Raw genomic sequence first — 221,199 nt, 5'->3', positions numbered from 1 at the left:
TTTCTAATCTGTTTCTATTTTTTAATCACTTAATTTTGGTGATTATTGCTTTATAATATAGAAACTTAATTCCTCCAACATTCTTAGGCTTTTTTTTTTCACGTTTCCCATAATATTCTACATTTTTCCCTCCAAATGTGTTATTTTGTCTAGCTCTATCAATTGTTTAAATAACAATATCAGTTTGGTTAGTATAATACTAAAATCTCTTAATTTTATTGTATCATCATTTTTATTAAATTAGTGCATTAGCTCATGGCTCGGTCATAAGTACCAAACACTCAATTATTGTATTGTTCATCATTTCATTCAGAAACATCTTTATCTAAACAAATGTTGAATCAGGTTTGGTAGACTGCCCTTTCATACATTTTATAGTTATTTTAAATGGGACTTTCTTTACTATTATTCCCTCCTGGATTTTGATATTGCTTATATGTAATAAAAACATTTTGTGTGTTTGTTTTATAGCCTGCTACCTTACTGAAATTACTGAAAGGAACTCAATTCCTTTGATGATTCTCTAGGATTTTCCAAATAAAACTTTCATGTCCTTGGAAAATGGAGAGTTTTTTCCTTCTGTCTAGATTTATGCTTTTATTCCTTTTGTCATTGCTATTTGTTAGCATCTCTAGAATAGGACATAGATGAAAATCTTTGCTTTTCCCCCCAGAGTTATTGAGAAAGATTTTAGTATTTTCCCAGTGCATATACTTTTTGTATCACATGAAAAATATCCTTATATGTCTGTATTTTGTGAAGGGTGTTTATTTTTAACACAAATGAGTTTTGTACTTTGTCAAAAACTTCTAATTAAAGCATACTTTTAAAACTTTTTGTCTTTGTGTTTTATTTCATAATATGAAAATATTTTGCATGACAGCATACATATAACCTATATCAAATTGTTTGCCTCTTTAACAAGGAGAGAAAATTGGGAGATAATTTGGAATTCAAGAGTAAAAAAAATATTCAAAATTATTTTGCATATCTTGGGAGGGGGAATAAATTTAAAATCATCTGTATTTGTTGATAAATCATGTGGCAGGGCTTGAATTCAAATCCAGTCTCAGACATTTACTAGCTGTGTGATTCTGGGCAAATTATTTAGCCTCTGCTCACTTAGTTCCTTCAGCTATAATTAAGGATCTATTATTATCCTAATAATAGATCATAAAGATAATAGAACCTACCTCTTGGGATTGTTGTGAGAATCAAATGAGTTAACAGTTGTAAAGCACTTAGCACTGGCACATGGTAAATGTTATACGTTTTATTATTAGCCATTTTTACAAAGTCACTAAACAAAGGTACAGCAGCAAAGAAAGTAACAGAGGAAAAAAAAGTAGAAAACAAAAGATCCAGTGTGGGAACTTGGATATTCAGTCTGACTAGATCATACCTTTCCCAATAATAAGAGTCTTCTTGCTGGGCTTTAGACAACAGATATTCAAGGTAATTCCCCTTCAGTGACTGAACTAATAATCTAAAAGATTCACCGAGTCTTTATAGTTCATATTCCAAACTAGTGTATTCACCCCATTTCACATGGAACTATCCATCTAAATGTGAGTAGAATTAAAAGTATGAGAGGAGGATACAAGTGGGGGCCATGATCTGTCAGGGATGTTCATTCCTTCTCCCTAATTACAATTTCTATCAGAGATGTGGATCATCTTCACCAGAGGGAGAAGGAATGTAAAAAAGGGAGTCACGATTAGAGTACCAAGTCAGTCCAGCTTAGCTGCATTTTTCCACTAGGAGCATAATGTGCTTAGATGAATTGAGGAGGAAGAACAGAGTCTTCTGGTGATAATAAACTGCTCACTATTGGGGAGCCTTTGGAAAGACCCATCACTTGTGGAGAGCAACCAAATTTGGGGGATTTTCAGGGGATTCAGGGGAATTTCCTGGGTTTTGTTCCAGATCTCTTGGGGCCGTTACTGAAATAGGATTTGTGTGTGTGTGTGTTCCAGCAAACCAACATTTGGAAGTGTGAGCAGAAAATCCCTGTGCATGTCCTGAGTTTTGACCCCAATGGATATTCACTACTTTACTGTAGATACACTTAACACGTTTCTGTGGAGACAGAAGAAAGGAGGAGAATAGGGGAGGGACAACCTGGTATAGGTGAAAGAATGTGTATTGTTTAAAATTTGAGATAAACTGAGGCACAAAGTTCTGAGCAAATTCAAGTTATTGATAAAGCACAAATTTATCAATAAATAGGTTCTTAGCTTTCCCAGCAAAGCTAAGACCCAATTATAGGGTTAACAACATTTTTAAAGCATTTTAGGGAAGCACGGAACAAAGAACCAAGTTGGGTAGGTGAAAAAAGACAATACAATTGGTTATAGGGTAGAGAAGACAGTATCACGGGGGTAGGGACAACATGATTACATAAAGGAGAGCGGGCTATCACCTTTGTGGGGGCTAGTAACCACCCCTCTGTCACTAAGGAACGCTTGATTGATTTATAAGATCCATGTGCATTTTGTACACCTTGAGAGTGGACCTGAATTCACAAGCTCCTCTGTGCCTAGAAAGATCAGTGAGAGAGATAAGACTCTCCTAAATTATACAAAGATAGGCAAAGATGGACCATATATCTTGTGGAAATACATCAGGTCAGTTTGTAGGCTTTACAGATAACAAACAGATGTTCTGGAATTTCCACTGGATCTACAAGCAAAGTAGATAACAACTCTCTTCCCTTTAATTATAATGACTTATGAACTGTCTGATTTTTAAACTGGCTCAAAGGAAAAAGTGGCTAAGGGTAAGTAAAAAAAAATATGTTTAAAAAAAAGGTAGTTAAAAAGTGCTAAAAATAGAAAGGTAACAGGTAAATACAGAATGGATTTCAAGATGAAATCAGGGAATCAAGGGTCAATTACAAGTTGACTTTCTTTGAATTTCTCATGTGGTCCTAAAGTGTTTCTGGGAATAGCCTAGGCTGAATTTCTGTAGATGACAATTGCCTGAGTCTCTACTCTCCCCACTTTATGTATGACTAGGAGCCTCAGACATAAAATCTTTGGTAAAAATCTTGCTACCACAGGGTTCACTTCTTCCTCAATCTACCGCCTGCGTCAGCCTCTTAATATTAATCAGCTCCTTACCTTTATTTTAAGCAAGATCTTCGTATAAACTTCATCTCTACATAACGTAAAATTGGCATTCCCTTCAACAGAAAGAGTCTGGAGATACAATTTAACTACCTCAGATGGTTTTCAAGAATTATTCACTACTTTGCATTTGTGTCTTTTTTTCAGTTGTGTGATTTTATCTAAAGTAAAATTTACACGTGTCTTGAAATCTTGAAAATATAAAGCCTGTGCAGTTGTCCCATTGATGAAATTTTTGGAACGATCTTGTCAAATTTTCTGCTGTTTTCAAGCAGTGATCCCCAGGTTGATCAAGGAACTTATTTTACATGACACTGAGCGTACATAGATAGAAGAAGGTTGGTGAAAATGTGACACTTTGGAGTAAACTCATCCCTTATCATCCAGAACAAAATGCCATTTCAAGTTTAAGAGAGCTCAGACTCTCTTCTCAAAGTATTATTGTCTATAATAATGTAATCTCCAGCTAATTAAACATAATTAGTATAGGAACACAATTACTTGGTCTGAGAAGAATAAGGTCTCTTGTTTGTTCTATGAGGAGAAAGGGACAGAACTATTGGCAAACTGTGGGAACACTGATCTTATTAGAAAAGAAAATGCATAAAACACAAGAAAATACAAAAAAGAGTTCACACTTCAAGCTTATCAATAACATCAGCAGGTTCTCAAACACTTAAAAGGATGTGTCACTGCTACTGATTTCCAGTTTTTTGGTGGGAGTGGAGGGGAACGTTGGAGACTACAAATACATACTCAAAAAGTGTTCAGAAGTAACAACTGCTGTTTAATTATTACAGTGATTCTCCCAGAGGTCTCATAGAATGTTTTCTTGCATAAAAGGAGAGCCAGACATCTTAAGAGGAAATCAGGACACATAAGTGGTGCTGAAAGTATTTTGTTCCACCCTTTCAACGTTTGATAGGCTCTGCCAATTTCACTATTCTCGGTGAGCAAAATGCTACCTTTGCGGCATCCTTAACTTTAAAGGCATCTAGGTTAATACTATTCATAGTCAGAGGAGTTCTGAAACAAAGCAAAGGAAAAAAATCACAGAAAATAAGTATCACATTTTAGAAAGAAAATTCTAGAAATTTTTCGGTATAACAACAAACTAAATTACCTAAAATAGTTAAAATTTAGTTCTATTTTATTATTGAGGATTAACACCAGTGCCTACATAACTTGACTCATTAATGAGCAGAACTCTACAAAGGCCATATGTACTAAAAAGTAGTTTACTTATGCCCAAAACACCTAGCAAATAGAGTTGTTGCTATATCTATCCTGAGCCCCTTTCCTGAACTATCGCCAGCTCCCTTTTATCTTCTGAGGGGGAAAATATTATTTTGAAGAATAATTATAACCTATGATTTCAATGAGAGAAGGAGTTCTTGGTAAAGAAATCCTTTTGAGCAATACAATTTGCTCCTTATAGAGAGTCACACTGTTGCCTGAGGGTACTGAGATTTGAAAGGATCTGTCCAAGGTAATGAAGCCAGTCATAATGAATTTTAAGCTATATTAGACTGATTCCAAAGCTGAACCCCTTCTTCACTACTCTAACTCTGCTCTGTCTCACAGGTTTTCATCCAAAAATTATGATCTTGGGGCAGCTAGGTGGTGCAGTGGATAGAGCACAAGCCCTGAAGTCAAAATGACCTGAATTCAAATTTGGCCTCAGACACTTAACACTTCCTAGCTGTGTGATCCTGGGCAAGTCACTTAACCCCAATTGCCTCAGCAGGAAAAAAAAAAGTGATCTACTACTTACTTCTCAGCATCACTGCATCACAGTACCTTCCCTTAGTGTTTTATATTGATTTCAGAGGAAAAGACCATAGTCTGGAACCCAATAGCCCTCCTACTCTGCCAGTCCACCCTTATGACTCAGCCAACAACACAGGGTGAATCTGAGTCACTCAATTCTTTCCTCCCCATCTTTCCTCTAAAGAAAGAATGCCTTTCATTTAATTCACCAGTGACCAGAATGATTATATAGAAGAGAAACTTTTTGGCAAGTTTATATCTTTCTTTTCCAGAACTCTCATTTTCGGATATTAATCATCTGAGCCCTATTAACTATTGTGCAAAGACCTAGTGTGGTTGGGCTTCTTTTATAGATGAGAGAGAAAAATTTTTTTAATTTGAAATCTTACAAAAATCAATGTTGAAAAATATCTTGCAATTTGAAAAAAAATTATTAAGAAAAAAAGAGAAAATCTAAAATGTGGTAACTTGCCTAAGAAGTCAGTCAGAAAATGAACCCCAAAGTTTGAACCAGAACCAAGTTTTCTGACTCCCAGCCAATGTGAAACAAGATTTCTTTGTAAGTGTTTCATTTCTAGAACTTTTCTCCTTATTAACACCTCTCTTCCCAACTCATTTCTCCTGTTTCTCTCAGTATGTGCGTACCTTGAATTGGGGGTAGATAATACTACAATCCTAGGTGATGGAACATATTTTAGGGCGGCGCGTTGTACTGGTTGTTGAACTGGACGCATCGGGAGGTAATCATCATGCACAGTTTTGGCTTTAGCTAGAATCATTGTCCGAGGACTGGGATGGGCCACCATGGCAGCAGTAGAAACCTTTGAAGGAAAACAAAAAGCAAAAATCCACAAAACGTGTTGTTTTTTATTTTGGAATGCGTCTGCCATTTTACATTTCTCCTTGTTGCCTTTATGATAAACTATCAGTGTCAAAATGAGAGAAGCCATGGTACAAGAGATCACACTTTTGTTTTTCTGAGTCTAAGGCGGATCTCTAAGACATTTAACTCCATATAGTTTACAATCTGCCTCCATGGAGAGAACTCTCACATTAATGAAATTATATGTCATTGACATAGCAAAATTGATAGATATTTAGCCAATATCACTACATCTTTCAAATCTTTTATTTTAAAAATTAATGAATAAATTTCACATTAGAATACATTCCTTGAGTCCTGAAAATTTAAATATGTGTTTATGTATGTATACGTGCATCCATATATATTTCATTATGACATATTTAACTTGTCTTTTATGATGAGGATTTTGCTAAAATAATATTTTCATCTATATTGCCTTCTATACCTATTTAGGAATACAAGAAGATGGAATATACCTTAGAGTTCATTTCATCTGACTCCTTCATTTTACAGATGAGGAAGGAAAAAGCCAGTAGCTAATATACAGGGAATGGTTAATCTTATTATATTTTATAGATCAAGAGATTAAAGAACCAAGAAGTGTAATTTATCCAATCAGAGTTAGGACTCCCGATTTTAATCATTATGCTCTTTTTACTAGTCCTGATGGAATCTCACATTAAGCCTCTGAGAGGTCAAATTAAAGTTATTCTTCAGAACCCTTTAACACGCTTTAATATATATTAATACAGTATATTATATATGTATATAATATATGTAATATATATTAATGTATGTATATTTATTGCTTATATATTATATAAAATATTAATATATTAATTATATTCTATATAATATACACTATATTAATTACATTAATATAATAATATAATGTATAAATATATAAATAATATATATAATAAGTAGTACTTAATGAGTGCCTAACTGTATAAATTTCACATAAGGCATAAACATTTCTAGATTATATGTCCAGGTATCCCTTCTCTCCAGAGGATACTTTTCTAAGATGTTCTAGAGAGTCCAATCTGGAACCCGTAGCTCATAAATCATAAACCTTAAGTAAGATATAAAAGGGATTTAAGAAATGATCCAGTTCAAATCCCTCATCATACCTGAAAAACCTGAGACAGAGAAAGAGCAAGTGATTTTCCTGAGGTCAGACAGGAAGAGACAGAGCCTCAGATATTCTTTTACCCAAATCCACAGCTCTTTTTTCTTCCATGATACCCCCAAGAAATCACACAGACTCTTCTTAAAAATTTCCAGTGGAGGGGTTAGAGAAGAAAGCTCATTCTATTTTTGGAAAGCTCTCATTGTTATGAAGTTTTCTTTTCTTTTATCAAGTCTAAATCTCTCTCTGTAACTTTCACCCACTCCTCTGAGACCAAGCAGAAAAAAATCTAAAGTCTCTTTCATGTCAGTTCTACAAATATCTGAAGAAAACTATCGCAGCCCTTTCTCAGTTTTCCCTTCTCCAAGCTGAACATTCCCGAGTCCTTTAGCTAACCTTCCCCACTATGGTCTAGTCTCCAGTCCTTTCACATCAACCTACTTACCTTCTAGAGGATATGTTCCAACTTAATCAAATCTGTCCTTAGAAGCCTGAATACAGATTTCTATATGGCTTCTGTCCAGAGCTGCTTCTGGCAGAGTTAGATCCTTGCTCTGGATGAAGCTGTTCTATTGGCCATATTTTACTTCTAAATCATATTGATTTTTCCTAAATCTTATTTTTCATAGAAACTTCCCTCTCACTATGTTTCCCTCTCCACCCCATGCTTTCAAAGTTTTGCTTTTTTTTTTCCAATTTTCAATTAATCTCATTAAATTTTAGCTTTTTTCTACCTGGCCGATTGTTCTAACATTAAGGAATCAATTAAAAGTCTCATCTTTTTTAAGACAGCAGGGGGAAAAAAATAGTATCTTACTGGGCGAATTGGCGAATTATTTCTTCCTCTTTCAAAATATAATGTGTCTGTTTTGACCTTTGGTTCTGAGAGAGAAATCACTCTTGATGAGGGAAATGCATGTAGAGCAGCAGGTGTAATCTTTGTTTCAACCTGTATAAGGAAAACAAAACAGTATACATTGACTATCTATGAAAGACATCAATCAGATCAATACTACATTTTTTGGCCTGATCAATAAACCGCATTTCTTAGCTGCATAAGCAAAAAGGAAAATTGTATATACTAAGAGGATAATTGTGTGTGCCAATTTCAGCTAGCTTTTTTAGAAACCTCACTGTAAAAATAAAAATCAGAAGGAAAGTAGATAATGTGAAATGTTATTTGGATAACTTTCAAAGGAAAAAAAGAAAAAGAATATTTTGCCTGAACAAAATCAATGTAGCTAGAATGAGAAATTACAAATGGAAAAAAAAAGTCTTTGTCTTAAATACCTCTCACAAAAGTCTGATATCTAAGATATGTTGAGACTGACACAATTTTTAAGACTAAAAGCTATTTCCCAATGGATAATGAATCAAAGGAATGAGAAATTTAAAACAACCAGAAATCATATAAAAGATTGTTGCAAATCACTAAAAATGTAAGAAATAAAAGTAAAAACAATTCAGAAATTTAACCTCATACTTTTCAATGTTTCAAAGATGATAAAAGATGGAAAAAGTCCATGTTGGAGAGATTGTGAGAGACAGACATATACTGTGTTGGTTTGTGAATCTGTCTAACCATTTTGAAAAATAGTAAGGAGGGTAAGTTTGAAAAATTACAAAATTGTTCACACTCTGATTCTGAGCTCAATATCCTCCAGAAAATCAAATATGATCAATCAATGAGCATCTATTGAGCACTTATTATGTGCCAACCACTATGTGTCTCTGGATTTACAAAGATAAAAATCAACATCTGCCCTCAGGGAGCTTATATTCTATAAGAGAAAACTGTGTGTGTGTGTGTGTGTGTGTGTGTGTGTGTGTGTGTGTAGATACAAAATATATAAAAAGTAAATTTTAAATACATAGTTTGAAGACATTAAAAGCTGAGAAAATCAGGACTGGCTCTCTATGGGAAAGGATGCTGGTTGAAATTTGAAGTTAGGGATTCTGTCTAAAGAGGTTGAATAGGAAGAGGACATACATTCTAGGAAAATAGCGACAGGCTCCATTGCCAAGACACAAAGGGAGAAAACTGGATGTCTTGTCTCAGGAATATCAGGGAAACTAGTGGGTCTGAAATTAATGGCATGCTAAAGATAGTAATGTACCTGGAAAAATAGGCTGGAATAAGATTATTGGGGGCTTATATGACAAACAGAGGAGTTTGCATTTGATACTAGAAGGAATAGAAAGTGATAGGAGCTTCTTAAACAAGAAAGTAACATGATCAAACCTATGATTTAGGAAGATTACTTTATCAGCTGTATGAAATATGGAATTGAAGAGGGAGATATAGAGCAGGACCAATTTGGCAATAGCTGTGTGAGTATTGAGAAAGCATTGATGTGAGAAATATTGTACCTGTAAAAATGACAAAAATGATTAAGTCTGGATAGGTGGGGAAAGGTCTCAAATTTTTCAAAATGTTCATAGTAGGGGCAACTAGGAGGAGCAGTGGATAGAGCACTGGCCCTGAAATCAGGAGGACCTGAGTTCAAATGTGATCTCAGATACTTAACACTTCCTAGCTGTGTGACCCTGGGCAAGTCACTTAATCCCAATTGCCTCAGGGGGAAAAAAAGCTGCTACAAAATGTTCACAACAAAAATCTTCATAGTAGACAGAAAATAGAAACAAAACAGTTATCCATTGATTAGGGAGAGACAAAAGAAATTATAATTATGGAATATACCATAATGGAATATTAGTGAACCACAAGAATGCTAAATATAATTGGGGTCAATCAGGAGAATGAATACCTAATCATTTTCATGAATTCACCAATCAATCTGATGAGATTCTAGGGTATAAAGCCCTACACTTAAGTACTAGGAAAATAAAAAGGAATAGAAAAAAGTTTATATTCTCTAGAATTACACAATTTAAAGATGATCACTTTTTTTAATTCAACAATATGTATAGAGTAGGTGCATATGTATATATATATACATATATATATATATATATAGATGTGTATATATAATATACAAGTGCTGTGAAGCATACCCCAATGGATTTAAAATCTCATTAATCTGGATGTGTGCTCTACGATGTATATCACAACTCATTCTCTGTGCAACTCTTATTGATGTCTTCCCATAAGCAGAGATCTACCGACCAAAAGAATCACCCAATATGTTTGAGACCTGCTTCTTTCTCTTGAGATCATGAGGATGCTAATAGAGCACCAATGCTATCCACCATTGTCATTATTTTCGTCATTTAGCCAATCAATCTATCTTCTTTTCCCATTATGCATTTCCATGATGACTTTCTATTTATTCTTCAATAACTGCTCTTTGTAGCCTATTTACACTCATCATGATCTCCATTTTCCTATGAGTCACATAGATCTTTAACTCCTCAGACACTACTGTGCTCTATTTCTTTTAATTATATAACGTTATATTGGTAATAATATTAAAAAAGATAAACCTTTGTTTCTAAAAGAATCCTCTGGTTATTAACACTTACTGCAACTTTCAAAGGCAATGCAGGCCATTTTCTTCCCTCCTCTTGTTTAATTCTAGACCCATGCACCAAGTTCTCCCTACAATTCATGTCAGCCATGGGCAAGAGATACTTCAAGCATTTGTTCTTTCCTGTGCAGATGCTCAGACCAATCTCTTCTGAGTAGTTACAGATCTCTTCCTTTCAGAGCTTGGAGTAACCAAAACAATATTATCCACTAGCAGGAATATGTGGAATGACTTCTTCAATTTCAGCTCCGTGCTAGATCTCTATCCATCCATCACAGTGTTAACCAGCTTTGATGATCTCCCCGTTTTATACTTCATCTAATACAGGGGTCCTCAAACTACTGCCCGCAGGCCAGATGCGGCAGCTGAGGACGATTATACCCCTCACCCAGGGCTATGAAGTTTCTTTATTTAAAGGCCCACAAAACAAAGCTTTTGTTTTTACTATAGTCTGACCCTCCAATAGTCTGAGGGACAGTGAACTGGCCCCCTATTTAAAAAGTTTGAGGATCCCTGAGATCAAAAGATATTTGAATTAAGTTAATATCTTTCAAAGACTCAAATGGTTTTGATGTGTAAATGGAAAACATCTTATTGGAAGAAAGCATTTAAAGCAGCATTTCTTTCTACTAAATAAAATACTTTTTAATAATCAACAAACAATAGTCATGGTCAGATTTTATCTACACTACATCTTTCAGCCAACTATGAAAAGGTAAATATATGGATTTTAGAATATGAATTGCAAAAGGTTGCTTGTTATCCACTAATGCCCTCACTTAGGATACCTTCAATGTATAGATGAGTCTTATAAAGATTTTACATAAATAGGAAGGTAGGCATATTAAGTTGATATTTATTGATGTTCTATTGCTTACCTTTCTTCAGCATTAATAAGATCCAATTCTCCTTCCTCCCTTACTTTTAGTATCTTCTATAAGTCAGAGACATATATGGAGGCGGATTTGGTGTATTGGTACATTTGATTCATGCTTTATGCATGCCTGTGGTATAACTATATTCATGATGTTGATGTTAAAGAGTTCAAATGTAGTGGCTTGATTTTCTTTGATGTTGAAGACAATTTGTTATTTAAAAAAACATTGCAGATTTTTTCTATTTTTCTTCTGTTTGTTGTCCTTCCATTTTAATCCTTAAACGCTCTTGAGATGACTATTTAGTTGATCGCCTGCCAAATTTCTTTAAACTGATTTTATTTTCTACTACTTGATGCTTTATGGAGCCATACTGCTCAAAATTACCCACCAACCTCCTTTTCAAGATTTTATAAACAAGTTTACATTCAGAACTGGTGCAGCTTTGGAACACAATATCTCTCTGCCTGGCAAAATCCTATTCTGATGCCTCTTCGGGGTAGAAAGGTGACCTTGGGTCCTCCAAGGCATGCCAGCTGAATGTAAGCCCTGTTAACTTCAGCTATGCTGGAAAGGCCTTGAGTAAGACCTAGGCAAAAGACCAAATCTGCTTTCCAAGAACCAGTCTAGCTAAGTGCAGTGAAGTTTATCATCAACAGGCTGGCCACTTGATCATTAATCCCGAGGCTATAGCAATCTACGAAGTAAATAAAAATATAAAACGGCTCCTAGTCCTATATGATCCCCTTCCATTTCTGTAGTGATAGTGGCAAATTGATAGAAATACTCTAAATATGAGAGTTTATCTATTTACCATTAGACATGCTGCTGTAGCAATTAATTCTTATTAATCTTGACATTCTCACTATAAACAGGCAGGAGTTGCAGCCGGAAGAATTGATTTTATCACACAAGAACCATTATTTCCTTGGACATTTGGCCACTTCATATTGAAATGCTCATAATAGATATTTGTGGAAAGATCACTATGAAAACAATTGCAACTTATACATCAAAATCAGTTTCAGAGGATCAAGACTTGGAAAAATTCTATTAAAAATTCTAAAACCCCACAAATTAAATCAAATGCACTTTGACCCTCAGTGACTAGTAACAACAGTGGGACTAGGTGAGAAATAAATCAGAAAACATTAGTCAAGAAGAAAGGATGAAAGAAATGAAGCAATATGCATAAATCTTATCCTTATCTACCATGATGATTACTTCCTCTGAAGAAAGAATTGATAGATGCTAGTCATACGCACAACAAAATCTCACAAAATAAAATTGATTTTAAAAGATATTACTGATGTGGAAGTCACCCATAAGTCAGTTTTCTTTATATAATCAGATCATCAACTTATTAGAAAAAAGATCAGAATTAGTAAAAAAAAAAAAAAAAAAAAAAAAAAAAAACTAGAAGAAAAATTAGATAAAATATATAACTCAAGTCAATTTAAAACTTTAAATAAGCATAAATGATAATAAAAATAGGCAATAAACAATAAAAATAACACTGAAATCAATTGTTAAAATTTTATACAGAAGTTTAACCAATGTAAATCAATTGGCATAAGACCCAAAAGTATCTTAGCTAATAAACATTATGAAACATATAAAGATGAAGTCAATATAGTATTTGCTCTCAAGAAGCTTAAACTCTAATAAACTAACAGATAATTACAATACACAGAGAATATTTTTAAAGTGCTCTAAGAGAGGCACCAGAAAAATAAAACAGAATTTTTTCTGAGGGGAAAGGGGAAGCAGAGAAGCCGTTGAATCTTGAAAGATGGAGGGTAACGGGATCAGAGAAGATAAATAACTTCCCCAGAATTACATAGCCAATAGCCAAGTTTCTTGGTTTCAAATTTCATATTCTTGTATCATGAAAAAAAAAGAGGCCGGGACAAGATTCTGAAGAACCTCACATGCCAGGCTAAGAAGCTCTGGGCTGCATTTGGTAAATAATTTGACATCATGAATGAATTTTGAGCAGGGGAATGATATAATCAGAGCTTTGTTTTAAGTACGTAGAATGGATTAAAGGTGGCTGCAAACAGAGACAAAGATATTCATTAGGAAGATATTAAATTGTCCATGTAAAAGGTAGTAAAATATTAAATTCGGGTAGAGGATTTGAGAATTAAAAAGTGGAGACTGCAAAGGATACTCTGTGAAGTGAGGACTGAATGTATTTGGGGGCTGAAAAAAAGAAAAAAGTCAAAGATGATTGAGGTTTGAAGTCTTCATAGATAAAATAATTGTGTCATTAACAGAAATTAGTGAATTAAGTGGGAGAAGCTGAAGGTGAATCATTACTTCATGGACATGTTGAATTTGAGGTGCCCATAAAACCAATCAAAAATGGCTAGTAGGCAGTTCGATGTGTAAGAATCGAGCTCTGGAAAAAGGCTAGGATTGGGAATATTTGTGTGAGAATCACCTGTATGGTATTGATCACTGAAATGTAGCAGTGGATATGATCAATGAAAATAATAATGTAGGAAGAGGCAAGAAGAAGACGGGATAAATGAAAAGGAATTTTAAGTGCTTATTATGTCCAAAGCACTGTGCTAAGTGGAGTAGTCCCTGCTCTCAAGGAGCTCACATTTTAATAGGGAGAGACAATAAAGCTAAGAAGTAGGAGGCAGATAGGGACTTATGCATTCTAAAGCACATATTATTATATAGGATACATAGATATTATAGGAGGGAGAAAAGAAGCAGAATTATGCTTGTTGATCTTGAAGTTCCTCATGAAGTAGAGAGACTTCAGAAAATCAGAATAATACAGTACCTTGGAAGCATTAATCAGCAGTGTCAAATATTGCAGAAAAATCCACAAGAATAAGAACTGAAAAAAAGATTTTGGATTTCTTGATTTGAAAGTCATGTTGAAGGAGGCAACTTGGTGTAGTGGGTGAAGAATTAGTCTTTAAGTCAGGAAGACCAGAATTTGAGCTGTCTGTAAGGCATATTGGTTCATGTATGGTCAAATACATAACTAAGTGACTCACTGTGTTAATAACCCAGAGCTACCACCAAGAGATTCCTAAAGAAATCACCGAACTAGTCCCCCCAAAATTCATTCTTTTTCCCCCTGAGGCAATTGGAGTTAAGTGACTTGCCTCAGGGTCACACAGCTGGAAAGTGGTAAATGTCTGAGGTCATATTTGAACTCAGGTTCTCCTGACTTCAGGACTGATGCTCTATCCACTGCACCGCCTAGCAGCCTCTCAGAATTCCTTCTTGACCCTCAAGATCATGATTGTGTAATCAAGGTGGAAATCAGATTGCAAAAAAATGAGTGAATAGCAAAGGAGTGTCTATATTGAATGTCAACTACTTATTTTAGAGTTTGGAGAGCAAAAAAACCAAGGGGATGGGACAATCTTAGGAGAGTAGAGTGCTGAGGGGGACTTTTTTAAGTTAGGAGAAATCAGGAGAGATTTGTAGTTAGAGGGGAAGAAGCTAGAAGAGAGGAAGAAATTGAAAATAGACCACTGGTGAAACAAGATGGCAGGGCATTTCAGTTACTTCACTTCGACAAGTACTCAGTAACTGACAACTATGTGCTGGACCTGGAAGCAAAGAAACAAACTTGGAAGGTTTTACTTGGAAAAAAAGATAGGACACTTTTTCCCCTGAGAAAAAAAGGAAGGTTAGGGAGGACAGACCAAACTATAGAAAAATTTGGAGGTGAAGAAGAGGGATTTTAAGGGAGCTTGTGTCCATGTAATTTTCTTAGGAGGTAGGAGGGATGCTAACCTGAAAGGGGGAGGAGAGAAAAAGTTAGATTTAATAATGAAGGAAAGTATAAGTAATAGAAAGAAAAGAAAGAATCTAAATAGACAAGGAAGGGAATAGCGTTGTAAGACGATAGGAGGTCACTTTACAGGTTAAATTCCCACAAGGTCAGATACATTTTCTTTGACATGGGCCCTTTTACCTGTTTGGGAGCAACAAAGTCTGGATGTGTAGATTTAGCCACAGAGAGTTGAACTACCCGGACAGAAGCCTCAGGGATGAGTGAAGGATCTTTCACATGCCATTCAGGGGAGCTATATGGCCTGCAGGCAAACAGGGACTTGAAACATTGCAGTTGATGGGCATGTGACCCATAATTACAATTCAATTGTACTCATAATTCCTATGCTAGGAATTTATTTTCAGGGACACACTTTTGCCTGGGGATGAATTACCTCTTAAAAACTGTCTTATGTAATTCCTATAATATTGACCACTAAGTAGTTTGCAGAAATAGAAATCTGTCATATAGAAATGACCAAGGCCTAGTAGGCCACTGATGTTCCCTCCTTCCACTTTCTGCCCCTCATAAAAATGAAAACAATAATAAACATGAAAAAGGAGTTTATTTCTCAGGCAAATGACTAAATGCATTATGAGGTCATATAGTAATGTTAAATAACTAGTATTACATACTATAAAAACTGAGTTAAAAGATATTATGCCCACATTTTTTTATTACAAATCTAATGACTGGAATGATAGAAAATAAAGGGGGCTAGGATAGAAGAATTCACAAGTTTTTTGTAAAAAGCTAAATGAAAATATTGGGGAAAAAAGAAAAAGATCATGTTAACTTTTATAGGTGAGACTGGAAAAGTTATCACAGAAATCATTGAAGATAATCAAAGACCTTGACTACTGTGGTCCAAGTGTGTTAAAATAATCTTTTCTTTGAACTTGAATGTATCATTTACATCATTTGATTTATGGTCTTTTTCGAATGGTTGCCATGGTTCCCCAAACAGCCTTTGGATGTGATAATGCTACCTTAGTCAGGATTCCTACATTTTAAAATAATCTCCATAGATCAAACAACTAGCTGACATTGCTGAAAATATTTGATGCATTGTTCTGAACAGTTATGTGTATGTGTATGTGCACATGTGTGACAGATCAAGAAAATGGTCATGGGCCCATAGACTAGCTGGCCTGGCACCAAAACTGGCCATAAAATTTTGAGATCCTTGAAATGCTGCAACATTTCCTTAGTATTTATTGAGTTTAGTCTCTTAAGAGCAAAATATAAGTTTCTTATGCAATGGATCAGGCCTCTCAGTAGAAAGATCAACCCAAGAATAATAATTATGAACTAGATTTATAAATGTCTACTTTTAAATATATACAGTAATATCTCATTTCTCAGAATCTGTCCCTTATCCAGATTTTTCCATTAACTGGAGGTAACAGAGAACCTAGACATCAATAGGAAAAAGTTTCTAAGCAACAAAAATAGATGTCATAACGTTCATAAGATACAAGTACTTTATTAGGAAGAGAGAATCCCTCAGCTCCTCAATAGAAACCTACTGACTGTTCTTATGAACAATAGTAGGGGCTTAATAAATATTTATTGACTCATTGACTCTGTTCTAACAAGCCTGATAATCTGGTTATTCCTCCTCATTAGCACACAGATAATTAATTAGAAGGGAGGTAAGGCTACTTCATGCAGGTATACTGATAGCAGCAAGGGATAATACAGTCAAACATTTGAAGAAAAGAAAAGACAAAAAGTTTTAAAAAGCAAATAGGAGAACTCAAAAGTATAGTACTCTGGATTCATTCAGCCAGCGGAAAATATCTCTGTCCACACCTCAGGACATTACTATATTATAGCATAGTAAAGATAATAATGGATATTCACAATGATAGTCTCAGGTCTTTACCAAAAAAAAAAAGTGCAATATATTCAGCAACCTTTGTTCAAGAAAGCAGGGGAATGTATAGGGTATCAAAATTATTCTATTTTTACAATAGGAAGCTGAGCTTTAAAGTGATCTCTTATAGTAGTAGCTGGCTCTTATACTATTCCCTTTACTGACTTTTTTATTTAAATTCTTTCCTTTCTTTTTCTTATATTTTCCTCCACTGTTAAATTTGACTTTTTCTCTCCTCCTCCTTCACCCCTTAAGCTTGCTCCCATATATGACACACAGTCATCAGTTATTAAGTGAATTGAAATGAATTAATTGAAATCTCCTTCCATCTTGTTTTCTAGTGGTCTGCTTTCAATTTCCTCTCCATTAGGCTTCTTCCTCTCCAACTACAAATCTCTTCTGATTTCTCCTATCCTATATTTATCCTGTAATAAGATGAGATCTAAAAACAGATTAAGATTAAAATTTTAAGCAAGATTTGACACTTTGCAGGGATAAACCTCGATTGTCTAGAAAATTCAGTTATCTTAAATTTCTTCTCCAGTGATGCTGGGTAATGAAGTGTCATTCTATCTATAAACATAAACATTTAACAGACCAATATAGAAATGTATAAGTACTAGATCCACATGTAAATATTTATCAAAAAAAATCATAGAATTTCACATATGGAAGGGACTTTGGATATCAACCTCCCACTCCAAATAAAGAAATCTCTTCCATAATTTCCCTGACAATTTGGTCAATCCAACCCTAACTTGAATATCAACAGTTCAAAGAAGTATTCAACTGTTGGACAGCTATTTTTAGGAAGGAAAAGGGGGGGAGGAAAGAAGGAAGGAAGGAAGGAAGGAAGGAAGGAAGGAAGGAAGGAAGGAAGGAAGGAAGGAAGGAAGGAAGAAAGGAAGGAAGGAAGGAAGGAAGAAAGAAAGAAAGAAAGAAAGAAAGAAAGAAAGAAAGAAAGAAAGAAAGAAAGAAAGAAAGAAAGAAAGAAAGAAAGAAAGAAAGAAAGAAAGAAAGAAAGAAAGAAAGAAGAAAGGAAGGAAGGGAGGAAAAGAGAAGAATGAAGAGAAGGAAAGAAGGGAGGGAAGGAAAGAGGGGAGGGAAAGGAAGGAAGGGAAGTAATGGAGGAAAGGGAAGAAGGGGAAAAAGAAAAGAAAAGAAAAAGAAGGAAAAAAATTAACTTTTCTAATATTGAGCCAAAATCTGCTTGCATGTAATTTTCATTCATTATTCTTAATTCTTCCTTTGAACAGCCTAGATGAAATATAATCCCTCTTTCATGACAATGTTTTCTTTAAATATTTGCTTACCATGATCATGTCTTGTTCCCCCTTAAGCCTTCTCTCTTTCAGGCCAACCCTCTTTTGTTTCCTCAATCAATCTTTATGTAATCTGGTTTTTAGATCTCTCATCCTGGTCATCCTTTTCTAAATATTCTATAGTTTATCACTACTCCTGCAAGGGTAACTCCCAGGAACTGTCTACAACACTTAAGAAATTGTCTGATCAGTGGAGAATTTAGTGAGATGACCTCTGCCCTTGCTCTGTATGCAATAATACTAAGTACAAATCCAGTCTGTAATTAATCTAGTTTCCTCAGCAGCTGTGTTTTACTGATGGGTTTATTTTAAGCTTGGGGCCATGATTATTTGAATGCCTTTTTCATGTGAATTGCTCTTAACCAAAGAACTATAAAACTGTAGCTGTTGATTTAATCTCATTTTAGCTCATAGTTAAAGCTTACTTGAGACCTTTCTGAATCTTGATTCTGTCATCCCCCATATTAGCTATTCCTCCCAGCTCTAGATCATTTGAAATTCTATCCTATTTATCCAATGTATTTATTGGATCAAATGCAGACCCCTGTAGCATGACAACTGAGACCTCCCCTTCAGGATGGCATTGATTGGGTTTGGTAATTCAACTAACCTCCAATATACCTAACTGTACATCGACCCAGGTCACATTTCTTCTATTACAATTTTTTTTCATTGATCTTTCTACTATGAAGAGTGGCCAGATTCATTTCACAAGACTGTTTTGGGGAAATAAAATGAACAAGGAGAACTATTTACATGATGATCAAAATAATAATGCAAAGGAAAATACCAATCAAAGGACTTGAAAAATCTATATGTGGGGACCTAAGGGGACACGATAAGATTAAAAATAAAGTATACACCTTTTGGCAGACAGGTATGGAATAAGGGATCTATTTTAAGGCATAGTCATTGTATTGATTTGATTTGCCTAACTATACTTAATTGTTATAGGGGAGAGTTCTGTGAGGGGCAGATGAGCATAATTAGGAAGTAATTAGGAAGTGATAGTGATGTTAAAAAATGAAAAATTCAATAATCCAAGAATGAATGGGATAATCTCACTCAAGTGGGGGGAAAAAACTACTATGGGGAAAGAAAATAGCCAATGTGGAAGGCTTATCTCAGAGGGTTTATATCTCTCCGCTATTGACCTTGATCAAATGAAATAATATATGTAGAGCAATGTGTAGATCTTAAAACTCTATGTAAACATCCATTTTTGTTGCTGTTACTCCACAACTATTTAGGCCAAACATTAACTTGACGGGAAAATCTGGACATTAGACAGAATTGAGGAAAACCTGGATATTAAACTGAATTGGGCTTAGAAACAGGAACAAGTTTAGATTCAAGAATAGAATCGGTGTTGATTCTATTTTTTTTATCTCAAAAAAAAAAAATTGTTCATTCATTCGCATTTTTCCATGGGATCAGCCAGTAATGTCTCAGTCTAGAAAAGTTCTTTCCAGGATCTAATGAATTTTGGTTTTACTACAGTTCTAAAGATAAACAAAGGAACATAAAAGTGTTGGGATGGATGAATTTTTAATGATTGTAGTAATGCTTTTATTTCCTTTTGTGATCCCTCAAAGATAATGAAAATGGTGTGCACGCATGCGCGCACACACACACACACACACACACACACAGAAATTAAAACAAAGATATTTAGGCAAAACTCAATTATGTTTTTGGGATATTTCCATAGGGCTCTCTACCTTTTTCGTACGAATTCTTCCTGCAAATGCTTTGGTTCTGCCAGATTTTCAATGCGGGGAGTTGGAAAATGAAAAAATGTCTTTGTAGGAAGCTTCCAGATTACAGATCCTCGACCCCAACTATTATGATATTCAGGCCTAAAGGTTTTAAGAGAGCACAAAGAATAAGGAATAAGTTAAGCATTTTTTATTAGTTTAAATGTTCCAATTCACAGTTTTTTTTTTACTGTTTTACTTGGGCCTGTGGAATCAGGAGTACCGTTTACCCAGCATTTTTTAAAAAATGTTTTCACTTTGGTAGAGATTTGTGATTTCATAAGGATAAAGAAGTCTAGCTGTAGAGATTCCTTCCACTGATTTGTATTGACGGTTCTGTAAACTGCAAGTCTTACAGAATTGCCTTGGGGTACACAGAGAGTCTCAGTCATATATTCAGTATCAGAGAGACAGTGTTTGTGAGAAGCTGAACTTCAACTCAGGTCTTCTTGACCCCAAGTCCCCCTCTATGTGATACACTATATTGCCTCTTTTTTGATCAGTAAATGCTAACAATTTATTTTTTATGGTGCTATTCCAACATAAATATAAATAGGTCTCTTTAAGAGATTATTATGAGTCATAGAGCTATATTCTCACCACTGGATTATACACCGGGGCAATTCTGTTATAAAATGCAAGGATAAAGATCTCTGAATCTCAGCAGCTTCAGTATCCCATCTCAAATTTCAGCTTCATATAAATAGATTGGAGAAAAATATTTTCATGAAGATTGGAAAGAAATTTTCATAAAAACATCAAATGGGTTGAACTTTAAAGTGTGAAGAGAGGTGCGACTATTAAAATTAATTAAACAGGTAAATTAAAACCTCTCACTTTTCCACCTTCATTTTGAATATTCTAAACTATGATACAGGAAATGCTTCAAATGGAGAAATTTATATAAAACTAAAGGAATAATAGCTCTGGGGGGAAAAAATCTGAAGACTTTAGGCTGAAATGCTTCCTGAAGAGGAAGGCAAACTTCCTAGCTCCCACAAACCTACAAGAGCAAATACTTTAAGTTTGTTCCATGTAGAATGATGGTCAAGAAACCAAAAAAAAAAAAAAATCCCAAACTTTTTTTTTAGTTTTCAGACTATTATTTTCTTTCCTTTTAATTAATTTTAATATCTTGTTTATAAATCACCTTCATTTCATAATGTATTCCTCTTCTCATTCCCCTTTACATTAGTGTAATCATTGTGCATATTATTTTCCTGATTCTGTTGACTTTACTCTGCATCAGTTCAAAGAAGTCTTCCCAGGCATCTTTGAATTCTTCATATTCCTTGCTTCTTATGACACAGTAATATTCCATTGCACTCACAGAATCAGAATCACAGAATTTTAGAGTTGGAAAGGTCCTTAAGGGTGTCTAATCCAATCCATGCATAAAACCATGACTGTATAAAGATACATGATCTGTTATTTTCTAATGTTTTCGTGTGTGATATGACCTTTAAATTTATTCATCCATTTTGAGGCTTACTGTGGTACAAGATGTTGTTCTACATCTAATTTCTTTCAAATTGTTTTCCAGTTTACCCAGCAGTTCTTTTCAAATATGGAGCAAATATCTTCTCCATGTAACTTACATTCTAAGGTTTACCAGATAATAATCCTTCCCTTTACATTTTTCAAAAAAAAAAAGTTCATATCAAATATTTTTAGCTCATACAATTAATTTTAAAATTATGTGATAAATATTAATCATAGGATAGCATGATGCAAAATACAGATGCTTATTTTATAACTTTTACATTTACAAAATTAACCATATTAGCAAATTATTCATTATCTAAAGATTTCTTTAACATAAAATATTTCAAAATGTGGTTTCACTAAAGATACTATTACTCATAATTCCATTTCAACTGTTAATTCATTGACATTTTATAACAGCTATTGTAGAAAACCTTCTTCCACACATATAACATGTTATAAATAATAATGAAATTTGTATTTTGGGAGGTATAAACCAGAGAACCTTTAATCTGTCCATAATTGAAGCATAATCAGATTTAAAGATTTGTTTTGATGTACTTTCACAAACGAAATCTATTATTCTACTTTTTGATAGAGTAAGAAAACAAATGTATTATATATGACAACAACAAATAAGTTTATTGTCCGTTCATATTTAAAAATGTGTAGGTTTAAAAATAAAAACAAAAAATGCTTCTGTAAACTGGTTAAGTAATAAACATTTTGTATATCATAAGTGTTGGAAGATATATTTAAAATTGGAAAATATCAATGCTTATCCCTAATTCTAAAACTAAAATTTATCCCTAATTCTAAATTTTTCATCTATATAACTATTTCTGGATTGGAGTGAAAATTTAAGAACCTTGCCTTGATTTTTATTAAGTACTCAATCTTTTTTCAAGACTATCCAACAAATACTTAAATTTTAAGAGGAAATTTTTTGTTCTAATAAGGATTTGCTTATCTCTATTACTATCATTAATGAAAACAGCCATTTTTTTCTTTTTTTTTTTTTTTAGCTCTCACACTACTCTTCACTGTTTGAGCTGTGAATTTTCGAGAAGAAAAAATTAGCATGTTTCAGAGTAATATATACATGCTCCATTTATATATCAGAGACACACAGAGACACAGAGAGAGAGACACACACGCAAAGATACAGAGAGAGATAGAGACAGAGACAGAGAAAGAGCACACTACAATATAGTTTCTGTCACTAATGATGTTTTTCCCAATACGTCACAGTCTCTCTCTCTCCATACCTATTCAATTACAGAAATTGCCTTATTACATTTACTTCCAATTCCATCTTTGTCCTCTTCCGTCTTTCCCACTCAAAAGTGGGTGAGACAGATCAGTTAATAATAGTGAAATTTTCAGTATGAACATTTACATCTAGGAAATTGGCAAATGCTACAAATCAGGGTTTTGATTTAGTGTTTTGTTGATTGTCTTAGCTTAAGAAAATGATGGAGAAAATGATAATAATGTAGATTAAATTTAAAAGTGTGCCCTTCGACCTGTATGTGCACGAATGTTTGTGGCAGCCCTTTTTGTAGTGGCTAAAAACTGGAAACTGAATGGATGTCCATCAGTTGGAGAATGGCTGAATAAATTGTGGTATATGAAAATTATGGAATATTACTGTTCTGTAAGAAATGACCAACAGGATAATTTCAGAAAGGCCTGGAGAGACTTACACGAACTGATGCTGAGTGAAATGAGCAGGACCAGGAGATCATTATATACTTCAACAACAATACTAGATGATGACCAGTTCTGATGGATCAGGCCATCCTCAGCAACGAGATCAACCAAATCATTTCTAATGGAGCAGTAATGAACTGAACTAGCTATGCCCAGAAAAAGAACTCTGGGAGATGACTAAAAACCATTACATTGAATTCCCAATCCCTATATTTATGCACACCTGCATTTTTGATTTCCTTCACAAGCTAATTGTACAATATTTCAGAGTCTGGTTCTTTTTGTACAGCAAAATAACGTTTTGGTCAGGTATACTTATTGTGTATCTAATTTATATTTTAATATATTTAACATCTACTGGTCATCCTGCCATCTAGGGGAGGGGGGGTAGGGTAAGAGGTGAAAAATTGGAACAAGAGTTTTGGCAATTGTTAATGCTGTAAAGTTACCCATGTATATATCCTGTAAATAAAAGGCTATTAAATAAAAAAAATAAAATAAAAGTGTGCCCTTCAAAATGTGTGTATATGTGTGTGTACAGGTATACATACACATACATGAAAGCAAGATGTTAAACATTCATCAGCTCACTGTTGTATATGCGCTCCCTTTGCATCTCCAAAAGGATTCCTTCAAAATGTTTCTCCAAATGTATATATTTTTCACCATAATCTACATTATTATCATTTTCTCCATGACTTGCTTCTCCCACCCAACAATCCTGTGTACTGCTGCCTTTGCTAGGGAGGAGCTACCTACATCTATGGGCAATAGTGAGGAAACGAGGCTGGCCAACTTCATACCTCTACTACTCAAGGGGTATGACTCAAGCACTGAAGCATTTTCTTCTTGTAGAAATGCATTGAATACCGGATTCAAAGAGTTTTGAAGCAAACCAGCACTGAGGGACCCCTCTATTTACTGACCCAGGTGTTTAGTCAGAATTCCCTGCTCCATCCTTACACTGTCATATTCACACAGACTGTGGCAGGTGAACTGTTACATCTTGCTCCCCACCTTAACCCAGTTATTCAAAAATGTCATTTGCAGCCACTCCTAGCATTCTGGACTAAGCCAACTCAACCCTACCTTTTGACAGTCCAGCTACTTCTTGATCTTCCTAGATCAATGTAGACTTTGGAACCCAGTCTCTATTATTAAGCTTCCCTTCATTCTAGAATTTTTTGTGTCATAATCTTTCCTTCTTCCGATGCTTAAAGAAACCTAACTCCCTCCAAAAGCTATGGAATCCCTGGTCATCTTCTTCAGTTCAAGTGCCCTTCTCTTATGCTCCTGACACAGTGGACAGAGGATCCCTCCTTTCCAGACCAATGATAATGATGATAATAATAAATAACATTTATATAGTACTTACTATGTGCCGGGCATTATGCTAGGCCCTTTAAATTTATTATTTCATTTGATCCTCACAACTACTCTGAGAAATAGATAATTATTCTCATTTTACAGATGAGGACAGTGAGATGAACAAATTTAGTAACTTGCCCAGGATCACACATGGAATGTTTATGGGAAATAATGAAACAAGATAGTCTAAACAGAACACAAATGGTTGCCTGCACATACTATGATTATGTAAAAATGTGTAAGTAAGCATTAGCAAAAATAATAATAAAGATTTGAAGTAATAAAAACAACAAATATATATGCATCCTTTTCCCTTTTATTTTTGTTCATTAAGTTCTTTAAAAAGTTAAGTTCCTAATCTTTGAAAAAAAATGCACAAAATGTCTGAGAGTTGACAACCTTGTTGTGAAATACTTTAATGGAATACTCTGACAGAGGGAAAGGAATATTCATAGCCCTGAAGTAAGAATTAGCAAAATGTGCTCAGTAACTAGATCAACTTGGTTGAGGTAGAAGGTTTATATGGCAAAGCCCAGTTTATTCATTAAGGAATAAGATTTGAGGTAATCGAGTGAGGGGCTGAGTGTGAAAGCTGGGCTAATTTAGGGAAGATGTTCAGTAGAGGATTTTGGGCAGCCTCACATCATTGGACTGGAACTAAGGTTCAAGTCCTAATTATTGCCTGGACAATAGCCTCCTATAATTAGCCCCTCAATCTCTAATATATCACCCATCTACCTGCCAAACTGATTTCCCTAAAGTACAGATTTGGTCATGTCATTCTCTTTTTTAGAAATTTATTTAGTGTTTTATTTTCCCCCAATTACGTGTAAAAACAATTTTTAACATTCATTTTTAAAATTTTAAGAGTTCCAAATTCTCTCCCTTCTTCCCTCCCTCCCCACATTGAAAAGGCAAGCAATTTGATATAGGTTATACATGTGTGGTCATGCAAAACATATTTCCATATTAGTCATGTTATAAAAAACCAAGACCATAGACCAAGGAAAACACCCAAACTTGAAAAAATAAAGTTTAAAAAAAGTATCCTTCATCTGTTTTCAGATGCCCATCATTTCTTTCTTTGGGGATAGATAACCTTCTTCATCATAAGTCCTTCAGAGCTGTCCTGGATCATTGTCTTGTAGAGAATAACTAAGTCGTTGGCAGCTGATCATCTTACAATATTAAAGATACTCTGTATTTGTACATAGTACATTTCACTTTGTATCAGGAGTCTTTACAGGTTTTTCTGGAACATCCCGTTCATCATTTCTTATAATACAATAGTATTCCATCACAATCACAAACAACACAATTTGTTCAGCCATTCCCCAGTTGAGAGGTATCCCCTAAATTTTCAATTCTTTGCCACTGGAAAAGAGCTGCTATAAATACTTTTCTACATGTAGGTCCTTTTTGCTTTTGTTCTTTATCTCTTTTTTGGAAACAGACTCAAGTTAAGAGTATTGCTAGATCAAAAAGTATGCATGGTTTTATAGCCCTTGGGACATAGCTCCAGATTGCTCTATGGAATGGTGGAACTGATTCACAAATCCACCCCAATGCATTAATATCTCACTTTCCCCGCATTCCCTCCAACATCTGACCATGTCATTCTCTTTCTCAATAAATCCCAGTGCTTACCTATTGCCTTGAAGACAAAATACGAAATCCTCTTTGAAGCATTTAAAGTCCTATATAATCAGGTCCCGACCTTTCTTATTATACATTACCAGTCTCATGACAAACCATTTTGTCGATTCCTTCTACAATCTAACCAAACTTTTCTTCTTACTCCTGGCACATGACACACCTCATGTGTGGCTCAGTGCCTAGAATGCACTCCCTCTTCACCCCCACCTCTCAGAATCCCTTGTTTCCTTCAGTTGTGACTCAAGCATTCCTTTTCTATGGAGCCTTTTGTTGTTTAGTCATTTTCCAGTCATGTCTGATTTTTCCTGATCCCATTTAGGGTTTTCTTGGCAAAGATACTGGAGTGGTTTTACCTTTCCTTCTCCAGCTCATTTTGCAGATGAGGAAACTGAGGTAAACAGGGTAAAGTGACTTGCCCAGAGTTACAAAGTTATTAAGCATCTGAGATTGGATTTGAATTAAGAAGATATCTTCCTGACTCTAGTGCAGCAATCTATCCACTATGTACCCAGGTATCCTTTCATTTCACATTATAACAATTTCATTTTATTATAGATATTTGTATATAGATTTAGCATATACCAATCAAATTACTGAGAGTATATTTTATGAATCCAGACAAAATAAGAACAAAATTTATCTGAAATAATAAGAGATCAAGGATCTCAAGGGCTATAATGAAAGCACGTGGGTATGAAGGGAATCTAGCATTACCAGATCTATCTCAAGCTTTACTTTAAGGCCAAAAAAGTACAAACACAATTTGATATTGGTTTAAAGGGAGAAAAGTTGCTCAGTCTTAAGATCAAGAAACAAAGTTATTATTATAGTGATCAATTAACTCAAGAACACCAATTTATATGGTGATAACTCCCTAATTGATGAAAAAAAATACCAGAAATATTAGAAATTAGCTTTAGCCCAATACTTTGTCATATAACAAAATAACAAAACTCCAAATGAATACATGATCTATTTAAAGATTCATATGATAAAAAAGTTAGAGAACAAAGAGAAGATACTATTCACAATTATAGTAGAAGAATTTTTATTTATGCCAAGGATAAAGATGATTATGATAGCTAAAATGGAGAATTTCAAATATACATATATATAATTGAAAAATTTGTTGCAAGCAAATGCATTTATAATTAGAAGGAAATAAATATTATCGATAAAAGTCTAATAGTTAGATGTAAATAGGATTAATGCAAACATATAAAAATAAGAGTTTTTCTTCCAAGAAATAAAATATCAAAGGATATGAATGGGCAATCTTCAAATGAAGCTACCCAGAACTAGAGGAAAAAACTCTCCAAATTACTGATAAGAAAATCTACTTATAGCTAACAGATTACAAAGATGACAGACAGAAAAAATAGTGATTTGTAGAAGTATTATGGGAAGAAAAACATACTAATGCAGTGTTGATAAAGTTGTAAATTGGTAGAAACTATTGTGGAAAAAATTTAGAATTTTAACCAACTATTCACTAAACTCTACACATCCTTTGATTTCAATATAACTTTTTAATTTGTGCCCAAAAAAAGCCTGAGGAAAGAGCTGGAAAGGACTCATTTAGATAAGAAATTCTTTTAAAAGCATTTTCAGCTTTAACAAAGAACTGGAAATAAAACACGTGTTCATCAATTACCATTCACAGGGGTGGCAAGTCAGCCTAGCTGAAGCAGCAAGGCACCCTGAAGGAGAGACAGGAAGCAGAATGAGCCTGGGAAGTCAAAGCATCACCCCTCACTACCATGGCTGCCATCTCCCCTAAAAGCACAATGGAGACAGCTCAGTGCCTCAGAGGCCAAAGCCTTAGGAACAGCAAAATTTCTATCCCAGGGGCCAGAGGGAGCATCCTAGCAAACAAGACTGAGAAAGATACACCAGGACAACTCCTTCGGGTATTAGTCACATTTACTGAAGATCCAGAAAAGGAAAGTTCATATCAGCACAGTTTTGTCCAAGTTTTGCCTTGTCAAATTGTTCAACATCAGAAACTTGTAATTTTTTAATGATGTTGAAACATTATGACCAAAGGGTCATAATAAATGTAATATAAATATAATTTTTTATTCCATCAATTGGAGGAAAGGGAGATAGATTAATAGGCACAATAGAAATCTTAATAAAATATTTCAAAAACACAAGAAAAAAAGCACAAGTAGAACAATTTTCTTACTGCCTTCTTAAACTTAATACACTTCTTTTTTAAAAAAATCACAATTTGTTCATGAGGGAATTTTGCACTTTTTATACAATCATTTCCCTGTTCATCTTAGTATGTTCTTGTGGATTACTGTTAAATACACACACAAAAAAATTGTATATGTTCCATTCTTAATTATGTCTCTCAAAACATGACAATTACCCAAGTAAAAACTGAGAAAGCTAAATCATGTTTTATCCCCTTTTTTCCTTACCAAATATTAAAAACGTTTCCTGTACTATATAGACAGCAATATTTGGGGCCTAGTTGTAAAAAGATCTGATTATTTATGGTTAACTGGAGACAAACCACCACCCTCCTTAGGCTATTAAAACTAATCACCATATATGAAAATTATGGAATATTACTGTTCTGTAAGAAATGACCAACAGGATGATTTCAGAAAGGCCTGGAGAGACTTACACGAACTGATGCTGAGTGAAATGAGCAGGACCAGGAGATCATTATATACTTCAACAACAATACTAGATGATGACCAGTTCTGATGGATCAGGCCATCCTCAGCAACAAGATCAACCAAATCATTTCTAATGGAGCAGTAATGAACTGAGCTAGCTATAACCAGGGGAAGAACTCTGGGAGATGACTGGAAACCATTGCATTGAATTCCCAATCCCTGTATTTATGCACACCTGCATTTTTGATTTCCTTCACAAGCTAATTGTACAATAATTCAGAGTCTGATTCTTTTTGTACAGCAAAATAATGTTTTGGTCATGTATGCTTATTGTGTATCTAAGTTATATTTTAATATATTTGACATCTACTGGTCATCCTGCCATTTGGGGGAGGGGGTGGGGGGGTAAGAGGTGAAGGATTGGAACAAGAGGTTTGGCAGTTGTTAATGCTGTAAAGTTACCCATGTATATATCCTGTAAACAAAAGGCTATTAAATAAAAAAACAAAACAAAACAAACAAAAAAAAAAAACTAATCACCATTATCTACAGGTGGGTTCAGAAAAAGATTGCTCTGTTCATGAACCCTGTGGTCTCTAATGAAATATATTAACAGTACATAAACCAAACCTGTTAGGTACATGTAGTTTGGGAATTCTCTTAGGTTCTGCAAGTTGTTCGAGTCTTTTAGTTAGCTTCGCATTCAAAGTACCCAGAGTTAAAGGTTTGATAGTATCTTGGTTTCCCCAAATCAATTTTCTGTGAAAAGGAGAAAAACAAAAGGATATAATTTAATTAATTTAATACAAACATATAAATTATAAGGGAAGGGCCTTAGAAATTATATCTGGATATCTCCATGGATGTTGATTTCCCCCCTTTCTTTAAAAAGTTTACAAATAAGCATTTTACAAGTAAGTTGTTGAGAAAGATAACACTAAAAAGGTGAATTAAGATTGGATTTGAACTAGATTCTTAAAATAGGACATGCCAAAAATAATTACTTAGAATAACTATGTTTTTGTTATCATATACTTTTTTTAGAAAGGATAATTCAAAGTAAAAAAAAAAAAGGATAATTCACAACTCAGGCTCAAACCACAAATAGAGACAGAATATTTATGTCTTTTACATGTAACTGGTGAAAATAAAAATTAAGAAAAAATAAAATTTTTAAAAAGAATATTTATGTGAACAACTACTATTGGTTTTTTTTAATAATTTGATTTTATTAAATGTGAAAAATTCTGAAACAGATGTTGAACAAAGCTGGATTAGATGATCTCTAAGGTTACTTCCAACTTGAGGTAAGCGTTACATCATAAGATGTAACAATGATTGAAACTAGAGATGATCAGAGAGAGGACTCTGAGTACAAATTGAGGTATAATTTTCTCACTTAATTTTTCCTTCTTTTAAAAAAAATAGAGTTAATATGGAAATATGTTCTGCATGATTCCCATGTATAATCTGTGTGTGTGTGTGTCTCTCTCTGTCTCTGTCTGTCTAGCTCTCTCTGTCTGTCTCTGTCTGTCTCTCTCTCTCTCTTTTGAGGCAATTGGGGTTAAGTAACTTGTTACTTGGCCATTGAACTCAGGTTCTCCTGACTCCAGGGCAGGTACTCTATCCACTGTGCCATCTAACTGCCTCTCACATGTATAATCGATAGATTCCTTGCCGCCTTGGAGAGTGGAAGAGGCAGTGGAAGGGAGAAAGAAAATTTGCATCTCAAAATTTAAAAAAGAAAAGAATATTAAAAATAAATGTTCATTTTAGAAATTAAGACAAAAAATTTGAGACAAATATAAAATAGTAAAAAAAAATTTTTTAAACAGTCTCTGTCTTTAAGATCTATATAATCTAACTTAGAATTCATACTATACACTCATGAAGAAATAATAAAAACACAGTCAAATGATAACAAATGAAGATGATACTAAGTGGATAAAGAAGAAAGGATTTTTTTTTTGGCTTAAATCAAGGAAAACTTCTTGGGACGAGTAAGTTTCAAGCCAGTTTTTAAAGAAGGAATTGACCAGAAAGGGAAGGAAGCATTCCATTTGGGATAACCTTGTATCAGACAAAGGCATGGGGGGAGTAATAAGTAGCCTTTTATTCTTTTCTTTGGGATAGAAAGTCATATAGAAATGTAATGAAATGTCATATGGGATCATTGATTTAGATGGGATCTCTTTAGTTATCTAGAGAAGGAAGCAGAAATTCAGAGAGAAATTAACTAACTTGCTTAAAATCTTACAGGTAGTAACAGGCAGACTATAAACCTGAGTCCTCTGATCTGAAGCCCGACCTCCTGCCATTGTACCATCCTGTCTCTGGGTAGGGTAAGCTGGGAAGATCCTGAAGGGCTGTCAGAAGCTTGTGAATTTGATAACATAGCAATGCTTCCATTATGTTGCATTATCAGGACTAGGGAGTGACTTGGGGGAAAAAAAAGATGGTTAAAGAGTTATAAGACTGTGTATATCCTTTGACCAAAGAAATACCACTTTTAAGTCTGTTTCCCAAAGTGATCAAGAAAAAAAAAAGAATATATATTCTAAAATATTTATATCAGCTCTCTTTGCAGAAGCAAAGAACTGGATTGAGAGGATACCCATCCACTGGGGTATGGCTAAACAAGTTGTCGTTTATGATTGTGATGAAATACTACTGTGGTGTAAGAAATGATGAGCAGATTGATTTTAGAAAGGCATGGTAAGACTTGCATGAAATAATAGAGAGTGAAATGAGAACCAAGAAAATATTAGATAGAGGAATACTATTTGAAAAATAAGTGTGAATAAGCTATTCTGAGTATTACAAATATTCAAATCAACTCAAAGGGCCTATGAAAGAAGAGTCTATCTAAAAAAAAAAAAAAAAAGTCTATCTACCTCTAGAGAAAAAACTGATAAATAGAAGTATAGTATGGTTTTGAGGGAGACGGTTTGAAACTTAAAATGTAATAAAAAAATAAATTCAATTTTTAAAAAGATGATTGATGAAGGTAATAACACCAATTAAAAACAGAGTAGACTGAGGAAATGAGAAGGTAGAGAGACCAATTATGGGACTACTATGGTAGTTCTAATATAAAGTAAGAAGTGTTTGGACTATGGTAATGGAGAAGACCAGATCCAAGAGATATGGATAAGGGATTTTCACGACTGGTCATAGATTGAATTTGAGATCTCAGAAATAATGATCCAGAACTTACAAATCAAGAGATCTGAGCACAAGGTAATGCTATTGTATGAATATTGTATTAAATCATACAATCAATCTTGATTGATATCTGAACATAAAAGAGCTAGACAAAACTTTAGAGATCAATCAAAAGTTGGGGTGGTTAAGTAGCTAAAGATCACAATTTTAAATAGTTTTTCAGGAATTACTGATAGTTTAAATGGAGCAAGTGAAGATATTGACCTGGTGATAAAGTATAAGAAAGCAGGCCTTGGAAGTTTGAAATTACAATTTATAATAATCAATCTTTATTTATTGAATATCCACTAAGACCAAGACATCATCCTAAGTGATGTAAGAGATACAAAGATTAAATGAGGTAAATATATTTAAAGCAATTTGCATCTATAAAAGCATTATTTAAGTGCTATACGATGATGATAATTCAAGAAAGTGTTTTATCCGGTTCTTATACTGAACTTGCTTAGAATCAAATTAAGACAAGAACGTATAAACGAAAACATAATTGAATATTTTGTTTGATGTTTAAGCATGTTGATAGGAGTTCAGGGGAAAGAGAAATCTCCTTTATTTCAGTAGTCGTCTTCAAAAAGGTGATAGAATTTGAGCTGGATCCTGAAGGAATGGACAGGATTTAAATTGCTGGGAAAGGGACAGTGTTTTTGAATGGGCATTATTCTAGGTAAATCAATGTGTTCCTGGTCTTTCAAAGGACATAATTTTCATTCCTCTTCTTTTCTCACAGTTTCTTCTCTATCTCTTTAGATCAAGTCTTCTTAAACTTTTTCCACTCATGACCCCTTTTTGCCTGAGAAATTTTTATACAACCCCAGGTATTTTAGTATATAAAATAGGTATACAAATCAAACATTTACTAATAATAAAGATATTTATTTTAAAATAATTCTTTTGTATACATATAATTTGATCATTTATTAAAGATGAAAGCAAAATTGCATACTAATGAGATGGATGTGCTTGTTTATTTTTACATAAACAATTAAATCTTGGTAGAATATTTGATACCACTCTTCTGGTTTTCCTTATACCTCTCTTTCTCATTCTCTCTTGCTGGCATCTCATAAAGATCACATCATCTAGCCATAGAGTTCCAACATGGGCCCTTTTCTCTTCTCCCTCTATACTACTTCCCTTAGTGATCTCATCAGATTCCATGGATTTAAATCATTGCCTTTATGCTGATGTTTCACCGATCAGTCTATCTTGCCCTAACCTCTCTAATCTTATCTAATAAGATCTCTAATCTTATATTTCTGACTGCATTTCAACAATCACAAACTGGATATCCAACAGACATCTTAAACTAAATATGGCCAAAACAGAATTCATTGTCATCCCCCACTAAATCTCCCTGCCCCTGCACAACTCTCCTACCTTCCCCGTTACCATAGAAGACAACAGTATCCTCCCAGTTCCTCAAGTCATCCTCAATTCCTCATCATCTCTCACTCCCCATATCCAAGCTGTTGCCAAAACCTGGCAATTTTACCTCTGCAACTTTTCTCCTATATACCCTCTCTCCTGTGACACTGCCCATCTTCAACCCACATCTGAATGACAGCAAAAACTGTTGGGTTGACCTACCTCAAATCTCTCCTACTTCAAACCATCCTCCATTCAGCCACCACAGTGATTTTCCTAAAGTGAAGGTGACTTCTCAATAAACTCCAGTGGCTCTTTATTACCTCCAGGATCAAATACAAAATGTCCTGTTTGGAATCCAAAGTCCTTCATAACCTAGCTCCTTCCTCCTCCTAGTCTTCTTCATCCTTCCTCCCCCCTCCTCGATTCAGTGACACTGCCTATGGCTATCCTGACAAGACATTTCATCCCTCAGCTCTGGGCATTTTCTCTGTCTCTCATGCCTGAAACACTCTTTCCTCTGAGCAACTCACTGACCTCCACTTTCTCTACTAAAATCTGTTCTTTTACTGTAAGCATTCCTCACCCCTCTTAATTAAATGCCTTCTCTTGTTCATTCTTTCCTATTTATCCGTATATAGGTTGCTTTGTATACATGTTGCATGTTGTCTCCCCAGTAAGAATGTAAGCTCCATGAGAGGAGGGACCATTTCTTGGCTCTTTTTGCATCATCACTGCTTAGGACAGTGCCTGGCACATTGTAGGCACTTAATGTTTATGAATTCGTTAAAACTAGTCCTGTCTCCCAAGGCAGCAGGCTGAGGTATTTGAGGCCCAAATCACCTAGCAGGAGGCTAGGAATTGAAAGGTTACCATGGAAGCCAGAAATAAGGCGTTTTCATCTGTCTGCTGGTCAGAAGTCAAAGCAAAGTATGGTGGGATGACTCCTGCTTTCATTGTAATTTTGTAGAGAGAGGTGGAGGGAAGACCTTGAAGCACTTCTTTGAAAAGATCTTTGGATGCATCTATTCAGTATCAGAAAATGGAAGTGTGGGGGAGATTTGAGAATTCAAATCTTATCAGGAATATTAGATAAACACATTGAAGTTTCTAAGATTGACTTTTGTTTACCTTCATTTTCATAGTCCCAGATATTCTGTTTAACCTATATGAATAATGCTTTAGGTCATGTTGAGAAAGGGAAAAGAGATTAAGATCTTGTGGGAATGGGAGCTAGAGTAAGTCAATAAAATATGAATAATTTGTAGGAATTAACTTTAAACTTGATAAAGACCCAGAGTAGGGGAAAAGAGAGGGAAAAGTCTGAGGAAATACAGAAACAGAAAGGTACATTATTTCCAGCCATCTACAATTACATAAGCTGGTAGCTCAGAGTTTGGTATACTATCCAGTAGCTTGCCCAGAAACAGAGCACTAGGTCCCATTGGCTCATGAGCAACTGAAGCAACTTGAGCTTGGAAGCTTGGAACACCAGCAATTTGTTGCTCTTGCAGAATTCACCCTCTGAGGAGTTACTTGGCCAGCCCTCCTTATACTGCCAATGTAAGGAGGCTGCCCCTGCAAATGGGCATATGCCCCTTACCATAGTACTTTGGCTCATTCTCATGAGTAAACTTCACATGGTATGATCCATCATTTGATAAATCCAAAAATAAAAGCTTCTGAAATAAGGACTCGCTATCTGATGAAAACTACCGTTAAACTGGAAAGCAATTTGGCAGAAATTAGGCACAGACCAACATCTCACACTGTATACCAAGATAAGGTCAAAATCAGAACATGATCTAAACGTAAAAGATGATTTCATAAGCAAATTAGGGGAGCATGAAAAAATGTATGTCAGATCTATATATATAATCATAATATAATCAATATTATATATGATTATATGACAAGAATATAACCAAAATTATATGAATTTAAAAGCTTTTGCACAAACAAAAGCTAATGTAGCCAAAATTAGAAGGAAAATGGAAAACTAGGAAAATAATTTGCCACAAGTTTCTCTGATATTTAATTTCTCAAATATATAGGGAAATGAGCCAAATTTACAAAAATAATAGTCATTTCCCAGCTGATAAATGGTTAAAGAATATGAAGAGACAATTGGCTCAGAAGAAGTTAAAGCTATCAATATGAATAAATGTTTTTTTTATTATAATAACTTTTTATTGACAGAACCCATGCCAGGGTAATTTTTTTACAACCTTAGCCCTTGCACTCACTTCTGTTCCGATTTTTCCCTCCCACCCTCCACCCCCTCCCCTAGATGGCAAGCAGTCCTATATATGTTGAATATGTCCTAGTATATCCTAAATACAATGTATGCGTGCAGATCCAAACAGTTCTCTTGTTGCACAGGGAGAATTGGATTCAGAAAGTAAAAATAATCCGGGAAGAAAAACACAAATGCAAATCGTTCATACTCATTTCCCAGTGTTCCTTCTCTGGGTGTAGCTGCTTCTGTCCAACATCAATCAATTGGAACTGAATTAGATCTTCTCTTTGTTGAAGATATCCATTTTCATCAGAACTGATCATCATAAAATATCGTTGTTGAAGTGTATAATGATCTCTTAGTTCTGCTCATTTCACTTAGCATCAGTTTATGTCAGCCTCTCCAAGCCTCTCCATATTCATTCTGCTGGTCATTTCTTACAGAACAATAATATTCCATAACAATGAATAAATGTTCTAAATCACTTCTGATTGGAGAGATGAAAACTGAAATAATTCTGAGATATCATCATATTCCTATCACATTGTCTAACATGACCAAAAAATGAAAAATAACAAACGTTGGAAGAGAAGTGGAAAAAATGGTTCATCAATGCATTGTTGGTAGAGTTGTGAACTGATCCAACCATTCTGGAGAACAACTCGGAACTATGTCCAAAGAGCTGTACAATTGTATATATCCTTTCTTCTATAATGACAGTCCCAAGTCTATATCTCTTTTTTTTTTTATTATTTAATAGCCTTTTATTTACAGGATATATGCATGGGTAACTTTACAGCATTAACAATTGCCAAACCTCTTGTTCCAATTTTTCACCTCTTACCCCCCCACCCTCTCCCCTAGATGGCAGGATGACCAGTAGATGTTAAATATATTAAAATATAAATTAGATACACAATAATTATACATGACCAAAACGCTATTTTGCTGTACAAAAAGAATCAGACTCTGAAATATTGTACAATTAGCTTGTGAAGGAAATCAAAAATGCAGGTGTGCATAAATATAGGGACTGGGAATTCAATGTAATGGTTTTTAGTCATCTCCCAGAGTTCTTTTTCTGGGCATAGCTGGTTCAGTTCATTACTGCTCCATTAGAAATGATTTGGTTGATCTCGTTGCTGAGGACGGCCAGGTCCATCAGAACTGGTCATCATATAGTATTGTTGTTGAAGTATATAATGATCTCCTGGTCCTGCTCATTTCACTCAGCATCAGTTCGTGTAAGTCTCTCCAGGCCTTTCTGAAATTATCCTGTTGGTCATTTCTTACAGAACAGTAATATTCCATAATATTCTTATACCACAATTTATTCAGCCATTCTCCAACTGATGGACATCCATTCAGTTTCCAGTTTTTAGTCACTACAAAAAGGGCTGCCACAAACATTCGTGCACATACAGGTCCCTTTCCCTTCTTTATAATCTCTTTGGGATATAATCCCAGTAGTAACACTGCTGGATCAAAGGGTATGCACAGTTTGATAACTTTTTGAGCATAGTTCCAAACTACTCTCCAAAATGGTTGGATTCGTTCACAACTCCACCAACAATGCATCAATGTCCCAGTTTTCCCGCATCCCCTCCAACAATCATCATTATTTTTTCCTGTCATCTTAGCCAATCTGACAGGTGTGTAGTGGTATCTTAGAGTTGTCTTAATTTGCATTTCTCTGATTAATAATGCCAAGTCTATATCTCAAAGAGATCAAAGAAAAGGGGAAAGGACCTTTTGTACAAAAGTATTTGTAGCAGCTCTTTTAGGGATAGCAACAAATTGCAAATTGAGGGGATGCCCATTAATTGAGTAATGACTGAACAAGTTATGGGATGTGACTATAATGGAATACTATTGTGCTATCGGAATGACGAGCAATTTGATCTCCGAAAAAACTTGGAAGACTTATATGAACTCCTGCAAAATGAACTGAGTAGAATTAGGAGAACATTGTATACAGTTAACAGTAAGATTCTTAGCATGATGATACAGTATCAGTAATATTCTTAGGATGATCAACTATGAAAGACTATTCTGATTGAGACAACAAATCTAGACAATTCCAAGTGAATCATGATGAAAAATGCTATCTCCAGAAAAAAAAAAAAAACTGATGAACGCTGAAAGCAGATTGAAGCATACCTTCCTAAGTTTTCTTTACTTTTATTGTTTTATGTTTTCTTTTGCAACAGTGCTAATATAGAAATAAGATGTGCATGTCTTCACATATATAATTGAGAGGAAGGAGAAAGGAAGAGAAGTTGGAATTCAACAGAAATTTTTTCAATGATGTTAAATTTTTTTATATGTAATTGGGAATTATTTAATGAAATAGATAAAAATAATTTTAAAAAATTAAAGTTGGAATCTAAGAAACAAATGAACAGACTAGAAAATAGGGCATGAAATATATCCTTACATACACCACACACACACACACACACACACACACTCACCTCATAACAGAGAGCCAGGAATCTTCTAGGACAGAATATCAAATATATTATCCTATCTGGTTATTATTTCATATGTTACTGCTTTTATGGTTTTTTGTTTTTGTCAGATTGGATGGGTGAAAAATTAAATGCTATAAAGACAAAAGGCATCAATAAACTATATTTTTTAAACCCCCTCTTCCTTTCTTTCCAAATCTTCAGACTCCTTGCTTTGTCTGGTTCAAGTGGGCCATCCTAGAAAACCAGCTTACATCTCTATCTATTAGCCTCAGTGGGCTTTTTGTAAAAAAAAAAAAAAAAAAAAAAAAAAAAAAAAAAAAAAAAAAAAGCCAAATAATTTTGCTCTAAAAAAGAAAGTCATCCACTCTCTTTTATTCAGACAATTATCTGAAGGAATTAAAATCAACTTTAAGATGCTATCAACAGGGAAATTCTTCTTTCTAAACCACTGCCAGATTTCCTAAGCAAAATTACCACATATAATAACGCTCTTATGTGATGGGTCCCAATCACAACATCCCTTGACTTTTTGATCCTGGCAAAGCTATGGGTGGAGACGGGCAGTGGAGAAGTGGAACCTGTGGTCATGGGGTGATTCCACATAGGATAGCATCACTGGAGTACTAACCAAGTACACATCTCACCAAAAAAGAAAAACTGTCCTAGCTAGAGTCTTAAGTGTCAGAAAAAGTAATAAAATAACGAAATTTTCATGAATTGAAAAAATTAACTTAACTTTTCCTCCTTATATGCCTCATATATCATGAGTCTGTCACTCACTTGCTGTATCAATATTATTACATATTCCCCTTTCACCATGTGTTGGTCTTTGTTTATTAGCAGGAAATGATTCTATCTGCCAGCTTCAAACAATAATTATAAGAATTAATAAGGGACAGCTGGGTGGCACAGTGGATAGAGCACCAACCCTAAAGTCAGGAGGATTGAGTTCAAATCTGGCCTCAGACACTTACCACTTCCTGGCTGTGTGACCCTGGGCAAGTCACAACCCCAATTGCTTCAGCCAAAAAAAAAATAATAATAATGAGATCCATCTGGATATAACATGTACTACATGTACACATATTTATGTAGTAAGAATGTTCTAGGATAGAATATGTTCTCTCTTCCAGAGCTAAGTATATAATATATTTGTACATTCCCTCATATATTTGTTTACTTTCTTAATAACCTCTCTCCCATATATATAACAAAGAAAATATTTTAAATATGAGAATAAAAGTAATACTTTTACCTTTCCTACAGAAAGTTATCTAGAGAGTAGGCAACTCATTTTCAAATGTAAATTTTAAAATCTAGCTTCCCTTCTGTAGTAGAAAAATTGGAAATAAAGTAGAGAATTGAGAAATTGAGAATTTGAGAAATTGAGAATGTTGAGAATTCTTTGAGAAATATTTAAGCTGTAGTACACAAATTTAAATGATTATTACTGTGCTGCAAGAAACAATGAATATGATAGATACTGAGAAGAATGGGAAAGCAAACTGGAGCAAAGTAAAGTAAATAAAATCAGGAAAACAATGTACACAACAATTATGACAATGTACATGTAATGTACAACAAGAAAACAAACACACCCAGGCACTATGCAATGTTAAAGACTGAACTTGGCTTCAGTGATGAGATATTCCATCCCTTCTTTGAAAAAGTGGAAAACAGTGGATATGGACTACTAACATATAATGTTGAACTTTGTTGAGGTTTTAACTTATTTTGCTAAATTGTTTTTCTCTCTTTTTTATTCTTTGTTATAAAATATGGCTCTCTGGAAGCAGGAGAAAAAAGAAGTATATTGGAGAATGTAGGTCTTACAAAGATAAAGAATATCTTTTTAAAAAATACAGTCTACTGGTGACTTATAAAGGGAGAAAGGCACAGCTATTGAGTTAAGATTGCAGGGGCTAAGTAGGCACAGAAATATGGCTGTGTTGAAGAAATACATTCTTTTGATAGCACAGAGGCAAGAGGCAGAGGCAAAAACCAAAATCGAAGTTATGAAATCCAAGAGGAATGTGGTAAAAGCCCCAGAGGATGAATGTATGGGTTGAATATAGATGAGTTTCATGGACTGAAGATATCAATTTAAGTTCAGAGAAGTCAGGTGATCAAAGAGGAAGACAGATAGTGCATTAGTGATAGGGAAGTTAAAAGGCCAGTAAGAAAGGATTTGTCTTTTATAAGCAATAGAAACAAATTTCATGAACAAGATTATATAACCTTACCTATCTGGTGACCGCCATACTTTTTTAGGTCTTGCAAGATCTCTTGGTTGACATCTGGAAAATTAAAAGAAAAAAATCTGATTAATTATATATATACCAATAAATTTATTTTATTTTTTCAATTCACAAAAAACTCTATCTCTCTTCTAAATCCCCCCAAAGAAAAAAAGAAAAACAAAACCTTTGTAGCAAATATACACAGAAAACATGTACTATATATATGTATATATCTATATCAGTCTCTATGTGTGTACTTTTATGTGTGTGTATGTACAAAATGCACATATATATATGTATGTATATATGGATGTATATAATTCTGCACCTTTGAGTCCTCTCTTGTTGGGAAATGGATAGCAGTTTTATCTTTGATCCTCTGGAATTATGTTTGGGCATTACATTGAACAGAGTCTTAAAGTCCTTTATTGTTTGTCTTTACAAAGTTATTATTGTAATAAATTTTTCTCCTGGCTCAGCTCACTTTACCCTATATCAGTTCATACAAGTCAGAGTAGATTTCTTTCATTGTTTCTTATAGTATAAGAGTATTCCATTTCATTCATATACCATCATTTGCTCAAATATTTCCTAATTGAGGGAAGATGCTTCCTCAGTTTCCAAGTGCTTTGCCACCACAAAAGAAGTATAAATAATACTACAAATAAATTGGTTTATGGAGATTACTTATAAAGGCTTAGTTGTATTAGATAAATTGTAGTCCCCTAGTTCTGAAAGCAAAAGATTTCAACAAATCCTTACCCAACATCTCACTAGTATGGGTCTGAGATCTCTACTAGTAGAGCTACGAATTGATTTAAAAAAGCAGGGATATTATCTACAGAAGGCCCCAGTTAAAATGCATTTTTTTGTCTGTTGATATAAACCTTTCAGGCTTTCTCATTAGTGTAATAAGGTAGATTTAGTCAAATCAAAGAGAGTACATTTTAAATATCAAAGGAATAGTTGTAGGACATTTAAATTTCACCAGATTGGGATCAGGGAAACATGAATGACTCTGGGAAAAAGTCTGAAGTGTGGCAAAATTATAATTTTAGAGGTGGAAGGATTCTTAGAGGTCATTTAATTCAATCCCTTCATTTTTCAAATGAGGAACCTAGCTTCACAGAGATCAAAGGACTTGCCATATGTCACAGAGGTACCCTCCACCCTGAAAAGCAGAGCCCTACTTTTAGCAAAGAATTAAAAGTCAAGAAATGGGCTAGAGAAATGAGCAAACAACAGAAAAGGATTCTGACCATAGGAAATGACTATGGTCATAGAAAAGAACAAAACACACAGATAAAAGAAGATAACAAAGTGAAAGTTCCCACATCCAGAGCCTTTAGGAAAAATATGAATTGGCCTCAAGCTATGGAAGAGCTCAAAAAGGATTTTGAAGCTCAAGTAAGAGAGCTAGAGGAAAAATTAGAAAGAGAAATGAAAGCGACAAAAGAAAATGATGAAAAATGAGTCAACAGGTTGGTAAAAGAGACACAAAAAAGTGAAGAATTTGAAGCAAATTTCTCTATTATTAGAGAATAATAGGCCTTGCTTTTCAAACATATAGAGAACTGAGCCAAATTTATAAAAAATGTCATTTACCCAATTGATAAATGACCCAAAAAAATGAACATTTTTTCAGATGCAGTAATCAAAGTTATCAATAGCCATCTGAAAAAGAAATGCTCTAGCTCACTTTTGATTGGAAAAATGCAAATTAAAACAATTCTGAGGTATTCATATCTATTAAATTGGTTAATAGGACAGAAGGAAAAAATGACAAATGGTGAAAGGGTTGTGGGCAAAATGAGACATTAATGCACTGTTGGTGAAGCTGTGAACTGATTTAACCATTCTTTACAATTTGGAACTATGCTCAAAAGGCTATATAGCACCATGTATTATTCCCTTTGATCTAGCAGGGCCACTAGGTCCAAAAAGAAATTTTTTTTAAAAGGCAAAAGACCTATATGTATGGAAATATTTATAGTAGTTCTTTTCTGGTAATAGGAATTTGAAAACTGAGGCGGGGAATGCCTATCAATTGGGGAATGGCTAAATAAATTTTGCTATGTGATTGTTATGTAACACCATTCTGCAAGAAATAATGAACAGGATGCTCTCAGAAAAAAACCTGGAAAGACTTCCATGAGCTGATGCAAAGTGAAATGTACTGTGTACAAAGTAACGGCAGGCAATATTGTGAAATGATTTAGTTATGAATGACTTAGCTATTCTCAGCAATACAATGATCTAAGACAATGCTAAAGGACTTATGATGAAAAAATGCTATCCATCCCTAGAGAAAGAACGCATGGTGTCTGAATATAGATTAAGGCATACTTTTAAAAAACATTATTTTTCTTAAGGTTTTTTGATCTATGTTTTCTTTTACAATGTGATTATTTTGGAAATGTTTTGCATGACTACACATGCATAGCCTATATCAAATTGCAGTGTGGAAGAAGGGGAAGGGAAGAAGGAAGAGAATTTGGAACTCAGTTTTTAAAACAAATGTTAAAAACAATTTTTAACATAATTGGGGGAAAATAAATACTAAATAAATTCCCCAAAAACCTATTTAAGTTTTTTTCAATTTCATAAGCATTTCTTTCTGTCCTTCTAACAAGCTGTATAATAGAAAAAGAAAAAAATTCTCATAACTAATACACACAGTCCAGTAAAACAAATTCCTGGATAAGCTTTGTAAAAAAAAAAAAAAACAAAACAAAACCAAAGCCATACTAATCTTCAATGAGATTCATTTATTATTGTGTTTATTACCATCTGGTCAAAGTTTCCCCCCCAAGATAATTTTTCTTAAAAGTATTGGAATGTTTTTGGATTTTGAAGTAAAAAAAAGTATCATTAAAAAAGTATATGACATAAAATTTTTCTGTCTTACACAGTCTCGTAATTTATCACAATAAGATGTTTAAACTAAGTTATTTTAATTTGAAGTCATCTCATTAATGTCTGTTTAGCTTCTTTGAGGAGGCTTAATTACTGCCTTTCCTCTCTGCTCACTACTGATCATGCATTATGTCAGCCTAGCAACATCTTCAGGCTGGGTATAATAAAGATAATCGTCTGGAACATTTGCTTGCTTGCTTTCAGCTAATAATTGCATTACCTCACAAGGCTTTTTTTTTTTTTTTATTTATCCATCATCCCTTGGGGGGGGGGGGGAAACAGCCTACTAAAGGGTTGTTCTTCTTGTGCACAGATTATGAAATTACAAATACATAACCCTGAGCTTTTAAAGAAGTTTAGCCCTTTATTATTTATCTAAGCTGAGAAAATTTCTGAAATCCTAAGCCTTGCCACAGACTGATGATTGTATGTTATACAGCAGAAGCACTTGGGGCTATTTCCAGGTTCAAAGGTGGGGCTATCTAAATAATTCTCTCATTCAGTCAGAATGTTCTTCCTCATTTAATAGTCTTTCAGTTCTTATACTTTTTACCCCCAACTATTTTGGTACACTGAACATGTATAGGCCAAAGCAAGGCTCTTGGGAGGTAGAAAATGGAAAGAGTGAGCTGTTCCTTGCAAAAGCAAATCTAGACCAAATCACAGTATCTTCAAGTTGGAAGAGACTCTATAAATCCCCTCATCCCACTAAAAAATAAACAGAAATCTCCTCCACAAAATGCCTGCAACAAATGACCATCCATCCTCCCCTTGAAAACCTTCAGTGATGTAGCCCATTCTATTTTAAGACAATTTTAATTATTAAGAAATAATCAGTTTAGAAGATCATAAAGTAGAGAAAAATGCCTGAGTTTGGAAAGTTTTTAAAAATTGTTTTAAAAAAAGTTTCTAAGTTTCTGCCCACCATGCGCCAGGTATGTGGTGCAGTGAATAGAGTGTCAACTCCAGAGTCTTGAGATCTGAGTTCAACTCCAGACTCAGACATTGACTTGCCCTGTTTTCCTCAGTTTCCTCATCTGTAAAATGAGCTGGAGATGGAAATGGCAAACTGCTCTAGTATCATGGGTTGATACTAAAAAAAAAAATAAAAATTAAAAAAAACCAAATGGGAGCAGCTAGATGAGATGGTATATAAAGTACCAACCCTGGAGTAAGGGGTTCCTGAGTGCAAATCCAACTTCAGACACAACACTTTCTAGTTATGTGATCCTGAGCAAGGCACTTAACCTCAATTGCAACCAAAAAAAAAAAAGAAAACCCAAAATGGCATCTATAATCTATTCCCCTAAATAAATCTACCTTTTGCAAAAAAACAAAAATAAAAAACAAATGGAGTCACAAAGACTGAAACGACTCCACAATAACCATCACCACCATGAAGTAACCAGGTAGTTCTCATCTCCCATTAGTTATTACTTGATTTTACTGAGCACCCAGAATAAGCCAGTTTGACAGTAGGTAATCAGTTATTTGGAAGATAAATTTACTATAACAAGAGAAAAAATGTCAGAAAGAAAGAAAAAAAGAGAAAGAAGGCAAAAAAGTGTTGACTTCTGACGCTAACCCTTAGTCACCAACCCATAATTTCTGGAATGGAAAAGGAGGAAAAATTTGGTGTCCGAGTGAAGTGCTCCCCTGTCTGCCCAAAGATGTCTGGCTCCTGGTCTTGTTCAGTACCAGTCTTGTTCAAACTATTGCTAGCCCTTCAATTATATCCTTAATTGAATAACACTGTTAAATCCAGAACATGCAGAATGTTTCTAGAGCCTTAGCTAGAAAGGGGCCACAAACACAGTCGGTGCACACGGGAGGAGTGGAATCAGCCATCCAGAGCTTCTGTTCGGAGTCTGAATTACCCCAAAAATTGGGCTTCCAGGTACACAACTGAGCAGATATGTGCACATACAAAGTCCATGTAAGCCGATACATCAAGAGATACTGGTAGGAGAGTCCTTCTATTCCCCTAACTTCTTTCTCCTATTTTGTCCTTCCTTTTCCTTCCCATACTTTCTTTACCTTTTTGCACCCTGTCCCCTTCTTCTTAAGGGATAGGTTTTTCTGTGGGCAAAGGAAAGAATAACAGAATCTTAGAATTGTCACAGACCTTGGAGGGTCATAGGATTTAAAGGTCAAAAGCACATTTCAACGTATTTTAAATTATGTAGATTAGTTAGATCACAAAATTGAGAGCCGTCAAGGTTAAATAACTTAGCCAGTTAATAAATTTTCTGTCCAGCCCATAATCTAATGCTTTAGTTCTTTTCATGACATCCCTCTGACTAGATGGTCATAGCTAAAAACTGTCACCATTTGATTAGGTTCCACTGAGAAAGTAGGATCTCGTTTTCCCAGACATAAGTTGGTCATAGAGTGTGGCAGGCTGTTGAGGGACTGCATAAATCCAAACTATTAAGACAACAGAGGTTGGCAAACTATGGCAGCCTATGGGCCAAATACGACTCATCACCTTTATATTAAAATATCTTTATTTAAAAATGTAAAAACTATCCTTAGCTAGAGCAAAGCTTCTTATACTGTGGATTATAGCCCCATGTGGGATCATGTCACTGAATGTGGGGGGTCATGAAATTCTGATTTATTATAGTAAATGTTTGATTTGTCTACCTGGGGTCAAGTAAAAATTTCTTGGGTGCAGAGGGATTGTGAGTAGAAAAAGTTTAAGAAGCTGGGAACTAGAAGGTCATATAAAAACAGGCAGTAGGCCAAATTTGACCCAAGATCTTAGTGTGCCAACCTCAGTTTTAAACGCATTATCTTAAGGAATTTTATTCTTTCCCTCCAGGATGTCCCACCAAGGACCCGGCTACAACAGGAACTCATCTTTATGGGACCATATACAAGTAACTACCCATCTGAGACACTTAAAAAATATCCCAATCTGGAACTTCTCATTTATTTGGCTGGTTCTTTAGAAGTAAGTCCTCAGGGACTGCCCCCCACCCCCACCCCAAGCTTATGGTTCTCTGCTGCCAGAGAGCCTCATATTAGCTCCATCAGGCCCTGCCCTTACATTGCTCCAACAATTCATCAGGTGATGTTTTAACTCTTCTTGTTCCCACTAAAGTTCCTTGGGGCTAAAACTGGCATACCTTGCATTGCCTCACAATCTGGGGAATAGTTTTAGGGTGAGCCCCAAGGATACCTTCCCATAGATAGGAATTCTTAAATCTCTTCCTCATGAACATTCCCATTCTTCTACCTTACGGCTCTGATTTTTCTCAGTCAGAGACCTTATTTCCACCCCAAGCCTGGGGGTTCTCAGCTGTAGCCTGAGATCCCCAACCCCTTTAGGAGTGCTCCCTTTGCTTGTCCATTCACCAGCCCCAAAAATAAACTCAGCCTTCATTGAAGAGACCTTAAAAGACCAGAACTCTATTTGTTGAATACTTTGGGCCAATTTACTTTGAGTCTTATTGTGCTGAGATCCCATTTTCTGAAGAGTGGTTAATAACCGCAAAGAACATATGTCCTTCACAAGCTCTGCTGTAGAAGGACCCTGTTTTTTGTTCCTTTCTGTACACAGCCAGAGCTCCCCACCCCCGACATTTGCAGTGTCCCAACTCTAATACAATATGAGCAATAAGGCCCAATTCCTAACCATCAGGCTTACCAACACTGTTAATCCAGGCTGAATGCTGGGACAAGATGAGACACCGTAAGTCATTGAATAGCCTGTTTACACCTATGGTTTTTGTAGAAAGGCTAGCAGCAATGACACATTAAACTTCAGCTTTGGTAGATATGGACTCCCTTATCTCCTTATGGAAATGAGCAGGGTATATATAGTCTTGGGATGCCCACCCAATCTGAGAGTACAAAGGTACAGATGAGTGGCATTTTTTATGCCCTTCTGACTCTTTGCAGGGGTCCTCAAACTATGGCCACGGGCCAGATGTGGCAGCTGAGGATGTTTACCCCCTCACCCAGGGTTATGAAGTTTCTTTATTTAAAGGCCCATAAAACAAAGTTTTTGTTTTTACTATAGCCTGACCCTCCAACAGTCTGAGGGACAGTGAACTGGCCCCCTATTTAAAAAGTCTGAGGACCCTTGCTTTAAAGTGATCCCTATAAGAATAGAAGGAAAGGGGGCAGATTTGAGGGAACCTGGTAGATATTAGATCTACCAATCTACCAAGACAAGAGCCAATCACCAAATCATTGAGTTCTAATTGTCAGGAATTCTCTTATATTGGGCCCAAATCTACCCATTTTACAAATTCCAGTCAATTATTCCTAGCTGTATTCCTCTAGTATCCTCTGGTCACAAAGACAAGGTCTAATCTCTCTTCCACATCTTCCAGCCTCTCAATTATTTGAAGACAATTGTCATATAATTTCCAATTCTCTTCTCTAGGCTAAACAACCCTAATTCCTTTGGCAATTGAATTGATAAATGATTTCTATGGTTCCTTCCAGTTCTAGGATTCAATGTATAAATGAGTTTTTAATGTAACATGATTCTGAGTCTCTAACCATCTTAACCACTTCCTTCTGGACATTTTCTGGCTGATTAATTTTATAATCTGGGCATGAAGGCAAACATAACAGAAGTTGTTTGATTGCTATATAGTACAATAAAATTATCATGCTCCTTATTCTAGAATATGCTTCTATTAATATAATTTACTATTGCATCTTTTAAAAACTAGAATGTTTTATTAAAAACAACATTAAACTCAATGCAAACATGTAAGCTTGGTAACTATTTAGAAAATATTGAATTTTGGACAGTCACAAGACAATGTTGATATATATTATACTTGAAGTCATCCAGATAGCATGGTGGATAGAATATTGTTATTGTATCCATTATAGATTCAGTCCACTATTCGAGACTGTTATATTTTTATACTTTCATTACAAGAATTAGTTATAACTTTGAGTTTTATATCATCCGATCTATGTCCTTCTCCGATTCACCAACATAAACATTGATCAGGACAAGGTTTGAATAGAGTCCTGTGGTATGTCACTAAAGACCTCTCTTTGAGTTCTGACATCAATTCATTAATCAGGCTTCTTTGGATTTATCTATTCTACCAATTATGAAGGCAACTAATCATGCTGTTATTCACATTTGTCCCTCTTGTCCACAAGAATATCAAGGGGACTTTTGTCAAACGCCTTTCTGAATCAAGTCAGGTGCTCTCATGGATGCTTTGCTTTAACTAAAAGTAAAACTTCTCACAGATGTCTAGGTAGTAACAGTCCCTCCTGCCCTCCTTACCTCTACAGTCTCTTACCCTTTATTCCCTTTCCCAGCCCACCCCCACATCCTATATAATCCAGCTACTTATTGTCCCTTGCATAAGATGCACTATCTCCGAACTTGGTGCCTTTGTTCAGGCTGCACTTATTGCCTGGAATGCTTCCCCTACTTACATGAATGAGCCCCTTAGTCCCCCTGGCTACCTTCAAGACTCACCTCCGGTATCATCTCCTTCAGGAGATCCACGTCCTCCCACTGCTAGTATATTCCTCCCAGAGATAATGTTCCAACCACTATGTATGCAACTTGTAGGTACTGAGTTATTTACAAAGTGTCCCCCTCATCAGATTGTGGGCTCTTTGGGGGCAAGAGCTGTCCTTTATATCCCTACACTGAGTACAGTGCCTGGCACAGAGTAAGTACTTAATTAATAAATGCTTACTGTCTGATGACTCAGAACCAGTCTATGATCTGTCTCAGAAACTCATCATTCATTCTCTTCATCTTTCTGACAATTTCTAAAATAAAACTCCTGATATCCACTAACCAATTGTTCCAAATGCCCTAGATTGAACTAAATTCTCTTTTTTCCCTGACTTATCCTGGTAGGCTAGAGATACCCAAAACATTGAATTAATAAGCTCAGTTGTTATATTTGTGACCTTACCTTGGCTCTAATTTTGTAATGGAACATGAAACTGCAAAAGAAAAAGGCAAAGGAAAACTTTAGTTTATAAACCATGGTACTGTAAAAAATATTGGTACTGTACACTTTTCACATTTTTAACATTTAAAATGCTTTTAACATTTTTTATTTTCTTTTTAAATGATGGAATAAAACGTTTATATAACACAGTAAAATCAAATATGATTGCATATTAAATTATAAATATACTATATTCAATTTGCTACTTCTTTCAAATATACAACAAAGTTATCATGCAAGTTTTTTTTTTCTTCTTCCCCCTACCATGGCCATCATTAGACAAGAAAAGGTGTGCATGTATAATTATATACATGTATATATATATGCATATAGTTATTCTATAGATACTTCCATTTATCAGTTCTTTCTCTGGGTGCAGATAGCATCTGTTTTGATATATCCTTTTTTTTTTTTTTCAGGCCAAAACAATAGTTTTATTTCAGCATTCAGCAATCTCAGCCATCAAAAAATAAAACTCTAACACCAAAGGATGGAAGGAAGACTTCTCTACAGCATGATTTAGGTGGGCTGCATCGGGAAAAACCCCCCCCAGGGCGCCACAGGCAGGAAGGATGGTGGTTATTCATTCATCCAATAAATTAGGAAGCGCAGAATTCAGGGGGCCAACTGCTCATTTCTGGGCTGGCATAAGGTCATCAATGGACTGGCCCTGCTCCAAACACTTCTCCATCTCATTGAGCAACTTCACGCCATCTACCACCATCTGCACCAGCTCTACTTCTGAGAAGCCCAGTCGGTCAGCATTGGAGATGTCAAAGACACTGCCCACATCTGCTGTGTCCACTCCACCTGTGCCTCTTTTCTGCAGCCTCAGCTTCTTCAGCACCTCGCCAAACTTCTCATACTTGCCCAGGTGGGGAAGTTTGATGTGGACACCTGCACGCAGGCCTGTGCCCAGGTTGGAGGGGCAGGTCAGGATGTAGCCCAAGTGGGGGTTCCACATGAACTCATAGTTCTTGGTCTTAAAAAGGCTTTCAATCTGGGTAAGCCCTGTGCAGAATCGTGTGAACACCTCCTTCATGTTACCTCCCTTCTGCATGGAGATAACCCTCAGGTGATCTTCCTCACTGATCCACACCAGGAAGGTCTTGTTGTCATTGTGCCAAATGCCCCTGCCATCAGGCCAGTCTTGGGCCATGCCAGAGGCCAAGAGGAGGGGGGAGACAGGCTTGTCGAAGAGGAAGTGGTCATCAATCAGCTGCTGCTGTTCCTGCTCAGTCATGTTCTTCAGAGCATAGTACTTCCCATTCAAGTCACCTTCCAGGCTGGCCAGAGCTTCCACGGACAGTTTTTCTATGGCACGGCACTCGCCCCGGCTACAGTGTGGAGGCAGGCAGAACCCCCGATGCTATGACCAGTTCGGACACGAGAACTCAGCACACAGTTAGGATCCAGGTCATCACCACCCTGCGGATTGTCAGGGTTAAGGTCAGTCTTATGCTCATCTGAAGGCTTGTAGCCACCATGGCGATCTTCGATGATGGGGTCAAACAGTTCCTTGAACACCTCGTAGTTCTCTTCATCTCCAGCCACACAGCCCACAGTCATGATGAATGGGTGCCCTGGGTTGTCCACGCCGGTCTGGATGACATCATCCAGGATGAAGCCGCTGGACGTAGCCTTATCCCGGAGCTTTTCATAGAGCTCTGGTGTCAGCACCTTAGCCATGTGGTTGTTGTGGGAGGAGAGGTCGGGGTATTCCTCCTCGGCGGGGTAGCGGGACTTCAGCATGTTGTGGCTATTGGAGAATGGCATGATGGCAGGAGGCGAGACTGTCCGCAAGGGTCGCAGGAGGGAGGCAGGGAAGATGCTGCTGCTGCTGCACTAAGATCCCGGGGCACCTTATTCGGAGCTCAGTCACCGAGTCCTGTTTTGATATATCCTTTATAGTTAATATGGGTATTTATAATAGTCAAAATACCTTATTCGCTCAAAGTCGTTCTTAAAACAATATTGCTGTTCTCTTATGTTCTCTTAGTTCTGTTTATCTTGCTCTTCATTATTTCATGCAAATCTTTCCATGTTTTTCTGAGATCATGGAACTGATCTTTTCTTATTAGACAATAGAATTCCATCACAATATATATCACATACATCACATTCCATACACCATAACTTGTTGAGGGATGGGCATCCCTACAATTTCCGGATTTTTGCCACTGCAAAAAGAGCTGCTATAAATATTTTAGAACATATAGGTTCTTTTCCTTTTCGCCTAATTATCTTCGGAAATAGACCAAATAGTACTATTTCTGGGTCAAAGGGTAAAAATAGCTTCATAACTCTTTGGGCATAATTCCAGATTGCTCTCCAAAATGGTTGAATTAATAAACAATTCCACCAACAATGAATTATATTTTAATAATTGTACAACACCATTCATTTGTAACTATTTGAGAACTATGATTTAAAACTTGGATGGTAGCCTTGAATAATATTTTTATTGCACTGTACACAAGTACATTAACAGGAATAGTAGTTATCTATCTGGAACAAAATTCTAATTTAACCATGTAAGTTCTATTCTTATAACATGTCCTCAAAAGTCATCAAAGAAAATGTAATTTTTACATTTCCCTACATTTCTCCTTAATAGACCCCTGATGTTTTTTCCTCCTAGTCATATCTACCTGAAACCAAGATTACTCAGGACAATGCTCCTAGCCCATAGTTTGCACAGTAATTTTAAAAAGCAAAATGAGGAGGGGGGGAGGGGGGAGAAGGGGAGAGCAGTCTTCTTTAAACTATAGTAAACAAAAGCTGAATTGATCAGATGTAAAAAGTAGATGCCATACTCGAATGAAAAGAGAGACATGGTTCTTGTCTTTCATTATCTGCTTTTACTACTACATAACAATTGTTATACTGTTGCTATTTTTAAAAACTGGCAAAAAATAAAAATCTAAACCAGAGGTAAGGATTAGGAAGCCAGACAAATGCTAAAAAATAGACAGTGGTGTTTTCTGGATAAAGGTTAGGTCATATTTGTCTCTTAAGTTATTATGAAAACACAAATATGATATCATTGAATATCTATAAATAGATTTGGTTTTGCTCCTAAAGCTCTAATAAGAATTAACAGAACTCCTGTCTCCAAATGCAATCCTTTGATAATGTGGCAGGTTAAGGCACCTAAATGACACAGAGAAAAAAGTGCTGAGCTAAGAGCCTTGAAACACTTCCAATCTGGCTTCGGACACTTAGTAGCTGTTTTACTATGAGCAAGATACTTCCCCTCTGTTTTTCTCAGTTTTCTCAGCTGTAAAATGGAGATAGCAGTAACAATCACAGTTTTGTGGGGTGATCAAATGAGAATTTTTTCTTTCTTTTAGATTTCCCTTTTTTTATTAAAGCTTTTTTATTTTCAAAATATATGCATGGATAATTCTTGAACATTAACCCTTGCGAAACTTTGTGTTCCAATTTCCACTTCCTTTCCCTTCTCCCTTCCCTAGATGGCAAGTAGTCCGATATATGTTAGACATGGTAGAAATATATGTTAAATCCAATATATGCATACATATTTATACAATTATCTAGCTGCACAAAAAAAAAAATCAAATCAAACCAGAAAAAAAATGAGAAAGAAAAGAGAATGCAAGCAAAAAACAACAAAAAGAGTGAAAATGCTATATTGTGATCCACACTCAGTTCCCATAGTCCTCTCTCTGGGTGTAGATGGCTCTCTTCATCACAAGATTACTGGAACTGGTCTGAATCATCATTGTTGAAGAGAGCCATGTCCATCGGAATTAATCATTGTATAATCTTGTTGTTGCCATGTACAATGATCTCTTGGTTCTGTTCGCCAAATGTGGATTTTCAAAGTACCTAGTACATAACAGGTTTTATAAAAATGATTATTTTCTCCCTTGTCTTCCCTCCTTTTAGAATTGAAATCCCTTGTATTCTGATGGAAGTGGATTTCTTCAACAAAGACAAGATCTAACTTAGTTTCAATTGATCAAGGAGGGACAGAAGCAGCTACACCCAAAGAAAGAACACTAGGAAATGAATGTAAACTGCTTGCATTTTTGTTCTTCTTCCCAGGTTATTTATACCTTCTAAATCCAATTCTCCTTGAGCAACAAGAAAACTGTTCGGTTCTGCACACATATATTATATCCAAGATCTACTGCAATCTATTTAACATGTATAGGACTGCTTGCCATCTTTGGGGAGAGGGCGGAGGGAGGGAGGGGAAAAATCGGAACAGAAGTGAGTGCAAGAGATAATGTTGTAAAAAATTACCCTGGCATAGGTTCTGTCAATAAAATGTTATTTTTAAAAAATAAATAAATAAAATAAAATAAAATAACTTCCCACAATAGATTATTTCTGAAGCTAATAAAAAAAATAGAATTGAAATTCTTAAATTCTATTAAATCAATATATGCACCTGGAATATTTCAGAAACCTAATTCAAACCCTATATATTCAGATCATTGCCATAATAAGTTATTGTTAATTCTACCATATTATTATTTGTAGAGACAGATTCTCTAAGACATTATTTTTTGTGGGAGAGCTCAAGCAACACTGAAAGTTTCATAATGATGTTTACTTCCTTAGACTAAACTGTTACTTCTTCAAGATGGTCATTTTAATTGATGTTAATAGATTCCATGCTTCAGGTAGAGACTGAATAAGACTAATGTCACTATCAATACTAAGAAAACATGTCTTAGAAACCTAGAATGCTATAAAACTCAGAGGGAAATATAAATAGGCTACTTACTAATCAAGCTAAGAAAAAGGCAGGTAAATCTTATAGGTAGAAAAACATTTTCTTAATTTTCTGTTGTTTTTTAATGTCACTATATTTCTGGTTAGTTATACCCAAATTCCATAACATAGAAAAGTTCAAAATAATAGGGATAAAAGATCTCATTCCTGTCTGTTTTAAGTCATGTATTGAGATGTGAAAATTAAAGCTCCTTTCTCCTTATCTTATTAATATAGTTATAAAGCTTGTTTTCCATCTTTAAGTGAAAAATTATCATAGATCAGAAAATATCTAATAAAAGTGGAAAAAATGAACACCACTAAACTTTTCACCCATTGTCTTTTTATAAATAATTTTCTTAGCTATATAGTTTTTCCTGTTTTAGAGAATAGGCCTTTTAGATACTCTACAAGGGTTCAAAGTTGAAAAAAATCCATTATGATTCATGAACTAGGATTTTGATTATACTTCTATTCCGAAGGATAATCGGAAATTTTATATGAAAGCATGTGCATTGACTGAGGTTTAAAGCACATGAAAGTCTTTGCTAATCTTTGTTACTACTAAGGAAAACAAAAGTCTTTAAAAATATATTTGCTGAAATTCATATATACTTTTATTTTTTCATGAGGACTGATGGCACTAAATCAAGATAGAATATTGATTTTAAAGGTTGACAGCAGACAGATGAACAGAATTATAAATTCCCAAATTTATTTAATGATCTTATATTTAATGTCTTTCTTACATTAGCATATTAACATGTACATTTCATGAGACAAATTTGTTTACAAATTAAGAAAGTTTCAAAAATTACCATTCATTTAACCCAATGCAACAAATATTTTTAAAGGACTTCTATGTGATAAGATTGTATGTTACCCTCTAAGAATACAAAAATAAATGTGCAATAGCTCTGGCTATTAAGAAGCTTGAAATTTGATGGAGGAAAATGATAGTCAAAGGATATGAACAGGCCGTTTTCAAAGAAAGAAATCTAAACTATCAACAGCCATATTAAAAAATAATCCAAATGTCTAATAATTAGAGAAATGGGGAGAAAGGCATGCCTATACACTATTGGTGGAGCTAAGAACTGGTACAGTTACTCTAGAAAGCAATTTGAAATTAGATCCCAAAAGTCACCAAGCTCTCTATACTTTTTAACTCAAGTGATACCTCTACTAGGCCTATATCCCAAAGAGATCAAACAAAAATGAAAGGCACAACTTGGTACCATTGTGAGGTACATAGCTATCTAAATTCCCCATACTTTATATTTGCAACGCCCCAACTCAATTATAATGCAGGCAGTGAAGCACAAAAATATCTCTAGCAGTTATTTTTATAATGAGAAAAAACAGGAAGTTAAGGGGCTGTCCATGGAATAACTGATGAAATTACATTATATAAATACAACAGAATATCGTTGTACTGTAGGAAATAATGAAAGCATGCTTTCCACGAAACCTGGGAAGATTTATATGAACTAATGCAGAGTGAAATGACTAGAACCAGGACAATTTTTACAGTAACAACACTGGAGAAACCAGTTTGAAATATATAAGAACTTTGGTCTATACAATACCAAGCACAATTTCAGAGAGGTGGTATGGAGAGAGAGGTAATGAGCACAAGATGCAGAATGAGACATATAATTTTGGACATGGAGAAAGAAGAAATTTGTTTTGGATGACTTCCTTATTGGGAAGGATCAAATTTAGGAAAGAACCACATCTATAAAATCAGATTATGCTAGGTGACTTCTGAAGTCCTTTCCAACTCTCATTCTATAACAGAATCAAAGAAATTATATTTTGGAGGATATAGAAATCATCCAGGTTAAGCTCATCATTTTATAGATATGTAAAATGAGACCTAGAGGAGTTAAGTGATTTACCTAAAATCATACAGATAGTGAGCAACAAAACCAACATTAAGACTCATATCCTCTAACTCCAGATACATTGTTCTAGAATAAATCATATAATTATCTTGCTGCACAAAAAAAAATCAAATCAAACCAGAAAAAATGAGACAGAAAATAGAATGTTATTAGGATATATATTCAGCAAATATTTAGAAAAAAATGAACTGGAAGTCTGAGAGAGAGGTTGGAAATAGAAATAAAGATTAGTGATCTTCTATACAGAGGTGATAAAAGGTGATGATGTAAGTCATGAGAGGTCGATAAAGCCACCAAAGGAAAAATTTAAAGAAGATAAAAGGGCCTAGTAGAGGACCTTGAGTAATATTGACATTTGAACTACAGTTCAAAATTATCATGTTATGGTAACCAAGGAAAGAAAAGATATCACAAAGAAAGGAATGGTTCACACAAGAATACAAAGAAATTCAAGGAGGATGGGGGGACAACCAGATTTGGAGATAAAGAGGTAATTAATGACGTTAGAGAGTTTTTCTGTAAAGCAATGGGAATATAAGCAAGATTGCCTAAGGTTGAGGAGGAAGTAGGGAGCAAGAAAGAAGTGGCAAGTGCAGAATATTCTTCTAGGTATTCAACAGTGAAATGGGGAGATAAATGGGATGGCAAAGCCACCACTAGAGTTGTTTTTGGTTGTTGTTTTGTTTTCTTTTTAGTATGTTCCTAGTCTGAGAGGAAGGATTCAACAGGAAGGAAAAGACTGAGAGAAGTGATGAAATAATGAAATACAGCTACAGAGGTTTGAGAGTACAAGTTAGCTTCATTGAGAAGGACCATCTCTTCTTCTGAGACTGAAAGAAAGAAAAGCAGATTAGAGGAGTGGAATTGAGATTTTTTGGTCTTTTTGGTCAAATAGGAGGCAAGGTGATTTGTTGAGGGAAATGGGGCATATGGGTTTGAAGTTGGGAGTTAAACAATGCTTAGGATTGTGCGAAAATGAGGAGATAAAAGATGAACAAAAAGAGTTCCATACTTCAAACAGAATCAAAGATTAGAAAGCATATGTTTGCAGCTGATAAAGTGAGAACAATTTTGTGGTCTCCTCCAGGTATCATCCACAGTCATGGAGGAAGTTAGAAGTTAGGCAAGACAGAACTAGCAGAATGGAAAAGGTGGAAAGTCAAAGAAACAAATTATAGGGTGAAGAAAGGAAGGGAACTCTATTTAGACTTAGCTTGGGATAAGGTAAAGGCAAGGCAGAAAGGAAAGTGAAACCAAAAAGTGTTGACAGATTGAAAAAAGGAGAAAAATCAAGAACCTCAATGTGCTCAAATCAGTAGCCATTGTGTAAAATATTTTCTCAAACTGGAACTCCAACAAAGTGACCTTAGGCTGTTCCAGGTGAACATTAAAATTTCCAGTCAACTCTGGTTTCTAGAAAATTTTAAATATACCCTGAAATATTTTTTACATTGAGTAATAGCACAAACTTCAATTAAAAAGTGGCTATCTTAACAGTAAAACACTAAAATAATTTCTTTAATATTTGTGTACATGTACAATGGCTAATCAAGCTTGATTCCTATACTATAAATAGGCTGGTAAGTGGGTTCCCACTCTGCCATTTGGTTGAAAAGGTTGCCATCTACTGGAAAAACATAGACTGAACACTCATTCCCCACTAAGATTTCACAGTACATGAATAGTACTAATTTTAACACTACTTATATCATAGGATACTTTCCTCTTTTAAAAAGTAGCTCAAGAGAAACGTGAAATGAACAAATTTAGAGAATTCACCCCAAATGTTCACATGGACTATTTGTGCCCAACCTGAAGGTAGAGCATTCCAAGCTCATATTGCTCTAATTAGCCATAGCCAGACACACTGTAACTTGACTTTCACTCAGTGATGTCATTATGGTCCCTTTTGGGAAGGAAGGACAACAATCACTAATACTATAGAGCCAGTAAAGGGAAATTTTGATAGGAATTTTTTTTAAAAGCCCCATAACTAATTGATCACAAATCAAGTCATTCTAAATTTTAAAGTCTAAATATGTAACTATGATATAAATTAGACCTATCACATTATTCATGGAGTTATGACAGGAACTACTACTTAATCCAACCTTGTTATTTCAACACTTAGCATTTTAATTTTTTTTGAAAAAAAGATTTTTAGTAAAGAAAAAAGTTTATTTTTATTTTATTTTACTCTCCAACTGTCATTTTAATCCCCTTTTCATTTTGCCACATTAAAATAATAATTTAAAAGATATTATACCTGACATAAGAATTATTCTTAAAGAGTTTGGGGAAAGGGGGAAATGAGGGTACCAGTAGACAAGAACAGTACAAGACAAAATTTATCAATGTATATATCCTCTTTCAGTGAGCCTATAGTACACTAGACAACTGTTAAAAACTATGAAATTAAAGAAAAGGTAGCTCTACTAAATGGTATTTTAAATGCTTGTAGGGGTCATATGCATACTGCTATTAAAATTAAAGACTGAACTTTCAGTTCAGAATCCAGAATCCAGAAAACTGGATTCAATTTAATATGATTTGACAAAAACATTTATCAAATGTCTACCATGCGTCAAGGTGCAAAAAAGATGCTGTCCTTTGGAATTTTCACCTTCAACAATGTCCTTGATATTAATTATAATCTGATTTTACAGAAATAACAACCAAAAATTGTGATTAAAGTATAATGCTAGCTGTCCAGATAGATAAAAAGATTAAGTAAAGCATTATCCTTGCTCTAAAGGAACTGCAGTTAGATACTTTAACCAATTTCACATTAGGTTCTTTATAATATTTTACCAATCTTTCCTAAAAGAATGGTGATAGGGACTGTCTCCATCAAGTTTCAAAGATTTTCACTTCATGGATGTAGAACTGAGTGTGGGATGTAGATTGCAATCTTTCAGTTCTTCTAGGATTGCTGGGGTTGTAAAATTCATTTCCGTGCAGCTAAACTAGAGGTAATGCTCTCTGAATTTAGCTGGGCTAGCTCTAAGACAACAAACATTAACCTATATTTGAGGCCTTCTCAATTTGGTAGGACCTTATAAGAGCATGCCTTTCATTTAAAATAATTCTCAAGGATCTAGAATCATCCCTATGCCATGATTGGCAAGGAAGGCTTTAATAGAGGTACAAAAATAAAAATACAGAGTTTGAATGATATGGAATTCCACTTCCCTCATTTTCTTCTTCCTAATAACTCATATACTAATCATCCATACTACTTACTTCTGTTTTCATATGCATATAAATATATAGATATTTGTTTTGTATGTATATGTCTTTTCTTTCCATGCACATAATATATAGATATTTGTTTTGTATGTATATGTCTTTTCTTTCCATGCACATAATATATAGGTATTTGTTTTGTATGTATATGCCTTTTCTTTCCATGCATATAATATATAGGTATTTGTTTTGCATGTATATGTCTTTTCTCTCCATGCATATAATATATATGTATTTGTTTTGTATGTATATGTCTTTTCTTTCGATGCATTAAATATATAGGTATTTGTTTTGTATGTATATGTCTTTTCTTTCCATGCACATAATATATAGGTATTTGTTTTGTAGGTATATGTCATTTCTTTCCATGCATATAATATATAGGTATATGTTTTGTATGTGTATGTCTTTTCTTTCCATGCATATAATATATAGGTATTTGTTTTGTATGTGTATGTCTTTTCTTTCCATGCATATAATATATAGATATATGTTTTGTATGTGTATGTCTTTTCTTTCCATGCATATAACATATAGGTATTTGTTTTGCATGTATATGTCTTTTCTCTCCATACATATAATATATACGTATTTGTTTTGTATGTATATGTCTTTTCTTTCGATGCATTAAATATATAGGTATTTGTTTTGTATGTATATGTCTTTTCTTTCCATGCACATAATATATAGGTATTTGTTTTGTATGTATATGTCTTTTCTTTCCATGCACATAATATATAGGTATTTGTTTTGTATGTATATGTCTTTTCTTTCCATGCATATAATATATAGATATTTGTTTTGTATGTATAAGTCTTTTCTTTCCATGCATATAATATATAGGTATTTGTTTTGTATATATATGTCTTTTCTTTCCATGCACATAATATATAGGTATTTGTTTTGTATGTGTATGTCTTTTCTTTCCATGCATATAATATATAGATATTTGTTTTGTATGTGTATGTCTTTTCTTTCCATGCACATAATATATAGATATTTGTTTTGTATGTATGTCTTTTCTTTCCATGCATATAATATATAGATATATGTTTTGTATGTGTATGTCTTTTCTTTCCATGCATATAATATATAGATATATGTTTTGTATGTATATGTCTTTTCTTTCCATGCATATAATATACAGATATTTGTTTTGTATGTATATGTCTTTTTCTTTCCATGCATATAATATAAAGGTAGTTGTTTTGTATGTCTGTCTTTTCTTTCCATGCATATAATATATAGATATATGTTTTGTATGTATATGTCTTTTCTTTCCATGCATATAATATACAGATATTTGTTTTGTATGTATATGTCTTTTTCTTTCCATGCATATAATATATAGGTAGTTGTTTTGTATGTGTCTGTCTTTTCTTTCCATGCATATAATATATAGATATATGTTTTGTATGTGTATGTCTTTTCTTTCCATGCATATAATATATAGATATATGTTTTGTATGTGTATGTCTTTTCTTTCCATGCATATAATATATAGGTATTTGTTTTGTATGTATATGTCTTTTCTTTCCATGCACATAAAATATAGATTTTTTTGGTATGTGTATGTCTTTTTCTTTCCATGCATATAATATATAGGTATTTGTTTTGTATGTATATGTCTTTTCTCCATACATATAAAATATATACGGTTTTGTTTTGTATTATATTCTTTTCTTTAAAATTAAATATAAGGATTTGTTTTGTTGTTATGTTTTTCTTTCATAATTTATTTGTTTTGTGGTATATGTTTTTCTTTCCATGATATAATATATAGAATATTTTTTATATGTGTATGTCTTTTTTTCCATATAATATATAGGTATTTGTTTTGTTGTGTATGTCTTTTTTTCCATGCAATAATATATAGGTATTTGTTTTCTATGTTATTCTTTTTCCATGCACATAAATATAGATTTTGTTTTGTATGTATGTCTTTCTTTCCATGCATATAATATATAGATATTGTTTTGTATTTATATGTCTTTTTTCCATGCTCTTATATGATATTTGTTTTTATTATATTTTTTTTTCCATGCACATAAATATAGATTTTGTTTTGTATTTATGTCTTTCTTTCCATGCACATAATATTAAGATATTTGTTTTGTATGTATATGCCTTTTCTTTCCATCATATAATATATAGAATATGTTTTGTTTTTGCTTTTCTTTCCATGCATATAAATATAGATATATGTTTGGTATGTTTGTTTTTTCTTTCCATGATTATCAATTTGTTTTGTATGTATGTCTTTTTCTTTCCATGCATATAATAAAGGTGTTGTTTTGTATGTCTTCTTTTCTTTCCTGCATATAATATTAGATATATGTTTTGTATGTGTATTCTTTTCTTTCCATATATAATATACAGATTTTGTTTTTATTATTCTTTTCTTTCCATGCAATAAATTAGGTATTTGTTTTGTATGTATTTTTCTTTCCCATAATAATAAATTTTTTTATTAACCTTTCCATGCATATAATATATAGATATATGTTTTGTATGTGTATGTCTTTTCTTTCCATCTTTATATAGATATTTTTTGTATGTTTATTCTTATCTTTCCATGCAAAATATATAGATAATGTTTTGTATGTTATGTCTTTCTTTCCATGCATATAATACAGATATTTGTTTTGTATGTATTTTTTTCTTTCCATTAAATATTGGTATTGTTTTGTATTGTCTGTCTTTTTCTTTCCATCATATAATATATAGATTATGTTTTTATGTATGTCTTTTTTCTTTCCATCATATAAATTAAGAATATGTTTTTGTATGTATATGTCTTTTCTTTCCATGCATATAATATATAGGTATTTGTTTTGTATGTATATGTCTTTTCTTTCCATGCACATAATATATAGGTATTTGTTTTGTATGTATATGTCTTTTCTTTCCATGCATATAATATATAGGTATTTGTTTTGTATGTATATGTCTTTTCTTTCCATGCATATAATATATAGATATTTGTTTTGTATGTATATGTCTTTTCTTTCCATGCATATAATATATAGGTATTTGTTTTGTATGTATATGTCTTTTCTTTCCATGCACATAATATATAGGTATTTGTTTTGTATGTATGTCTTTTCTTTCCATGCATATAATATATAGATATTTGTTTTGTATGTATATGTCTTTTCTTTCCATGCACATAATATATAGATATTTGTTTTGTATGTATGTCTTTTCTTTCCATGCATATAATATATAGATATATGTTTTGTATGTGTATGTCTTTTCTTTCCATGCATATAATATATAGATATATGTTTTGTATGTATATGTCTTTTCTTTCCATGCATATAATATACAGATATTTGTTTTGTATGTATATGTCTTTTTCTTTCCATGCATATAATATAAAGGTAGTTGTTTTGTATGTCTGTCTTTTCTTTCCATGCATATAATATATAGATATATGTTTTGTATGTATATGTCTTTTCTTTCCATGCATATAATATACAGATATTTGTTTTGTATGTATATGTCTTTTTCTTTCCATGCATATAATATATAGGTAGTTGTTTTGTATGTGTCTGTCTTTTCTTTCCATGCATATAATATATAGATATATGTTTTGTATGTGTATGTCTTTTCTTTCCATGCATATAATATATAGATATATGTTTTGTATGTGTATGTCTTTTCTTTCCATGCATATAATATATAGGTATTTGTTTTGTATGTATATGTCTTTTCTTTCGCCCCCCAGATTGTAAGATCCTGAAAGGGAAAAATCTAATTTTAAAGGACTTGGAAAAGAGGTTTGCAATTTACAACCTCTCTGGCCCTGAGCAAGTAATTTACTCCCAGCATTTGAGTTTCCTCTCCTATTAAATGAGGGACTTGAGCTAGACGAGGTCTAAATCTTTGATGCCATTTCTTTGTATCACAGCCCCAACCGTTACACAGAAGATGCTCTCCTTCCCGTCCCTACTTTTGTAGTTAGGGTTGGCGCTATTCACCCAATCAGCAGGACATGTATCAAGGAGATGTTATTCTATAATTGTAGTAGAAGATGCAGGACTGTGTGTGTGCGTGCGCGATCACATTCTCTTCTCTGAACGTCCTCCGCTTTTAGCGCCCCCTCCTCTCCGTCCCCTCAGCTAAAAGCAGAGACGTGGCGCCTTCTCCCCTTCGCAGAAGGGAGCAAAGGGTACCTGCGAACTCTGTGCTGTGGGCTGGTTTTATTGCACTTGTTCTTGTTAAAGTTTGCCAAGGGATTAAAAGCAAAAAGCGTGTTAAAGATCCAGACTAAGAACGAGCGCCAGGCGGCGACGGAACCAGCGGAGTCAGATTATATCGGGACGGAAATCGCGGCCCCCGGCAACGCCTGCGCCCGACTTCCGGTTCTGCTCAGACTGTCCGCGGCCCGCTCTGAGTGTTGTGTTTGTTCCGGGGGCCAAGACCAGCCACAAAGCTGGATCTAGGTAAGGAGGCGGTTCAGAAGGAATTGCCCTGTGACAGGATCCCCTCAGAGACGCGGGGCGCCATGGGTACAAGGCGGAAGTGTTCTCTGTGCGGGACTTTCCGCGGGGAGGGGTTGGGAGGGGGTGGGAGCAGCCCCCGCCCCGCCCCGCCCCATTTCCCGGCGTGATTCTCCGGCGCTCCCCGCCGGGCTCTAAAACCCGGAAGGTCACTTAGCTCAGCGCCGTCACTTGGAGGGCAGAGCGGTGCTCCGAGCCAGGGTTAGGGCCTTGCCCAGAGTTCCACCTCGGAACTAGCAAGGCGGCCTGGGACCCCGCGTCCCGAGGCCGCAGCCCTCGCTTCTCCCCCCCTCCCCCCACGCCGCGTCTGGGAGCACGTCCTCCCCCCCCCACGTCGTCCCGGCTGCAGGGCCCGCCCCCCTGGGCGGCGCCACGTACCGCTGTCCGGAAGTCTGGCCTTATAAGACGTACTAGACAGCACCGTCTGGTAAACGACTTCCATGCATGCCCAGAAGGTCCGGCCGTTGCGAGCGCTGGGTCGGGCCGCTGAGGGCAGCCGCCGCTCTTTCTGCCAGGGCCGCCGCAGTCTTGGGCGCGCTTGATGGTGACCTGTGGCTGGTGCTGTTTCCGAGCCCTGGCCTGCGCTCTCCTTGGTGCTGCTGTTGTCCGGTTGCCAAGGGGACCCTCGCGTGTGCGCGTGCGCCCAGGCCCCCTCCCCCACCCCCGGGACTCCGTTCCACTGCTGGGCCTCCGTTCCTTTGCGGGAGCCTGAGTCCCCCGCGCTGGGGGTGGGTGGGAAGGGGGGGGTGCACGGTACTCCTGGGCGCATCGTTATTACGGGGCTGCGTTCTCCCCGTCGCTGTTGTTAATACCGCCCCCAAACCACAGGATATCGGATGAGAGGATGAGCTTACACGTTACCTCTACCTGCCAGGGGCCGCTATTATCCCCATTTTACAGACGAGGACACTGAGGCAGACCCTGATTTGTCCGGGGTCTCAGCCTCCTAAGGGGCTGAGGAAGAATTTAAATTCAGATCTATCCGATTCCGAGTTGTGTGCCCCATTCACGCTAGCTGCCAGTGTCTCCCGTATCTACATTCGCATAGAGCTGGGAAAACCCTCGGGACCAAAGTTTCTGAAACCGTGGGTTGGGATCCCATATCCGAATGTGAGATCAACAAAAATTTAGCTGCAGTAAAAAAAAATATGGGACATTCCTCCAAGATTTAATTCTGTGTGTAAAAATAAAACGGGCACGTGCAACTTTGCTTCTGGATTTAGTAAGTGGTAAAATTATGTGTATGTTAAGGAGAAAAATGTATATTAAAATATATAATATATATAATTAGTATATTAAAAATGTATATTAAGGAGAAAAATTATTTTAAAATAAATTTTCTCATGATTTATATTATATCTTTTTATATACCTATATACCCTGCGTCACACAAAAAGATCTCAGGTAAAAAGGTGGCAAAAGTGGAAAGTTTAGAAGCCCTGAACTCATTTCTTTTTAGTTTCCAGTTAAGGAAAACCAATGGTTTGTCTAAGGTCATGTAAATAACATGCATCAGAGGCAGGCTTTGAATCTAAATTCTGGGATTATTGGCTCTTTTCAGTATGTTATATTACCATGGTTGGTTCATAACATTGAATTACAGCTACAAAGTATTTGGGCACTCAATTAGGGGAAGTGTCACATATCAACCAATCGACAAACACTAATTAATTTCTGGCACCGTGTTAAGCCCAGGGGATGATACAGAGACAAAAACATGCAACAATTACTGTTGATGGAGCTCACTTTTGTGTGTGTCGGTGTTAGGGACAGGACAGGGAATAGTTTGTACATAGAGAAGTATTGGAATATACACTTTCAATTGTTTAGCAAACTCCCAAGCCAGGAAACCCCCTTTGCCAGTGTGATTTTATCTTCTCTTTAATTTCAAGTCTTAACACTGTTGGCTAAATTCCAATAGATTTGTGATAGAAATAGCCATCTGCATCTAGAGAGAGAATTATGGAGACTGAAGGTGGATCAAAGCCTAGTTATTTTCACCTTTTTGTTTGCTTGTTTTTTGCTCCTTTTTTTCTCCTTTTGATCTGATTATTCATGAGCATAGCATGACGGATATGGAAATGTTTAGAAAAATTGCACATGTTTAACCTATATCGGATTGCTTGCTGTCTTGGGGAAGGAGGATGGGGGAAGGAATAAGAACAATTTGAACCACAAGGCTTTGCAAAGGTGAATGTTGAAAAATATCTTTGCATGTATTTGAAAAAATAAATACTATTTAAAAAATTGTTGCCTAAAGTAAGGTGACATGATTTGCCCAGTGTCATGCAGTCAATATCAAAGAAAAACCTGAAGTTTTCCTTACTTTCAAAGCTGATTTTCTATCCACTATACCATTTTGCCCCCATATCCATATAGTTGTGTGTGTGTGTGTGTGTGTGTGTGTATATATATATATATATATATATATATATATATGAAATAATTAGGGAAGTGTAGTAAAAAGAGCATTGGTGTTGGAAAATATTTGAGTTTGAATTCTTCCTGTGACACAACAACTGACAACAGATCATTGGACTTAGAATTGGAAGGAATCTTAGAAATTCAAACCCTTTTGTTTTCACAAAATGAGGTACCTGAATCCCAGATAGTTTTAAGCGATTTGCCCAGGATCACACAGATATTAAGTATCATATCCAGGCTTCAAACTGAGGTCTTCTATTTCCAAATCCACTGCCCTTCCTATGGCAAGAGGATATCTAACTAAGTACAAAAAAGAATTCCCTCTAACCTAACTGCCTAATGGAGCCATCTGTTTGAAGTGAAACACTTCTGTGAGGAAATAAGAGCCTCAAGGTACCAAAACTTATGAAAAAGCTGGACGAAAATAAAGTGCTTGTTCCAGATATTCAACAATCTTCTGAATTTGTCTTATTTCCAGCCTTCTTTAGGCATTGAGTAAAACATCAGAGTACCCCCTATAACCTATCACTAGTCATCATCTGCAAGGGTCTCTGAACTATGAGATCCCAAGCCTTGGGGTTTTAGAAAAACCCTATAAAGATTGCACCAAATGGAACCTGTATCCATGGAATCATAAGATCATAGATTTAGAAGATCAATAGATCCAACCCTCTCATTTTATAAGTGAGAAAAGTGAAACTGAAATTATGTGACTTTCCCAAGGTCACCCTGAGTTAAGAATTTGAACCCAGTTCCTCTGATTCCAAATCCAGGGCTTTTTCCACTTTGCTCATAGCAACGTAAGAGGGCTCTGCTTTAGAAAACTAAGATTGGAAGCCCAGAGCTAGGGGACTTGTTCTATATACAGGATTCATTTTTTGTATACATCATCAGACAGCTGGCTGGTGCAGAATGTGAGCTCTACCTTGCCCCATTTTCCTATGACCACTCACATCTCACCACATCCCAAACCTGGATTATTCCTACTATTCATCACCTGTTGACATGTAGCTAGATCAGAGCTAGAGAAAATCAAGAAACAAGCTAACTGGGTCCACAACAAAGTTGTGTTGTGTAATTTCAACTGGGTACTCACTGCAGCAAGGCAAATTCTTCCACCTCACTCCAATCAGGTCTTTAGTGGTTATTCCAAACTTTTTCATTGTCCTCATGCCTCTCACCTTACCTGTTCCCCTTACTCTCTCAGATGAAAAACCCTTATTTCATGGTTTAATGAGTTTACTATACTCAAAAAGTTGTCAAACTGTGCATACCCTTTGACCCAGCAGTGTTTATATCCCAAAGAGATCTTAAAGGAGGGAAAGGGACCTGTTTGTGCAAAAATATTTGTGGCAGCCCTTTTTGTAGTGGCCAGAAACTGGAAACTGAGCTGATGCCCATCAAGTGGAGAATGGCTGAATAAGTTGTGGTATATGAATATTATGGAATATTATTGTTCTATAAGAAATGACCAACAGGATGATTTCAGAGAGGCCTGGAGAGACTTACGCGAACTGATGCTGAGATGAGCAGAACCAGGAGATCATTATACACTTCAACAACAACACTATATGAGAATCAATTCTGATGGCCGTGGCTCTCTTCAACAATGAGAGGATCCAAATCAGTTGCAATTATCAGTGATGAACAGAACCAGTGAAAGAACACTAGGAAACGAGTGTGGACCACAACATAGTATTTGCACTCTTTTTGTTTGCTTGCATTTTTGTTTTTCTCCCCTCTTTCCACCTTTTTTATTACTTTCAAGGACACCACAACCTTTCAAAACAACCTGAGGTGCTATCCTCCACCCTTCACTTGCATGTATTCCCTATATTCAGTCTGTTGCAGAGTTTTGTTGATTCTACCCCAAATATCTCTTCTATACTCTTCCCTTCTATCAACTCACATGGCTTCCCCCCAGTACAGATCTTCAAAACTCTCAACTAAACTCCTGCAATAATAGCCTGCTTCAACCCTCCCCCAACCCAGTCCCCTGAGTGGAGACTCAGGTGCCAAAGGGATTTTGCTAAAGAGCAGGTCTGACCTTGGTACTTCTGTCCCCTTCCATTTAACTCAAACTCCAGTGGCTCCTTCTTATCTCAGATCAAATAGAATATGTTTTAATTTCTTTTGTTTGGCTTTTAAGTCTTCATAACTTGGCTCCTTCCGACTTTTCCAGCTTTTTTGTACTTTGCTCTGTCCCCTCCATCTCCCAGAGTCACGCAGCTAGTGTGTATCTAAAACTGGATCTGAACTCAGGTCCTCCTGAGTCTGGGACCAGTGTTCTATCCCACTGTGCTAGCTGCCTGAGCACTAGCTATTCTTTGAAAATGACACTCCCTTTCCCCGCCCCTCATCTTTGTATTAAGTTATCTCCCATATCTGGAATGCCATTCTTTACCTCTATCTCAGCTTCTTTCACTTCTCAGCTAAATCCCACCTTCTGCAGGCCTTTCCTGGTTCCTAGGCCCTCCCCTGCCCTATTTATTCTTCTTACCTCATCCTCAGCTCCCACATTCCCTCAGAAATGACTTCCTACCTACTCTGTATATATATCTTGTATAGATCAAGCTAATTATTACCTAATGGTTTCTCTTTAAGAATGTAAGCTTCTTGAGGGTGGGTCAATACTTTTATTTTTCATTTATTATATTCATTTATTTATTATTATTCATTTCTTGTAGCTCCAGAACTTAATCTAGTACTGTTTCTTTATAAATACCTGTTGACTATGACCACAAAGTATTTAAAGCGCTCCAAGCATCAATTTTTTATCTGTCAAATAGGAAAACTATCCATAGTATCTACCAACCCCAAAGGTAATTGTGAGGAGCAAGTGTGAGTTTTGCAAACCTGTGCAAAGCTACTATTAGAATCAACCTTTTTTTATTCAACAGAGAAAGAAAATGAAACTTAGAAGTTGAAGTTAGTGGATTCAAATCCAGAATATCTGACTCCAAATGAAGTGCTTGAGGCTTCCAAAAACTGCCTGATTTCAGCTAGTTTTCTGCTAAAAAACGAAGAGTAGAGCAAAGTCCATCCTGTGTTTATTATAGTACAGTTGTGGTGAGGGTGATGAAGAAAGGGTTGTTCAAAGTTTGGGTTTTGGGATAGGGTTAAGTAAAATAAAAAGAAAAAAACTGAGAAGTGTTTGTCTCTCAAACAATGGGGTGATCAAGAAGACTCTTAATACACCCTTTTGCCATGATTTTTAGATTCTGAATCTATGCTAAGTTATAATTCTACACCACACTATTCTACGGTGATACACAAGTTTTGCAGATGAAATAAAAGTTTTAAAATGTATATAAGCATATGAGTTTACATATAATATATATAATAAATCTGGAGAGAGTGAAATGAAGGAAATAAGTAAATAGGGAAAGAGAGTGAGGGGGAAGGGAGAAACAGGGTGGGGAGAGGAAATAGAGCAAAGAGGAAGCGAGGAAAAGAGGGTAAGCAGGCAGCTTGACGTAGAGAGCCAACTTGTGTTAAGCAAAGATAAGTTCAAGTTCTATCTTTAGCACATACACCTTGCACCAACTTGGTTAAGTTATTCTTAGTGACACCTTCCTAAAAGGGACTTTAAAAGGTCTAGAAGCCTTAGTACATTTTTAAGCTGGATATCCTGTAAAATGAGCTAAGGGAGGCCATCAGCAGGCCAAATAGAAAAAGCTTTTTAAAAGGCTCTTATTTACTCTTCAAAGCTACTCTTGAGAAGCAAGAGTCCTTAATAGTTTCAACATCAAGAAAATGCTGCCTAGTTCTGAGCTCCATTATTTTAGGCAGGGTTTGCTGTCCTGGGGTTCCATAGATCTCAGAATACCGGGTAACTTTCACAGCAAGCACAAGTTTATTTATCTTCACTCTGGTGGGTTGGAATACCGAGTGTAAAACAGGTCTCAAATCAGCAGTAGGGAAAAAGTTTTCCCATGCCCAAAAACCCACTGGTGTACACACACACACACACACACACACACACACACCAGTTCAGCCACATTCTTCCAGTAACCAAGCCTCCTTGGTTTTGCCCTTCCTTCTTTATTTGTTAAGACAACAAGCCAAGAAAGTCATGTCTATCCATTTTAGAAGTGGGGTTCCTCACTACATAGCATTTCCAATCCCTCTATTTTTGTCTGCCTAGATTTTTGATTTCCTTCACAGGTTAAGTGTGCATTATTTCAAAGTCCGCTTCTTCTTGTGCAGCAAAATCACTATGTATATGTATGTATGTGTGTATATAATGTATATATATTAACATACTTTAACATATTTAACATGTATCAGTTTGCCATCTGAGGGGGAGTGAAGGGAAAGGGGAAAAATTGGAACAAAAGGTTTTGCAATTCTCAATGCTGAAAAATTACCCATGCATATATCTTATAAATAAAAAGCTATAATAAAAAAATTTAATTTAATTTTAAAAAAAGAAGTGGGGTTCCTTACAGCTTACTGTCTTAAGGAAGAAGATGCATCCAGTTTGCTCTTTTTCTAGTCATCCTGAAAAAGCATTCATGGATATATTCAAGGAAGGATTTGACCAAAAGCCCAGTTTAGCAAAAACTTTTTAAAAAGAAAGAAAAAAAAAGAAAAAGTTTCCCACACACAAATATTTGAAGCTAAAACAAGGGGGGCACAAAAGCAAATGAAGGCTATGTTGGATATGGTCACTGTGCTGGTTGGTTTTCTTAACTGTTTCTTTGTTATTAAGGAAGATTTACTGGAGATGGAGGTGGTTCATAGGGAATGACATCAATAAGATATGAAATCATAAAAAAAAAAACAGAAGAGAAAATGCAGGAGAAGGATATAATTTGAGTTGAGAGGATTTAGCTAGTTTCATTATCTTTGGGTTTCATGTTTTACCGCAGATCTCAAATTACAGAAGGAAAAATTCTGCGTCAGTATCTCCATGTTAGAGTTATAACCCACTTTTCAAATCTGTAAAACAAAAAAAAGAATGGTAGTCAGACAAGCAACTAAAGTTAAAGGTTTAATTTTATATGATTGTTTGTGAAGGCAAATACAATGATCAATATCTTAATGTGTTTTTATTTATAATGTTTTCTAAACAAAGCCAAAAATAAATGTTATATAAAAGAGAAAATGTAAAATTTGAAAACAAAATTCCGAGATAAGTCCCATAATTTTTATTGTTCAGCTTCATCTTAAAAAGTATTTCTTTTGAATTTTAAGCTGTAACCTAGAATTCTATGTTTAATATTAATCTACATTTAATATTTGAACATATACAAGTTGGGAATCTGTTTTGCCATCTATGTATATTTATAACAAGGGTTCTGTTTTTCTTTTTCTTTTAAACTGGGAGAGAGGGAGCAGAGAAAGAAAAAAATTACTTGTTAGTTGAAAAAATAAAAATTCCAATTGATTTCTTTTTATTTCAGTTTGATTGGCACTGTCTTCTCTTAATGAATTATTCTGATTTTCAAAATTATGATATATTTTTTAAAGCTTTCACTAAAATCTTATTAGGTAGACTTTGGGTTCTTGAAGGTTCTCTAAGAGAAGACAAAGTTGAAGCTGGGAAAGCTACAAGTTCAATGACAAATTCTACCACCCCACCCGACGCAAAAGGAACGCATCACCAGATCGGTCACTGGGTGACTTATTTGTTGACCATGGCAACAATTGAAAACCATCTTCTAAGTTGGACAGTGAATGCAATCTTGTTTTGGAGAAGAGAGTATCTATAGCCATTTTTTCCTGTACAGTTTAATATTGCTGAACAAAAACCCCAGGCTTCTAAAAACACAGCTCAAAAATATAAATATATATTAAAAGTATTAATATCTAATTAAAATCGATGCTTTAAATAAATTAACATCTTAGTCATCTAAGTTTCATGTGCTGTGAAGAAAATAGAATAAGGTTTGTCTTCTATTTAAAAGTAAAAACCTTTTTGGCTTCAAGCTTGCAACACAACATTCTCTGGTTATAAAGGCCAACTGACACTGAGATACTGGTCACTGGGCATCCGAAACCAGCTGGGCAATAAGTTCTCGTGCATCCTGCATACTGGAAGGGATTTCTGAGCCGTTCTTGGTTACGTGGGTTCCAAATAAGAACAACTTTCTGTCATCTCCAATCTCAGATAATCCCAAAGCTTCATGAATATCTGTGATACAATATGCATCTTCAAGATCCTTGGCCCAGAAAACAAAAGGGAGAAAAAGCCGATTATTTTGCATCTTGGTATGACAAAAAAGAATATTTTTGCAAGGACAGATTATGTTTAAGTTCCCTTTCTTTCAGCTGTAAAATTCTATGATTTTAGGGACTGTATACAAAAACATATATCTATCTATATACACATATACAAATACAATACACATACATATATACACATATACTCAGTTATTCTTTTTTTTTTTTTTTGATCAATTCTTTTAAAACTTTAACATTTTCATGGGTAAAAATAACAGTTAAAATTGTAAATCAGTTTTTTGCTGTTTTAAGGAGGGGCTTTATTATAAATTTCAGGAATCAAGAGAATGCATGGGAATTATCCATTAACAAGTCAAGCACTTACATTTTCACAATCTATCAACTGCCTTCTAGTGATGGGCATTCAAAACCTGTCAGTAAGCCCAAAATCAGTCTTTAAGACATTTGTTAGAAAATTAATGAATTTCTTGTGATCCAATAAGTTGCCACTAGCACTTGACAAAAGTTTGAGACATATGTTACCTAGAGACCGTACTAACTACCTACTAGTAACTACCTACACATCAAGGTTCTCTGGATTCTGTTTTAGTAGAGTATCAGAAAATTCCACATCTGTACGATAGTATCTTAGTTCCTGTTGAAATATGCTTACCTTAGCATAAGATCTAATGTTTTAATTCCAGCTTTAGTAGAAAATAGGAATAAGAAAGGAGAATATCTAGCTTTAATAGAAAGTAGGAATAAGAAAGGGGAATATTCCTGCAGCTGAAAGATAGAATCCAAGGGGGGTTATAGACATGCTTCTGTAAAGATCCTAGTAATAGTTCCCTCCTAAGAGTTCGGGTCAGAAAAGTTTCTATACAAGAACACTCGACTTTCTTTCATCAAATAAGATGATTTGACAATCCAATGTTTTTGTTTTAGCTGTCAAAAATCTTAAAGTCAAAATCTGCTCAAGTTTAATAACTAATATCCCAGGTGCCTGATACATCCTGGCTCTCTGCTTTTTTTTATCAGAGTTTTGTTCTGTTTTGCTTTTTATCTTTATTGTCCTGGTTAAATACATATTTGTAACAATCTTTAATCTTTCTGGGGTGGAAAAAAAAAAGGAAAATGGGACCAAAAGTGGCAGAACTCGTCAAGCTATATCTGTGTATCTGTACCTGTAATACAATATGTATCTTCAAAATCCTTGACCCAGAAACCTGAATTTATTTAGTCCTATAACTTAAACCCAGTTAATTTCTGAAATTAGGTTAAAGAAACTAGTAGACATATAGGTTATATTTCTTAAAAATAACTCTGCTCAGTAGTCTTCAGAGAAAGAAAGCAGGTACCTTTGAAATTTAAAAAAAAAAATTCTGTTTAAATTAGGTAGATTACTTTAAGTTTATACAACTTTTCCTGAGTAAAAGTCAGAGCCTGAAGAATGAGAATAGTGAAATTATATTTTTTAACTCAGAAAGGATATATTATACGATAATCAACAGCAATGATAAAATTTAAAAGCAGAGCTTTATATTTCTAATTTCATTATATATACTATAATTATATTCATTATAAAATCTACAAATAAAGAAAGGTTGGACAAACTTATTATTTATAATGCCTGAAGTGCCTCCTAACTCTACCTCTATGATCCTATGAACTGCTAAAGTTAGGTGTGTATGTGTGCATACAAATATATATATATATATATATATATATATATATATATACACACTCATATATGTATATATATACATTTACACATATCTCCCAAATATATATACATATATACACACATACCCCACACACATATAAACACATATACATACCTACTCACATATATATGCATACATATACATATGTACACTACATATATGCACACATATGTGTACGTATATATGTCCTCCTCATATTCCAAAGATAGAAAGGGAAAAAAAAACATTTATTCCTTCCTTCCTTCCTGTACTAGGCACTGTGCTAAATCACCCTGGGGGATAAGTGTCATTATTATCCCCATTTTAAAGCTGAGGAAACTGAGTCAGATAATGGTTAATTGACTTGCTAAGGATTATACAGCCAGTATCTGATACAAATGAGCTTGGGGTCTTCCCAACCCCAAATTCAGTGCTTTCTTTACTGCATCACCTAGCTTTCTCAAAAAAGAGAAGGATATATCAAACTGGAATTTCCAAGTCATTCATGAATTATAATAAAGTTAAAAATTTATAACTGCCTGAAAAGTATTCCTATGAGATTAAAAAGAGGAAACAAATAATATATAGCATTATCCTGATGACTGAACAATATATGGTGTGAAAATTTTTAATTTCTTGATTCAAGATGAATGCTACAGTTATTAACTGAACTGTAGGTTTACATATCAAAAGAGTATCTTTTCTAATTCAGTTCCAATTGATCAATGATGGACAGAATCAGCTACACCCAGAAAAGGAACACTGGAAAATGAGTGTAAACTGTTTGCATTTTTGTTTTTCTTCCCGGGTTACTTTTACCTTCTGAATCCAATTCTTCCTGTGCAACAACAGAACTGTTCGGTTCTGCACACATATAGTGTATCTAGATACACTATATGTGTGCAGAACCGAACAGTTAAATAAAACATATTTAACATGTATAAAATTGCCTGTCATCTAGGGGAGGGGGTAGAAGGAGGGAAGGGAAAAGTCGGAACAGAAGTGAGTGCAAGGGATAATGTTGTAAAAAAAAAAAATTACCCATGCATATGTTCTGTAATAAGAAAAAGAAAAAAAAAGAGTATCTTCTGTTGTCTCAGTTTACATTGACTATTAGCCAGACCTTAAATCTAAAACTAGACCTTAATCCACCAATACTGGATATTAAAAATTGAACATTCAAGGTAATGGATATATTTCAGATAGTGAATTTAAACTTAGTGAAACTTAAAAATAAAGGTTTTCAACCTCAGTAAAGTAAAAAGCACCCTGAAGATTTTTGCAAAACTTTGTTCTTATTACTTTGTTCTTATTACTTTGAAAACTAGGGGTATGTGCTAGATCCACATCATTAAGATTATAAGGGTTAACAAGCAAGAGGCTATGATCAACATGGGGAGCTACAAGGCAGTCATGGAAGTGGGATTTGGAAGTGAAAGACCTTGGTTGGAGTTCCAGGTCTGGAACTTACTATTTGACTTTGGGCAATCTGCCTTTTGCGGGTGACAATGTTCTCCTTTATAAAATGGAACTAATTTATTATTCAGCATAACTCACTTCACAGAGGAAGATTTATTGGAAGCATCAAAAGAAATGAAATACATAAAGTGCTCTATAAATTGTAAAGAACTATCTAAGTGTCACCTATTGACATGTTCCTTAGTGGAAAAACGACCTTATTTTTTATTTTTTTAAATGATTGGAATCAATGAGATATGTGTTATTTTCCATGAAGAAAAGGCTCATCCTACAGAGGACTTTTTTTCTCATTTATTAGAGTAGACATTTCTCTACTCATTTCTTTTCAGCTTTTGTAGGCTGCTCTGTATACAGCAAAAATTGTAGGTTTCCAAATTAACAAAACCAAATATTGCATTACAAACCTGGGCTTTCAGAGATGGGCAAAACCATGGATAAAGATGCAAAAGCTAAAAATAAACTTTTTTTTTTCCTGAGGGAATTGGGGTTAAGTGATTTGCCTGGGGTCATAGCTAGGAAGTGTTAAGTGTCTGAGGTCAAATTTGAATTCAGGTCCTCCTGACTTCAGGGCTGGTGCTCTATCCACTGTGCCCTCCTCAAATATTTTTCAATGAGTTTTGCCGAGTTTTTCTTTTCTTGTTTAATCTAACATGAGGTTAAATGGAAGTAGTCAGATCAAAGTTGTAAATGCTGAATCCCAGAAAGCTCTACCTTGTGGGCTCTGTTTCTGCTCTTTTTAATCTCCTCTATCTCTTCCATTTCCTTCCTTTACAGAAATTAATAGGTAGACTCTATTTCCAACAAAAAGAACAAAGTAAAAGGGATATAGTCCTATTATTATTATAGAATTTAAGAAACACCGTAGTCCAATGTAATACCTATACAGAAGAAGACTAAAAGTTTTAGAGTTTGCCTAAAATCAGAGATATTAAGGAGAGAACTTGGAATTCAATTTTGGATTCTTCTCTATCTCCTTCGAATCGGATTTTTCTCTGCACCATATTTTAGAGGAAACTGTCTACTCAAGCCAGCAGAATAAATTTTTTCCTCCCTGAAAAGGTCCTCTCCTGAGACCTCTCATTCCACTTTCAGGTAGCTCTAATTATGAAGAAGGTTTGTTTTGTTTTGTTTTGTTTTGTTTTGTTTAACATAAAACCTAAATCTGTCTCATTTTAACTTCTACCCATTGTACCTAATTCTATTCACTGGACCCAACTAGAAAAGAAAAAAAAAAAAAAAAAGCCTAAGCTTGCTTTCATTTCTAGTCCTGAATGTAGAACATAAAACTATCTTTGTAAAAACTAAGAAAAACCTATTTTTCTATGTTAAAAAGAAAACCCAGATAGAACTTGGCTCTTTTCAACAATGAGATGATTCAAGGCAATTTCTATAGACTCATGATGGAGTCTGGATTCACATCCAGAGAACTATGGAGAGTGAATGTGGATAAAAGCACAAGATTTTCACCTTTTGTTGTTGTTGTTGTTGTTTGCTTGGTTTTTTTTTCTTTCTCATGTATTTTTCCCTCTTTTGCTCTGATTTTTCTTGCACAACATGATGAATATGGAAATACTATTGGAAGAATTACAGATGCTTAACCTATATTGAATTCCTGTCTAGGGAAGAGGTAGGAAAATTTGGAACACAAAATTTTGCAAAGGTAAATGTTGAAAACTATCTACAGTTATTAAGAAAAATAAAAAGCTATTATTAACAAAAAAATGCTGACAAAAAGAACCCTCATCTAGTGGGTAGTGTATCCATGAGGTCTTACCTGTTTGTTTGCAAAAATCACTAGAGGAAGGGCTGGATCTTTTTGGATCAATCGATGAAGATGCTCTTTGGCATCAGGCAATCGTCTGTGATCTGCCGAGTCTACGACGAAAATCAACACCAATACTTTGGAGAGGTACATCTTCCAATAAGAACGGAAAGGCTCACTGCCACCTACTGTAAGAAAACAGTAGAAGGAAGTCCAATCAAAAAATCAGAAATACATGGTCCCAGAAGGTTCTTAAAAGGCTGAATCACAGTCGGAGAGGGCCTATAGTCACCTCTGGTTACAGACTTTATGGAGGGCTATGGTGAAACTAGTAATGGGCTGAAGGCAAGTAGTTCATGAGTCAGCAAACAATGGCCCAAGGGCCAAATCCAATTTTGTACATCTGCAATCTAAGAATTTTTTTTCTATTTTAAAATACAATAAAATTTTAAATGAGGGAGGCAAGGAGAAGCCATTCTTAGCTCCCCAGGGTAATACAGAAATAGACCCTCATTTGGACCCTAGGCTGCAGTTTGCTCACCTTCAGTACAGGAAAAAAAACTGAGCAGGGTTAGGGGATAATCCAGCTGGAGTCTTGATTCTGTCACTTACCAGCTATGTTAGCCTGAAATCAATTAATCTCTCTGAAGTCTAGTTTCCTTAACTGTAAAAGGTGATTCGAATGACTGTGAATTGTTCACAAAAACAAAAAAATGTGAATCAAATTTTTAAAATTCAATGAATTTGATGAATACTGTACTAGGTGGTAGAAGAGACATAAAGATTGTTATATAAAATGAGGGAGCTGTAAGATGATGATCAGATGCATCCATGTATGCACCTATAACTGTAAGATACAGTATTGCAGGATAAGTGCTTTGCAGAGGTACAAAGCAAAGTGTTCCATGCTATGGAGAAGAAAGATCTATCATCAGGGAAATCAAAGGAACTTCCTGGAAGAGGTGACATTTAAGTGGTACTTTAAAGGGTGGGGAGGAATTTTACACAAAAAGGAGGAAAAAGAGAGAGGGAAAGGGGGGGAAGGAGGGAAGGAGGGAGGGGGAAAGAGAGAGAGAGAGAAAGGGAGGGGGGAACATTGGAAGGAAGGAGGGAGGGAGAGAGAAACAGACAGAGACAGACAGAAAGACAGATAGAGAGATAGGGAGAGACAGAGAGAGAGAAGAAACAGAGAGAGATAGAGAGAGGAACACAGGGCATACTGTAGGGGAAAAGAAGATACTTATTGACATCTATATAAGAAATAAGGTAAAAGGAAAAGTCAATGTCAAAGTTTCAAGCACAGGAGGCTGTTATAGATAGAAATAATGAACTCTAAAATATAAACAGAGTTAGAAGGAAAAAAGGAAAAGAACTGTCTTTGGATCTCTGTCAATATGGCATCTAGGTGGAGATTCCTGGTTTGCACTAGAGATAAATGCCTGAAGCGGAGAAACGAGAACAGAAAATACAGCTTGGTAGATCTCTTTGGAGAAGTGATAGAATACTTTTACTATCTGATCCCCATAAGAGCTGTTGCAAATGATCAAATGAAATAATAAGTTGTTGTTTGTTGTTTGTTTGCCCTTGTTTATCCTTGAAGAGGATGAAAAATATCATGGTCTTGATGTTCCAGTAAATTGGATTTAAGTGAGATAGAATTATACAAAGTTGTCAACCTCCTTCTCTCTTCGAGAGTCACCGAAGTCCAACGGCAGGACCAAAGTCAAGATGAGGGCTAGGGCTTGGACTGCCACGGATCACCTTGAGATCCTGAGGCCTGACCAATGTCCCAGCACCCCCCCCTGCTTCAGCCACTTTCCTGGGCACTGGAACAATTTGTCCAAACTGTACCTGAAGCATGACCCATCTTTGTGGCATCTTTATTTTGTAAGCCATAGAGCGCAGTATGAAGATGAAACGTGATTACTGTCATGTTTTCTAGTTTATGTTTGCTTCTAAGGAGTTTCAGAGAGTTTCACCTCTGAGGAAAGGAGAGATCTGGCAGCCTTCCAACCACCATCACCGTCCCCCCTTTCCCCAGTATAGCTCTTTTTTTTTTTTCCTGGCCCATCAAAAGCTTAGTCGATAAAAGTGCTAAATATCCTGAGACAAAACATTTCATTTGCCAAATCTAATTACATTTTCATTCTTTTTCCTTTTGATGCCCCCATCTCATATTTTTGCCTTTCTTTGCTGAGTTGAGAATTTCTGATTCTTAAGGTTTTCAAATTATTTAAAACATTTGCTAGTAAAATAGAAAGTAGAGAAGCAGTATGGTGTAGTGGATGGGTTGCTAGACCTGAAGGCTCAGGATTCAAATTCTGCCTTGGATATTTAGTAGCTCTTTGATCTTGGGCAGATCATTGTCAAACAATGGGCAACCTTTTAGAACCTAAGTTTCACACTATTTAAATGGGGATGTTAATGCTGTAAATACTTCACAGGATTTTTGTGTGACTCACATGAAATAATATATAAAGCACTTTATAGACTTTACAATGCTATATAAATGTCAGTCTTAGTGTAGTTAGGCTAGAGGGCAGGCTGGACCTGAAACTAAAATGACCTGATATCAAATGCTGGCTGAGACACTTGCTAGTTGTGTGATCCTGGGTAAGTCATTTCCTCAATTACAAAATGGAGCTTATAAAGCACCTAACAGAAAGGGTTGTTGTGAGGATCAAATGAGATGATATTTATAAAGCACTTAGTATAATGTCTGGCATATAATAGGTGCTTAATAAATGCTCATTCTGTTCCCTTATTATCTGAAAATATAAATATAGCTAAAATTTACATCCCATTTTAAGGCTTACTCAACAAAGATTTACATGCATCAGCTCATTTGGTCCTAATAACAATCCCATAAGATAGGTCCTATCATATTCTCCATTTTACAAAAGAAAACTATAGGAGATAGTCTTAATCTTGGGTGTTCTTCAGGATCCAGAACAGAGTCTTGAGCCCTCTTCTCTGTTCTCATGAACTCAGTCATCACAGCCATGCAGATGACCCCCAGATCTATCCACATATCCAGTCTTCACCTATTTTTCAGCTCCAATCCCAGCAGAGTGAGGTGATGCATCTTTGTGACAAACCAGTTTTCTGCAAGATGTATTCTTTTGGGTTTCCCATAGTCAACTCAGATCCAACCTATGTAAACCACATTAAACCACTCTTCTTTCAGACTTCTCCATCCTTCCTCTATCAACCAGATTTGGAACCTCAGAATCATCTTTAACTCTTCGTTTGCCTCCATTCCCCATATTCAAATTAATTGCCAAATCCTATGAACTCTCCCTTCACAATATCTTTTGAATTCAACCCCATCACTCTGTTCACAAAGCAACAACCACAGCTCTGAATCTCTTATATCGACTATTGTAAAAGTTGATTTGTCAGTCTCCTGCTGTGTTCTCAGGACAACATCTCCAACAATGAGATTCGACATGTGGAAATTGGGAATTTAATAAGGAAGAGGTATTTATTCATAGGGGTGAATGATAACCTGTAGGACATCAATAAGGGACACAGAGAGGGTTGTCAGGAGTGAGGGGGCAGAAGCTTACACTGGTAAACTATTGAAGTTTTCTTTTGCAAGTCTGTCTGTATGTAATTTTAAGAATGTTCAAGGGTACAGCATGGAATATTTAAATGCTAATTATTTTCTTGGTGGTCATGCATTAAATAACCCAACACAAAGTGCTCATTTGGAACTCTGCCCAAAGAGCTATCAAACTGTACATACCCTTTGATCCAGCAGTGCTACTACTGGGTCTGTATCCCAAAGAGATCATAGGAGGGAAAGGGACCCATACATGTGCAAAAATGTTTCTGGCAGCCCTTTTTGTAATGGCAAGGAATTGGAAAGTGAGTGGATGCCCATCAGTTGCAGAATGGCTGAATAAGTTTATGGTACATGAATGTTATGGAATATTATTGTTCTATAAGAAACAACCAGCAGGATGATTTCAGAGAGGCCTGGAGAGATTTACATAAACTGATGCTGAGTGAAATGAGCTTCGAACCAAGAGAACATTATACATAGCAACAAGATTATACAATGATCAGTTCTGATGGACATAACTCTCTTCAATAATGAGATGATTCAAGCCAGTTCCAATGATATTGTGATGGAGAGAACCATCTGCACCCAAACAGGACTATGGCGGACTGAGTGTAGCATTTTCACCTTTCTTCTTCTTCTTGTTGTTTGCTTGTTTTTTTTTTTTTTTTCTTTCTCATTTTTTCCTTTTTGTTCTGATTTTTCTTTTGGAGCATGATAAATGTGGAAATATGTTTAGAAGAACTGCACATGTTTAACCTATATTGGATTATTTGCTATCTTGGGGAAGGGGTGCAGGGAAGGGAGAGAGAAAAATTTGGAACACAAGGTTTTGCGAGGGTGAATGTTGAAAATATCTTTGCATGTATTTTGAAAATAAAAATCTATTATTTAAAAATAACCTAAAGCTCCCATGTTGATGAATCACAAAGACATGTACTCATTAAAATGCTAAAGAAGTATTGATGACATGAACATATAACTTCAATATAAACAGATAAAGCCATTTGTTCAACCAGTGCAGTAGAAGCATCTGACTTACTCTCCAGGAACTCCATCTGCATATCTCCATTGTTGATGCACACTGCATTGAAGCCCTGGGTGGGAGCAATGCTATGCTGGACTTTATTTGTTGCTAAGGTATGGAGGACACTGGTCTTTCCTGCTCCATCCAGGCCCAGCACTAGGACTTGTTTATTTTGTGCTTTTTCCTGTGAAACAGAAAATGAATCTTAGGGTCACATCCGTGTTCATCTAGGAAGCAAACAACTTACTATTTAATCAATGAGACTGAATCCACAATCGACAATCCCTGCCTTCAAGAAGTTTACATTCTAAATGGAGGAACAATAAGTATACACATAAATAAATTATAAAATATGTTCATAGTAAATAGATGGTAATTTTTGGAAGTTCCTCATTTTGGAGGTGATATAGGAGCTAAGCTTTGGAGGAAGCCAAGAATTCTAAGGTGGATGTGAAAAAAGAAATACTTCCAGGAACAAGAGAAAACCAATGCAAAAGCAGAGATGGGAAATGGAATATTATGTATGTGAAACAGCAAATCAGCTCATTTCAACTAGAACGTAGAGTTCAAGAAGGGGAACAATGTCTAATAAGCTGGAGAAGTCAGACTGGGAAGGGTTTAAAGGCCTGAAAAATGTTTCAATTTTATTCTAGAAGTAAAGCACTTCTTTTGAAACTTGTCAAATGTTAATTTGACCCTATCTAATTATAAAGGAGCTTCTGTAATTTCCTGTTTCCCATAGTACTGGCAGTAAAACTGCACTAGTAAAACTAAGACCTAAAGAAAATAGAGCAGAAGAGGGAAAGGAACAAGACATATGTAGGCTTGAAATTGGATTCAATCCTTCCTCCCAAAGCCTCAGAGTATCTAACCTATAGAAATCAGTCTGATCTATTTATGTAATGCCATCCCTATTAAATTACTTAACAAATTATCTTACTGAATTAGAAATAATAATAATAATAAAGTTCCTTTACAAAAATCAGGAACTTCAAAGAAACCAGGGGGAAAAAGATGTAAAAGAAGCATATTCAGTAGTATCAGACTTTAAACAATATTACAAGGCAAGGGCATTCTTGGAAGTATTAGAATGGATAATTTTGATTATTTAAAAATACAATTTTCTTGTATAAATAAAATCTATGCAGCCAAAAATAGAAGGAATGCTGAAAAATGAGGAAAGACTTTCATATACAATCTCTCAGATAGAATGTAATTGGAGTGAAATATTGCCTTAGTCTAGAAAATGATGAGCTAATTGATTTAGAAAAATATAGAAAGACTGACTTATGAAGATGGTATCCATCTTCAAATAAACAGATGACAAAGGAAATAAGCATAGAACAGTCTTACATAAATGTACATGAATTTATGTGTATACACATGAGTATATGTGTATGTTTATGGATCTCAATATGTTTATATGCAATGCTTATATTTTATGACACTGTATGTAGGTATGTTATATATATGTGTGTACATACACACATATATATATATGTGTGTGTGTATATATGTGTGTGTGTGTGTGTATGTATATATATATATATATTTGACTAATTTGTAGACTTCTTTGGGGAGGGAGGGAGAAAAATAAAGTACACAGTTGAGAACAAAAGAAAACTTAGAAGGAAGCAAAGAAGAACTGGACAACTTTGAAAACAATCTGTAATATTTATTATTCAGGTTTTCTTGAAATAGAAATTTATATCTTTATATTGAATCCTCTTCTTTTATGTTCTGTCATATACATGGCCTTTTTTTCTTTTCTTATTTTGTACTTACATTTAAAATAAACTTTAAAACTTTTTTAAAAGAATTCAGCCTGTGGGTCTGTGTATGGGTCTGTGTGGTACTCTACTAAACCTGATGGAAAGAGCTTTATCCATCCTAAAGTCAACTGGGGCAGTCACCTAGGTTGATGAACCAGGAATCTTCCAAACCTATGAGAAAATTAAGAGACTTGAGATCTTGTCTCCATCACTGGAGAGAAGGGAATCATTCAGAAAATGAACAGACAACAAAAGGAATGCAGGAGCTTTGAATAAATAAATGCAGGAGCCAAAAATAGTAACAGCAATGGAGTGAGAACAGACTTCAGTAAGAGACTTTTTTAAAAATTCGAACAAGGAGACAGGACTGAAAGCAGACGTCTGGTGGAGATACTTAATGAAGGGGCAGGCTTATGGACAGAACCTAGAGACACATGTACAAGTGATCAATGTTTTTTGTGGGACTACATTACAAAATGGGACAAGAAAGGGGAGAGCAGAAGAGGGAAAGGAACGTGTGCAGTAACTGGGTCAGATTGAAGGCTAGCAATCAGGGGAAGGTGATGGTTTCTGGTAGAAAACATCACACAGGTGAGTGAGTGAGGAGGAAGGAAAAAAAGACCAAAAAGTGGAAGGAGGACAGGAAAGAAGTCTTGTTTTGGGAGGGGGAATCTACTGGTGAGCATTACGGTTAAAGAAAGATGTTTTGTGAAAGGAGATGAAAATTTGGGGCTGGGTGTGGTCTGGGTGAGCTAAGGCTTGAAAAGATTACTTGTCCTGTCTTGGGAGGAGAGTTCAAAGGGCAATTGGCACCTAGGGAGGTGAAAAGGGATCAACCCAAAGAGGAGATCTTGAATCAAATGGAGAAAAAAGAAGGCCAAAGAAAGGGTATATAGTTCAGTGATAGGCAGCATAATCAGAAAATGAGATGGGGGTGGGGAAAGACTTACCATGGAACAGTGTTCTCTCTGATACTTGCAAGAATTGGCATTGTTTAGAAATGAGACACAATGGACAAGAAAAATCCAAAGGGCAAATTCTATAGGTCAGAGGCAGAAATTGCCAAGAGGGGAAAGTTTTGAATATATGAGGAATATAGAGAATAAAGATTTGATAATTATAAAGCTCATGATTCAGAGAGTGAAGCCTTAGAATAGACAGAAAGAAAGTATAGATAATGAAGAAAGAGAAATCCTCTCTGGAAAGTGGTACAAAAATTATGAAAATGTAAAAAACAATGAACAAGGCTAAGAATCTTTTCCCCTCCCTGTGTGAAGAAAAGCAAAAAGGGACACCTACTTGACACAAAATGAAAGAAGGGAAAGGGAAAAAAATTAAAAAATAAAAAAAAACATAAAAAAAAGAAAGCATGGAAAGGGGATAAGAAGTGTGTAGCCAGAAAAATCCAAGGGGAAAAAAAGGATATAATCAATAAGCAAAATCCCAAAAGAAAGGGGTAACAAATGAAGGGAGGAATGAGAAGAGAGAAGAAGAAAGTCAGTAGGAGCAAGGCCACCTGTGTAAAAAGATTAAGCTACAGGAAAGGAAGGAGACTTGAATTGATTCAATTACAAAGTGCAGAGAAATATTCAGTAATGGCTAGGCCATATCAATACAATAAAAATTACAATAATTCCAAAATTAATTTCTTTTTAATGTTGTATCAATCAAATTATCAAGGAGATACTTTATAAAACTTGATAAAATAAAAATTCAACTGGAAAAACAAAATATCTAGAATAACAAGGGAAATGATGAAAAGAAGTAGAGATAAAGGAAGAACAGCTCTTCCAGATTGCAAACTATATTATAAAGCATCAATCATCAAAACTGTCTGGTATATAAAAAGAAAGAAAGAAAGATAAATTAATGTTACAGAAAAGATAAGGTAAAATTAGACTCAATGGCACTCTATTACCCTAGTGTTTGATAAAGCGGAAAACAAAATTGTCTGGGGGTGAGATGGGATGGGGAATCCTCCTTATTTTATAAAAACTGGTGGGAAAACTGGAATGTAGTATGGCAGAAATAGGGCTTATACTTGCATTTATACCACAATGCATTTTAAATAGACATATGACCTTAATATTAAAGATCATAGCATTTAAAAAAAAATCAAAAGAGAAGCAGATCATATACCTCTCCCAACTATGGGAAAGAGATGTATTCTTAACCACAGAAAAGAGAGAAGCAATTACAAATTTTGCAGAGACAAAATTAATGCACCTACGATAAGAAGGGAAGTGGTTAAATGGAGGAAAAATACTCTTTGTATCAATATTTTCTGAAAAGGGTTTGATATACAAGATTTAGACACAACAAATGAATGAATAAATGAGACTAATACAGAAATGAATACATATTTCCCAAAAGAAGAACTGCATCCTTTTTGAACTGGCAAGCAACTGGAAATTGAATGGATGCCCATCAGTTGGGGAATGGCTGAATAAGTTATGGCACATGAATGTAATGGAATATTATTGGTCTATAAGAAATAATGATCAGGCTGGTTTTAGAAAAGCCTGTAAAGACAGATGCTAAATGAAGTAAGCAGAATCAAGAGAGCATTATACAGATTAACAATAAGATTATGTGATGATGAACATTGATGAACTTGACTCTTTTCAGTACTGAGATGAGTCAAGGCAGTTTCAATAGACTTGTGATAAAAAGTGCCATCCACATCCAGAGAGAAAACTATGGAGACTGAATGTAGATCAAAGCATACTGTTTTCACCTTTTGGTTGCTGTGTGTTTTCTTGGGGTTTTTTCCTCATATTTTTCCCTTTTGATCTGTTTTTTCTTGTGCAGCATGATGAATATGGAAATACATGTAGAAGAATTGCATATATTTAATCTCTATCAGATTGCCTACTGTCTTGGGAGAGGAGCAGAGAGAAAGGGAAAGAACACAAGATTTTGCAAAGTTGAATGTTGAAAACTATCTTTGCATGCCTTTGAAAAAATAAAATATTATTAAAACAACAAAAAAAAAGAACTGGAATAGTATTCACAACCACATGAAAGAATGCCACAAGCAACTCTTTTTGTGGTGGCAAAGAATTGGAAATTGAGTATTTGCCCATCACTTGGGGAATGGCTGAATAAATTATAGCATATGAAAACAATGAAATATCATTGTTCTATCAAAAATGATGAACAAGATGATTTTAGAAAGGTCTGGAAAGATTTACATGAACTGATGCTGAATGAAACAAGAACCAGGAATACACTGTACACAGTAACAGCAAGATTGTGCAATGATCAACTATGAAAGATTTGGTTCTTCTTAGTGGTTCAGTAATCAAGGCAATCCCAAAAAACTTTGGATGGAAAACACATCTGCATGGAGAGAGAGAATTATGGAGACTGAATATAAATCAACACGTTTATATGTCAACTTTTTTTTCCTTGTTTTCTTTCGCTCGTGATTTTTCCCTTTTGCTTTGATTTTTCTCTCCCAACAAGATTCATAAGGAAATGTGTATTTTAAAAAAATGAATGAACATGTATAACCAGAATAAAACAATAAGAAAAAATATATAAATCACTAATAATAAGAGAAATGAAAATCAAAACTATCCTGAAGCTTTAGCTTATACTTTACAAATTGGCAAAAATGACCCAAAAATGGCAATAGTCCATGTGGGAAGAGTTATTGAAAGATAGGCACACTCATACATTGTTGATGGAGATATGAAATAGTATAACCATTTTGAAAAGTAATTTAAAATTATGATGTGAATAAAGTGATGAAAATGTCCAGCACCCCTTTGATCCAGAGATTCCATTATAGCACAAAGAAACCACTGATAAGAAGAAAGCGTTATATATATTAAAATATTTATAGCAGCATTTTTTTTTAGTGATAATTAAGAAAAAAACAAAGTAGATGCCTAACATTTGGGGAATGGCTAAACAAGCTGTAGATAAATGTAATGGAATATTGATGTACAATAAGAAACAACGTGATAAATACAGTAAAGCAAGGAAAAATCAATATGAACTGATGGAGAATAAAATAAGCAGAGCCAAGAAACCATATACACAATAACTACAATTTAAATGGAAAGGACAACTTTATGACCAAAAAAAAAAAAAAAAGGAACAAGATTATAAAGATCAATTATAAAGATTTGAATGAAGAAAGAAGAGAGGATATTCCCAATCCACTTCTGTATTGAGATGGGTATCAATCAGTTATGCTGATTTTTTTCTTTTAAAAAACGATAAGTAGGAGAATACTTGAAATAACTATGATGATATAAGAAATAAGGTATCAATAAAAACATCGTTAGGACTCAGCAATAATGAAGCCTATTATTTATTTATTTGTTGGTATGTTTGTTTGTTTGTTTTTTACCACCAGGACTAGGATACCCCAGAGTTTTTTCATTTTTCATTTACTCCAATTGAATATGTTGCCCAAACTTCCTCTAGTTCTACTCCATTCTGAGTTTTCTCATCAGATCTCAACTTTTTTTTTAAATGACATGGATGGAACCCTTTGCCCGTGTGGTGAAATTTTCAACTCTTTCTCAGATAATGGTTTAAAATTAATAAAAACAAAATACATAGGATTACCAAGGAAACCAATCATATCAGAATATAGTTATCAAAATATTTTTTAAAGAATCCAATTCTCCCTGTGCAACAAGAAAACTGTTTGGATCTGCACACATACATTGTATCTAGGATATACTAGGACATATTCAACGTATATAGGACTGCTTGCCATCTAGGGGAGGGGGTGGAGGGTGGGAGGGAAAAATCGGAACAGAAGTGAGTGCAAAGGATAATGTTGTTAAAAAAAAAAAAAATTACCCTGGCATGCCAATAAAAAGTTATTATTAAAAAAAAAAAAGTTTACACATGATGCAATAAAAATTGCATGTAATAAAGGGCCATGGGAAAAAAGGCCACCTAATAACTGGAAACGAAATAATATAATCCTGAAGAATGAATGGGTGAAATAACAAATCATAGAAAGAATTGATAATTTCATCCAAGAGAAGGACAATAACGAGACAACATAACAAAACTTGCGGGATCCCGCAGCCAAAGCAGTTCAAAAGGAAAATTTTGTATCTCCAGACGCCTACGTGAAAAGTTTACAGACATCAGGTCAAGATCTCGGGACACGAACGCCCGAGGATCAGAGAGAGAGAAGAGGGGGAAGGGGCGCAGGTTGACGCAGAGCATCCCTGGCCGCTCTCCGGGCCCCTCTGGCTGCGCTACGAGTGCCTCAGCCTCGCTCCGGGGCCCCCTGGCCGCGCTGCTGACCCCCGGCCACGCTCGGGGCCTCTTTGGCCGCGGTCCGGGGACCCCTGCCCGTGCTCCGGACTCCCCCCGGCCGCGCTCCGGGGCCCCTCTGGCCGCGCTCCCTGCCCGCGCTCCGGACGCCCCCCGGCCGCGCTCCGGCCCTCCCCCCCAAGCCGCACTCCGGGGCCCCCCTGCCCGCGCTCCGTGCCCGCGCCCCGGAGGCTCCGGACTCCCCCCGGCCGCGCTCCGGGCGTCCCTTCGCCGGCCGCTCCGCTCCGCCGGCGGCCACTCACCTGTGACTGCTTGTGGGATGGAATAGCCGAGCTGCTGCTTTCGGCCTCCTTTACCCCCGCCGCGAGAGTGACTTTCTTCTCTTTCCTCCCCATTGGCGGAGGAGAAGCAGCCCGAGGCTCCCCCAGATGTAGTTGGGGCGCCTCTGAGCGGGCCGCGGCCCGCGGGGAGGACACGTAGCTCCACACGGCATAGATCAGCCCCGCTGTCATCGCCGCCGCCGCGGCCGCCAGCCCCAGCAGCCTCCCGCCGCGGCCGGCCATGGGCGCAGGCCCCGCACACGCCCGGGTCCCCGGTACGGCCGCCGCCCCGCACCCGAGCCGGCGGAACGCGATCTGAGCGAGCTCCCCCGGACCCACCCCCTGCCCTCCCCGGGGCTGGGACTGTCCCCAAGGGCCCACCTTCCGGCGGCAGCCGAGCCCGTCCTCTTGGGACTGCTGCAGCTCCACGTTCCAGCCCGCTCGGTCCCTCCAGCCCTGCCCAGGGGCAAAAGACCCTGACCCAGACCCCCAAGCCCTGACCCAAGGACACGGTCCGGCGCTCGGCGAGCTTCGAAGCACAGCTCGGTTCCTCCGTCCTCCTCCGCACCCTGACAAGTTTCCCAACGGGAGCCATCCGGTATTTATCAAGGGACAAACCGTCACCCCGAAACCCGATTTTCGAGCCTTCGTGTGCGCCCCCCTCCCCATGTACAGCGTTTAGAGCCCACTGGGTGGGGGGGACAACTCTCCAAGAGCGCCGGAACGCTTTCCATGATCACATTCGAACTTGACCCTTTGGGTGCCCAGAATCCTCAACCCTCATGTATGTCTACAACTTGAATTCCGGCAGCATCTTTCGTCAGCCAGTCCCGGGATATACATGGTGCCGGAAAAGATAATGAGCCAGCTAGTCTTCAGAGAAAACTGAGGGTTCGGGGAACCCAGCCTGCAAGTGTTGCCCGCGGAACCCAGCTACAGGTGCTGCTCCGCACCTTTCTAAAAATCACTAATTACAGCTGACTCCTCAGACTTGCTGAAAAGCTCCCCCCTCCCGTTTATTAACCACCACTTGTCCATTATATTAACCAGCATTTTATATAACCTTTTAGTTTACAAAGTACTTTACATTCATTCCCTCGTTGGATCCTCACAACAACCCTGTGAGGTAGGTAGTGCAAGCATTTTTACCCCCATTTTACAGATGAGGAAATGGGCTAAGGTTACACAGTTACACAGGGAGAGCTCACATTAGAACTCGGCACTGCAATTCCAGTTGCTCTTCTACCACAGGTCTTCCCCAGAAGGCTTTGAGGGATAGCCTACATGCATATTTCTAAAGGCTATGATGGATTAAAAATCCGTGATGAACTTTCAATTCTCTCAGAATATCATGTCTTAGGGCTTCAGCGGGAGCAAGGAGACACTTTGAGAACAATTCATTCTTCCATGGAATGAAACAAAGGGGCAAACTTCAATACACTTAAGCCACACACACACACACACACACACACACACACACCCCCAAAATCCTAGCACCCAGGACACTTTCATCTATATTCACCCAAGAATGTTTTATTTTAAAATGTCACAGTGAATGGAAAAGAGCCATGTTGATTTTTATGTGTGGGCATATGTGTATAGATACATATATGTGCATATATATACACATATATTCACACACAAATTTATTCAAAAAATGTCACTGGCAAAAATCCTGTCCATGACAGGGAACAATTAGCAAAATTAGGCTTCTATTCCCATTTCTACTGTCAATTATAATCATCTGTTTAAACTGAGGTCTGCTTATGACAGGCATTAGTATGTCCAGCAATAATGACAACTAAGAGGTTTGCCTGAATTGTACTGATGTGTGTGAAATATGCCTTGGTCAAAAATTTTCATAGAAAGAGTTCTTACCAAGATTTTATGGCTTACTTAAGCTAACAAATGATTATCCTTTTCCAAAGAACTACTAATAGGCCTAATACATACATTTGCTAATAATTATTTCTGTATTATATATGAAAAAATCAGAAGAAATCATGTTTGTCACCTACACCAAAAACATTATTTTGGCTGAGTTCAAGATGCTTCACGTGCGTGTCACAATCAATCTTTCCCGTTTTAAGATCCACAAAGGAAACATCAAGCAGCTTTTCCATTTCTAGCACCCAGCAAGGAGGCAGAGTCCTGAAAACTCTGGTGAAGAACTTTCTGTAGCGACGCTGGGACTAAAATCTAGCAGTGTTTATTAACAGGGATGAAATAATGTAATCACAAAGCAAATATCTGTAGGACTTTAGAAAGGTCTTGGAAAGCATCAAATGAATAGGAACCCAAAAAAAAGCATGCTTAGGCACCCTGAGCTAAACAGTTACACAAAAATTCTGCTTAGACGTGGTGGCTTAGGAGGGAAAGGAATAGGCAACACTTTTAAACAGCAAAGATGAATATAAGAGAATATTTCATTAATTAGTGGGGGATATGAGTGTTGGAAACCCACAACTAGGAAGTTGTAGCTGCTTGTTTGAAGGTTAGCACCTATTACAGGCATAAATTCCTTGTTAGGTCTCAACGCTGACCTGCTAATAATACTGAACTGCTGTGGGATATACCTCTCACCAAGTTTATGGCATTAAAAAATGTCCATGTCTCTGGTTGGGAGCATCTCTTTTTTTCTGTATGAGATAGGATGTTAAATCAATTCCTTTGACAGAGCACTCTATGCCGGGATAAGCCGCTCACCATACTAACATGGCCATTTCTTTCTTGAACCGAGTGTGCTAGGTCAATGCCATATGCTGCCATAAGAGACACAGAAAGGCTGCATAGTTGTAAAAATAATAATGTAGTGTGAACCCTGCCCCCCAATCTCCTAGAATTATATTACAAGAGAAGAGTGACAACAATTGTCAAGAACAAACTAAAAAAAAAAAAACGCCCTGTGATCACATGAAGAAGCAAAGAAAGGTCCAGGTCCCCTTGCATGGAATAAGGAAGGCTTCCAAGCAGCTTGCTAAGTAAGGTGCTTGGAGAGCTCCATTTTCAGCTTTCTTATGCCTAGTGTATCATGCTTTAATCAGTGGAAGGTGAATGCAACAAGTGCGTCTCCAGAGTCAGTTGAAATCTAGTAAAAAGGTTCCAGTTTGAACATAAGCTAGAAAGAACTTGGAGAATGCCCGTCATTTGTAAAGGGCCAGGGGAGCCCACAAAGAGCAGGGGAGGGCAGATGGTTACAGTGGGCAAACACTCCACTGCTCCCTGTCCTCTTCCTCTGCACAGAGGGACCACCCATGACATGGTCGGGAGAGTTAAGCTGGCACAAGAGTTGAAGGGCATGACATCAGTGGCTCCTGGATGCAGACAGCCCAGGAAACTAAATAGAACATTAAGTCAATTTAAAAGGGGGAAGAAAAAAGCCCTGTTGGTTGCTGTTCGACCTTTATTACGTTCCTGGGGCCTTACAGTGGAAAGAGTTATAAAAACAAACTGTGACATGAATGTCCAAATCACCAGCCTCCTTTTCCACCTTTCTTCTTCTTCTGTTGCTGTTTCTTCTTTGTGGCCGGAGCCCCTGCAGGCTTCTGGTGTCTTGGGGGTATTATATTACTTGTAGAGGCAGATACTGCTGCAGCGCTCCCAGGCCGGGGGGAAGTGGGTGGGCTGGACACAGTTTTACTAGCATCCCTAAAATAGGCCAGATTAGACAAGGCTCATTAGTTTGTTTATTCAACACAGAAAAAGCAAGTAAAAAGTATATTCCAGGAGCCTTGCTTACTTGCTCCAAATAATGCATACACTTTTAAAATGTCATTAAGCCGATAACTTTAAATAGTCATTATATCAAAAGCAAGTGAATAAAGTCTCTAACATATTGAGTGTGTATCCCCACAACATGAACAAAGAGTATCGTGGAATGGGCTGGTATATAGGATTGCAATATTTAACTTTGGAGGAAATATTTATGTAGATAAAACCTAGCTTCATTAAATATACATGCCAACCAGAGAAGAACTATATTTTGCTCTCCTTTGATTAAACAAGATGTTGCTTTCTCTATAGCTTTATTAAAATAAGGGATTCCCATTTCTTTCTGAAATAGTTTTTCCTTCAAATCTGAGAAATAACTTAATTTGGAGAATGTGATATATACAAAGAACAAAGTATTCATATTAAGTAATTGATGGATTGATCAAGAAATTTAAGAGTCAAAATTATTTGAAATTCTGTAAATCTGTAAGTTTTAAAATTCCTAAAAGTGCCAGAGAGTTCCAGTCTCTGAAGGTTTTCAAGTTTCCTTCCTCATCAGCCACTTCAGGGTTAAGAAACTGAGACGGGATCAACAGGGATGAAGACAGTGAAGTAAAGATTAAGTATTGTAGGCTTCCCAAAGTTTGGAGGCCAGAAACAGAGGTCCTCCCTGTGCAGCACAAGTGGAGGGGCCGGGCCCTGGAAGGCAGAGAGCTCTGGGAACACTTCTTTATCGCTTGCTTGCAATGTGACCTCCCTGAGCAAGCCACAAGCTCTCTGCCATTCATTTCTCCGTCATTAACACATAAGGAAGGCTAACACAGCCACAGCGGTGCTCAGATTCTCCTGGAGACACAGGCGACTGCCTGCATTTGCTCTATTCAGTTCAAATCCCCCCCGGCTAACCTCTGGTTTGAGAATGCATTCTCTCACCTCAGACTTACTGAGATCAAATGTGATCCAGCAGTGACAGGCTCCAAACTGGGGACTATAACCTGACCCCAAAGGGCTCAAAGAGTTCAAGAAGAGGAAAGGGGCCTTCCATCTTACCATCACTGCAGCAGCTGGACATGGGACTTACCTCCACTGAATAATGTCCCAACCTTCAAAGCTCCTTTGAGCCACTCAGGGCGGTTATTGCCTAACTGCTGCCCTATGGATGCTGATGGGAGGGTATCATGGGAAAGTCTGGGAAAATTTTCCTTATTTTCCTCACACCTCTGCTTCTCACATCATTCTCCAAAGGGCAGGATGTCCATTCTGTGGCAATGTCCAACAAAAGCTACACGTCCTCCCTTTTCTTTTGGGACAGATCTGGTCCCACAGGAGGGGTGGGTATGGATGCTGTGATCTCCACCACAGATCTTATTACATCATCTTTTCCCCTACTCCTCTTCTGAATCTTCCTATCAATAGTATGCTCATCCTTACAGCCACCCAAGTTTCCTTAGTTACTTCTGATTCCTTACTCAGTGAAGTGAGTGGAGGTGATTCCTTACTCCCCATAACCCCCATCCCAACAGCTACCATGTCTTGTCAAGTTTGCTGCACTGCCCTTGGGCACCCCTCTGCACACACAGGCAGGACCACTTCAAGAGCCTCCTTCCCTGCCTCAAGTTTCACCCCTCTCTTCGCCACTGTCCACACAACAGCTTCCTAAACACAAACCTGACACAAGGGTAAACCCAACTCAATAAATTCCAGTGGCTCCCTATTAACTCAAAGAGCAAATGTCTTTTCATCTTTATCTTACCTTTTTATAATTTATATTTTTGAGTAAGTTTTGTAATTCATGTAATTAGCACAAAAGGACATTCTTATAACTTCTAAATAAGTAACTACACACATGTGGGGTGAGATATGTACATTTTTCTTCTACCAGAGAGGTTTGTGACTGAAAATATTGGGAGGCTACTGATCCAAGGCATCAAATGCCATTCAAGTAGTATACCCACAGCACTGGAAAAAGCCTTCACTTACAGTTCAGACGATGCTGCTGAAGCTGTGCCCTGTGTCCCTTTTCCTATCAGATCCTTCTTTTTGCCCTTTTTCCTTCCCCTGTAGTAAGAACGTTCTCGCATTGGCAGCCAGCGCTCTGGATCAGGGGTAACTTTGGGGTCATAATTCTTGGGTAATTTTCCTATTCAAAGAAAACAAATAATGAAAACATCAATACACATTACAGTTTTATTCTGAAATAAAGTAAGCCAAAACTGGGGGGGGAGGAGGAAGGGGGAATCAAGCTATGAGCAATGATTAGTTTGAGCAATTTCAAGAAATCATAGAAAACTGCCCTAATATCCTAGAACTAGAAGGCAAATAGAAATTAAAACAATCTATCAATCACCTCCTAAAAGATTTCAAAATGAAAACCCCCAAGAATACCATAGCCAAATTCCAGAGTTCTCAGAGCAAGGAGAAAATACCTCAAACAGCCAGAAAGAAAATTTAAAAATCATGGGACCATAGTCAGGATAACATAAGAATTATCACCTTCTACATTAAAGAACTGGAGGGCTTGGAATATGCCATCCCAGAAAGCAAAGGAGCTAAGATTACAACCAAGAAAATCCTATGCACAAAACTAAATACAATCCTGAAGACTTTCAAGAATTCCTTACAAAGATTAAAGCTGGAGAAAAAATATGACTCAAAAGAAGCATAAAAAGGTAAACATGAAGAAATCAGAAATTATAAGGAATTCAATAAGATTAAACTTTAAAATTCCTATATGAGAAGATAAACATTATCTTTCCATACTCATAACTCCTAAAAACTTTATCATTATTATTAAGCCAGTCAAAAGAAATTTGTGAAGGTGCCATGTACAGCAAGGAAAAGATACCAAAATAAGATCAAAATGGGTACATGATTTAGACATAATAAGTGATATAATAAACAAATCTAGGGAGCATGAAGAATTTATTTATGAAATTTATGAATTTATGAAATGACCTAACAGACAGAAATCACCAGAAAATGTAAAACTGATCATTCTGATTATATTAAAAGGTTTTACACAAATGAACCCAACGAAGTCAAGATTAGAAGGAAGGGGCAGAGGTCCCAAACATGCTAGCCATGTGAGGATCCTCTGTCCACTGGACCCTATGTCCGGTGCCCTCCTTATCTCTACCTTCGCCTATAATAAAAACTCTTTTATCAATCTAGCTTTTGAGCCAAAAAAAAAAAAAAAAAAAGATTAGAAGGAAGGAAGGAAACTGGGGAAGATTTTTTTATAACAAGTTTCTCTGACAAAGTTCTCATTTCTCAAATATATATAAAGAACTGAGTCAAATTTATAGGAATTCAATTCATTCCCTAGTTTGAGAAACAGTCAAAGAATATGAACAGACAAATTTTCAAAGAGAAACCAAAGCCATCTACAGTCATATGAAAGTATGCTCTGAATCATAAATCATAAAGTAGATCTAAAGTATAATTTTCTCATTTTTTTAAACAACATAGCTAATATGGAAATATTTTGCATCATTTCACATGTATACTTCATAAACAAAAAAAAAAAGTAATAGCCTTCCTTTCACTTTGCCCTGATCAGACCACACTGCAAGGATGATGTTCAGTTTTACATCTCACGCTCTAAAAAAGACACTGATTAATTGCACAGCATCCCAAGGAGGGCAATGATGAGAATCCTGAAGCTGTCAGGAGAATAAGTTAAAAGATCTGGATCATTAGGATTAAAAGTTTTAGGCTAACATGGCAATTTTATTCAAGGAAGTAAAGAGGTATTATAAGGAAAAGGAATCATATTAGTAATTTTGACTAATCCCAGAGGGAAGAATCAGGAATAATGAATAGAATATGCAAAGACAAAAATTTAGTCTTGATATTAGGAAAAATTCTCTAGCAATTAAGTGGAATTGCCACAGGAGATGGGTGGTGCCCACTCCTTGAAGCAGAAATTAATTAAATATTATGTTTGTAGTTGTTAAAGTCCTTTTCAACCCCAAAATTTAATGACTTTGACCTTTTTTTGGGGGGGGAAGAGGGAGACCCAAACACCAAACTTAGTCTGGGGATATTCTCTAATTTAAAAAACGTGGTTAAGGGGGTCAATATTCAGTGAGAGACTTCTCTCAATTGATAAGATTTCTGAATCTTACATTTATTTCTGTCACAATATATTCATCTAAGGAATCATATTAGTGCAACCAGAGCTTTAAATACATATGACAGTGGTGTGAAATAACATGATTCTTTTTGCAATCTGTATTTATTATAGGGAAAAAGTAAGAGTACTTTACCACAGTTTATCTGGAACTAAGTTCAGTAAAGTCAACTACGCCAGACCATAACCTTGACCCACAATCTAAAGAATACTTATTTCTACACAAAAAACACAAGACTAGTTAATCTATAAATGCTGATGTGAAGAGTACTTGGATGGAAAATATATAGTGTAACGATTGTCGGTAATGTGAAAAAACACAATTTTAGCTAAAAGGAAATAAAAGGAAAAACAATTGTTTCTTCCAGAGGATCTCACTAAAAGGTAGAAAGAAAACTTGATTTTATCTAAAAGTAATTTATTGAAATATATAAAATGAATTTACCTTTCTTTTTTTTCTTCTTTTTCTTTATGTCTCCTTGCCTAGAAAAAACAATAAAAACATCAAATATTTATGAGCATTTATTGTTTGCAAGATATATTGCAAGAATATAAACTATGAAACTTCCCCTCTAAAACTTACAACTGAGTGAAGAAAAAGCTATCAACATTTACATGCATGGTACAGAGACTAGACTTTAGAAGAAATGACTAATGAAAAACATTTTTAGTAAATATTTCGCACACTTTATCTGTAGAGATAAAACCAAAAATAGAGTATGAACAAACTTAAGGGTGTTTGAGTCAGTCACCTTAATTTATATACAATGAAACTAAGACCCTGAGATGTTCATCATTATATTAAGGTCAGGATCTGAACTTGAAGCCAAGTCCTGATTCCAAATCCAAAGCTTTTTTTCCCCACTATGTAACATGCCGTTCTATACCTAACAAGAATGCAGATAGAAAAACTATACACTTTTATTTCAGCCTATTTTGGAGAGTTGAAGCAAATTCAGTAAAAAATTCCAAAACCAACTTAAAAAGTTAGTAAATATCAGTTAAAAAAAAGTTTAAATAAAATTAAGTGACCGTTTCAATTCAAAAGCTCCATGATCAAAGGATTATCTTTTGCATAAGCAGGTAGTCTAATTATTAGAGTTGAAATGAAGCTAAGAGATTATCTAGCCCAATCCCCTTACAGTTGGCATGAGGAAATAACCCAGAGAAATTAAGTGATTTGTCCAAAGTCAAATTATTTGACTAGTTATTGCCAGAGAAAGAATTAAAAATCAGATCAGATCTCTTACTCTTCTACTACATTCAAGATATTTTTTGCCAGATATTTGTTTTTTATCAGCTTAATGATTCTCCCTACAATTTCATCCAAGGAAACTAAAAAATGGAAGAAGCAACTTTTTCTGATAGGACTCAGAACTTTCATTCCAAAATTGTGCATAAAATCAAAATTATTATGAGATCACAGATTTAGAGTTAAAAGAATTTTCAGAAATCATCTTGGCCAGCTCCATCATTTTACAGATAAGAAAACTAAGGCCCAGGAAACTCAGACAGCAAAAAGCTGATCAGAAACTTAGGAGTGATACCAACCCAACATTCTACCCACTAGGCTGAGATTCAGGTGTTTAATGAAACATTTATACTGCAAGTTATACCAAAAACTTAACATTGGATGTGGAGGCAGAGGGAGCAAAGAACTTAGAAAGAGATTATGTGGGGAAAAAAATTTCTATTATTCCCCCAAATCTAGTCAAAGATATATATTAAATAAAAAAGGAAAATCATGAAAATGAAGAAACATTAGAAAATCCCCAACAAAATGTGACCTGAACTTAACTAAATGGTATTTTAGGGATCTTGATTATGCTGTAAAATTGGTGCCTCTAACAAAAGAAAAAAAAAAAAAAAAAAAAAGGAAATAAATTACATGGGAAAAGAAAATGGTCATCCACTTAATGTTAATAACTGCACTTGAAAGTTGTGAAGGAAAACATTCCAAGAAAAACTGAAAGAATAAAAAATATGGCCACTTTTGGTTTTGTTCTTTGCTAATGTTTTTCAAAAGGTCTTTTATTAGGATTAACAATGAAAATCATTACCCTTGTTCTTTCAGTGGGTTCTCTCCAGCAAGCTTCCCACCTTTCTTCCGAATATACGTGGCACCATGGGAATTTTCAAGTGCTTCTACGTCTACTTTCAGGGACATGCTATCTGAGGAGGGTAAGTGTTTACTAAGACTGTGGCAAAGAGTTCAGGAAAACAAAATGACCACATGTAAGACATGTGTTTTCATTAACAGTCTCATTTTTCAGTGTTAGCAAATAAAGTTCTGAAATACCAAACAGAATAAAAATTTAAAAAGTGTAATAACATCAGCAAGCTGAATTATCAAATACATTTATGTACCACATATTTTTTAATAGCTTTTTATTTATAAGTTATATGCATGAGTAATTTTTGTACCACATATCTTGATAAAATGGCAAAGGCAGCAGGGCATCTGAATCCTAACAGCACAGCTTAACAAACGCACCATTCAAAACATCAATCGATCCTACGCACACAGAAGGGAAGGAAGGGATTTTATGGGTATGAGGATTAAGATCTATCCAGGAAAAAAAAGGATACACTTTTGCCTTCTCAGGATCTACCAGTGAATAAGCAGAGATAAGCTGTGCCAAAGTGTGAACATCTTTTGGATTTTGCCTGAGGGAAAAATGAAAAAGTTAAACACAAAAATTCCAAACATATAAATTAATCAACAAACATTTATTAAGAGCCTACGTGTCATATAAAAAAGGCAAGCAAAAAAAAAAAAAAAGCAAAAGTTCACGGACAGAAAAACATGTCCTGTCCCATCCCATTCCTCTGCACCTACTTCCAAAGCTGCTCCAGGTCACTAATTGCATCCTTCTTCCTCCCATATTTGAGTTTGAAGTTAGCAGCTTCTCTTATCAAGGACAAATGAACAGAAGACTTTGGCTGCAGGTTCATTAAAAAAGGAAAGTTTTAGGCAAAATATATTTAACAAATGTTACTGAAGTTTGTTTCTTCATTAAATCCTCTATCTTAGCCTTTGACTTCCCCCTCCCCAGCCCATTATTTGAAGATCATTTAAAAGAGAGGGGAAAAAAAAAAAAAACCAAACAAAGCTAATAAAGAGAATAATATCCAATGTAAAAAAGGTGTATTATGTTCATTTTTAAGATAATGTCTGAAGTTGGGTGCATTTTTCCCTAGAAAGTGTTACAAAAAAAAGATTTCCAGAATAATCCATCAATTGTACACCAATATTAAAGCCATAATGTAGCTGAATTGTTATTGCTAACAACCCTGTAGAAACCAGCCACTACCTCTCTATTATTTTTAATCATTCCAATTGTATTGTTAGGGTCAAGTCTGGGAACAGACCCTTCTACTTTCCTGTTATTGGCTTTGGGAAAGAGGAAGGGAATACACATTTATCAAGTACCTGTTATATGCCAAGTGTTTTACAAATATCATCTTATTTGATCCTCAAGCAATTCTGGGAGATAGTTACTATCACTATCCCCCATTTGCAGTTGATGAAATTGAGGAAAACAGAAGTGACTTATCCAGGGTGACGCAAGTGCCTTTGCTAAGTTGAGCACATTTGAATTCAGGTCTCCCTGACTCTAGGCTCTCCAGCCCAAGAAAAGCAAGTACTGCTGGGTATCCCAATAGGAGGGAATTGCTCCAGGGTTTTTATCAAGTTTATAAGCTGAGGACAACCAAATCTAAAGTCTTTTATTGAAAACAACTAGAACATTCCTGGCAGAGTTGCTGACCATTTAAAAGAGGAAAATGGGGTTTCCATTGGCAGCTTTTATTACTCAGCATGTATTTATCTGAACCTTCCACTACAGTCCCAGGGGGTTGCCCAATTAGGGGGAAAGCTTGCCAACGTTTCTGTACAGAACAACACACTGTTAATCACGCCCACCTAGCTGGTTCTGAATAGTCTGGCCAGAGAGCAGGACCATGGTCTATCAGAGCAAAGACTAACCATCTTCCCAGACAGTGAATTACTATCTACACAGTCCATGAAACACAATGACTCTGGGAGTCTGGGACAGTCATGACACCCTCCCTCCTGACAAAGGGAGACTTTCCTGGGTTGTCTGAAGCTGTGATGGGACACCGCCCACTCCAAAGGGAGTGCAGATGCCATCCCTACCGCGGCTCTCGTCATGTAGCTGCACCGGGCACATACTCTAAGAGCATTTAGGACAGAGTGAGTGCCCTCCGGCGCCATCCCTGCCGGCCTCACGTGCCTCCTGGTTAGGAGTGCAGCCTCTTGGAGGGCACTCAGCTAAGGGGCTTTGCCCAGGCCACGAGAGTGACCCATCGGAGGAGGGCCCTGGACTCACTCCCACTCGATTCCAAGGCCAGCTGCCAGCCCCTAGGCTACACTGTCTTTCCTTTCGTGCTTCTCAATCCATCGTAGGGTTTTTTGCTTCAAGGATGCAATGTGATAATTGCCAAAAAGGAGATGAGATTTCCATCGCTTTATCTAATCTTATTTTGAATTTTTGTTTTCACAACTGAGTATTTTAAAACTAGAATCAGAAAGATAACAAGAAGTCCAACTATGCTGTCAGCACACATCCCTGAAGGCCAGTTTTCAGAGTCTAACTGTACTTTTTCCCTTTTAAAAATCATTACACATACAAATATATTTAGAAAAATCACACATGTTTAACCTATGTTGGATTACTTGCTGTCTAAAGGAAGGGGATGAGGGGAGAAAAATGTGGAATGCAAAGTTTTGCAAGGCTGAATATTGAAAAACTATCTTTGCATGTATTTTGAAAAATAAAAGGCCATTATTAAAAAAAAAAAATGAAGTCATTACAAATACCGCATAAGGCATTGTCATAGGGAGTTATTGCCATTAAGAAATCAACTACAAAAAGAGATAATTACTAAATCCAGAGGAGGGCAGGGAAGAGAAGAACATAAAAGGGAAGGGAAATAGTAGAATTACTTATAAGTAAACTGTCATAAATTTTTTTTTAAATCTTCAATAGTGCCAGTTCTTTGTAGGGAGGAATTTTACCTGTACTTTAGAGAAATTCAAATAAAGTTTAAAAAAAAAAAAGCACATCTAGAGTTGGCAAGAATCTCAAAAACCATAATGTCAATCCCTTTAAATTATACAATTTAAAATGTATATTCAAAAAAATTTCCCAATTAAATTTCCTTACCTGGTGAGTCTGATACCACTGGATAGCTTGCGTAAAGACCTCAATGGCACTATCTATATCTTCTTCATGACTGTACATTGTTACTAATGCAGACACCTATATGTAAATTTTAAAAATTAACAATATACAGTAAAATTCATCATGAATTTTCTAGAATTTTTTCTAAAATCAAAAACATTGAGGAGGTGACAGTCCATAGTCCATATATTCTGCTTTCTCTGTCAGTAACTATCTCATGTGTATTATATATTAGGGCTAACGAAATCACTTTCTTCCCAAAAGAATTCTGAGGGGAAAAAAAGACTATCAAATGTTTTATGAAAAGCAAAATTATTTAAATAGTTATCATTCCATTTTTCTAAAGAACATAAAGAGTTAAAACTTTTACAATGAATATTTAGAATCAACATTTACTAGCGCTGTGACAATAAGCAAATCATATAACCTCTCTGGGCATCATAATTCTAATTTATAAAACTGGTATCTGGCACTATCCCCATCACAAGGCTATTGTGAAGGAAGAGCCTTCAAACTCTGTAAGATAATGAATTACTAATGCCATGCTTCCATGGCAGAAAACCTCATGATCTGAGGACAAGGCCTTCAATAACTGCCACCTATGAATCAGCCTCCCTGGAGGACTATCTTTCAGGGAATAAATTATTTTGGCCACAATTCATGAAGACCATTCAGAAGTGGATGATCTTCGAGGTGAACCTCTCTGAATTACAATTGTTCCATGATTTGCTGTAGGTCATTTCCAGGGAATCTCTGATTCCACAGAATCCAAGACCTTCAATTTACTTAAAAACACAGATCTCGCTACTACAGAAACTAGGCCTTTTAGCGCTCTGTCCTTATAGAACATAAAAACAGTAACCCAGCATTAGATTTCATGACAAATTTCTATCAAGAAAAGGCTCTCAAAGTATTTGGAAAAGTCATCAGATTTTGAAGAATTTTTGATTGGGCTGAAATTTAGAATTTTATTTCTTAGTTCCCATTGTTACTTTGTAGAAATTCATTTAACTGTTATTCTTAACAAATGAAATTTCAAGGAAATCTTTTATTTCTGAGCAAATAAATAACAGCCTATTCTTCATATTCAGCAAGAACAGGAGAAAAAAAATCACTCTTTCCTTCCAAAGTAAAACCTACAATTTCATGATTAAAATATGGCACTGTTACAAAGAAAGAATTTCCAATCCATAAAACACTCCAATAATCTAATGACAATCCTTCAGATCTCCTATGGTAGGACTGTCACAGATGTATGTTTACATTGTAAAATAAGGATCAACAAGGATATTGCATTTAAATCACATGAATAAGCAAATCAAAATAATTCAATATCTAACATTATATTGCTCTAGCTATGAAGAAGAAATTATAACTGAGAACAAATATTACAAAATCAGGACTCCCCAATCTACCTCATTTTATTGTACTTTGAGAGCTCTTGAAATTACTACAAAGGACCATAAGTAGGCTAAACATTATTATACTGAGTTTTCTTTCCCATAGAGAGCTTTGTGGCTTCTAGATGCTCAAATGAAAACATTTGCTCAACCTGCAATAATCAACTGTCCTTTAATATTTTACCTTTAAAAGCAACACTAATGTACTATGGGTGAAGCTGTGAAGTGGCCCAATCATCCTGAAAAGTAATTTCAAATTATGAAAAAAAGGTGCCTAAATGTCTATACACTTTGATCCGGAGATTCCACTTGTACATATGTGCTTCAAGGAGGTTAATGACAAAGGGAAAGGTTCTAGAGACACCAAATTATTTAAGGGAAAGCTGTTTGTGATAGCAAACCACTGGAAACAAAGTAGATATTTACTTTGTGGAGTATGGCTAAACAAATTGTGCTTCAAGAAACAAGGAACACAGGATAACTACAGAAGCATGGCTACCATATGTCCAATTTAACCTAACCGCTGTAGAAAAACTAGCTAATGAACTTTCTATTTAAAATTTAGTGCATTATTTAATGTAGAACACAAGTTAAATGATGAAAATTGCTTTAGTTACTTCAGGCAAGTATAATTCATTCAAAGTAAAACAAAATCTTAATTCTTTTTGTTTTTATCCAAGTCTGTTAAATTTTTGATCTGATTGTCTTGGCTTAATGATGTGCTGATTTTCCTAAGCTCAAAAAATCTTTCTACAGAATGAGGGCTGTTGGCATACTGAAAACAGTTATCATATCGTAGCAGTATAGATGTTTGCTTGCTTTTTGTTTCTGAAATTTGTTTAAAAACATAAAATTTCCTTTTACTTAAAAAAAGAGCAAACTATGGAAAGACTTAAATACAATGATACAAAGTAGAATAAACAGAGATAGTAAAAGCATATACATAATGATCAGAAAAACATAAATGGCAAAAACAAGCACAAAACAACTGAAATGAAATGCAAACTATAAAAAACAAGTTTGACCTCAAAGGAAAAAGAAATTAAAGATCCCTTGCCCCAATCCCTTTGTAGAGGAGCAAGGTGGGATCTGTGAATATAGATTTTGTTTAGTTTGATTTTACTGAATTGTTTTTCTATTCTCTCTCTTTTTAAAAACAATAATATTTAGGAATAAAAAATGTCTCTAAAGGGAGGAGGAAAAATATAATCAGAAATATTTGAGATAAAAAATACTTCTCCACAATTTCCTAAACCTGTACTTCCCTCTCACAATAACTTTGTAGCACTTTCATTTGATTTTTTAAAAGAATTTGCAAGAACTCACAAGTGCAAAACTGTTTGTAGCAGCCCTTTTTGTGATGGCAAGGAACTGAAAATTGAGTGGATGCTCATCGGTGGGAGAATAGCTAAGTAAATTATGGTATATGAATGTTATGGAATATTATTGTTCTGTAAGAAACGATCAGCAGGATGATTTCAGAGAGGCCTAGAGAGACTTACATAAGCTGATGCTAAGTGAAATGAGTATTATTATTATTATTATTATTATTATTATTATTATTATTATTATATAGTATTATTATTATCATCACTATTTTCAATAGTGAGGTGATTCAGGGAAGTTCCAATGGTCTTATGATGGAGAGAGCCATCTGTACCCAAAGAAAGGACTATGGGAACTGAATGTGGATCACAACATAGTATTTTTCACCTTTGCTGTTGTTTGCTTGCTTGTTTTTTCCTCTCATTTTTTTCTTTCCTTTTTGATCTGATTTTTCTTGTACAGTATGATAAATGTGGAAACATGGAATAATTGCACATGTTTAACCTATATTGGATTGCTTGTCATCTACGGGAAGGTAGAGGTGGGGAGGGTGGGAGAACAACTTGGAACACAAGGTTTTGCAAGGGTGAATGTTGAAAATTATCTTTGTATGTATTTCAAAAAGCTATTGCTTTTTTTTTTTCCTAAAATATTTTCAAAAGATCAGAAACTATTTTGCTGAACCCTGCTTAGATAAAGTATTTGGCCACAGTACTCAATATATGTCTGTGATATTTCTTACACAAGAAATAAACATGCCTTCAGCTAAAATTACAGAGCTCCATGTTTAACCTATATTAGATTACTTGTTTTCTAGGGGAGGGGATGAGGAAAGGGAGGGAGAAAAATTTGGAATACAATGTTTTGCAAGGGTGAAACCTACTTTTGCATGTATTTTGAAAACATAAAGCTATTAATAAAAACTTTTTTAAAAAACTGAAGTGCACAAGTGACAGTTCCCAGTAAGCTCCTATTTCATTTCCTTTTTCCATCCTGAATATGTCAGTCATAACTCACCATGCCTGGTTTATGCTTTAATTCTCCTATACTTCTCAAGATTAGACATGCTTTGGTAATATTACCTGAGGATAGAATAGAAGCAGTATCTTATGAAAAATTATACCATAAAAATTTTATTTTTTACTATTTCTTTAACATTCTATCTTTTCTAACCACAAAGAAATGAAAGGCAACATTTCACATTAACTTTTAATTTCTAGTTAACTTACATTAACATCCTTTAATTTCTAGTTAACTAGTCTCCCCGTGAAAAACTACAAAAGATCATGCTCCTCTCCCCAACTCTAACAATTCTTTGTCTATAATTGTGTAGATACTGGATTGATAGGCAGTGTGGAGTGGTAGACAGGGACTTGCCCTTAAAACTCATGACCTGACTCAATCCAGCCCCTAACAAAGAAGGCTGCATGACTTTCGGTGCCTAGGGGGCAATGTAAAAAATTACTCTGAAAAAATAAATGACTTCCTTTCCTTCTGATCTTTTATAAAACAATCAGAATGAGGGGGGCATCCCCACCTCCCACTCCCCCAACCTATCCTAATCAGACAATGCATGCAGAAGTCTGCCTTGGCAAGGAGATGGGGCTGAAGGAGGAGATAAATCTAGGTCTACAAGGGCTAATAGATTCAGAAAGCCAGCGTCCTTGACAAAGTCATTTCTACTACTTGACTCAATCACTCAAATATGTGAACAAAACATCTACACAGATAACATACATAAAGGCGCACCTGAGGGAGAGACCAGGATTGAAGTGCCTAGCCCCGCTGACCCTGGGCAAGCGCTAGAGCCTTGGTTTCCCCATCTGTTAAATGGAGAAGGGACCTAAGCTATTTCCAATTTCTTTTCACTTATATGATTCCATGAGCACACTTTGTCTACAGCTTTTTAATATTGTCAAGATAATGCAATAAAGATCTCATCAAAAGACCAATTCACTGCTAACACTATTAGACCGTTTTGGGATCTCTCAGCCCTTGTTTCATTGTAAACAAGATGATGTCACAAAACTGACAAACATATCCATACCTTGAGCAATTTTCAGCTGTGCCATGGTCAATTTAATTTCTGCTGCATTGGCTGGATGCTGTTCTGAGAATTCCTAGTATTTTTGGAGGGAAAAAACAGACACTCATCACACATTTTATTTAATAATCTCTCAACTACCTAATCTTTTAAACAGCTTTCCTTCTTTCTTTCTTTTCTTTCTTTTTTTTTTTTTTGCTGAGGCAATTGGGGTTAAGTGACTTGCCCAGGATCACACAGCTAGGAAATGTTAAGTGTCTGAAGCCAAATTTGAACTCGGGTCCTCATGACTTCAGGGCTGGTGCTCTATTCACTGCACTACCTAGCTGCTCCTCAAACAGCTTTCAATGAACACAAGTTGGACACAGTTAGACACAGAAGTCCAACCAAGTCCTACTCTGAAAGACCATTAGTTCCACACATGTTTTGCTCAAAGGTGTGCTATGGAAAATGAGAAGCAGCACAACACATTAGAGAAAGAACTAAGATTTTGGTCCGGAAAAGTCTAACTTCCAAACTTACCTCCAGCTCTCATTGGCTGCGTGATCATAGGCAAGTCCTTAATCTCTCTGAGCCTCAGCTTTCTTATTTCTAAAATGAGGGTAACAACTGTACTACCTCCCTCACAGGATTGTGATGATCAAATGTGCACTGCTTTGTAAAGCTTAAAGCACTACATAAATGCTAATTCTAGAGGTTCTCTTTACAAAAACAGAATGATGATCATCATGGATATTACGGATTATGAATTTTAAAATGTTGAGTCACAATAGCTTCTAAGTTTTACCTTTTCTCTGGATTATATTCAGAAACATCAGGTTTCCTGGAAAATGTTTCACTGTTTTTCACATAATACAAGAGAAATCTGAGGTAGATCTTCCAATAAACGTTGTCTGCTTCTGCTTGCTTCTCAGGCAAATTCCAAATAAGTAAGCTAAATGTATAAGTCTGTTTCCCTATTAGTAAAATCAGAAGCTAGAGTGTATCTTCAAAACCTCATAAATCTGGGCTGACTAATCTAGAAATCAGGAATGGAAGACGAGTAGTTTTCTGTGACCCATTTGATCATGTCTGACAGCAAAGAAATCATGTTCTGATGAAAGCAGTCTGGAGCTAATAATATAAAATAGGTCTCTAAATGAAAAGGAACTCAATGTGTTTGTGACAGAGAGCATTCCACAGGGCAAAGACAATTTGGCATAATTTAAAAATTAAACAAAACAGGTCTATGATTTATCCATTATCAATTTTTTTTATCAATTCCCTACTAAGTTTTAAGAGTTGCTGAATCACAATGAAAATGACGCAGCAGGTCACACTGTCACAAACTTGACTTTAAAAGTTAAAAGAAATTATTCAATCACCTGAAGGAGGTCTATGGCCTTTGCATGTTGCTTTTCTCGGCAGAGTTGGGCAGCTTGGATTAACACAGGCAAGAGATGCTCAGGACTTTGGGACTGTAAGCTGGTTGATATTTTGCGGCACTGATCTGCCTAGGAGAAAAGATTTCATTTTTTTTTTTCACATAAGTAAATTATTACAACCATGATGACAAATAGTACAGAATAAAAGGAGAGATAAAAGCAAGTGAAATAAGAAGGCAGTAAGGTTTGGATGAATTACATAGAATAAGAAGGGCATTTTACAAAGTCTCATTTTCATTTTGTCCTTGAGAAAAATTTGGCAAGTACAATGTATTAAACATAATATGTGATTATAAAGTAACAAGACTGGCCTTAACAAGTAACAAGATTGGCCTTAATATGTAACAAAAAATTGAAGCTTCAAATGAATTTTTTCCTTAAAATGTTGCCCTGAGAGTTCCTCGAAGAAGAGAAATGTTTCCTTTGTGTCACTGTATCCTCCAAAACCTAGCACAGTGGATGGCATCTAGTTAATAAGTAACTTAAGAAATTTGTATTCAACAAAAAAACATATGTAACTCATTCTATGGAACTGTCTCTATAACTAACTTGTGACTCACAAAAGAAAAAGACCTCACCTTACAGTTACACCCTTTTTGTGCCCAAAGCATTATTAACAGCAATGTGAAAAATCCTTTTATTCACGGGATTGCCTCTTCATAATTTCCAGCAGTTCTAAAAAAATCAAATCTTTCTTCAAAGAATGGAAATTTAATATTCCCAAGAAATATATCATTAAGTATAAATTCAAAGTCAAAAAAAGTTCCAAACATAATCTGAGAAATGTCAATGTTTTTTTCAACAATGATGTTTTTTAAAAGTAAATAGATATCTGGAAGTGTAAAAAGTTTAGCACGTTTAAAATAAAAATAGCTTATACTGAGATTTTATGTAAGAATAGGGATAAAAGAGGCAGCTAGATGGCACAGTGGATAGTGCACTGATCCTAGATAGAAGTCAAGAGGACCTGAGTTCAAAACCGGCCTCAGACATTTAATATTTCCTAGCTGTGTGACCCTGAGGAAGTCACTTAACCCCAACTGCCTCAGGGGGAAAAAAAAGAATATAGTTAAAAACTAGCTTATCTAAATATTTTTAATTCAATGTCTAATAATCATTGCTTAGAAATTTTAAGTAATTTTCCTATCAGTACCAAAGGGGGGAAAAACTTTATACAGACCCTGAATTCTATACTCAGAGAATTTGATATTAAACTAGAATTTAATCTGAATTTTAGTAACTGGGAATAAGGATCTTTGCTTGCATTAACAATTTACTCTCTATACACCCACAGAACAAAAATGAAGATCTGTTCTTGAGCCTAAAAAATGATTAGCACTTAAAAGGACTTAAAATGATCATACAAAGAATAAAGAGAATTTATCAAAATTAACAAGTATAAATATTATGTTCTCCCTGTAAAAATTCATGAGCATTACACATATTCTAGGGATTATGAAATTATATAATAAGCAAATCACACCTAAGATATATTGATATTTTGATCACAACAAGAAGAAAAAATAGTATATAGTTTTACAAAGCTAAAAATAAACTGACACAAAACATTTTGAACAATGAGCAAAAAAAAGAGGAGGAAGGCAGGAGGGAAAGGGAAAAGGAAAAGGAGAGAGGAAAGGAGGGAAGTAGGGAGAGAAGAAAAGAATAGAGAATTGGTATGTTGTATATTTGTACTAACAATTAGGATACTATTACTTACCTGGTTTGTATACATAGCAAGTAAAGCTTTATTAAATTCTATAGCCTGCAGCTGTTTCTTGGAAAGTTTATGCTCTACTCCATCTGCATTGGTTAGTTTCACTTTTTTCTTGGAATCAAAGACATTTTGGTCCTATTTAAAAAGAAAAAAGAAAAAAAAAAAAAACAACACAAGCATTACTAACTGCCATTCAGTCTTTCAATTTCTACTATAGCTCTTATGAAAGATTAAAAAAGAAGCCAAAACAAGGAGGCAAAAGAGAAAAGCCTGAAGAACCGAGGGTTAAGGAAAATTATAAGTTAAACAAGAAATGGACAGGACAAATGAAGATAGACTTACTGTGTTTGACTCCAAAGGGCAGATAAGAAGAATGGGTAGAAATAATAAAAGAGGCCAACTGAGGGCTGAGCCTAAGGAAATACCCCACCATGAGTATAGATCCCCAAGACTAGTTGCTACCTCCCAGGAAATCTTCAAATGAAGTCTGGATGACCACTTATGAGGTGAGGGGCATCACTGAAAAGACACTTATTCAGGAATTCTTATCACAAGCTGGCCTCTAAGGTCCCTTTCCAAGTCTCAGTGACTGTAATCCTCAGGCTGAAATGATGATATAGATTGAGAAGTGTTGGGTATTTGCATAGGAAGTGTGACTGCATAAAGAATGTGCTTTTGAAAATTATGAGATTTAATATGGTAGGAATAGTAGATGCAAACTATACTTTCACTGTGATTTCTCCCTTTTCTGATATGCATGTATTTGGAAAGAGAAAATATTATTTAAAAAACTAAAAACTTAATAATTCCTAAGAAATCTGGCAACAGGTAGTGAAATTTTTTTAATCATCTAAATCCATACACACTCTTGGAGAAAAACTGCACTGAACATACTCCAAAAATCATACTCTTTCTCAATCATTAATAAACTGTAAAAATACATATTTTTAAAGGTTGGGTTTTTCTTTTAAAAAGAAATCTAACCAATTCACACACAAAACATTTCTACAAAGTTTACCTAAAATGAAAGGAAAGATTCTTAAACTATCCCCCATAATTAATTTTTTACTCAAAGGAAAGCTTAATTTGAACATGAAATGCAAAAAAATTAAGTACCAGAACAATTATTCTTTGATTCTATTTGAAAGGAACTTTTCTGATTTGTTTTGAGAAAGGGAGGATTTTCAACAACAATACTATATGATGATCAATTCTGATGGACGTGGCCCTCTTCAACAATGAGATGAAACAAATCAGTTCCAATAGAGTAGTAATGAACTGAACCAGCTACACCCAGGGAAAGAACTCTGGGAGATGACTTAGAACCATTACATAGAATTTCCAATCCCTCTATTTTTGTTCACCTGCATTTTTGATTTCCTTCACAAGCTAATTGTACACTATTTCAAAGTCCGATTCTTTTTGTACAGCAAAATAACTGTATGGACATGTATACATATATTGCATTTAACTTATACTTCAACATATTTAACATGTATTGGTCAACCTGCCATCTGGGGAAGGGGTGGAGGGAAGGAGGAGAAAAATTGGAACAAAAGGTTTTGCAATTGTCAATGCTGAAAAATTACCCATGCATAGATCTTCTAAATAAAAAGCTATAATAAAAAAAGAGAGAGCGAGAGGGAGTATTTATTACTAGACAGTGCAGAGGTAATAATGACTTCATTTAGAACTTTTCATACCTTGTTAATTGTAATGATGTTATTTGCAATTACAGCAAGCAATCCCACATCTGTTGGCCTGTAGACAAGAAAAGACAGCCAAAATATGAAGGCCATTAAAAATGAACCAAGTCCTCTTGAAAAAGTGCAACATACCACTTTCATAAATTCCTTACTTTAATTTTATTATCTGATTATAAAGCTGCAAAGCCTCTTCTGTATGACCTTGAAGTTGAAGAATATATGCCATTTGACCATGAATGATTGCTAGTTCTGCTTGTATGTCTTCCTCAGTCACATCCTAGATAAGAAAAGGAAAGGGTTTTAATGTAAAATAACACCACATAACAAGTATGGGGTCCCAAGACTAAACCAGACTACCTCAATAAGGAATGGATGTTCTTCATAAGAAATCTTTAAGTCTGGATTCCAATTTGTGAGGTGCCACAGAAGAGTCTTAGTCAAGAATGGATTTTACAAACTAGCCTCTAAAGTCTCTTTCAGATACTATGATTCTTTGCAATTGCTAGGTTAAAATGACTATATAAGATTGAGAGTAGTAAACTTAAAAAGAACTTTAAAAAAATCTTTAGAAGGAAAACACAGAATACTTAGTTATAAGCTATTATCAAAAAAAACAGGAGCAACAATAGATGTATGATGTTCTTATGTTTATTTTTTTAGCTACATATTAAACACAAAGGAAATAATTTCTTTAAAAGAATATGTAACCCAAGTTTCAATTCTATCCAGACTTTCAATTCAAAGGCACTTAATAACTAAATGCATACAGCAGAATTTCAACAATTAGTTCAATCAATAAATCAGCATATACTTCAGAAATTCAATAAATCACTAAATCCCAAATGCCCAAAATTTAATGTAGCAACAGTGGCATACTTACAGAGTCTTCCGAGAGTGATTGACGGCAAAGATCTATAGGAAATAAAATGTTTAAAAAATTAACAGGCTCAATTATAGCTCTTCCTCTCTATACTTCACATAGAATCCCTGGAGATTTTGGAGTCAAGTGTTTTAATTATCTATCTGACAAATCAAGGTTTACTGAGAGCATCGAGGATATGAAGGCATTATTACATTTCATTAATTTCATCTCTCTGGACTTCTGCTAACCCTCTACACTGAACTGCTACTTATGAATATTTAGTCTTCTCCTTTGTTCTCACTATCTGTCAGACTTATGGAACATGTAAGCACATGCTATTCCCACCTTGCTCATCATTATTATCAGTTTGCCCACCTACTTTGTTCTCAGCCATTTCAAATTTGACTTCTGTGGGAGAAAATGTGTCAAAAAAGAAAAGACATGAGTGGTTCAGGAGTCATGAGATGATGGCATATTAATCTTACTAAAATTATTTGAAGAGTCAAACATTTTCTAATCAAACATCCTATTTCTCTTCCTTAAAAAGCACTTAAAAGGTATCATGAAATGTATTAAGATAGAATGAACTTTGCAAACATTAGTTATAAAAATATTAAATAGGATGGGATGCTGCTGCTGCTGATACCTGATTATCTTTCAACAGTACCTTATAGAATTTGTACCAAAAAAAAATAAATAAAAGGGACTCTGCTAGCACTAAAATGATTTGGCAGTGTGAATATGAGTCTTAGATAAGTGAGATGGCTCAGAGAATAAGATGAACAGGTTTGGCAAAGGAATTTAAGAAAGAGCCAGGTGAACAATCAATCTTTTAATTGGGGGTAGAGAGAGGCGGTATCCAGATTTGTGATTTAACTGATATGGAAACTCCTGCCACAATATAGGCTAATATCTGTAAGATTTTTTTTAAAGTATTTTCTTTTTCCCCAGTTCCATGTAAAAATAATTTTTAACATTTATTTTTAAAATTCTTAATTCCAGATTCTCTCCCTCCTTTCCTCCCTACCTCAGTTTGCTGGGAAGGCAAGCAATTCTATACTGGCTATACATGTGTAGTTATGCAAAACATTTCCATAACAGTCATGTTGTGCAAGAAAATATGGACCAAAAAAACCCTCTCAAGGTAAATAAATTTTAGGGGGCGCAATGGATAAAGCACCAGGCCTGAAGTAGGGAGGACCTGAGTTCAAATCTGGTCTCGATTTGAGACTTAACACTTCCTAGATGTATGACCCTGGGCAAGTCACTTAACCCCAAATGCCTGAGCAAAAAAAAAAAAAAAAAAAAAAAAGGAAAAATTTAAAGTATGCTTCAATCTATACTCAGACACCATCAGTTCTTTTCTGGGTGTGGATAGCATTTTTAATCCTAACTCCTTGAGAGTTGTCTTGCATCAATGCATTGCTGAGAATAGTTTATGTCATTCACAGCTGATCCATCTAACAATATTGCTGTGTAAGTCATATTCTTAAAGACTTGCTTAGGGCAAAGCTTTTTAAAAGCTATATGGTGTCATGTAACTGAATGTGGGGGTTGCAAAAAATTTGGCAATAGTAAAAAGCTTCTAATGCAATGACCCAAAATTAATTCAAAATCAAACAGGTAATGAATACAAGGTGTTTCTGGCAACTCATTCCTTGCGGGTTGCATTGTGTGTTTTCCCTGTAGTCTTGGTTCTGAACACATAACATGCGCACTGCACCTGCGGGACCACATACAGGAATACTGCCAGAAGCACCTTCAGAGAAAAGGATCTTGAGAAAAAAAAGGTTTAAAAAAGGCCTGGCCTAGGTTCTGTGAGGTGCGGTGACTTTCCCACAGGTACAAAGCAGGGGGATTTGAACAGGATTTGAACAAAAACTTCCCTGTCTCCTGTCTTCAGGGCAGCACTCTATTCACTCTACTACATTGTCCCATCCCTACAAATATTTTTCCGGAAGAGACTTTACAAATAATATAATCCAGTTATGTATATATAAGTCCATTCTTCAACATTCTCAATAAGCAGTCATCTATGCCGTTTGACTGTCTACAACCCAAGAATTAGAGCACTCCACTCTCAGATACAGATATTAGAATATCATCTCTTCCTCTATGGCAGGAATGTCTCCCCATAACTTGCACCCATTCATCTTAGTTTGGTCCTCTGGACCTCTAAGAATAAATGTAATACCTTCAATATATGCCAATCTTTCCAATGTCTGAAGAGAACTATCATGTTCTTCCTAAGCCTTCTTATGTACAAGGTAATACATTTCATAATAAAAATATGTCCACAGGTGCAAGCAAGTTAAAGAGAGGGTCTCTTTCTCAGGCATATTATATCTGGTAACTCATAGACTGGACATTTAAATCCCCTTCTCCAACATTATATCCCAAACAGAAATGTACAAAGCTCACATTATTTTAGAAGGCATTTCACAGAGTTGTATTAATTTTTAAATTCTAGGAACTTTTTTACCTTCTGCTCTTTGTAGGATTTTCAGTGCCTCATTCAGCTGGCCTTGACCTATTAGTGCACATGCAGTATTGTAGCACAATTCATAAGTGCCTTCTTGAAGGCCTAAATTTTCCTGTTAGGAAAGAAATCGCAGAGTCAATAACTAAAGTGAAATATGATTTTATAATGGCTGAATAGGCACATGAGGAAACTCACAGGAACTACTTTTTCCCAGTTGCTTTGGGCAGCCACCACTGCTGAAAGGTTTGTTTTTCTTTCTTCTTCATAATCATCTTGAGAGTTTCGGATGAGATCCCGGTACACAGCCAAGCAATCATCGTAACGCTCCAACCTGTACAACTGGGGAGCAAGACAGGCTATTAGCCAAATATACACAAAGTGGTTCTTATAAGCTCATGCCTTCGTAAAGTTCTAAATGGGAAAATTCCAATTCATAAGGAATGAATAGTTAACAATTCACTCTCTTCTTTTTTTTCTGGTAAAGTTGACAGAGTACCAAACTTTTACAATGCCATGTTCAATTAATCCTTTTACCTTTTCAACACTGTAAATTCCTATCTTCCTTTTAGGGCATGAATGATATGCCATTTAAGGAAATCACTTTAACTTAGAGTTTATAAGAGACTTCTTTACCCTATTTTCCATTCTTTTTTCCCCATCTTGCTTTTTTAACCCTTCTATTTTGCTTTCTATTCTAATCACCAATTTTCTATACAAAACAAGGTCCCCAGTGCATGTGAATAGCATATACAACTCCACTGACTTCAAGAAACTAAAAACCAGCTTCTCCCATAATATATCAAATCTAATATTCTAAAAGTGAAACATGTTAGTTAAAGAGCAATCTTTGCTCTTCCCAAAGTTAACCTCAAAAAGACAAAGGAGATACAATCCATAATTTAATCTTGAAAATATTAAACACTTTTTACATCCAAACCATTTTGCCATGTGCCAAGAATACTAAGCAACACCATCATTGTCTTCAAGAACTTTACAATGTAACGGGAGCTACTATTATATGCTTAGATAAATATGACACAAAGGATAAGGTGAGGGTAAAAATAAGATCCTGGCTTGAGTGCCTGAGGAGAGATCCCTTTCAGCTACGGAAATCAGAAAGGCTCCATATTTACAGGGGTACAATCCATGAACTCATCTAAATCTTTCCAGACCTTATCTATATTTTTAACCTATACTGTTTCTTAAGGGTAACAAATTCTTTAGTTTACAACCACCTATATAAAGTAATAGTAGCAGCATTTGTCTGTCCTAAATCTTTGTCTTTTAAGCTTCTAAGGATGTTTTCTATTTTTATCCTTAATTATCTGTTTTATGTTAGGCATAATTCCCTAAGTCAGTTCTAATACATTTGGAAATAGATGAAAGATAAAGCCTAAATAAGTAGCAGGGATTTGTTGTGGTCACCAACTGTTATTTCAAACCTCATTGGGATTTTAGAAACTTTAATCATATCACATCTCTCAGTCAAAAAGCTTTCCAAATTAAAGAGCTCAATTCCACACTTCACTCCCCCCCAACTGAGTTTTTCCTCATAACATCTTTTATCACGAATTTCCCACAGGAGGGCTGAACCAAGAGCATACACTATCCATACACCTCAGACATAGTCACATACAACATACTATCCAGCTGTTTCTGAAGATCTGGTCTACCAGATCTATCCCAGCTGAGAATGAAGGAAATTAACCATATCTCAAAGAATAGACTTGGCAGTCTATTCCTTGGGACCCCATTACTGAAGACTGGGTTCCCCTCCCTAGTCTCTGCTAAAGAAGGAAGCAGGATCATTCTCAAGGATCATCACTATTTTAAAGGAGTAATTACCACTTGTCCATAAAGTTCCTTTAGTTTGTCCGTCTGATGGCTGGCACTTTCTATTGTTTTCAAGGCATTCTCAATTCGATTCAGTCTGTATTCACAGTATGCCTTCTCAAAGGAAACAGAATCACTGCAAGAGCAACAAATCAGCATATGACTGGGGGAAATAGTGAAATGACATTTAACCTCTTAAGATATTCCTGTGCCTATCACAACCAAGTAACTTCTTATTAGATGGTACCCTTAATTTTCCTAAAGGAAATGATCAGCAAGATTTTCCTTGTTGCAAAGTCAATCAAAACTTTTATTATATATTTTGAGTTTTCTTTAAATATTCAAAAAAACCTAACAAATCTTTCCTAAAACCAAAATCCAATCATTAACAAGAGAAAAACATATGGAAATGTCAAGAGAATAAGGAACACTTAAGCAATAAATTAAGTATACAAAAATAATAGAAATACTAATCAGTTATGTATAGTCTTCAAAATGCTTTATTAATATAACAAATAACTATATTAAAGTAACATGAGAAACATAAATCTTAAGAAAAATGGGTTTTTCTCAAAGTAAAAGACCATATAATGTTTCTGGGCATTAACTTCTGCCACTTGAAAGAACATGTGATCACGGACTTTGAGCTAGAAGAAACTCCAGGAGCCACTAATCCACAATGAGCTGGGGACCCAGGTTCCCCGAATCCAGTACAGGACCTAGTACTGGAATATCCTACTTCTTTTTTTTTTTTTTTTTTTTTTTTTTTTTAATAGCCTTTAATTTACAGGATATATACATGGGTAACTTTACAGCATTAACAATTGCCAAACCTCTTTTTCCAATTTTTCACCTCTTACCCCCCCCCCCCCCCCTAAATGGCAGGATGACCAGTAGATGTTAAATATATTAAAATATAACTTAGATACACAATAAGTATACATGACCAAAACATTATTTTGCTGTACAAAAAGAATCAGACTCTGAATTATTGTACAATTAGCTTGTGAAGGAAATCAAAGATGCAGGTGTGCATAAATATAGGGACTGGGAATTCAATGTAATGGTTTTAGTCATCTCCCAGAGTTCTTTTTCTGGGTATAGCTAGTCCAGTTCATTACTGCTCCATTAGAAATGATTTGGTTGATCTCGTTGCTGAGGATGGCCTGATCCATCAGGACTGGTCATCATCTAGTATTGTTGTTGAAGTATATAATGATCTCCTGGTCCTGCTCATTTCACTTAGCATCAGTTGGTAAGTCTCTCAGGCCTTTCTGAAATCATCCTGTTGGTCATTTCTTACAGAACAGTAATATTCCATAATTTTCATATACCACAATTTATTCAGCCATTCTCCAACTGATGGACATCCATTCAGTTTCCAGTTTCTAGCCACTACAAAAGGGCTGCCACAAACATTCGTGCACATACAGGTCCCTTTCCTTCTTTATAATCTCTTTGGGATATAATCCCAGTAGTAACACTGCTGGATCAAAGGGTATGCACAGTTTGATAACTTTTGAGCATAGTTCCAAACTACTCTCCAAAATGGTTGGATTCGTTCACAACTCCACCAACAATGAATCAGTGTCCCAGTTTTCCCACATCCCTCCAACAATCATCATTATTTTTCCTGTCATCTTAGCCAATCTGACAGGTGTGTAGTGGTATCTTAGAGTTGTCTTAATTTGCATTTCTCTGATTAATAATGACTTGGAGCATCTTTTCATATGACTAGAAATAGTTTCAATTTCTTCATCTGAGAATTGTCTGTTCATATCCTTTGACCATTTTTCAATTGGAGAATGGCTTGATTTTTTAAAAATTAGAGTTAATTCTCTATATATTTTGGAAATGAGGCCTTTATCAGATCCTTTGACTGTAAAAATATTTTCCCAGTTTATTGCTTCCCTTCTAATCTTGTCTGCATTAGTTTTGTTTGTACAAAAACTTTTCAGTTTGGTATAATCGAAATTTTCTATTTTGTGATCAGTAATGATCTCTAGTTCTGCTTTGGTCATAAAACCTTCCCTTCCACAGGTCTGAGAGGTAAACTATCCTATGTTCCTCTAATTTATTAATAATTTCATTCTTTATGCCTAGGTCATGAACCCATTTTGACCTTATCTTGGTGTCATGGCGTTAAGTATGGATCAATGCCTAGTTTCTGCCATATTAGTTTCCAATTTTCCCAGCAATTTTTATCAAACAGTAAGTTCTTATCCCAAAAGCTGGGATCTTTGGGTTTGTCAAAGACTAGGTTGCTATATTTGTTGACTGTTTTATCCTTGAACCTAATCTATTCCACTGATCAACCAATCTATTCCTTAGCCAATACCAAATAGTTTTGGTAACTGCTGCTCTATAGTATAGTTTTAGATCTGGTACATCTAAGCCACCATCATTTGATTTTTTTTTTCATTAATTCCCTTGAAATTCTTGACCTTTTGTTTTTCCATATGAACTTTGTTGTTATTTTTTCTAGGTCATTAAAATAGTTTTTGGGAGTCTGATTGGTATAGGCTAAATAAATAGATTAGTTTAGGTAATATTGTCATCTTTATTATATTTGCTCGCCCTATCCAAGAGCATTTAATATTTTTCCAATTGGTTAGATCAGACTTAATTTGTGTGAAAAGTGGTCTGTAATTTTGCTCATAAAGTTTCTGATTTTCCCTTGGCAGATAGATTCCTAAATATTTTATATTATCAGTAGTTACTTTAAATGGAATTTCTCTTTGTAACTCTGACTGTTGGATTTTGTTAGTGATATATAAGAATGCTGATGACTTATGTGGGTTTATTTTATAACCAGCAACTTTGCTAAAGTTGTGGATTATTTCTAATAACTTTTTAGCAGAATCTCTGGGGTTCTCTAAGTATACCATCATGTCATCGGCAAAGAGTGATAATTTGGCTTCCTCATTGTCTATTCTTATTCCTTTAATCTCTTTCTCAGCTCTTATTGCTATAGCTAGCGTTTCTAATACAATATTAAATAGTAACGGTGATAGTGGGCAACCTTGTTTCACTCCAGGAATATCCTACTTCTGATACTGTTCTTGTTTCAGCTAGCTAAAAGTTCCTACACAAACTGATCTCAAATTTAGTACAGTGAAAAGATAATAATCTACCTTTAAAGATTAAGTGGAGCTGGTATATCCTTTTACTTGTACATTCACAGATGGGACCAGTGCCCCAAATTTCATGTTGACTTGCACCCTGGGATTGTCTCATTTGGGGGCCCAGGGACAAGGAAGGAGTGGAAAAAGTAACTCCAACAATATTTAAAAGGCTACCCCCATTAAAGAAAAACCCTGGTTTAGAGCAGAGGTCCTCAAACTACAGCCCATGGGCCAGATGCGGCAGCTGAGGACATTTATTCCCCTCACCCAGGACTATGAAGTTTCTTTATTTAAAGGCCCACAAAACAAAGTTTTTGTTTTTACTACAGTCCGGCCCTCCAACAGTCTGAGGGACAGTGAATTGGCCCCCTATTTAAAAAGTTTGAGGACCCCTGGTATAGAGCGATCATGGACAACACCTGAACAGTTTGGCATTTTCATCACTCGTTGTGGGAGATATCACAGGACACACTTTGCCCAAGGTGGTATTGGAAGATTAACATGTTTTTCTCCATCACTTAATTTTATCCCTTATACTTCTCTTTCAGAAGCAGGGCAGACTGTAGCTAGGGAGTTGTACTGGCAATCAGAAAAGGCAGCACTGAAACACAGGACTGAGCAGTCCAGGGAACCCTCTGAGATGCTAATTTATAGAAGACACACTCTACATTGGTCACAGAATCTCTTCCCCCACAAGCTTACAGTGCCAATTACAAATCAATGAAATGAGATCTTTATTTCTTCAGGACAGTTCACCCCAAACAGACTTTACAGACTTTCATCATTCCTTTAGGTTTCACATCAACCTGCCAAAAACCAAAATACAAACAAAGTCCACTCTATCTTCTACACAGTATCTTAAAGCTAAACAAAGGAGATTGGAATATAGGAGATAAAAGTAACTAAATTAATTTGTTCACAATTTTTTGTTAAAGCGGCCAAATGTAACACAGGAGATTGTAAGGAATTCTGACTCCTCTTCACTTTCAGAAGCACTTTCAGGGGAAAAGAAATAAACTAGGGCACAGATCAATGAAGTTGGAAAGCAACCTCAAAAACACTGCTACCTGAAATAAATGGTTCACTCAGAACTTCAATTATCACTAAAGCTGAATTACTTACCCAGTCAACACTTTGGTGTGAGAATTGATGACACTCAAGGCTTCCTTGAAATTACTATTTTGGATAAGGCACACCACTTTACAATGCAGAGCAGTTATATCATCTTTGTTGATCTGTAATACTAAAAAAAAGATAACATTTTTAGCTCCATATCTTTTGTGCTTTTTCCTTCCTAATATATACAGTGCCCTTGCTATCTATCCCACCTTCAGTTAAGAGTTAATTCAATATAGTCAATGAAAAAAATGACTTTCTTCACTTTTAATTTGTAAAGTATGAAATTATACAAACATATATTGGGGTTTTTCTCAAGACATTCAAATTCAGTATTTTTGTGGGTCAAAAACAGAGTTTACAATACATACAATGAAAAGGTAAAACTATTCCAGTAGTTCTCAGACCTTTTTATCTTGAGACTCAGCCCATAATTTGCTGAGTACATTTCGAGCAAATAAATATACACTTGTGCAACACTCTCCCCTCCTCCCCCCCCCTCTACCAGTCAGGGCCTTCTTTTCATTCTACTTACCTTCACTGTGAGAAAAGACAACTGGAAAGAAAAAGGCCCAGAAGAATAGATTCACATATAACATCACCACCACTAAATATAGCTGTTGAGAAAATTATGGAAACTTGCAACAAAATTGTTTTCCACCTTATAGGTAAAGACCCTTTGGATTTTAATCCTTCAATCTAAGGATCACTGTAATTCATTCTCTTCTACCTCTAAAAACTCCCAATTTCTTCAGGAAAAAGTTATCTGAAGAGAGACAAATATATATATATATCACACACACACACACATATATATGTATGTATGTATGTATGTATGTAATCTGGAAAAGTACTCTGAAACTGGGCTGTGAAGTTATAGGAAAGACCATAGGTAACTAAGCAGGAGTATGGTCATGACAGTATCAGACTGGTCTTTTAAGAATATCATTTTGTAATGTTTTGGTCATGTATACTTATTGTGTATCTAAGTTATATTTTAATATATTTAACATCTACTGGTCATCCTGCCATTTAGGGGGGGGGGGGGGGGGGTAAGAGGTGAAAAATTGGAACAAGAGGTTTGGCAATTGTTAATGCTGTAAAGTTACCCATGTATATATCCTGTAAATAAAAGGCTATTTAAAAAAAAAAAAAAAGAATATCATTTTGGCAAATATGTGGAGGATTACGGGAGGAAAAAAATGGGGGAAGAAATAAGAATCTATCTATAGGCTTATATGTTGGATACTATACTATAAATGTTTTCTATTGATCCTAACAACCACTCTGAGAGGTATGTGCTGTTGTTATTCCCATTTTACAACTGAGGAAACCTATTAAGCAGAGGTTAAGTAAGGGACCCCATTTGGGATTGTCCCAGCATGGACATAAGGAGACATATGGACCATTTTAAGGAATGTTATGGAGGTAAGGAGCAGTAAGGAATAGTGATATGAGGGTGGTTTCCAGGGCTACAAACTAGGTGACTAGAAAGGTGATGATGCCTTAGAGAGAAATAGGGAAATTCAGAAGATGGATTTAGGAGAGCATGAGGAAGATCAACTCCGTTTTGAATATGAATTTGAGATGCTTACAGGACATCTAGTTTACAGAAGAGATATTATGGAATACTAATGCTATTGTGTTATTATTAATATCCATATTACCATTTCCATTTATTTTCATATCCCAAAGTCCACACATAGAAGGTATTTTCTGTGAGGTTCAGGCATAATAGAAAGAACACATCGCACATGACTCTACCACTTGAAATAGGAGCTTCTTTACTCATCAGGTTAGAGGAATATACAGTGGAAAGTGCACTGGATCTGCAGACAATGTGGGTTCAAACCTCAGCTTCACACTCATTTGTGGACTCTTAGGCAAGACCTTATAATTATATGGAAATTACTGAGCATTAAGCTTAAAAAGCTGGCATCTATGCTCTGTATATTAATGTTTTACCTATTAGTTATAACATGACATAAATAATATAAAAATATTTCAATAAAACACAATACTTAGCATCAGACCATTTTCTTATTCACTTTCCTATATAACTTTCACATTATATATCAAAGCTTCCTAAAATGAGGTCGTGATTCTATGTGGAGTCTCTTAACTAAATGTGGAGGTTGTGAAATTATGGTTTATTATCAGTAAAGGTTTGATTTGTCTACCTATCTTATATACCCTGACAGAATACGTTTCTCAGGGAGAATGGCTCGGGAGTAGAAAAAGTTTTGAAGCCCGGTTATATAACATTAGGTAACTTCTATATTAAATTACTCCAAGTATTGGGAATTATCAGATACACACCAAGTGTTCGATAACTTTAATACTAAGGGCAAGGCCGATCGGGGCAGTTTGGAAGCAAAACTAGCTCAGTTCTCTCTCTGGGGGGAGAGGGGGGGGCTCCCAGCACGCGCGCCCACCCTCTCAGACGGACAAGTTCCCACAGCAGCTGGCAAAGCGGGGAAGGGGGAGGGAAGCAGGGCTGCCTCGGGAGGCTCATCTCCTGCCTGTCAATTGCACGAAACTGACACCTTTCTCTGTATTAGTCAGTTTCCTCTTCCGTGAAAGAGGTTAGAAAAGAGCTACGGAAAAGGAGGCGGCGGCGTGGGAGACAGGCTAAGGCCGGACCGGCCGCCCCCCACACACACACACACACTCAGGGCCCGGGGAGGGCGGCTTCTTGGGAGGGGGGGAATGCGGGCGCTTTAAGCGCCCCTCCCCCGAGCTTCCCCGGCTAAGTCCACGTGGCACAAAGGGGTAGAGGAAGCCTCGGCCGCCAGCCTGGGGCGGGGCGCTGCCTCGCGGCCCCAGAGCGGGGTCGCCCGGACTGAGACCAGGCCTCCGCGCCCCTGCGGGGCGCCTTCACGCGCCGGCCGGCGGCCCCCTTTCCCTCTGCCGGAAGCAGAGCCCCATCTCCCCTCCCGGAGGCGGCCGGCACCGGGGGTCGGGGGCAGCTCGCGACGCCAGGACTCCCCAAAGGGGCGCGGCACTCACTCTTGTCCACTGTCTTGAGGGCACGCGTGAAATCGCCATTCTGACCGTTACGATTCACTTCGCTCCAGAGGGCAGCAACCGACGCCCCCCCACCGCCGCCGCTCGCCATCTTGGAGAATACGCGGGGGTGGGCGGGGACGACCTGTACCCCGGAAGCGGATTTCGGCGGGGCCGCGGGGAGAGCTGGGAACGGGAAACCACGCTGGGCTGTTGCTGATAGCAACCAGACTCCAGGCATCCTCCCTTGAGAGGGACTCTCTTCTGAAGCCTCTGAAGACCTCGGTCCCGGTGGCTCTTGGAGTAAGCAGGTGGAGCGGATGCAGCGTCCGTCATTTACCTACGGGGACCACTCGCAAACCATGCCCGGCTCCGCGGCGGGAAGCGTAATAGTGTTTTGGTTTATTTGGGTTTTTCCCCCCAATTTTAGGTAAAAATAGGTGTATATGTAAAGATTTTGTAAGATTCTGAGTTCCATTTTTTTCTCCTCCCCTTCCCCGAGACAGCAAGCAGTCTGATAGAATACATGTACAACCAACACATTTCTTTTTTAGAAAAAGCCGCAGAAAATGTTTGGAAGAACTGCACATTTAATCCTTATTGGATTACTTGCAGTCTAGAGATGGGTGAGGGAAAGAAAGAAAACACAAGGTTTTGCAAGAATGAATGTGGATGTATTGGTCAGCCTGCCATCTGGGGGATGGGGGGCAGGAGGGGAAAAATTGGAACAAAAGGTTTGGCAATTGTCAGTGCTGAAAAATTACCCATGCACATAACTTGTAAATAAAAAGCTATAATAATAATAAAAAAGAAAAGTAAAAAAAAAATGTTGAAAAGTACCTTTGCAATGTATTTTGAAAATAAAAAGCTATTATTAAAAAAAAAAAATTTTTTTTAAACTCCAGAGAGCCCAGAATGAGAATTCCTGCTTTATAAAAACCCTTTTGCTATTGCAAAGTAAACTGAAGTACTATGGAATGATCGAGTCATTGCGTGCTCTTTAGTGTGACAGGTTGTGGACATGAGCATAATTCAGCTACTTGATCCCACAGAACCCACCCCATTCTCCAACCAAAAAAATAAAATGTTTATTTAGTGAAAAGTAAAACCAAAGGCAACTACAAGCAGTAGTTGCCACCATGAAATAAATAAAAATAAAATAAATGCAACCTAAATAATATATGTGCTAGATTAGGAGAAGGTTTATCATCCAGCCCAGGCAGAGGACACCAATTACTTTGAAGAGCTGTATTGTTAAGGTTAGGGTTATTATAAAAGTCTTTATTTTATTTATTTATTTATTTTATTGTTAGGCCAACTTGTGATTTCATTGGTATAGGGAACTCCATCACCAGCACAGACCTGTCCCTGCTCTGCAAATGAAACCTTAGAGTTGTCCAGGATGCAGAGCTAGTTTATGTAAAAGGCACGACGGGACACCAGTTTTTCCTGACCTGAGGATCTGCTCTGTTCACTGCCAGAGGCTCTCCAACTTTGAAGAGTCTGTGGAGCAAAATAGACTCTAGCAATGTCTCAGTCCATTTCTATGGGGCTTGGGGTTTGTTTATTTTTTTTTAAGTAGCAATTAATAGTATGACCTTCCTCTTCCTAAACTGCATGCATTCACTGAGTTATCCAAAAGATCATAGTATGCATTTAGAGCTGGCAAAGCTTTGATAGACAATCTATATATAGCCTTAAGCTGCTAAAGCAAAGAAATTAGATTTGTCAAGTTATAACAAGCAGATCCAGGAGTAGTCTTCTGATTACAAATCCAGGACTTTTACTAATACATCATTGTATTTTTTTCAGGGGAAAAAAAAACAACGAAAAAAAAACTAGTGTTATTGCTTACTACCTGTGTGAACAGATGGCAAATTCTAGTGCTCTGATCCCTCCGGAGTAAGGATCCAGTGTTCTAAAACACTACTTTGTTATGTACCCAGCAGCTAACTCTAAATATAGGAGCAAAGCTTTGTGGTAGAGGTGGTAGTTTAATCTCTGTCTAGTACTTAGTCATTCTCAAGGTACTCTGCTACTTCAGCAAGGTTAGTTTACCTGTAATGGAAATAGTATTAAGAAAGATTAACGTACAGGTTAAATTAAGGACAAAATCAGATTAAAAGCAGTAGTAGAAAAATCAAGGTCTGGTCTAGAGTGTTGCCAGGTGGAATGGAGAAGGGAACTTCTAGCCAAGATGACTGAACTAAGTGAAGCTTCCCAACTTCCCCTTACTCAAACATGTCATTCATTTCCTGACAGAAGAGGCCGTTCCTCCTCTTCTATATGCATTTGTTTTGTTTCTCTATGCTTATTTTTTAGAAAGATTGTTGTTAGGGTTGAAGGAGTTTGTGTTGGGATAAATGGACTTAGAAACACTGATTCTCCTCCAAAAGAGGGCCATTGAAACTTCTTTTTTTAAATGTACAGAAAAAACAAAGAAAATACAGATGAGCAAAACAATTTTGAAAGTAACCTGTAGAATTTGTTATATGCCTTTTTTTTAAAAAGCAAACAATTTGGGGCAGTTAGGTAGTGCAGTGCATAGAGTACCAGCCCTGAAGTCAGAGGACCTTCATTCAAATCTGGTCTCAGACACTTACTACTTCCTACCTTTGTGACCCTGGGCAAGTCACTTGACCCCAATTGTCTCAGGAAAAAAAAAGATAACAAAAATAAAAAGCAAGCAATTTGAGAAAGTCACTGTTTCATATAAAATCCTTCTTTTTTGTTCTCTATGTCTATTATAAGTGTATGTATTTCATATATATGTAAATATGTATATATACATACATATATGTGAAAATGCTCTAATTTGATATTTAAGTTCAATATTAAAACATTTTAAGAGGGTAATGGAAATCACAATCAATTCAAAAAATTTTTATTAAATGACTATAGCATGACACCCAGCAAAAGAACTCTGGGAGATGACTAAGACCCATTACATTGAATTCCCAATCCCTATATTTTTGCCCACCTGCATTTTGGATTTCCTACACAGGCTAATTGTACAATATTTCAGAGTCCGATTCTTTTTGTACAGCAAAATAACGGTTTGGTCATGTATACTTATATTGTATTTAATTTATACTTTAATATATTTTAACATCTACTGGTCATCCTACCATCCAGGGGAGAGGGTGGGGAGAAGGAGGGGAAAAATTGGAACAAAAGGTTTGGCAATTGTCAATGCTGTAAAATTACCCATGCATATAACTTGTAAATAAAAAGCTATTAAGAATAAAAAAAAAATTAAAAAATAAATGACTGTAGCATTGTTCTAGGTGCTATTACCTAATCTAGTATAATATGTAGATATATGCAAAATATATGAAAGAACATAGGTGAGAAATAATTCATTTGGAGTCCTATTTCAATCAGTTATTAACCAGTTTGATAGAATCATATCACAGTATTGAGCCCCAGAGCTGTGAGCTGCAGATTTCTAAGTTTACTTGCTCATTTATAAGAAGTTAACTAGAAATTCTCCACCCTTATTTTTTCTTGTCATGGTGATCAAACCCAGCATGGCAGAGGTGACTCAACTTCCCCAAAATATTTTTGTACTTTCAGACCAATCTCTTGTCCAATAGGAGCAGATGACCATCTTATGACTACTTAGGTCACTGACAGTGATAACTTATACCATTTCCTTCTGCTTAACCTAAGGAGAAACCTATCTATCTTGTGTGGAGATATCCCTTGCTTCACCCAACTTATGACCCTACTGACACATTATTTAACTTAGTTTTGCTTATGTGTCACATGTCAATGGAATTAATCTGTATCTGGTATATCTGTTCATGAAATGTTCAGACATTTACCCTATAAGAATAGGGCTCTAGAAGGAGGAGGCACTGCTTCAGCCTTTCTTATTAGCAGGATAATTTCAATTCCCACACAGAAAGTGATTGAGGGAATCAGGACAGTGTATTTGTGAATAATGTTAAAAGATGGTAAGTTAGAAGTTTGGGGCTGCCAGATGGTACCGACCTGGAGTCAGGAAGATCTGAGGTCATATGCAGCCTGAGTGCAACCCTGGACAAGTCACTTAACTACTGGCCTCAGTTTGTCATCAGTAAAATGCAGAAAGAAATGGCAAACCACTAGTAGCTTTGTCAAGAACCATAAGGAGCAGTCATCTTAGGGAGAGGTGATAATGGCTTGAAGTAAGAGAAAGCAGAGAAAAAGAGGGAATTGGGGAGGTAGGAATGATCACTGAGGAGAGGGAGGAAGGAGCTGAGGATGGCATGAGGTGGTGAATTCTGGAGTCAAAGGAATGGGGTATCCACAGACACAAGAAAGCTTCGAAGGCAGGTGCAAGAGGAGGAAAGGAAAATGAGCTTTGAAATGCTGAAGGACATCCAGTTCAAAATGCCCAACAGATGGTTAGTGATATGGTGTTGGAGCTCAGACCACGGGGGCTGAACATGTCAATCTGGGAACCATCAGCATGGAAACAACGAGTAAACCAAGAGGGATCGAGACTGACCTGGAACGAAAGGGAAGATTCTGAGGTAGAAGGGAGAAAGCTAAGTTGGAACTAAGCAGGCAGGTTTACCCAGGTATGTGATGTGGGAAAGGACTACTGTAAAAGAAGCCTGAAAGGGAGGCTGCAGTCAGACTATGAAGGGCTTTTAATGCCAAAGGGAAGAGGGAGTAAACAACAACCAGGATCCAGTGACTTACTGAATTACCCTAAATGGGAATCTAATAAGGGAGAAAGCTAAGGTCCATTCTTCCAGTGTGATGCTTCTTGCATCTGTGATAGACAAAAAACAAAAACAAAAACAAACTGCTTTTTTGGCTCATAGCTTCCAGTTTCAGCAAGCTGGCTGTGCTTTAGAGATGCTCTCTAATGAGAATCTTCCCCATCACAATAAACTACCACATAAAGTGGAATTGATGGGATCCCAGCTAACTCACACATAGACTAGAAGGATTTTTAAAGAGCTAGTGAAGCAATCCTGGAGTCAGCCTCTCTGATGGATTGTCACTGAGCCTCCATCCCTTTCTAGTACAGTCTGAAAATCATCCCATCTCTGCTTCTATTCTTGAGTGTTCTGCCTACCCCTGCTTTCTCATATTAGGCATTAGACCTTCCCTTGTGGGAGTTAAAATGTACCATAATAAAGGACTATTGCTTTATTCATTACTGGCCTGTTTTACTCTTGTGAAAACCTCCTTTAAGAACTTAAAACTTCTGTTATAGATCAGGAGAGAAGGACTGCATTTTTGCCATTTTGGGGCTTCAACTATCCTTTATTTATTATAGCTATTTAGTATACATATATGTATATTATATACATTATTATATATCTTCATTCTATATATCCTTTATTATAGATATTTAGTATATATGATTATATAATTATATCTTTATTCTATATATCCTTTATTATTGAAATTTGTATGTATATTTATGTATATAAATAATGTATATTTATACACATTATATATCTTTATTCTACATATCCTTTATTATATTTAGTATACATGTATATTATATACATTATTATATATCTTTATTCTACATACCCTTATTATATTTAGCATACATGTGTATATTACACACATTATATATCTTTATTCTGTATGTACATCTATACATCTATAATATACACATTATTAGATATCTTTATTGATATATATCCTTTATTATAGATATTTAGTATACATGTATAACACACATTATTATATATCTTTATTCTACATACCCTTTATTATATTTAGTACACATGTGTGTATAATATACATTATATATCTTTATTGTATATATCCTTTATTATATTTAGTATACATATAGGTACATTTCACACATTACTGTATAAATCAGGTTTGTAAGTCCTCGTTGTTGCCATGGCTGTTCCTCACTGATGGCAAGCACTGCGGATCCTTGGGACCACTGTTAATTTTTTCTGAGGCAAGCATGAGACCTTGGCACTGCCACTGTGCCTAGCCCCACTTCACCGCTTCCCATTGTTTACATCTCCTCCAGTAGATGGTGCTAGTTCCCCACTCCCGGGTACCAATGACTCTTCAGCATCTATCTGGTTTATGGATAAATTAAACTGGAGCCTCAGCTGTAACACTTGTTGGCTGTTAGACTGAGAACGTTTTTTCAGTTAAAGGTTTGATCTGATAGCTTTGAAGTACTTTATTACTCTAAAAATCTGATTCTGCGAGCATGGAGAGAGTCATTACCCGGAAGTTGATCACTTGATAAATAATTTGATCATCTATGAAACAAAAATGTAAATGACCTTTAGTCACTCTTCTGGTCTAACAATGAAAGGGATCAAAAAAGAAAATAGATCTATCACATGGCCCCATCAAGGGACAGCAAGACGGCCATATGTTCCTAAGAGGAGAAATTAAGAAAAGCCCCACAGTGTGATAGGGGGATTTCCTATGTTAGACATATGGGAGAAAGTGGACAACAGCCACACCTGATGGACAGGCATGGTTGGCTGTGGGTCTGTATTATTGAAGAAAATATCCAAATTTATGAGATCACACCTTTTTGAACATAGAGATGATCCCCAAATTCATATATCTCCCTTGATCTCCAAGGTCATATTTCTACCAACTGCTAGACATCTCCATTTGAGTGATCCATTGGAAATTGAAATTCAGTTTGTCGAATATGATCTGATCTTCCATCCCAAACTTCTCTATCCATGTTGAAGATACCACACTCCTCGTCATTCAGGCTGCAATCTCTTTGCTCCCTCTTACCCCCACACTCAAGCAATTGCCAAGCCCCGAGTTTCCTATATACACACACAATACCACACATTCCACTTTCTTCAATCAAGGGAGCCTATCCTCTAGACCATCCTACTCCAGATAGTCTTCCTAAGTCTAGTGCCTCTCCTATCTAAGTCTTCCTAAGTCTAGTGCCTCTCCTATCTAATCTATCTACGCACAGATACCAAACTGATATCTCTTGCCTATTCAAAAATCATTTAGTGGCTTCCCATTGCCCCTAGGACAAAATACCAAACCCTCAGCTTCCTATTCAAAACCCGATACAATCTAGTTCCTCCCATGTTTCCACAGCATCTCATCCATCCTTTCACATCAAGCTAAAAGGAATTCAAATCCCCGAGAAGTCTGAAACAGAATCTTAGGAACTTTAGAGGATATGAACTTGCCCATCAGCATTCTAGCATTGTCCCAGAGAAGGACAACTAACTACAATGAGAAAAGGCATTTCCAATTTGGCCATACCTAAAGAAAGATTTTCAAGATTCCAACAAAAGGAATTCTAGGAGTTACCAAATGTGCTTGATAAGCCTGAGCTCATTACTCTTCCCCTACCCCCCCCCATCTTTGTCCTGGTTGGTCCCCATTCAGTATTACACCCACTTTGGGTGTAATATTCTTCTCTAAAATGTAATATTCTTTTGTTGGAGTTTTCTTGGGGTCTCTGGGAGCAGGCTTCGTTTCAGTTCAGTAATCACCACAAGTGCAGCCAGGGATTAAAGTCCAAAATCTTTGTCTCTTTCCAAGTAGTCTCTTTTCCAGTGGAGTGGTTAGCTTTCTTAGAGACCTTCTATAGTCTTGGTTCCGAGAGCTTAAGCTGCCTTTTCTGGCTTGTGAATCTCTCTGACTGACTCCTGATTGAGGCTTGCAGTGCCCTTGTCTCTTCTGGCCCCAAGAGCTTCTCCCTTATATGCCCCACACTGAGTACGCACCAATCATTACATCACTAGGAAACCATTATTTGTTGTAGGATTAAATCAGTGCTAAACTAGATTTAACCATTGTCTCCTCAATTCCACTTAATACCTTGTTTCAAGTTCTGGCCCATAACATCTCACTGTAGGATTAAATCAATCATACTGAACCATGCTAAATTAGATAACGATTATCTCTATCAATCCACCGACCTAGTACCTTGTAAGTACCTTTCTTTGCTTCAAGTTCAGAGTTCTGGCCCATATCATTTGGGGAAGAATGTTTTACACAAACTACCATCTACAGAATTATAGTGAAATGTCCCTTTCTAAAAATTAGTTCAACTATTTGATATTTGATGGGGTACAGCTTTTAGGGGAAACACAATTGTGATGGGGTAGGCTGAACTTAAGGTGCTTTTGTTCTAACAATCTGTCTGATTCTAAAATCTTTGAGGAATGGCTGAACAAGTTGTGATACATGAAGATAATGGAATATTATTGTTCTATAAAAATGATGAACAAGCTGATGACAGAAAAGCCTGGAAAGACTTGCATGAACTGATGCTGAGCAAAACAAGCAGAACCAGGAATACATTGCATACAGTAACAGCAAAAATATGTGATGATTATGGCAGCCCTTTTTGTACTGGCAAGAAACTGGAAAATGAGTGGATGCCCATCATTTGGAGAATGGCTGAATAAGTTACGGTATATGAATGTTGTGGAATATTATTGTTCTATAAGAATTGACCAGAAGGATGATTTCAGAGAGACCTGGAGAGACTTAACATGAACTGATGGTAAGTGAAGTGAGAAAAACCAGGAGATCATTATATATAGTAATAGAAGATTAGAGGATGATCAACTGTGATGGATGTGGCTCTTTTTAATAATGAGGTGATTCGGGCCAGTTCCAATGATCTTGTGATGAAGAAAGCCTTCTGCACTCAGAAAGAGACTGTGGGAACTGAGCATGGATTACAACATAGCATTTTCACTCTTTCTGTTGTTACTTGCTTGCATTTTATTTTCTTTCTTATTTTTTTCTTTTTAATATGACTTTTCTTGTGCAATATGATTATTGTATAAATGTGTGTGTGTGTATTACATTTAACAAATATTTTACCATATTTAACATATATTAGATTACTTGCCATCTAGGAGAGGGGGTTGGGGGAAGAAAGGAAAAATTTGAAATACAAGGTTTTATAAGAGTCAATGTTGAAAAATTATCCATGCGTTTGTTTTGAAAATAAAAACCTTTAATGGAAGGAAGGAAGGTAGGAAAGAAGGAAAGGAGGGAAGGAAGGGAGTAAGGGAGGAGGGAGGAAGGAAGAGAGTGAGGGAAAAAGGGAAAAAGGAAGGGAGGAAGGAAGGAAGAAAGAAAAGAAGGAAGGAAGGAAGGAAGGAAGGAAGGAAGGAAGGAAGGAAGGAAGGAAGGAAGGAAGGAAGGAAGGAAGGAAAGAAGGGAAAGAGGGAGGGAGGAAGAAAGGAAAAGAGAGCGAAGAAGGGAGGGAGGGAGGGAGGGAAGGAGGGAAGAAAGAAGGAAGGAAGGAACAAATGAAGGAAGGGCACTCCCTAATCCCTCCTGGACTCTAAAGTCCTGAAATGATGGAGTAGCTGCTTCTAATGTAATTGTAGTTTAGATGAGTTTAATTTGAGATAATCACTTCAGCATGTGCTTTGGTAGTTTTCCTTCTAGTTCACTAGGTCATCCTTCTGTACCACACATATTCTCAGCTTCTACTCCTGTGATACTTAATCCTGTCGATTGAAGGAAGTCATTGAGGGAAGACCAACTCACTATTACACTATTGATAGAGCTGTATATTGGTTCAAACATTCTGAAAAACAATTTGAAACTTAGGAAAAACAATAAATTGTGAGCCCATGTTGATGTAATATGATTTTGGGGTCCCCTGACCTTGGGACTTCTGTTCTAATAGGTCAGTGGTCCTAGGTCTTCTGGCTTTGGAATCTACCTCAGGAAACTAGCAATATATCTGATTCTGACCACTAGCAAGATAGTTTCTCACCTCAGGAAACTCCTACACCCAGTCTGTCTGATTCTGAATAGACTACTCCGTTCATTTTCATTGCTGACTGATGATCTGATCAGTGATTATCAAATTTCAGGGGACACCCTTAATTCATCTGGAGATTACTCCTCAGCCTTATTCTCTGGTCATAGAATTAACATATCTGTGATTGAAAGTAAGTATTTCTCTATTTTACTTCAATTTCTTTACCTAGTTCCTGTTATGGGCCAGAACTCTGAACCCGAAACAAAGGATTCTTACAAGGTACTAAGACAATGTAATCGATAGAGACAATAGTTATCTAATTTAGCATGGTTCCATATGATTGATTTAATCCTACAAGGGGATGTTACAGGCCAGAACTTGAAACAAGGTACTAAGTGGAACTAAGGAGACAATGGTTAAATCTAGTTTAGCAATGATTTAATCCTACAACAAATAATGGTTTCCTAATGATGTAATGATTGGGGTATACTCAGTGCAGAGCCTACAAGCAAGAAGCTCTGAGGGCCAGAAAGACAGGCTCACTAGAAGCTCTCAGACCCTCAGCCAGGATTCAGTCAGGGAGATTCAGAAGCCAGAGCTCAAGCTCTCGAACCAAGACTACAGAAGGCCTCTAAGAAAGCTAACCAGACACAACAAAGGAGACAAGATTTGGAAAGAGACAATAAAAGATTTGGACTTTGAAGCTGCATTTGGGTGATTACTGAACTGAAATTAAGGCTGCCTCCAGAGACCCCCAAGGAAATCCCAAGAAGAGATTACATTTTAGAGAAAATTAGTACAAGTTATCTTATAATTCAGTCCACTCAGTAATGGTGCTGAATGAGATGAAGTGAGATCTTTCAAGACAGTTGTGAAAATCGAGTAAGGCTTCATTTACTTCAGAGTCTGAGTAGGCCTGAAGGACTTGGAAGATTGAGTCAAGGGCATATTTAAGTCCCCTTCCTGCTAACCTCCCATGACATCATTTTCTCCCTATTTCAGTCAAATATGGGCAACTATGTCAAGTTCAATTTTTTGGGTAGTTCCCACGTTTAGAATGTAAGATCAGTGGTGGGAAGGGGTATTTGCATTAGGGATTAAAAGTGTTGACCCTGCCCCAAAAGGTACTTCCTCCCTTGTCTGCTCCACGGGCGGGATGGCCTTCTCCCGAGAAAGTATAATAAACTTTGCTTTGCTTCTTGAGAGATCTCCGGATTTTTTTTTTTTAATTAAATGGTGACCCCTCACCATTTCTGAACCACACAGTGCCATGTTACTTCAATAAACTTTGCCCCTTCACTAGGAGATAGGTTCAATCTTGCAAAATCTCTTTAAGATATCTTGCGACACATCTGAGACTTTTGAGGTCCTCCCTTCTCAACCTCAGCAATACGGTGTAGTAGACAAAGTATTAGACTTAGAAGTCAGGAACATATACTAGCTGTGTGACTCAAAATAAGGAAAGCGGGAAGGAAGAAAGATTATAATAAGCATTTATATCATGCCTATTCTATGACAAGTAGGATGCTAAGCACTTTTTAATAAATATCCCTTTTGATCTTACAAAAATACTGGGAAGTAGGGAGTATGCAGGGATATCACTTCTTACTGGTCCTCCAACTCAGGGCAAAAAATTAAGCAAAAAATTTATTTTCCCCAATATACTTCCTGCTTACCTTATCCCCCATTCACCTTAGGCCTGTACCTCTTAGCTCCTTTTTACAAATTATTATTAAAGCTTTTTAATTTTCAAAACATATGCATGAATAATTTTTCAACATTAACCCTTGCAAAATCTTGTGTTCCAATTTCCTTCCCCTTCTCCCTAACTTTCCACTAGATGGCAAGTAATACAATATATGTTAAACATGGTAAAAAATCTGTTAAATCCAATATATGCATGCATATTTATACAATTATTTTGCTGCACAAGAAAAATCAAATTTTAAAAATGAGAAAAAATGCAAACAACAAAAAAGAGTGAAAATGCTATGTTGTGATCCACATTCAGTTCCCACACTCCTCTCTCTGGATATAAATGGCTCTTTTCATTATAAGATCATTGGAACTGGTCTGGATCATCTCACTGTTGAAAAGATATACCTCCCTCAGAATTAATCATCATATAATCTTCTTGTTGCTATGTCCTATGATCTCCTGGTCCTGCTTACTTCACTCTGCATCAATTCATGTAAGTCTCTCCAGGCCTCTCTGAAATCATCCTGCTGATCTTTTCTTATAGAATAATATTCCATAACATTCATATACCACAATTTACCCAACCATTCTCCAATTGATGGGCATCCACTCAGTTTCTAGTTTCTGGCCACTACAAACAGGACTGCCACAAACATTCTTGCACATACAGGTCCCTTTCCCTTCTTTAGTATCTCTTTGGGATATAAGCCCAGCAGTAGCATTGCAGGATCGAAGGGTTTGCACAGTTTGATAGCCCTTTGGGCATAGTTCCAGATTGCTTTCCAGAATGGTTAGTTTGATGAAGTCAGGGAACCAAATGATGAGGTGCGAGAATTGGGGTGGGAGATCCCCTCTGGTCGGAGGGGCAGGTCCTATGTGAAAGAATTCACAAACCCGAAATTTATGTGGCAAAAGGAATTTTCTTTCCCCTAAGAAGACAGCTTGCTAGAAAGTCAGCCTTCTTAGTGGGCAGGTGTTAAGGACCATGCCTAAGTAAAGGGGCAGGTCAATTCTCCGAGAGCCTCCACAGCTGTGAACATCTGAAGGAATTGCAAAGCAGCCTTTACTGACGCAAGTGTTGCTTGTGGACTGGGAAAATAAATTGGAGGCAGAGGGAAGAGGAGAGAGGTCAGACAACGCAGCAGCCTCTCGGTGGGGATGTCAGAGAACAGCAACTTCCTCTCAATCTCCTCGTATCATCATCATCCTCCATCACCCATCATCATCCATCATCTAACAAGAAGAGATAACAATTCCAGGTACTGGTGTCTGGATTCTGGAAACCACAAGAGCAGCAGATAACAGGCAGAGAATAAGCAAAGGTGGGTTACACTGAGAAGAGAATATCTTCAACAGTGGGCAAGGTCCTGTTTAGAACATCTGTGAAGATTTGGGGTTCAGAGTTGTCTTTTATTATCTGTCTGAGGCTTGGGGCTTCAATTAAAATCAAAATTGAATGAGATTACTTAACTGGGAGTTTGAATCAATGTTGACAATGCCCCAGGCCTAGATTTCCAGTTGAAAAGAGATTTGGGGAAGGATGTTGTCTGGGAAAAGTGTGCTTTTCCAGGGGAGAGTTTTAAGACCCTGAATTACCCTTCCCTCACAAATTAAAGGGGACACAGTTTACATCAGGTTTATTTCACAACTCCACCAACAATGCATTAGGGTTCTAGTTTTTCCACATCCCCTACAATATTTATCATTATCTTTTCCTATCATCTTAATCAATCTGAAAGATGTGTAGTCTATCTCAAGAGTTGTCTTAATTTGCATTTCTTTGATCAATAGTTCTTATGCTTTGACTATTTATCATTTGGAGAATGGCTTAAATATGTATGAATCTGAGCCAATTCTCTATATATTTTAGAAATGAGGCCAGAACCTTTGAATATAAAAATATTTTCCCAGTTTATTGCTTCTCTTCTAATCTTGTCCGCATTAGTTTTGTTTGTACAAAAACTTTTTAACTTGATATAAACAAAAGTATCTTTTTTTTTTTTTTTTTTTTTTTTTTTTTTTTTTTTTACTCAACAATGAATTCCAGTTCTTCTTTGGCCACAAATTCATTCCCTCTTCATAGATTTAAGAAGTAAACTATCCTTTTTGTTCTTCTAATTTGCTTATAATATCTATCACCTCTTAGCTTCTATCCTTTGGAACTTCTGTTCTACTATTAATAACTTGCCAATGGGGATCTCTTCCAGTGACATTACTTCCATATTGCACCCACAGAAACCTGGATTGTTCCCAGGACCCCATGACTTTCTTTTTCCTCAAAGAGTTCAGTACCAACCTCAGGCTCCACTTTCCTAACTGTTGAGGTTGGGAAGGAATTACCATATAATCATTGCCTTCCTACTTGGTCTCTCAAACACCTCCCAGTTCACCAGCTTCCTAAGCTCCTGAGGTCTAAATCTTCACTCTAACCAAGTCACATATTGGAATAATCATATCATTGATCTTACTTTCCATCATCTAAAGTGCTTTATCCTCCTTGTGAGAAATCAATGGACATTTGGTTTCCACAAAAGGTGATGAAAATTAAATTGGAGAAATTACACTTAAATTAGAAAACTAAAACCCACCATGACATTAAGAAATAATCAAGGGAATCTAGGGTGTTGATAATCTTTCCCCCCCCCCCCCCAAATAATGTAAGCTCCAAGGAAGCAGGACTGACTTTTGTAATCAAGGGCTGTTGGCCTGAAATTTGAAGAGAATCTTAGTTCTTTGCCCTAAGCTCCTATTCAGTTACCCTTCCCCCTTTTAGAATGGAAGCTCCTTGGGGCAGGGTTGGGGGAGGGAGGGAGGACAGAAACTAGCTATGTAATTTAGGGTGAAGATTCAGGTTGTATAACTCCAGTAACTTCCAATTAATGGGAAATCAGGGGAGGGACCTGTACTTCCCCATGGGAAATAAAATGCTGCCTTTGGAGTCACAAAGGTGTGCCTACTAATTTAGAGATCCATTCTTGCAAGAATGTAAAATATATCTTTCCTGCATTCACTAATGAGTTAGTGGAGTTTTCCGATAAGATATATTATTTCTTACATCCCAGATCCCAAAGTCCCAAATTCCTTACTTAGAACATTCTCTCATATACTTTTATCTCTTACTTTGAAACCCCACTCCTACTAAATCTTTTTTCCCCCCTCTCCACATTGGGAAGCCCCAGTAAGATTTTGATGGAATACTTGTTAAGTTCTAGGAAAGATATATAGAGAAAAGATGGACTTTTTTGTTGTTGTTTTGGAGTAGACAATGGACAACAGAGCTAGGAAGAAAAGATATGAAATAATGGAGACTATGAGGCAATGTTAAATTATTTTTTGTCATCAGTAAGGAAAGAAGCTTATTAAAACTTCCTCAAACTAGCCCTCATTCTTTTGAGAACAGTTTTGGTCAGCCACACTTTATCTTCCATCACCTTAGAAAACCTGTATCTCCAAAGGCTTCAGTGAACTCTCTTCTCCTAACCAGAGATGGTTGTTGATCCCTAAGGACTGGTGGAATGGTCCCTCAGCTTCCACTTTTACTTTCATGAGGTTTCTAGAGAAGATCTTTGAAGAACTTGTGTTTTCGTCTCAGTTCTTCCATTCTCGAGGCCAAAATCATCATGTAGTCATCCCTACGCAAACAGACTTGCTCTTGTTTCTGTCCTCCTATTATTTCTTCTACATTCTTGGAGGTATTGACGACTTCTCTAATAGCCTTCAGCTCTTGACTGTAGAGAGTCAGCATCTCGCACACAGACTGAAATAATAGGCCACAATGGTTGATGTTAACTACCGAGGACTTAAGTTTCCTCCATTCAGTTTCATAGACATAGCTGAAGGCAGTGATCAGCAGGTGGAAATCTGAGAGGATCAGACGGAAGGTCTGGCCCACGCTGCTGCTGCCTTTGCTAGACATTTTCCTTTGGAAGGCTGGAAATTGTTTGAGCTCCCCAAGCATTTCAGTGAGCTTATTCAGTTTCTTAGAAAGTTTTTTCACCTTGTTCTCCCTGGACGTCAGATTTTCTTCTGTCTTCAAGTGGCATTCAATGTCTAGTGGCAAAGGGCTCAGCTTGGGGTCCAGGAGCTCCTGGAGATCTGAACTGAATACCTTCTGTAGCAGCTTCTCATTTTCCTTCACTAAGTCGTGGCAATTCTTTTCACTTGAAAAGTTTGCATGTCCAGAACCCAGACTTCTGACCAGATCCAGCAACTGTTTAAAGAAACAGAGCTGTCTTTTCACATTGCCATAACCTTTGATGAGATTCTGGTCATCTGGTCCACACAACATCAGTTCGTGACCGATTCTGGCCAGCTCTAGGATTTTCTCTTCAGTTCGGGAATCCTGAAAAGGGGAAAATAATTCTTCAAAAGGAGGGTACAGTCTTCCAAACAACCATTCCAGAATAGTCAGTCGGTAAATTGAAGGGCTGCACAATAGCTGTTTGATTGTTTTCAGTTCAGTGATATAAAGACCCTCAAGGAAGGGACATTTTATGTCCATAAGCCTCTTGAACACATCTAGAATCTCCAAAGTAAGGCAGGGGTCCTCTTCCTCTTCATCCTTTTCTAATTCCTCTACTTCTCCCCATTTTTCCTCTTTTACTATATATTTTTCTTCTTTCTCTTCTTTCTTCTCCTCTTTTTCCCTGTTTATTTGCCAGGCAGGCCCTTTCTCACCACTACTGCCCCAGCTATATGGCCAGGACTCTGCCATCTCTTCCTGACCTAGGATTCTGCTGGTAGGACCTGCCTTTTCATTGGTTGGAGTGAATACTCATTGTGACTAAGTCACTTTACCCCTCCCTAGTTTACCGTTATATCCCCTTCCTCTGGATTAATTTTCTGTCCTTCACAACATTCAGAAGAATTAAACAAATGATCTTTATAGTTAGCTTAAGTCCTGTTCCCCAAGTTCTACAACTTTTCAAACACCAATTCTGTAATACTGCGTCATCTACCCTCTCTAATTCTATATGAATGCCACTGTGTCATTGAAGACAGTCATACAACCATGTTGAATTGACACACTACAAATTTCATGTTATTTCACATTAGCACTCAATTGTCTTCACTACTATAGATCAATCCTTTTATTTTTCATTGGCTCTATCCACAAAGCATTTGTTCAAAATTTTCTCTTATAAAAGTTGCTTTATCAAGCAACTTATACACCCTAAACTATATTCTTTCCTCTCAAAAGTCCTAGGGAAGGATAATATATGTAGATATTAAAACAAGTATCATCCAATTGCATCCTTGAGGTTCAGGACTTTTTTCCCTCCCCCGCCTTTCTAGATACAAGACACTTAGCACAGTATCATGCATATATTGTTTGATTATTTCTCCCTCTTTCTGGTCCGACTGCTCCTTCTCCAAAGAAACCCTTTTATCCCATTTCTAAAATATGTAAAGAACTGTGTCAAATTGATAAGAATACAAGTCATTCCACAACTGATAAATGGTCAAAGGATATGAATAGATAATTTTCAGATGATGAAATTAAAGCTATTTATAGTTATGTGGAAAAAATACTCGATTTCTATTGATTAGAGATATGCAAATTAAAACAACTCTGAGATACTACCTCACACCTCTCAGATTGGCTATGACAGCAAAAGGTAATGATAAATGTTGGAGGGGATGTGGGAAAACTGGGATACTAATACATTGTTGGTAGAGTTGTGAAATGACCCAACCATTCTGGAGAGCAATCTGGAACTATGCCCAAAGGGCTATAAAACTGTGCATTCCCTTTAAGTCAGCAATAGTCTATATCCCAAGAAAATCATAAAGAAGGGAAAAGGACCCACATGTGCAAAAACATCTGTAGCAGCTCTTTTTGTGGTAGCAAAAAACTACAAAATGAATAGATGCCCAGCAATTGGGGAATGAGTGAAAAGCTGTGATACATGAAGGTAATGGTATATTATTGTTCTATTAAAAATAAACAAGCTTACTTTAGAAAGGCCTGGAAAGATTTACTTGAACTGATCCTGAGGAAAACAAGCAGAACCATGAAAACACTGTACACACAATGACAGCAAAAATGTGTGATCACTTATGAACAATTTGGTTTTTCTCAGTGGTTCAATCCCAATAGACTTTGGACAGAAAATTCCATCTGCATGCAGAAAAGGAACTAAGGAGACTGAATGAAAGTCAATACATGCCATGTTCACTTCTTTTTTCTGTGTGTGTGTGTGTGTGTGTGTGTGTGTGTGTGTGTGTGTGTTTTAAATCTCTCACAAGTGTAATGTCTGGGCTAGCTTTCTGGAGGGCCTCAGGATCAGTCAAAGTCCTTGGTCTTTAGGAGAAGTGAAGGAGGTAGGCAAGCTGCCATGTGGCTTGTCAAAGATGGATTCATGAAAAGAGCCATCACATCACTATATCACATCTAAGTATATGTTTATAGAAACATTATCTCATATTGAGTAGTTAATTAGCTTTAAGTACTCTGCTGTTCTGGATTAAAGTACACCTTTTCAGAGTTCTACCCTCTACACCCATGGTTTTTTTTTCTTTTTGACCTGATTTTTCTCTCCCATCATGATTTATAAAGCAAAAACAAAAAATAAACCACACACACACACTTACACTAAGAAACCCCTTTTCCCCCAAATTGTAGGATGGTGCACTAATTTTTAACACCACTTTTCATCATGTTGACCAATAATAGTCTCTTCCTTACAAAGGCTGATCTTGTGTTCTAGTTGTCACTATGGCACTAATAAGTTTTTATCCATCCCTCTAAACTTGATTTGGAGCAAGATCAAGCAAGACTTTTACTGAGGGGAGTTTTATTTACTGCACCAACACATTAAATGTTCCAGAGCTTCTCTTGCTCCCTTATAAAACAAAACAAAATAAAAATACTCATTTGTATTTATATAAAATACTTATTTTATTATTTTTTATTCATTAATATAAAATTGATTTCAGTTAACTCTGATTAAATGTTAGTTATTAAGCAATGGCCAGTCTGCTAAATGACAGCTCAGAAACTGACAATGACATTAATGAAAAGGAATTCTTATTATTACATATAATATATATTATATTATTATTACAACTTATATTATTACAATATATTGTATATTATACATATATATATATATATATATATTCCCATTAAGTTTGAATACATGAACAAATATTATTTTCTCAATGTTCAGTCATTTCTGATTGACATGTCAGGCATATATATATATATATATATATATATTTTTTTTTTTTTCCCTGAGGCAATTGGGGTTAAGTGGCTTGCCCAGGATCACACAGCTAGGAAGTGTTAAATGTCTGAGACCAGATTTGAACTCTGGTTCTCCTGACTTCAGGGTTGATTTCTATCCACTGCACCACCCAGCTGCCCCTATTTGGGGTGTTCTTGGTAAAGATCCTAGAAACAATTTGCCATTTCCTTCTTCAGCTCATTTTACAGATGAGGAAACTAAAGCAGAATCAAGTGACTTGCGTAGTAAGATTTGGATTCTAGAAGATGAGTCTTCCTGACTCTGCCCCAAAATGTTAGTTGTACTTAAGACCAAAAAATATAAAGAGCCCAGCCAGCTTTCCACATGGGTCTCATCTCACAGGACCATAGAGTTAGAGCTATGGAGAACTTACAAATCATCTATTACTTTTACAAATGAGGAGACTGCGGTTCAGGGAGATTAAGCAAACCTCCTGAGTTCTTCCAGGGGATTTGAATGAATGCCCCTAATTCTAAAGCCAATACCCTCTCTACAGCAGCATGCTTTCTGGGGTTGGTGAAAAGAACAGGATATGAGAAGCTCAGCACGTTATGATGGAAATTATCTTTAGGGAACTATTTGAAGTCTCTAGAACAGGCAAGACAGTTATTGATCGGCCCTGAGCTCTACTGAGTCTTCTACCAAGAGGAAGGCAGATGCAGAGAGAAAATAAGACACTATCGCTTCTCTAATGCCTTGGGAAGCTTCAGCCTCATGAGAAAGATTGCTGGTCCACATGCAGGTTTTTCTGGACAGGTTTCCTCTAAGAGAGTAGTGTCATAGAAAGAACGGGGAAACAGTGGCAGTTAATGATACTCCCTCACCACCTTGATTTTCTCACATCCCTGCTATCAGAGGAGGAGGGGCTGCTGATCAAAATTGGCCTAGCAGGGGACCAACTGAGCATTCCTTGAGCCGGGCAGATTAGAAATTCCTTGATGTCACACGCTGAACCCAGAACTCCCCTGCCACGCCACAGAACCAACTCAAACTGGTTCACGTCAACCTCCAGCCGGGTGATCAAACCTGAGATGGCCATGATACACATCATGTGATTGTCCCCAGCCCTGACCTGTGATTTTTGTCTTGATAACCTGATCAGACCATTATGGATTATCCCCACCTTGTAACTTTTATTTTTATAACTCCTGCTGTCCGGGGCCCCCTGATCTCAGTTCTGTGTTCCCATGTATATTTGTCTGCCTTGTTAGAAGGAACAAATCTATGGCTGCAACTGTCTTTCTTAGACTAAAGTCTGAAAAAAGGCACTGGCAATTGGAAGACTGGATTCTTGTCCTGTCAAAGAAAGTTCAATCACCTTTGGGCCTGTTTCCTAATCTGTAAAATTGGGGGAATGAGATTAGGACCTAAAATCATTTCAGTGTAATAGGATTATTAATGAAAGCCTCAGGTATGATCTTGTTGCAGAATAGTGATAGAGGGAGAGAGGAAGTCGGATATTTTCTTTTGGTTTTTAGACTGGATAGGAAACTGTGGGTGATGAACTTCCTCTCCCAATGCAAATCCATACCTGTTCTGCCACTTTTTGTTAAGGAGATTGACCTGGAGCCCAGAGAGAGAAGTAATTTCTCAAAGAAACAGAACCAATATTTGGAAGAAACCAGTTTTCCTGGCTCCGAGTGTTGTGCCACAGTTCCCTTTAGATGTTCTGACCTAGTTTCCCCTTTGTCCTATCTGCTTCAGGCTATAACCTTTCCCTCTTAAAGTTTGATTAAATTACTCTGCCTCAGGTTATAACCATTCCCTCTTAATGTTTGCTAGGATAAAAGTCTTCTATCTTAGACTTTAGGCTATACTTATTCCCTCTTAATTTTTAATGGGATAAAGATCTTTATCCATTTTAGACATCATTAGAATATCAGGTACCTCCCTCCATTGTGTCATCTTAGGTGCCTCCTCCCATTAGGTTACCCCCACCCAGGTACCTCCCCCATTATGTCATTGTTCTTGTTATCCTATAAAAAAGCTTGCTGTCTGATGCTTAGGGCTAGATTCTTTGAGATGATAGTATTGTCCAGCCCTGGGACCCAAACATGGATCCATTGGTCCCAGTATCTCTCTCCATTTAATAAACTATTAAATTGGAACCTAATCTCTGTCTTGCCCAGTTTCTCCGGCATTACATAAGGTCAGCTGTCTACATTAAGTCAGACTGACTGGCTTTTTCAGTACAATTTTTTAAAAAATATATTTTAAATAATACAAGTGTGTAGTATTTCATTATAGTAAGTCATAAAAAACAAGAAAATGTGGATACTTTTTATTCGTTAGCATTGGAGGCTATATGGAATGAACTGAGTTAAGATTCTGATAGGAATGTAGCCTTAAACTATACTTTAATTGTGTCTTGAGACTTTATAATAAAAGTAGAGGTATAACTTAAAAAAAAAAAAGTTCCAGGTAGGTGTGCCTTCCCTTTGGTTTCCCACCACCTCTTTATTAGCATTTAAGTACCTTTTTAAAAGGCAAGTTATTCTTTTGTTTCTAGTATAGATAACCCTGATAAGAATGTAAACCTGGACTCTCCCAAACAATCGAGAAAAGGCCTTACAAGGGTGTGGGGGCTTCTGCTTTCAGGCTATTTAATTTGATCTTTTGCAGTTTTTACTTTCTCAGTTAAAAAAAAAAAAAAAAATACCATGTCAGATGGGAGTTGTTCTTTTTGCTTTTTCCTACTCTGAGAGCCTTTGCTTGTTTTTATGGTTGATACTGGCCCACTCAGATCAGGGGCTCAGTCAGAGATATTTCCTGTTCATGAAGGGATCTTTCCTGTCCTTGGGTGGGTGCCTTATGGGGAGTTTTCCAGTGGCTCTTGGACTTGGCTCAAGGAACTTCTGTTTCCAATAGGTAAAAGCCGGAAGAGAGATACTCCCGAGCAAGCAAAAATTAAGTGGGCTAGCAAAGAGGATTAATTCAAGCCAGAAGATGAGCCAACTGAGAAGTTTGTCAGGTAAATTGTGTACAATCTAGGTAAAGGCAATAACTGGCGAGGAGGAGGAGATACGCTAAGTTTGAGTAAGAGGACTTTCCTCTGCCAAGCAACTGGTGAGCCATCTGGATATTGGGAAAAACCTAAATGGTTAGAGGATTCTCTTGTTTTCATCCAGTAAAATGGGGCGAGTCTTCCTTTAAGAGGATAAGATATTGTGAATTTTAGGTGGTTCTAGGTTTATCTGGTATAGCTCTTTAGGAAGAATTGGGATGAAGTACCAAAATGTATATATAGAGATTAGACATTTGGACAGGTCCCTAACTCACCAGGAGGAACTGTTTATGCCGAGGGTTGGGTGTAAATTCAAAGGAGTCTTCCTTACAGCCCTCTGCTCCTAAGACTTTGGCAGCCAGAACCCTCTTTTTTAGAAGGAAATTTTTCTAAGTTGGCTGAATTACAAAGTAAAAGATCTGGCTGTTTGGAATTTAAAGTGTTTGTTTTTGCACCTAATTAGATTTATGCAAATAGCTTTTAGCTAGAAAGAGGAAGGAATAATTCTGAAATAGGGAAAGTTTTTAACTGCCACACTAAAAAAGAAAAAAAAAAATCAGACTTTTCTGTGGACCTAGAACTGGCCAATTTGAATCTACAGAAATAGTTCAAGTTACACAGTTAAAAAACATTTTTTTTTTTTTTTTTTTTTTAGCAGATTCTGGGGGTTTTGAGACTGTTTTAAGTTTTTTGACATTGTCTATTAGTTAAATTAAGTTGGGTAATTTTTAAAAAATTTTCATAAGATTTTGCTCAAATCAATTCTTTTTTTTTTTTTTTTTTTTTTTTTTAATTTCATAGCTTTTTATTTACAAGTCATGTGTATGGGTAATTTTACAACATTGACAATTGCCAAACCTTTTGTTCCTATTTTTCCCCTCCTTCCCCACCCTCTCCCCCAGATGGCAGGATGACCAGTAGATATTAAATATATTAAAGTATAAATTAGATACACAATAAGTATACATGACCAAACCGTTATTTTGCTGTACAAAAAGAATCTGACTGAAATAGTGTACTATTAGCCTGTGAAGGAAATAAAAAAATGCAGGTGGGCAAAAATATAAGGATTGGGAATTCAGTGTAATGGTTCTTAGTCTTCTCTTTCACTGGGCGTAGGTGGTTCAGTTCATTACTGCTCCATTGGAACTAATTTGGTTCATCTTATTGCTGAAGAGGGCCAGATCCATCAGAATTGGTCATTATATAGTGTTGTTGAAGTATATAATGATCTTCTGGCCCTGCTCGTTTCACTCAGCATCAGTTCATGTAAGTCTCTCTAGGCCTCTCTGAAATCACCCTGTTGGTCATTTCTTACAGAACAATAATATTCCATAATATTCATATACTACAATTTATTCAGCCTTTCTCCAGTTGATGGGCGTCCACTCAGTTTCCAGTTTCTAGCCACTACAAAAAGGGCTGCCACAAACATTCGTGCACATACAGGTCCCTTCCCCTCCTTTAAGATCTTTGGGGTATAAGCCCAGTAGTAACAATGCTGAATCAAAGGGTAAGCACAGTTTGATAACTTTTTGAGCATAGTTCCAAATTGCTCTCCAGAATGGCTGGATGTGTTCACAATTCCACCAACAATGTATCAGTGTCCCTGTTTTCCCACATTCCCCTCCATAAGTTGGGTATTTTTAAGTAGGCCTAATTTACTTGGATTAAAAGCTTTATGAGGGCCAAAACTTGAGGCTTACAGGGGAAAAAAAATTTATAGAAGGAAAAGATCACATTCTCAAATCTGTGGAATCAATCTTGGCTAGGATGGTGTCCCTGGCTGACCTGAATTCTTCTGTTTGTGCTGGTACCCCATCATCTTTGACATGCCCCCCATTTCTGGCATAGAGGATGGGCTAGTCACTGGGTCACAAACCTGTAGGCCAGACACCTGGGTCCAAATTTCTCTCATCTCTTCCCCCAATTTCTTAAAGCCCTATGAACTTGAAAGACCAATTTTCTGCCACCTTAAATTTTGGGGTTGTATGTTTTTAAATTGGAATTCTGATCCTGAAATTGTATGAGAATTACTATTAACTATTACTATTAACTACTACATGCTAAAATTATGAACTTGTTTATTCTGGCATGAGATTTTAAAAATATGTGTGCATTGATATTGAAGTATTGTTACTAGAAATTTAAAGTTAAAAATTTTGGTTCTCTGCTAACTTACCTAAACAGGTCACATGTTTTTATTTCCTAATCAGATAAAATATATTTAAGGTATTATGTTGCTTGTTAATTGTATATTCGGTAATTTGTAAAAAATAGTATGAGCTGTGCTTTTAACATTTTGTCAGCCCAGATGGATGTGTGGTATAAATTTTGTGAAATCAGGCTAATAGTATACTATTTCAAAGTCTTATTCTTTTTGTACAGCAAAATAACTGTTTGGACATGTATACTTATATCATATTTATTTTTTACTTTAACATATTTAACATGTATTGGTCAACCTGCCATCTGGGGAAGGGGTAGGGAGAAGGAGGGGAAAAATTGGAACAAAAGGTTTGGCAATTGTCAATGCTGAAAAATTATCCATGCATATAACTTGTAAATAAAAAGCTATAATAAAAAAATAAAATAAAAAATTTTGTGAAATGTAGTCCAGAGCTTTTTGGGGTACAGCTTCTATGGGAAATGTGGCAGCAAAAACCTTGGGAGTGCTGTAGTTGCACAAATAATGCTGGCTTTTGGATAATAATCTGTGATAACAAAGTTTCTGAGATAATAATGAGGTCCATACCAAATGGCCTCTTCAACTCTATCTCTTAAGACAACTGGTCAATTTTTACTCTAAGCCATAAAATTAGCATATCCGTAACAAGAAACACCTGATCTCTCATCTTTTTCCTATAAATTTATCTTCTTGCTCCTGGTTCTTCGCTAAATCATTTTGGAACTTGGCCCACTTCAATTGGCATTATAGTTACAATAAACTTTGATCCTTGACTTGGTGATTGGTTCAAGTCAGGAAATTCTTTTGAAATTCCTTGAGACTTTTGGGATCCTTTTTGAATCTCAAAAAAGCTCTTCAGAATATTAATCTTATGTACTTTAACATGTTTAACATGTATGAGATTGCCTGCCATCTAGGGGAGGAGATGGACAGAAGGAAGGGAAACACTGGATAAGAAGTGTTTGCGAGGGTCAATGTTGAAAAATTACCTATGCCTATGTTCTGTCAATAAAAAGCGCGCTCTCTCTCTCTCTCTCTCTCTCTCTCTCTCTCTCTCTCTCTCTCTCTCTCTCTCTCTCTCTCTCTATCTATATATATATATATATATATATATATATATATATATATATAGAAATTTTTTTAAAGAATATTATTTTTTAAAATTTTTAATAGCTTTTTATTTACAAGTTATATGCATGGGTAATTTTACAGCATTGACAATTGCAAAACCTTTTGTTCCAATTTTTCCCTCCTTCCCCCCACCCCTTCCCCCAGATGGCAGGATGACCAATACATGCTAAATCTATTAAAGTATAAATTAAATACAATATAAGTATACGTGTCCAAACCGTTATTTTGCTGTATAAAAAGAATCGGACTCTGAAATGGTGTACAATTAGCCTGTGAAGGAAATCAAAGATGCAGGTGGGCAAAAATATAGGGATTAGGAATTCAATGTAATGGTTCTTCGTCATCTCCCAGAGTTCTTTCTCTGGGTGTAGCTGGTTCAGTTCATTACTGCTCCATTGAAACTGAGTTGGTTCATCTCATTGCTGAGGATGGCCAGGTCCATCAGAATTGGTCATCATATGCTATTGTCTAATGATCTCCTGGCCCTGCTCATCTCACTCAGCATCAGTTCTTGTAAGTCTCTCCAGGCCTTTCTGAAATCATCCTGTTGGTCATTTCTTACCGAACAATAATATTCCACAACATTCATATACCACAGTTTATTCAACCATTCTCCAACAGATGGGCATCCACTGGCTCTAAAATATTTAGGTTAGGTTTTAATGAAATGACAACAGTGGGGAAATTGAAATATAGGACATGGGTAGAAGTTTTTCCTTGAGCTCTGCTGCTTTAAGAAGGGTTAGTGGAATAACATTGGAACAAATTATATCTAAGTATGCATTGGTAGATTATTGATTCTGATAATAGAACATACTTCTAAAGACTTCTAAAGTCTTATAAAAACTAATGGGGAGGGATTGCAAATTGAATGGCAATTCCATACACCTGGGCAACTGCCCTCATCAAGGAAATTGAGAATAATAAATCAGATTCTTAAGAAACAGATTATTAAATTGATATTAGAGACTAAATTGTCTTGGACTAAATGTTTGCCTATTGCTTTGTTAGAAGAATTAGGACTGTTCCCAGAAGTGACCTGGGATTTTTCCCATATGAGATGCTGTTTAGTTTACTTTTATATGAGAAGGGGGAAAAAAAAAAAAAAAAAAAAAAGATCCTCTTTTGAAACAAAGGATAAGTTTTTTTTTTTTTTTTTTTTTTTTTTTGTTTTTTTTAAATTATATACTGGCTATGTTCCCATCCTTTCTTCTTAGCCTTTAGGAAACAAGGATTACTAATCCAGAGAACACCTTTGGAGTTTGCAGTTTGTAGGAGAGTGAATGCTTACTAAGTCCTGGAAGAAGCAGAGTGGGAAAAATCTTACCATATGTTACAGATGATTGAGACTGAACTCTGGAGGCTAAGAAAACCAGACTTGAAGGACCTGTGGTAGAATCTCAAGAATGGATTGTGTTTTTTGTTTTTTTTTTTTAATTTAATAGCCTTTTATTTACAGGGTATATACATGGGTAACTTTACAGCATTAACAATTGCTGGAACCTCTTGTTCCAATTTTTCACCTCTTATCCCCCCACTCCCTCCCCTAGATGGCAGGATGACCAGTAGATGTTAAATATATTAAAATATAAATTAGATACACAATAAGTATACCTGACCAAAACGTTATTTTGCTGTAGAAAAAGAATCAGACTCTGAAATATTGTACAATTAGCTTGAGAAGGAAATCAAAAATGCAGGTGGGCATAAATATAGGGATTGGGAATTCAATGTAATGGTTTTTAGTCATCTCCCAGAGTTCTTTTTCTGGGCATAGCTGGTTCAGTTCATTACTGCTCCATTAGAAATGATTTGGTTGATCTCGTTGCTGAGGATGGCCTGGTCCATCAGAACTGGTCATCATATAGTATTGTTGTTGAAGTATATAATGATCTCCTGGTCCTGCTCATTTCACTCAGCATCAGTTCGTGTAAGTCTCTCCAGGCCTTTCTGAAATTATCCTGTTGGTCATTTCTTACAGAACAGTAATATTCCATAATTTTCATATACCACAATTTATTCAGCCATTCTCCAACTGATGGACATCCATTCAGTTTCCAGTTTTTCAAGAATGGATTGTTAAGGACAATTTATAGCTTTTAAATTTGACTTTGAAATTAGGAATGTTTTGGTGGGAGGTTAAAATGTTTGTGCTTTGAAAAATTTTTTAACAATATTGATGCTGTTCCTGTTTATATTTTATAGGGACTCCTCAATTGGAGGAAGTTGAATTAACATTTTTTAGGATGAAGAAATTATTAATGTTAATTCTGATAGGATTTTTTTAATGTGAAATTAGGACAGTATATTCTATATTTTATGTGAATTTTAATTGGTTGTATTGAATCGTTTTAAAGCTGTTCCCATTGTTTAGGGAAATTCTGAGAACGATAATCTATCTTTGTCCCTTTGAACTGAACATGGTTAATACCTGAATATGTTTTGATATATATTGGTTATTTAGCATCTTAAAGTAAAATGATTTGTGTAATGTTGAATTGAAAATCCGTCTACTTAGATATGAAGATAAACTGTGAACTTTCTCCTGATGAATCTTACTGTTATCAATGTAAGTAGGTATAGTCAATACTTATTTTGGATATGTGATCCTTGAGAGCTAAATTCACCTGAAGTTTTGATTAATAAGACTTGATATCTGAGATGACATCTCTTGGGACTGTAGTTGATATTATTTGGAGTTTTGAATAAAGATATGATTGTCTGATGGATCATTAAACCAGTAATCCACAATCTGAAGGGAATATGCTACAAGCTACTGAAATCAATGTGCTCCTGAATTTTTACAAGTAGAAGTTAGCATCTGGGCAAGAGTTAGAAGGAAAACCTTGACCTCTCCTTAAGGTGAGATCCTTCTGACTCAGTTTTCTAGTGATGGTCTTCTGAACAAGAACCCTCCCGATTATTCTTGAGTCTGGCTATAAGGTGGAAATATTAAACTGAGCTAAGTATCCTTTATCTTCTCATCTGCGCACTTTCAAGCTGAGACCTTAAGAATCAGTTTTTGATTATAATCTTTTCCCTGTTTTTTCCTCTTATGGTAAATTTCTATAATCAGATTAAGTGTTTAGTGGATGTAAAATCTTGCATTTTCTTACCTGCAAATGTGGTCATTATATTCTAAATAAGTAAATAAATGAATATTTGGCCTAGTCATCTATCTGTTGCTAGATGGATATATCTGTTTCTTTTAGTATTTTGGTTGTTGCAGATAGGGATTTTTATTTGTATCCCTAATTACTAAGGACACAAATGGTTGGGATGATGCCTCCAGATAAGTGACAGAATCCCAATTTGAATGTTGAATAGGCTCATTAGATTCTAGGCCAGGTTGCAATAATTACTAATCAGATGACAAAGGCACTGGATTTATTATAGACTTAGCAAGGAAAGGACTTGTACAAGTTCCTCAATGGAACTCAAAATTACCCAGGAGAAAGGAAGCACCGCATGAGGTTGGAGTATTCCCTTAGCTGGCAGGCTAAATCCTGAAAGGGACTGAGCAACCTGAAGAGTTAGTTGTAAGAAGGAGAAGTGAGGTCAGTTTGTGTTAGTGGTGAGAAGAATTGGGGTGCGAAATCCCAAAGGTCCTATACTAGAGAATTTGTAAACCCGGAATCTGTGGGTCAAAAAGGGATTTATTGGCACTGAGAAGCCACCTTGCTAGGAAGACAGACTTCTCAGTGGGCAAAAGGTCCTCTTAGGAAGATAGCAGAGGTTAACACTGAGAAGATAATATCTTCACCAGTGGGCAAAGTCTGTTAAAATATCTGCAAAGATATCTGGGCATGTAGCCCTAGATATATTGGGCTTGCTTTGATCTTTGGCCTGGAGAAAGGGACCAATTCCTGAGACTGATTTTTCAATTCAATTTAAAATTGAGTAAGATTACTTAACTGGGAGTTTGAGCCACTCAGTAAGGCTATCAGGCCGAGATCTCCAACTGTGAGACCACTTAACTTGAGTAAAGTATTGTCTGGGAAAGGTATGCTTTTCCCAGGGGAGAGCTTGAGACCCCAAATCACCCTTTTACAGATTAAAGGGGACACAGTTTCAGGGTCCCCCTCCCACGTTATATTAAGAAGGCATATTGGAGTTAGGAGAGATACCACATGGTATGGGGGAAAGGAAATACTGTAAATCACAATGCTGTGGTGAGCTGACCCAGAGGAAAGTGGCCCATAAATAGATTTTATAGAGAATATTTAATCTCAGGGACAAGATTGGGGATTTCCATAGAAGAAAGATTGAGCAACCTGGAGAGGAAGTACATTTAGACATTGGAGACTGAGAACAAGATGGTTGAGAAAATGTATCAAAAATAGTGTGAGGGATCTTCAAAGATTAATAAATAAAAGAGGAGGGATTGTAAGGATTGTGGCTCCAAGCAAGCAGGGTAGACTGAGGCAGGGGCAGAGTCTGAACACTGAGATTGTGAAGGGACTATTAACCTGGTTCTGACAGGGTGGGGGGTGAGGACCATATATTCTTTTTTTTTTGTTTTGTTTTTTTTTTTTGAGGACCATATATTCTTGATGACTTGGGAGGAGTTAGGAGCTAGCAAGTCTTAACTCCCCCTTATCTTGAGTTTACTTATTTACAATGTATAACCTTAGAGTAACTAGCTCTAAATTATATCAATCCTAATGATTAGGAGGGGCTTGCAACCAAGGGTAATAAGGCAGGACAGTTAGGGAAACTGAGTCAGGGCAATAAAAGGGAACTGTGGCACAACACTTGGTGAGGGCCCTGGATTGTAATGGGAGACCTTAGTCTTTTTACATTAAGATGTTCAACACGTCTCAGTTTGATTGAAGCAACTGCTCATTCCATCATTAAGGCTAGGTAAGAAAGAAATTAAGCAGAGTTGTCTTATTTAAAAAACCCCAACAATCTGAGAGGGGAAGAATCTCAAAGTTTCTGGTCAAAATAGCAGTAACTGCTAATTACATGAACTCTGGGGCCAAAAGAAAGATCCAGTGGGGCTTAGCCTGGGACCTTTTATTGGCCAATCAAGGAGAGCCAGCATGACTTGAGAATAAGGCATGGTCCTTAAGAAAGAAATTTAATCCATGAACCCCAGAGACATCAAGGAAGGAAAGAAGTTCACTGGGTTGTCCAGTTCTCAGAGGGACAGCTCCCATTCAGATTATTTGTTCTTCCTGCTAGAAGAGGACCACCTTGCAAAGCCCTCCCTCCCTTGCTTATTCATTTACATTCAAACCCCCCCCCCAAAAAAAAAAAAAAAAAAAAACAAAACCTTAACATAATGAAGGAAATAAAGAAAACTGCCTGGAACTTCTAAACATAGGAAATGAAATTCTATTTGAAAAAATTCACGGATTGCTTCCAGGAAAATGAAAATGTAAAAACAAAACCAGACTGCAAACTCCTAGACATATAGTGATTAAATTTCTGAGTTTAATTCAGAAACAAATTTTCTAAGCTATCAGGAGAATGATCTTCAGATACAAAGGAAAGGATATTTAAATAATGCAAGACTAATCTGTATCCATTAGAAAAAGGGTGAGAGTGGAATAATGTGTTCTGAATGATCACGGTGCTTCAGATGCATCTTAGGGTAATGTATCTACAAATCTGAGTTTAACCATACTGGACAAAAGATAGATGTTTAATAATAAAGCTGTATTTGAAACATCTTTTAAAAATAAGACTGAAACTAAAGGAATTTTTTGCTTCTCAAATATCCCACAGAACAGAAAAGCAGGAAGAGTGATCAGTAAGGGCAGCAAGAGACATTAAAAAACTGCTTTCTCAATGTATACAAAAAGGGGTGAAAACAAAAATCTGGCTGAGGTAATAGTGAAGAGGTGGACAAGGACATTATGAACAGAACCTGATAATACCCTCCCTGAAGTGAATCTATGTTTTACTTTTAGGGCATTACAATATAAAAGGGCATATAAGAAGGAAGGGGGAAGAGGGACATGAACAGAAATGAGGGATGTCCTTGGGTCAAATCCAGAGCTAGCAAAGAAAGGGAAGTTAATCTGGTGGATGGGAGAGGAGGAGGGAAAGACTGAAAAGGGAAAGGAGGCTTACTTTGAAGTTGGGAGAGGGTTCAATTAATGGATGCTTCTGTGGGTGAAGAGAGCTGGTTGGTAAATAGAAATGAAGATCTTACATTGGATGAGACTTGGGACACTTGGTACTTGAAAAGTCTACTCATCCTTAGGGGCAGGAGTTGGAATGTTGAGGTTGAGAAAGGACCCCCACCAAAAGGTTGGGGGTCACAGACTGGTGTCCAGAGGCGTCTCAAAAGAATTTGCAGACTTGAATCCATATCCAACTCAAGAGGGTGTGAAGTTTATTGTAATTATAATGCCAATTGAAGCAGGCTAAATGTTCAAGAATTTAGCAAGAAACTGGAAGGAAACATATTTATCCAGTTCTTCATGTCATTGATATGCTAATTTTATGTTGTAGAGGTAGAACTGAGGAGTGGTCTCAGGAATCTGGTTATCACTGACCAGCAGACCTAGGACTATCCTAAAGCCACAAAACTTGAAATCATTGACAGACACTGTAAGAACAATTGTTTCAGGATCACTAGTCTATCTTCCCTAAAGCATTCTTAGATCAGAGGGCCTCAGGATCACAGATTCCAAAGCCAGAAGATTTAGAATCACTGATAGATTGTTAGAACAGAAGCACCTTAAAATTATTGCTGTGTCCCCTAGAAGTGATATCACATCAACAACATCTGGGAGAAATTGAAGAGATAGCATGGACACAGAAGATTTCCTAGAAAATGTAGAAAAAAAGTTCAAGATAATGGTATAGGTCACTTGTGAGCTGCTTTATCAGACATGGTACTAAAGGAGCCTTATCAAGGAGCAATATTTTCTGACTCAGTAACCGGCATTGTTCTCAAAATGAGAAAAAGTGCCTCAAGGGGAGGGCCTAGAATAGAGACCTTAGAAAATTTTGATGAAGATTACAGAAAAGATCAGATAATTATAAAGGTCATGAATCAAAGAATAAGGATCTAGAATAAAGAAAAAGAAGAATAATGAACTGAGAAAAATTCTCTTTGGAATGGGGTACAAAAAATGAAATTTAAAAACTAAGGAAGAAGTTTAAGTTGAAGAGGAAGAGAAGAAGAATTTATTTTACTGGGAGGAAAAAAAGAGGAGAGAAATATATAACCAGAAAAAGGCTGGAGAGAAAAAAGCAACTAATAAAACCTAAAAGGAAAGGAGAATCAATTGAAAAGTAGGGAACAGGGGGATAAGAATCAGTAGAAATAGGGTGACCATAAAAAAAAAAAAAAGATAGCAGTCCTCCTTGAAACAGAATGCTTGAAAGCTTAAATTGCTTTTCCAACAAAAAAAAAAATTAAATTTTTCTGTGTCTTTCAGTCTTTCTGGGAAATTGAGTCAGGATATAGAAGAATATGAAGTGGTTATACAGTTGATTTAGATAGATCCACTGATAGGCTCCTGAGGTCAGTATGGTAACTACTTCTACTAAAATTATTTTGCTAAAAGGCTGAATTTGAAGTTTCTAAAATCTTAAATATGGGAAATAATTCCTTAAAAGTTGTCACCTTTATTTAAATTTGTCATTTTTGCTGTGAACAAACATTAACAAACATGAACAAACATTTACATTGTTGTCATCCTTGTATATATTATTCTTTGGTTTTGATAATTTTGCTTTGCATTAGTTCATAAAAATCTCATGTATCTCTGAATTTCTCATTTATAATTTCTTACTGAACCATTTTAATTCATTATATTCATGTTACTTTCCCCCTCCCCCTCCCACTTTTAGCGATTCAATGATTGATTTGACATTTACTTTGTATTTCTCATACATTTTATTTCAGTCTTGGTGTTTTTTCATTGAATGCCCCTATTGCCTGGAATACTGTGTTCTTATTTCTGCATCTCAAACACTGCCCCACCCTCTTTCACCCCCCCAAATCTCAGCTCAAATGCCACCTGCTGAAGGACTTCCCTCCCTGGTCTTTCCCTGCCTCCCCTCCTCCCAAAGCTACCTTAAATGTTTTTTAAAAAATATGATTATACACATACATATATGTGCACACACATTTATATATACATGGGTGTGTGTATGAACAGGAGAAATATAAAACTAAATATAAACTTCTGAGAAGAGGAATCGTCTTATCTTTTAGTTTGTATTCCCATTGAATAGAACACTGTTTGGGCCATTTGTTGACTGCCATCTCTTTGCCACTCTTGGGTGCTTCTATGAATATTTCTGTATTTATTGGATTGTTGCTTATATCTTTTATTTTTCTAGAGTCTATGCTCAGTAGTAGGGAAATTTGCTTTTTAGATTTTTTTTTTTTTTTATAAATGCATGATAAAGTCAATATACATACCTTTTGGGAGTGGGGCTAACGATCAACAAATACCAGGCTTATTTATAAGTATACACTTGGAATGTTATTTTTTGTTTGTTTCCTCTTTGCTAATTTTCTTTATTTGTGCACTTACATATTTGGATACCTAGATTTGATAATGAAGTTACAATATCAAACATTATTGCATTATAATTCTTGTGCTTTACTCTTTGTCTTTTAAAACCCAGGTTGAAGAGGAAGAAAAATGGGTATGACTTGGAGTCAAAAAAAACTATTCCTTCATCTCATCTGACACTGCAATCTAATAGAAACATAGTAGACCTGACCTGACATAAAAAGGACAAACTTCAGTCTAGTAAGATAGTATCTCTGTCCAAACTAAGTAAGTCTACATTCACCAAGGTGAAGTAAGGTTTGCACTTAGCCAGACTCCTGTTTTGTTTTTTTTTCCTAATTGTAAATAGTATTTCCCCCCTTCCCCAATACATAAAAAGATAGGTTTTAATATTCACCTTTGCAAAACCTTGTGTTCCAGATTTTTCTTTCTCTTTCCCTTTTGCCCTCTCAAGACAGCAATCTAAAATAAATAAAATATGTGCAATTCTTCTAAATATATTTCCATATACACCATGTTGTACAAGAAAAATCAGATTAAAAGGGAAATTGGAGAATTACTAATTGTTCATGGGTAGGTAGAGACAATACAATAGAAGTGACAATTTTACCTACTTCATTAAATGCCATCCCAATTAAATTACCAAAAACAATTTTACTGAGCTAGAAAAAATAAAAACAATTCATTTGAAAAGTACAAAAGGTCAAGAATATCAAAGGAATTAGTGAAAAAAAAATAATAGAGGATTAGCAGCATCAGATTTCAAACTATAAAGCAGTAATTATCAAAACTATTTTGTATTGACTAAGACATAGAAAGGTAGATTAGCGGAATAATTTATCAGTGAACAAAAGAGAGCATTGTAAGGTATAAAATGAATTTTAATTACATTAAATTAAAAAGTTGTACAAATAAAACTAATATAGCCAATCTCAGAGGGAAAACAGAGAAATTGGGAGAAAATTTTTATAGATACTTTCTCAGATAAAAGGTTTTGTATCTTAAATATATAAAGAATTTGTCAAATTTATAAGAATATGAGTCAGCCCCCAACTGATAAAGTATAAGAACAGGCAGTTTTTGAATAAAGAAATAAAAACTATCTATAATTATGAAATGTAAATTAAAACAATTTTGAGACATTATCTTAAACTATCAGATTGGCTAGAATTATATATGAGAAAAATGACAAGTATTGGAAACATGGCAAAATTGAAAAACTAATTCACCCATTTTGGAGAGCTCATTATACCTAGAGTTATAAAACTGTACCTTTTGACCCATTAGTACCACTATTCAGTCTGCTTCCTGGGGTGATCAGGGTAAAAAGGAAAAGAACTTTTTTATTGGAAAATATTAATGGCAGCTCTGTTTCTTAAAAAAACAAAAACAAAAACATTATGATTTAAGCTTGGCCCAGTCTTTCTGCCTTCTTTATAGAAGTGTGATGTTAACATTCTCTCAGACTTCATTGATGGGTGGGCTATGATGCTGTGCTGTTCTTGGGAATGTTGTAGGAATAATTTATTGGAAACTCCAATAGCAGGAGAGATCCCATATTTTTCTTTTTCTTTTTTTTTTTAATTTAATATCCTTTTATTTACAGGATATATGCATGGGTAATTTTACAGCATTAACAATTGCCAAACCTCTTGTTCCATTTTTTCACCTCTTACCCCCCACCCCCTCCCCCAGATGGCAGGATGACCAGTAGATGTTAAGTACATTAAAATATAAATTAGATACACAATAAGTATACATGACCAAAACATTATTTTGCTGTACAAAAAGAATCAGACTCTGAAATATTGTACAATTAGCTTGTGAAGGAAATCAAAAATGCAGGTGGGCATAAATATAGGGATTGGGAATTCTATGTAATGGTTTTTAGTCATCTCCCAGAGTTCTTTTTCTGGGCATAGCTGGTTCAGTTCATTACTGCTCCATTGGAAATGATTTGGTTGATCTCGTTGCTGAGGATGGCCTGGTCCATCAGAACTGGTCATCATATAGTATTGTTGAAGTATATAATGATCTCCTGGTCCTGCTCATTTCACTCAGCATCAGTTCGTGTAAGTCCCTCCAGGCCTTTCTGAAATCATCCTGTTGGTCATTTCTTACAGAACAGTAATATTCCATAATATTCATATACCACAATTTATTCAGCCATTCTCCAACTGATGGACATCCATTCAGTTTCCAGTTTCTAGCCACTACAAAAAGGGCTGCCACAAACATTCGTGCACATACAGGTCCCTTTCCCTTCTTTATAATCTCCTTGGGATATAAGCCCAGTAATAACACTGCTGGATCAAAGGATCCCATATTTTTCAAGCAACCCCCAGGCCATTTGGCTTTAGGAACATTTAATCACCTCAGGAATATAGCTGTTGGAAGAGATATGGTTCAACCTTGAAGAATCTGTGTGTGAAAGGGAGTTGGGGCTGATAATTTTATTCCACTAAACTATTCTTCTAGGAGGACTGGTTTGCTGTCTTAAAAGTCTGGGCTGCTAAGGAGCCTTTCTTAATATCATGAAATAAGAAGGGGGTTGTTAGCTCCCATTACCACGTGAAACCCAATCCCATATCATTTACTCTTCTGTTTATTCTGTACCCCCAAATCCCTACAAATTTACTTGCTTCTTGCTCTTTCCTATTTTTCTCTCTTGGAACTTAGCCCACTTTAATTAGCAATACAATTGCAATAAAACCTTGCCTCTTGACTTGGATATCTAAACTTCCGATTTCTTTGGAAATGTCTGAGTCATCTGCTCAGAATACTATTATTCTGAGGTTCCTCTGAACCTCAACATTTTTATTTGCTCAACTGTCTTTTTCCATTTTTTAATTCTGTCATGTGATTCTTTTTTTTTTTTTAAATATAAAGCCTTTTATTTTCAAAACACATGCATATAGTTTTTAACATTCACCCTTGCAAAACCTTGTGTTCAAAATTCCCCCCCCCCCCTCTTTTCCTCCCACCCCTCGACAGCAAGTTATCCAATAAAATATGTGATTCTTAAAGAGTGGAGAAGGGAGGGTTATTTGGAAATGAAGGTGACATAAAAACCAGAATCAATACCATATCAATTTCTAAAAATGTAATTCAAAGAAATTTCTTTTGCTGACAAAAAAAGAGCAACCGAAATCCTCATTTCCTTGGAAGGAAAGTATGTTGATGAGTAGGAATCAGAGATATAGTGAAAAGAAGTATCCAAACTATCTAAAAGAATGTCTTCAAATACAAACCAATTTAAATTTAGGTAGCTTTATGGGAAATAAGGTAAAATATGGAGTTTGCTTTTCCTGGAATTGAAAAACCATTGTGATTTAATCAGTAAGTTATCTTTCATAGGGCACTGGTTGTTCTCAAAGTAATATCAAATAGTGTCTCCATGTACAGATAAAGACAGAAATTCATGCCAAAACTTTTGTGTCATCATTTAATAATTGCTTATTAGTTCTTTCTTCCCAGGCTCAGATCTGCTGGACGAAAGCCAGATGCCTAAGATTTTAGGACAAGTAAAACTTATGAAGCCTGCAAAGCAAGACAACTAGCTACTAGCTAGCAAAAACATTGGAAAGTCTAAGAAAAATAAAAAACCCAAGAGGATTAATTAGTCCTTCACAGATAGAAAAAATATAAAGAAGGCAACACGAAAATAAACTTTCTGGATTTTAAAAAGTACCTGTTACAAGCCTCTGAAGAAAGGCAATTTATTACTCCCATTTTACATAGAGGCCAAGGCTCCGAGTGGTCCCTACTCAGTGGTGTGCCAGACTTGGAAGGTAGATTTTCTTCTAGATCATTCTCTTGCAGCTTATAGTCTGGCAAGTAACAATTAAAGCCTACTAGTAGTAAAAAGCAATGAGACAGCCTCAGTGTTTAAAGAGCTTATCTTGGTGAGATAAGATTTTAAAAGAAAAGTGTATAAAGTAATAATGCCATAAAGCTGGATATAAGTACTATCTGGATAGCAGATAATAAAGTCTTTTAAGTTTAGGGGCAGAGATTCCTTTCCATCTGGAGTTTGGGATGTGCCCCAGAAGATGGATCTACATAGGGATGGGGTGAAGGAGTCACAGGAGGCAGACAAGAGGCAAGAGAAGCCCAAGGCACCAGACTTCTGAAGGGGAATTTGGGATCTCTGGACTGCATCTTACTAGGAGGTTGTTTTTAGGACTGAAATGCTCAAAATGGTATTTAAGGAAGATCAACTGAAAAACAGGGTGGAGAGGGCGGCCTCAGTCAAGATCACCTGGATTCCAGCCACACGCCTAACCCATCTACAAAAGGACCACTTAACTTTGCAGTGTCCAAGCTGTAGGAATTCAACATTAGTGGAGAGAACTTGAAATCATAGTCCAGGTTCTTCCAGCAGCCCCTTTCCCCATCAAAAATATACCCAAAAAACTTATTCAGGATACAGGGAGACTTAGAAATGGGAGAGCAAGTAAAATGTGTTTTCTCATGATGCAAGGTAATAAAACCTTAAAAGCATGGAGAAAAGTAGACAAGGTAAGATGGGCACTTCAGAAAGGTAAAGTATGGGGGTGGGGGGGGGGGGGGGTGTCAAATAGGATTTCAATATTTCAAGGCACTAATTGGAAGAACAACAGGAAGGAGGAACTTGTCTGTGGAGAACACCTAAGTCTTGGACAGCTGGAGTTTGTTGACAAGTGACTTAACTGGGAATTTGAGACTAACATTTGCATAAACTCTCCTAAGGGGAGATAATATTCTGTTTAGGAACAGAATATTAAATAAGAGTTCTAAGAGAGACCTGAGAACAAGCAAGTTTAAAATGCCCATATTGGGCAGAGTTATAAGTTAAATAGAAAGAAAGCCAGGGAAGTGGAATCTCTTAGAGCTTCAAGGGTTATCATCTTGGGTCCAATTCCACAGAAATGACAAAAAGTGATGGGATAATCTCTAAGGTTAGAAAGGAGAAAAGAAAGATCAGCTATAAGTGGCAGTAGCTGGGGCAAGTGAAGAGGGCATTTCCCATCCAAGTTAAAGCTATTGGTGGAGAGATAGAAAGCTGAGAAGGGGAAGAGACTGAAGAGACTAAAAAACAGCATCCCGAGCGGCAGAAAGGCGAGTCTGAAGCAGAAAAGACAGGGAAGAAAGGATTCAGGGCTCTACAAAGGCAAGTTAAGGCAAATGTCACTCAAGGTTACACCAGAGGTTACACTCAAAATTAAGGGATGGGCAGCCACAGCCACACTCATGGAAGCATGTGCCAAGGATCAGGCCTACCCTTTATATCTTTGCCTGTGTTTGAGTTACTAGGCGGATTATAAAAAGCACCATTAGATTATGAAGAGAAAATTTTTTTTGGGGGGGTGAGGCAATCGGAGTTCAGTGGATTGCCCCAGGTCCCCATGACTCCAGGGCCGGCCAGTACTCCCTCCAGCTGCCCCAATTGTGAAATTTAATGCAGCTTCAGTCAAACCTCGCTAAGTATACTTACTTGCCCAATGTGGTGCTGTTGGAACATGAATAGCTATTCATGTTCCTCTGCACCAACTCATCCCAGTGCACATCATCTCCCACAAAAAGAAAACGCCTTTGAGAACAAGGATTGGTTTGTTGGGTCTCTGTGCACCTAGCCATGTCCAGCACAGAGAAGGTGCTTAATAAATGCTTAGTTATTGTTTTGAGAAACTAGGTACGATTAAATACAATGGCACTTCTCTCCAATTCCCCCATTTGGGCCAATAGGGGAAAACTCAAAGAGAATTAATTTGACACCCAATTCAAAAGCAGATTTTCCAAGGTTCTCAGTTTTTAGACATAAAGGCACTGCTGTGACCTTCTAGAGTATTTTTCCCTTATGGCTCTGTTTTTTTTTCTCTATCCCTTCAGGAAATATGAAGATGTCATGGGCACAGCCGTATCAGTTTTTCTATGAAATATCAGATTTCAAAATACAGGCAAAGATAGACTTCAACATTTTCCCTCACAAAACCTTGTGTTCCAGATTTTCTCTCCCTTCCCTCCTCCCCTAGACAGCAAATAATCCGATCTAGGTTAAACACGGGCAATTCTTCTAAACATATTTCTATATCTATCATACTGAGCAAGAAAAAAAAAAACAATAGGAAATGATGGGAATTATAGACAGAAGAGCTTTAATTGCCTATTATGTAAAACAGGAGATAAAAAAAAGTTTTTACTATCATTTTCAAGACACACGTTTGCTTTAATCTTATAAATTTAGAATTATTGGCAAGGCCTAGTAGTAATTTTAGAGAGCTAGCTCTGTGATAGGAAGTAACACTTTATCTCATACTGTAAGATAGATAGGAATAGCATACAACATGGCTAATGATTTCTAGACAATGGATAACCGACCATAAAAACATTTCCAGACAGAATTACAAAATTTTTCTATTTGGAAAGAAATATACATTCTAAAGATGAACACATACACATTCTACAATTGCCTGATTAATAATGCTTTTTGAAGCTAAGTTATAAGTTTTATAAAGATTCTTTTTTTGTTTTCCACTTTCAAAAAGGGATGCAAAGTCTTATAAACTGCATTCTCTGATTTTCTTATCCGCCTGCTTCAAGGAAACCCATGTGTTTAACATGCCTCCTCGAAGTTTAGCCCATACCAAATGGTTATTTAATCCAAATATCTGGGCTGCAAACTGAGCTGCTCCTTCAGGTGAAAGTATAGTCGAACAGCCAAGACCTGTAGGGAAAGAAATGTCAAGGAATTGAGCATATATAGATCTTTAAGAAAACTTTTTTTTTTTTTTTTACTTTGTAGAACTCTAACCTACATTTCCTGTCAGCCATATTATTAAACAGAAATAAAATAACCAAGTATCACACAACCTACCATCTTTCTCAATGGCAGCAGAGATAGGAGAACTATCTGCTTTAATCTAAAGGGCAGGTACAAAGAGTCTTACCTTTGGCCTGCTGTGCTCTTTTAAGATCAGCCAAATATCTTATTAACTAGGAAAACCCAACCACAACCAAAGTTGGAAGAGAATCTGTATAGATCGTTTGCTTCAGCTATCAGAAAGGATGGCCATTTAGGAATGGACTGGGTTAAATGACCCAATGCTCCTCCTAACTCTGAGATTCTGTGGACCTCTTAGACTTTCCAGAAAAAAACCCAACAGCTTGTGAGCCTTTCCTGGGCTGGGGAACTCAAGATCTCTCAAGATGTCAAGTAAATGACATCATTATATAGTCTGCTTGCCAAACCAACTATAACATATTCATACCACATAACTAATTTTCACAGATTGAGTTGATTTTAAATAATTTTTGATGTCACCAATAAATGAATGAGTGACATGATGACAGGGCATGGTTAACATAATAACAAAATATGCCTTTAAAACTAAAAGTTACTATTATAACTTTATTCATAATATATTATGAAGAACAGTGTACTTACCACTAGGCATTCGAAGTGAGGACCATACATCCTGGGCTCCCCAATCAGGTGTAAGGGGAGGACAGTTGACTACTGGATATGCTGTATTACCAGACATTACTGGCCCCAAACCATTGCTTCTGCCAGCTACTGCCACAAACACAGTAGGAATACCATCTCCTGGATTAAATAAGAACACATTACAGACTGAAAAACTTCACAAAACCCTACCCACTGCAAAGTAACAAAACCTAAATGCTGAGCTTTTACTATATTACATAAAGCAAATCTGGGCTATTTTTAATATTATGGGAAATGGGGCATCTAAAAAAGTTCGAGACTTCTGAGTAATTCTTTTTTTTTTTTTTTAATTTAATAGCCTTTTATTTACAGGATTTATACATGGGTAACTTTACCTTCTGAGTAATTCTTAATAATGTTAGTATTTTAATAGAAGAGGTCAGTGGTACTCCCGAATGCCAAAGAGACTCATGATGGTTGTTGGGCTCAAGATTTCAGTGGCTTTGAAGAGGGATGTTCCTAGCCAGTGAAAATTAACTTTCTGGTTAACAATGAGAATGTTGGAGCTGGACCTATTTTAATGAACTTTGATCATGTCATTTACTTCTAAATTACCTAGTCTTGGGCAATCTACTTAAAGAATTTATCTCACCCAAGTAAAGGCTGGATGGGTTCTGACTTCTGAGAGTTAATTCAAGATCATTATCAGTAATGTACTTCAATAAACCAACTATTAAAAAATGGATCTCTCAAAATTATTGATTAATAATTGTTTCTCTCAGAATCATGGAGTTTACCAATTATGAGTCCTACTGGGGTTCACAGTTGTTTCCACAGTTTAAGGAAATGCTACACTTCAATCCAAATGTATACAGAGAGAAAGACTAAGTATGTAAAATGCTAATGTCAGGTTCTTTCTTGAAAGAAACTTTAATAACTGTCTTAGTGTCAAAATAATCAGGAACCCTTGATATTATTTACGGGTCTAACTTCTTAAGTTTTTCTGTACCTAACCACTCTCTAATAAAACTCTTAACTTCCTTTGCTTCTTATAAGTGCCCAGAAGGAATATATCCCTTCCACATTTTCTAGAAGAAATCACTGCTCCTGATGATCTCATATAGGTTCCACTTTGCAGGAGACAATTAAAATAATGGAAACATTAACCCTTAAGGAGATGTTTAAGGACTCCCTTCATAAATTATGTATCCCACCTCTCTTTACCCTTTACATCTTATTTGAAAAGAAAAAAAAAAACAAAAAAAACCCCACCAAACTCGTGTGGATGTTTAGAATAAGATCATAAGATAGGACAAAGAATATGGCCATTTTCTATACTTAATCAATAAATCATTTTTATTTCTCCCCCTTACATATGCTTTCTTCTCTACATCCACTTTCACTCTGGTCCTTTAATTTACCTTCCATAAATAAGGAACACCTTAAATTTAATCCGATAAAGCCATTAAATTCCCTCTTAAACTTTGTCCCCATTGGAACAAAACAATAAAACTCTTTATTATTGGTAGAAAACACAATTTTGTGTCAAAGTGATGAATGATACCCAAACTACTCTAATTTCTGTTGTTTTGTCTAATAAATTATTTGAAGTTTACCTTCATACTCTGCTTTAATCTTTAGAGTTTCATCTGGGCCTTTATGGGCAGATGTGACTCGAAGTTCACAGGGAATGCCATAGTTTCCACAAGCTTTCTTAATTTTTTCACAATGACCCAGGTCAGAAGTTGAGCCCATCAATACCACAACTCTGCATGGACTTTGCACTTTATGAAGCAACTAAAAAAAAAAACAAAAAAACAAATGTGAGAACATGATTAAAATATAATAAGAATGAAATAATTATTAAATTTTTCATCTTTTGGCAGTCCATTTTTAAGGTTAAGAAGCAAATGCCAAAAAAGTTATCTAAAATATATTTATGCGAACAGGGCCAAGAGATCATTATATATTTCAACAACAACACTATATGATGACCAGTTCTGATGGATCTGGCCATCCTCAGCAATGAGATGAACCAAATCAGTTCCAATGGAGCAGTAATGAACTGAACCAGCTACGCCCAGTGAAAGAATTCTGGGAAGATGACTAAAAACCATTACATTAAATTCCCAATCCCTATATTTTTGCCCACCTGCATTTTTGGCTAATTGTACAATATTTCAGAGTCTGATTCTTTTTGTACAGCAAAATAACAGTTTGGTATGTATACTTATTTTGTATCTAATTTATATTTAGATTATATAGGGCCAGAAAGTTTGTCCCCTAGGGGGGATTGGGATGCTGTTAATGGTGTTTTCATCCTCTTGATTTAGAATGAATTCATTTATCCTTGGGAATTTATTGATACAAACATAAAGTGGACCACCTATATGTTTATATATAATTTAATATATTTAACACCTACTGGTCATCCTGCCATCTGGGAGAGGGAGGGAAAAATTGGAACAAGAGGTTTGGCAATTGTCAATGCTGTAAAGTTACCCATACATATAACCTGTAAATAAAAGGCTATTAAAAAAAAATAGATTTATGCAAAAAAGCAATTTCCAGGATAAATCTCAGGATCATGAGAAATTTGAACCAATCTATAGTTTCTATACTGTTACCACTGTAAAATGAAAACTGACCATAACAACGAACTGAGATACTTTTGAGATCTTGAGTCAAATATCAAGCTATATTTGGCATATTATACATCCCAAGGCATGGAAACATATCAAGATATTGGAAAATATATCAACATATGCATGATATTCTTATGGGGAGAGTCACAGATTGCTTATATAGAAAGTGGGTCAAACTTTAGGATGTTCTCCCCTCAAAGCTTCTCAAAATTCTCAAAAGAGAATGTATAAGTTTCTTAAAAAAAAAAAAAAAAAAGTTAAAAAAGAAAACAGAAAAGCATAACTTATGGCCTATTGTATAAAATAATTACCTCCACTCTTTCTGCAACCCATTCAAAGTTTCTCTTCACCATCTGGAGGCCTTCAGGAGTCACTTCTTTAAGGTCCCGGTATGACTAAAAATACAGAGCCAGAAATTTTAGAATCATTTTCTCCATGAAAAGTTTCCCAAACTTTCCACAAGGCACTACTTGGCCAGAAATGAGCTGTTTTTATTTGAGTTTTAAAATTTCCATCCAAAGTTCTGTCAATGAATAACAGTAACTAGACTTATGAGAAAAGAAGACAGGTAAGGGGAATGTAATAAGCATCACTTATGTACCAGATGAAACCTAAAACCATAATCTAACTAGAAATTTTAACCAAATTATACTTTTGGTCTTGTTTTTCCATTTCTATTATTTGCCTACTGATGCAATATAAAAAAAAATAGATAATCCAAACCATTACCTGCTTGTCTTTCTGCTGGGTTCTATCACCAGATGGCCAGAGTCTCCAAGAATCATTATCGATAACATCCGCAAGAACAATTTCTTTTGTAGTCACATCAACACCAAATTCAATCTATAGAAATAAGAGAAACCCATCTAGAACTCTAAAGACACTTATTACTTGTAAATTTTTATTTAAAGTTCTCCATTTGTCTGTACCTTCATGTCAACCAATGTACAGTTCTGAGGTAACCAGGATTTTTCCAGTATTTCAAAAATAGCCTGTGTGGAATGACTCATGATATCCACTTCAGTCTGACCTATGTTCAGTCCAGCAAAACACCATTTTGCAGCAATAACCTGTTCTTCAGACCACTGAGGATCATTGTTGGCATCATCCTGGGAATAAAGAACAAATCTATGAAGGATTTAAATCAGGATTTTTCTGAAATCTTAATAAAAGCTGATATTTTGTTTAAGGTTCTCTTTTACTAAATTCTTAAATGTATATGAAAGTAAATCATAATATGGAAACAATTTATTTTACCCTTTGCAAGAGTATCTTTTTATAAAAAGCAAATTTACATTTTTCTACTTCTTTGTTTTTACTTTTTAATGCTGCTTTCCATAGGAAATGAAAAGCAAAGCAGTTAGGCTTAAAGAATGAATAGCCAATTAGTACCCATATGAAATAATTTACTAATATTTGGCTTAGACAGTAACTTTATTATATTACACCCCCACTCCCAAAACCCCTTAATTTATTTAATATTTTTCAAATCAAAAATTTTTTTTATTTGTTTTTTAAATTTTTGAGTTCTAGTTCTCTCTTATCCCCACCCGTAATTAAGAAGCCACATGTGAAGTTATGCACAACAAAAAACCTTTTCAGTGAGGCAGTGTGATCACACAGCTAGTGTTAGGTGTCTGAGACCAGGTTTGAACTCAGATACCCTATCCAATTGTCCCTTCTAGCTGCCCTCCTATATTCCTACTGTGAGCATCACTTTTTCATTACATCAGTCAGTCAACATTTATTAAGCAATTACCATTATGCTCACAGCCTAAGGATAGAGACAAAGGGCAAATAGCTATGCATTAGGAGCAGGATAAATTGGCAATTATCACCTGAGGGAAGGCCCTAGAATTATGGGGGATTGGGGAAAGTGTCATGTGGACAAGGTGGGCTTTTAGCTAGAACTAGAGATCAGGGAAGCCCTAAGGCCCAAATTAGGAGGTTGTGACACAGCCTGCAGATTCCCTGGCGTTGGGAGATGGTCAATCTTGCTCAAGGACTGACTCCTCGGCCCATCCTACACTTCTCTACCAAGAAGCTTCCTTGGCCCCTTACTACAAATGCCCCATGGGCCAAGATCCTCAGCATGGCATTAAGAATGACACTGGCTCCGGCTATTCTTTCCCACTCTCCCTCAGAAATGCCTAACTTCAGCATTTCTCCTCTGGCTCCTCCATCTGCACAGACCTCCTGTCTACTTCTCTAGGCCTCTGCTGGTTGCCTCCAGCCCCAAATAAAGTCTTTCCTGAGCTTGGCTTCCAGGGTTCCCCAATTTAAAAATAAATTGAGTCTTTATTTTCCTGTTTTACGAGTTGTTTTCTATCCTGTGACCAACAACTATGCTCTTAGGAAGAGACTGCTTAACTGTTCCAAGAGCCTCTGAGAGTGCCTTGCACAGGTCGGGGTTAGTAAAGGATTTGTTAAATGGCTTCAGTTGTTACTTTTGCCTGTAACACACCTCCAGGCTAGGCCAATGCATTCAGGCTAATGAGCCAAATTTTCAAAAGATGCCATTTACCTGACCCTTTTTTGATATTAAGAAATTCACAAAATCTAGACAACTACAAAGAGATGTCAAATTAAGAATATTAAAAAGTATGAAGGCTCCTGGAAATGAATCAAGAGAAATACCATCAACAATTTTACAGACTGTGCATTAACTTAAGTACAGAATTCCCTTTCTCTTCATGATAGCCTTATTTCTAATAACATCTCAGAAAATGGACATCAAGTGGTTATGATATTTTAAAAGTTATAGAAATTGTTGCCTGTCCTTTGTTCTTATTGAGTACCATGATGACATGCAAACACAAGGGACCTAGATGTAAGTGGGGGAGGGCTGGGGAAGCCGTCACTTTCCCCTCTGGGAGCCATTGGGGTCCAGGGGCCACATACAGATCAGGACACCTGGAGATGGTGCTGAACTCAATGGGAGATGTTGGCCTTTTTAAGCAAAGCTCTTTAAATATGATATTCTAAGTAAAGAGCTATTAGAGCTCCTTTCAAAACCCAACAATTAAAAGGGAATACCAAGCCATTGTAGTGGGAGAGAGAATCTCAGCTAAGTGATCAATTAGACCCTTGACATCCTAACAAACTCCGCACTCCTTGTACTTCGCCTCTGCTTTCAGCTGTACTAAGCCTGGTTCTTGTTGAACAATTACAAGGCTCAGGGAGTCTAAGATTTGGAGACTGTTTACACAAGACCTGAGATTATGTGGCAGTCCAGCCATTTGTGGCATTCCTGCTTAAAAACCTTATCCTTGAGATAGGAACTTAGGAAGGTGCACTTCACTTACAAGCTGTTTCCCTCACTTTGAAATTAAACTTCTGTTTGATTCCTGACTTTTCCTGTCTCTGGCCTGCTCTGTTTGGCTCCGGTTATCCACAGGTTAGAGGCTGGTTTGGTCCAAATGACAAAGTCTAACAACATAAGGGCTAAAATAAAAGGGAAAGGAAAATTTTAATAGAATACGTGATTCCTAGGATATCAATATTATTTGTTTAAAACAGGTAATAGAAAAGTAGTTTTCTTTCTTTCTTTTGGCTGTAGCCAAATAGTCCAACTAATGATAGACATTAACTATTTTAAATGAAATATTTACTTTATTTAAGATCATTCAAATCAAGTTTGCTTAAAATCTGTATTAAAAAAAAAAATCAACTCATTACCAATATTCATAGTATAATGTACTGTGACTACCTCCAAAACAAATTGACTTAAAATTCTCCTTAAAGCAAGACTAAAATTGCAATTGTTTATTGAAATAATCTTTTTCAACTTGGCAAATAAAATAATAATTACCTTGAAAAACAATTCCACTTTAGGAGGGTAGAATTTGTATCCTTCTTTGACACCAGGATTTCTTTTGAGGAAAGAACCAGTTGCAATTCTTCTACAAACCCATTCAATTGGAATCATTTCACACTGAGGTGCAATGAAAGCTGTGTCACCACATTTTTTGGTGAAAGCAGTTTTGATACCTAGGAACAAAGAAGTAAATAGTTTTAGAATTCTAGTTATTAATCCAAAGAATAATTCAAACCAAAACCACAATTGTGGAATAAAGCTCCACAATTAAGCTACACCAATGTTTTATAAACTTTTAATGACTTCTTTATCATAGTCTCTTTCCAATAAATGCTACAGTTCACCCTTCCCTAACAACCACCAAAATGGTAAAGCCTAAAAGATAGATCTACCGTGCCTGACAGCCTATACCTACAACTGTAGGGTGCTACAATTATAGTTAACATCTTCGCTACTAAAAATGGAGAATTCTATCTTTAGACTTCTGGAATCAAGATTCTACCAACAATATGTGAAATGAGTGAGAAAAATAGTGGGTGACCAAACTGTAGTGGAAATAGGACTTGTTTTAAACTCAGGAAGACGAGCTCATCATGTCTAACCTCTGACAAATAATGGCTGTGTGGTTCTGGGTGAGTCACTTAAATTTGTTAAAACTTTAGGAAACTAAGACACTATGAGATATTCCCTAAAATGTGATCACAAGAAAGCTATGCCCTCAAAGACTTCCATAAAATCATTATTTGTAATTTTTATGAATCCCTCAAGCATCTAACAATAGGAGAATGATTAAATACTATCCCAGTATATTAGTGTAATAGAATATTATAATGCAATTAAGATCATCAAGTATGAAAAATATTAAGAATTCTAGGAAATCCTTTATGAAATGCAGGAGGATATTGATTAATATGAGTTCGAATAATGCCAAATTCAAGTTAATGGAAATATAAAATATTAGGTCTCATTTAATTCAATCCAAAATTCAATTAAGGAATTATGTCAGAGGTAACCAAGGATTTTATAACACACTGCTAATTAGTCAGCCTATATCTGCCTAGTACTGCGTACAGATGTGGATGTGATGTACAACAGCAGTTGTTAACAAAATAACAATGTCATGTAATTGAACAACATAAACATAATAAAATAGAATGAGATACTGAAATGTCTCAATCTGGAGTACAGAATATTATAAAAAGACACAGGGGGAATGAAAATGGCACAAAGTGTATCAATTCTAGGCTGAGAAATGTCACAGAACAGAAATGCAGATCTTTTCAGATGCATGGACTGAAGACTGCAATCCAAAACCCAATATGAGTATGGAAAGCATGATGTTGTCAGGATTTGCTGTAAAAGAAATCTGGGGGCAGTCAGTAAACATTCAGTACCTCTCATGCGCCTGGTGCTCTACTAAATGCTGGGGATACAGAGAAAAGTCTAATTCAGTTGCTAGCCTCAAGATGCTCACAATGTAATAGGGGGGAAGACAACACATAGAAGCTCAAAAGGGAGGATGTAGGGTGGAGGCTGTCCAGGAATGGGGGAAGAGAAATCCTACAGCAGAGAGGGAGATGATCTTAGATTTTAGAGTTGATTTCATCTTGAATAATGATAAGCTTTGAAGATCACAAAATCTAGGAAAGCAGGGGAGTAGGAAATGAGTACGAATCCCCAGAGATCCCCTCCTCACAGGATGGAGGATCAGGGAGGAGCTCTCTGTGGAGAGAGGGCCAGAGGAGGAGTGAGTTTCAGATTTGGTTTCCACCTTCAGAATATCGAAAACAGACCTTAATTTGCAGTACTAGTTTCTATCATACAATTAAATCTAGATAAGTTATTTGATTTGGGAATAGTTTATCATCTAATCCTTGAAATAATCTCACCTTCCTTTGTTTGATAAGATCTCTAGATAGGTAGTGGTAAACCATGATAATGTTATAAATACAAATCTGTTTATTTAGTCTTTTACAGTCTTTCTTGCTATCCTCATAGAGAAGCAGACATGTACTTTAGCTGAGAGCAATCTTAGGTGCATTCAGAACCAGCTGAATGCCTAGGTCTCAAAGGAAAGAATACTAGAGGGCTTCCTCAATTAGATCCTGGGTCACTAGAGAGATTAACATAATTATCCACAAAGTGGGGAGGAGAGGGAGAAAGGAAAGAGAGAAGAAGGGAATAAATGAAGAAACACATTAAAGGGGAAAAAGGCATTTACCTGCTTCCTGTAACAACTTGAAAATACAGCTGGTAATCTTGTTTGAGATAGCAGCTTTTCCTTCCAGATGATTTTTTCTAGCGGCGTTGCCCGCGGTGATCTGGTCTTTAGACTGCAAGAGGACTTTGCCAGGATTATCCAACAATTCATAGACTTCTTTTGTTTTACCCTCATAGAGCTTTTTACCAATCTTTATCACTGGGGAAATAAAATAAAAACATCTAAGGATATCTGAAAACATTAAGAAGGAAAGTTTCCTAAAATTTTGGTAATCAGATAAACACATTAATGTTTTTGAACACGCATGATGTGTTACAAAGTTAAAAATACAATAAGGAATTTTTAAAAATAGCAAGATATAAGAACAAAACTATTTCAATTAATTTGCAGTAGCTTATGTGAAGAAATTTATTTGAACATCTTAAAGGATACATGACACCTATTCCCTGTTTTTAAGGCTGATCAGAATTCCTCTATGCCATAGTAGATTGTTTTTAAACCCATCACCGAAAAATCAATTTTCTTAGAAATAAGCATCCCCATATTCAGACTGGTTTGTACATTGCAGAAAAAATGTTGTTTTCTGGGTCAATATTTAAAATCTTTCCGTATTGGTAAGATCTGCTAGACTTTGTTCTTATGTGGATTATGTTGCTTAAATTATTTAATTTACAACCACAGAAAAAAATAACAAATATCTACACAAATTCTGAACTCTAGAGATAGTGACAAGGCAATAAATATAAAAATGTGGTCTAGAACAACCAAAAACTTAGTTTAACACAGCCACTGGAAGAGAACAGAATTGGTATGAAACTGGCAGAAATATGGAAGGAATGAATTTATATACAGAACCAGTCAACTCCTGATTAACTATTTATTAATTTCCCCATTCATCAGGAAAATTCATTCCAGATAAATACTTGAACTGAGCAGTAGCTTTCAAGCATATGATTTCTCATCACATGATCTATAGTGGTAATCACTTGTTGCTTTTTACAGGGCTCCAAATTTTAAAAAGATGCCGACCTCTCTCCTGCTGATTATTCTTTATTTTTCACTTCAAATACTTACCAACTCCTGGAAATTTTCTCCAAGGCAAAAATCGTTTACAATAACCATTTGTAGGCTTGATTTATTTCTGTAATGTGTTCCCATTTAGACCACTGACCTCAAGAGCCGTTTTAAATATACAAATGCAAATTACATGATTAAATTCAGAAGTGCATTATCTTCCTATCCAATTCATCTACAGAAATCAATTTGGCTTGGATTTTTTTTCTTCCTGTTATTAGATCTGGAAGGGTTTCTATTTAAAATAATTTTTTTTGGTAACCCAAAGCATCTCTATAAAAAACAAATTTTTATTGATGTCTTCTATTTTTTTTCCTATAGTTTGACCCAGTTTCCTTCCTTCTCCTATAAAACAGTAGTTTAAAAAATTAAAGGAAAAAAAAATCAGCATAACATTATATATAAAAAGCAAAACAAAAATGCTGGAAACATGTATATCAGGTAAAAAAAACCTCTCCAAAGAGGTGGGGCTCGACATATCCATTTTTAGGCCATTCTAGTCCAAAAACCCTAAGGACTGAGGGTGTGTTTATTTGTTAACGAGATGCTGATGATTAAAGGTGGTTTTAGTTATCTGTTCCAAACAGTACAATAGGAACCAATGGATATGGATCTCTGCCAAGGGCACAGATTAAAATAGGATTTTTTCATAACCAATGTAAAGTTTAATAACCAAAACCTCCCCCACATACCTGACTGAAATTTAAATAGTTTGCTCCCTTCTCCTCATCTTAACTTGATTATCTAGCATTTTCATGTTCACACAATTCAATGTGAATGGGATTATTGGAGTCATAGGGAGATGATCCTTACTGTAAAATCAATTTCTTTTCTCAGTTCTCTTCCTACTCTGTACCCAATTCTCAAAACCAAAGCACATACTGTGCTAAGTGTTGGGGATGCAAATGAGGAGGGCTCTAACCCATCAGTCCTCTGATCAGAGGGGAGAGATAACTGAGGGAATTCAAGTATTAGGTATTAAAAATGAAGTCAATCATAATAAAGAAGTCTAGATTTAAGCTCATCCTGGTTAAAACATGACAGTGGAAACCAATAGAGCTACTGAATGAAAACAAACAACCTCCTTTAAGAATTTCGAGGAACTTGGATCACAAAGATCCACAGGGAGCACAGGTGGGGTATGAAAGGTCACAAAACCAAAGTGGATCCTGAGAAGGACATGATCAAGTGAAAGATAAGCCATGCTCAAACAGAAAGTAAGAAGTTGCAGAGTGAAATTAAGAGGATGAGGCTTACTCTCTGGCTCTATCTATCCAGTCAAGGACAGAAGAATAAGAACAGAGCAATATCATAGTTCGAATCCAGCCTCAGTCACTTCCAGAGGACACCCAGCAAGTCACTTAACCTTATTCAACTCATTTCCCAAACTGTAAAAGAGATAATAATAGTGCTTATTTCTTCGGGCTGTTGCAATGATCAAGAGTGCTTTGAACATAGCAGATACTTGATGAATGCTTGCTCTCTCCTCATTTGAAAGAAGAAATAGGGTGAGAAATTAAATAATAGTCCATGGATTCTGCAGCTACTAAGTGACTGAGGCAGATGTGGAACATTGCGTGTAGCACTTTTGACAATTCTTCACTGAGCAGCCAATGAATATTTTGGTTCACTTCTGGAAGTTATACTTCTTCCTGGAAACTTTTAAGACGATGTATTGCAAAGGTTAATAATTATTCCTATTAGTATAATGATTTCTATACTTTGCAAGTACTTTCCTGAGAACAATTCTGTAAGTAGATGGATGTTTCAAGCTTTACTTGAGAAATGACTAGTCTAAAGTCACACATCTACAGCCTTAGGTTTTCCAACTTTTAAGTACATACCCTAGGATTAGTCTGTCTGGGCACCTTGTCTCAGTTTTTCCAGGTTCCAATTTATCTTGTGGAGAATTTGATTCTTGAGGTTTTAGACTTATGCAACTGACAATCCTCTCTAAATAAACTAAGGCAACACCACATAGGGTGCTACACAAGCAAACAGATCCAAGTTACCAAAATGAATTAACCCTATCACTCCTTTTTGGTAGTAATGCACCAAGGGATGCGAAGTATATGAGGGTTAAGAGGGAAAAAAAAAACCCCCACTAAGATTAAACTGAGGCAGATTCTTCAATTTATATTGTTCTTTAATCTATATATAAATTCTTTTCCCAGTCTTACAAATATTCTTTAAAGCCAATATAAAAAATTGACTTTTCCCAAGACTTGGCAAGAATTCTTTCCCTGATGAGATTTAAAAAAAATATTTAATCTATTTTCCCCTGTCTCTGGATTTTGCTTTATGCATTTAAAGACATTATTCTGAAAAGGAGTCCACAGGCTCTGTTCTTCAGCTCCTGAGTCACTAAAGAAACCCAGATGTAGATCACAGCGTAGCATCTTAAACTAAATTGTTTTTCGGAACCTTACCCGAAGCCAGGTAACTGAATGTGCGGGTAGCAAAATTATGATTTATTATCAATAAATGTTTGGTTTTCATACCTATTTTATATACAGATAATATATATTTTATATATAAACACACATATCTCCAGGATCACGTAAAAAGTTCTTGGGAAAAAGAGGGGGCGAGTAGAAAAAGTTTAAGCAGCTCCGGACTCCGGCCTAGTTCCTACCCCAAACTTGGAGGAAGATACAATGTATCGAGTTTCTAGGTTGACTCATGGTTGAAAACAACCGACTAGGCATGGCCTTGGTAAACCACGGATCCCCTCTCGTTACTGAGCAGTGTCCCTGAGAGCAGAGAGCCCCCTCTGCCCCGGTCAGAAGCCAAGGAGTTTCCCGTTGGAGTCGGGGTCCGGGGGTCGGCGCTCGGCACCCGTCCCAACCCTCCCCAAAGGGGGAGTGCAGCAACACGACTCTCTTAGCGTCCCCGGAGGGCTTAGAGGTGGGGTTTCGAACTTGGGAGACCTCGGACGGACTGATGGGAAACAAGCTCGGAAACATCCCGGCTGTAAAGGGGCACAAAGCTCTGGGTCGGGCGGAGAGTCGGGCTCCCGCCGCCGTCCTAGCTGCCTCCCCTCCCCCCGCCGTGGTCTCTGCACGCCGTCTCCCCGCGAAGCGGCCCGGTTAGAGCCACGGCCAGCAGTCCGCGCGCACCGCAGGCGCGGGGGGCATCCGCCCCCCCCCCCCCCAAAGGCGTCGGGGGCGGGGAGGGGAGGGGGAGCTCGGTCTCCCCCGTCTCTGGGTCAGACCACGTGCCAGCCGCGCGGGCGCCATCACTCCTCCCCCCACGCCTTCCCCGCCCGAGTGCAGCGCGCTCTCCTCCTCCGCTGGGTCTGACCAGAGGCGGACACCGCCCCAGCGGGGGTCACTCACCTTCGGCCGTCGCCATTTCTGTAGTGAAGGCGCTGGCTAACGGGAGGCCGGCAGGAACCTGGGGAGAGGATGAAAGGCGAGGTTAGGGACAGCGGTCAGCTTGGCTCACGGGGTGCTTGGCTCGCGGGGTGCTTGGCTTACGGGGTGGGCGGGCCCAGCAGCGGCGGAAGCTCCGCCTCGGCCTCCACGTGCTCGCTCTCCCGCCAACCCGAACGCGATGGCTCGGACCAGAAAGAGGCGAGCCCCGCCCCGGAGAGAGAGAGGGGCCGAAAGATCGCCGGCAGCTTCCCGCCGCGCACGCGCAGGAGCGAGAACCTGCCCCTCGACCCCCCCCTGGCGCCCCCTCCCTCCTTCACGTCCGTCACTACGTAGTGTCGCTTTTCCGGAAAAGGAAAGTGCCAGCTCCTCCACTAGCGCCACTCGCGCGCCCCCTCCCACTCCGCCAGCCCACGGGTCAGGGGAAGTTCTAGTCTGGGTTTGTTTGGGGCTGGGCGGAGTCAGGAGAGGAGGGCGCAGGCCAAAGTTAGAGTCGGGACGCCCCATGCTGGGTTGTCCCGGGGGAGCGCCATCGGGATCGCCCCACCTCCTTGCCTCGGCCCCGCCCCTACCGCCCGGGTGATTCTTCTCCCGCTAGTCTAGTGAAAAGCCGCCTCGGGCTCGGGTGGAGTTGGCGCGAGACGGACTCGGCGCGAGCTGCTGCGGAAGGGGGCCGGGAGCCACGCGCACTGCCTCGCGGGAGCCACGTGCCGCCGCCGGAGCGAGGGAAATCCCCGGGAAGGAGGGAAAGCCGCGCGGCCGGTGGGTTCACGCGGGGCCGAGGCCCCGGCCACGGCCACGTGCTTTTTGGCGGTGGGATGGAGCTGGAGGAGAGCGGCATCCGCGAGGAGTGCGGCGTGTTCGGCTGCATCGCCTCGGGAGAGTGGCCCACGCAACTGGATGTGCCCCATGTGATCACCCTAGGGCTCGTGGGGCTCCAGCACCGGTAAGCATCCCTGCGAAAGTGGGCCCGCCTGAGACCGTGCGGGTGTCCCCGGCTGGGCAGGGATCCTTGTCCCCTCGCCTCCGGGGTTCGGGGGAGAAGGGAAGAGAGAGGAGGACTCTGCGCCCCGCGGCTGGGATCACCGCGTGCTCAAGTACCGTCGCGGGGGGCCCTGGGCTCGGGTGTCGGCTCCGCGGGGGGTGCGAGTCTTCCCTCCGGGGCCCAACTTGCCCCGAAGCCACCTGCCTGCGTGTATGGCTTCCCAGCCAGTCCAGGAGCCCTTGCAGCCGTTCTCGTGATCCCACCCCTCGGGACTCGTAGGCAGCCCGGAGGGGGCTCCCTGGAGGCCACGAGCGTGCAGGTCCCTCCCGGAGGTGTGGGGGGGGGGGGAACGGACGAAACGGGAAACTAGCAGCCCCCTTCCGATTGAGGTTAGAAGCATCCGATGTTGGGTATTAGCTAATCGCTCCAAGTCAGGCGAATATCTCGCGCTCTTCCCCGGCCGGGCTGCCGTCCCCGGGACTCCGAGCCCACTCTGCTCCAGGGGTGTGCACTCCGCCTCCCCAGGGTCTGCTCTCCCCGGAGACTGGAGCCTCTGCGCCAGCCCGGCCGTGATCGGAGATGAAAAGGCTCTGTGACCTGCTCCTCTCGCGGTCGGGAAACTTGGGTTTGAATCTCGCCTGAAGCGTCTCAGGCTGCCGCCGTTTACGAGCGAGTTGCGGCTGGTAGTGGTCCCATTCAGACGTGGATGAATTAGGGCTCCTGCCTCGCCGCCCGATTTATCTCGAATGCTAGAGTGTTAAGGTAGACTTCCTTTGAGGAGCAGTGAAACTTGGATTTGTCATTAAAAAGTGTTACATAAGTTCTCTAAGGCAACATACCATTAATAGCTTACTTGGAAAGGTATTGTGCAAATTAACTTAAAACAAGTTATTCATTTCTGTCTCTTCCTTTTTGTGCTTAAAAAAAGTCGGGTTTTTTTCTGTTCCTTGCTGCTGAATGAACAACAAACTATGTATCTCACTCCTTCAGAAAGGCAAATATATGGTTTAGTAGAGTCACTATGAAAAACTGGCTTTGACTAAACTTTAAATTGCTTCAGACTGAGGTCAATTATCTTTTGAGTTTAGTGATAGTAAAGTAAGTTAATGTAAGTAGTGAATAATACCATCGCCACCTGGCTGGCCACCTACTGGAAAAACAAAACATGTTCAGAATCCTTTTCTTGTGTTTTGTGTTCTGAGTGCAGGACTGAGTTGACCTTGAATTTGCTGCTTAATTTTAGCTATTTTCCTCCTCCCTAAATGTCATTTCAGAAGGGAAGGGGTTAAGTTAAAAGCTTTCTTTTCCCTTCACTTTCCCCAAGTTGGTATTAATTGGTAATATTGGAAGGGGAAAATCTATTGAATCCTATTGTCATAGTAGCAAAATGGTTCTACAATATCCATTTTAGAAAAGTACTAACTAAAGGGTTCCCTATTAGGATTCTTACAAGGTACTAAGATAGTGGAATTGAGACAATAGATATCTAAGTATGATCTGATCCTACAATATATATATGATATATATATGTATATATATATATATATATATATATATACACACACACATATATATATATATCTGATCCTATGTTATGGGCCAGAACTTGAAACAAGGTACTAAGTGGAATTGAGGAGACAATGGTTAAATATAGTTTAGCACTGATTTAATCCTACAACAAGTAATGGTTTTTTAGTGATATCATGGTGTATACTCAGTGTGGGGCATATAAAGGAGCAGCTCTTGGTGTGGAACACCTAAGGAGGAGCTGTCAGAGCCGGAAAGGACCAGCCCACTAGAAGTTCTTGGAGGCTCAGCCAGGATTTACAGGATTCAGGAGATTCACAAGCCAGAGAAGACAGCTTAAGCTCTGGGGAACCAAGACTACAGAAGGCCTTTAAGAAAAAGTAGCCGAGTCCTAAGTGAAGGAGACTTTGAAGAAGACAAAGTATTTGGACTTTAATACCTGGCTGCATGTGGGGTGATTATTCTGAACTGAAATGAAGGCTGCTCCCAGAAACCCCCAAGGAACCTGCTCCCAGAGAACATTATATTTTAGAGAAGAAAATTACAATTATCATTTACATTTGGTTTATAAGAAAATTTTTGGGAGACTGGATACTTGGAGCAGTTAACAAGAATGTTTATGAAAGGACAATAAAAGCTTTGCTTTTGAACTCATTGCCTACTAGTAGGTAAATAAAGGTTCAATCAGCTGCACAAAGAAACCACCCTCCCTTTAACCATTCTTCCACTTCATTACTGGATCTGTTAATGTGCTGAGAACTTAGTAAAACTTTATTCTTTGAAGAAAAAAATTTGTATCCACGGTATCCACTTGTTTAATTACATTCTGGAAAAGCTTGATCACAGGTGGTTTGATAGCTACAGCTTATTGCAAAACTTTATATTCAGCTATTGACTTTTATATTGAAAAGAAGTCTTTGCCAAATGGAGAATTAGTTGCAAAACCAACAGGAAATAAAAATGTAATTCCATTATATGCTAGCATAGAACAAGATGAAACTAGATTTTTACAAGTTGGACCTGGGGTGAACAAATGGATTACTGGAAATGAATTGCTTCTTTATGAATTCCAAAGAGAAAATAGAGAACCATTAACTTGCAAAGTCTGTGTTAACCTGATCCAGCAAGAGTATTTAGAGGAGTGGTGCTCTGTCTTTTGGAGAACTGAATCTGATTGGACTAGAGATTTAACCCCCTCCTCTCTAACAAGGTACTTTCTGAAACCCAGACCTTTGTGCTTCACTCACTTTACAAGTGAGGCTCGTGCATGTCAGCAAGTTGATTTTTTAATTGTAAAGTTAGGCAAATCCTTTCGGATTGTTCTGAATGTTATTTCATTATATGTGGCAAAAAAACAAACCAAAAAAACCACCCAATCCTAAAGGCTTGACTGCTTATTTCCTTTGTAAAATAAGGGAACTGAAGGGTAAAATTACCAAAGCTTTCATAGTATACTTGGTTCTGTCTTGGATTTCTTATTTTGGTCATTTTCTAGTCAGCTGAATTCAGGAATCAAGAACTCTTGTCCCTGAATTTGAAACCTCATTATTCAGGGAGAGCTCCAGAATTAATAATTGTAATAAGGAAAATTTATATACAAGCAAATAGAGCTTGCTCTTGGTTACTTAATCCATGGTAGGACCATTTATTAGCGCTTATTTTTAGCAGACATTCTGTCCACTTGCAGATTTGTTGGCTAGTCTGGCTTCTTGTCAAAGGAAGCTTTACACTAAGAGTTTACAATATAAAAGAGGTATCCTTTTTCTGACAGGGTTTTATTTTTTTCATAGTGCTGTAAGACATCCCCTTATATCATGTTGTGCAAAGAGATTTGTAACAAAGTAGATTTTCCTCTGCCCAGACCTCTTCCAGGTTTTTTGCCAAACACCAGATCAAGTTTTTCAAAATAAATGGCCCCTCCTAAATGAAGGTTTTCCTGATGCTTCTATTACTGCCTCCTCCTCCAAATTGCCTTGTATTTTGTGTTCATTTCTGTGTGTATATGAAATCTCCCAATAGAATCTAAACTTTTTTAGGGTAGGGTTTAGTTGAATATTGTCTGTGTCTCTCGCATCTGTTAAAAAGCTTTCCGTATAGGTACTTACCTAATTGCTTCCTGATTCATTCTATAAAAGGAGTTATTTGATTTCACAGATTTGTTTCATATAATGGTTTTACATTCTGCAAGTAAGCAAGTTAACTGGATTTATTATTTACTGAAGTTTAGAATTTCTACCCCTTGGGGAAGAGGGAATTCTATTGTTCAGGACATAAAGCACTTCTTGGCTGTTTAAAATCATCATGGTTCCTCAGGTTAGGGAGCCAGAGTTTGGAAATGACTGCATTGGTATTAATTTAATTACCATAAACAACTCTGTCTATAGACCTGAGCTCTATCTTTAACTGAGCAGCAATTTTTAAATTGGTTAATTCACTGTTACAAAATCTTAAATCCATCTAATCCCATCCTTAATTATTCAGGAGACTCTTTATAGCATCTCTACCAGTATACACCTTCTCTTTGAAGACTTCCATTGAGGACAAATCTAGAAAAATCTCTTTCCCTTGCAGATAGTTATGAGTATTAGGAATGTTTCCTTTAAGTTAAGCCTAAATTTGCCTTTGCTTATTGCTCATAGTTCTACTTTCTGTGATCTTTTCTACATCTACAAAAGTCTGATCTTTTCTACATCTAACCCTAACCCTAATCCGACTCTAACCCTAACCCTAAGTAGAATACAGTTGTGATATTCTGTTTTTTAACTTCTCTAAGTTAAATATCTTCAGTTCCCTCAACTGATCTTTTGATGACATGATCTTTAGTCCTTGCTATTTTGATCACTCATCTGCAGATGCTCCAGCTTGTTAATCTCCTTCATGAAATATGGTGCCTAAAACTGAATACAGTTTTACAGAAGTGGTTTGATAGCGCCAAAATATATTTAAGGAAAGGTTCATTTCTTATTTTGGAAATTAATATCTTTAAGTATAGTATAAGATGCCATATTCTTTAGAGTATGAATCTCATTGACATCTGATAAATAATAGACTACTATGGGAAGATTGACAACAATTGGACAGTCTGATAAATTAAGTATGCTCTGGTAATTCTCCATGTGATGAAAATTCAAGAAGCTTACCTGACTGGCTGACTGTAGTAGCTGTATGTGCTTTGTTTCCTGTCCACAGAGATGGACTGTAGAACCTTTTTGTTTTGTTGTAAGGTGGAATTCATGCCCGATGGTGTCAGAAGTACTCCTTTTTAGAGGCAGAGGGACCAGTTCTAAAGGCAGAACATACTGTATTTACGACAAGGGTGTGGAAGATCTAGAATCATAAAATGTTAGAATTGGAATCTAGTCCAGAAGTATCTAATTCATGGCCATTTGAAGCCTGCAAAACCAGATTAAAATGTAATTGGGAAACATCTGACAAATAAAAGTACAGTACACCGTAGATAATGTTAATTGTGGTTTTCTGAGTCAATAAATATTTCTATTTGAGTCTGATACCCTTATAGTCCAAATGTCCTTGTTTTACAGATTAATGGGTGAAGCCTAAGGAATTAAACTAATTTGACAAAGGTTTCTTCCTTGCTAAAGTGTCAGAACTGATCTGAATCCAAGGCTGGTAAATATTTATAGAGTTTATTAATAAATGTTTATGCCCTAGTCTGTATTTATTTTATTAGAAATCAAGAGATTTCTAATAAAATATAAAAAAAGAGAATCAATACTACTAGTTCTAAGGGAGGACAGAGAAAGGATTGTTGGAAATGTACATTTTCATAGTACCGAGGGACCCAGTAGTAGAGAATTGATGCTAGATTCAAGTTCCGTATGCAGCACATAATGGGTGTATGAGTCTGGACAAGGCTTTTAACTTCTCAGTGACTTCTTAACAATATGTGGTTTATAAATCGTACCATAAATAATGATCTCTACTGGGAGAAGTTTTACTTAGCCAAAATTTCCTAAACCATTGAAGCCATAGATTTGGACAAAACAAACAAATCCTGCTGTTATATATAACTCTTTAAGGCTAACTAAGTACTTGATCTATATCATTTATAGTCTGTGTATGGGCACTTTTTAAGTGTCTGTAATGGTCTTACAAATGGTCTCTGTAATCAGACATTTTTTTGGTTCTAGAAACTTCTAATACTATTATATTTCAAAATCAAAATTTTTTAACTCTAAAACTTTTCAGACTTCCTCCCTCTTTCCCTCCCTTTCTCCTTTCTTCCCTCCTCTGTCCCTCTCTTGCCTTCCTTCCTCAATTGGGGTTAAGTGACTTTGCTCAGGGTTATATATCTAGGAAGTATTAATTGTCTGAGGTCAAATTTGAATTCAGGTCCTCATGACTTCAGGGCTATCCACTGACCCTCCTAGCTGTCCCCAAAGCTTTTTATTTTCAAAACAAGCACAGATAATTTTTCAACACTGACCCTTGCATAGCATTGTGTTTCAAATTTTCCCCTCCTTGCCTCCATCCCCTCCCCTAAATGGCAAGAAATCCAATATGTATTATACATGTTAAAATATGTTAAATCCCCTTTGATCCAGCAGTGTTACTACTGGGATTATATCCCAAAGAGATTATAAAGAAGGGAAAGGGACCTGTATGTGCACGAATGTTTGTGGCAGCCCTTTCTGTAGTGGCTAGAAACTGGAAACTGAATGGATGTCCATCAGTTGGAGAATGGCTGAATAAATTGTGGTATAAGAATATTATGGAATATTACTGTTCTGTAAGAAATGACCAACAGGATGATTTCAGAAAGGCCTGGAGAGACTTACACGAACTGATGCTGAGTGAAATGAGCAGGACCAGGAGATCATTATATACTTAAACAACAATACTATATGATCAGTTCTGATGGACCTAGCCATCCTCAGCAACGAGATCAACCAAATCATTTCCAATGGAGCAGTAATGAACTGGAGCAGTAATGAACTGAACTAGCTATGTCCAGAGAAAGAACTCTGGGAGATGACTAAAAACCATTACATTGAATTCCCAATCCCTATATTTATGCCCACATGCATTTTTGATTTCCTTCACAAGCTAATTGTACAATATTTAATAGTCTGATTCTTTTTGTACAGCAAAATAACGTTTTGGTCACGTATACTTATTGTGTATCTAATTTATATTTTAATGTACTTAACATCTACTGGTCATCCTGCCATCTGGGGGAGGGGGTGGGGGGGTAAGAGGTGAAAAATTGGAATAAGAGGTTTGGCAATTGTTAATGCTGTAAAGTTACCCATGCATATATCCTGTAAATAAAAGGCTATTAAATAAAAAAAAATCCAATATGTGTAAACATTTATACAATTCTCTTGCTGCACAAGAAAAATTAGATCAAAAAGGAAAGAAAATATGTTAAGAAATGCAAGCGAACAACAACAAAAAGAGTGAGAATATTGTGATCCACATTCAGTTCCTACCATCTCTCTCTGAGTGTAGATGGTTCTCTTCATCCCAAGATCATTGGAACTGGCATCGATCATCTCATTGTTGGATAGACTTGCTATTTTTAATTATTTTAACTTATTAAAATATTCTTGATTTGATTGTATTGACCAGTGCCATAAAGCTAGTAAAGAGACCAAAGGAGGCTTATGCTTATGTCCATTCCAGTTTCATCAGCTTATTATGAAGAAAAGAAATTCTTGTGGAAAAGAGGCTCTCCTTCCTCATCATCCTACCACCCAGGGCTGACCACAGGCAGAAAGGCCCAGGACCCCTCTCTTCCCTCCTCTCCCTCCCCTTCCCCCCACCACTGGGGAGCTGCTTCTAGCTCATGATACTAAAGAGAAATACCAACTTACTTATAGCTATCTTTGTCTCTTAGGGGATAGTCATCCCTAGGGGTATCTTTTCTGGTAAGGAGTACCTTACTTTACCTTTGCCTTCCAGTTGGCTCCTGACAGTTAATGCCCTAGAGCCAGATTTAAGGGAAATGCTTGAGTATGGATATGGGGTTGATTAAATGTGCCTTTTGGAATGATTTTTGAATAATTCTGTATTATGGATTATGATCTTGCTTCCCTATTTCATTAAAGAATTGTATTCTTCCAAGTGCATTGTGATACATAGCCAGGTATAGAAAGAAACAGTTCAGAAGGATCTTCCAGTAAACCTTGTTTGACTCTTAACTCAATATGTTCCTGTTAAAGTTATGTGAATATAAGTCCATCAATGTTGATACTTGTCATTAATATTGGTGTATCTCTTAACAATTCATCTGTTTCTTAATCTGTACATCTGTTTCTTAATCTGTACAGATTTTCTTCATAAATCATCCACAAAGGACTTAGCAAATGTTCCATTGATTCTATAGTTGCTTTACCATTCCTTAGAAATAAAATTTGCTGTAGAACTGGTTTATCTTCTTTTTCAAATAGCTTTTTGGATAATAGCAGTCTTCTTATTTCTTTATTCACGTTATTAATTGGTAATGTGCTATAGTCTATCCCTTCGAGTAACTTGGAATTTTCGAATGTAGCATGTATTATAGCCATATAATAATGCAAGACTACTGGCATTAAAGAGCTATTTACGTATAATTGGAAAGCAGCTTGGGGGTTTTAGCTTTGAACAGTTGTCCAAATGTCACTACCCACTTTCACACTCCTATTTACTTTTGGGCCCAGCTTATTGCCCTTCTGCACTTAATACCCAAGTTTTAGGTACTGATGGATTATCTTAATGATTTGGCCATGCAACTATATCTCCTAATTTGCTTATTACCATTTTGGTTTTCCTCTGGATTGATAGCATAATTTCTTTTCTTTTTTTTTTTTTTTTTAAATTTAATAGCCTTTTATTTACAGGATATATACATGGGTAACTTTACAGCATTAACAATTGCCAAACCTCTTGTTCCAATTTTTCACCTCTTACCCCCCCACCCCCTCCCCCAGATGGCAGGATGACCAGTAGATGCCAAATATATCAAAATATAAATTAGATACACAACAAGTATACCTGACCAAAACGTTATTTTGCTGTACAAAAAGAATCAGACTCTGAAATATTGTACAATTAGCTTGTGAAGGAAATCAAAAATGCAGGTGTGCATAAATATAGGGATTGGGAATTCAATGTAATGGTTTTTAGTCATCTCCCAGAGTTCTTTTTCTGGGCATAGCTAGTTCAGTTCATTACTGCTCCATTAGAAATGATTTGGTTGATCTCGTTGCTGAGGATGGCCTGGTGATAGCATAATTTCTTGTGTGTGCTTTTTTTTAAAGATAGTTCTTAATATTCTGGGGTTCAAAATTCCATACCATGTCATATGTAGACAGAAAGATAGTTCTTAATATTGTGGGATTCAAAATTCCATGCCATATTTTTTGGAGACAGGAATATAATTTCCTTATCTTTTGTAGAGAATCCTTCTTAAATTTGCTCATCACATGGTCATTATATGCCTTCCTTAACACTGTTGTTCTGCTAATGTTGTCCTCTAACCTACATTTTGAGTGGGAGGTGGTTTTGTGCTCCCTTAGCCTATACCAGGAGGCTTCAAGCTCTTGACATTACACCAAGATGTAAGACTTCAATTCCAGGTCTGATGAATGGCAGCATAGACATTGTTTCAGGACAACTTGGCTAACCTTTAAAAGCTTTGGTTGTAAGGGAACATTTATTTGACTATAGATAGCAGCTTTTGAAAACCGTCCATCAAGTTGTAGAGGGTGTGATCTCTGACAATTATGAATTACCCACAATGACAAAATTAAAATTAAAAATTCCTTTTTGATTTTTCATTGATATTTTTATTTGATTTGATATCAATAACCATAGTTCTCAATATTACATCTTTGGATGTATCTTTCAAGAAATTATATAACATCCTCGGAAAACACTTTGTAGGGATGTTTAAGGATGTATTTGGTTATTTAGAGTAATTCTTTGTTATAGTCAGGCTGTTGGATTGAAAATGTAATCTGTAAATTGTTCTCTCTCATGTTCATTAAATATAAACTCCTGATCTGATGATGTAGAGTGAACTTTTATATGTAACACTAAAGGTTTTTTGAGTGTCACAACATCCCTACGAAGTGGAAAGATGGCCATGTTAAGAAGCAGCATAGTTTAAAATATTAGAGAGTGGGTTTAAAGAGTCATATCTCATTTCTAGAAAATAGATGGCATACAGGTCACCATAGTTAGTCTGGATCTGTTTCATATAAGATCCTGATTTTGTGGAGGAAGAGTTATTGCCATTCATGTTCAGATTTTTGGCTTTTGGCCTCCATTAATTAGAATGCAATTATTTCTGTTATATTCATTTCTACTGTTGTTCCTCTCTAAATTTGTAGATCTTTCCTTCATCCTAAAGAAGTGTTTATATTTAAGGAATTAGGGGTATTTGTATTGAGGATGAACCCCTTTATGGTTCACATTTTTTAAAAATCTAGTCTAGTAGACTTGCTTAGACTTGCTTAGCTTGTGATTTTTCTTCAGACCTCAGTGATTTTTATCATCCTAGTATCATCTTATTTTATTTCTAATTATGTTGATGGTGTGCATCTTAAAGAAAATTATTTGTCTTTTGGTTCTCATTATAGACATTACTCTCATTCTTAATATTTCTCAACAGTATCCACTGCTCTTCAAGCTTGGAAACAATATATTCAATCTAGTTTTTCAAGGATCTAAATAAGCATCTTAGTTATAAAAGGCAAAAACATTGGAAACTGCTGTGTTTTAATTTAAAACATATACTAAAAATTGGTATTTCTAAAGGTCTTACCATCTTCATGTGCCTTTCTCTTGTTCAAAGATTCTGCATTCATGGCATGACCTTCAAATGATTCTTTAAAAAGAAAAGCAGGGTGGAAAAAAGGAAGAGAGGGAGAATAAGTGATATGTGACAGATGATTCAGAACACTTGTCTTCAAGTCTATTTTTCTATAAATTTGACCTCCATTCCCTATAAGGCCTTCATTTGAGAAATTTATTTCAAAATTGTTTTCAAAATTACTATTGCAAGTATATTTCCCTCCTGTTTCTGTTCTCATATTCTGTCTCTTTCTTGGTCTCTGTCTCTGTCTCTTTCTGTCTGTGTTTCACCCTGTCGTTCCTCAAAACTATTTTCTCTTTTCACTGATTGCATGATTTCATGCAAATGAAGCATTGGGCTTCTGGAGCCATGATTTTTGAGGGGTAACCCTTACTGAAAGACTGTGTCTCAAAATATTCTCACTTGTGTATGTGTGCATATGTGAAATGTATATCATATGTATATAGTGTGTGTGCGTACATGTATATGTGTGTATGTGTATGTAAATATATATATATATACACATACACACTTATACATAATACACATCTGCACACACATATGTGTGCACTATGGCATTCTGTAATGATGAGACATTTACTCTACATAAAAGAGGTGTAGGGGGAGTACTAGGGCACCAAAGGGAGAACTATAGAAAATATTGAGATAAATTGTTTAAATGAGGTAAGACAGGTCATTGAGGACATTTGATACTATTAGAAACTCAGTTAATACCATTGTGAACCCATGGAAAAACAAATCAAAATTTATTTTGCTACTAGTTAGCCTTCATTTTTCATCCTTTTCTGGTAGTTGAAATTTTGTTTCTACTTATAGTGTATTTGAATACAGACTCTGAAAGCTGATGGTACGTTTTGTACTGTACAGTTAACTTACTTTAGGCACCAGTGGGGTCTGTCATTTCCTGTTGTCTGATTTTGTCATTTAGTTTCATATATTTCCTCAAGAAGTAAACTAGGGCCAGGGACAATTATGCTACTTTCGAACAGGTCTTGGAGAAAGGTTAGGGAATAAGATTGATTTAAATGAGTTGATTTGATAAATAAATTCAGAACTAATTATTCTATCTTTTTCAAATGTGAAATAACAGTTGCAAGTATCTAATTTATTCCTTCTTAAGATAAGAAAACAAAGTAGTTACTTGGAAAACCACAACAAAGATCATCGACATTTTAGTACCTGATATAAGACTAGAGTTGTTTTTGCAGCTGTGTGTTCCGAGGGTCTGTTGCCTTAGGATGCAATCGATTTCTTCGTAAAACCTCATTTTCCTTTTAGGGTTATCAATAAGGTGATTAGTTTTCTTTTTCAATACTCTATATTCATATTTTAAATTTTTGTATTTTGTACGACACTGCTTCCAGTCTCTGTCTATTCCAAACTTCATTAGCCTTCTAGCAATTTCCTCAAATATTTCTTTGTTTCTTGTTGCCCCTTCCAGCATCTGCCTTATTTTTTCATCTGACCATATATTTATCAGTGCTCTGACTTCATTATCACACCAGTGCTTTCCAGCCTCAGCATCATTTACTGTGATGATCTTTAAATGATCATGAGCATCTTCCAAAGGGATATGATTATCTGTAAATCAAGGAAAGATAAATGGTGGATAACATCTTTTAAAAAGGTGCATTTTAGCTCCTTACATATGAAGACCTTGTCTTACATAATGGCTATTTTATAGTCCTAAACAATATGTTATGCATATTAAGCACTCAGATATTTGTTTTGATGTGATTTGATTAAATCAAGATCAAATTAGATTCAGTAATCAAATTATTCAGTAAAAACAATTTGAATTGGTTAAAATTATAACTCAGCCATGAACCCAATACTTTGGGATATGTGAACTGATATGAACCTATTCCAAATTGCCTTTGTAATTTTTATAAAGTTTATAAAGTTCTGTTACTACAAATTACTACAAATTCTCCATGCATAATACAAGTTCTTTTAAACTATTGATTATATATTTAACATGTATTGGTCAATCTGCCATCTGGGGGAGGAGATGGGGGAAGGAGGGGAAAAATTGGAACAAAAGGTTTTGCAGTTATCAATGCTGAAAAATCACCCATGCATATATATTGTAAATTATTAGAAAAGGAAAAATCTTTTGGTTATAAGTGAGTTCCTTTCCGAGACCTTGGAGTCTTTTAGTAAAAGAGTTCTTGGAGAGATATTTGTTCTGGAAGTTCAGCTTGTAACAGAAATTTCTCACTTCAAGAATTCTATAATTATCATGGTCATCTAAATTCACCTGCCAGCTAATGTTCAATCACAAAATGAGTCACGATGTTAGAGTTATACCATCTGTTCAAACCTTTGCTTACTGCTGATTGGGTTCATAGACTAAAATGCTTTCTGGTCACAGAGTGAATGGCAAACCTGGGACTAGAACCTTGAAGACTAGTCCTTACTTGAGCTATTGGGGCTCGGTGCTACAGCCTAATACTGTTGGACATCTTGTTCCATTATTAGATAGCTCTAGTTGCCAGAAAGCTTTGGTTTAAAATCTACTCTCTATTCACAATTCTCTGTCAGCAAAGGTGTTATCCAGATGCAAGTAAAAATCTGCTGAGATAACACTGGGGAGGATATGGCATTCACTTTTCCACTTTATTGGTTTAACTGTTACTATATTAGAATACTGGAGGGAAAAAATTCTGGTTTGGAGAAGTTTAGTGAGCTAGGAAGGGCCTACTACCATGACTCAAACTAAGACACTTGATAAATACTGGTGAAAGAAGAGTGGAAGAGGAAAAACAACTACTAACATTTATATTAGACTTAAAGGTTGGCAAAAGACTTCACACATATTTAATCTTCATAATAACTTTGTGAGATAGGTGCTTTAAGCTTCCTTTTTTTAAGTGAGGAAACTGAAAGAGTTTAAGTGAATTATCTAGGGTCCCACAGCTACTGTCTAAGGCAGAATTTGAATTCAGGTCTTTCTGAGCAATTCTAACACTGTGCAAAGATGCTTCCTAGTTGCCACAGAAGATGAGGGTGTTGTCTGCATTCTTGAAAAATGAAGTAATTTCATCACAAATTTTCAAGAGAAAAATTTGAAAATAGACTAGTTCAATTTCAAAAAATCTTTTAAGCTTAACTGAATAGAAGGGGAATGGATCGACATCTTGTTTAAACTCTATTACTAAATAAAGCTTGTTTGCTGGTTCATCAGATTCCTTGTCATATAACAATCTAGTAGTTTACTTTTTCCCACATTTGTCTAATGGAAAACTGAACTAGCCACTGTCACTTTTAGCTATACAACTTATTTGGAAGAGAGTTGAAGGAATTTGGGATAATTCCATTCTACTAACTTAGGATCTTTTTAGGGTTGTCTTTTCCTTGTACATTAAATGAATATAACATTTTGGATCATTAATTGCCCACTTATGATCAATAATAAGAAATTAGATAAATTCTGATATTGTGAAAACAGTTTTGTTTTTACATTAATGTTAAGCTAATGACAAATAATAAATATATGTAATAAAAATATGATATAAATAAATATAAAAATAGAAACAAATATAATAAAAATAAATAAAAATTTATTTGGGTTGTATCTTTTTTTTAAATAGCTTTTTATATACAAAACATGTGGGTAATTTTTCAACATTGACCGTTGCAAAAACCTGTTTCAATTTTTCCCCTCCTCTCCACCTCCTCCCCTAGATGGCAAATATTCCCGTATATGTTAAATACAATATTCGTATACATATTTATACAGTTAATCTTGTTGCACAAGAAAGATCAGGTGTAGCTACGTGTAGCTGGTTCTGTTCATTACTGATCAGTTGGAACTTTAGATCCTCTCATTGTTGAAGAGAGCCACGTCCATCAGAATTGATCCTCATACAGTATTGTTGAAGTGTATAATGATCTCCTGGTTCTGCTCATTTTACTTAGCATTAGTTCATGTATGTCTTCAAGCTTCTCTGTATTCATCCTGCTGGTAATTTCTTATAGAACAATAATATTCTGTAACATTCATATTGGGTTGTATCTTTTATAAAAGTTTATGGCTTTGTTTTTGACACAAGATCAAAATTTAGAATGTGTTGGTGTAAGTACATATGGAACATTTTTCCTATTATCTTTAAATTATAGACGAGGAAACAGGTTGACTGTTTCCAAACCAAGTGACTTGTGATCATAAAGTTAGGACAGGGCAGGCACATAGGTATGTATACGCACACACAGTATTCTTGAAAGTGGAGAAGGGAGGCAATGACTTTGTGAATGCAAGCCTGCCTTTTCTTCCTGTAACATCCCAACTGTTTCCCACTTTGTTTACAAGTTTCTTGGAGACTTGTAAGGGATAGGAAATACAGGGAGGCAACTTATACTTGAAATTAGAATTTGAGTTCATGTCATTTTACCCTAGCATTTTATGACTTGGGGGTTAGGTTGCTTCTCAACTATTAATCTATGAAATAATAATAGATTTTATGATAAATTTTATTTTCATTTATTTTTATTTCATTTATTCATTTATTTTCATTTATTTTGTAGGGTTCCAAGTATCAAATGAGGAGCGTTTTAGCTAGTAAATTTTATGTGAGTCAAAACTAACTTCTGTCAGAGTTTCAAGGTTTTCTAAGTACCTTACAATTTAATTCGGGTGATCTTTGCAATAGTTTACAAAGGAAGTACCTAGGGTATTATTCTCATTGTCTGTTATCTAATATTAACTGGGTCCTCATTGACGTAAGGCAGGTTTTTGATTTTTGAATTTTTTCCCAAATGAATTTTAATTTCATTTTATCCCAATTCTATTAGTATTCTCCATAGTTATTGTTCCAAACTTTTTCTTCATGGCCTAAGTCATTACCAGTTTCCCTTTGGTACACAAAAGACACAAATGCTATCCTTATCAGATTTGAAGATGACATGAAATTTGCATGACAACAGTAGTTTCAGAAAGGCTTGACTGACTAGATCATAGGCTCTGTCTAATAAGATGAAATTTAATAGAAATAAGAGTAAATTTCTATTCCTGCTCAAAAATTGGCTTTACAAAAACAAATGGAAAAGACCTAAGTTTTTATATGGTTGTCTAAAAAGCTAATGTGATGAAGGATTCCACTTTGTGGGGCATAATTTTTTGAAGAAAGGATGTGAGTCTTCATATTTGGCCTCCAGAATTGGTCAGCTAGGATATTTATGCCAGAAGGACCAGTTACAATTGCACCTACATAACCTGCAGAAGAGAAGACTAGTAAGGGTAGGTGAGAATGGAATGGAGGAAGTCCCAGAATGTAAAACTAATGATTTACCTTTGGTGTAAGGAGGAATTTCCCTTCCAAAAATGGATATGATTGTCTCAAGAATGGTTGCTTCCCTTTCATCTTTGAATATCTTGAGGTTTTGTTTTGTTTTGTTTTGTTTTGTTTTGTTTTGTTTTGTTTTGTTTTGTTTTGTTTTGTTTTGTTTTGTTTTTAAGAAAGATTGGATAATCATTTGTAAGGCGTATGGAAGAGTTTACTTTTGTCAACACATGATTGGACAATGTTTCTGTGCCAGGAAGGCCACTACAGTGATCCCTTCAAAATCTGAAATTCTGATTTTGTGTTTTCATTGTTTACTTTTATATGATGCTTTATGGTTTGCCAAGTATTTTATGCACATTATCTCATTTAATCCTTAGATAGCACTGTGCAGTAGTTACTGCAGATATCATCCTTATTTTCCTCAACTGAAAAATGAGAATATTACCCCTTACACTGCCTACCTTGCAAAGAAGAAAGTACCTTATAAATAGCACAAGCTTGAGTTGTTATTGTAAGACAAGTCCTTGTGACTGATCCTGTAACAAGGTATTTCTTTATCCCACACTGGCTTTTTATTGGAACATCAATCAAGTCTCCTATGTCCTCACCCTTCACAAACTATAAATATAGGAGAGAATAAGATCACTTTTAGACCATGTGCTTTTAATTTTCTAGAAAGAAGTTTAAGGGAGCTGTCTCCATGGTTTTACATCATGATGGCAAGATTTTTTTTAAAATTTCTTTTGTAAAACTAGAGAAACACTTCTCATTTCCACTTAGTATCCTTCGTAGATAGTAACTTTTGTTAGATCTTTGAATGCTCCTTTACTGTACTGCAAAGCACTTTTACTTATTTAGAACTATAAAATGTAAGTGTGGAAAGGAACCTTAAAGAACTTTTCATTCAGCTCTTTTACAGATGAAGAATCAGGCCCAGAAAAATTAAGTTGCCTAAAGTCTCATTGCCAGTAAGTGACAGAAATTAGTCTTTGTTTCTGACTCATTAGTTCAGCCATGATTTAGTAACACTAAGAAACTTGTTGCAATAAATATCTAAAACCAAATACATGATTTTAAATTCTTCAAATTTGGCATCCCACACCCTTGTAAATTAAGGATTGAGCTTCTTTAACTTTTCATTTATTGTTAATTAAAGCCTTTGGAATTACTTGAAAATTGTTTTTGTCACTACAATATTATTCTACTGATTATAATATTTATCCGTCTTCCTTCTGTTACCTTTTTAAGGGATCCCCCTGAAGATTTCTTGGAGAAAAAAACCTTTTACTCTCATTAGCTTCCTACATACTTTCTTTTATATATAGCTAGAGTCCTTCCTTGATATGTAAAAGGAATGTGAAGTCCAAATCCCAGCTCTGTACTTTATTAATTATCTGTGAGACCTGTCATTTTTCAGGGATTCATCTGAACCCCAAGTTTCCTTGTACCTCTAAATCTATGTTGTCTAGTAAGACCAAGTTGTGTTTTTAACCAACATGTTTTTGTTCATTGGATTTTATGGTCTTCATATGCTATTTGTGTTTTTAAAATTCTTTTCCACACAGGTTTTCAAGGAGTTATCGACTTTTCTAACACATTTGAAGAAACTGAGACCAAAAGGTCTGAAAAAACTTTTTATGTGGACTCTGGTTAGAAATTCGAATAGATAAGGTTTTTGTATATGCCAGTAACTAGAGAGGAAACATTTTAGTAAATTGATTGCAGTAGAGAATTCTACATATTGGAATATGCCATTAGCTTTTCTTCCTCACCCTCTCCATCTCTTGCCTTTCCTATTATTTTAGTCCCAATCAAAAATGCCTTTTATGTCTTTTATGCCAAGTCTTACCCAATCCCCTTTAAGGCTATAGCCTTCTTCTATTTATCCTCTATGTAGCTTGGGGATGTGTGTGTGTGTCTTTCTGTGTATGTGTGTGTGTGTTTGTGTCTCTCTGTGAGAAGAGAAATAGAGAGGCAAAGAGAGGGAAAGGGAGGGGAGGAGGGAGAAGGACACACACAAAGACACACGCACACAAACACACACACACACACACACACACACACACACACATACCCTCTGCCAATCTTCCCCCCAGTTCCACTCTCCTGCTTCCTGTCATTACTCTAGTATAGACCTTCCTTGTCTCACACCTTGAGGATTACTGCAGCCTGCTGGTGAGTCAGCCTGCCTCAAGTTTTCCCCAATTTTCCCTCACTCTGATGCATCCCCTATTTAACTACAAAGTGCAAGTCAATTCTTTTATCCAATAAATTCCATTGATTGCCTATGCCTCCACGATCAAATATTAAAGACTTTTAACATTCCAAACAAGTACTGTTCTTCATTCTAGTGACCCAGGTCTCCGGGCTGTGGGCTGTGTTTCCCTGGCTCTTTCATACTTGGAATATTCTCCCTCCCTCCTCTGTTTACAACTAAAATGCAGTCTTTTATGGGAAGCCTTATCCATTCTAATTCTACTGCCTTCTCTTAATTATGTTCTGTTTATCTTGTAGCGTGAGTGTTTGTGTTTTTTCTCTCTTATCTATTTGTTAGCTCATTGAAGGCAGGGACTATCTTTGTCTGTTTGTATTCCTAGAGCTTAGCACAGTGCTGGGCACTTATTAGACTATAAATATTAAGTAGTTTGAATAGGTTCTTCTGTTATTGATAATTTAATGAAAGCAGATCCTATATCTGGCCTATTTACTTCATCTGGTTCTATTGGGCCACCCAGATCTTCTGAAATAGTACTTAAGGAATCTTCATCTATAGGGAAACAAATAAGAGTGAATCCATTTACCTGTGGTGTGTTCATTCTCTATTCAGAATACATACATCCTACTTGAAACACCAAGGTAAGTTAAGTGGAAGAATGAAAATGATGTGCTTATAATGGACAAGCAGGAAGAAAATACTGAAAGGCTAATATGTAATAAAAAAGAGTAGAAACAGAAGAGCAGAATATCTCCTAGTTATGACTATATAAGAAGAAAAGAAAAAGGAAAGAGGAGACAAACTTAAGAATGAAAAAATTGCCAAGTTAGTTTAAATGATTTTATTAACCATTTTGGTTTGTAGTCATTTAAAAAAGTTGTTTCTAACATTAAAAATTCTTTCCTGTCAAGTTTCTGAACTTACCCAGGTCTAGACTTTCTCTTTTTATGTGTGTAACTCTTGGACCTTTAACTCTTTTCAACTTCTTTATTTGGATTTTGAACTGGATTAAAAAAAAAAATCGGTTCAGGATATATGGCATAACCATAGGTAAATATTCTTATTTTTAAGGAAATGAAATGATTTTCATTCTGGCATGAAAGTTAATTTGTTGACTTATTTTGGTTCTGTCTGATGCTAGAAAATTAGTTTAGATTACTTACAAATTGAAAGTTTGTTGCCTTTTTTTGTCAGACAGCTTTCTTCCTTAGCATTGGAACTTTAGTGCCCTCTGCTTGCCATCTCTTAGAATGTTTCTTAATAAACCAAAAAGAAAAATAAATACCTACTTATGAAAGAGAGGAAACTAAGACTTTAAAATCTGATCTGCTCCTTTTAAAGGAGGTTTTCTTGACCTGTAATATCTCCTGGGCTCCTCTGACAGTTCTTGAATCTTAAGGACACCTTTTAATGCATAAAATAAAATGTAAATTCTAAAGGAAACCAATGATTCTGACATACTGTTATCAAAAATAAATTTTAAAAGTGCATACGAAAATGTTTGTGGCAGCCTTCTTTGTAGTGGCAAGAAACTGAGTGGATGCTCATCAGTTGGAGAATGGCTTAATAAATTATGGTATATGAAAGCTATGGAATATTATTGTTCTGTAAGAAACGACCAGCAGGATGATTTCAGAGAGGTCTGGAGAGACCTACTGATACTAAGTGAAATGAGGAGAACTAGAAGATCATTATATATAACAAGATTATACAATGATCATTTCTGATAGATGTGGCTGTCTTCCACAATGAGAGGATTCAAACCAGTTCCACTTGTTCAGGGATGAAGAGAGCTATTTACACCCAGAGAGAGAAACATAGGAACAGTGTAGAACACAACATTCTCACTCTGTTATTTGCTTGCATTTTGTTTTCTTTCTCAGTTTTTCATTTCCTTCCTTCTTGATCTGATTTTTCTTGTGTAGCAAGATAACTGTATAAATGTGTGTGTATAAGATTTAACATGTATTGAACTACCTGCCAGCTAGAGGAGAGGGTGGGGGGAAGGAGAGGAAAATTTAGAACAAAAGATTTTGCAAGGGTTAGTGTTGGAATCATTACCCATGCATGTGTTTTGCAAATAGATAAATTTTAAAGTGCACAGGGCATTTAGAAACCCTGTTGTAATGATTGAAAATGTAGTTTATTTGAATGTTTATTCATTTTCTACCCTTAATGAAGTATGTCTGTTTCCCACAATGGTTGCCTACCCTTGAGATGATTATGTTGGTCACTAAATGTTACATCAGAAAAATGTTTCCTGAGGAGAGTTGTTAGTTTTTCTCTCTGACCTCCCACTAGGACAGAAGCTTTGTTAGCAGACACATTTCTCTTCTATCCTGTTTTTCTGCTTCTGTTTCTGCTTCTCTCCTATTTGTGCTGGTGAAATGGGAAATGCACTAAATGGGACATGCACTATATTGCAGAGAAAACAATTTTTTTACTTAATCCAGTAAAAGCATCAACTATAAAAGTCTCACTTGATTAATGGGTAATTTAATAATTTTTCTTTTCTCTTTATATTTTAAAGTATTCATTTATTAAAGTAAAAACATTTTTAAGACAGTAACAGTGGTTTGATGACTAATGATTTATAATCATGACATGATATTTATTTCTTTGGAATATAAGTGTTTTGAAAGTTCAGTACAAGATTTTGAGTGGAGTAGGAAATACTAGATTGTAAGATGGAAATCGATGTTGCCTTGGAAAATAGGACTAAAATTCTTGGAACTGAGAGGTAAAATGTTGCTACATTGTTCTGTAAATACTGTAGGTGTTTAGTAAGTATTGAATTGATAGAAGTATTTATTGAATTATATGAGAAGCATGGGGTTCAGGGATAGGACATTGAATTAGGGAGCTGGAAGAGTTGGGGTCTTGCTTCTGCCTCCCTATTATTTGTGATCTTGGGCCAATTACTTGAATTCCTTGGTTATTTTTAAAATTGGAATAAGACTCATATTTTCCTACTTCTTGGGGTTTTCATGATAATTAAATTAGGTGTTGTAAATCAAAGTAAAGAGATAGGTTGACATAAGTAGAAGCTATTATCAAAATAGTTACTTGATTTGGTAGAATTAAATAGACATATGGCAGTCACGAAGTGCTTACTCCGTTCAAGACAAAGTGTTAGATTAAGAGATGAGACATATCCGTAACTTACATGAACCACAGTATGCATCATAGAATGATAAAATTCTTTAAAGAGAAAGTAAAATGTTTAGTGAGGTTTCTGACTAATGAGATGAAGGTAGACTTACTGGAAGAGGTGAAATCTGATTCGGTTTTGAAGGAGAAAGAATTGGTCAATAGATACCAACTGGAGGACCAAGATTGGAGGGTAAGTTCAGAGAACAGAGTTTGGTTGAAGCACTGAACAACAATTTATTGTTACATTTTTATTATAATTATATTGCTAATAATAATTATAGCTGACAGTAGTAACAATGCTACTATGTGGCATGAACCAAATGAGTTGAGACGACTGGAGGAAAATAAAGCAAGGACAAATAAGTGATGAGGGTTAAGAGCTTTGTAAACCAGTTTTGTAGGGAGAGAACCTAGAACTCTTGTTAGTGGTAATCTTGGAGTAAGTAACCTGTTAAAACTAAAATATTGTAACTCTAGTACAAGTTGTCTTTTTGTTTATACAACATATCTATGCTGTTTTTTTTTTTTTGTTTGTTTTTGGGGAGAGGGGTTCATGGCAATGATTTCATTAAGAAATTCCCATTATAGAAACTCCATCTACCAGTGCAGTGTAAACTTTCCTGAAACTTGGATCATAAATAGAAGGGATCACCAAGGTCACTTAGTCTAGTCCTCTCATTTTGCAATTTAGGAACTATATCAAGGGAGTTTTGACCAACTTCATACAAGTGTTGGAGTTGAGATTTAAGTGTTGGAGTTGAGATTTGAACCTGGGTCCTATGGTTTCAAGTTGAGTATATTCTTCCCTCATCTCCACTATAGTCTCAGAACTTCTTAAACTGGTAGCTTAGGTAATTTGCACATAGTCAGTAGCTAGAATATGTCTCTTGAATCCAGGTATTCTTGACACCAAGGCAGGCTCCATCCACAGTGCCAGATGGAGCCTCTACATTCCCCAGGGGATTGGTGTATTTGACCCTCCTGTTTGGGGAGAGAGATTTCTACTTTTATTGTTGTCTCATAAACAACGATGCCTCATGAAGACAGCTTTTGTATATATGGATCAGGATGTTATGCTACTCTCTGTGAGACTCTGAGGAATCATTTCATTTATAAACTCTCTCTTGGCCTCAGCTTCCTCATCTGAAATACATCAGGTTGAGTTAAAAGGTTTCTAAGAGCCTTTTTGGTGTAAATTTGTGATCTTTTTATTAGCACGTCACAGCAATATCAACCAATCATAGGCATTTCTGCAGTAAAATTCTAAGAAAAGAGCAGAGATTATAGGTTTTTTTTTAGACAGATACAGGTGTTTGTGTGTGTGTGTGTGTGTGTGTGAGAGAGAGAGAGAGAGAGAGAGATACACTTATCTGTCATTGGAAAGTGAAGGGAGTTCCCTTTAAGTAAAATTTCCCAATAGCTAAAGTTTAACTATCTATATTGGACATCATTAAGCTTTTTACTTAAGGTCATTATGAATTAGTGATATAAAATTTTTATAAAATATGGATTACTTTGATCTTTCCCTGAATTCTCCAACACTGCTGTTTTTTATATTTGATAATTTTCTCCTTATGTAGTTTTATTATTCTTTCCTCTTTAATTCCCCATTTAAAGTCCTGTTATATTACTTTCATGAATTAGGAACATGATCAGGAAGAACTAGATAAAGCAAGCTAATTGGTTTGGTCACTGCAAGTCTATACTTTTGAAATGTGAAGCTGAGTACATGTGGATCTGAAATAATTTACTGCCTCTCCTATGAAGTGTTTTTGGTGAATAATCTTTTGATTAATGAATAATCTTTTTGAGGGTATGGGTTTGGGACTTTGTTTCAAGTGGCCTAAGGTGTTGACTCTGAGTGGTTGGATGTCCCTTATTTTGTCCCCAGATATGTCCTGAGATTGTAGGCATAACGCACAAGATTATGTGGTCACAGATCTAGGTCAGGGAAGGTTCTGAAAAGCCATTCCTTCCATGGCACTCCCTCATTTGAAACCTGAGGGCAATGACTGGCCTCAGGTGCCCCTCTGATAACAGAAATCACTTCTAGAATACCTAGACAAGCTACTTTTGTAGTCCTGATGAAGTGTGGGGACAGGAAGCAGGTGGTGATTTTGTTTTTGGAGACCTAGGGTTTGGCTCCACCTCAGTCAGCTTCCATATGGGTATCTTTGGGCAAGTTCTTTAAGGTACTTATGGGCCTCAGTTTCCTTAGTTGTTAGATGAGGGGGTTGGACTCTTGGGTATCCAGCATGAATTATTATTAACACCTTGCTTGTAATATTCTTTTGAGAGTTTTGTTTTGCTTTTAAAAATATGTTATATCACAAATTTGGAATTGAAGAGAAAAAGCAAATCCTCTTTTACCTTTATCATGTTTTCTTTTTACAGATATTTGTTCTAGATCTTCAGACTTGTAGCTAATTGAATCTTCAGCTACATCTTCAGAAATTACTGTATAAACATAACATTTACCTATATGTTTATGCATTTTAAAAAACAATTCTAAAGTTGTAATTTTTCTCTTTAGAATATGTTTGATTTAAAATACTGTGGCTCTTGATTTTTAATTATATAAGTGAGTATTCCCAGGAAGGAGAAAGGGATATTCACTTTGTATATCATTTTTTAAAAAAAATCTATCACATCATCTTAATGGGCAAAAAATTATTAAACAAAAATTTCTTTCTCCCACTCTCTTCAATTTAAAATAAAAAAAAAAAGAAAAGTAATAACAAGCATACATTGTCATGAAAAACCTTTCAAAATGAGTTTCATTCTGTCTTCACCACCATTATCAGAATGGTTGCCTTGTATTCGTATGTTATTTGACCCAAAACTCATGGATACTTTCCAAAGGTATTGCAACTTTTCCTGTTCTGTTGAAGCATAGGGAGGTCTTCCTTTCTATATATCTCATTTTCAAGAACTTTTCAATTACATGTCATTTGAAATTTCTGACCCGATGAATTGTTTCCCAGATTCTTCTTCTACCCCCTTTTTTCAGTTTTTACTGGCCCAACTTAGGCCTAGACATACAGAATTGTAGGATTTTGATAATGGAACCTTAAAAATGATTTACACATCATTGTGGGCATCTTGGTACAGTGGAAAAAAAGCACCCAAGATAACTAACATTTTTATATAATAGTATCAACACAAATCAGATGTGTTTGGGCTGTTAATTTAACTTGTGAATCTCACTTTTATTTGTTAAACAAGGGTAATAAAACATCTTTATACAAGATAGCATTATTGTTATTGTTTTATAGATGAGATAAGAAATTAGGTGATTTGTTTTAAATTACATAACCAGTAGTTTGGCAAAGACTGGAATCCTAGTCTCACTAGTAGCATCATGTTGATACTGTTTGTGTGTGTGTGTGTGTGTGTGTTGAGCACTTGTTTTGTGTGAATCTAATTAATTAATACCTTTATATCTTAGCATCTGGCTCAAAAGAATTCTCCATTTCCAAAACGATTTTACCTGCCTTGTTTTATCCTAATTTCTTTGATTGATTTATTCATTTATTTATTTCAATAATTTTTTCTTTTGTACATTTTGCATGATTTTAACTTTGTATAAAACAAAATATTGACATGCTTTGATACCTACCTCTATTGCTGATTTCCATTTTTATATTTGTCTGTTTTGTAGTTCTTTGGCTTTCTTTGTTTTCCAGTTTTTGCGATTGTTCTGAAGTATGTCCCAGAATAGCATCCAACTCGGTGAAAAATTTCATACTTTTAGTTGTGCCCAAATCTTGACAATTTTTTACAATCTTGTATTCGTGTTTCAGATTTTTATATTTTGTTCTACACTGCTTCCAGTCTCTGTCTATACCAAATTTCTGAAGTTTGGCAGCAATTTGTTCAAATATTCTTTTATTTCTCATGGTTCCCTCCAGTTGTTTCTGAATGTTTTTGTCTGACCAAATGTCTATAAGAGCCTTGACTTCATTTATAGTCCAGTGTTTCCCTCCTTCATTTGCTACACTTGGAATCAATGTTGGATTATTAGAATCCAGTATTGATGTTGGTTTACCTGTAACAAGTGACATAAAAAAGGGGTAAGAAAGAAGAAATTCGGTAAGGAAAACATTTTTATTTGGGAAATAGAATTACTTAGTCATATTTCCCCCCCAAAATGATAAAGGGAAAGCAAAATTGGCATTATCTTATCATGGTCTGAATGAACAAAGTTAAGGGTAATGTCCAGCATTTTGTTCCAAGTTTTCTTCTTTACCAATATACATCTCTGCAAATGTATGTTGTTTATAGGAAATTATTTGCATTATTGCTTAAGAAAGGTCTATAAACCTAATTCTCACAACCCATCCTTTCAGACATTTCTAGACATCCTCTATATTCTAATAGTTCATTATTAGAAATAAAATATAGGAGGAATATATATATTTTTTTACCTTTGATGTTTTCTGAGGCTGAACTTGTGACCAGCTGGGTTTCACTTGCCAGATCCCTGCTGTCTTCATCCTCTGTTAATTGTGACACAGGTTCATATTGTAATATTGCATCCAGCTCACAGAAGAACTTCATAGTTTTAGAGCCATCCCCAGAGTTGTGGGCATGTTTAACTGTCCTGTATTCATATTTCAGGTTTTTATACTTTGACCGACATTGTTTCCAGTCTCTAAAAATGCCTTTTTCCTGAAGTCTTTTGGCAATGTGGATGAATATTCCTTTATTTCTTAATGTTCTGTAAAGTTGTTTTCTTATGTTTTTTTCTGACCAGACAGTTAGCAAAGCCTTAACCTCTTCTTCAGTCCAATGCTTTCCTGCTCCACTCTCCATGTTGAAAGTGACCTGGAAATGATTCACTATTTCTAGCCAAGATTTTGTTTCCTAGGAAACCAGACGGCTGGTTGTCAATAAGCTCCACAGAGCTGAAAGGATCTAGTTTAACTGGTTCAAGCTGCCTGAAGGGTGTAACTTGAGAAACTGCCAAATAAGCAGGCTTTGTAGGAGCCAAGACCTAAAAGATTAGTAGTTTTTGGGTATCTGCAAGAAAGGTAACTTACACTCTATTAGGAAAAAAAAAAAAGACAATTAAGTATAACGGAAATTTTGTTTTTAGCTTGCTCTTATGTATATACTGTTTTACCCAATACGATTTATTACAGTTATATAAGATGAAATAAAACTCAACTTTACTGATCCCAGTTTGTCCTAATGACAATGCCAATTTTCTGTAAATGATATACTAAAGATAAATATATCCATTTATATAGTGCCTTTATAGTTTACAAAATATTTTGTTCACAACACTGTGAGGTAATGGGGAAATTGTCCCAATCTTGACAGACAGAAACCAAAAATGAAAGATACTAAAGTGACTTATCCATAACCCTACAACTATTAAGTATCTTCAGACTCTGTTTAGTACTTTTTCCATTATACCGTGGTAGAAAGGGCAGCTGGTAATTTTTGACATATTAATTGTAGCTATGAGAGCAATTGTTAAGATAGTTGGTTGGAAATATTCAATTAAAAAGCTATTTAACAAAAGAAGCTGAGTAATTTATGGATATTTTGAAAATAAACTTGGATCTGAATGCTGCCAATCAAACGATTTTTCAATAGACTCTTCTGTCAGACTGGATTAGTCAAAAGAGTCAAGTTGGTTTTATATGGAAACACAATCTTATTCTATTGTCATTTTTAGATTTCAGTTAAATAATTTGTTAGGATCCTACTGTGTGCATGGTACTTTGTAAACTCTTGTGCTAGGGAATAGGAAGATGAATAACCAGATTTAGGCTGTCAAGGAGATTATAGAAGGGCTTTGTAAGCCTAATAGGGTCAAAGGAGAGTTCTAGAGAAGGTGTCCCAGGAAAATGGGTGATACACTTGTCTTTAGTTTCAAATGAAAAGAAGATTTTATTTTTTTTATTTATTTATTTTTGTTGTTGTTGTTTTAATTATACTTTTTATTTGAAAACAAGATTTTAAAAGATATACATGCTATACAAAATAGGCTTGGGGTCAGTCCCTACAAATCTAAATAGGGCACAAGTTGCAGATTGAGACTAGGGAACAGCTTGTTTTGATTTCTTTAGGGGTTCTTGTTCTGGATTATGTGAGTGAACTTGTTTAAAATAACTGCTTTTCCATTCCAATTTTTTCATCTTTTACAAAAAACAAAACATATTTCCTTATAAATCATTTTGAAAGAAATCAGAACAAAAGGGAAAAAAATCACAAGAGGAAAAAAAAAGTTCTCTCTCTGGAAGCAGATAGTGTTTTCCATCCAAAGTTTATTGGGATTGCTTTGGATCACTGTCATAATTGATCATCACACATTCTTGCTGTTATTGTGTACAATGTATTCCTTTTTCTGCTTGTTTGGCTCAGCGTCGGTTCATGCAAATCTTTCTAGGCTTTTTAAAATCAGCTTGTTTTTTAATAGAAAAATAATCAGTGGTGCATAAACAGTGCCTTAAAAAATGATCACTGACCATTTCTGAGCAGGGTGGCAAAATGCTGTAATATTTTTATATAGTTAATATAGTGTGATTTTGTGTGTGTGTGTGTATATAAATTATGTACACATATACATATCATTTTCAACTAGTAGGCAGTTTGAACAGTTATGGATACTTTTTTCTGTTCACAGGGGTCAGGAGAGTGCTGGAATTGTGACAAGTGATGGATATGGTTTAATGCCAACAATTCGAACCCACAAGGTAATATCGTGCTCTCTCATTTTCATATTTCCAGGTTGCCATTAAAAAAATCATAATTTTATTAAAGATAAAACAAAATATTTAATTGAGCTTGCAATAAGAAGTGATGGAATTTTAAAGTTAAGTGTCTTTATTTTTTCATGTGCTAATATTCATAAAAGCAGGGAATGCTCAGTTATTTTGGAAAATAGTGGCATTCTTCAATTTTAAATGTTGCTGTGTAGCATCTTTCTGTGAGTGGGTAAACCTTTAAGAAACTAATATTGATGAAGAATTTTCCTTTTGGTTAATCAGACTGAATGTGAGGCTGAGAGTCTAAATATTTACTATATTGCCCCCATAGAGTCTTGTTTTGCCATATTGTTTTGGCCATCCTATTTTCTCCATTTTAGAGGAGGGAAAGAAATCCTACCCATATCAAGTAAGAGTTTTGATTTTTTTATTTCTAATTGGCTTATCTGGAAATACAAATTAATAAATAGTGTGAAAAGCAATATCTTTCCTGATACTGTTTATGGGGAAATTTATTTTTACTGATACCAAGTTTCGATTCTTTCTGTGGATGGAATTATTTGACAGGTGGTCCTAATGGCATGGATGGAGATAGAAGATGTTAGTGGTATTGCCTAGCTTAACTTCCTCAGCCCAGGAAACCTTAGTGACTGACCTGAGATCCCACTAACAGTGAACAACAGCCAAAGTTCTGACCCTTTTCGCCACTGTAGCTGCTTCCTAAAGAACCTGCTTTTGCCTCTCTAGTATACAAGGGCTTGGAGTTGACCGTGGACAGGGAAAATTAATATAATTTTTATTTATAACATATCCCTGGGATGATGTTTGCTATAAGCAGAATATGTGGCTTTTACTCAAACCAAGAGTTTATTCCTCCAACCTCCTCCCCTCCCCCATGACTTTCAAATAAAGTTTGCCCTTTTCATTTATTTTCATTTATTCATTTATTTTCATTTATTTGCATATATTTTTTGACAATACTCACTTTCTTGTTTTATTCCACTGTTATTTTAAAAAATAACTTTGACAGTATATCTAATAAATAGAAATGAAGAATAAGTGATTTCCCAAGTTAACATTAAGATTTAACATAGTTCAGTACTTTTCCTTTTGTTTAACTGAAGTCAAAAAGTGATTTTGTTCCTAGCACAGTCCTATGGAATATTACTATAAATTAGTGATACTTAAATGTCTATTGGAATGAATTAAATAACTGACCATCTTAGCAGTCTGTTTTCTTTGAGTTAATCAATTTACATTTATTTTATAAGGGAATGGGTCTTGTAAATCACGTATTTACTGAAGATAATTTGAAGAAGCTATATGTCTCAAACCTTGGAATTGGTCACACAAGGTATGCCACAACCGGGAACTGTGAATTAGAGAATTGTCAGCCCTTTGTTGTTGAAACTCTCCATGGGAAGATTGCAGTGGCACATAATGGAGAATTAATAAACTCTGTTCGTCTGAGGAAAAAGGTGAGAGTTCTAAGGACTTTATAACTAAGTTGTTAAAGTATGTGGTTTTAATGACCATCTTTCCTTAGAGTATAATAGATAATTTGATAAAGATTAGTTTTATGTGGATTATGTAAGTAGAGTGGAATTTTCTAAAATATGAAGGACTCTTCAGATATCCCCTTTTCTCTTTCCCTCTGTTATTTCCATATTTAGAGCATGTAAAACAAAAAATTAAATGTCAAGAAATTGAAGTCTTAGTCTTGCTGTTAAAACATTAAGTCTTAGAAGAGGGATAAAGAGAAAGATGATTTGTTGTGTTCTCTTGTCCTTATTACTGAATCTTGAAGATTTCCTAAGATTTAGTTTCTCAACACTCCTGACATCTGCTCGGTGCAAATTCATTGTTATAACTTGAATAATTACCTCTATAAAGATGGCACCCAGATTTGTATCATTACTTTAAACTTTTCATCAAGTTTCAGGAAGGAGATCTTCAGTAATTGCTAGAGAGGTGGATCCCTTTGTCCAAACTGAGATCTCAGATAACATTTTTCAAAGTCACACTAACCCCATGAAAACAAAAACAAATCTCAACTTCCCTTTTCAGTTGACTTATTCTTTCCCTTTATCATCTAGGCTCATAGTCTTGATTTACCTTTGATGCCTTGTGCTAAATCCTTTTACTTTAGCCAGATTAGTATCATATCTTTATGGACCCTTGAATAAACTGATTATTTCTAATTCCCCCTTTATTCATGTTTTTTCATACAATTGAAAATGATTCTATTCTGTTCATTTTAATCCTGCCAACTGCACTTGTCCACACCCTTTATTTCCAAGATTTATTTATTTCATCCCATTATATTCAAAGCAATTTTTAAATATTTATTTTTAAGATTTTTTTGAGTTGTAAGTTCCCTCCATTATTACCACCCAATATTAAAAAAATCACATGTGAAGTTATAAAAAAAATTTTCCATTTAAGTCAAGTTGTGAAAGAAAACATAAATCTCCCACCCTAAAGAAAATAAAAACTTTCAAGAAAAATTGTTTAAAAATTGTGTTCAGACTTATCAGTTCCTTCTCATACTGTGGATAGGATTTTTCATCATAAGTTCTTCAGAGTAGTCTTGGATGAATGAAATACATTCATGATACATTCAGGATGAAATAGAATACATTTACAGCTGGTCATCCCAGAACATTACTACTATTTTGGATACAATACATTTCACTTTGTTCATGGAGGACTTTCTAGGACTTTTTTTTTCCCCCATGAGAGCCTCCTGATTATCATTTCCCAGAGAACAGTAATATTCCATCAGAGAAACTTGTTTGAAAACTTTTTTAAAGTTACTATTTTCAACAGTATTTCCCCCCCATTCTCTCCTTTCACTCTATTCCTCCTCAAAAGTATATGGCTACTGAACACTCCCTCAATATATGCTCTCTTTTATCACCCTTTCACCGCCCTTCCCCCCCCCCCCCCCCCAATCCCATTCCCCACCTAGTTTTCTGCAGGGTAAGATAGATTTCTATATCCCTATTGAGTGTATATGTTATTTCCTCTTTCAGTTAGTTCTAATGAGAGTAAGAATCACTCACTCTTCCTCTCTTCCCCCTCTCCTCTTCCACTGTAAAAGCTTTTTCTTGCCTCTTTTTATGGCAGATAATTCCTCCTTTCCCTCTTTTTCCCAATACCTTCCTCTTTCACCCCTTAATTTCATTATTTCAAAAGAAAGATTATCCCTTCATATTCAACTCACAACTGTGTTCTCTCTCTATATATATTCCTTCTAACTGCCGTTATAGTGAGAATGTTCTAATGAGTTCCTCCTATATCTTTTAAAAACTTTTTGGTAGTTTGAGCAGTCAGCAACCAGAAGCATTTCTCTATACAAAGAATAAGTGTTGTATAAGAAATTCTGACTTTATAAATTACATGGCTTGCTTTGGCCAGTGGAAAGGGAACTAAGAGGTCAGAGGGCGGGGTCAGATTTTGGCCTTAGGTGGGTCACTTCTCCCCAGACCTCTGTTTCCTACATTGTTTAAAAAAAAAAAAAGTGGGTTGGATTAGGCTGCATTTTTAAAGTCCCTTCTAGCTCTCTGTAAGTAATTCATCAGTAAAATGGCAGCAAAATGTCTTCTTGGTTTGTATGCCCTTCTCTTCCGCATTTAAAATTCAGTTTTGTCTGTTCCCAATTTTTTTCTTCATGTTTCTCACTACCCACTAGTGTCAGTACTCCTAGAAGCATTCCCCTCTAGAAATCTCTACATGGCCCATGGCTGAGTGCAGGTCCTGGGATCATTGGGTCTCTCCAGTCTTGGATGTCTCCCAGATGTGGGATGGTGTGCCTCATTCTTGTCAAAAACCTTGGGGTTTACATCTTGGATCTCAGCATTCTGGAGTTCTTTCCCCTCATGTCATTGTTATCATTTTGCCCATTTTACATGCATGGGTTTGTATGGGCTGTCCCATGTAGCCTCTCATTTGCCATCTCTCCCCGGTGCAGTAATGCTCCATCACCTTTATGTTTGGCTAGTCGTGCCCTTAGTGTGGCTAGCCTTCCAGTCCCATTGGTTCCACATCCCCCTGGAAGTCTTCTCTAACTAATTGAACTTTTGTGAATGTTGCCAAAACATTGCGGAATAAGTAGTACAGTATTTGGGTACTTCTGTCCTATTGAAATATTTCATTCTTCTGCATTAGTCTCTTGAATTAACTGTTTTTAAAGATAGGGCACTCTCCAAGGTGCCAGCTGCTCAATAAATGTTTGTCAATTAAATAATTCTTTGGAACCTGCAGCTAAATCTGGATGAAGTGTTGCTGTTCCTAAATATTTTGTGATGTTGCATTGATATCATAAAGACCAGTAGGCCTTAAAAGTTTATATAATTGTCAATTTCCCCTTCCCTTTTTTTTTATTTTTGTTTAAATAGCTTTTGCGCCATGGAGTTGGGCTGTCGACAGGTTCTGACAGTGAGATGATCACCCAGTTGCTGGCATATACACCTCCACATGAAAAGGATGACAGCCCTGACTGGGTGGCAAGGTAATAGTGGAAGGAAAATGGGTCAGCAGGCCTAAAAAACATAGGTTTGAGACATGTCTGTCCTAGAGATCTGTTTCTGTCTGCAGATATGTTGATATCTACATATTCAATAGTTATAAACTTATACATGTTGGCATATATATAACTCATATTTATGTCATTTCAGAATTAAGAATTTAATGAAGGAAGCCCCTACATCATATTCCTTACTTATTATGCACAGAGATGCTATTTATGCAGTAAGAGATCCTTATGGAAATCGCCCCCTGTGTATTGGACGTCTTATTCCTGTCTCTGATATAAATGGAAGAGGTAAAGTTCAATGGAAAAAGAGAAAGAAGACTCAAACTTGCTTTGTTAATTTATCAAGGGATGGGTTTGATGATAGTTTCTACCCCTGTGACCTCCTGGGAATATTCTATGGATTTATTCCTTCTATTTACTCTGCTGCTTCAGATTAAGAAATGGAAAACTGAATCTTCAGCTGATATATAGCATTTTTCCAGTTCTGAAATATCATTTGATTATTTCCTTTTTTCTCTTATTAAATGTTGATTGATTCTAGCAAATCATAATATTAGAAGAGAATGCAAGGTTATAAGAGAGCATTTAATTTTTCATCTGTGCTAAACCCAATAAGAATCTGTGCAGACCTTGGTAATGGAAGTGAAAATTCTATACCTTGTGTGGTTGTTCATTAATTAGCCAGCCTTAGTTGTAATTTTGTTATACTTAAACAGGTTTTTTTTTTTTTTATCCTTAATAGGAAGAAATAATTCTGCAACTGAAGGATGGGTGGTATCATCTGAATCCTGCAGTTTTTTATCTATTGGTGCAGTGTAAGTTTTGTATCTTAATACATTATTAATACATATTTTCATTGATAGTTGAATTGCTAATGAGAACTTTAGGGATCATACTTCAACACCTGGAAGGGCCTTAAAAATCTTATGATTCAAACCCATGATTTTACAGGTAAGGAAAGAGAGGCCCAGAGAGGGATAAGGAATTCACAAGGCCACAGAGATGTAATAAGGGGAAGAAGTAGGTTTTGAATACAAACCTTTTTTTCTTTATCCAAATTCAGTGCACTCTTCATTGCTGCTTCTGGTCAAATATCTGTGATTTTAATGATGGAGGAATATTTGCAGGAGAATATTTAATGCAGAAAACAGTTTCTTTTAAACATAGACCTTCAGATATTTTGAGAAATGTCTCATAACAAATTTAAGAATACTTGCAAATGATTATTTGGAAGAACCTTCCCTTTGGAAGACCATTTAAATAATTATCTTTAGTCTTTGCATTACCATTGTTTCCTTTTGACTTAGTCAATCAACAAGTATTTCTTAAATTGGGAATGTAGGTCAGACACTGTGGGAGCCCCAGGAATTACAAGTACAAAGACCCCTGCTCTCATTGAGCTTACGTTCTAATGGAGGAATTCTACACAGCATAAATACAAAAAAACAATCCTAATGTTTTTACATGCAAAGTAATTTAATATAGGTATACTTGTACTTTGGGTATTACTCATGATCCTATTCTTCTGTGGTAAATTTTTAGAGAGGTGAATATTGAGTTTTAGAATTTTGTTGTGTGTTTTCCTTCCCCCTAAGGTATTATCGTGAAGTTTTGCCAGGAGAAATTGTGAAAATATCCAGACATAATGTTCAGACTCTTGATACTGTACCAAGGTTTGGAGGAGATCCAGTGGCTTTCTGTATCTTTGAATATGTTTATTTTGCAAGACCGGATAGTATATTTGAAGGTAAGAAACATTGTGCTTTCATTATTTATTTAGCTTACATAGCTATTTTATTAAAAGTCCACTCACTTTTAGCAGAAATTGTCCAAATCATTAGCTAAGTTTCTTATCTTATTGTTCTGTCTCTTATCTTATCTTATTATTCTGTCTCTCTATGGATCTCTCTCATTCTTAATCTTGGGTTTATTACCTGCCAGAAGGTATTAATATTAAATTAATATTAATATTAAATAACACAAAGTATTAGTGGTCAAAATAATTCTCTTTTAAAAAAACTAGGTCAGATGGTATACACAGTTAGACACCGATGTGGTCAGCAACTGGCCATTGAAGCCCCTGTGGATGCAGACTTGGTTAGCACTGTTCCTGAATCAGCCACACCAGCAGCTCTTGGTTATGCAGGAAAGGTATTTTTTTCTTAACTTTTTATCCAATTGGTGATTCTAATAGTAATTACATTAAAAAACTTAGTGATGTCTTATTTTAGGGATAGGATTATAGGAAGATTTATGAGTGTAGGACCCATCACTCATTGTCTTCTTTAAGAGATTCTGAAATGTTTTTCAGTTGAGAAGAGTAGTCTAAACTTGTCAAATGTAGTGTAAATTGCCATATTTTAGAGAGATACTTCTTCAAATGCTATATTTTTAATAAAATAAAAGATTTCTTCTATACCTATAACTAATGTTACATGTCATTAATTTTTATGTTAGTATTCCAGTGGGTATACCTTTATCTTTTTGATTCTAATGATTTGGATAAAGGTATAGATGGCATGCTTTCTAAATTTGCCAAGGGCGCAAATCTGGGAGTGATAACACTAGCACATTGGATGCCAGAAGCAGGAATCAAAAGGATTGACAGGTTAGAATATTGTGCTGAATATAATAAGGTGATCAAATCTTTACTGGGGTATAAAAATCAGCTCCATAAGTACAAGATGGAGGAAGAACAGTTAAAAAGAAATTGTGAAAATTTATTTGGCGGTTTTAGTGGATTTGAACTCTTAACATGTTAAGGGTTATAAGTGTGCTGTAGCAGCCAGAAGAGTGAATGTGGTGTTCACCTGCATTGGGAGAGGTGTACTTGCTAGGATTTGGGAAGTTGATGGTCCTGCACTGAACCCTGAACAGACCTCATTTGGAGTATTAGGTTATTAAGTTATGGGCACTATGGTTTGCTGAAGAGTGTCTCCAGATGCATTATCAAGCATGATGAGTAGTATTGAGTCCATGCTCTGTCAGAATCAGGTGAAGGAACTGTAAATATTTGACCTAGAGAAGACAAGACTCAGGGTGGGTATAAGTATGTGAAGGGTTGTCACGTTAAAGAGAGATGAGATTTGTTGTTTAGTTCCAGAGTTGGGGAATGGAGAAGAGAAAAGAACAAACAAACTGGGGGCCCGGACCTGTGCTAAGGGTTTTCCAGACATCTCATTTGATTCTCAAAACAGCCTGGGAAGGAGCTGCCATAGTCATCTACCTATCACAGAGAGACAGATGAAGTGTCTGGCCAGAGATCACCCAACTAGTATCTGAAGCCATATTTGAACTTGGCTCTTCCTGACTCCTGGCCCAGAACTGTTACCTTTTAGGCCACCTAGTTAGTTACCTAGATGACACAACCAGGACTAATTGATGCAAGCTGAGAAGAGGCTGCCTTAGACAGACCTTCAGTAAATTTGTCAAGTCTCTACCCTTCTTATTTATCCAAAGAACCATCATGGTAATCAACCCCTTCTTCCCTTTATCTAGTTTATAAAATTTTGGGGGGTATGCCTCATATTTTAAACTATATATTCCAAAACAGCAAAAAATAATCTCTTTGCTTATTAAAAAAATGTTTTCTCTTTTTATGTTGAAGCTCTGTTAGCATGTAAATTTTATATTTTAATATTATCTGTGTATCTAGTCCATTTTTTTTTTTTCTTTTTACAGTGTGGTCTTCCATATGTAGAAGTACTTTGTAAAAATCGATATGTAGGAAGAACCTTCATTCAACCAAATATGAGATTAAGACAGCTTGGTGTGGCAAAAAAATTTGGAGTCCTTTCTGATAATTTTAAAGGCAAACGGATTGTCCTGATAGATGATTCCATCGTAAGAGGCAATACCATTTCACCCATTATTAAGTTGCTCAAAGAATCTGGAGCAAAAGAGGTAAGAAAATTTGTTGACAGGGTGCATAGAGAAGTTAATATATAATAATAATATATAACATAATACATAAAGAAATTTAAATTATTTGATTTTTGGAAAAGATCATTGTAGACTTTGAAGAAAAAAGATACTATGAAGATCAGGATAGATGGCCCATAGAAAAGTCTTTAAAAGTAACTTTGATAATTTCATAAAAGATGGGGGGAGGATCTCTAGAAAGAACCATTAGTTCTTGACAGGACAACAAATGATAAATTTTTTTGAGAATTTCCTTTATTAAAAATAATGACAATTTTCCATAAAAATAGAACCAGAGGAAAAACATAAAGATGTTTTTGTTAAAGCCTTGCAAATGGGAAATTTTGAAGGATCCTTGGGGTGAGCGAAGTGATCCTATAGCTTGTTACACGTTGTTAATTTTTATATAAGTATTCCAGTGGGGATACCTTAAAAGTTCTCTTTTTCATTCTGTGGTGTTAAATATTTTAATTAATGATTTGGATAAAGGTGTAGATAGCATGCTTCCTAAATTTGCAAAGGGCACATATTTGGGAGTGGTAATATTCAATAATCAATATCTCAGTAACCAGAATTTTACATTCTTTAAATATTTCCTTTTCAAGGTTCATATTCGAGTAGCTTCACCACCAATAAGATTCCCATGCTACATGGGAATAAATATTCCAACAAAAGAAGAGCTTATTGCCAATAGGCCTGAATTTGATGATCTTGCAAAATATATAGGTGGGTGATTAATTCAAATTTTATCTTTAATTTAATTTAATTGCCATTTTAAAATTTAATTAAATTACTATTAATAAAAGTATGAGCTTGCATTTATATAAAACCTCATGGTTAATTTTTTTTTTTTTGCTATGGCAGTTGGGGTTAAGTGACTTGCCCAGGGTCATACAGCTAGGAAGTATTAAGTGTCTGAGGTCACATTTGAACTCAGGTCCTCCTGATTTCAGTGCAATATCCATTGCACTATCTAGCTGCCCCCATGGTTAAGAAATTTTCACAGATCTTTGATTTCTTTAAATTCTAACAGACTTTTAAATATTGCTAATATTAGCCTCAATATGCATTTGGTAACCCTGAAATTCAGAAAAGTTGGTCCTTGTTTAAGGTTACATTACTAATTAAAATGAAGCTGGAAATTTATTTAAGGTTCTCTTTCTACTGTAAACATTGTAATTTAAAGACCACAAAGCTATAACAAGCACTTTTCCTGAAGAAAGTTGTTCATTATTTGTCTAAATCAGTAGTTTAAATTACTCAGATTTTTATAAATGTTTCTGGAAATTCCATTGGTTTCTACAAAAAATATATTAAGCAAAAACAGAATCATTATGACCTCAATACTTAAATGATAATAACAACTGTTTAACAGTTGTACCATTTGTGCAAACATGTTAAATATTGTTAGTACTGATGTTGATTCATAGTGGTACCTTTCCGCATGAAGTGGTTAGTTTTTCTGTTTTTTCCTTTAATCAAGTTGATTTTTGCTATTGCCTTGTCAGAGATAATTACTGTTCCTCATCAAGTTTAATGGAAGCATAATAGATTTTACTTTGGTCTTTTAACTCTGAATTTTATATTTTTATATTTCTTGTAAATAACATTGTTGGATACTGCTTTCTAGTCTATTTCCCTCCCTCTGTACATATTCCTCTCTTTGCTCCCTACTCCTCTATTTATAGAAGGTTGTGAGAGAGGAGTGTGCTTGGCACCACGATTGTGTTCTCAAAGTGCTCATCTTATGCATTACCAGATCCCTGTCATAGGTTTTATCTTTCACATCCTTCTTCATTATCCATCCTTCAAACCTAATTTTGCCTCTACTCCTTCTTTAAATCTATCCTCTTTCTTATTCTCTTTCTCCCCATTCCCTTAAATCTCACTTTTAATTTCTGTCTCCTTCTACACCAGACTTCATATGTGTGTTGGATCTTCCTTTCACTAATTCAGATGAAAGCAGAATTCATTTTCCTCCCCCAACTCTCTTCCTATTCTTTTATTCTCCCAGGTTAGACACAAACTCAGTCCCTTCCTTTGCCTCCTCCATCCTATGCATTAGTGGTGAAATCTTATTTCTGTCCCTACATCAGCAGAAGCATCCAAACCTTTCTTTCCTTCTCATAGCTAAGTCACTTCTTATCTGGACAACTAACTGTCCTCCAAGAGCCTAATTCTTTCCACATTCCACTTTTCAAATGGCTGATGTATGATATGTACTCTGCATTTGTAAAAATTATCTCCCACCATTATTTGTAAATCTTCACACTGTCAGATACTAGTATTTCTTAATCTGTTTTTCCTAACTGTTACTGTGATTGTTTCCTATTTTTCTTGATTACTTATAGACATCCTGTTTATGGTTACATAATTTTTGTTGACTCAGCTATTTGGATGCCCTGTGCTTATCATCCATTCTCAATATATGGGGAAAAGAATTAGCGCTTTGAATATTTTCAGAATTACATTATCATATTAACAACCTAGTTTAGTATTACAAATTATATTACAAGTCTTGAGTATTTTTAGTGGAATATATCCATCTTGGTAGCACTTGATCTTGCTGTTTAATGTGAAATGTGGTTCTCAGATGATTGAGCATTTTCACATTGTCAGCTTTGATAGGATTTCCTTATTTTTGTACTAGTTCTACACTTATCAAGTCCTGTAGTTATTGATGTTACTCTGAATTGAGTGGGATTTGATATGCTAGTTTACTTGATTTGTTATCCTAATCTTAGCAGGTCAGTGATTCATAAGTGGTGTGTTGCCTGTGTAGAGGCTGGAGTTTGAGGTCTGTGCAGGATGACAGGTACACTAAAGTCAGGTACACTAAATTACTATAGAGCATAATTTAATTTCAGAAAAGTTCCTTAATTGGCTCACTCAGTGACTCCTGTTACTTTCTCCCTTGACACTCCCTGTTCTCTCTCTCCTCTCCTCCCCTCCCCCTCTTCTGCCCTCCCCTCCTTCTCCCCCCATGAAAGAAATCTCCTCTCATGGGCTATTTTCCCTAGAGACTGAAACAGACCTTTTTCATAATTATGTAATTTGTCAGGATGTCATATTAATGTAAAATACAAGTATACAGCTGTCTAGTTAGCGGGTTGGGATAGTGTTTTGCCGTTGGGGAAAAAAAAATATTTGTGTAATTTGTGCCTACCACAACTGGAGATAAAGAGTGATCTTCACTCCTGATCACTTTTTTCTCTTTCTCTGCTCTCCTTTGCTCAAAAGGTGCTCTAAAGGAAATCATCTAAGAGGAAGTACAAATGTTTACCCTTGTATACCCTTGTATTTTTTACAAGCCTTCATAATTTGACTCATGTTTATTTGTAGCCTTATTTAAATTCTTTTTACATTGTTTTGGCCAATCAGTAGCTTTCCTACAAACTCAGCATTCACCAAGCCATTTCTCTGGAATATACTACCATCTCAATTGCCAAGCTATTTGTGTTAGTCTCTTAAAGGTGTTTATATTTATTCTAAATGAAACCAAATCTCTTCTCTTTGACATTAGGAAAGCTATTGCCCAATAATATCTAGATTTAGAACATTTGTGGAAAAAGTTTTTTTTTTTAAATTATAAAAGAAGTCTTATTTTTTTTCAAGGCACTTGAGAGCCAAAGAGTTGATTTTTATCCTGCTTTACAATTTTCTTTTTAAATAATCAGTGATCTTTTTCTCTTTTCCCTAGGGGCTAATAGTGTTGTATATCTATCTGTGGAAGGTTTAATATCATCTGTGCAAGAAGGGATGAAATTGAAGAAGCAGAAAATAGAGAAGCAAGAAAATATAATTCAAGAAAATGGAAATGGTCTGAAATACTTTGAGAAGCATGGGCATTGTACAGCATGTCTCACTGGAGACTATCCTGTAAAATTAGAATGGTGAATGTGTCATTGAGTGGTGGTTGGAAAAAGGGGGAAAAAAAGGTATGATATAAAATTGAACTTAAAAAATCAAAAGTTGTGAATCAAAAGTTATGCCTTATGTGTTCCTAAAAGTAGTTTTTAACACCTCAAATCCTGCAACATGGTTTTGTTTGCCTTTGTAATCTTGTTTATTTGTTTTTTTTAATAAGATGTGAAAACCAAAGTGTTTTAATATCTTGAATATCCTAGATTTAATATACTCATGTAATATTATCTAGGAATGTTGGGTATTGCTTTCAGCTTTATCAAATAGTTCAGCAAAAGCTCTTAGGGCACTGTTAGTGGGATTTTACAAATTTTGTTTGAAGCTATCAAACAAATATAGGACAAAATTTCAAGTTTGTGCTACAAGGGGATTTCAGTTACCATACTTGCCAAAAAAATTCTCATAGGATTTTACTATTTTTATTTAATGAAATAAATTGCCTCATTTTATTTCTGAATGCTTTCATAATTTTTTTTCATAAATCAGTGTCTTAGCATAGCAGAATGGGAGAGGAGGCCTTTCTTATTTGCTACATTGGTATATGTACTATCTATACCAGTTTCACTATTACAAGGCAGGTGAGTTGACAAGGTGTTCATAACTTCAAGAATATCTCAGAAAAGAGTAGAATGAAGAGTCCATGGGGATTTGTTGTATACAGTACAGATATGTTGTATGGAAACTGTAGTAGTTCAAAGTATTTGTTGATTCATATCCCCAAATTTTTCTATCACTGAAAAATAAAACTATCTAGACCAGGGAATTCATGGAGTTAAAAACAATTTTTAAAAAAATAACTGTCTTTCACTTGTAATTTGTTTCATTATTAAACTTATGTATTTTATTTTATTTTTAAATGCTTGCGGTCTCAAGGGGCTTGGGGGAGGAAAGGAAACAATTTGAGACTCAAATTTTTAAAAAATGTTTAAAAAAATTGTTTACTGTGATTGAGAATAAAAATTAAATGTTAAAAAAAGTAATTTGAGAAGAGGTTCTTAGACGTCATGAGACTGCCCGTGGAATAATAAAGAATCCATGGACCTAGGATAAAAACTAGGAACCATTGTAGTTTGTTGTGTTTTATTTTGCAACTTGGGTTTCTTGGATGAAACTGAACTATTTCATTGTTTACTGTATCCCTGCTGGTAATGTCACAAAAATGAACGTAAGGGCATGTCTCCTGGACCTATACGGAAGAGGAGCAGAGTAATTGAAAATAATTTTGACTCATATTTATATACTCATATTTATAGTAGTGGTTTGAACCCGTTTTCTGAACTGCGTCTGAGGTGCTCCAGGAAAAACCTCTTGAAATATTAAGTAAAATAATGAATTCTCTGCAGAAGGGCTTTTTTTTTTACCTTTTGATTAAAATTTGAGCATGACCTTTAAAAACATATCATTGGTTAGTCTAGTAGTTAACATGACATTCTCATGTCATTGACATGATCAATTATTTTAATAAGTGCAAAAAGGTAAACTTAAGATTGATAGATATATATTCAAGGTAATTTTTTTTACATGTTTTAAAAATCATGGAAAATTGATATTTTTTGTGCTCATATTCAGGGGATGATGCAGCCACAATTGGGCTTTTTGTGGTGGTAGTGGTGGGGATTTGAAAAATACCTAGGTGGCACATTGGATAAAGTTCAAAATCTGGTTCTGAGACACTTAAAACTTCCTAGCTCTGTGACCTCGGGCAAGTCATTTAACCCCAATTGCCTCAGCAAAAAAAAAAAAAAAGAAAGAAAGAAAGAAAAAGAGAAAATATAAACCTAAAAATTTTAACTTTTTAGCTTTTGGGGCAAATATTT

The 221,199-nt window shown here is 36.2% G+C and overlaps 7 protein-coding genes, 1 long non-coding RNA gene and 1 pseudogene across 12 annotated transcripts; 2 read left to right on the top strand and 7 right to left on the bottom strand.

Annotated features, from left to right (window-relative positions):
* Positions 1–3,894: 3,894 nt before the first annotated feature.
* On the bottom strand, positions 3,895–64,471 carry THEGL (theg spermatid protein like). The gene is made up of 10 exons (XM_031943498.1): positions 64,081–64,471; positions 49,260–49,290; positions 45,379–45,420; positions 40,429–40,482; positions 29,513–29,641; positions 19,992–20,129; positions 15,211–15,331; positions 7,713–7,844; positions 5,544–5,719; positions 3,895–4,154 (listed from the first exon to the last, which is right to left on the bottom strand). The coding sequence occupies exons 1-10, from the start codon at positions 64,469–64,471 to the stop codon at positions 4,040–4,042; spliced, it is 1,329 nt and encodes a 442-aa protein (XP_031799358.1). The 3' UTR covers positions 3,895–4,039.
* LOC116419714 lies at positions 49,701–51,150 on the bottom strand (annotated as a pseudogene). Its single transcript, XR_004230000.1, has one exon. The product of XR_004230000.1 is annotated as a creatine kinase B-type pseudogene (transcript).
* A 6,043-nt stretch (positions 64,472–70,514) lies between the features above and the next one.
* On the bottom strand, positions 70,515–89,477 carry ARL9 (ADP ribosylation factor like GTPase 9). Of its 4 annotated transcripts, none has more exons than XM_031943327.1 (5): positions 89,158–89,477; positions 81,846–82,014; positions 77,251–77,426; positions 72,101–72,299; positions 70,515–71,070 (listed from the first exon to the last, which is right to left on the bottom strand). In XM_031943327.1, the coding sequence occupies exons 1-4, from the start codon at positions 89,416–89,418 to the stop codon at positions 72,114–72,116; spliced, it is 792 nt and encodes a 263-aa protein (XP_031799187.1). In that variant the 5' UTR covers positions 89,419–89,477; the 3' UTR covers positions 70,515–71,070; positions 72,101–72,113. The 4 variants fall into 4 exon arrangements, with proteins under 4 accessions (XP_031799187.1, XP_031799185.1, XP_031799188.1 ...); XM_031943325.1 differs by having other exon boundaries at positions 70,518–71,070; positions 72,046–72,299; positions 89,158–89,476; XM_031943328.1 differs by having other exon boundaries at positions 70,522–71,070; positions 72,046–72,293; positions 89,158–89,476.
* Positions 89,478–92,043: 2,566 nt separating this feature from the next.
* SRP72 (signal recognition particle 72) lies at positions 92,044–124,428 on the bottom strand. Its single transcript, XM_031943324.1, has 19 exons — positions 124,270–124,428; positions 121,267–121,387; positions 117,032–117,155; positions 115,382–115,525; positions 115,187–115,298; positions 112,723–112,754; positions 111,995–112,119; positions 111,840–111,897; positions 110,140–110,271; positions 108,360–108,488; positions 106,999–107,071; positions 105,969–106,033; positions 102,208–102,303; positions 99,858–99,961; positions 99,608–99,685; positions 99,079–99,216; positions 97,464–97,501; positions 94,867–95,026; positions 92,044–92,823 (listed from the first exon to the last, which is right to left on the bottom strand). Exons 1-19 carry the CDS (start codon positions 124,376–124,378, stop codon positions 92,646–92,648), a joined length of 2,016 nt encoding a protein of 671 aa, XP_031799184.1. The 5' UTR covers positions 124,379–124,428; the 3' UTR covers positions 92,044–92,645.
* A 14,564-nt stretch (positions 124,429–138,992) lies between these two features.
* On the bottom strand, positions 138,993–140,420 carry LOC100922758 (HAUS augmin-like complex subunit 7). Its single transcript, XM_003773239.3, has one exon. The coding sequence runs from the start codon at positions 140,388–140,390 to the stop codon at positions 139,230–139,232; it is 1,161 nt and encodes a 386-aa protein (XP_003773287.1). The 5' UTR covers positions 140,391–140,420; the 3' UTR covers positions 138,993–139,229.
* A 4,600-nt stretch (positions 140,421–145,020) lies between these two features.
* Positions 145,021–158,108, top strand: LOC105750903. Its single transcript, XR_001121284.2, has 3 exons — positions 145,021–145,897; positions 156,650–156,735; positions 157,851–158,108. It is a non-coding gene; the product is annotated as an uncharacterized LOC105750903 (long non-coding RNA).
* A 5,746-nt stretch (positions 158,109–163,854) lies between these two features.
* Positions 163,855–178,408, bottom strand: PAICS (phosphoribosylaminoimidazole carboxylase and phosphoribosylaminoimidazolesuccinocarboxamide synthase). Its single transcript, XM_031943271.1, has 9 exons — positions 178,260–178,408; positions 173,848–174,045; positions 171,621–171,799; positions 168,739–168,918; positions 168,539–168,652; positions 168,121–168,204; positions 166,781–166,961; positions 165,165–165,323; positions 163,855–164,444 (listed from the first exon to the last, which is right to left on the bottom strand). Exons 1-9 carry the CDS (start codon positions 178,273–178,275, stop codon positions 164,278–164,280), a joined length of 1,278 nt encoding a protein of 425 aa, XP_031799131.1. The 5' UTR covers positions 178,276–178,408; the 3' UTR covers positions 163,855–164,277.
* Positions 178,409–178,886: 478 nt separating this feature from the next.
* On the top strand, positions 178,887–220,442 carry PPAT (phosphoribosyl pyrophosphate amidotransferase). Its single transcript, XM_023505994.2, has 11 exons — positions 178,887–179,241; positions 206,919–206,988; positions 208,272–208,478; positions 211,401–211,513; positions 211,680–211,825; positions 212,280–212,352; positions 213,133–213,284; positions 213,561–213,688; positions 215,219–215,440; positions 216,064–216,184; positions 219,159–220,442. Exons 1-11 carry the CDS (start codon positions 179,114–179,116, stop codon positions 219,353–219,355), a joined length of 1,557 nt encoding a protein of 518 aa, XP_023361762.1. The 5' UTR covers positions 178,887–179,113; the 3' UTR covers positions 219,356–220,442.
* Positions 189,214–205,320, bottom strand: LOC105750902 (zinc finger protein with KRAB and SCAN domains 2). The gene is given in 8 exon segments (XM_023505995.2): positions 189,214–189,640; positions 190,808–191,212; positions 197,612–197,680; positions 198,053–198,107; positions 198,109–198,131; positions 202,652–202,738; positions 203,901–204,341; positions 204,661–205,320. Coding segments are annotated over 8 exon segments (1,608 nt in total). The 5' UTR covers positions 205,097–205,320; the 3' UTR covers positions 189,214–189,548.
* Positions 220,443–221,199: the final 757 nt, after the last annotated feature.

Source organism: Sarcophilus harrisii, chromosome 6, assembly GCF_902635505.1.
Source record: "Sarcophilus harrisii chromosome 6, mSarHar1.11, whole genome shotgun sequence".
NCBI classification, from domain to species: domain Eukaryota; kingdom Metazoa; phylum Chordata; class Mammalia; order Dasyuromorphia; family Dasyuridae; genus Sarcophilus; species Sarcophilus harrisii.
This window is presented reverse-complemented; position numbering and strand designations above follow the sequence as displayed.

Excerpts from the sequence above, each read along its gene's own strand:
- THEGL (XM_031943498.1), bottom strand. The coding sequence starts at position 64,471 with ATGCGCCCAGGAGTACCGTGCACCCCCCCCTTCCCACCCACCCCCAGC. Across the intron at positions 20,130-29,512 it reads AAACTACATGTACCTAACAG|GCCTGAATATCATAATAGTT; the intron begins GTTTGGTTTATG and ends TAAAACCTTTAG. Across the intron at positions 7,845-15,210 it reads ACTTTGTTGCTCCCAAACAG|GTTGAAACAAAGATTACACC; the intron begins GTAAAAGGGCCC and ends TTCCTTATACAG.
- ARL9 (XM_031943327.1), bottom strand. The coding sequence starts at position 89,418 with ATGGCCGGCCGCGGCGGGAGGCTGCTGGGGCTGGCGGCCGCGGCGGCG. Across the intron at positions 77,427-81,845 it reads GCAGATGGAGTTCCTGGAGA|TAGGTGGCAGTGAGCCTTTC; the intron begins GTAAGTCAGATG and ends GTTTTCTTACAG. Across the intron at positions 72,300-77,250 it reads TGATTTTTGCAAACAAACAG|GCCAAGGATCTTGAAGATGC; the intron begins GTAAGACCTCAT and ends TTTGTTTTCTGG.
- SRP72 (XM_031943324.1), bottom strand. The coding sequence starts at position 124,378 with ATGGCGAGCGGCGGCGGTGGGGGGGCGTCGGTTGCTGCCCTCTGGAGC. Across the intron at positions 112,755-115,186 it reads AATCCTACAAAGAGCAGAAG|ATCTTTGCCGTCAATCACTC; the intron begins GTAAAAAAGTTC and ends TATTTCCTATAG. Across the intron at positions 92,824-94,866 it reads TCAGCAGCATCGTCTGAACT|GGATGCTAGTAAAACTGTGT; the intron begins GTAAGTGAAGGC and ends GGCCTATTTTAG.
- LOC100922758 (XM_003773239.3), bottom strand. The coding sequence starts at position 140,390 with ATGGCAGAGTCCTGGCCATATAGCTGGGGCAGTAGTGGTGAGAAAGGG.
- PAICS (XM_031943271.1), bottom strand. Across the intron at positions 168,919-171,620 it reads AAGTGGAATTGTTTTTCAAG|GATGATGCCAACAATGATCC; the intron begins GTAATTATTATT and ends CTTTATTCCCAG. Across the intron at positions 165,324-166,780 it reads GATTAAAGCAGAGTATGAAG|GAGATGGTATTCCTACTGTG; the intron begins GTAAACTTCAAA and ends TATTTAATCCAG.
- PPAT (XM_023505994.2), top strand. The coding sequence starts at position 179,114 with ATGGAGCTGGAGGAGAGCGGCATCCGCGAGGAGTGCGGCGTGTTCGGC. Across the intron at positions 211,514-211,679 it reads AGCCCTGACTGGGTGGCAAG|AATTAAGAATTTAATGAAGG; the intron begins GTAATAGTGGAA and ends ATGTCATTTCAG. Across the intron at positions 211,826-212,279 it reads CTCTGATATAAATGGAAGAG|GAAGAAATAATTCTGCAACT; the intron begins GTAAAGTTCAAT and ends TATCCTTAATAG.